The sequence below is a fragment of the Anthonomus grandis genome, chromosome 5 (genome assembly GCF_022605725.1).
Source record: "Anthonomus grandis grandis chromosome 5, icAntGran1.3, whole genome shotgun sequence".
NCBI classification, from domain to species: domain Eukaryota; kingdom Metazoa; phylum Arthropoda; class Insecta; order Coleoptera; family Curculionidae; genus Anthonomus; species Anthonomus grandis.
Genome location: NC_065550.1, coordinates 7,380,466 through 7,622,329, shown reverse-complemented (window position 1 = coordinate 7,622,329; position 241,864 = coordinate 7,380,466). Strand labels below are relative to the sequence as shown.

Here is a 241,864-nt window from a genome sequence, read left to right as displayed (position 1 = left end):
TGATTCCCAGGATCTTACTTCAGACTGTCTAGATTTTCTTGAAATGGCAAGAGTGGATTTTTACTAAATTTGGTTCGGTTAGACAGCTCACTGCAGGAAATCTCAACTTGATGGGTGGGTATAGAGCAAAAAGTTTTTAACAAAGTACTAGGGTTGCCAAAAATCTACTCATAAAATATGTAGTTTTTTTTAAGTGGACATTCTGTATATTATTTCACAAAAAGAAATTAGACATAAAAAGAGATTTACACTTTATCGATATAACATTTTTAAACTTTGTATTCGGCGTTAACAGGTAATTAATTTTCATTTAATTTTTTTTGCCCTTTAGAGTTTAGAAGGTTCGTTTAAAAAATTATAAGGATTCAATGTAGACTTTTTAACGTAGACAACGAAATTTTTCTCACGGTTGGTCTAAGTAAAACTGGCAGTGATCTTTTATCATTTAAGTATTACAGAGTGTGTGTTAAAAATTTTTGAATTTACCAAAATTAATTAAGCAGTATCGCAAAATTTTTAAACTAAACCTCCAGTATACTTTTATGTTACTAAATTTATCCGAAATACGTTAATTTCTTGTAAAATATGTCCTATACCTAAATTGTTTACTTTTTAAGATACTTTTCATACATGAAGAGGTGGTGAAATAACTATGTATATAAAAAGTATATATAATGTTTAAGAAAATAGCTTTACAGTTTGATTCACAAAGTTTATTTGAATTTATGTGTATTCAATTTACGCATCACGAAAAAAAAATTTTTATTGTTGGTTTGCTCCCATACATCTTTTTATTTTATTTTTTTTTTTAATATTTTTTGGATAGCTGGATAAGGTCTATACTTTCTGGTATCTGCAGTGGGTAATTTGCAATTGAATCGGAATATTTTATTTTGTTTTATATACTGTTTATTCACATACTTAATATTTTTTTGGTAATACTTTATGCTCGACAAACTTTATTTGTCCATTTTTTTTCCCGATATTTCCTTTCTGCTTCCTTGTATTTTCCTCATTCTTATCCAATTGCCCTGGTACCTACGCTAAAGTGAGAAGAATGTTAGAAAAAAGTACCTAGGAGAAAAAGGTAAACGAGCAGTAGCAAGAATTAACGCGCACGCGAGACTTGAGATACGGCTTTACGGCTTCTAATTTACTGTGCCAAGGGTTCGACCTATTTTACCCTTATTTGTGCTAAATTATGGGTAAGTCGAGCTTTGTTAATATCTAACTACTTCACATTTACCGCCCAATATAAATACTGAGGACTGAGTCAGGGTATAAAGAAAAATTGAACTAATAACTAGAATCAGCTTCCCTTATCAAATACAGTCCACTTAAAAACCATCTAATCAAGAATAAAACATTTTTGGTCCTTCGAGCCGGATTTTAGAAAATTTTGTCAGTTTTCTGCGTGCCTAACGAACAGCTCTCAGTATTTTTTTATTTCATTTGCAAAGTGCCCATGCCTTTACATACATATATCATTTTTATATACGTAAAAATGTTTAGTAAAATAATAGCCCTTTAGTATTAATACAGTGTTACAATTTATAAAAAACCAAAAATACGGTATACCGGAGATAAAGTTCAAGGTCAACGTGTTTTGCAGTACCTATTTTACAAATTTAGGCATATTTGGTATTTACCGGGGAAATCGATAAGTTGCTTCTATCTGCGATCGATTTTAATAAATTATTTACTTATAAAAAATTAATATACTTATGTTCCATACTATATGATTAATTTAAATTTAATATTTAGTAGAATTTAATAATTATTCAAGTTAATTCCATTTGTTCTTCGTCGGTGTTATTAGGGTGTTAATTTTTTTGTTTAAGATAATGCCTTCCGCGGAGGAAAAATTTTTGCGTTGTCAGGTGTTGCGGCAGACTGCAATTAACCAACTTAAACTTTTATTTGATACCTCTACTTGTGCTAAAACTAATGATAGTTGGCGTAATAAATTTAAAGTGACTTATAGAAATTTTTCAAAAATTTGTAAGAGTTTTGAAAAACAACATAATAATATTTTATCGTTAGTAGCTTCTGATAATGCTAAAATCGAAGAAGAAAATGCTATTTGGAAAGATTTTATTGATCTTTCCCAAGATATTGAAATTACATATTACAAAATGTTTGCGCAACCACTAGAAGAGTCTTCAGTAGAGCGTGGAGCTCCCCATAACAGCACCATATTTGGAAATAATGATCACATTAATATTTTACCTAAAATTCAACTAGTCACCTTTAAAGGTGACCTTAAACTTTTTACGACCTATCAACAAACCTTTAACTGCCTTATACATTCAAACAGGTCACTTAGTAACATAGAAAAATTTAATTATTTACTCTCTACTTTGCAAGGTCCTCCTTTAGAATTAATTGCAGATTTGCCCGTAACACATGAAAACTACCTAACAGCTTACAATACATTAATCGACAGATATAATAACATACGTTTAATAGCCACGTCTTATTGGAAAGAAATAGAAAATTGCTGTCCCTTGACATCTGAAAATCCAACCTCTTTACGAAATTTACTAGATACATTTAATAAAAATTTGTCAGCTTTAAAAAATCTAAAACTCGATACAGATAGTTGGGATTTTATTTTGTCTCATATATATTACGTTGCTGGAAAGAGTGGATTCGATTACGCGAAAGGCATTTGAACAGGCGCATGCGTCAAATAAAATTCCAACCTATGAAAGTGTTAAAACATTTGTTAGCAAACAGTGTTTAGCTTTGGAGTCAATTCCTCGAAAGGCTCGTCAAGAGTCGTCTAAAAATTACCCTGCTCATCATAGCCCTCGTAGTAATAATAATTTGAGTTCTGGTTTTAAAAGTCGATCTGCCCTGTTGATTCATTCTGATTCCACTGATATTGCAGGTTTTTGTTTTCTTTGTAAAGAAAAACATATTATTTTTAAATGCCCTTTGTTTTTACAAAAAAAAACACCCCATGAGCGTTATGACATTATTAAAAAGCAACGCGCTTGTATTAATTGTCTTGCAACTGCTCATACTTTTGCGCAATGCACTTCGCAAAAAAGATGTCGTATTTGTTCAAAGGAACATCATTCATTATTATGTTTTGCAAATAATAATAATCTTCAAAAATTACCTGAAATGCAAAATACACATTTTAGTGATGGCTTACCTGGCCCCTCTACTAGCACTCATTCTGGAAATATTGATTCAAATATTCAAAAGGTCTCAAAGGTCGGTATGCTATTAAATAATCATGAAATTTTATTGTCAACAGTTTTAGTAAAAGTTAAAGTTATTTCAGGAGATTGGCAAATAGCTCGCGGTATCCTCGATTCGGGTGCGCAAAGCTCTTTTATAACAAGATCGTTTGCCAATAAATTAGGACTCCGTAAATATCATACAAATATGAGCTTACATGGTCTTGATTCTATGTATGCCATTGCGCATGCGGGAATAGACTGTACGATTTCCTCACTTCATGATGTCGAATTTACTTTAGATACTACCTTCATTATTTTGGATAAAATTTGCGAAAATGTGCCAGCGGTTTCATACGATGAAAGCTGCTTTACTTTTATACCTAACTTATCCCTTGCAGATCCTCAATTTAATCAGTCTCACAAAGTTGATATGTTATTTGGGAATGATATATACCCTTATGTGATGAGAGAAGGTAGGATTTATTTCGGTCCTGAGCAGCCCGTGTGTCTTAACACATGTTTTGGTTGGACAATAATGGGCAGATTGGCTACGAAACCCCCGTATAATAAAATTGTCAATACCTTTTTTACATTAACCGAGAGTAACCATCTGGATTCTATTTTACAAAAATTCTGGGAAATTGAGGAGATGCCTTCTTCAAACCACATTTCTCCTGAAGAAAAGTACTGTCGCGATCATTATGCTTCTACAGTATTCCGCGAAGAAAATGGCCGTTTTGTTGTCTCAATGCCGTTTAAAGTACTTGAACCTGATTTTGGTGATTCTCGTAGTTTGGCACTACGACGTTTTCTATCACTTGAAAGACGTTTGTTGCTAAATAAATCTAATTATTTAACATATTCTGAGGTTATGCAGGATTACCTGGATCAAGGACACATGACTTCACTATGATTATTTTTACATTCCACATCATGCGATTTTCAAAAAGGATTCCAGTACTACACCTTTACGGGTAGTCTACGATGCAAGTAGTCATGCGGCTGGAAAACTATCACTTAATAATGCTGTTTTTACAGGTCCTAAGTTACAACAAGATTTGGGAGCCATACTTTTATCATTTCGCTTGCATAAGATTGTCTTTACCTGTGACATTAAACAAATGTATCGAATGATTAAAATACATCCCGATCAACGGCGCTATCAACGTATTTTATGGCGATTTTCTCCTTCAGATCCCATAAGGGAATATGAAATTAATGTTGTGCTTTTTGGAGTTGCTTGTTCTCCTTACTTGGCAATTCAAACTCTTCTACACTTGGCTGATGAATATTCAGATCTTCCCCTTGCTTCTGAAGCAATTAGGAAGTCTACTTTTGTTGACGACGTCACCTCAGGTAGTATGGATCTAAAAGGGGCAATTTTATTAAGAAATCAATTAATCGAGTTATTGGCTAGGGGTGGTTTTGAGGTCCGAAAATGGACAAGCAATGAACCTAAATTACTTGCCAATTTGCCAGAAAGTCATATACAGACAAATGCCTTGTCTTTTGACCAAGAATCAGAAAATGTTCAAAAAATTCTAGGTCTAAAATGGAGCCCAGTAAAGGACTATTTCTTTTTTTCTTTTGATAATTCTAAAATGGATTGTTATACAAAAAGAACCATTCTCTCCGATCTTGCCAGAATGTTCGATCCTCTTGGGTTTTTAACCCCGATCACTTTTTTTGCTAAACTTATTATCCAACATCTTTGGTCACTAGGATTACAGTGGGATGAAGCTTTACCCCTGAATGTCTGGGATAAGTGGACAAAATTTAAAGACGAGTTGTCGTTACTCCAAGATTTTCATATGCCAAGAGAAATCGATATTTCTTCTGTACAAGCCGGGCAGCTTGTAGGATTCTGTGATGCAAGTTTGCGTGGAATGTGTTGTGTAGTATACTTACGTATAATTAACTCTTCTTCATTTGTCAATATTTACTTAGTTACTGCTAAATCTAAATTAGCACCTCTTAAAAGACAAAGTACTCCCCGTTTAGAATTGTGCGCGGCCGTTCTACTTTCTAAATTGTTGAAATTTGTTTACGATAATTTACAAGATAAGGTACAAATCAATAATATTTTTACCTTTTCGGATAGTCAAGTGACATTGAGTTGGATAAAAGGCTCTTCACATCAGTGGAAAACATTTGTTGCGAATCGAGTCGCTTACATACAAGAGAAAATTAATCCTAAATTCTGGTTTTATGTGCCCTCTGGACAAAATCCTGCTGATTGTGGTTCAAGAGGTATGTATCCCTCGGAGTTTCTAGATTTTTCTCTCTGGCATCAAGGTCCTGACTTCTTATATCAACCAATAGAAAGTTGGAATTTTCTTACAACCGATTTACCCTTAAACCTGGAGAACATTAAAACAACAACAGAGAAACAAACTGTGACTTTGACAGTCTCTCCCTCAAAAAATTTTGTTGAATATTTATTTGAGAAATACAGTTCTTTTTCTACTATAAAAAGAATTGTGGCATACTTTTTACGTGCTATACAGGCAATGAAAGGAATAAATAATTATAAACATAAATATTTAACAAACGTTGAGTTACACAATGCAGTTTTATTTATTGCTAAATATTTTCAATCAATATACTTTAAGAAGGAAATTATTTTGCCTTAAAGTAAATCTTGCTTACCAAAGCCTTTTCAAAGGTTAAATCCTTTTCTGGATAAATCAGGTATTCTACGAGTAGGTGGACGTTTGGCTCACTCAGATTTATGCTTTGACCAAAAATTTCCTGTACTTTTACCTGGTGATTGCAAATTAACGAATTTACTGGTAACCTACATTCATTGTTCATACTTACATTGTAGCATTCAAACAACAATGTTTTTACTTTTACAAAATTTTTGGGTTTTATCCGCTAAGGGCGTAGTCAAAAAAATTTTGTATCGATGTCAAGTTTGTTGGAAAACTAGACCAGTTTCTTTTCAACCCTTCATGGGAGATTTGCCCAAATTTCGAATTTCGCAGGCAAAACCCTTTTTACATACTGGCGTTGATTTTTGCGGACCTTTTACAATCACATTGGGAAAAATACGAGGCGCAAAAACTATGAAAGCCTATGTTTAATTATTTATATTTCGCAACCAAAGCTCTCCATTTGGAGTTAGTGTCTGATATGAGTTCTGACTCATTTTTGGCAGCATTGCGGCGTTTTCTGGCTAGGCGAGGTCGCGTTACTTGCATTTACGCTGATTGTGGAACGAATTTTGTAGGTGCTAACAAGTATTTACGACAAATCTTTGCAGAATGCGTTGCTCAAGAGACTTTATCATTTCGTTTTAATCCACCTGCTAGTCCTCATATGGGAGGAATCTGGGAGTCAAACATTAAATGTGTAAAAACTCATCTTTTAAGGGTAGTAGGAATACAGATCCTTACCTACGAAGAACTGTCTACCGTCCTAACACAGGTCGAAGCTGTTCTTAACTCAAGGCCAATTAGTCCTATGAGTAGCGACCCTAGTGACCTTACCGCTCTTACTCCTGGCCATTTTTTGTGCTTAGAGCCTTTGACTGCCCTCCCAGATCCCGATTTATCAAATATTAATATCAATCGACTAGATAGATGGCAACTATTGGTACGTTTACATAATGATTTTTGGAAACGTTGGAAATCGGAGTATCTCCATACTCTCCAACAACGAGCTAAATGGCATACGAAAACGGATTCTGTTAAAGAAGGTACCTTGGTGCTAATTAAGGAGGAAAATGCGTTACCACTTAATTGGCAGCTCGGTCGTATAATGGAACTTATTCCCGGGCCCAATAAAATTGTTAGAGTGGCTATTGTTAAGACGGCTAAGGGTGTCTACAAACGACCCTTGGTTAAGTTGTGTCCTTTACCAATACCCATTTAAATTCAATGAAATGCTGGGGCATTTCATGGGGGTGGGAATGGTTTGCTCCCATACATCTTTTTATTTTATTTTTTTTTAAATATTTTTTGGATAGCTGGATAAGGTCTATACTTTCTGGTATCTGCAGTGGGTAATTTGCAATTGAATCGGAATATTTTATTTTGTTTTATATACTGTTTATTCACATACTTAATATTTTTTTGGTAATACTTTATGCTCGACAAACTTTATTTGTCCATTTTTTTTCCCGATATTTCCTTTCTGCTTCCTTGTATTTTCCTCATTCTTATCCAATTGCCCTGATACCTACGCTAAAGTGAGAAGAATGTTAGAAAAAAGTACCTAGGAGAAAAAGATAAACGAGCAGTAGCAAGAATTAACGCGCACGCGAGACTTGAGATACGGCTTTACGGCTTCTAATTTACTGTGCCAAGGGTTCGACCTATTTTACCCTTATTTGTGCTAAATTATGGGTAAGTCGAGCTTTGTTAATATCTAACTACTTCACATTTACCGCCCAATATAAATACTGAGGACTGAGTCAGGGTATAAAGAAAAATTGAACTAATAACTAGAATCAGCTTCCCTTATCAAATACAGTCCACTTAAAAACCATCTAATCAAGAATAAAACAATTGTGTTTTACCGACCTCTATCTAACAATGTCATAGAATTAATTGATAAATTTGAAGATCATTTAAGAGTTTTAGGTGCGTTATATTAAAATATAATCTCAGCTGGGGAGCTAACTATAGATCTTTGGAGAATACTACACCGGTAGCAAATTTCAAATATGTCTTGGATAACTTTAATCTTATTCAGTTAATGACTAAACCCACTAGGATTAATAATGTTTCTACAACGTTGATAGATTTAATAATTACAAGCGCCAACATAGAAGTTATCTCTGTAGAATTGTCAGAAAAACTAATAGACCATAACTTATTATTTATATTTTTAATCTTATCTAAAATACAGGCGAAACTAAAATGGACGTACACAGGATGCGCAAAAAATTCCCGGCCAACAAATATATAGAACACCTGATGTCAATAGTAAAATTACCATGCTAAATAAAAACAGGGCAAGTAAAAGACAAAATATATTTACCCTAGCTTACACATAACATTAAACTCAATAAAAATACGAGACAGAGTACGGCGAGCGTATAATCAGAACGAAACCAAACCTAAGCTTTAATACTACAGACAGCTGAAAAATTATACGAAGCAAGCTATATTAAGAGAAAAAGCTGCATATTTTAAATAACTTTCACTTACCAAAGGAAGAAACTTCTGGCAATCTGCTAAGTTAAAATTAACAACAAAAAATAATAACTACGGCCTTTCTTCCAATTTTAATAATCCTGAAGAAATCAACGAACATTTTCTATTAAATATGCTTAGTGAATCTACTACATCTACTGGGAAGGTCAATTTTTATTCTTCTAATTTACATCAGTATATACGCAGGGTCTTTAACTTTACACTTATAATTAAAGATTCTGCCAAAAAAATATATAGAACCAAATAAAAACTAATGCTGTTGGGGAAGATAATGTATTTGGAAAAGACATTACAGATACAGATATTGTACTTACTCTAATAGAGGGAGGATTCCTAGATATTTAGAAAAAAATATCATCAAACCTATTCTCAAAAATACCGCGACAGTTAATTTAAATGACCTCAGACCTATCAGCATACTACCACCATCAATGTCAAAAATAATAGAAAAATGTATATTTAAACAAATAAATAGCTTCTGTGAAGATTTTTAAAATATCACAGAACTATGTCATTTTTGGTAAAAGTTCTTAATGACATTTGATATAACGAGGAGGCAAAAACATGTTTAACAATGTTAGACTTTAGTAATGCCTTTGACAATATAGACCACCAAATAATGTTAGAAATCGGTTATTAAAAGCGCGGCAGAGTCCTTTTTGCATCGAGTGTTGTACAATTATTTAAATTTAACATTAAATTTTATTCCAGCGATGTACACATACAGTTAATGACAAATAAAGTATTTTAAATTTCAATTTAATTTCACACGTAAGTTTAATCGTTAATAAATCTACTATTATTTTACTAAACTGTTTAGCTCTAATATGGCATTGAAGAGTTCTAGCCTTCTGTTAGAGGTCAGATCCTTGAATCTTAATTGTACGCCAAGACTTTTTAGGGTCAAGTTTAAAGGCATGCTTAAGTAAAGAAAATTTCTTTTAGGTCTTACAGCAGGGTTGACATTATATTCAATTTGCTCCAGTTTTATTTTTTGTATCCCATGATAAAGCTTTATTTTGTAGCTGCATCATAAATTTAAGATTTTCTTTTAATCACGGAAGAGGTAGCTTATAAAATTTTCGCAGTCTTATATGGCATATTTATCTAATATAATAATAAGTTTATTTTTAGAATAGGTTACCATTTCATTAATATCCGTATAAGAAAAATATAATCAATATTCATTGTTCATACACATCATAAGTTCGTTCATGTAACTCGCATACTCAAAAATCACGTTAAATTCTAAAGTTTTCGGCTTCATTTTCGTGATATCTTCAGCACAAGGTACCAGTTTGTGATCGGATATCTGATCCATAAAGGACATCTGTTAAAATATTAGACTAATTGAAACTCCTTGTTAGCAATTAAACTAAAGTATATTAGGAACGTTTGATGGTGATTACAGAAAATAAATAAATGATCACATTGATCACATAACAAAAGTATTCTTCTAAAACTAAATACCAGTAATAAAAAGGGAACTACTACAGTACAGAAGCGTAAAAGCATGAAAACTTACAGTCCCGAATATTATCTTATAACACTATTAGCGCCATCTGTTACGCGTAGCTCAAAGCCTAATATATTCACATAATTTGAATATTTAATAATCAAATACAGAGATCATAAAAGTATAATATTATTCTAGATACTTAACACACCTCCTTACTTTTATGCTCTCTACCTATTCCTTACAAAAATATAACAGGTAATTCTAATATTAAAAACAGTCAAGTAACAAACTTACTTTAAGTTTAATAAATCTCTAAAGCAAATAAACTTTTCTTTACCCAGTGCCTTAGTAAGAATATCAGCTAAATTCTCGTCAGATTTAATTTTTATGATATCTATTACCTTAGCTAAATAATTCTCATGCACAAAATGATATTGAATTTCAATATGCTTAGCATTTTTAGTATAGTTACCGTACTTAGATATTGCTACAGCGCCAGAATTATCTTCATAAACTTGGATTGGATTATTTAAGTTAACTTTAAAAGTTTTTAAAATTTCTTTTACAACAAGAATTTCTGAAATCGCATCTGATAATGCAACATACTCAGCTGCAGTAGATGACTTAGTTACACTATTCTGTTTATGAGATTTCCAGTAAATAACATTCTCATAAAATCTAATAACAAAACCGGTGGTAGATTTTCTATCATTTGAATCACCTGCCCAGTCTGCGTCTACAAAGCAGTCAATAACTTTACAATTTTCATTTCTTTTCGTATAAATTAAGTTTAAGTCTCTTGTTTGATATAAGTATTTAAGTATTCTTAGAGCATATTTAAAATGAGTTTCTTCATAGCAATTCTGAAATCTGCTTAAATAGTTAACGCTAAATGATATATCAGGTCTGGTAGCTGTGCTAACATAGAGAAGAGCACCTATAATACTCCTATATTTTAGACTATCATTCAAACTATCAGTCTTTAATAATTTTAAATTGACTTCCATTGGTGTAGAGAAACTTTTATTACAGCTGATAATATTATATCGTTCCGCTAATGTTTCGATATAAGTTTTTTGACTCAATAACATATTCGACTTTTCATTGTATTTTATTTCAATACCAACATAATTGCTTATTTTACCTAGATCTTTCATATTAAAGCGTAGAGATAATTTTTGCTTTATATTAGAAATATAAGTTTGATTATTACTACAAATGAGAAGATCATCCACAAAAAGTAATATGTAAATGGTGCCATTTTGAATATCTTTATAATATAAACAATAATCACAATTATTTCTAGAAAAATTGAGATCACTCATGTACTGGTGGAAACATTCATACCATAAACGGGGACTTTCTTTTAAGCCATACAGAGCTTTATACAATTTAAAAACTTTATTAGACCCATCATTATAACCTTCAGGTTGTTCAACATAAATATTACTTGTTATTTTTCCATTTAGAAAAGCTGTCTCAACATCCATCTGCTCTATAAAGAAATTATTTTGAAGACAAAAGGATAACAAGATTTTAAGGGTTTGACCTTTAAAGACGGGCGAATAAGTGTCATCTATGTTATTTTTTTGTTGAAAACCTTTAGCCACTAAACGTGCTTTAAAAATTCCATCTGGCTTCTTTTTATACACCCATTTAACATCAATAACTGGCTGGTCTTTGGGTCTCTCAACCTTTTTCCATGTTTTATTTTTAGACAAATTTTTCAGCTCTAAGTCCATAGCTCCTTTCCAATTTTTCGCTTCAGAAGACAATAGAGTCTCTTCAAAAGTTAAAGGAGTCATTGCATTACAATAATTTACGCAAATTGTTTGATAGACATAGTTTTCATTCTTGTTTGGTTTTGGGATTCTTTTTGATTTTCTTAATAGTGTACCCTCAGATGAACCAACTTCTTGCCTGTCTTCTTGCACAGTTTGATTAAGATTATCCGGAACATCACTATAATCTGAGTCACTATTCTCATCTTCCTGTTCCTCTAGATTAAATTCTTGGGTTGTCTTAAGTTCTTCTTTTACCTTGGGATCAATAATCTCTTTAGGCTCTTCAAAACCAATACAAACAGTGTCATCCTCTACTATATCCACATGTCGCGCTACAATAATCTTATTACCTATTAGAACTCGGTAACCCACATCTGAATATCCAACAAGTATACCACATTCAGCCTTTTTATCCCATTTGGAAGTTCTTTTTACTTCAGGAATTCTAACAAATATTTTGCTTCCATAGATCCTTAAATATTTGGCATCAGGCTTCTTTCTAAAAAAGATTTCATAGGGAGTCAATCTCTCTATGGTGTTTGCTAGAATTCTATTCTTTAAGAAAGCAGCTGTTTTAACAGCCTCAGGCCAATAGCATCGATTAATTTTAGCTTCAGCCATAAGACATCTAGCCATGTCCATAATAGTTCTGTTCAATCTCTCTGCGGTACCATTAAGTTCATGTACATAAGGTGGACAAGGGTCAACAATAATACCTTTTTCACAAGCAAATGTACAAATTTTCGAATTTATATATTCTGTTCCGTTATCACACCTAATCCTTTTAACCTTTTTATTAGAAATGTTTTCAACCTGATTAATATATTCAGCTAGACACTCAAAAACTTGATCTTTACTTTTAATACAGAAAACTTTAATCAATTTACTATAATCATCAATAATGCTTAAAAAATACTTCTCCCCATTACTTCCAACAGTGTTATGAGGTCCATTTAAATCAGTATGAATTATTTCAAGAATATCATTGGCTTTAGTTCTGTTATTTTGAAAAGGTAAGTTATGCATCTTATTTTCAATACAGATTGCACATTTCATAAAGTTACATTCAAGATTTTCAGGTAAATTCTCTAACATATTATTTTTACAAACCTTACTTAAAGAATTAAAGTTTATATGCCCTAATATTCTGTGCCATTTTTCCTTAAGAGACATTTCATTTTTAGGTTCAATTTTACAAGTAATTACATTGGCATTGATTTCGTTTTTAACCAACAAGCATTTTATGTAATATAAATTATTATACTTCTTAGCAATTCCAACTATCTCATTATTTTTGTTATAAATTTTACTCACATCAGCTTCAGATATAATTTTATTATTTTTAGTAATTTTACTATAACTTAAGAGGTTATTATTCATTTCTTTTACAAAGAAAACATTTTTAATAGTAACAGTTGACACCCTATTACAAATAAAGAAATTACATATAACAGTACCTATCTTGGTTGCTTGTAGTATTCGACCATCTCCAAGTTTGACATTATTTGGTGTTTTTAAAGGTAAAAATGTACTAAAGTATTTGTCATTATTAATTATGTGGTCTGTGCATCCACTATCAAGCACCCAAGTAACCTCATTATTTTCAGAAATTTTACTACTTACAGTTTCACTGACATTTTGACCTACATTAACCATAAACACACTACTGTTGCTGTTTGAGTTTGGTTGAGCATGTCCTCCATGCCCCCTGCCTCTGCCTCGAAAGTTACTTCTCCTGCCTTGAAATTGACCACCCTGAGAGTGACCTCTGTTGCTAGGCCCATAGGTATTGCCACGATTCCGATGAACATATTCTCTAGATGAGTTGCCACTTGAACTTTGGACTCTGCAGTCTCTCTGTATATGTCCAGGTTTGCCACACAAATAACACACTCTTGACTGGTATTGCAGCTGCGGTCTGGAATGACTAGTTGCCATAAATACATTAGACCTACCCTGATTTGAACTGATGGCTGCTGACGGTCCATTTTCCAAAGCTTTTAGCTTAATTTTTTGCTTCAAAAATTCACAGGTTCTTTCAGCTTCTGGTAAAACATCAATTAGGTCTCCTATATAGCTGTATGTACTTGGCAGCGCCTTAAGCATATAGTTCAACTTCTCAACTTCCTTAATAGGAGCACCTGCAGCTCGTAGGTCATTTATACTTCTTTCAAAGGCATCGAAAAAGGCATTTACATCAGTAAAGTTCTCCAACTTAATTCCCTCAAGAGCACTTCGATAGACAATCTGTAAAGCAGTAGACTGTCTGTTATACATCTCATCAAACTTTAGCATAATTTTTCGTGCTGTGTCCAGGTGAGACACATATTCCAACTGCCTGTTAGAAATGCCACTATAAATGTAATTGACCGCCCTAATTTCCATTAGATTCCACTCCTCGTCGTTATCTGTAGCAGCCTTTTCACGAAGGACAACTTCCTTGCATTTTTTAAACTCCAGAAACTTACATAGCCGGGTCTTCCAATTTGCATAATCCACACCATCAAATATCGGTATAACAACATCATCACATTTCATAAGGGACATCTTAAAAGTAGGACTTGCTTCACACTTTATTTCTCCAGAAAAATACGTTCACTAAACGTTTACAAGCACAGACAACCACTTTACATTTTACGTATTACAAAATCACTAAACCACGCTCTGCTACCATGTTAAAATATTAGACTAATTGAAACTCCTTGTTAGCAATTAAACTAAAGTATATTAGGAACGTTTGATGGTGATTACAGAAAATAAATAAATGATCACATTGATCACATAACAAAAGTATTCTTCTAAAACTAAATACCAGTAATAAAAAGGGAACTACTACAGTACAGAAGCGTAAAAGCATGAAAACTTACAGTCCCGAATATTATCTTATAACACTATTAGCGCCATCTGTTACGCGTAGCTCAAAGCCTAATATATTCACATAATTTGAATATTTAATAATCAAATACAGAGATCATAAAAGTATAATATTATTCTAGATACTTAACAACATCACTTACCTACCATTAAGAAAGAAATAAAAAAAGAAAATGTGCTATATTACGTAAGACAACAAAATCTTGTGTACAAGCATGCTAAAAACTAAAAAAATCTAAATTCACTTTAAATTTTAAATTTCAAACAAACATAACATCTAAAACACTTTACCATAAAATTTACACACATTACCAAAATTAATCATAACAAAACAGATTGAGAAAAAAAAGCATCTTTTTGATAAATTTCATTAAAAAATAAGTAAAGCTGTCAATAAAACAGAATTTAGAGGAAGTAAATTAAATTATTTAATAGGAAACAAAACTAAAACACTAAAACTTAAGGAATACAAATTATTTTCAAAAAACATCAAAACCAACAACAGCTCTATTTAAGTTGGCAGCATAAAGGCTAATACTAATACTAATATAGAATATTAGTATTATCACCGTAACAGAATACCTGTACCTATTTTTCTACTATACAAGAAATCATATCATAGTTTCATTATTGACCCTATTAACTTACGAAATGGATGCAATTCGGAAGGTAAAATTTTAATAGTTAAGAAAGCATGTCTTTTATGTAATATCTGAACGACTTATTTAAGAGAATCCTATGATTTAGCGTTGAAACTTGTTGAAAAATCAATAAAAGTATAACAAATTTTAAAATATGTATACTTTTATCCAAGTTATAATTGACTTTTAAAAAAAGCAAAGAGCAGTTTCTGTGCTTGGATTTTTATTAAAGTCATGCCGATTCCTCGACGATATTTTGCTTTTGTTAAGAAAGTTTTAAAGTTCATTCTTAATAGCAAGTTCAATAATTTTTCAAATGTTTAAAAGGGACTAAGTAGCGTTAAAAGGCGGGTGATGTTGACCTCGTCCTATGGTATTTTTATTGACTTCTGGTGGAGATTTTAAAAAAGGTGAGCTTTACAAGGTCGCTCTGTGATTGTTCGTAGATTCAACCCCCCTTTTGGGCGTTCTGATTGGTCGGAAAATGGCGCATGCTTAAAGAGAGGTTTGTGGAAGTGTGGAAATTAGGAATTCTAAATGCGCTGTTGCAAAGTGGTGTGGTAAAAAATTTAGAGGATTTAGGGAAAATATAGATGATGAAAATGGGATTTTTCCGTACATTTTAAGGAAATAAATAAATTAATCTATTGAATAAATGAAGCAACCTTAGAACATTGAATGCTTAGAATAAGCTTAGCTGCAAACCATAGGCGAGGTTGTTTGAGTTCACCATCTCACAGACGATGATGTCAAATCGATTTTCCAATTTTTCATACAATATATATATGTTTTTTAATCCACTGACTATTTTTCTAATGTGTCGTATTTTGTAACAGCTAAAAAATTGACTCTTTAAAATTTTATTTTAGTTGCTAACGTATGTATACTTTAAGAAACTTTTCAGAATAAAAAATATTCCTGACAAAAAAGTTAATGAAAAAAAAAAGCAAATTGGCAATATAAAATACCTCATATGTCTACAATGCAAGTATCCAATGTTGCCACTTTGTTTTTTCTTCTAGACATTTTTTCATATCCGATTAATTTCCAGCGACCAAAATCGAGAAAGCTGCATATGTCAGTTTAAAGTTTGAAAGCAACCTATTTATAGCGCGCACTCGCTGTTATTTCATCCATATAATGTCTGTATCTCCGATAATTCCCAAGAAATTTAAATATTTTTTTGTCCACATATTAACAATGAATAACTAAATCGATACAAACAGTTTTTTTTTTGTGGAAATTAATTAAAAAGTCAAATGTTAAAGAAATCAAAAATGCTCTCTGTTTTTTGAACACATGTATCTTATTATTTTTCTTTTTCAGGTGGAAAGACAGAAATTGGTTGTCAAAACGTCATGCAATGAAATAAATGTTTGGATAAAAAATTTTAGAGCAATCCTTTTTTCCTGTTACTCTTTTTTTGCTTATTGCATTGGTGTAAAACGCTAAATGTATGTAAATGAAAATTAGAATTAGTATATAAATAAAAGATGATTTTGTTTGTACTGAGCTGTGTTGCCATCTGCAACCAGTGCTAACTAAAAGTGAATTGAGAATGAATACACATGTTTTTTAAATTTTTTTAAAGAAAGTTAAGGATTAATGTGTAAAATTCTTTTAGAACTCACTTGTCAATGGACATCAATACTTAACAGCTTTTACCTTGGCGTTGGAGCCATAACGAAGCTGCTACATTCCAGGTACAATATATTAAGAAACATGATACTAATTGATACATTTAAAATAATTTTGAAATTAATAAAACTTTCATAAACTCATACAGCAATATCAGTTAAAGTCATATATGTTAAAACTTAGCAACGTTAAAATGATTGCATATTATGATAATGACTATTTAAAACTTCAAAAGTGAACTTGCAGTAATGAAGGCAACTGTAAATTCGTATTGTATTGTAGAAAGGAGAAATATAGAGACTTGTAATATGGCAAGTGTTGGTTAATGAGAAATTCTAAAATAAGTTTCATACACTTAAATGAGACGATTTTTAATGAATGTTTTATTAATTAAAGTGAATAGATTTATTTGTCAAGATGTTCAGTGAAGTCCACTCAGATTTTTTATCAAACAGACGGAAATTAAAAATCAAAAATTATGAAATTTAACAATTAAAGAAAATTAAATTTAAAAACACAAACACTAGAAGAAACTTGACTTTCACAATGCAAGAAGTTAAGTTGTATCATCATAGAGTGGTAATGAGAGACATTTATGTAATAAGTATTAGATTTGTGCGCTTTATTTAAAAATCTAAGCGATTATAATTTTGTAAGGTGGCTATTAATTTCGTGCTGATAAGGATGGTTGGAATGGTATGACAGGGCATCATCTATTTGCGCGAAAAAAATCGTGTGAATGAAAATTGAACCTTTGCCTAAGAGCGGAATTTATAGGTTGTCTTTTATCGTTGTTTACCTTTGAAGAACACATTAATTCTTCTAGACATAATTTCAGCCTTCAGTCCAATGCAAAGATTTTACACCTTCCAAAGGATTTGGATAACTTTCTTCTATAATATACATGTAATAAATATGTAAACCAGTTTGAGATAATTGCAAACCTCTACAAACCTAAGTTTTTTGATAAAAAATTATTGAATTGTTAGATGTTAAAAATATAAACGGCTATAACTCATAACTATAATCATTTATATTTTTTAACATCTAACAAAAAACAACAATAACAAATTATCGAGTTGTTTTTTTTATTCAATTATTGAAAGAAAGAAAGAAAGAAAGAAAGAAAATGTGCTATATTACGTAAGAATAATCTTATGTATAAGCATCCTACAAGCTAAAAAAACAAAACACAAATACAATTTCAAAAATTGACAAAACAATGAACAAAATTAAACACAAGAAGACAAAACTTTTTGAACATACTTAAATTAAAGATAACTAAATAAAACAATCAATTACTAAATAAAGGTAAACTTGTTGACAAAACTAGAGAAGAAAAAAGGAAAAAATAGAAAACTTTCCAACATGTCCAAGGTTAAAACCTATCATTAAAAAAGTCATCCAGGTTATAATATGCCTTAGCCAATAAAAGCGACTTTAATTCTCTTTTAAATTTCTTAACATCCGATATATGTCTAACACATAGAGGAACATGATTGTAAATTTTTTTACTTATGTAAATTAATGAGTTTTTGGTAAGGGAAGACGTAGGTATAGGTAGGGGAACATCATTTACACGACGAGTCAAATGGCCAGTGTCAGAGGGTAGTTTGGGAATTTTGTGAATAAGAGCAGCTGTTTCTAAGATAAAGAGTGAAAAAAGAGTTAGGATTTTTTCAGAAATGAAGAGGGATTTGCAAGAATCTCTTAACTTAGCAGAACACAGGTATTTAACTGCTTTTTTTTGAATAACAAAGATAATGTTAAGTAGCCCCTTATTGGTTAAACCCCAAAAAGGCAAGCCATACCGAATATGAGATTCAATAAGTGAAAAGTACACTGAACGTGCAACCACCCCTCCCAGCTCTTGTTTTGCCATTCTTACTGCGAAACATCCAGAAGATAATTTCCCAGCTAAATGTAAAATATGATCTTCAAACCGAAGGCGACCATCAATGGTAATTCCTAGGAACTTGCAGCACTCTTTATTCTGCAAGAGGGAATTTTCGTCAAACATCAGACCCTGAACATCGCACTTAAACCCCATAATAGACGTCTTTCTTACATTAAACACGAGCCTGTTGGAAGCACACCACCCTGATAAAATCTGAAGGTCTTCAAGGATACAAGTCTTAATATAGTCAGAATTTTTATGGCTCCATAGTATGGTGGTATCATCAGCAAACTGAACCACCTTGCCCTGCAGTTTCAATGAACTCAAATCATCCACATACAGTAAAAATAACAGTGGTCCCAACACTGAACCCTGGGGAACGCCGCATTTTAGGGATCTAGAAGCAGACAAACGCCCAGACACTGAAACCTTCTGAGTACGATTTGATAGATAGGACTCAAGCCATCGCAATGCTACGCCTCTAAAACCATATTTATCGAGCTTAGATAACAGTATTCCATGATCCACACAGTCAAATGCTTTGGATAGATCACAAAACACTGCCGCCGATGACTCTCCAGAATTCAAGGACACATAGACGCTCTCCAAAAAGCTAAAAACAGCATCATGAGTCCCTTTACCGGCTTGAAATCCAAACTGATTTGCAGACAAAATGCCATTATGATGTAAAAAGGACAAAATTCTGCTTTTTGCAAGTTTTTCAACTATCTTAGAGAGGGTAGACAAAATAGAAATGGGACGGAAATTACAAGGCTGATCCAAATCTCCACCCTTATGAAGAGGGATAACCACTGCCTCTTTTAAACATGAAGGAAAAATGCCAATATGTAAAGAATTGTTTATGGCAGAAACTAAAGCATTTAAGGCTGAATCAGGCAAAAAAAATAACAACCTCGAAGATATCCCATCAGCTCCAGATGATTTATGGTTTTTTAGGCGTTTGATTTCATTTTTTACTTGGGTAAGTTCGACAGGATGAAAGAAAAATGAATGCTCAACCGACACTTGTTGAAGATAGTGTAAGGGATCAATGTTACTACGAATGCCCTTGAGCAAGATATTAGGTATATCACAATAATAGTCGTTTAAAATGTCAGGTCTTAACTCCGGTTCCGATACTTTTCTATGGCAATGTCTAAAATCATTAATAATCGACCAACACTCTCTTTGCCTATTTGATGACATATTTAAGCGATCCTTATAATAATTAGATTTTGCTGCTTTAATTGTCTTTCTGTACAGACTACGGTATTTCTGATGATATACAAGGATATTTTCATTTGTGGTATATTTGCACAATTTAGTCAAAAAACGGAGGTTTTTAGCAGAAATTCTAAGGCCTCTTGTAACCCATGGTTTTCGTTTTTTAGTTTTAAGCCTCATTTTAGGAAAGCACTGATTGATCTTATCACACAGAACTTGAAAAAATAAAGTAAGTGGGTCAGAAGCCGTTTCAAGTGCATTCCAATTTACCGAAGCTGTAGCAGCAGAAAAAGCATTGAAATTTCTTTTGCTGAAAATTCTTCCCATATAATGAGATGAAGATGATACAGTATTATATGGCATTTTAGCAAGAATAGCTTCATGGTCGGAAATACCAGATGGGAGTACTGTGCATAAAACGTCATCAAAATTTGTACAGAAATAGTCAATTGTAGTTGCAGATGAAGAAGTTATTCGTGTGGGAGAAAGAACGTGCATTTTCAAGTCATAAGAATTTAAAATACTTAAAAGAGAAGTACGTGGCAAGGTTTCATCAGTGTATATTAAAGTCACCAGCCAATATAACCTTAGAGTGTAGGGACAACTGGGATAAAATAGAATCAAGTTTGTCCAGAAACATAGCAATATCTCCTGTAGGTGGCCTATAAACACAAAGAATATATAAATTAAAACGCTTACAAAAAGAAAGAGAGAATTCAAAAACATTCTCTAACAGAAGATTATCATACTTATCAATATTACAAAAAATCGTTTCAATTGTTTGCCTAGCCAAGATCATGGTTCCTCCATGTATAGATTGTTGACGACAAAAATTTGATATAGGAAGATAATCAGATATTAAAAAACATTCACTAGGCCTCAACCAGTGCTCAGTCAGAAGTACAATATCAGGAAAATTACATGTGTCCAGCAAAAGATGAAGCTCATCCATCTTGTTTCTTAGGGATTGTATATTAAGAATAAAGATACTTAAGTTTTTCGAAGAGCTAATTTCAATTTTACTAGTAGAATATGAACATGAATGAGATTCAACTTTCGTGGACATGTCTATAAAAAAGAAGAATCCAATTCACGATCAGTAACTAGTTCAGACTCATTAATTTGATGATTCAAAGACAATTTATTCGATGAAATATTAATTTTAAAATATTTGAAAATATGTGCATGTAATAATGATGCCAAGTCTGAACCAAAGTTACTGGCGTGATTAGACTCCAAAATCCCACACAGATTAATATTATTCTCATGAAAAGTACGATAAAGGGCCTTATTACTATTATAGATAACATTATGGTTTAAATAAGTATAAGGGCTTATCATCACTAAAGTGTTTGTATCAACATGATTTTGAATGAAATTTTTTTAAAACATCAGATGAAGAACAAATTCCATTTAACATTACTATTAAAAAATCTTCTTTCGTAAAGTCCTTAACTAAATTTGATGCTGTCCTAATCACCTCACTGCTTGAACTGCCCGGCTTCAGGAAACACTGGACCTTGTAGTAAGCTTCAAACTTTAAACGTAAATGTTTTAGGAACACTCTGCTACAATTTCCACCAACAAAGAGAAGCCGAGGTCGACTATCGTCAGGTGTATTTGGCCTAGTTGGTAGCTGTGTTGGAGAATTAATAACAACAGATTTGGATATCTGTAACTGTTCCTTCTATGCACAAATGTCGGAATAACAGGTATCTTTTTCAACCTCCAACACCTTTACGGAGTCTAACATCTTCTTATTTAAATTAGTTAAGTCGTTTACGTCTTTTTGTAGCAAGTTTATTTCAGTCTTATAGGTTGAAGACTCATTTTCTAATGTTTTTATCGTTACTATTAAATTTTTATTTAGGATATTTAGCTCGCTTATTTGTGAATTGAACTTAAGACTTGCCCTTTCGCTCACTTCCAGTAATGCCAACAATTCACCTTCTTTAATTTTTAAGTTTTCCAATTCAACTTTAAGCTCTTCATTCCGTTTATGCAGATTTTCCAGGGATGAGGAAAACTTCTTTTCGGCCTCCGACACTTCATCTTTAGAAACCATGCTGTTTCTTCTCATTCTCTCTATATGTCTATCCTTCTCTTTCAATTCTGTCAACAAATCATAAATCTTTTGCTCATTAATTTTTCCTTCCTGATCTCTTTCATTAAAATCATCTTGACATCTTTGTGAGCATAAAATCCTATAGCCTCCCAGTTTTATGGCATCAGAATTTCTTTCCAGACAACTTGGGTGGAATATTGAAATACAAGAGATGCAGCAATAATTTGGAAAATCCCTCTTCTGACAACATTTGAAACTGCGGTTCATTTTAGATTATAAGGCAATGTTATTAAATTGAAATAAATATTAAAACAGGAACTGCAAGTAAACAGTAACTTGAACTTGAACCCAAAGCAGGAAACAAACGTACAACAAAACACACAATTGCACGTCCTACGGTTAATGTTCAATTATTTCAAGTTAAGGTCAATGGTAGCCAGATAATTTAAATTTAGTCAAAGCAGGAACTGATTATAAAACAAAATGAGTTTGCAACCATCCCAAATCCGTTTAGATATTTATTATATAATATAGAAAAAGTTTTATTCAAATCCTTCGTGGCGTTTTGGGAGCCGTTTTTATTTCTTTAACATTCAACTGTTTAATTAATTTTCACAAAAAAATCTTAGTTTGTATCGATGTAGTTATTCATTGTTAATATCTAAGCAAAAAATTATTAAAATTCCTTGGGAATTCCAGGAGATACGGGCATTGTATCGATTAAATAATAGCGGGCGCGGACTATACATAGGCACCGTCTATAGATTACAACGTTGTAATTTGATTGATTACAACATTGTAATTTATAGACGGTGACATAGGGTGCTGGCAAACGACATATGCTGTAGCACACACTAGCTCCTGCTCGCACATTAGGTACCTTTACACACCACTAGGAAGGTTGAATGTGGCGGGGCGGAATAGTCTGCCACTCAAGATGGCCGACTGATTCAGGACTACATTTTGACGTACAGTCAACAGAATTGAAAATGTCCCTCGCTCCGTGGCTCTTTACCCATTTACACGTAATTTAAGCACAATTTGGCTACACTGTATGAATGAAGAAAGTATAGCGGCATTTTTCGAAAATAAGTAACGGGGGCTGATGCGGGGGCAGCTTATGCGATCGATCCCATTATAACATTGTGTATAAGGTACCATTGTAAATTTTAAGATCTATTTTTAAGGAGGGTTTTTCCATATTAATTGGCGGCACGGGGATGCAGGTAAAATGTATAAGGTGGTAATTGTAAATAAATTTGATGGTAAGTAGTATTGTACTGTCTTTTGTGTTTATAAGTGCCTCGAGTCTATTTACCTGTTTAATTTTTTTTATTTTTTAAAGTTTTATGTAATATTTTTTTCTAATGCCAAGATTGCCTGGACAGAGGGAGAGTATCATGGAAATTCGTACTAGAATTATTGTTATGCATGAGATGGGTGCCACCTTACGAGAAATAGCAATGGCTACGGATCTTTCAGTAAGTTTTTTTTTTGTATGCATTTCGTTTAAATTTTTTGTTAGGTAAAATCTATTTAAACTAAACTATGAAATTTGTCAAAACTCTTCAAAAATTCTCTTTAACTTTCATTTAAAAAAAAAAGGTTTGTTTTTATACGGAACCAACTTTTTTTGATATCCCGAAATAAGCTAATAAATTTAATAGATCAAAAACGAAAATTATTATCTTATCGTCCTGGGAATCTATTCAAATAGGAGTGATTTCGAGGGTAATTTATAATTTTTTCATTAAATTTTTTATTTAGAAAAATAGCTGAAAATTACATATCTTAAGTTTAATTTATGGATAGATATGTAAAAAAGTTATAAAACTTACCTATATTTTTTAACAAATAAAAATATAGATGTTATTGGGTCTATCAAAATAAAAAATGTTTTTGTTTTATTTTTAAACTAAAATCATTTTACATATGATTGTTTGTTTTTTTTTGAGGTAGTATTTTTTAAATCCAAGCAACCCTTATACAGGGTGAGTTTTTTAAAGTGTTGCAACGCGATATCTTGAAAACATTCAAGTTTTTTCTAAATATTTAAAAAACGAAGGTATAGTTTTTTTTTAGATAATAAATAAATTTAATGCAGTACCATACCCTAAAAAAAGTATTAATGGGTTTAAAGGTTTCCCAAAAACGGTAGTCAAATGTAGTATAGATTGGCGATATTTTGAATTTTAAATTTATTATCTGACTCACTACTGCACCAGTTGAGGGTTAAGGGGAGTGACCCTATTAAAAAATGTTTATTAAAATAATATTTAGTCCAAAACGCACCGTGAGCCAATCCACTACCTATTTACCGCATTATTTGTATCCATCTAGTATATTTTTATATCTGTATTATTATTGTATTTATTATTATACCTGTGAATGGGTTTTTTTATGCCAAATTTAAGCTTTACCTCGTTAATTATATTTATTCGATTTAGTAATATGATACATATGTATATGCATTTTACGATATTAGACTGAGCATTGACATAAGGGAGCTTTGACATAGGTAATTTACGAAAAAGAAGAGAAGAATTCTATCGCCTGCTTTTATTATAATTTAAAATAATTTTGTCTCTTCGCGCCGGTTGTTATTTTTAAATATGAAGGTTTTATAAAAGTCATAGCAAACATTTTAATCTGAAATATTTTCACTTGTCTTATAACTAAACTTTGTCAATATTTTCGCTTTATTTGCTTTTCACCATATATTAAAAAAAGTTGTCATAGAAATATATTTTGACGTAACGCTCTGAATATTTAAAAAAAACACCAACAAATAATATAAAATTATATTATTGTTAAGAGACGCTGTTATTGCTTTTTTAGTACCTACTTTATTAACTTATTCTTAATAATAAAATATTTACTGCTATTTTTTATCTATACCTATACATATAGGCCGCCCCTTTGCTAAACTGTTGTCACTAACCTAATAGTATAATAGATATCTATTTAATTAATTAATACTAATTACTGCATTTGCTTTTAAACAGGTCAAACAAGTTAGACGCTGGATCCAACGTCAAGAAGCAGAAGGGCATGTAGAAACCAGACAACATCCTGGAAGGAAACCTGTATTGACCGAAAATATGAGAGAAGCTATTGTTACCCAAGTAAGAAATAACCTTTTCACAAATAGCCGGGTGGTCAAAGAAACCATGAACTTGGATGTTAGTATGCAAACAATTAGGAATACTCTTCGTTCAGCTGGAATAAATTGTAGACGACCAGCCAAAAAGGCCAAATTAACGGTCGACAACGCAGAGCGAAGGCTTAGGTTTGCTCAAGAAGATATTGACCGAGACTGGTCAAATGTGGTATTTACCGAAAAAACGTTTTCTTCGGACATAAGGTCCCATCAATTAGTGTGGAGACCTACAAGTACCAGATATGATTCCCATTATGTCCAAGAAACTGAAAAAAGCGGGAATATAACATTGTCATTATCGGGTTGGATGACCCAAAATGGACCCGGAATGCTGGTAACCACGCCACCCCAAATGAATTCCGCGGACTACGTGGACATTTTGGAAAATTCTTTTCTGCCTTCATACAGAATATTATATCCGGCTAGACCAATATCCTTTATGCACGATAATTGTCCAATTCATACCTCCCGTATGGCGAGAACATGGTTTGAGGAACATCCGGAATTTAATTTAATTCCATGGTTATCCAGAAGCCCCGACTTAAACCCCATCGAAAATTTGTGGGCTGAAATGGTGAATTCTTGGGATACTTTTAATCAAGGCCAAATTAGATTGAAGGAAACGTTACTAGCCCACGCTCAAAGAGTTTGGGAATCTTTCAGAGGGAGACCCGATTTTAGTAATTACGCGGGATTAATGCGGAAAAGGCTGCAACAATGCATTGACGCAAATGGTTTTTATACCAAATATTAATTAAGAAGCCATACCAATACCAAATGCACCCTGTGATATTAAATAATTATTATTTAAAAAAAAAGGTCTAAGTTTCGAAAAAAACACAATACGTAGGCTATTTAAAAGTTTAAATAAAAAAGTATTTTTATTGTAGATTTAAATTGTAATTATACTTACTAAAGCTTGTTAGGAGTAGTGTTGAATGTTATTAATTGTTATTAAGATATTATACTTAAAGAACTGTAATTTGTCAATAAATAGGAAATAAAATTTTCGCTTTGAAACTGACCTTTGATCCATTGCTTATACGTTTTATAAGGTTTAAAAAAAAGTAAATAAAAAAAGATACAGGACTACTACAATTAAAGTTTAGTAATTAAAGTTAACTTCGCTTCAATAAAAAAAATATAAAAAATAGTTTTTTATTCAAGAAGAAATCACGAGAGTGCCTTATTTATAAACGGAAATATTACTTTATTCATCACTTCAGTAAAAAAGTGTGCTTTACTCATGAGAACCACATAGATTTTTTTCTACCTCTTACCAAAATATAGACATAAACAATTTAAAATATGGATTTGCCGAACAACATTTTGGGTTAATCGAACAAGTGGGGACAATTTTGAACAGTTTTTGTAAAAACAATGTCCACTTAACTTGATAATGAGTAAAAAAAATTTCAATAAAGCAAACTAACTTTCTTAATATGCAACTTTTACTATACGAGTATAGGCAATTTTTGGTATATCAACCAACTTCTTTTGACGAGTTCTACACCCTGTATTTTTATATAGGTATACTTATAAATAAAATGTGAGGAAAAAGAAACAAAAATATTAATTTTTTTCCCATATTATGGTAGTACTTAGTACAAGTACTACACTACTATTTTTTATGAAACCTTTAATGAATTGAAATGAAGCAGAATTTTGAAGAGCGCATTTAGTCAACGTATAAAACACTATAGCGCATTGTCCTAAAAACTTTACATAAGGAAGAAAAACAAACTGATTGGTTTTTTTAATATCAGCTTGCACAGCCACAAAAATATTCGAAACGTCCCATTGCAAAAACTCCATCTACTGAAAAATGAGTTCCGTCACCCCTGCCTATTTATACACGATTAAACTCGATCGATACTCTACACCCTAGCGCCCGCCGTACGCTACCCCTTTCAGTCAAAAGCCATGTTGCCAAATTGCCAAAAGGCAACGAAGTCCGAGAGCAGATGCGAGGGACATTTTCAAATTTGCCGACTGTACATCAAATATGACAATAGTGACATTCGTCGTATTTGATGATTGTCTGTTTTATATGATTGTAGGTTCTCTTTGGGTGGAAAACACGCCAAGCCTCATGATTTTCTTCCAATTCAAAGTTTTTAAGTAATTTTATAGCTTTTTGTAGTTTTTTTTGAGTCATGGGTAGATAAATAATTATTTTACAAACGTGCTACCATGTAGACTAGGAGACAGGTAAATTTCAATTATAACATACCTAAGTGTTTTCTAATAATGTTAGAGGTGCCCTTGGATGTATTATCATTTTCCTGGGTATAATTATAGATTCAATACTATTTTGGACATATCTATGTCACTGTTCTCAATTAAATTTTTTTTTACAATTTAGTTTTAATTCTTGGACCTCCACTGGGAAAATGTCTAGTTTTTTCCTTGTCTTCATCTAGATTAAGATATTCATGCAAATATACTTTATGCACTAGTTTGTATATTAGGAATTGCCCAGACAGTCACAGAAAGCATAGATTTTTTCAAATTTCCATTGAATCCACCCTTGCAAAAATCTTGGAGGAAGATCTGTCATGTAAGTCTAACTAAAAATGTCACCAATTATCGAGTTTTCCGGTTCTGATTCTGTTCTGATTATGACTTAGATAGAATACTGGAGTAGAAATGATTTTTAGTTAATTCAGATGGAGTAGAAGCACAACACCTATTTGTTCAGTTTAAAGAGATTGATGACACCCAGATTGACATATCCTTCTCAAAAACTGATTTTCCTAATTAACTTAATCCACCTTAAGTTATACATATTTTTGGATAACCATGGCCATTTGGAACAAAAGTTTTGGTTGGCTTATTAACATTTTTTTAAAGACTTCTCTTTTTGTGACCAGCATGACTTTGTAAAACAAATTGTTCAAGGTCAAGGTAAAACTAGGTTAATAATTTATAAATATTTAAAGGATTAAAATGAAAAGCCAACTTCAAAACCACAACAACAATCTTTGTGTGTGTTGACCATTCTAAAAAACAGAAAAAGTTTCGACAATCTTAAATGTTTTCAAAAAAACAAAAATTTTGAATATCCTATAATAGATAGCGCTAGATATTAGATAGATAGAGCTAGATATTAGTAAATAATATCTTATTTTTAAAAAGTCAATTCAGCTTTTTGAAAATCGCTGAATTTAAATTATTTTAATTATTGCTTAAATATTTTTAAAATACCTAAGCTAAATTACCTGAAACATTTTGATAGTAAATGTTATGCTTTTTACAGTCCTATTTTATTTACTGACCCATAACTAAAATCATGTTATTTGCTTAAAGTAAAATTATAGACTAATATAAAACCCTTTAAAGTATTATTTAGAACCTTAATTGTGATCATAACTACTGTGATAATCAATACTTACTAATAATAAAGACTTACATATTTTGGATAATTAGAATGAAATACTTATTAGGATAATTAATTTTACCTAACCTAATTAGGATATAATATTGAATACAAAATATACTGCCTTTATCTGTTTTTTTATTTTTAATGTTCCATACTTACTGGAGACAACCCCACTGACTTGTGACATTTTTACCCAATTGTGACTAACCAAAAATCAAAAATTGTATTTTGTTTTTATTTGCTTCTACTAAAAAAAAAATTTAAAAAAAAACATGCATATTAACTTGTACTTATTATTTAGTTATGTATTTGTGTTATATTATCTAGTCATTACTAATTAATTTATTCACAATGAGAAGCCAGATTATACCATTTATTTCAAGAAATAGGTGCAGTTCTTGTTGTTATTAGAGTTTAGATTTTGTTTTCCGTATGTGGATATATATTATTTTGTTACAATTGTATAGATGGTTAAAATATATATATGTTTAATTTTTTATCTATGTATGTTTGTCACATGTTTCTAATAATGTTTTAAACTCTTATGGAAACAAGAAAAAGCAGGTAATTTTATCTGAAAATCCAGAAATTATTAGGATTTTCAGTTAAAATATGCTTTATACATGCCACAATCCAATTTTTTACAAAAAAGGTCTTATTAATACCATACTTACAGCTTACAGTATTTAATTTAGAATATATTGTAACTATTTTTATGTGTTTTAAAACCCTTTGTTAAATTTATTTTAATTCATCTTAAAATAAAATATTTAAAAGAGTTTAGTTTTTTTTTTTATTTCAACTTTGTTCCCATACCTATCGTGCCAATTTATAATTTTTTTTGGTAAGTATCTATATCTAAATATTTTAAATGTCCTAAATAAGCAATATCTTGAGAACTAAATTTGAATCAAATAATATTTGTGTTAATTCTTGAATAAAGTGATGAGGGATGTCTGAGATGCAATTTTTTTCCCAGCATTTAAAATTTACAATTTTATTAAAATTTAGGTATTTCTAAACTGACGTATTTTAATAATTTTAAAATAAAATTCTATTTAAATATATCTCTCATCACACGTCAGTTAAAGCATTACTATGTAATCATAGAGTAATTAAAAGTATATTTAATATTCATTTCTCTATGCTTGTAATTCTGTAAATTACTTCAAATTGAAATATCGCGCAATAGATCCCGCCACACGCCACCTAAGATGGTTGCCCCCGTCTTTGTCAACAACGTCAACGGAATTTCTGTCTGTTCATTAGGCAACACGCATTTCTCTATATTTGTGTTCTGTGCCTTTACGCTTAAACTCTTAAGTTTAAGGGGTTTAGAAGAATTAGAGTTTCAGAAGAATTTCTATCAGTTTGTATGCAACCACCACTTCTCCATATATTTGTGTTCTGTATAGTATACATAATCTTTGCTTTAGTAAAGATTGCGGGAGAAGAACGTGGAGGTTTTTTTGTGCATAATTTGAGTGTAGGTGTGTGATTGGCACGCGGTACAACAAATAAAATAATTAGATTGTAAGTAAACTTAGAACATATGAATGACTGGTATAAACATTGGCTGCTTTGGATTGAGGGCAACATTTTATTTTGTAGATAAACATGCTTAGCATTCCATGTTGCCAGTGATTACTCCATTTTAACAGAAGAAAATAGTGATACAAGTGATATAATAAATTATTATAATTAGCAGAAACTGAGTTGCATTCTTTATTATAAAGCAAAAGAAAGAGTGAAACTCGTTTAATAACCAAAACTATTTTGTACCATACTTACAGAAAACACTAATAATATTTTTAATTTGGATTCTTTAAATCACCGAATTTCCACACATAACGGCAACGCCGTAAATTTTGCCCAGAAATTTTCTCGCGATAAAGGTATTTGGCGACTGCGCTCGTTTACTTTTGGATGGTACATCTTTTTTACAGTATTAGCATTAAAAGGATGTTTTGAGTGGTTTCAGTGTGTTTTTAAAATTAATATTAAGACTAAAAACTCCCTTTTTGGGAGTTGGGGATTTGAACGAAATTCAAATCGTTCCTTTCACCTGCAAGTTGTGGAAGGTCAGGTCAAAAGACTATACAAATAAAAAACTAAAAAATAAAGCTTACGAGAAATTGGTAGAGGTCTGCAAAACCATTTATCCTGCGGCAAATAAAGACTTTGTTATAAAAAAGATTCAAAGCTTCAGAGGTTCTTTTCGTAAGGAAGTAAAAAAGGTGGCAGAATCAATGCGAAGTGGAGCTGATGATGGCAGATGATGTCTACGTACCCACTTTATGGTACTACGAACTATTGCTATTTACCAGTGACCAGAAAATACCAACCGTTAGTATAGGCAATATGGATACGGACGAATATATAAATTAAAAAGGAAAAGCTTAATATAAATTAAGCTTTTCCTTTTTTATCATGTCAAGTTGCTATGGAACTTTTCCTTTCAAATTAAAATATTGTTTGTACTTCTCGCGATTACTTTTAGCGATTATTGTTAAACTTGTTCGTAAACTGGTAAGTTCGGTACAGCTATTCCCCTATTGACCTATTTGTAATTCGTCAGTCGCCAAATTTTTATGATCAAACGATCTGGGAGTTGCATACGAAGTCGTGCGTCTTATCAGAAAATTGTGCAAAGCACAAATAGCCAAAACCACGTAGGTGATATTTTGTGGATCGGTAATGTGTATGGCTGTGTGTAAAACTCGAAAACGTGCAACTAGTAATCCAAAAGTATTCTTAACAATATTGCGTGCACAGGATAAACAGTAGTTAGAAACTCTATTTTCCAATGATAGATCTCTTTGAGGATACGGTTTCAAAAAATTTTCGTGCAATGAAAATACTTTATCGCCTAGAAAAACATAATTAAGATGTTTCTCTGTTTCACCATTATTCGGCAAACGTAACTGCAAAAAATATAGTTTTAATAAAAAAAAAAAAGTTAAAAAAAGCGCTAATAGAACGATGCTATAAAAGTTTTTGTAGTTGTAATATTAAGCCCCCGAATGAGGAGGCGGAACAATGCGTATATATGCTTCCCATCAAGGGCTCCCCTTGCTATGCCCCGATGCTACTTGGAACCAATCGTCCTTTGTGTTTGGAAACTGCAATAAAACAATACTCTATTAATTTTTTTTAGAATTCGCATGCTTCACAATCAAAACCACCCCTTCCTACATCAAAATCTACAAACGTGACCGCAAGGCAAAAAGTCAAGAGCAACTTTGATTAACAAAATGCTGAATTCATGGAATTTTTCAGAAACCAGTTGCAAATGGCAAACAATGTGAATATGATGCTGTTGGAATGTCATAAAGCTAAAAATTAAAACGGACCTAATTATTAAAAACACGGCCCAAGGATTATTAAAAAAGCTGACATGTACTACAAGCCTACAGCAATGGCAGTTTCCATCACCACCAGTGACAGAATAAGCAGTAACAGAACGAGACCTCTTATAGTGGATTTTTATAACATTTCTGCAAATAATATAAATGTGTAAAACCCCTACCTATCAGTAAATATTTTCTTTTTTAAAGTTGTTCTTTTCGCTTTTCTTTTTTTCTACAAAAACATTTATTTTTAAAGTATACCTACTTGCTGTTCGCTAAAAAATAATTATGTTTTTATTGTTAATAAACTTACCTTCAATTAAGTTTCTTTAAGAACCTGATATATGGCTTTGCATGTTTCGGGTATGATGTAGTATATCCGAAACATGCAAAGTCGATTTGATATTCCAGTCGAAAATTTAAGATCTTCATAGAAGCGACCTGTCGCTAAGTAGCGTAATGTGGCAGCTAGTCTTTCCTCTGCACTAATACTTTCACTCATTTTCGATTTTTGTTTGGAAATAATAGGTGAGATCAATTCTAATAATCTATTAAATGTATCAAAGTCCATACGAAGATAATTTTTAAAATCACTAGGATAATCTTAGTTCTTTTAATAGTGGCATGTGACCATATTTATTACGATCTTTGATCCATTTTTTCACCCATATATTTCCTTTTCTCTTATTATTTATAAAATTTATTTGTACAGTCATACAAAGAGCCACTTTTAATTTGTGCTGCTTTATTTTGGAATTTTTTTTTATATCAATCATTTCAGAATTTCTAAAACGCTTGGGGATCGGTCAAATCTGCGCGATAACCAACAGTTTTTACTTTACACTGACATGTTTTTCCTTTTACGTTTTATACGCGCGGTTAAGTCTGCGCGAATGGAACGTTGAATTTTTTATTTTATAGTAACACACTCTTGCATTATTGGCCGCATATTGGAACGCCGTTCAAACCCCACCCGAAACAGTGTAAGTATAAAGGAACTTATTACTTTTCGGCGTTTCCCAAATTTGTCGTCTTTTATATTATTATAACCGATAAGGATGACACCAACTCGCCTGTGAAAGGAACGATTTGAATTCTCTTTTTTCCCAATATATGTGACACACTTCAGACTTCTTTATCATTTTTCAGCAAAGAGGTTTTAGTTTTATTATTAATAAAAAAACGCACTTAAATCATTCAAAATATGCTTCTAATACTAATGCTATATGAAAGGTACATCATCCGAACTCATACAGACGTCCTCATACGTTCGTCCTCCGTTGAGTGCCAGATCACCCGCACCCAACGTCAAAGTGTTTTCTGAACCAGTTTCGCTGTACCAAGTGTACCAGTGCGACCGACCCTGCGTCCTTCTGCCCGAGGATCGAGTCAACCATTGCTCACCAACTTTGACGAAAACTCTTCCTTCCTGTTGGAGGATGACGAGAATTTCTCCGAATTCTGCAACACGGACGCGGATGAGCCGCAGCTGAAGCTGCCCCTGGCGCCCTGCGAGCCTAGCTCCTGCCCTAGGACTCAACCAGGCCCACAGGACAAAGACGACGGGTTCCAATTAGTCGTCAGCAGGAGGAAGAGGAGGAAGACCTCAGACCCGGAGACGGTCCCGAGGAAGACGCCAACCATCTCGCAACCCGACCAAGCTCCCTCCACCTACAGGGCCGGGTTCAGAAACACTCCACCTTAGCCCAGACCCAAACGCGTTCCACCAACTCGCAGGACCAAGATCCCTCCCAGTCGCCGCCGCGCCGCCCTGAAGTCAACGTGTTTACAACCTAAATTAAAAAAAAAATAATTTTTGGAAAAAAAAAAACATGAAAGTTATGCAGCAAAATAATATAGTTTACATGCAACAGACAGACCCCACTGAATACCCAGTTTTCGTCCGATTACCGAAGTTAAGCAGCGTCGGGCGTGGTTAGTACTTGGATGCGTGACCGCTTGAAGGAAATACTACGTACTACGTCGTTGTGTTATTTTCTTTTTTTAAACTTTTAACGGATATTTTAATACCGCTTTTTAAAGTTAAAAATAAATATAGAAAGTTTCCTTATAATTTCCCCACGATGCATAATGAAAATAAAACGATGATCCACATTGCATAAGGAAAATAAAAGCGTTATTGTAATAAAACATAAAATATCAACTCTGATAAAAATATAATAAAAAATCAGAAATAAAACTCTATAAACAAACTTAACAACATATAATTTTTTAAATAATAGACTTAAATAAACCGCCTTCTTTCGCTAAACAAAAACTTAACCTATCGTAAAAGCTATTTCGCACCTCCAAAAGAGTTTTAGGTAAAATGGAATTGGCACCTTCGACAATTTTATTTCGCAACTCCTCTAAATTTGTTGGCCTACTAAATTCATGCTTGTAAATGGTCTGCTTAAGGTAACCCCACAGATAAAAGTCATTTCCATAGAGCCTCCATCCCAATGCGCAGTCTTCACTGATTCGGTCCGTCCTTTTAATAAAGGCTTGCACGTTGCCCCATTCCAGATCTTTAAGATCTTCCCGTTGATGCATAGTTTTCCTTCTTGGGCGACTCCACCTATCACAGGTACCTAGTATGTGGTATAAAGTTTCTTCTCCTGTACCGCAATTCGGACAGAGCGGGCTTTCTCTTATACGAAGAAGGTATACGATTCCTGTTAAGACTGTTGTGCCCAGTCAGGATTCCCACCAAGTCTTTGATACTCTGTCGGGTCTTTGGTAGCAGTCGCCTTGATTTAGAGCCGTCATGGTCTGATATTACTTCCTTGGCCTGCCTACATCCTTTTTTCCTTCTCCAATTTTTCCTTGTTTTTCCCAGGCCCAATTATTAAGTGCCTGGGAGATTTATTTTTTTACTGAGACCGAGACAAGGTTCGGGGCCTACGAAGGGGTTAACGGAACCCTGGCTTGCCAGTTCGTCGGCCCGCTCATTGCTCTCGACACCTGGGTGTCCTGGGACCCACCTCAGTCTCACTTCCCTGTGTGCTGCAAGCCTTTTCAATGCGTCTCTGCATTCCTGGACTAGCGCTGAGCTGGCTCTGGATTTCTGGATCGCCTTGAAGGTAGCTTGTCTATCAGAATAGATGCAAATGCTCCGTTACCTTCCAATGCTTCTCGTTTGTTTACTACTTCAAGTATAGCAAACACTTCTGCTTGGAAAACTGTGTGTTTCCCTAGCGGCAAGGATTCCCCTGTATTTGTTTCTATCCTGTATACTTCGGCTCCAGCCGAATTGGTGCTTTTCATCCATGATCCATCTGTGTACCAGGCCTGGAAACCATTTGGCTCTTTGATTTGGTTCATCGACATTCTTCCCTTGTCGGGGATTTCGACTTGAAACCGCTTCTTTAACCTTAGTTTGCCACTCGCTGTAGTGCATCTGGATGTCAGAATTGGTATGTTCTTACACATCCTGAGAGCAATCGTTATATGGCCTTGTCCTAAGTGAACATTGCACCACTCGCTGTTATCCTTCATCCTTTTATGCGCCACCATGGCCTTTCTCTCAATCCAGACTGGGAGGTCCGGTAGCCCAAGAAGAATATTTAGTGGTGCCGCTAGTTGACAAAAAGTTACAGACGAAACAGAGAACTACAGAAAGTTTAAACTGAACAGGATTATCGCTCAGAGATCTACCATGAAGCGCAAGGAAATAATAACAGAAATAAACAGTAAAAAATACATAAAACAGTCGTTGCAATACATAAACAATGTTCCTTTATAGACTATTGTTTAGAAGTTTTTTTTTCAATTGGTCACCATAAATATAATTTTCGGATCCACCAATAGATTTCGATTCGACCCTATAAAGAACTTCCATCTTTTCCGTACTTGATTGTTGTAAAGTTGTCTTTAAAATACATTTAAATATAGAATAACATTAGTATGAGAAATATGCATGGGTGCCTGTACATTAACGCCCACACCTGCGCCCGTTATCGCAGTACTCCGAACGCTTCCGTTCTGTTAAATCGATGAGGGTTGTTATGGCTACGTTTTCCTTTAAAATAAATAAACAAGACAGAATTTCAAAGTCGATATAGAAAATTTGTCAATAAAGATGGAAGCAGATTTGCTGCTTAAAGAAGATGAATATTACAAAGAAAATGAGAAAATCGAATTGAAGACTAAGATTTTATTGCAAAAAGCTAATGATGTAATGGTATGTTTTCATTACCTAAATTAAATACAGTATTCGGTAGAATATTTATCGTTTTCAGAAAATTCAAGAGACCCTAATAAAAGATAGCTTAAAAACCAAATCGGACATAAGTGAAGTGCGTAAAAACAACTATATAAATACCAAAAAACCCACCAGTGATGAAAGTATTTTCTGTGGTGAATTATTTGGTGAGGACACCAATCCAAACAACAATCCTGATAACACTAGTGGAGTACTAAGAATATACAGGGCGAAACTAAAAAACCTGGTAGCTGAAAAAGAACGACTATACGTGGAATTAAGACAAAAGGTATTAATAGAATTGTAGTAACGGGTTATTAATAAGGTTTTATCACATTTCTTTTAGTCCGAAGAAATAAAAAAGCTTCAAAAGGAAAATCTAAGCTTTAAGGAAGAGAAAGAAAAATGGTTTTTATCTTACAATAATGGCAAGATTAATATTGGAAAACTTGAAAATCAGGTAATATTGGTAATTTTTTAAATGAATCAATGTGTAAATGATGATAGCTTTATAGTTAACAAATGTGAACTCAAAACTGCAATCTAAAGAAACAGAAAATGCATGCTTAAGAAAGGAGGTGGAGCAGTTAAAAAGGGATTTAAAAAGTAACAATTTAAATTTTAATAATTGCGAAGTAAGACTAACGAGAGCTACGGAGGAGAATGAGAAGTTGAAGCAAGCGTTAAAACATTGTAAAGACGAGGAAAAAGTAAGTTATTGTTCATTTTCCTTTCAGAACTCATCATTCACATTCTAATAACTAAAAACCGTGCACGATAAAAAAAAATTACATTGCAGTAAATACAAAAGATTTTTCTCATACTATTTTTTAAAGATATTGACTAATTTATGACGAAAAAAAAACAATTTAACGTATATTAAACCTTTCACACCGCGCAGATGCTTTGGAAAAGTTAATCATTACGAATGCCGTGGCGTCATCTCTATCCATTTCAATAATTATTTCCTGAGTAACTTTGAGTAAGACAGATGACGTGTCATATTTTCCAAACCCAGATTGCTTTTGCGCGATAATATTTTTGGAATTAAAAAAAGTGGTTTTGCAACTATATAAAATTTTAGAAAAAACTTTAGATATGACTGGATTAATCGAAATTGGTCTAAGGTCACGGTCGTGATTATTGATTATACCTAAAAGTGGTAAGAGAGAAGTTTTTCACATATCCAGGAATAAATACCCAATTTCTAGGCAACAGTTTATAGTATATGTAATATATAGAGATAGCTTTGAATTATGGGAATTGATTTATCGGAGTTGAAACATTTTCCATTCATATAAAAAGGATCATTTTACGCACTTGTTACATAAATAAGTATTATAACAACTTTAACATTATTCCAGCTTTTTTCTTTAATAATTAGTGCGATATGATCAGCAAAATTCATAAAGGTCGTGAAAGATTCATCAAATTTTAGCGCGATTTCTTCACGACTCTTTCCGGCCGTTCTAAAATTACTGAGAAATTGCTACAAAACAGAATGTCCAACAGAATTTTTCTGGATCAGAACAAAGAGTTAATAGCTGCTGCCAAAATTAAGTCACAATGTGAATTTGAAAGTACAATATCAACAAAGTATGTTGTAGTTTCAAATAAGGAGTCGCTACCGCGGTCTTCTGTAATGAAAGGCATTTGATTATGTAAATTATAAAGTTTTCCTGTAGAAGCTTTTCCACTATGGGTTAAGGGGAGTAGGTTGGAGACCTATTTGTTTGGTTGCAGGCAAAAGATTAATTATCAAAAACTAGGAAGCTGTTGGGTTGTAAATGAAGTTATATTATTTATATCTCAAGAACTGGACAGGTATGGACATAAAAGGTGAGTTTACACTATTTGCGGATCACACCAGTAATGCCAAAACGAATATGGCGCCTTTTAGAACTCACATGGAACTAAATGCTTCCTTTATCAGTATAGTTCTTTTATTACTATCGATGGCACACTTGCTTTTAAAAGACATATTATGATACTTAAAAAGACATGTTATACTCCTGGCAAGATCTCATTTGGTGACAAACTAGGATAAAGTCGTCTTCGCTCTTATCGTGCGGGTTCAAAGGTCACCACGTAATATGAATCAAATTGAAAAATCAGTGGCTGCCAAAATATTATTTCCTTGAGAGTTTGACAATATATTGAACGCCGTCATGTGACATATTAAAGCCGCGTATACACCTTAGATCATAATTATTATTAACTGACGTGATGCCTTTAACGCCGTAAAAATGTCTGCGGAATACTACGTATCCGAGATTCGACATGTAAAACATACGCTGGTTATTTCCTTTCATGACGTGAAAAAGCCCATAAGTATAAAGCGTGTTGGGTATACGCCTCATCGGTATATGCCTAGAATCCCCGATAGTCTGCTAAGTTGCTAGACATAATATTTACTTTTCTTTTTTAAAAAATTGTCCGAAATAGACGGAATTCTCAATAACAATTTTTCTTTACGCAATAATATCTAAATCTAAGCATTTTATACTTTTTTATGAGAGCAAAAATGCCTCCCTAGCCTTTCATTAAAATTGTACATATTTCATTTAAAAATGGTTGTTACCTTAATTTTTGAGAAATTAGTATACGATTTAGCATGACCCTATGTCTGTGCATAACATACTAATTTATCGATTTCAGGGCACAGCGTCTAATTTTTAACGATTATTTGATCTTGTCTTCTTTGTTTATGTGTAATTGTGTTTTTTGTAATAATTATTGGGAAACTATACATTTTGGTATAATGACAAACAATTTATTTGTATTGTGTGTAATGCAGTGCAGTCAGAGACCAGAAAACTAGTTTTTTTGTTTAAAGGCAAGTTCACAATCTAACTTTTAAAGTGACATTTTAATTTTATGATTTATTATTTGTCGTTCGACCCAATCTATACGTTAATGCACAGAAAAGAGTTCGGATTTTAGCATATATGGCAAGGGATTCTGATTTTCTTTTACTAACCATTCATAAATTTCGCTTTTTCTCCAACTTCCATTTGGTTGTTTATTCAAAATTCTTGAATGATACGACGCATTGTCTAATACTATTAAGGAAGGTTCTTGCAAGTTCTGTATTAACTGTTCCTTTAACCATTTTTCAAACATTTCGCAATTCATATTGTCATGATAATCCATACTTTTAGACTTAGAAGAAAAAATTAAACTTGCACCTGGAACGAATCCCGTTGAAGAAGAACCGGCATGTAAAATAATAAATTGTTTTCCCTGACCACATCCTTTTTTTCTTTTTACGCTTTTCACAGATTCATCTTGCCAACCACTCCCGTTTAAAAATATCCAAGTTTTATCTAAGAATACCACTTTCCTTAACTTTGATTTTTCATTTTGTGTATATTGTCTTAAAAATCCTATTCGTTGGCTCACAATATTTGGTAGTTCACACAAATATCTTCTATTGCAGTCTTTTTTATAGCGGAAACCTATGCTTTTAATTAATTTTGATAAAGCAGAAAGTCCAATTTCCAAAGTGCCGCGTTGCTTAAAACATCATCAGCTTGATGTTTTAAAACATCCCTCAGAAATGGCAGCGTTATATTTGTTTTTAGCCTATATAGTTCATAAATCCTTTCTCTAACTTCCATTTTTACACATTCACTTAAATCTTCAGTCTTCGGCTTCTTCCTTTTACACTTTTTTTACTTCTTGGGAATAAGATTGTTCTTGTTTTCATATACAACCTTTTGCACCATTCTTAAACTAATTCCAAGCGCTTTAGCTACTTCTTCTTGTACATTCTTAGGCAACCCTTTATTTTCTTTTTCGTTCTCGAAGTAATTAACAACATTAAGTACCATTTTTTTTTGCTTGAGGATTTAGAAATCCACAAAAAGGCTTTTTCTTTTCCATAATTTGAAATTTAAATTATCTTGTGACAAATAATGTCATCCGTCAATCGAAACGAGACAGGCATGTTTGCTATGAAAGTAATTGTTTTACAACCCCTGACATTTATCATTTTATCTTCTTTTGATACATTCACGCTGCATATATCTGTTTCGTTTATCTGACGCGTTGTAGTTAAAAAACGTTGTTGCGCAAATTGAAATGAATCGTAACTACAAAAGTTTGTCGTTGATAATCCGATACACCCGCACGATAAGAGCGATTTTGACTATACTTTATATTCCTAAATATGATGAAGAAGATCGCCTATCACAGTTGCAGATACTTGTCACAAGGTCAAGAAATATCACTATATATTTTCATTGACGTTAAAACGATAATTATACCTAATATTTTCCGATAGAAAATTTGCCAAATTTTGTTCTCAAAAAACATCCCACGGCAAGAACACGATACGTCAGGAGTTATTAAATTAGAAAATTATCCCGTACAGGGGAATAACGTGATAAGTCCGTGCGGCATCGAGCAAAAACGGGCTAAGTGGCGTTTACACTTGTCTATTTAGTAGCGTTGCGGTCGCCATTTTAATCGTTTTCGTGTCGATTTATCAGTGTTCTTTATGTTTTTTTTATTTAAAAGAATGCGATTGCAAACGTTTACAGTGCTCCCCAGTTTCCCCTGTGCAGGAAACTTTTTGGAGCACTGTAAACGTAAGCAATATATTATAAGGAGTTTCAATCTTTCCGAGTCCACTGATACAAAATTCCTATTTATGTGACCTTATTAGTATTCTTCCAGTCAAAAATAGACGACCTCGGCTAGATGAAGACAATGCTCCTTTAAGAGATGTTGTTGCTCTTTATAAGATTAGATATTTATATAAAAATAATCTTACTAAATTAGAGGTTTATCGAGATGAGTTTATACCATTACATGGCATTACAAAACGTAGAATTGAGTATTTATGCAATTCTTTAAAAAATACCGGCATGCCTCCAATCGAAAAAAGAAGCAAACACTACAAAAGACCATTAAAACTGTCTGATGATACCCGTAATAAAATTAAAGAGCATATATCATCATTTAAAGACAGAGGCAGTTATTATAGTATCAACGACTGTCAGAAGAAATACTTGCCTGAAGAGCTCAATATAAAAAAACGTGGGAAATGTTCAAAAAGATGTATCCCGGCAACAAAGTATCATACGAAACACAGATTTCAAAATACCTTTTGGTTACCCACGAACAGACACATGCAGCACATGTGACGAGTACCTAGTGAAATTAAATGTCTCGAGCATGAGAAAGAAAAAAGCAATGAAATACCTGTACACTCGTATGTAAATAAAAAACAAGAAATAAATCGAGCTAAGGAAGACATAATAGCTGAAATAAAAGAACTGACCACATTGCATGACCTGCATTTATCTAAAGCGAAATCATTTTATTTAATTAAAAAAGAATCAAAGCTTTCAAGTCGTAAATCAAGAGTCAATCTATATAGACTTCGGTAAATAGTTTCCAATCCCCAAGATTCCTACCAATGATGTATACTATAAACGGCAGTTGTCCATTTATATGTTCAACGTACATGTTCTCTCCCAAGAAGTGTTTTTTATGTATACCCAGAAACCGTTGCCAAAAAAAGTAGTGATGATGTTTTTTCTCTACTGAATCATTTTGTGTATAATCACCTTGATTCAAACATAAGAGAGTTGGATTTGTTTTGTGACTCTTGCGGTGGCCAAAACAAGAACTACACTTTTTTCGCTACTTGCATAATCTTCTTCACCAACAGAAAGATTTGATTCTGTTCGAGTTAGTTTCCCTATTAGAGACCATTCTTATAAGGAAAAACATAAGAATATGGGAATCATCAATCAGAAAGCCAGAGTTAAAACAATGAAGGAATTATGTGACCTCGTTCAATCTTCCTGAAGAAAACCTTCACCATTTGTAGTGGAACGTCTTACAGAAGACAATCAATACATTTTTCAAAAGTAGACCGAACACTTAAAAAAAAAGCTAGCTTTCCAATTCAGCCTACAAGGCAGTTTTAAGTTTTAAAAGAACACCTTAGGTTAATTAAGTATAGAAACACAGTGCAGTCGTGATGGATAGAAAACCTCTCCGAAATATCTTATGCAGATAAACTTATACTCATTATACTGTTACCTGGACTTTTTTCGTATTCGCTCCAGGTTCAATACCAATTTCGTCCGAAAAATTTGCCAATTTGCAGAGTCAATTTTGCAGAGTAAAAAAGTTCTGTGGAAAAGAAGCTCATTATTATTTTACCATACACTACTATTACACCTTACCTACACTAATAGACTTCTTAATTTTCCATTTTAGGTGATCAAATTCATCTCAAAATACCAAAGAATATTTTTCAGTTCAGTTTTGTTTCACTATATTATTTATATAGGCATACAGCTTGTTGTTAAGTGAAATAAACATACTTCCAAAAACAAAATTGTTATAAATTCAGGGAAAAAAACAGGCTGTTGATTTTTCTATCAATTCTATTTTTAAATGCTTTTAGTTTATGAAATAAAGATCTTAGATAGTTAGGAAAGATAGGTTAGGTAGATAGGAAACATATTGGTAAAGAGAGAATTTTGTGAATACAAATACTTTAGTTTATGTAGTGTTTTAAAATTTAAAATTGCTTTATCTCAAAATCATAAAATTTGACTTATCCCGTTTTTCTCCTGTACCCTTAAATATTAAAATTGCATTTTCTTTAGATTTCGTATAATAACAAAAAATGGTTTGTTCACATTTTTAAATAGATTCAGTTTATCTAACATTTTTGTATAAAAAAAATTCAGTTATTTCAAAAATAAGGATGGTGATGGTCGTTCAATTATTGTTGCAATAACCTGCTTTAACTTCGCAACGGTTTAACCGATTTTCACAAATTTGGTATTGTTGAAAGGAGCATTTCATGGGCAATAATAATTGACCAAAATATAGTGGACTTCTTCCTTAATATAGTTACTTTAGTTGAATTCCTCTCCGCCAGGGGGCTAGTTTTGACACTTTGAGCCAAAATCCTACAAAAATAAAATAAAAACAAATGGGAAATGCAGCATATGTTAGTACCAGTATCAATGGGGAGTTGCTTCCGCAGTCTTCTGTGATTTATCAAAAACATTTTATTGTGTGAATTACAAGGTTTTCCTGCGGAAGCTTTTCCATTGTTGGTTAAGGGCAGTAGGTTGGGGATCTATTTGACTGGTTGCAGGTAAAAGATTGCATTAATTATGTTAAATCTTAAAGACTAGAAAGTTCTTGAGGTATAAATTAAGTCGTATCATTTATATCCCAAGAGCTGTAAAAGTGAATTTATAGTGTAAATTCCCAAGGAGTTTTAATAATTTTTTGTCTAGATATTAACAACTAAATCGGTTTATAGTGGATACTAGCTGAATGCCCGCGTGAAAATAAAAGAATAGTCGAAGAAGGCCTCCAATAATAGTAAATGCCACCCACAATACACAAAAATAAAATGCGAAGCCCAGCCTCATTGATAGTACATGCAACCCACAATTGCCACGCCGTTTTTCTTGAGGTCAAGGGGCGCGATTAATATAATATAATTATTATAAAACCAAGACACAAATAATCTTAAAAATGATTCGTTAGATGCAGAGCGACCGGTAAGACTGAGTCGAGTCACCTCTCGGATATCAGTCTCGCATGGACCCGCCTTGTTGTTATGTCTACCAAAATGTAAATAATACAGAGGCACTTTTTCAATCGTATTTATTAATCAGTTTTATGCCGCTATGCGATATTTATCATATCGCTATCACCCTTTATCGGTGGAATTTCAAAAAGTTCGTTCGTATCCGGGGCCTACATTATAAAAAAACATTGTTGCAGTTAATTTTTTTTTTCTTAAGTTGAAGCCTGCGACTCGTTGGTGCGGGCAGTCTCCGTTCAAACTTCGAAGCCACTCCTTAGTTCTCGAGGTCACGGGTAACAATTTTTCCATCTTTTACCCCTTATCGGTGGAATTTCGAAAAATCCGTTATCCGGTGCCTACATTATAAAAGGAACCCGTTGGCAAAATTTCACGTTTCAAGCTATTGTAGTTTGGGCTCTGCGATGATGAGTCAGTCAGTCAGGACAATTCTATATATATATAGAATCCAGTAATTAACTCGTAATGATTGGTTTCTCCTAGAAACTTTATCACCTTATATAGATATTTATTCATAATTTTCTTTAGTTTAAACTAGCCTTTATATAAAAACAATTAACGATTAATTAATGTTTATTTCAATTCTTTGGGGCAGTTAAATAAATAATAGAGGTTTATTATGTTTGGCTGCTTAAAAAAATACATGTTTTGTTGCTTTCTTTTTTCTGTAAGTTATATATTAGGTATATTTTTGTTTTGATATTTAAGATTTAATTTTTTTTAAAAAGATAACAAATTTTTTGGAATTTAGTGATGAGGTTGAGGAGGGTATCAGGTTGGATGTAGTGTTGGCGGATGACATGGGGCGGGCTGGAAGTTTTTGGTGATAGTGGTGGGCTTAATATTATACATTTTAATATCAGAAGCTTACAAAAGAATTTTGATGAATTGATAATTTATTTGAATGAATTGGATATCACAAAAATTGATATTGTAGTGTTGTCAGAAACATTTACAATTAGCAATGTTGACACATTCCGGCTTGCTGGTTTTGATGTTTTTTATAATAACTCTTTCTTTAATAAAAATGACATATGTTGTAATGTATATAAAAAATAATTTACATGCAATATCTCAAATAATAGAACTAACTGAAACTAATCTCTTGCATTGTACTATGAAAATAAACGATATTTCTTTGGGTATTACCGGTGTATACAGATCACCTTCTACAAATTTAAACTTATTTTTAAACGATCTGGAAACACAAGGATTTATGGGAAAGCAAAATATGTGCAATATATTTATTGGGGATATTAACATTAATATTTTGGAGGAAACTGATATGAATGTAACTAAGTATTTAAGTGTTATGTCGCAAAATGGATATATGTCGTGCATAAATCAAGCAACAAGAGAAACCCACAATTCTAAAACAGCACTCGATCATATATTTTTAAAAATAGATCAGTTTGATTTAAGAAAAAACTTTATCTTACCATTAATTTTTAAAACTAATCTAACTGACCATTATCCTATTCGGCTATCTATTAAAAATGTAACAAAAAATATTGCCAAGTTTAATAGCATGCAACGGAAAGCAAATATAAATTACACAAATTTAGAAAATGATCTGGCTAAAGAAATATGGGAAGAAGTTTTACAAACAACAATATAGAAGAGTCATATATCTGTTTTAAAAATAAAATTTTATATTCTCTAAGGAAACACACGTATATTATAACACTAAATAGCAAAACAAGAAAACGTAAGCCTTGGGTAACCCAGGGTATTATTAATTCTATAAAACAGAGAGATAGCATGAAAAAATCTTTAAACATAAACCATAATTTTGCCGATGAAATAAAATATAAAAAATTTAGGAATAATTTAACTAAGGTAATGAAATTGGCAAAAAATAATTATTATAAGCTAAAAATAGATGAATCCAAAAATGACTACAAAAAAACATGGAAATTTATTAATGAGATTACCAACCATCAAAAAAAAGCGCCTCAAAATATTTTTAAAATAAAAGTAAATAATGACATAATAACAGATGAAGTAACAATTAGTAATACCTTTAATGAGTTTTTTACAAATGTAGGTTCAAAAATTCAAAAAAATATCAATAAGAATTCATCGAGTTTTAAAGAAAAAATTAAAATTAATCCTAACACCATGTTTCTTTTTCCAGTTAATACAAATGAACTTATAATGCACATTAAAACATTAAAAAACAACTCAGCACCAGGGGAAGATAAAATTTCAACAAATTTAATTAAAAAAATACATGTTCATATTTTAAAACCTTTAGTTTACTTAATAAATTTGTCATTTTCAACGTTTAACTTACCCTCTGATTGGAAAGTCTCCCTGGTATATCCTATATATAAATCAGATAATCGTGATGAAACTACTAATTATAGACCCATTTCTCTCATAAATAACTTTGCTAAGATATTTGAAAAATGTTTAAAGTCTAGAATAATGAATTTCCTGGAAAAGAATAATCTTTTATATCAAAAGCAATATGGTTTTCGAGATAAAAAAAAATACGGAGAAAGCCGTATTTGATTTAGTTAATAATATTAACATTAATCTACAAAACAGAAAAAAAAGTTTAGCAGTTTTTATGGATCTTTCGAAAGCCTTCCATACCGTTTCACATGAAATTGTCTTTAACCGTTTAGAAAAAATTGGTATTCGAAACGGGCCTCTTAACTTATTAATAAATTATTTATCAGATAGAAAACAATTTGTTAAGATTAATAACACAATGAGCTCTTCTAAATACATTAAAACCGGAGTTCCACAAGGGACAGTGCTGGGACCAGTACTCTTCCTTGTGTATATTAATAGTATGGAAAGCTTATTGGACGACTGCGAAGTTATTTCGTACGCAGATGATACTGCATTATTGTTTTCTGATAATTCTTGGAAGAGAGTCTTTAAAAAAGCCGAAATTGGCCTTAGTAAAATGTATGAGTGGCTCAACAATAGTCTTTTAAGTTTAAACTTTAATAAAACTTATTATATGAGTTTTTCCGCAACGTCAGTAGATCAACCACCGCCCACAGAGATTGTTATTCATAATAATGACTGCTTATCGCATAATGATGCATGTAATTGTATCAAAATAAAAAAAGTTGAAAAAATCAAATATCTGGGGGTTATACTGGATCAGTATCTTAAATGGGAGGAACATATTGCATTCGTTAATAAAAAAAATTGGAATATTTTCTATAAATTGTATCAGGTACGTGAAATCCTAAATGTAAAAATGTTAAAAACTTTATATAACGCACTAATAGAATCCAATTTAAGGTACTGTATTATTATATGGGGTTGCGCGTATAACAATACTATAAAGAAGTTGTTAATCACTCAGAATTCTGCACTAAAAATAATATTTAAAAGACCATATAGATTTTCAACTGGTGAACTATATAATAATCTAAATTTACTAAGTGTCAGAAATATTTATATCCATTCCACTTTAAACTATGTCCATACTACATTATCACCAATTAATAGTGATTCTATCAACTATCTCACAACAGCAACAAAAGAGATAAATATGTTTATTCCATTTAAACGTACAAATGTGACCTAAAGATTTGTAACCTATTATGGACCAGTTCTTTTTAACACACTGCCTGCTGAATTGAAAAAATATTATAATTATCCAAAAATTTTCAAAGCCAAAACCAAACAATTTTTATTGAAAAATCAAACATTTTTTGAAACGTTGTTCTGAGTGTGTGGATATTGGGTTATTTTAGTGCATATTAGTCGTAATTTTTACTACCTTTTTGTTCTCTCGCCTGTTTTCTGCCTGCATAGCGGCCGGGCTGTTGCCGTTCTTAACCTCTTAATATCTGTGCCATTTTGGAAGAGGAAATCTGCACACAAGGTACGTCATTAGATGGCCTTAGGCCGATTCCTCTTCTTGGATTTTTACATTAGGTATATAGGTATTTAACGTTATTTTTCTTCTCTCATGAAATAGGGTTATCTATTTTTATTTGTACCTATTTTTCCTATGTAACAATAACACTTTTGTATATAACTTTATGTAATATATTTGAATTTGAATAAACCGAGACAAACTAAGGAAATTAATTAAAAGGTTAACTCCCAAAGGATTTAAATTAAACTTTTTTTCTGTAATATATAATAAATATCTAAATGGATTTGAGATGGTTGCAAACCTCTACAAACGAAAGTTTTTTGATTACAAATTATTGACTTAGATATTATAAATGGCTATAACTGCCAAAGGATATGGATAAAACTTTTCCTTATAGCCGTTAAAGGTTACATAGCCCTTTATATTTCTTAACATCTAACAATTCAATAATTTTTTACCAAAAAACTTTTGCTTGGTGAGGTTTGCGACCATCTCAAATGCGCTTAGATATTTATTATAGAAAAAAGATTAATTCAAATCCTTTGGGAGCCTTTTTCATTTCTTTAATATTCGACTTTTTAAGTAATTTTCACAAAAAAACTTTAGTTTGTAGAGGTATACAAGCACTATAAATCGATTTAGTTATTGATTGTTAATATCTGGACAAAAAATATTAAAATTCTTTGGGAATTTGATCGACTAAATACCAGCGGGCGCGGACTATAACTAGGTCGCTGACAAACGACAGCCTGCGTTCTAGATTCGATCGGGCGCTAGCTTCAGTTATAAAAAAAATTTCTAGAAAAACAACACAAAGTGACAACATCGGATACGTGCATTGTAAACATAGAGGTAATCTACGTTGCCTCTCTACGTTCCATCTCATGGTCATTAGTCAGCAAATAAATGAAAGTTTTAAAGAGCGCACTTTTTACCTGTTACAAAATACAAGACATAAAAAAATATGTAGTGGATTAAGAAAATTATAAATTGAATGAAGAATTGGAAAGTCGATTTGACATCATTGTCTGAGGGATGATGAACTCAAATAACCTCGCCTATGGTTTGCAGCCATATTCTAGCCATTCAATGTTCTAAAGGTGACGCGGAAGTCCTTCCTGCACAGTTACAGGCCTCTCGATGACAAGCTGTTTGTTTCGCAAAGTCGATCATAGAGATATACAAAAGTTCTTCCGATCTTTCTCCATAAATGCATCTTGCTGCTTTGGCGTTTCCAGGAGCCATTCCGTAACAAAAATGCTTATCCACTTCACTTTATGCCACTTCACTTTTAGTAAATTGATTCATTCTGGTTGAATAGAAGTCCATATTTTGTAGGAGAATGTGAATATAAAGATTACAAATAGGGGAAGTCTTTATCTCCAAGAAAAATGCATATAGGTCACTTAGGTAAATGTATTATGCATTTCGGCTGTGTAAACAGCCATCATCAGACACTAAAATAAAATACAGGTAATTCAAGACAGTTTTAAAAAAGAGCTTATTCGCTATAACAATATAGACTTAGAACTTACCAGAACATTACAAAAAATATATACGTTCACCAAATAAAACAAAAATTACCCGTTATCGGGAATAAAAAACAACAATAAATAAAAGAATTAAAATTAAAAACATAGTACAATAAGGACATCTACGATTCAAAATATAAAATGTATACTTAGGTCGATACAGATTTCTACATATTAAAAGAAGGTACTATAAGGAACTATTGTATATTAGCGTTGCGTTAAAGAAAAGATTTTATATTTTTACTAATAGAAATGTTAAAGATGAAAGAGTTAAAAACAATAAAGGTAAAAGTTATTTTCTAGGGCTAATTCAAATAAAAAAAAGCGTAAACTGTCAAACTTAGTTTGCTCATTAATGCATGTGCAGTCTGGGGAGTTTATGGCCCTATTTATTTCAAATGCTTCCAACAAGTCCAATTGTAACCCTTTCTCACAAACATGCAGAACCTCAGTGTTAGGTCCCGGATCAAAATTATGCCCAGACTCTAATATGTGGTTCGCAAAAGGAGAATTGGTATTGTTAATAAAAGTATTTTTATTTCGCGTGATAAGTCTTAAATGTTCGTTGACTCTGACTTCAATTTTCCTTCCGCTTTGGCCGACATAACAGATGTCACATGATGGGTGGGGTGGGAAAAAGTTAACTTGTAAACTCCAGATCGGTGTGTTATCGGTATTTTATCTTTAGTGTTTACTAAATGTTTTGCCAAGTTGTTTTTGGTTTTAAAACAAATATTAGGTTTAGTGACAAATTCATTGGACTTAAAACACTGTGCGACACTAGAAGAGACGTTTCCAAAGTAAGTAATAGATCGATAACATCCGAGGGTATTGGGTTTACTGAGTAATGGTTTAAGTTTTTTTTTTTTTTTTTGAAAAAATGTTTGTTGTATAGCTTCTTAATAACATTTATATGATATCCATTGTTTCGAGCGATTTGTAAAATGATATTATATTCTTTTTTGAAATTAATATCGTTTAGTGGAATATTGAAGAATCTATGAAAAAAAAACAAAAGCGGCAAATTTTTGGCTAAAGGGATGATTAGAGGTAAAGGGTATTACTGTATCTGTGGCTGTACGTTTACGATATATTTGAAATTCAAAATGGTTATTGTGATTAGTGATTAAAAGGTCTAAAAATGGCAAAGTTGATTCTTTCTCTAACTCATAGCTGGTAAACTGTATGTTGGGATGAACAGAATTAATGAAATCAACAAAGTTTTCTAGGCCATCTTTGGTTCCATTAAAAATAGTAAAAATGTTATCTACGTAGCGAACCCATGTTCTTATATGTTTTTTAAATAAATGGTGTTCCGAAATTTGTTGTTCTAGTTTATACATAAACAGTTCGGCTAAAAAAGGTGACCAATTAGAGCCCATTGCTAATCCAGTTTTTTGTTCGAAAAAATTATTGTCAAATTGAAAAAACTTTTGAAGGAGCACACAATTGACTAGAGAACACAAATCCAAAATGAAATGACTGGGTAAATTAGTGTTAATATAAGGTAATTCTCTGAGTATTGAAATGCAATCACTCGGAGGTATGCCCGGAAACAAGTTAGTAACATCAAAGGAGATAAGCCAGGATTGGGGTGGTATCTGGATAGGAAATAAATGTTCAGTTAATTCAATAGAATTATTTATAGAAAAAGGATTGTTGAAGTTGAACGTAGAAGGTAAAATAGAAGATAACCAAGAAGAAAGTCTGGAAGCAGGAGAATTCATGTAGGCAACTACTGGACGAACAGGGTAGTTAGCTTTATGTATTTTCGGTAGGCAGTAAAGGAGAGGAGTGGAGGGATTCATGGGAATGAGTTTTCTTTCGGAGATGGAAAAATAATCAAGAGTCAAATGGCTTTGTTTAAGAGTAAACTTTAATAGGGCTATAAACTTATTCATAGCGTTGTTAGTTAGGTTGCAAAAATTATTGGAGTTTAGGAACTGAGTAACCTTAGATAAATAATCTGGTTTGTTCATTATAACAATACAGTTTCCCTTGTCGGCTTTTGTTAAAACTAAACTATCTTTCTCATCCATGTTATATTTCTTATTAAAAAGATGATTATAGCCCTATTAAAGTTTACTCTTAAACAAAGCCAGTTGACTCTTGATCATTTTTCCATCTCCGAAAGAAAACTCATTCCCATGAATCCCTCCACTCCTCTCCTTTACTAAAGATAAAACACTAAAGAAAAAAACCGATAACACACCGATCTGGAGTTTACAAGTTAACTTGTTCCCACCCATCATGTGACATCTGTTATGTCGGCCAAAGCGGAAGGAAAATTCAGAGTCAACGAACATTTAAGACTTATCACGCGAAATAAAAATACTTTTATTAACAATACTAATTCTCCTTTTGCGAACCACATATTAGAGTCTGGGCATAATTTTGATCCGGGACCTAACACTGAGGTTCTGCATGTTTGTGAGAAAGGGTTACAATTGGACTTGTTGGAAGCATTTGAAATAAATAGGGCCATAAACTCCCCAGACTGCACATGCATCAATGAACAAACTAAGTTTGACAGTTTACGCTTTTTTGATTCAATTAGCCCTAGACAATAACTTTTACCTTTATTGTTTTTAACTCTTTCATCTTTAACATTTGTATTAGTCAAAATTTAAAATCTTTTCTTTAACGCAACGCTAATATACAATAGTTCCTTATAGTACCTTCTTTTAATATGTAGAAATCTGTATCGTCCTAAGTATAAATTTTACATTTTGAATCGTAGATGTCCTTATTGTACTATGTTTTTAATTCTATTATTTATTTTTGTTTTTTATTCCCGATAACGGGTAATTTTTGTTTTATTTGGTGAACGTATATGTTTTTTGTAATGTTCCGGTAAGTTCTAAGTCTATATTGTTATAGCGAATGGGCTCTTTTTCAGAATTGTCTTAAATTATCTGTATTTTATTTTAGTATCTGATGATGGCTGTTTACACAGCCGAAATGCATAATACATTTACCTAAGTGACCTATATGCATTTTTCTTGGAGATAAAGACTTCCCTTATTTGTAATCTTTGATTCATTCTGGACAAAATATAACCCGAAAAATAACCACCAAAAACTAATAAATTTACAACGTTAATAATAATTACCAATATAAATAACTGTAAAAAAGAATAGGTTAATAAGAACTGTCGAGTAAATTTTTAGTATCAAGTTGTTTACTAAGTGTTGCAATTGTTTTCCAAAGCAATCCTTGATTATTAATTACTACGTATTTCTTAATTATTACTTAAGTAAAAACCGTTAGTTTAGGTGTTAAATGTAATGCAATTTGATTTAGTGTTTATTAAAATTTATTGCTGCTGTTACATGATTGTTAATAAAAAAAATATAAAAGATGAAAATTGCGAAAAGAAACTTTTCCCATATTTGTTGTGTGGTCTAGAGATATGCAGTTAAGTGCATTTTTTTTCTCGAAAACTAAACAAGATATAAAAAAATTCAAGAGACAAAAGATTTTTGAATGGTTCATTTAAAATGAATTTTTAAAAAATCCATAAAAGTCAGTGTGATGCATTTTTCTAGTCAAAAATAGATACTGCTAAGGACGCCAATGGACTTAAGAAATGTAATTAAACTAGAACTAAGTAATGAATTACACCGCCAAATTGCAACAAAATTGGAGATATAATATTTAAGATATTCAAAAACCAGTTGTTTTATTTAAGTTTAACACCCAGTAACTTGTAAACAAAGCTGGTGCGTTGTATTTTCGATATAATGCGGTTGTTTATTAAATATTTTCTATTTCCATTCAAGTATATATAACATTATAGATTTAAAACTATTTTAGGGAAATAAAAGGTTACAGGGAATAATTTCATGAATTAAAAAAAAACTTTTTCCAGAATATATTAATATTATCTGATATATTAATAGTACCAATTATGGGTTTGTAAACTTTCGTTTAGGGATAACACCAGTCTGGAAATTAAAACACATTCAGATCGCCAGATCTAACAGCACTAGACTTCTTCCTTTGGAGCTTTTTAAAATCTCGCGTTTACCGCAACAAAAAACAGCGTACAAGTCCTGAACGCTAACATTGAAGAAGAGATCGCCAATTTGGAGCCAGATCTTTTGCGAGCAAAGTTTCAAAATGCCGTAAAGCAAGCGCAATTATGCATCTTGAGCGATATCATTTTTCGAAATTCATGTTATCAATCTTACACTTTCAAATAAACGTCGTTATAAACGTGTTTTTCCGACAACAGAGCTCTTGTTTCAATTTATAACAAAATGACAGCTGGTTCGAATTATGACATTACTTTTGCACTACCTAGCATTTTGACAGCACCTGTTGGCGCTATTATACAAGGTTGGAAAATTTTTTAAATACCAAAAATGGTAGTACTAATTTCCACAAAATATTATAAGACATAATACATGGATTTCACAAAATTAGAAAAAAACACATGGTACAAAGCAAATTTTTAATAAAATTTTTTTGTTTATTAAAACCAAAAGTCCTGGGTAAACTTGACTATTTTTTAGCGATTCAATACACGCTTTACAGCTCTTGTATTAAAGTTCTTTTCCAACTCTTATAATAGCGCTACTCACTAGTCAGGTACTTAAAACACTACGTTTTCGAGTGATACGCATTCGACCGAAGAGGTATACAAAAGAAGACTGTTTGGAAGTTACTGTAACGCTGTCATTTTGTCCTGGAAATGTAAGTCTTTACATTCTCAAAAAACTTATATATCAAAATTAGGCCTTCTTCGCGGCTCAGTATCAGTAAGGGGGCGCACTTGTACATACATGTTACGCACACCTAATGACCTTAATCAAACAATTAAAAATGAATATATAAAAAAATACTGAAATATATCAAGTTCAAAATTTCAGTCAGTGAGTGGGAGTTATTAGAGTTATAGATTAATTATTTGGACATTTTAAGTAAGGCTTGTAGAAGATTAAGGTCATAAAATGTAATGAAAACAATTTTTCCGTGATTAGTTGATTAAAAATTAAAACTTTCAACGCATTCATGTCACCCTATTTTAAAACTTAAATGTATGAGTATAAAACAAAAAACTCTTATAACTTTTCTACCGATATACCAAATTTCATTTGTTAGTTGAATAGAAGTCCATATTTTGTAGGAGAATGCGTATATAAAGATTACAAATAGGGGAAGTCTTTATCTCTAAGAAAAATGCGTGTAGGTTACTTAGGTAAACGTATTATGCATTTTGGCTGTGTAAACAGCCATCATCAGATACAGAACATTACAAAAAACATATACGTTCACCAAATAAAACAAAAATTACCCGTTCCAATTTCATTTGTTTATCTTGAAAAGTAAAAAAGTTATTAAGTGTTCGCTTTTTTTCTGTGTCACCCGGTATATTCACTTATTAACTAGGCTTGGTTAAGGAACATGAGTTTAAGACAAGTAGGAGTCAGAACTATACAATTGTCCTAAATACTATTTATTAGAAATACAAAAAATATAGTAAAGATTTTAGCTAATCAAAATTATCAAAAAAAAAATTACATTTAAATCTATTTAAATATAATTTTGTATTTAAATAGATTTAAATATGGGGATTATATATAGATTTAAATTGGGGATTGCTCGGTTTTACAAGGGGAATGCTTAAAAATTATATTTGTTTATGCTATTTAAAGTTAAATAAAAAAACACAAAAGAGAGAAAAAAATTCAAGAATTACAGGTAACCAGATCCTGACTAGCCCTTATAAAAGCAAAATATCATTGGGGCACAATGAATCCCACCCAACACCCTATCAAAACCCGTCATACGATGGTATGCCAGACTTTTAAAAAACCAAAAAATCTAATAGTTTCGCCCCTTGTTACCTCCTTTAACAGCCCCTCAGCACATCCTTAGTTTGGAGCTGCTGGTGAATAGCTGGCCCGGAATCAAAATCGGTAATAAAAACTGGACACTAAAATGGTAGTCAAATACTGGAATCAAAAAAGACACGAGTCCTTTAAAACTTTAACTCCAACTGATTTGTTGGTATACAGGGGTTAATAAGAAGTAGAATTTTACTCTAAACTTTTAAACACCCTGTGGAAAAAATTTGCACCCTAATAATGATTCTTTTTGCTGGATTTTCAAGCTCCATCTTTTCTTAACAACTTGTTTTTTAATTCCGATATACTGTAATTTTAAAGAACAAGCACTGCCTTAAAAGAAACAATGCAATAATGTTTTACTACCAAGAATTTGTTTTTAAAAATATTGCAAAGCTGGCTGTTATGACAAAAGAAATATGTAGAAGTTTCCATAGCACTGTGGCATATCAAAAAGATTATTGTCAACAAATTACATACTTAATTTTGCTGTAAATTTTTTAGTTTTTTGAAGCGTTTTTCTAAGAGATTTTTGAAAGTGTGTTTCGGAGCTGTTACGTAAGCGATACGTTTTAAAACGATGAGCCCAGAAGATCTGGCACCAGCCGTTGAGACGATGGTATTCCGATTAGGTATGTTGTAGAAAGGCTTGGCCATCCACGGAGTACGGTATCCGATGCGACACAAAGATTTAGATAAACTTATTCAAGTAAATCTGGACAGGGAAGACGAAGAGCCACAGACGCAGTTGAAGGTCGATTTCTTCGTCTTTAAGTTCTTCGAGAGCGAACAGCCTCTGCTCCAGCTTTGGTAAGAAGACTGGCAGATGTTCACCATAACCTTGGTTTCACCTGATACCATACGAAGAAGGTTAGCAGATCTGAATTTAACATCTCGTGTACCTGCTACAGGTCTCTTATAAGATGCGGATCTTATCGAAGGCTGCGCCTGGAGTTTGCTCGAACTCCTGCCGACATGGACGAAAGGCGAAATGTTCTTTTTACGGACGAATCTCGTTTTACGAGGTACTCACCTGACAGGCGTCAAAGAGTATAAAAAAAGGAAGATACTCGGAGAAAGATACTCTCAATGTTGTATCACTCCTAGAGTACAATTTGGTGGCGGAGGGGTGATGGTGTGGGGTGGTATATCATTGGAATCCCGTACAGATCTTGTTACACTTCAAGGGGGTATTAACGCCGATAGATACATTACAGAGTGCTTAGAAGAACATGTGGTGCCTTGTAAGCCATTTATAGGAGAACATTTTATCTTGATACACGACCGCACATAGCACAAATAACAAGGCAAGATTTAATCGACGTTGTCGTTTATGTATTGGACTGGCCCCAAGAAGTCCAGACCTTAACCCCATTAAGCACTAAACTTGTGGAATATACTGAGAAGAAAAGGCAGAACTATGGCCAGTTTCAAACTTTGGCTGCATTAGAAAAAGCACTGACAAACAAGTGGCAACAAATACCCCAAGATGCGATTGCTTCTTTAATTGAATCTTATCCAAAAGAATGAGAGTTATAAATCTTAATACCGCCGTTATCCAAATTTTTTTGCTAATAAAGTACTATTCCATTGTTTTCTTTAAGCCAGTGCTTTTTTCTTTAAGAATACAGATATCGGAATGAATCAAAAACAAGTTGTTAAGAAAAGATGGGGCTTGAAAAATGCAGCAAAAAGAATCATTATTGTGATGAGGTTGTGAATTTTTACCACAGGATGTTTAAAAGTTTGGAATAAAATTCGGCTTTTTATTAATTTCTATATAATAACCAATCCGTTGGGACATTTTTGTAGCTTCGATATGAAAAAATGATGACAATAAAACGGCCTAAAATTCGGCACAAAATTATCAAAGTCGATGCAATACTGAAAAAGTTATTAACGATTGAATTTGAGCCAAATTTTCGTTGACCGGTTAATTTTGCGGGCCAGTCTATATTTAATTTAGTAAACAATCATAAGTCACAAAGCCATGAAAAAATATTTGAAACAATTCTTAGAAAAAAAACTCAATTTAAGCAATTCAGTGCTTCAAATATGAAATAAATTAATAATAATTCGTTAATTTACCTAGTTGTTGGGTGTGGACGAACACACGGCACGTGGTCTTTCCAAAAATGTCTTTAAGAAAAGTGGCAATTATTCCAAGAAAATCTCTGATGGTGGTGATTAGCCACTTACAAAAAACCAACATGCCTCTAACCACAATCATCCACCTTTGCAAACCTCTTGTGGTCAGATTCCCAACATGAATATCTACAAAAGATAATACACTCCCGAGGGCTACTTTGCCAACTTTTCCGGCCGAAGGTTTTATTGAAAAAGAACGATAACCAGATCATGAATTAAGAGGTAACCCTAGAACCAGTTAAACCGCTAATAGCACTGTTGCCAACCTCTAGGACATTCTTGAAGATTTTACTGAAACTTGCCGGCACCAATCAGGATTTATGTAACCGAATTAAGCAATCAAAATCGTCCAGCACCATTAATTAATTATGCATCCAAACTTAAACCTGCGTAGAAATTTCTCGGCAGAAAACGGTTTATTCTAAATGATAAATATTTTTCCAAATTACATATTTCATATTATACTTTAGGAAAACGCGACTTGATAACCCTGACTGCAACGCGCATATTGTCGCACTATTTGAGTCTGCGTTAGTCGAGACACCGGCCTGAAATTTGGTGCTGAGTAAATAATGGAAAATCAATAAATGTCAATACACGCAAACAATAAGTAACCTAATTACACCTGAATTTTCATTAAATTAAGGCCATATAACGCTAAATATGTAAGAAACAAGTGTGAAACACGTGGAGTGTGGTACCAATGTGCAATGGATTTAACAAATAAACCTTAAGTGTTTACTTTTATTGTTACTTCAGTAGTAATCAAGAAATTGAATACAGAAAAATATGATTTTACAACCTCTTTCTGATCAAAATCACCTGATTCAAAATTCTGATGTTGATAATGAAGGTAAATTAACCAGATTTTTAAAATATCTCATTGGTAATATGTAGGCACAGTTTAAGCTTCAAAACAGTTGCTATTTTTGGCTGTCTCAAATCACAAATATATCTCTTTTTAAGCCTGTAAAAAACTGCAAAATTTCAAGATAAACCTGCATGAAAAATTTGCAAGTATTACTTATTATCAAAATCTAAATTTAGGTCCAATTTATTTGAAATCCGTGTTACATTACTAAGCCTAAATTTCAATAGAATAATGTGACCGGTTTCATTTATAACCGTGATTATACATGATGAGAATGCAGTTTTATACAGTACATTCATTTCAAAACGAACCACCCTTAATAACTTCTTAAAAAAACACGTCAATATATACAGGTCTAGATATACTGGGGGACGTTTAATTTTATATTTGACAAAGGTCTGTCAATCACCTCCAGCTAACCTCACTTTCCTCCAAGAAATAGTCCATCTTTTCTCAAAGAGACCGGCTTACATTAAATAGTAATGAAACAAACTCCAAGTCACAGGTCTTAAATTTATTAAAGTCAGAGGATTAAACGTGTTTTGCTCATACTAGGCATCATCAGATCCACTGTAAAAAGAAACAGAAACACCTAATTTACACTAAAATTACAAGCTAGTTCCTACCTTGTGTATTCACTAATAAAAATGATACATGATACAAATCAAGGGCAGAAATTAAGTTCAAATTGGTAAAATCGGACGGATACTAGTTACTACATATTAAAATTATATAAACAAACAAATGAGGTTAGGTTTAAAAGCAAATATCAAAAAGTTATCGCAGTTATTTTATTTTAAGGAGTATTTGAAGGCAAGGTCAAAGTGTTAAAAATCAAGTGGGGTTCAAAATTAAAAATGTTGACGCAGTTGAGTACTGGACTTTGGGTATTTCTAATTTCTCAAGAAGCTTCAACTTTCTATCCTTAGGACACTCGTGCAATACTCTCGCATTCTCATGCTGTGTTTTATACCCTGGTGTGGATTTGACGACCAGATTGGCCCACATAAACTGCATCACAATCCCCGCAGCTCAACGAATAAACTTCCGATTTACTTAGGTGAACCCTACCGTCCTTAGTGTGAACTAAATGATTATGAAAAGTGTTGGAAGTTTTAAGCGAAATGGAAAAATTAGAGCTTTATTGAGTTAATTGGGAAACCATTAATATCAGGAATGTTTTATTGTGTCTAGTTCTTTCTGAAATGCTGTTTTTGAAAGAGGGATTTTGAAATGTCTATAACTGTAACTATTGAAATAAGCGAATTTATTTGAACAAGGAGAAATTGATGAGGATTGAGAATTATATTATCTGTGCAAGAAGCTTTTGTGTACATTTCAAAAGAAATTTTTCCATTTTCCCTAATTAATAATAAGTTCAAGAAAGGTAGTTTCTTCTTTTACGTAAGTCATAAAATTATTAAACCTATCATCCCCTCCATCCCACACGATACAAATGTCATCTACGTCTCTTTTATAAAAAAAATTATATTGTTGGTAATGTGGCTAGTCATAGTTTTACTTTCCAAGTTGTGCATGAAAACATCGCTAAGGAAAGGAGAGAGACTACACCCCATAGCCAATCCAGCGGTCTGTCTGAAAAAACTTCCGTTGAATTTGAAAAAGTTTTGTTCCAGTACTAAACTCAACAGGGTAGGGTTATCAGATTATCTATCACGATTTTAGATAAGTTCGTTTTATTCAAAAGGTCAGTGACAAGAAATATGCAATCTTTAGGTGGGATACTCGGACAAAGTTTTTTGACATCTAGGGAAATTAAGACTGCTTATTCTTTAAACTATCAGCGAGATGAACTGAATTTTTAGTTGAATAAATATTGCTGAACTCTATTGCTTAGTAGTCTCTCTTAAAACCCGGTTACGCCAAGCCGATAATGGATAACATAGCGAATAAACAAAAGAGACTACAGGACGGATAGGATAACCGGGTTTATGTATTTTAGGCAATCCATAGAGCAGTGGGGTTCTGGGGTTCATAGGGTATAGTCTATATTCGTTGATATGAAAAAACTCTAAGGTAATGATACTTTGGTCAAGGGCTCGTTTCAATTTAGTAAAGAAAGAATTAGTTGGATCTTTATTCACAGGTTGAAACTCATCGCAATTTAAAAACTCCAAGACCTTGTCTATGTAAGTTGCTCTTTTCATAAGAACCAGACAGGAGCCTTTGTCAGCCTTAGTAGCAACTAAGTGATTGGATTTTATTTCATTTTTTAACGAAATGAGATGGAACCTGTTGTGATTACTATGGTTTGTGTTAAAACTAGAAGTATTTAGAAAGGAAATCAACTTGGCTCTCAAGATATTCTTATTAGAGATATCAGTACTTTGTATGATGTTCTCGGCCTCCACTGCTAGAATTTCTTTACATTTTCTGTCAATTGTTTGTGAAAAATTGAACTTTAAATTACTTTTTAAAATGTTCTCCTCATCCGGAGTGAAATTGATACCTGACCGATTTAGGAAACGATTATTAAAGGAAAAGTGACACTTACTCATTGCGAGCTGATTTGACTGATTATTAAAGTTACGTGGTATTTGATGTTTTAGATTTGCAATTTTCTTATTTAGTTTTAAAAATCTTCCTTGACCAAAAGAATCGATCTCATATCTAAATCTAGAATCTAAACATACAAATTCTATATATGTAAGAAGTAAAGTTAATGTAAAAAATAGATATTTTAATTTAAAATTGACGGCATTCAATTTTGTGTAGTCGCATTTAATTTTTTCCTTGATCCAAAGTATCCTGGCACTCTCAGATGATCTGTTATGTGTTCTGCAGCGAATGTTAACAAACTTTGGTGTTAGTTTAAACAAGAGGCATTGTTGAAGGAACCAAATTTTTTAAAAACCCTAATTTTTCCATTTCGTTTAAAACTTCCAGCACTCTTTATAATCATTTAGTTAACACTAAGGACGGTAGGGATCACTTAAGTAAATCGGGAGTTTATTCGTTGAGCTGCGGGGATTGTGATGCAGTTTATGTGGGCCAATCTAGTCGTCAAATCCACACTAGGGTATTGGACACTTAAGCCTGTACAACAAACATAAGAACTCTGACTTCACGGAAACAAAATCGACTTTTGCTAATCATCTTCTCTATCTGTGGCACATTCTGCTACCTACTATACATGAGAATGTGAGAGTAATGCATGAGTGTCCTAAGGGTAGAAAGTTGGACCTTCTTGAGAAATTAGAAATAACAAAAGCCAAGAAAAGTCCAGTACTCAACTACGTCAACGACATTTTTAATTTTGAGCCCCGCTTGATTTTTAAGAATTTGACCTTACCTTCAGATACTCCTTAAATACAATAAAATAACTGCGATAACTTTTTGCTTTTAAACCCAACCTCATTTGTTTGTTTATATAATTTTAATATGTAGTAACTAGTCTCCGTCCGATTTTACCAATTTGAACTTAATTTCTACCCTTGATTTGTATCATGTAGTGTGGTTTTCTGCTTCTTATTTGTTCTTTTTATTAGTGAATACACAAGGTAGGAACTAGCTTGTAATTTTAGTGTAACTTAGGTGTAGCTGGTAAGTTTTTATAAAGCCTATTGTTTCTGTTTCTTTTTACAGTGGATCTGATGATGCCTAGTATGGGCGAAACATGTGTAATCCTCTGACTTTAATTCAATAAATTTGAGACCTGTGACTTGGAGTTTGTCTCATTACTATTTAACCTTACTTTGACATGTCAAATGGGAACCCCATCAAATGACACATCATAGTAAGCAGCATTAAAATGTCTATTTAACAGTGTCAAAAAAAATCAATCGGTTGACGCACTAGCGAATCGTGAGCTAAAATGTCTAGTAATAATGAATATTTTATCCACGTCATACATTGATATTTCAAAATATTGATAATTGTATAACATAGAAAATTGTTTGCCATTTAAAATAATTGATTTGATCATTATCATGTCAATCATTTGACCTACCAAAATTTAAGTTGATTGTCTGTTGAATGTCTTTTATTACCACACATTTTTGCTTACTTTTCGCTTATACGTCAACCGATTTTGTTTTTGGTTAGATAGGAGATTGTATGCCCTTTAAAATTATTATCACACTTAGGGTAGACATTTAAAATTCAAGTTAGGTAGATTGTGGCGGTTATGTTCCACAATAATTTTAGCGCTCTACTTCACGGAGCAGAGACCCTCCTAATTTCTTGAGGGATTTTATTGTATTTCCAATCACTGGTTTGCCCAAGGGTTCGCCTTACTTTGGGAAATAAATCAAGCACCTTTTGGTTTAACACAACTTTATTAAACCCGATTAATTCATAAAATGATCCAAAATATAGTCTACAAAACTATAGGTTGTACAAATCACTACTAAAAACATAACTTAACATCTAAAAGCTTAGTTGAAACAAACCGGGGAAGTACCGCCGCGAGCTATAAATAGCACATAAAAGATACCGATCGGCTATTGCGCGCCAAAATCGGGAGCAAAGTTCAAGACGGAGACCGACCGTGCGAAGGAACCTGCTTTTTACTTGGTCGAGCGATGACTTCATACTGCATACTCATTGATTGATTTGGGGTGGACGACGATGCGCGTTATTAATACGTCACAGTTACATTATTTAAGTCCAAAGTTAGATGGCGTCACTATAATTGTTTTTAAGCATTTTTCTATTATTATCCTTATAACTAAAGTTGTGCTGGTCACAACAGTAGATAAAATATCCATTATGCCCAGACATTTTTAGTCACTATTCGCTGGTACGTCAGATTTTTTTTTTGGCACCACTGAATACACACTTTAATGATGCTTACAATGATGTGTCACACGATGGAGGTTGCCATTTGACATATCAAAGTGCGGTTAGGTGGAGGTGATTGACAGAACTTTGTCCAATATAAAATTAAACGTCCCCCCAGTATATCTAGATTGACGTGTTTTTTTTTTAGTAGGTTATTAAGGATGGTTAATGTTGAAATAAAAGCACGGTATAATCAAGATCAGACATACAATAATAAATATACAAACACTCCGCCACTAAATATTCCAATACATATTAGTCGATATTTTTAGACGTATCCAAATAAAGTGTGTTTTTTTTAAAGGCGGAGAACTTTCATTTGGCAACACTGTTTTTTATGACAGCCGACCTGACAGTTCTGGGTTATTTTTAGATTAGTTTGGTTTGGCAATTCATCATGAACAGACTCACGCCGGAGCAACGTTTCCAAATTGTTCAAATTTATTTTGAAAGACATGGTTCTATTCGAGAAACACATCGGGCATTACGTGACTTTTTTGGTGCTCATAATCGTCCTTCAGAGAGATTAATTCGAGAAACTGTTGATCGTTTTCGCAATACTTTTACTCTAGTCGACAATACGCATCCCGTAAGACGCCGTACAGTGCGCACGCAACAAGCGATAGCTGCTGTGCAGCATAGTGTTGATAATGATCCAAATGTGTCAATTCGTCGTCGTTCTCAACAAGTGAACTTATGTCCATCCACTTTATGGAAAATTTTGCGCAAAGATCTCGGATTGCGAGCATATAAAATTCAACTTGTCCAGGAGTTGAAACCCCAGGATCATCTTTTGCGCCGTACATTAGCTGAATGGGCGGAAAGAAAGATTGCTGTTGATTCACGATTTCATATGAAAATTTTGTTCAGTGATGAAGCACACTTTTGGTTAAATGGCTATGTAAACAAGCAGAATTGCCGAATTTGGGGGGAATGAGAATCCACGAGCTATTAGCGAAAAACCGTTACATCCAGAAAAACTAACCGTTTGGTGCGCTTTATGGGCCGGTGGAATCAGTGGTCCTTATGTCTTCAGAAATGCTGATGGTCAGAACGTTAGAGTAAACGGTGAGCGATACAGAAACATGATAACCAACTTTTTTGTGCCTCAATTGGAAGCCGTTGCAGAAATCTGGTTTCAGCAGGACGGTGCCACGTGCCATACAGCGCGCCAAACAATTAATTTAGTGCAAGAGACATTCGAGCAACGAATAATTTCAAGGAATGGACCTGTAAACTGGCCAGCTCGTTCGTGCGACTTGACGCCATTAGATTATTTTCTTTGGGGCTATGTTAAGTCGCATGTCTACGCTGATAAACCCGAAACACTTGGAAGCCAACATACGACGCGTGATTACGCCACGTACGCGCCAGCCGTGTGGGTTACATGCCCGAAATCATTTTTAAATATTAATGCCAAAAAAAATTCTTTAAAAAAAAGCAAATTGGTTCATATCAATAAAATATTTTGTGTTTAATTTCAATTTAAAGTTCTTCGCCTCTAAAAAAACACCCTTTACAATGTGCTAGCTTCATCTGCCCAATCGCGAGTTTCTCCATAAGAACCACTGAAGGGCATCAATACGCCTCTTTCGCGTAGAGGTGCCAGTTTAACTAGGGCATAAAAATTTTAACAAGTAATATTTAGTAATAAAAAAATATACTTAATAATAAATACGAAAAGAAATGAAAAGGTATGATATAATCATCACAACGAAATTACGATATTTTATGATTATACATCATTGAAACCGTTAATATTAATTAACGCTACCGCCAATTCACCAGTTTAGTACGGGTTAACAAACAAACGACTTGTAAGATTTTGTACTAAATACTAAAATAAGACAGTCATAATTTCAGGATATTTTTTAGGACCTAAAAGAAGGCTATAGAAAGCAACTAACAGAACTAACTTCTACTGTGAAAAACCTCGAAAAACAAAAAGTGGAACTCTTAAACGGCTTTAAGAAGCAGATGCAATTAATTGACGTCTTAAAAAAGCAAAAAGTACGTAAAAACGTTGTAATTTAGTTCAATTTGCTAATAACAAAAACTATAATTTCAGATGCATTTAGAGGCCTATAAAATCGGTGAAATGACTGAAGGCGAATACCTGAAAATATTAGATTGGAAATTTGAATAAAATAACTTTATACATTTAGAATTGTTTATTATATATAAAAATAACAAATCGAACTCTTAAAAAAAACGTTTAATTAACGTAACAAACGACTAAATTCTAAAACCGCGCGTGAGTGCTCAGTAAGAGGAAATACCCTAAGTAACATGGGTATAATAAATACCCACTAAAAACAAAAAATATATTCTTAAAACATAAATGTCGAGAAAGAAAAGCAAAATTCTGGAAAATTAAAATATAAAAACGCCTTACAAATATAGGAACACTTTACAAATAATACAAAGTGTCGCTGAGGGCTGCACTGGCTGGCCTAAAAATAAAAAAGAAAATTTAAAAACTAAATTAAAGTTAAAATTGTTGTTCGCATCATTACAATAAAATTATTTATATATTTTGTTGGACATTACGTCACTATTTAAATAAATATTAATTTAAAATAAAGCTCGTGCACTCAATTATTAAAGAGAAGAAGAAAATAGACTTATTCACGTATTTAGAAGAAATATAAACCTAAACCTTTAATGATACCTTTTGTTATATTTAATTCAATCTTAAGTCCAATAATTCTTGAATACAATGATTTGCTGATACGTATAATAAATTTTTTTACATATCCAGGAGCTGAGGTTTTATCTATCTACCTGTGAGCTCGTTTCTTCTTTTTAATATTCTACTTTTATTTTTTTTTATTAAAATTGAACAGAAAGAAAATCAATTTATTGAATAAAAAATCCGATATTCAACCAAAGTTTCGGTAATTAAATCTACCGTTATCAAGTTCAATAAAATAAAAAACAACAACAAAATAAGTAACTATTTACAATAAAATTACACAAAAATAATTATTGTTCTCGAAAAACTTTGTTTATCAATTGAATAGATGAGACTTAGACTAGTAATATTACTAATTATATAGTAATCCTATAATCTTTCTTTGTAGTTTTCCTAATTATACATTTGAGGAGCAACTTTTCAAAACGCATTTTGTACAAATTGGACAAAATTGAGCTTGAAGCGGATTTGCAAATTAATTATTGTGTTCTACAATCCTGTAAAAATGAAACGTTTCAAACGGCATTATGTCACTGTGTAATCGACGTGCAAAGTATAGGGTTCACATCAAAATGCATTTTGTCCACAAATGTAGTCGAATCAAAACGCATTATGTTATTTCGCCACTAGAAGGCGCTGTCTCGAACAAAACAGCTAATATATAAAGCTAGTGTTGTGTTAGTTTTGTTTGTTATAACCTGCAATTCAGTAAATTTCTACAGTGGAACAGGTGTATATTGTCCAGTTACATTCTTTAATTAAAATATTTAGGAACTAGAAAGTGTAGGTACTAAAGTGTGTTATAATGGAAAACCTCGATAACAGTGTTATTGTGCGAAACTATAATGCAGGGTCAAGGACAAGGCAACGACAAAAGACAAAAAGGGAAATGTATTATGAGAAGAGGTAAGTATTGCTCGTTTGTTACAATAAAAAATATTCACACCTATACTTATTTTTTATAGATATCAAGATCCTGACCCTTTGTTGCTTAATTTTCAACCACCCTGCCTCCACAGAGAAGGAAAATTTAACTGTCTCAGTATTTCAAGAAGCATCCTAGCAAAAACAAAGAGAAAAGTTTTTTATAAACCAGACAGGAAGGAGCAAGATAAAAGACTGTCCTTTTTAATGGATGTTGCTCAACCAAAACGCAGCCGAGTTCGTGCTGAGGTGAGAAAAAACAAGCCACATCGCGTTGCAGTTAAATATTTCTTGATATCTACAGAAAAACAAAGACTACCTGTATGCTCCAAGTTTTTTGCTAAGTTGTTTGGGGTCAGCAAAGACTAAACACAATTGCTGACGGAATTTTATCTGGAATCGGGATCGTAGAGAAACGAGGAGGGGATCGTAAACTTCAGAAATTTTCTGCAAAAAGAAAGCAAGTGTACGAGTTTATTTCAAATTTGCGAGGTTGCGAAAGTCATTATGCACGAAATAAAAGCCGTCGACTTTACAGGGTTATAAAGTACTCATTGAGACCTTTAAAATGAGGTACCACACATTTAAAATTTTTTCTCAAGATGTCGCCCAGCCGCCATCTTGGAATTTACAACTACCTAGTTTACAGTGAAAAATAGTATCTATAGACCAATTTACTTATGCCAAGTTTCAAAAATTTTTTTTGACCCGTTCAAAAAATAAATGGGGGGGGGGGGACTTCAAAGAAAAGCACTGTATTTCCCAGTTCGCGGCCACTCCTATTTACCTGCCGACAGGGTATTTGGTCGAGTTGAGAAACATCTACAAAAAACTGAAGAGGTGTTGAGCCCCATAGCTTATATCAAAATTTACCAACAATACGGAATTGTCAGGGTTTTAGGCGAAGACTGGTTCCTTAAAAACTACAAAGATCTCAGAGAAACACTGAAAAAAATTGATGGAATTAGTGACGTGAAAAGAATATTTTTACAAAAAATTATAAAAAACAGCTACGTTGATATTAAGATAAAACTTGAGCCCATCTATATGTTTGACGAGGCTTCGAAGCACCCAATGGCAATAACAAAACGAGGCCAAACTTTGATAAGGGATATGCAGGATCGCTGTAACATACCATTGGTAAATAACATCAAAGAAGAAAAGAAGACTGATGTGCGAAAGCTGCTTTGTGCGAGATTTGGACAAGACTGGGAATTTAAAGTCCCGCTTTCTTCGCTCTTGTTTTCTGATCATGCCTTAAACACCACGACGGAACCAGAAGCTGAAATTCCAGATCCTGCAGATGATGTAGGTGAAGAAAATCCCATGTGTGCCTAACTCTTAATTCTTATCAATTTTTTTATTTATTTAAAATTACTACAGTATTACATTTTGAATAATTATCTAAATTTAAATATCTCAGTGGAATTTAATATTTTTATATAAATGGAAGTGACTATGTAAATTCTTGGATGATTATATCAATCTGGTGGACCTATGGATTGTTATTTGAGTTTTTCCCAAATTATTTTCAGCTTTTAGGATCTAGGTACAAGCATAAATATAGGTCATCATTTTCTTGATTAAGGGGGGCTTATATTGCCATCATAATATCTCAGGGTTTGGTGTAAAATATTGAAATCAAGTGGCGCTCTTATTAAAATTTCTCCCACTACCTTCTCCACTGTCTAAAAGCTGGCGGCCACCAAATCTCTGAATCTTTTAAAACAAAATTTGCTTGTCTGGACTTAGTAATTTTTTTTGTGGTTGGATAGTACGTATGACTCACACGGGTTGGAAATAAATTGGTTTGAACCGAGTTACGCGCTACAATGCAAACTTACAAAATAATACTAATGTTAATAACATACAAAGTTCACTTGAAAAAAAAATCAAATTTGTTCAAGAAGACCCTAACCAGGAAAATGTGCAAAAACTTGCGTGTCCTCTAATCTCTTGTGTATTTTGGCTAAGGTAGCTTAACTCGACAGCTCTGGAACCAGTCAGCTACAACCAGGGTAACGACCACATGGGCAAGTCGATTTCAGGCAAGTTCCAATCCAAAATCGCAGAGCCACAGTACAATGCTCAGTCCAGGCTGTGTTGAGGCTCACTTCAGCCAGTTGCCAACAATGTTGGGATGACCAGAAGAAACCAGAGAATAGGAAGAGACCAGAGAATAGAGGAGAGAATGAGAAAAAGGAGAGGCCTCTAAAATAGAGGACAAAAAAAATCAGTAAAATAAACACACAATCAATTCTATGGCAATTACCAACATGTTGCTACATACCTAAGGTGGTGAGCGAGGCCTAAAGTCTCGTTTTGTGGTTAGAAAATTTCAAAATCCCATAAACGGTGTGGGAGCAGTCGACCAAATCCAAAAATATCAGGTCAATCCGAAATCCTCTCGGCTACAACTTCCCACTAGACGTTCATCAAATTAAACCCCAAAACTTGGGAGGAATATTTTTCCATTCAACCGAATTACCGGCAAGATGAACTTAAATTTTCCTTAAAAACCACAAAATGTCGACTGTTCTTTCTGATAACGGGATGGCTACAGGCTGGACAAGGAACTGACAAGACAGTGACAATGACAGGTGACACTGGCAGTGAACTTGTCACTCTCTCTCTTCGACACGATCTGACCCTGCCTCTTGGTGCAAACTACGCGGAGCCTCACTCTATCAAAATAGAAATTCCGCAATACCACAGCAAAATGATACTGCTCGGATACTAAAACATGGAAAACTACGAAATTCCAATTTTCCTCTTACGTCGCTCTGCCTGATTTATGCCGCTCCGCCATCCGCCAAATGGAAACAAAACTTTAATGGGAAACAGCAACGCTGCCAAACTGTCAAATCTGCCGCTGTGTCAATAGTCATTACTGTCAATCGGCTAGTAGGGTTAGAAACCATATGTCAAGGCACGTTAATTTACTAAAACTTAACTTGAAGAATTGAAGGGAAATATAGCAAGCAAAACTGGGGAGGCCAATTTCAAATTCATTAGGATACCTTGCCCAACATGATTCCGCTATAGAAGAAAGTATTTGTAAGTTTTCCTACACTAACGGATCACCATCTAAAAGGTCTTATTTACTCCACTCATAGCGCAATCTGTGGCACAACAGCACCCTCTAGAAGTCCCTCCATACCCCAGACATATACCGGCCTCATAGAAACTCTTGACAAACAAACCAAAGGTCAGAAAGTTCCCAACACCAGGTACATGAATAGGGACTAAGGAAACATAATACGACTAACTCCACAGAGGTGTGCTGACAGGATAGGGTAGGGAAATACATTCAAACCCCAAAAGCCTTAAAAAAAATAAATTGCATGACTATTAAACCCCAAATTCCATTTATAAAACTGTAAATCACACAACCCTTTCAAGCCGATACCAAAACCCATAAACTTTTGCCCGAATTTATATGAAATCCCATGTTACATGCTTAGGGCAAAATCTGCATGTAACAGCATTTTTTGAAGAAATTAAACAAAAACAAAAAAAAAACATATTCCTGGTACTTAGTTGACATTTTATCCTTAAAGTCGAATAATTTCACTACCAACACCAGTTTTTTGTAAAACGAATAAATTGGATCAAACAGCATTATGTCCAATTTTGAACGATGGGTTTTTATTTTAATTTCTATCAAAACAACTCCATGTTGTAAAAATATATAGCAGGGTTTAAAAGAAAATCGTTTTTCGTCAATACCCAAAAAAGTATTTTTTGGACAAAATGCGATTTGAAAAGTTGCTCCTCATTTACGGCAAGTAACGGTCTTTGTTCTCTTTATATCTGATCTAAATCTAAAAGAATCCTTTTTTTGTGAGTGATGGTTTCAAGCCGAAAGTTCAATCATTTCTTCAAGTTTCCAAAAAATATACTAATGTAATTTTTCTTCTTGTTGAACACCTACTTTTTACATTGGTCAAACATCTCAATTATTTTTTAAAAGGCTTAAACAACATGAGTATAATTTAAATTCACTCATTCTGGTCTGCGTTAATATACTATTGAAGCTGGCCATAAGTCTTATTTTAAAAATGTAATTATTCTCCGTAGAAAAAATTATCTATACAGGGTGTTTCACTAAGCGTGGATGGTGGCGGCTATATCTAAACTGTCAATCTGATATCATTGGACTTTATGAAAGTGGTCAAAAGAAAATACTGGCAATTATTTGTAAGTTCGAAATTTAGCCACTAGGGAGCATAAATTAAAAGATCAATGAGTTAATTCTAATTTTATTCGGAAAATGTCAGCTTAAGATACCCTTTTTAACATAATTAGAAACCTTGGAATATTTTCCATAATTTTGGTCAAAGGCTCATTGGCGTTTAACCTTTATAAAGTAGGGTAAGATAGCGAAAGTATAATTGTTTAAATGGCTATAACTTTCGATTTTGTTCAATTTAAGCTTGTTTAAAACTTAAATGTAAGAACCTTTAAATATTATACCCAGTAGTAGTAATTGATAGGAGGCGTCATTTCAATTAAAAACTGTTACCGTCAAATGGGGTAAAGTGAACACTATGGGGTAAAGTTAACTCTAACAGTCCGAACTCGTCGATCGACCTTCAACGTCACGGTACGACAGTGCTGCCGCACCGCGACTTTGTACAAGTTTACACAAGTGCACGAGGCGAATATTTAGTCTAGTGGATGGCATGTTTGAGGCTGGTAACGTTCGCTATTGCAGTTTTGTTTCAGTTCGTGTTTGCCGTAAAATTGTTGTTGGTTGAAAAGATTGACGTGCAGTAAGGAAAGTATACACCACACGGGTTTTTCGGCTATTTGAGGTAATTATATACTGCATGTACATTACCGCTGAAAAGTATTTGCCCACATATGACTGTTTTAAAGTTATAACTGACAATAATAAACCCATCAGTTATTCTTATGAAACAATTTATTTATAACAAAATGAATATAAACAATACATTTTTTAATTAATTAAATTTAAGAAAATTAAATTTTGGATTCATCTACATGTCCGCCTCGATTTTTAATAACAGCTTCACAGAGTTTCGGTAGTTTTCTAATTAATTTGTCCAAAGTTTCCTGAGGTATCTTGTGCCACTCTTCTTGGATGATCCTCCAAAAGTCTTCTTTTGATGTGGGGCGTGGTTTTCGCACTTGTCTATCCAGTTCATCCCACAGTAATTCGATAGCATTGAGGTCCGGTGATTGTGGGGGCCATACCATAACTTTCAGAAGATATTGCCTTTGTAATTGACTAAATATTGCTTGCACAATTTCGACGTGTGTCATTGTCATGTTGAAAGACGAAGTTTTCCCCAATTATTCGAGTACCAGAAGGAAGTACAGTACATTGTCACTTAAAATTGTTTTGTAACCTTTTTTTCGAAGAATTCCCTCTATTCTAATTAGATCGCCACTGCATCTGATCGCCCCCGAAACAACCCCACACCATCACCGAACCACCACCGTGTTTAACTGAGGCCACCGTACAGTTCTCAGCGACCCTTTCATTGGCATAACGGCGAACAAAAACTCGCCTCTTCGTTCCAAAAACCTCGAATTTCGTCTCGTCACTCCAGAACTTTCTTCCAGTCATCAATGGTCCATTCTTTGTGCGATTGGGCCCACTCAAGTCTTTTGTTCTTATTAACATCCTTCAGTAGCGGTTTTGATACAGCTAAACGTCCTTTAAGACCAGCATTATAAAGTCGCCGTTTTACTGTCGAAACACTAGCCGCTTTTTTACGCTCCTTGTTGATTTTTGCTGTGATTTCAGGGGCGGTAAGGCGTCTATTGCGTTTGCTTGTAATTATAATATTTAAATCCTCCTTTGAACTTCCCGATCGAGGTTTGTTGCTAATAGTCCCTTCTCTGGTGAGTTTCCTAACATTATAATCGACAGTCCGCCTTGGAATTCCCAAATCCGTCGAAATTTGACGGTTAGTCTTTCCAGCCTTATGAAGTCCAATGATAATACCTTTTGTTTCTACCGATAACTCTTTTGTTTTAGCCCTTTTAAAGAATGTTGAAAAACCAGCAAAGAAACGGTGACAATCGTCAATAAGCAAGCAAAATTATTTACCTAAAAATTTAGCTAAATTATTGTACACAAAATCAATTCTTGAAGACTAAACACCTTTAAATGTTTCAAATTTCATCGGAAACGAGCTGTAAACAGATTAGTTTTTTAGAAGAAGTGCATATTTTCACATTGTTTGTTATTTGCAAGACTATTTTTAAATACTCAGTATTTTTCAACGAACCATAGTTGATAGGTATAAAGATAAGATTTTTGTATCTTATTTAAAATATTAAAAAGAATACATGGTGGGCAAATACTTTTGAGCGGTAGTGTAGATCACAATATTCAGTGCGAGTTTACAAACAAAAAATTACACTATTATTTTTTCGCGGAATTATAAAAAATATCAAGTTTGTGGAGTTTGTTGTTTTTACTGGGTTTGGATTGGTTCATGAACACTGGAATCATTTATGGCAAGAAACCCTAATCTAATAATAAAATTGGCTGAAAACACTAAAAGAGTTAGAGCATCCGTCGACTATGAGATGCTTAATAATTATTTTTATGAGCTTCAAAAAACTTTGGAAAATCTACCACCATGTAACGTCATAAATTATGATGAAAGCAATTTTGTCGATGACCCTGGCTCAGTAAGGGTTGTCGTAAAACTTCAGCTTCTGTCGTAAGATTTCAGGCGAATTTAAGGCGGGTGGCATAATTCCGTTTAACCCCAACGCTGTCCTTTGCAAAATTCCTAGAAATATCCCTATGGAAAAAGCCTGGTCCGATGCCCTTGTAAGTCACTTAGAGTCTTACAGAGCAGGACCCAAGGATGGTATCCAAAAACGCGGGAAAAAAATGGCGGTTCCTGCAGGTAAAAGCATCTTAGCCAGAGATATTATCAGATCCTTGGAAGACGAAACAGACGAAGACAACATCCTGGAAAAGCCTGAAAGCCCATTGAAAGCAAACTCAGACTATGACGGAGAAGAGGATAAAGAAAATAATGGTTATGTGAGTGAAATTGACCTACCGCGCTTTAGTCTTGCGGGAAAAAATTTAGAAATCGGTGATTACGTAATAGTGAATTTTTTTACAAATAAACGTGACAGAAAATTTGTTGGCAAAATAGAAAATTTGGTTGGAAAAAATGAGTTTGTCATAAATGCATTAAGAAAACAAAACGGCAAAAAAAACATATTTTTGTGTGTGTTTATGTTTACCCTGTTGTTGCTAACATAAAAACTGTCAATAGGGAATAAATTGTACAAAAGTTAACTTTAAGCAGCGTCAAACGTGAAAAACATTTATTTTTGAATGCGGATTTCTCTTCAGTAGAATAATTTTGTTGGGTTAATGTTTAATTTTGATTATTTATTTTTGTTTATTTTGAGTTAATTTTTTTAATTTAATTTATTTTATTTAAATCTTTTGTTTTTTACGTTTTAAAGTTTGAAAACATCTTGTCGGACTTGCATTGTCTTATTTATTTAATACTTAAACTGGTTAAAACAGTTTACACTTGATAACGGTTGGAGATACTTACCAACCGAAACGTCATGTTACATTAAATAAATAAGACAATGCAAGTCCGACAAGATGTTTTCACTGTACCATTGTCTACCACCTTCAAAAACGTTTTAAAGTTTATTAGCCATTAACTTTTCTATTAAGACTAAAAAGTTTGTTTTGTTTAAAACTAAAAAGTTTGTTTTATTTCTTTTTTACCAAATTTTTTTTGGAAAACTAATTTTTAAAACGATAATTAGTTATCCACTTTACCATTTTTAAAATGAATTTTACGTGAAAATTTACGTGTCTCATGCATGGGGGTAAAGTGGATCAACATTTGACCGTTAATAGTTTAAAAATTATAGACAAAAAGAAGCTAAAATTTGGAAATATTAAAGGGAAGGTACTAAAGATTCTAAATATCAGTGCTCCAAAGATTTGCGTACGTCTTCACCGAAATATTTTTAAAAAACCTCAATTTTTTATCCACCTTACCCCATTTAACGATACTTTGTTTTTTTTTTTACTTGTTTATAAAAAAAATCTTTTAGGGTGGGCATATTGTATTCACTTACATTATTTAATATTTTTTAAATGTTCTCTCATAGTGTATTTCTTTTCATGTAGACCATTTTATTGTTATAACTTTTTCTTCGTTTTATGCTTTATAATTAGGTCTAATACTACTAGCAAGAATTTTATTTTGCGGTTTTAGATTTATTTTCTCTCATTGCCATTGCGTTATTATACTTTGAAATATTGTTGATGTAAATAAACTAATTACTTACTTACTACTACTACTTACCTGTGTAGGGACTGAGCAGTTAAGAATGCTAACTTATGAGCATACTGACACGGTGCCGGTACCCTCACTGTACCAGACCAATTATAGTACATATGACACATCTTATAAGTAAATCTTTGAATCTTATTGGCGTCGATGCCCAGGGAATCATCGATAATGTTATAGCTAGTGGGCGCCACTGTTCCTTGTCTGACACATTGGGAGACCAGGTAAAAATCGTATCTAAAAAAAAAAAAATATAAACAGAGAAAAAATTACCTCTTTCTAATCATTACCTTTCGGGGAGGGTGATAACATCGTCAACAACTGTTCCTGGTGGAGGATTAAAGTCATTCTTGGGACCAGCTTGACTGCGGAAGATCTTAGTGTTAATTCGTTTGGAGACAATAATAAATGCCATTTTCAGTGGTTGATCGGTGTAGAGCTCAGCTAGTTTTTGTTTAATAAGGTCAACTTCATGTTCTTTAACGTACGGAATTTGTCCATCGCCAACACCATCTCTGTATATAATAATGCGATCTGAAAGAGAAATATCGCAATTAAAATAGTCAAATTGGCGATAACTAGTGATTAAGATAAAGATTGCTGGTCACCGCTCAGGATCAAAATGGGATGAATGGTTAGTAATAGGATACAACGTTATTAAGGCGATTGCGCAATTTACGACCCAATGAATTTTAAACTTATGTTTAGGAATCTTATCTATTCAAATTCATTTTTATTGGTGACAATAATAATAATAAACGATTTTATTTCAATAACAGACAAAAAAAAACAAAATTCGTTATACTTGCAGGAAAGTTCAAGGAGTAGTTCACCTGGGTTAGTGCTCTTTCACTAAATCCTTGTTTTTATTAAAAAAAAAGAATATTTTTTTTTAACTACAAATAACTTACAAACTACCTTACCTATATAATAATATAGTTTTATATAATATTGTTTAATAACAAAGATCCCATTTCATTCTTAAATCGAAAATAATTAAAGGCCTTAATATAATTTGGTAAAGGATTGTGCAGGTTACATATGAGTATACTAAATGCAAAACTCGGTATTTGACAAAAAACGCGAAAGTGATTTTATTTTACATTTTGACAGACTACACTGATATCTAAAAGATATACTACAATATTAGCTGCAAAAGTGCCTATTTACGTATAAAAAAGACGTTTACTTATAGAGGATAAATGCAAAACTGGGTATTTTCAATCAACCAATAAGAGCGCTAGAAACACTTGTAACGGCCGCATACCACGTGTTATAATTTCATTATTTTTATTTTGTTACTGTACTTGATAGTATAAACATCGTCTCGCAGTTTTAAGCCATTAAAATTTTAATTTGTTAATATTAGTTTCGAAAAAAGTGTCTACTACTATAGGAATGGATACAGTACAACCATGTGAAAAAGGAAAAGGGAGAAAACGTGAAATAAATAAGGAGAAATGGAAAAAAAGGAAGATGCAAATTGAAAGGTAAATGCAATGTTTATAATAATATTGTTTAAACCTGCATAACAATAAGTATCCAGGAAAAATTAAATGTTACAAATTGTTAGTTTGTTTTTTTTTTTTAATTTCAGACATAAGCCACATGATTTGCCTTAATACCCGAAATATGCTCACAATAAAAAAACAGCGTTTCTGTGTCGGAAACTAAGCATGAGAGACATTCAAAGCTTCCACATGGCGTTATATTCAAATGTTGACAAGGGTAAACAAGACATTTTTGTGCTACAATTTTGTGAGGGTTCAAAAGCCAGAAAAGCCATTAAGAAATCATCATGGACTTTCCATAAAATATTTTGTTCCAACAATAACTGATGAAAAATTTAGAGTTTGTAAAAAAGTTTTTCTCGGAATAACGCGTTTTAGTGGAGACAGGTTGGAAAGAAATGTAAGAAATTATTTGCTTTCTAATGAGTTGCCAAAAGAGCGACGTGGTGGTGATAGGGTTAAAAACAAAAATGACCATCTTAAGGATTTAATTAAGCAATTCATTGAAAATTTGGAATGCAAAATAAGTCATTATCCAAGAAATCGAACTACTCGTGTGTTTTTGCCCTGTGAAGTAAATTTTCGAAAATTATACAAAATGTTTTGTGAACAAAATCCTATTTTGGCCATAAAATTGTGTTTTTTTAGAATAATAGAATATGTGAATAAAAATTATAATCTAAGCTTTGGTACCCCCATGACTGATTTGTGTTCCACTTGTATTCAGTTTGAAGAGAAGTTGAAAGTGAACAATAATGACAAAGCTCAGATAATTTGCGAACAACGTGTCCATAAGCTGAAAAGCAAAGCATTTTATAAGTGTTAAGACAAAGAAGATGTACAGCTTTTTTCTTTTGATTGCCAAAAAAGTTTGGCTTTGCCTTAATTGCCAGATCAAAGTGCATACTTTTCTCAACAAATAAACTTTTATAATTTTACTGTGGTTTGTGGCAGCTCTTCAACAAAACTTTCTCAAAATACAGTGTTATCCTTTGTCTGGCTAGAAACTGAATATTGTAAAAATTCCAATGCTATTGCCTTAGCTATACATACTACGCTGAAAAATTTTGATTTTAGAGAAACTACAAACAAAATTTTACTTTTTGCCGATGGATGCGGGGGGCAAAATAAAAATAGGGATGCTAGCATACTGGCTCTGTTATGAGGCACCAAAAACCATTGAAACTATCGAGTTTACATTTCCAATAGTTGGCCATTCATTCATTCCCCCAGATAGGGTTTTTGGGTTGATCGAACACGAAATTAAAAAAAAAAGTGTGATAATCAATCGCCACGAATATGAGCAGATTATTCAAAATCATTCAAGGGTTCTTAGGCTAAGTCAAAACTGGACAATTCTTGATTGGAAAAACGCAGTGTACCAAGTAATAAAAAAGCCTGCCCAATGGCACTTTAAATTTAATGAAAGTAAACGCTTCGTATTTACACGAGAAGGTAATAGCACTCTATTAAGAGGAAAAGTGCTGTATAAATCTGATTTGGGTGTGTTTAAGTCAGTTGTAAAGAGAGGAAAAAACCCTTTCTCGTTTAAAGTCTGAACAAATTCCTACTGGAGTGCATTGCTTAAAAGGATATAAGTCCTCTATTTTTAATTTACTAAAGAATCATCAGAACGCAGTTCATAATTACCAAGAGAGAGGAGCTGAAGAAGACCAACAAAATGAAGAAAATGAAAATGATAATAATGTGGTCATTGAAGAATATGAAGGACTTAGGATCTAACCTGTTTAAGTACTTTTGGTACTTTTTTGCATTTTTCTAAAAAATAGGATTTAGAGAAATAAATTTTGTTCTTAAAAATTATTTAGAATTTGTGTTGTTTTCTTTAATAAACTTTTTCACAAAACATAGTTTTTGGTATTATTATTCTTTACTTTCAATGCAAAACTTGGTATTTGCAACAAATAAATGCAAAACTGTGTATTTTCAAACATTATTTCCTTTTTTCTTATTTATAAATAAGTAATGATTTAAAAAGTAAACACAAATCGAAAGAATTTAGATAGACTCATCTACCAAACATTTTCCCAACTACATAGCACTAAAAATACTTTTTTTACAGATTTTTGCGCTTTCTGAAAAATTGCTTCTATTGAAAATGTCGAATTTTGTTGAGTACTCAAATATTATATGGAAAACTTCTTTAAAAAAAAAAGCAGTTTTATGCATAGGAGGTTTTAAAATTATTTTTCTTCTTAGGTTAATTTTATGTTAGGTTAATTTTTATCTGTTCGAAATGATAACTTATCATATAGATATGATGGAGCTTTAGACAACAGTATTTTGTGATAAAAACAGAGAGCATACATTTTGATTCTGGAATCCATGGGTAGCCACTTCAATTCAGGTAATTGATGTGAAGCATATTCATATTTCCTGATTCCATAATCAAATCTGATACAAGAATTTTGTATCCTTTCAATTCCGTTTTAGTTTCTGCATCAGGGCCCGTAAACAGGTGCACAATAACTAAACTGAGACAGGATCGAAGTGCCACATAACTAATAAGCAATTCCGATGAGGATATAAAATTTTGATCGCTCCATAGGCTCTCTGTAAGATTAATGTGACATGTTCTCGAAATCGCATCTTCTGATCTAAAATTAAACCTAAATTCCTTGCATTGCTACTAATTTTGATTTGTTCGTCATTAACAGTTAGCTGAACATTCCCTTCCATTGCATCAGCTCGCAATTCTATTACCAAAGAGCATTGCTACCGAATTTTTTAAGTTTATTGTTAGAGAATGGTCAATAGAGAAATTTGCTTAATTATTGTGTTAAGATCCTTTTTAATTACTTTAACCGCATTTTTGAGGTTATCAACAGGAAAAGTAAAACTGGGAGGCATAAAAATCAGTAGCACAGTAATGCACAAGTTTCCAAAACTGGCTGGTATAAGCAGTAAATAATAGCCACCACAAGACCCATCCCTGTAGTACCCCTGATGAAACACTTCGAGGAAGAGATACGTTATTTCCAAGCTTGACACTTTGTGATCGTTCAGTTAAATAAGATCTAAAAAGTTTGAAAGATTCTGGAAACAGACCACATGGTTTCAGAGTTGCTATTAAAGTTAAATGATCAATACTGGATACCAAGAAATAGTCCATCTTTTCTCAAAGAGACCGGCTTACATTAAATAGTAATGAAAACAAACTCCAAGTCACAGGTCTCAAATTTATTGAATTAAAGTCAGAGGGTTACACGTGTTTCGCCCGTCATGTAGTGTCGTTCTCTGCTTTTTTGTTCTTTTTCTTAGTGAATTCACAGGTGGAGCTGATGATGCCTAGTATGGGCGAAACACGTGTAATCCTCTGACTTTAATTTAATAAATTTGAGACCTGTGACCAACAAACTCCAATTGTTTTCATTACTATTTAATTAATACTGACGTTTAATGATACCAATATAGTGCAATTTCCATAGTCAATAGCTCGAAAAATCTTATCAGTTTATAGTGCACGCGCCATATTACAGCCATATCTAGTTCGAAACTGTGACTAAGTAAGTGGCAAAATATGATTGTCATTTAAATGTATATTCAGCTGTTCCACCATGGGGGCCCATTACTGCTTCACTCAACCGCCTTCAATTTCTGCAGCGGTTTTTTGTTGTAAAGTTAATTTAATTCAAGAGAAAACAACAAGTTCAATTTTTATTTGCTGCGAGCGTGTCTTGCACCTTACAACTGGACGGATACGATACCGCGAGACGGCTCAAAGGCGACTCGCTGAGAGGTGACGAGCGACTGACACACAGACGCCGCGCGGATGGCGGCTATTTTATAGATCATCAAAAGGCTGGTAGCGGCATGGTACAAAAGCGACGTTGCCGCGGATTAACTTATTTTAAATTGTGTTGAATTTATAGTTTTTATCCGTTGTAGAATTACAACACATGCTTAACAGTAAATAAAATTCTGCTTGTTTTGTTTTCATTTAGGTGAAGACCATTTCCTGCAAACCTAACCTTGGCTAACTCGCCTGCAGTCCCTCAGAGGCAGCCACAGCTTCCGCTGCAGAGGCAGAGATGATTGGCAAAAAATTTTAATTTTACAGTAGCTTAATGTGTGGTAAATCATTAGCAACAATTAAGGGTTATAAGAGTCCAAGTACAGATTCCTATGGGACTCCTATATTAACTATGCCTTTTGCCGACGTAGCACCATTTATCGGATGAAAAAGGGTACATTCCGAATACCTGGTACTTTAAAAGCGATAAAGAAGTTTCATCGTCTAAAGCTATTATTGAGGCATTTTCAACACTTTTTCAAAGTGTTTATGCAGAACCTAGTAACTCCGTCGATATTGATACTGTTTCTCTGGAAAAATGTTTTACTTTGGATGTGTTGGTGGAGTCTGATATTTTTTTAGCTGCAAAAAAATTGAGAAACAAATTAACTGCAGGTATTAACTCCATTCCAAGCTTTGTTGTAAAGGATTGCATACATGTTTTTTCCGAGCCACTTCTTTTTATATTCAACAAATCTATTGAAACTGGTATTTTTCCAAGTTGTTGGAAAACCCCCAGTCATACTTGTCATACCTTTTTTTTAAAAAGGCAATCCAACGGAGCAGCGTACAACTTTTCTAAGCTTTTTCTACGGTTTTTGAATCGTGCATTTTCCATCAAATCTACTCACAAATTATCATCAGATCAGCATGGATTTAAGCAGAAATTCTTGTGATATAGCCTATATGGACTAGCTAGGTTGATGTAGCCTATATGGACTTTCAGAAAGCATTTCATCAATGAGACCATAAAACTTTTTTTTTAAATTAATGCCCTGGGATTTTCGGATAAGTTGTTGTATAATCTTATTTAAGTAGCCGCCATCAATTCGTCCAAATTGAAGGTTTCCGTTCTCATAGTTACGAGGTTTCCTCAGGTGTCCCACAGGGACTTATTAAATGCCCGAGACTCAAGTTTGCGGACGACCTTAAATTTTTTCTAAATATTATTACTATCCACGATTGTATTGATTTGCAAGATCAATCGATGGTAGCTTTGACTTCAAGACTTATCTAAATAATGCCGTTTCAGCTGCCTCTAAATCTTTGGGATTATTATTCGCAATAGCAAGAATTTCCAAAATCCGAAGACACTAAAAATTTTGTACTTTAGTTTGGTTAGAGATCCAAATTGGAGTATGATTGTCTCATCTGGCATCCAATTTACCGGGTCGATATTATAAAGCTGGAGTCTGTGAAAGTCAAATTTTTGAAATATTTAGCTTTCAAACAGGATGCTGTTTATCCTGCCAAAGGACTAGACAATTATTTTTTATTAGATAGTTTTGGAATGGTATCCTTGCAAACCAGGAGGCATAGACTAGGAATTGCTTGTTTATACAAACTCTTAAATAATACAATTGATTGTACCGAGTTACTAAATAAAATTAGAGACATAGTTCCCAGGTTAAACGCAAGATGATGGTCCTTAACTTTTCATTGTTAACGTCGTAGAACTAATATGCTAACTAGAACGCCAATAAATTATATCTGTTATTAGTTTAATACTTATTGTACACATTGTGATATTTTCTATGATTCTTTAAAAGCAATAATTAGCAATGTCAATTGATCTATTACTGTTTTCTATTGTTCGCCTATTTTAAAGTTTAGGTTAGGATTATGATGTATTAAGTAATTTTGTTAAACTATTTTTTGTTTCTTTTTCCTCTTTGGCTTTTTTTTGTTATTTTTTTTATAAACTTTATCAAGATTTATTTATTCTTGTATTTCCTGTAATTGGGTAACTTACCCGTTGGAAATATATGACTATTTATTTGTTTATGTTAGACCAATCTCTCACTGAGCAAAACAAATTCTCATAAGGACATTGAACCAGGATGAGCTAATGATAGAAATAAATTCTGAATCTGAGGATGAGGACACATCTTTTTTAGACTAGATCACCGCATCCATTTTTGGCTGTTAAAAAGAAAATTGTTTTTCTATTATTTTTTTTTTATTTTCTATACCGGGTGACACAGGAAAAAGGGAACACTTAATAACTTTTTTACTTTTCAAGATAAACAAATGAAATTTGTTATATCCATAGAATAGTCATAAGGAGCATCTTTTGATATATTCGGCTATTTTTTGTTACTTCCGGTTTAACAGGAAGTGACACAAACTTTTTTATTTTAAATGGGACAGTTGGCATATTATTATGTATTTTGATAGAAAATATTATTTTGAGAATAATGATACCGCATTTGCTACTTTTTTTATATACTGATAGAAATAATCAATTTTTTAAATTTTGAAATGAGGTGCCATAAATGCATTGGAAATTTTAATTTTTAATCAAGTAATCACGGAAAAAATAATATTCATTGTGTTTTATTACTTAAATCTATTTTCCAGAAATACAGTCGATAAACATTTCAAATATTAGTAAACAAAAAAATTCTTTCAAAAAATTGCAGCAAATTTATTTGAATGTCAAATAATAATTGCACTTGCCAACATGTCATGTATTATGTCAATTGAAAAATAAATGAAGAAAGGGTCAAAAAGTAGTCCAGAAATCAAAGCCTTCGATGCTATTTCTATTAATTGTTACAGGTTAAAATTGGCATTTTATACTCATTATTAAAAGCACCGATTACAGTTATATTTTCAAAATAGATATTTTACAAATATTAATGATTGGTACTAGTGCTGCCCTCTCTGTAATAGCCTCTCAAGTAACCCATAGTTCTGTTCTCTAGCCATTTCAAATTACAGTATTCTTTTTTTTTTAACGACACATTTAGTCTTGTACATTCCAGCTTCATATTGTACTGGTTGAAATTTTATTTATACTCTTATAAAACCCGGTTCTGGACTAAAGAAATATTTTAGAATTTAAATTATATCCAATATTGATTATTTCATACTTTATTTATTTCTTTTATAATGAATAATGATTAATTGGGCATGTACAATTGTGTATGTTGTACTGTCCATAGTACAATAACTAATTTTGGCTTGACCATACCAGATATGCTGGTTGATTTAGACGCCACTAAAAAGCACCCGATTCCCGGCGGTGATATGACGCGGTCGTTTGACGTGAATGACAAGAATAACGACACGATTGTTCCCGCGTTTGTTAGTTGTTTTTACTTTGCTTTTTTACTTTCGTAAAAAAGCTCCAACTAATTTGAACAATTATTGCGATTATACTGAACTTGTTTCTTTGTGAAATATTGACCATATTGTTGCTTATAGTGTTTTAAAATAATACCTGAAAAGCTGTATTAATTCCAATTCAGCGATTTTAGCTGTAAAGATGGACGGCCCTACTCAAAACTATCAGAATCAGGACCAAACTATCAACAAAAATTTGTGCCACTTATGCAGTAAAATGTTTTCTTCCATTTCAGCTAAGAACAAACATATTAAAGTTATTCATAAGCAGCAGCTCCCAGATAACCCAAAGTCACACATTTCTTGTCCCTTATGCAAAGAGACTAAGTATTCTTGTGAGACTTATCAAAACTTGAAGCTCGTTTACAGGTTACGTCATGATATCAAAATAGAGTCCTCAACTTTCCATTTTTCCAGCGAAGAAAGATTTGAGGAATGGTTAAGAGAGCATAAAATAAGCACAAACTATGCACTTGTTCCCACAAGGAAAAAGATTGAAAAAGTATATTGTTGCAATCGAAGTGATTTTAGAGGTAATTTGTAGCAATTTCAATTGTTCATTATGGTGTGTGAGCAACGGAAGGGAAGCGATTCTGTTTTAGGTGAACTCCTTGGGGAATGTTCTTTCAATAATATTGAAGCTAGCCATAGTCTAGAAATTGAAACATTTGTTAATGAGAAGACGACTGAAAATCAACAATGAAAAGTTATCTTTTTATAAAATTATATAAGATATATTAACATATACCTGTAAATGTCTAGGTGCATGAGACAACTGACATCAATGATGGAACAGATAAATAAGACAAATACAAGTAAACGGAAAATGGACAAACAAGTTTATTTTCCATCAAAAAAGAAGAAGGAGCAGTAAATAAAAATAATTAATTGTATATTTTTTCTATTTATCGGTATTTTTTTATATAATAGTAGGTATATTTTTATAGGTTTAACTATATATGTATGTATATGTGTATTATAATTTTTTATGTAAGTTTTAGGCAAACATTACCTATCTCATAAGTTTCTTGCAGTTTCTTCTTATGAGTATTAATCGAAACTGCGAATTGTAAATTAGTATTTTAGCATAAAATAATTAAGTTTCTTTTCAAATCAGTCATATACATGTCTTTGCAGCATTTATACAATAAAACATGTTAATATATAATACATTTATATAACAGTATAACTAATGAAATCCATTGTGTTTTCACTTACCAGAATTACCTCTCTACCTAGGTATAAAAGTTATTTAAAAAAATAGGTACTTATTTCAAAAAGATTAATAACATTTATATTTTTAAGATTAAAATTAAAGTACAATACTACAATATTTTATAAATTTTGTTTTACATTTATTTATTTTTTTTTAAATATACAATACCCTATTGTTTAAGTTGGGCTTTTTCTTTTGATATGTCCACATATAGAGAACTTAAAAAAATAATAGTTATTTGTATAACAAAAGGGAGCAAAGTGCATAATTTCCTTAAGCGGGTGAAGTTTGATCCAGCAAAAACATCCACAGTGAGGAAATGACACTGCGCCTACAGTACTTCATTTTCTACTTGAATTCTTATTAATAAGCACAATTTAATGTAAAAAATTAATTTCATAAAAAATAATAAGCAAGATATAGTCAAATAAAAAAATTCAATTATGCAGGGAAATAAAATTAAAAATTTTCTTATAAGGTAGTAGAAAATTAAATTTTTCAAATAACACTTTCTCAAAAATAAACTATAGTAATTTTAAATAATATTCAAAATCAAATAAATCCATGTCCGCCCAAAGAAATTTTAAAAAATATTTATTCAAAAAAAAAATTATTCAATTTCCATTCCATTGGATCGTTCAACCAAACTGCATTTTTTTGATACTTACATTAAGGTATTATGTATAAAATTAATAATTCAATTTTCTTGTTTGCATTCTTTATTTATATTTAATTTATTTAAAGAATCAATAATTATTATTATTCCAGAAACGCAATTTTTTATTTTAATTAAATTATTATTCCATTAATTATTATTTACATTAATTATTCTTATTGCCAGAAACCGTTGCTTCTAGCAGCAAACATTGCTCTTTTGTTGGTTGCCCGCTATTCACATAATATTTAAATATCCGAATGGGACAGTCGGAGATAGCCGAATGGTGACGGGAATCGGGTGCTTTTTAGTGGCGTCTGTTGATTTTACTCGGACTTACCTATCTAATTTTTGTCTCTTTTTATCTTATGTAAATATTAGTTTTCTTGGAAGATAGCAAGAAGTTACTGGTCTAGGGAAAATCGAAATTGAGTGTCATAGTGTAGTTCTTTTTGAAATTCGTGTGAATTTTACCCATATGGGGATATAATTGACTAAATGTGGTGATAGTAAATAAACTTTTTGGGCTTAATGCTATAATTTGTTTTTTTTTTTGTTGAATTTACTGGCCTTTATGGCGATTTAAAACCTAATAATTTTTCACGTGCCCTCGAACGTCGGCAAAATGGCGGTCCTGATTGGCATTGGCAGGGGATAATTTAATTAACAAGTAGGTATTCTTGAATTTATCGTTTATACTGATAGTATAGGGTTGTTTTTTTTCTTTTGGCTACTAGAGCTACATAACATGTATTTTGGACGGATTTTTTTTGTACGGACCTGTTTTCTTCATGCCACATGGTACTTTTATTTTGGGTTTATGTACTCTACTGGCTCTAATCTAGAGGAGATTTTAAACAGCTGTGAGCTAACGTCTAACCTGGACCACTACCAGAGCTTGGCGTATTGTGAGGTGGAAGAGGTGAAGCTTGAAAGCCTTTTTTCTTCGACTGGGAATTGGATGTCTGGGAGAGTCTCGAATCTGAAGTAGTCTGCTGTGTGTGGAGCTAAGTGACACGACATAAAATTTTTTTTTTTTATTGACTTATTTTATTTTTATTATCACAACTGTTATCTACTGAGTTGAGATGCATACATATATGACTTTACAATCTGAGCGGAGTGAAGCCGAATTGTGGTGGTTAGGGGATGTAATTATTTTTCTCATTCAAAGGCTGGATATATTTATATTATTTTGATAATCCAAGGCCCACCAGGTTCGACTGTACTTGTCTCAAAAGTTTATTTAAAATTCTATTGACATTATTTCATCGATGCTATTTTATTATTGAATATTACTGATAAAAGTACGTATATATGTGACAAGTGACTCCTATGAGGTAAGACGCAGCCGGCTTCGTAGTATTACGAGTATATACTTGGGTTATATTATTTATTTTCAGACTACTCCTAAGATGTCAAATTTTCTCAGATTAGCTAGTAAATATTAGAGTAAAATAATAAAAGGGTAATTTTGATTGGGGAAGCTTTAACAGTTAGGGTTTTCTTTTTTTTTTGCTTAGGTCAATGTCCGTGGCGGGATATACCGGGCCACGTAAATTGTTAGTTTAATTCGAATTGAAGCTTCATTCCCCAAAAGGTTCGGGTGTAACATAATTTATTTTATTTTGACAACCACACTTTTGATTGCGTTTTTTTTAGATATATTTCTTATAAGCATGGTCACGAATGACAGTGCACCATTTTGGAAAATTTAATTTTATGGCACGTTATCTGTTGACAACTTTGTTTCTCTTGTAATTAGAAACTTAAACGTTGTGGTTCCTTATTACCAACTTAAATAATTATTCCTCTTAAAGATAAATAAAATAACATAATATAATTCGCTGTGATAATCAAGACTTAAATAAATAATTATTTTCCGTTGCTATTTTGTTTTTCACTTGAGTTGAGTAGGTTAGAATATCATAGGTAATTTGGAAATAATAGTGTATATCGACTGGACCTTGATTTTGTATTCCAAGTTTCGTTTTGAACTTGCCTAAATAAATTTTGATAAATATTGGGCGTCCATTGGGATTATATAAAATCCAAAACTTGGTGGCGCCATACTGACTTTGACATTTATTTGGGTAACTCTTGGGTAGTTACTACCTAAGAAATTTTGGTTCATTTGGTTGAGAAAGAAGCTAGAACCCACATCGGCTTGAGCTAGCAGCATTGTGAAGGATTCCTTCTCTGGGCGTTTCAGGTAAGAGGGGTTAAGTTCCTCCGGGCATCAAACAACTTTTGGAGACCCTCTTAAGGCCATAAACCATTCACTATTTTTAGTACTTCTTTTCTTTTGATTAACTTGGATATTCATCGGTTCCCCCTTTCATTCCATTTAGAAAACAAAAAAGTTATAACATAATTAAATGCGTTTATTTATATGGGCTTATTTATCCACCGATTTCAAAAATAATCATACCAAATTCTTAATAATAAAAACTTTATTTCAAAAGTTTGTTCGGTTTAAAGTGTTGTTTGGTTGTTCCCAATAACGTGCTATTTAAAAAAATTAAGTAAATACCAAAATTACTGTTTTGGACATTTTAAATAGATGTGTAAAAGATTTGAGTCATAAAACGCAACGAAAACTATTTTTCAGTGATTACTCGATTAAAAATTAAAACATGACTTAAAAAACATAATATTATGTGAACTTTCAACGCATTGATGGCACCCTATTTTAAAATTTAAAAAATTGGTTTTCTCTATAAGTATAAAACAAAAAGTAGCAAATGCTGTATCATTGTTCTCAGAATAAAATTTTCTATCAAAATACATAATAATATACCAAGTGTCACATTTAAAATAAGAAAGTTAGTGTCACTTCCGGTTAAACAGGAAATGACGAAAAACAACTGAATATGTTAAAAGATGCTCTTATAGCAATTCTATTAACATACTAAATTTTATTTGTTTATCTTGAAGAGTAAAAAAGTTATTAAGTGTTTCATTTGTCCTGTGTCACCCGGTATATGAAAAATACTGTTGTTCCTTCTCATAATTTTTGTATAATTTCATGATTCTTAATACCCTAGTTCTTCTTTTAATGTTAAGCGCGTCTAACGGGTTCATTCTTAAAATAATCTACATATCGAAAATATTCTCAGATTTTTCATTCTCGAGAATTTTCCATCACTAACAATAATAAAGCGAAAAAGGATGTTGAAAAAACAAATCTTACCAGGTAAAGCCCCTTGGTTCTCGTTCTGGTATCTTTTGCAGGCCATGAACATGTAAGCAGCGATATTGGTGCTTAATTCCTGCTCATGTTCGTGTTCAACAGTCATAGAGTAATATCTTGAGCATGCGGCGTCCATTGAAGCAACCATTCCTGCAAAACTTTTACCCTTGTTCGCTGTGTCGCGACACACATCATATCTGTAAATTGATTTTTAAGAATAATGGATGTCCTGAAAAGATAAGCTTTATTGCAAACTTACCCGCAAACCATGATTCGTTTTGGCATGGTTGTAGCCCAGGGCGCGCCGCCCAATTTACAATTCATTTGAATTGCAACCTTCGTCGCGATAGACATCACTCCTGAAAAAGAGATGTTTTAATGAAAAAGTGTTGCTTATTTTTATTATATTGATAAAAATAAGCAGTGGGACTGGCGATATTATATGGCCTCCTAGATCTTCAGATTTATCTCCAAATGACAAACACGAATTTAGTGGGTCAACAAATTTAGAGTTGCGACAGAAAATTGTTGAATGTGCCAATTCCACCAGAAATCTTTTTGGAAGGACGAAATGGCTTTTATGATAGGTTAACCTATTGTTTAGCCAAAGAAGGAGGTGTGTTTGTTTTAATTTTTTAAAGAATTAATTTTTATATTAAGGAAAAAGTCCATTCTGAAGTGGAGTCAATATAATATTGAAAAGTTAGTAGGGGAAGTCCTGAAATCCTAGAGGATTAGCATTTTATTTGTGGAGAAAAAACTTCTACTAACTTTTCAATTTCAAGAATTAATTTTTGTCAAGTTCAAAAGAACTATTTAATAGAATAATGTCTTAAATTTCGTTACGCAATACATAGTATAATAAACATTTTGAGATTACGATTTCATGTTGGTTATACTGATGTATACATGGTGTCCCAGATAAAATAATATACAGGGTGGTGCGATTTCGACTGTTTTAACAGAAAACTCGTATTTACCGAACAGATAGAAAAAAATTGACTTATATGTCATGAGCTCAAATTTTGTAAAAAAAAAAAAATTAAAGTTATCAAAATTTTACTATGTCAAACTGTTTGGCCGCTAGGGGGCGTTTCTTGAATTTGGTCGATTTCGGTAATTAGCCATAACTTTTTTGCTATTAAAGATAATTGACTTCTGAAAACACTTTCTCAAAGTACTTTTTAATGATAAATATTTTTATGTTATATATTTTTATACAGGGTGTTTCATAAAGTTGATATTCCAAAAATTTTTTTTTCTTATGAAACACATTTTTTTTATAAATTCTTAAAGCCCTTGAAATCCTCTTTTCAAAAATATATAAAACCATATATCTCGTTTTAGCTGTTTCCGATATTACATTGTGATTTTTCCATTTTCCAAGTCTTCTAATTTTGCTAGAAACGTTATAGAATCTTTTAATTTCTATAGAAAAATTTACTTCACTTAGATTATAAACTTAATATTTTTCGACATATTATAAAAAAATAAAGCAATTAACAATAATTTCTAGGCATATTTATAGAGTTTAATAATAATTATAAACTAATATTACAAATTAGAACCATTTTTTTCAAAGTAGGTGTTCAAACTGAACACCTCCTTCTCGAATACATAATAAACACCTTTTTCTAACTGATTTATAAGCTCAAGAGGTCTAATAGCACCAAAAGCTTGCCTAGTCGCTACTTGCAACTTTTCTCGCGTTTCCATAGTTCTTTCTTTAAAAACTAAATCCTTCAATCTCCCCCATAAAAAAAAATCTAACGGCGTTAGGTCGCAAGACCTAGCAGGCCACAATATAGGTCCCCTAGTACCAATCCAATGATCCCAAAATTCCTGATTTAAAAAATCAGTCGTAATTCGTGCGTTGTGCGAAGGACAACCGTCTTGCTGATAATACGTGTTTCGAACTCTCAACATATGTTTGTAAAATATTTACATAATTTTGGGCAGTCAAAATTTCATTAAAAAAATGAGGACCCAAAAATCTACCTCAAAAAATTCCAACCCAAATATTGAAGCCCAGCCGTCCCTGTCTGTTCGCGCGTACTACAACATGTGGGTTTTCTGTAGTCCAATAATAGGAATTATACCTATTATATATTCCTAAGTGTCTATTCGGCTTTCATCTGTCCAAATAATGTTATTATGAAAGTTCTCGTCCAATCTGCACTTATTGACATACCAATCACAAAATGCAATAATTCGATGGCGACTCTGAAAGTCGCCATCCTGAAGGTGATGAACTTTCCTAACCCTGTAGGGTTTAAATTTGTGCTCTTTAAGCGTTTTTAAAACTCTGGTTTTCTCAACACCTATTTCCTCTGCTACTGCTCAATGAGACTTGTTAGGATGATCTAAAACCTCCCCTATTATATTAAGTTCCTGAATTTCAGCTTCATCATCAACAACATAAGTTTTGGGCCTTGGCTTTTTAAAACTTCTGTGCTTCACAAGATTTAATTTTAACACTGGAAATATTCTTTTATCTGGTTGACGACGTTCAGGAAAGGTATTTAAATATAATTCACTGGCTGCCTCGGAATTTTCATTAAACAGAAAATAGCACTTTAACCTGTCAACTTTTTCGTAATTTTCATACATTTTTTTTTAATTCTCTAAATATTTGAGCACTATACAGCTCTAAATACAGCAAATTCAAATATGTTACTGACAGGAGAAATAAACAATTTTCTATCTGGCTGTCACATATGACATGTGCTGTTTTTTACCAAAGCCTACTTCTATAAAAATTAAAAGACTTGGAAAATGGAAAAATGACAATGTAATATCGAAAACAGCTAAAATGAGATATATGGTGTTATATATTTTTGAAAAGAGGATTTCAAGGGCTTTAAGAATTTATAAAAAAATAATATGTGTTCCTTAAGAAAAAATTTTTTTTTTGGAATATCAACTTTATGAAACACACTGTATAACAATATATAACATAAAAATATTTATCATTAAAAAGTACTTTAAGAAAGTGTTTTTAGAAATCAATTATCTTAAATAGCAAAAAAGTTATGGCTAATTACCGAAATCGACCAAATTCAAGAAACGCCCCCTAGCGGCCAAACAGTTTGACATAGTAAAATTTTGATAACTTAATTTTTTTTTTTACAAAATTTGAGCTCATGACATATAAGTCAATTTTTTTCTATCTGTTCGGAAAATACGAGTTTTCAAAAACGAGTTTGTTAAAACAGTCGAAATCGCACCACCCTGTACATGAGGATTTCATAAAGGGTAAGAGATATAGTTTCGATTAAATGGGGAAAAAGTAGTGCTCTTCCAAGCCCAATCAGCGATTAAAAAACAAATAATTGATTAGCAGAATTTGTTTTCACAGCTAACTAAGTGAATAAATGTTTTTTTGAGTAAATTTAGGTTTTCCGCCATATCAAGATAGGGTTGTTATGCATGGTTGAAAAGGTCTTCTTTACTTTCTTGTTGACTATGGTTGCCAAAAATCTGAAATGCTTAGAAGAATATCCTTAACGTCAATCAACTGGTCATAGTAGATAACCCAAAACTACCAAATTTTATTAAAATCGGATTCAAGATGGCGATGATATTGCAGGTTTTCTAAAAACCTAATTTTTAGATTTAGCCCAATATTTTGAAAACCTCTGTAGATATCGTGAATTTTAATATCGCATCTGATTGGGCTTGGAACAGCACAACTTTTCTCCCATTTAACCGAAACATATCTCTTTCTCCGCTTACGAAGTCCCCATGTATATAATTTTATCTGGGACATCCTGTATAAAGCCTACATCAGAAAAATATTTTAGAAATACCTGAACCTTGAGTAATATTTTGCGAAATTATATTGCAAGTAATACAGCTACCCCCCTCAAAATCAGACGCTTACTAACTTCGTACTGAAAAACAACGACGTAGAAGAGCGCACCTAATGCTTGCGTCCGCGTTGCCATATTTCGTCTCTGTGATGTATGAGTCTCTCTAAGCGCAATGATCGATTCCCCAACCTGTATAGGTTTTAAACGTATTATCGCTCTCTTCATATTTCTTTTGCCTATATTCAGTTATACTCCCCTGTTAAATATGTACTTCTAGTCTACTATACGCAGTAATTTTATTTTAATCATTAATAAAGCAGAGCATAGTAAAGCAGAGAAATATTTTTTTACGTATAGAAGAAAAAAATTAAAATGTTTACTTTTAAATGCAGATTTGTCAGAATACACTACAATTAGCAGTAGAATCAGTGTTTTTAATGAAAATAATAATGTAATTAACTTGGTTATTATACCAAATTAAGGCGACTTATTTTTGCTTATTTGCCGCTTCTCCGACGTCTAATCCGCTCTCGTGATTGATCACTTTTTGCATCTTAGAAAAGTACTTAAAAAAAAAAACCTCACATCAGAATGAGTTGAAAATTGGTCAAAGTGTTTCTTATTCGATTCCGCTCAGATCCATTATTTTGTTTGGCGATCCGTTATAATTTACATTTTGTGATTTGCTATTATTGGCTTCCCTCGTCAGCTGTTCAGGCTGGCTTGAATCTTGGTCGGGCGTTCACGTCGTTGCCAGTTTTACTGATGGTATTTTATTTACAGTTTATTAAATTTTAAGATAACCAGATCGAATATCACAAAACAAAATAGTGGATCTGTGCCGAATATATGCGAGAATCTGTGTGCCGAATTTCAGGCAAATCTGATAAAAAATTCTTTTAAATTGTACTTTTTTCCGATTTCCTTGCTTTATTGATTTTTCGAATAAAACTGTATTTAAAACGTTCAAGCAGTTTTTAAAGGATGGCGCCACATGCAGATCCGAACAAAGTCAGGTTAGTTTGCTTTGTTTTGTTTATTTTGGATCTTATCCAATTGCAATTTCTAAACTTTGCTAAAATGTCAATGTTATTTTATTATAAAACCTATCCAATTGGGCAAAAATTGTGGGTTGCAACACTAATTGTGAATTTTCATGGAAAATATAGATTAACACTTGTTTATTTAGCAAATTTCGAAATTTGTTATTTGTGAGAAACTGGTGCAAGAATCAAAGTATCTGGAGAAAAATACAAAACAAATATGTGTGAACTTTAATGATGTTATTGATAGTGTCTTCTTCATGCTATACCAAGCAAAATTTTGACTTGAGCAAGTTCAGATAGGTTAATCTCTGAGAGTATTAAATGTAGTGTAGTATAAGTAAGTGTAAAACATGTGTATGAGTAAATTAATAATAAGCTGTATATTTCTTTAATATTAGTATTACTAATTAGTATTACAAGCCTAAGTTGCTTATTCTTCTCAGTAACTTGTTTATTTGTAATTAATTAGGAGGGTTATATAATGTGAAATAACTTTGAAAATTGGTAAATAGACATTATTTATTTAGTACCCTTGTTCTTTTAATCACTACTTAATTTACAATTACATGCCCATTTTTAAAAAGCAAGGGTTCATTACATACATGTATATGTTAGTATTAAACAAAAAAATGTAACTATCAAATTAGTTAGACACATAAATTAGAACTTTTAAATAGCTTAGTTCATATTTTTGATAATCAAATATAATTTTTTTTGAGATTCATATTCCTTTTCTCATTAAGATTAGAAACTAAGCTCGAGTAGCCAAAGAACAAAAACACTATATCAAAAGATAATAAATAGTTATCGGTAAAGCTAGTAATTGCCAAATATTTTTTAAAAATTTAGTGCCATTACAATTAAGGTACTTTTAATTACACTGTGGACATGTACCTCTATATATTGGCCAATTACTCTCTTTTATAATTAAAATTTTAAAATTAGTTTTACTTTGGTCTTGCCTTGTTTTAACCTTTTGGTTCTCAAAATATACTCTATTAGCATGAAATTAACATTCGAAGCATTATTTTTCAAGCGCATACAGGTACTGCATACCTAGGTACTAATATTTATATAGCTTTTCTATTTTGTTAAAATTCGATGTAAATTACTTTATATTTCTGTTTAAATATTAAATAAATAAATAAATATTAAATAAATAAATAAATGTTATTTGTCAAAATGTGGTTTTTTCATAATTTTATTAATAATAGTTTCCCTCAATTTTTCTTATATTACATTTGAAATACTTGTATAAAATATGTTTATGCGCACATTAGTTATTAGGACATTAAAAGATATGAAAGGAATAAAGGCAACACTTATTAATACCTACATTGCTTTAGCCAAACAAATGATATTAGGTATGGAGATTTCTTATCTAAATGCCCATTTTTAAACATACATATATTTAATTGTAACAGCTGTATTTTTGGAGTTTAATTATTTTTTTCAAATGATACCCTTATAGGAACAATTCCTTTTTTTTTTAATCATTTAAAAATATCTTAAATGGACAGAAGAACACAGAAAGAAAATAATTTAGTCAGTAACAAGGAAATTCCTCTATATTTTCTTATTATTTGTGATACTCTTATAGAGTACCTTTTATGCAATGATGACTTATTTATTTTTAATTTTAATGATTTCTAAAAAGCAGAATGAAGACTTAAAATTCATTGTCAGAAGCTGTTTTTTTAACTCTTTTTTTTGCAACTTTTTTCCTGTTTAAATATTTTAAATCTAATTAATCATATTTCAAAATAAACAAACAAAAATGTAATCATATTTAATTCAGTCAATCATAAACAAAATTAAAACTTTTAATAAAAAATTACCAATAAATAAATGCTTTATTAACTAGGAAGCCAACTTCTATTCTTTATTTGTTTGAAATCAATTTAAGCTTTACAAAAAAGTCTTATATAAAAAAAAAAGTAAAAAAAAAATAAATTATAAGAAAAACAATTTTAATTTTTTTGGGAGTAAAACGATGTTGGATTTAAAATAAACCCTGAAAAGATTGAGAATAGATAAAAATATTTCAGTTTTAAATTTCCACAAGTAATTTCTAATTTTTCGTTGTGATTTATGGTTTAATTCCGATTATGAATTTTTCAATGGTAAGGTTTTTATATAAAAAAAATCATATATACATATGATAAATAAATATATATATATATATGTCGGAGAGTCATTATTTTTTTTCAGAATTATTTTCTAAAATCTTAAAATCTTTAAAGGTAATTAAATTCTCTTTTAACTTTTTTTTTTTTTAATTGTATGCATTAATTAAGAAAAAAAGGAAAAAAAGAATAATTAAAAAACAATTTCTCTTTATTAAACGATTCATTGCTTCTTGAAAAGATATTAAAACTCGTTAATTTTTTTTATCAGAAGTCTTTTGTGCTTTATTTTAAAAATAAATTAAGACAATTTCCTTGGAAAAGGTAAATAGCCAATGGCCAAAGCTATATGACAAATTATAACATTGTTTAATTGCATGCAGACCATGTCATAGGTACATTTACAAAAAAAGCAATGGCTTGCAAAAAGACCGCATTGTTTTTTATATGATATGGTATATTTTTTGCAACACGATAAATTTACTAGTTTATTATTAGGTGCTTATTTGTAATATTCGAGAATTTTTTTTTGTATTACTGTTGAAGCGATCTCAAATTAAATTATGTAGGAAAGGTACCTACGAAGCTAAGCACGATTATCATGTAGGTTAAAAAAAGGGACCATGAAAAAGTGTGACTTTCTTTTAAAAGGCGTAGTATTTTAAAACCTTTTTTTTAAAACTGTAGAAAGTAAAAGTAAAGTATTTAAAAAAATTATGAATTTTTCCGTAAATATTCGAAAATTAAATTAAAATCTTTAAATTTTATTTTGATAAGCATCAAATGACGCAACTTTGATATGACCGTTGATTGAAGAGGCGAGATTCCCTTTTCAATCAACGATATGACCTAATTGAACCTCTAACTTTTGAGTCTTAAAATCACAGCACTATACGAATATTTTCTTCAACACTTTGTAGTAAAATTATCGCAGCGACTCCAATAAAATAACAGCCATTCAAATAAAACTATAACAAGGTTTTGTTATTTTATACTGATAAGTCGGAAAATAAATGAAACTTCGTAGGGTCAAATAATCCCCATGAATAGGTGTGTAATTTATTGTGTGTTTAATTATTTTGTTCTACGGCTTTAAATAATATCAGAAAAAAGCGAATGAAAAAAACATATAAAAAAGAGAAACGTTTTTGGCTCAATTGTGTTAAATAAAAATAGTAAAAAATATATTACTTTTATTAAATAAAATTGTTATTGCTATTGTACTGATTTCCTGATTTCTGTCACCAAAAATAAGCTTAACATAAGATGAGCAAAGACAAATAAATGTGCTCCTTTTATGAATGGAAAACACCAAAATATTCCTAATTTTAGAAAGTATTCGCAATTTAATCATATCTGTCCTGATTCCACCCTGTATAGAACATATAAACCTTTCACAATTTTTGGGTTCAACAAATCAATATTTAAATATTTTTCTTAGTGACTACTAATACAAAAACAAAAATATTTTAATTTTTCAAACAGCTTATCTATTTATACCCTTCAAAACAACACGGTTCTGTACAAACCAAAAATAAAGGCAAATAATGAAATAAATATAGTTCCCAGAATTTTATTTCCGTCTGGTCACCCGCCGCCGCCTCCCCTCTTCCCACAGCTTACAGTGGCGCTACAGCCAACGGTGGACTTTTACGAAACTAACGATTTATAAATAACATGTTACTTGCGTCATCTGTCGGAAAATTTTAAGTTGGAAGTCTAATATGGCGGCCAACTACGCCCCCTTAAAGAACTTAATTGATCAATTCTATAGGATCTCTTAGTAATAATAGTAAATTTACTGTCGCTTAAGAGTGCAGCAATTCATGTTGTAATGAGCACTTGATTACTACTTTTTCTTAGTGTTCAAATTATTCTCATAATTCATTGCTTCAAGAAGTAATTAGGCATAAGTCTTTTAATACCATGAAGATTACTAAATTAACATTTGATTTTTATTTATTTAGTGAGTTGAATATTTAACTGGTTAATACAGTCATTAACAAAGTCGCTTACAATAACTTAAAAGTGATCACTTAATTACTTTGAAATTTCATTGGTTTATGAAGCAATTAGAGATAGTTATTGGCTCCTAAAACTTGAAAACGAAATCTATTATTTGTATCACTTATAGGGCCCTTAATTAACCCCTACTTCTTAATTTTAATATTGGGTTGATTTAGATCAGTTTATGCAGTTAAAAAGCTTTGCAAAGCTATTAATGCTGTTATAATGAAAAGATTGTGTTTGTCACTTTAAATTCCAATAATTAAATGCAATGAAGAGCACTTAATTCCTAGTTTCATAATCGATTAAGTATTAGATTAGTAATTTTAATCTGGACTGGTAACCTGTAAAAAAAATAAAGGCAAATCTACTTAAGGTTTTTATAAATTATTGACCTATGGGGTTAGTTGAGCATAAATATATCCTTTTCTTTTAATAAAATAAATAAATCTTATGCTGCTTAATTGTAATGAATTTGGTGATTATAGGCAATGAAAAGCACTTAATCAGCTTAGAATTTTTAACATCTTAATGACTCCATTGGTATTAAATATTTATAAACTTTAGATAGTTTACTAAAAATCAGAATTCTGGTCGGCTTGTTTATTATTATGAATGCTTGCAAATTTTTGAAAAACGTATTAAAAAAATGTAAATTAAAGGAAATTCTAAAAACATTATTTAGTTACATCATACGTGTTAATTTTTAAGCTCGAAATGTTTATACTTGGATAAAATTAGATAACTTCAAAGAACTTTGTAAGATTATCAAAGCCAAATCACATCCTCCCTAAATTTAGTAATTTTAAGCTAATCTCTTAAATTCCCTCCAAACAGAAATAATTAGTTTACCCGGGCATTTATCCTGGTAAGTCCGATCAGTTTTCAGTTAAAAGGATCGCTTCCCCGAGTAATTTTTTCTTGTCATAGTTTTAGAAATTTCATACATGATAATATAAATAAAAAATATAATACTAACACCCCAACAGTTTATACTCCAAAGAAAGTACAAAATTATAATTATAATATTTTTACTTTTATAAGAATTGAACCCGAAAATAATATTTAAACCTTCGAATAAGATAGTAAGAACCGAACGAAATTGGCCTCAACGACTTACCCTTAAGCGTCTAAGTGGTACCACATTTATTCATTCTCCCGAAAAGCAACAACAAATAAGATGTGAAAAACTGCACAAACTACTAGTACGACCAAATGTTACGTGCCGATACGACAACCAAAACAATTGTGCCTCTCTTCCACTCACGTCGTGACCTTATCGATATTAAAATTTATTTTAATATCCCTATTTATTTCTAAACAAAAAAATATTTTCCTTTATTCGGTTTAAGTTTCTTATACAAGTATAAATACCCATTTGTAACAAAATCCTAAATATTTTTCTTGAAGCCAAAATAAACATGCAATCAAGTTTTAAAATCCGGACCTGCACAGCTAAACACTAAAAAATTTTACTTAAAAGTCTGTTAGTAATAGTGGATTCATTAAGTCGATTAATTATTTTAAAAAAGTTCAATTTTTATAATTTTTACTGTTGCACTAGGACTGTCGCTCACATCAAAGAAAATACATTAAAGTTGATGAGAACTATTTCTACTAATCAAATAAGTCAATAAAAAAATGCTTAATTATAAAAAGATTTAAAAAAATCTCATTTGCAAAGCTACAAAAAAATTATATTATAAAATGTAATATAAATTAATATAATTCACACAAAATCAAATTTAGAATTCACGTACTGGAGCTAATAATTACAAGTAAAAACAGATAGAAAAATATATAAACAAATTAAAATAATACCAGGTAGAGATAAAAAGATACAATATTTCTTAGAATGCTATAGTCCGTCTCTCAAAGCATCATTAAAGAATTCAGCAACGTCATAATAAGCTTTTCTCAAAAGCAATAATTTTACTACTCTTCTAAACCCCTTCGTACGTATTCGAAGACCTACCGCCTTCGCCAAGGGAAGATGATTGACTAGAACCTTTCCTAGCAAAGTGAACAAAAGACTTTTTCACCAAAGTGCTCCTAGGAATCAATTAATCCAATCCAATTAATCCAATATTATTCACTTGCCTTGTAACATATGGTCGGGTAGGGACAAGTAAATTGGAATGCTTCTTATAGACTAGGAACTAATACTTTCAAGCAAATACAAGCATAGTAGATTTAAGATATTTTGTGCGATAAAAATTGATTTACAAAACAGCCTAAAAGACATTTTAAACATAAACCTTAGAGTCCGTCTATGTAAGATAAATATTGAAGAAAAACTGGTGGTACTACAACAACTCCAAGAATGCTATTTCATTGAGAGAACATTTGAAGTTTAACATTTTTGGTATGTAAACAAGTTTCTGGTATGTTAAAGTATAATTTATTACTATTCTACCAAGTTCATGCCGAAAGTGAGTAAGTATTAATCATTTCTTCTAATAGCCTAAGACTACTTCCATGCCAAAAGGTCGAAGTGTCATCAGCAAAACGCCTAATATCTCCTCCGATCTGAATAGTGATCGTTAATGTAGAAAAAACATCATATCAACATAATGTATCAAAAACACTCCACCGCTGTTCTGCAATGACACGAAGATTTGTCCGTCATAGGATACTACCTACGATCTACCTAGGGTAATTAGAATTTCCGCTGGAAAAAAAAATAGAATTCCCCTGGTCAACCAGCCTTTTTTATGTTTGTTTACAACATTTTCACTCCGATTTTGAATTAAATTGCTTATCCTTTTCCAAGGATGTTAAAAAATGTAGTTCTTTCTCTTTTAATTGTAGATTGGAAATTTTTACAGTTTTTCTAATTAAGAAAATTCAGTAATTTTTATTTCATAGCTCTTTATAGCGTTTTCCTCCTCATTAAAACTTTTGATATGTAATATTTTATAACCTCCCAGCTTTATAGTGTTGGAAACTTGTTCCAATCAGCTAGGATAAAAGATTAACTTAGTAGAAGTTACGAGTCATTGTCACTTTTGTAAAAGACACGGTAACCTAAGTATACAAATAAATCAACGATAACGATAAAAATAATGCACCATGCCCGAATAGTCAGACACTGCAAAAACTCCTCTCAACCACTAGATGCTGATAAGGAAAGGTCACAACAATGGAAATCTTTTAACGCTGCTGTTATCTGTTATAGCTTGTAATTTTAAACAATCAAATTAACTTTTACTAATTCTTGTGATGGTTTGTTTGGGCTTACACGTAAAACACTGCACCACCAGGATCGATTATAGAAAAAGGCACAAAACACAACCAAATTATACTATTATATCCGTTAAAATCTTTGTACATTACATTTCTACACGTTGCACACGCGCGACATGTACTACTTTAATTTACTTACCTTTGCTCCTAAGGTTACGTGCCACCATGACTTGACACGGGTATGCTCGATCAACATAACACTTCTTTTTAACGGCATTATAACGATCTCCAGAATTGTTGGGTAATATAACCATGAACATTGTCGGCTGCATGGATCCGCCCAATCTTTCTATTTCAGCCAAATAGGTCTGCGGTCGATCATCGCTAATAGAAAATATTTTACTGTTAATGGTCATCGACATCCCTCTGCCGACTTTCTGTAGGATTCCGCTAAATTCATTAGCTTCCCCATAAGATCTTTGTGGTGTAATTATGGCCAATCTCTCGATATTTACTATGGAATACATAGGAGCTACTCTCAGATTTCTTGTCCAGTCGGCCTCATCTCCTCCGGTAATGGGTTGATTGTTGCGCAACAGTAAGGGTTCTTGGGGCATAACGCGAGCCTGGATTTCAACTAGGTTGTCGGCGAGACGCAAGTCCCAACGTCGCACTTCTTCTACCGCTTCTGGACAAGCTTGTAGGCGCTTAGCAAATTTGAGTAGTTTACGCATACGGTCTAAAAAGGGGAACAAAAACAAATGTAAGCTTACGTTTTAAAAAATACTGCAAATGCAAATAATCATTTGCCAAGGCGTTTCATATCAGAGATGAATAATATACAGGATAATATGCGAGGTAAGCGGCTGTTCCCGTAAACATGATTAGCTTTTTTTGACATTTTTCTTTAAATTATAAATATTGTCCTCAGAAAATTTTGGAATTTATTTTGAGTAAATTAATATCGCAGTCGAGCAACTTAAATAAGTATTTAAGTTGCTCGACAACACTTGTCTGATAGGCGATGATTTTAATAGTCACCCTAATATATGGGGATCTCTAAATAACAACTTACCTAGCGTAAGATTAGCAGAAGCAAAATTGAATATTTTGATAATTTTAATTTATGTTACAATATAAAACCAACTAGACTAGGATATGCTAATTCCATAGATTCCATTTTAGACATAACCCTTGTCTCTACTAATATATTTAGTAATGTGGAATGGGATGTCCTCGAAGACTCCTATAGCTCGGATCATTTCCCTATTCAACTTAAAATTAATGAGGATTCTGTTAAATCCCCTTCAAATACTAAAAAACTATAATAATAGGACAGGTTGGACTATTAAAAACCCAAATCGGGCATTATATTCTAATTTAAGTAGAAAAATTGAAATCTCTCGATATGTTGTAACCAACTAATACAATTATGGCGCAAATTATGAATATTATTTCTGAAGTGGCCGACCTAATTTTTGTCAGAAAATTTGCTCATCCAATAAAGAAAAAAAGACTCTCCCATGGTGGGATGATAGTTGTACAAAGATAGCATTGGAATGTTCTAAAATTAGTAGGCAATACTTTAAAAAAATTTTTCTCAGCTTATGAACATGTACAGCCTAAGGCTAAATTATTTCATAACAGTAAGGCCAAAATTAGTTGGGCCGAATACTGTTCCTCTTTTAATAGTCACAGTAATCCTTCCTTGATATCTATAGAAAAACTACCAGAAAACTATTTTCTATGTAAATTAATTAATTTTCTATGTAAATTAATTAGTGTGGAGGAACTGGATTCCAACATCAAAAAAACTGGATATACAGTCCCAGGTAGTCATGGCATTACATATTATATGCTCCTGAATTTACCTGTTGAAGCTAAGGCTATATTATGCCAGATTTTTAATAATATTTTCCGTAATGGAGAGTCATGTGATATTTTACAAGATGTCGTGGTGATTCAGATTCCTAAGGCTGTTAGATTAAAAGTTAGTGGTCAGGTGACCATACCAGGACCATTTTGTTTTTACTTTTTATTAATGACTTGCCTCTCCTGGTTAATGACAGCTGCATAACACTTTTTGCCGACGATACATCAGCAGTTGTCTCGGGTACTGACTATCAGTCTATCTACTCAAAAACCTCCAAGCGGCTGACATTGCGGGGTGGTGTCAGAAAAATGGTCTTTGTTTGAATAGTTTCAAAGCCAACTTCATTGTTTTCACTTCGATTCGAGCTATCCAGGACCGGAGCTTACTCCTTAGAGAGGATTACTTGATGACTAGTAGCGTCATCCAACAACACTTCGCCAAGTTCTTGGGAATTGTAATTGATAAGACATCTATCATGGGATTCTCAGGTGGAATCTGTGTGCAGTAGATTGTCCCGCAGCAATTATGCCATCTTTTAGCTTTGAGACTATGTGGATGCATATAAAATTAAAAGCTTTTATTATGTCTCAGTGCATTCCACTCTATCCTATGCCTCTGTGTTTGGGGTAATTCCTCCAGTATTGGGAGAGTGCTAATAAATCAAAAGCGCATGGTACGTCCGATGTTTAGACTTTAGAGAAACTTGCCATGGTACTTTTAAAAAAGAAAAAATCCTAACTATATTAACTGTATCTGTATCTTGGAGTGCGCAAGTCAAGAACATAAAAATCTTTCCAACGATGGAATGAAGATAATAATTTTTATAAAACTCGAAATGCAGATAAATTATACATCCGTTTTACCCGGTTGTCGCAGGTACAGGATGGTCCGGAAATTACATCTCTCAAAATTTTTAATCATCTCCCATGTAGAATAAAGAGAGCTAAGACTTTTCCAACTTTTAAAAAAGCTCTTAGGGCCATGTTAGCTGACTGATTTTTTACTCGTCGACAGAGCTCTTTAACTGTAGATTTATTGACTAAATTTAGTTAAATTTGTTTCCTTTCATATTTTTGTAATTTTATACTATTTTTATTAGCACTGTAGTTTTTTCAGTGACAATTACTATAAATTGTTATGATGTCGATGGAAATAAACGATTTGATTTGATAAGCCAGGGAAACCGGATGAGTTCGGCCCAATATAATTATTATCTTGCATTTTTAAGACTTTGGAAAGGATTCTTAAAAATCGCCTTGAATGATGGCTGGAGCATAATAATATAATCCCTAAAAGCTCATTCGGCTTCTGAAGAGGTGTTGGCGCGACTGTGTGTCCCACTTAATCACGGATATACAGGGTGTCCCGAAAAATGTGGGAAATCTCTCGAATTCAGATAGAAAATAAAAAAAATTCCTATAGACCCTCCCTACGAAGATACAGCCTCTTAAAGACGCCGCTCGAAATCGGTTTTTCTCGAATAACTTCTGAAGTACTTGGTATAATTTAATAAAAATTTTACGTGATCGACACTACTAAGGATCTATTAAAACGGAGTCCATTACATTTACCTTGTTTATTTTACCAAGGACGGCCTAGTTTGTACATTATAATGCTTAAATTTTTAACACCCTATATGATAAAAACTCTAAAAATAATAAATATGGATAGCTTGAACCTTAAACTAAAGAAAAGACGCTCTTGTCCATTATCGATAAAATGAACCGATTTGGAGAAAAAAAAACTAAAAAATTAATTAAAAAAATTAATTTAATTAATATTTTGTTTCTTAGCCTCGCGTTTCCATACGCTAGTATCTAGCGGCATCTTTTTTTTTTCAGATGGGGGTTCTCTCTAGAAGCTTTGAACATGGTTTACGAAGATGACGTAAACGTTAGAAATATTTAGGTTGAGCGCCCAGATATTGGAGACCCCACTGATGAAGATTCTGGCGAGGATTCATTGACAATCTATCAAGAAAACAGCTAGAAGCAAATGTTTCATCCCACAGATTACCTCTCAAATGAAGAAAATTGAATATGAGTCTCTGAATCGGATAACGGGTAATTTGGTCGATAATCCCGCTAGTTTCCCAGAAAAACCTACGAACCATTCAATACGTTGACACCTGTCAAGATTTTCGAATTATAGCCGATTTTCAGCGTGGAATGGTTCTTTGGTATTTACCAATGCGTGTCTGCAATTCTGGTTTTAACCACAAAATGTGACGTCACGGATCAGCTGTTTGGCGTTTGGCCAATTATTACCAGGTTTTGGACTTGGGTTAAACTTTCGGTATACAGTCCAGAAGAAGGCTATGCTTAGATTGTAAAAAATTGATTGAGAATTGCGATATGATGTGCGCCCTTTATAAATTAAGGAAAATAAATACCAATTAATTTTAAATTATCAAGGAGAGCAAGTAGGAATACGCTACAAAAAAAGTTACATTAAAGGAGAGAAATTTTAAATTTAATTCCGGCAATAGGTGTGTATGGCTTCACTCACGCAAATTTACATGTCTATTATACATAATTTATTTTAGATGCAATAAAAGCATCTTTATTCGAGAGAAAAGAGTGGCTAAGGTTCTGGAAAATCAAAAAATTAGACTTCATTTTTTAATCAAACAGAAAAGAAAAAAAATTAAAGAGTTTATTTAATTCCTAATAACCCATTGGAAACAATACGTCACAATTACCTGTCAAAGTTGTCAACCGAATGAATAACCGCGGTTCTTACCAATTCATTGCTGAAAATCGACTTATTTTTCGATGAGGATATAATTAGATGAGTTACGCACTACACAAGAAAATTCCCAACCCACAAATATCCGCATGAGAAATGAGCGGTTTTTTTTGTCATTTTGATTCTGTCAGGGTATAATTGGCTCCCGGGAAAAAAATTTACTGGGATACGAAAAGCGATATGGGTTATGAACGCTATGCAAAGAGATCGGTTCCTTACAATTTGGCGTTTTTTACATCTTGCAAATAATCAATTCATCAATGGAAGGGACAAATATTACAAGATACCCTTAGCCGACTATTTACAGAAAAAATATAAAGATTACTTTCCTGAACTAAATTACGACGAATCTATGGTGAAATACTTTGGGCGCCACTCGTGTAAAGAGTTCATAAAAGGAAAGCCGATTCGTTTCGGGTACAGGTTGGTGCCTCAACGCTAAAAGTGGGTATCTTGTAAGCTGCCAAAAATAATAATACATAAAGTACCTCAAGAACAGCTGTTATACCCATATCATCTACAAAAAGTGAATGAATTAACTCCTGAAGATTTTCCTCGTAGAATACAGTTCGCGAACTGGCTGTTAGATCAGCAGCAAACCAATCCAAACTTCATTAGCATTATTCTTTTTACCGATCAAGCAGGGTTTTCCAAAAATTGTATTGTGGATTTACATAACTCGCATGTATACGTTGATGAAAATCCTCATGCCGGTGTTGATTCTCATCATCACCATCAGTTCCAATCAATTAATATCTGGGCAGGAATCATTGGCAATTTTTTGATTGGGCCATTCTTATTATCGCCACGATTAAATGGAGAACTTTATTTGGAGTACCTTCACAATAATCTTATGGATTTAATAGAGCATTTGCGATCCGCCGAAACATGTATTTCATGCATGATGGCGCCCCATGTCATTTCAGTGTTGCTGTAAGGAACCACCTGAATAACGTTTTTCAAACCAAGGTAGAGGAGGATACCTTGCCTGACTTCCTCGGTATCCCGATTTAACGCCGTTGGATTTTTACCTATGGGGTCACCTGAAAACCTTGGTGAATTCAACTCCTATCGATACTCGGGAGGAACTTGTTTTGGCGAATACAGCAGTCCACAATTCGTCGTACCCGCTAGTGTATCAGACGTCACAGGCCCAATTTGAACCTACTTATGTAGTTTTTAATTAATTGTTTCGAAGTATTATTTGACTCTTTTATTTAATACATTCTTTTTTTTAGGTTGTTTTTTCGTTTTAAGAAAAACATAGGTTTACATTTTTTTACACAATTTCATTCAGGTGCTTTTCTAAGAACCACACTGCATTTTAAAAAATATGTACTTTTTTCAGATTAAACAACTTAAAATGTAACTTCTCTTTTTTCTTGATTAAATGTCGCATCGCTGAAAACAAGAACATATCATGGTTCTTTTTAATTAAAATAAAACAGTAATTTCTTAATTATTCTTTTTTCTCCAAAACAATTCATTTTATCCATAATGAACAAGAGCGCCTTTTCTTTAGTTCAAGCTATCGAATTCAGGCTATGCGAGTAAATATGTAACAAAAATTATCTACACCACCTGCTTTCTAAAGAAAAAAATCTATAAGAATAAAATTTTAGTTTTTCGATAAGTTGAAGGATAACGGAGATACAAGCGGAGTCCCAAAATGCAATATTTTCCAAAATGCCCTGTATCTTAAAAATTAAAAGGACTATGAAAAGGGACACCCTGTACATATCGCCGCATCGCATGTACTACTTTTGTGTTTATCGGAGTAATTATTGTTAATTGTAAATACGTGCTGGTTTAGTGATTAATGGTGTAAGAGGCATAGACAATACAAATGATCCGGACGCATCGCTTATTTGTTCTATTTATGATAAAGCTACAAGAAACGCAATACTTTTAAAGAGTACAGTAGAAGGTAGTTCTTCTGTCACCAAAACTTATAAATTATTTTTCTTCACATTATTATGTAATAATGTTTTAGGTGTTACAGATTTTCGGCTCTTCTGACGGCAAACCTACGATCGATTGTGAAGTTATTTTAAATGAAAGTGATTCTTTTGACTCTTCGTAAGGTAATTAGTAATAAGAAAATTGGAAAGATAAGAAACATAAGCAATACATTTTATTTTTTTCTTCTAGATAAGGGAAAAAAGTCCTCCATGTTTGGACAAACCAAAACATAAAGTCAAATAATGTCACTTGATGAGCGTACGATGATCATTTACCATAAATTCCACTTATGTAAACGGGAAACAGTCAACGGGAAAAAGTTTATGCATGCAAACATTTATGCGAGGAGCTTTGAAAAAACTTTTTTCAAGTGAGATAGTTGAGACAGAAAAACGTGGAAAAGCCCGCATAAGAAACTGAAAAAAAATATGAAGAATGTATTCTCATATTTATCTCGAATTTATACTCGTTCTCAGCCGTCCAATAATTAAAGATTATAATTTAGGGTTTCAGAAATCCAAAGACCATTATAAAAACTACTACAATGATTTATGTACTCAGAAGTTGAACCATGATTTTTATCAACCTTGAAAAGACAAATATATTAGACAATTTAATTTGCCAGAGCCAGATGAAGGCGAAGATTCGGGAAAAGTATGTGACTATTATACACGTATGTGACTTAAGTTTCTCTACTAAAGTGTTAATTTAATTTTAGATTTTCTGCAATACAATCTATATGAAAATAATGCCAATAAAAACAAACCATTGAATAAACAGCGGATTTTTCGTGGTCCAGTAAGTCATTAAAAGTGGAATATCTCAAAATACCTAATTTACACGTTCATGAGTATGATATTGTACCAACGGTATATGTACGTAAATAATATCTAATTAATACTATCATATGAGCTTTTATAAATTCACCTAAGCACGTAGAAGTTAATATTATAATCAATATAGAAAGTACCTGCAGTATCTGACAAAATTAGAGCAACTTTTTAAATCATTAAGTTTAAGTAGCATGTTATAATAATAATAATAATAATAATAATAATAATAATAATAATAATAATAATAATAATAATAATAAATAATAATAATAATAATAATAATAAATAATAATGTGTTTATTTATATGTTATAAAACAATCCGAGACATAAATATATATAACATTAATTTTGTCATTGATTTACAAAAGGGAGCCAAAAACAATTCAAGATCAAGTCTGAATTAAAAAAAAAAATTCAAAAACAAAATATTATATAATACCACTGTTGCCCGCAGAAAACTGAGCAAAATGTACAAAAAGAAATTCATATATATTATAAACTTTGATCAAAGCATCACATAAGACGTAACCAAACACCATGCTACTAAAGCAGTCATTTTTCAATAAAAGATTCAAAACTCATTTTTTCTACCAAAAATCATGAGTTTTGACTTAGATGGGTTAATATGAAGATTATGACGATTTGAATATGATAACAATGTATTTAGATCCTCGTTTATGACTTTCTCTGCATTAATATATTCAGATGGAAGAAAAGAAAAATAAAGCGGTATATCATCAGCATATTGGTGTACCTTGCAGAACTTTAGGCAATTAGTGAGCTTATTAGTATAAATATTAAAAAGTAAAGGGCCCAAAATTCTCTCTGCCATCTAATGTTTTAACAAACTGAAATCTATTTGAAAGATAATCCATTAAAAGTACAATTGCGTGCTCTGAAAATCCAACAAAATTTAAGATTGGAGAAAAGAGTTCATGGTTTATAGTGTCAAATGCCTTAGAGAAGTCTAATAGAATTAAAGCTGTGCATTTGCTGTCATCTGCAGCCCTAATTATATCATCAGTTATGTTTAATAATGCAGTTGCACAACCAAAACCAGAGCGAAAACCAGATTGGTACGGAAAGAGAATTTTATACAGATTTAAATGTTCCGATATTTGTGTAAACATGATTTTTTCAAGAACTTTGGACATGCTTGTAAGGATACTTATCGGCCGCAAATCATCAAGTCAGGCAGATGAATAACCCGGGAAATTTTCTAACATTCTGGAAAGACAGAATCTAATAAGCATTGGTCATGTATGGCAATATCACTGGACAACATAAGTGCAGCTTTTCAAGATTAATGAAGTCCGAGCCGGTAGCGATTGATTTTATTTCAAACAGATATTTTTTGACTTCCGACATAGTGACTGTCCTAAAGGTAAAGACTGATTCAAAGCAACATTTCCTATTATTTTTGTAGTAATTGATCCGGTGGTTTATTATTTGGTGAAAATTGTAAGAAGTGTCGATTATTAAGTGTGCCAGGAATAGAACTTTTTTTTACTGCGAAATATTTAATTTCCTCCACAATGCTCGAGAATCTCTTCCACAATTATGAATTGTAAATTCAAGACATGTCTGTTTCTCATTAGCTATTTGCTTTCTAATTTGTTTAAAGTATTCTCAGTGCCCTTTCGTACGTGTTTTCTTATATTTGCTTTGCCTTATTCTTAAGTTTGATCATTGCTTGTATATTATCTGTCAGCCAGAATGGTTTAGGTTTTTTGAAAGTTACCTTCTTAAGCGGTAGCACATCAAAAATATTAAGTATAGTTTTATTAAGATATTGAATTTTTAAATTTATATCATTCAAGTAAACAATATTATCAAATTGTGAAATTTCCAATAAGTATTTAAGTCTTTATTAATACGCTTAAGATTCCTGAAGTTTAGAGTTTTACTGTCAGATCTATTACTATCTAAAAAATGGAGTGCAATAAACCCAAAAATGATCTGAAATGGCGACATTAACGCTGCCAAAACTTCAGTGCCAACTCAGGTTGAAGACCTTCTGAAATCAATATTACATCTAATAAGGTAATAGATGCGGCAGCTACTCAAGTATGGTTATTAATTAGTTGGCTCAAATTAAAAGAAGACACACTATCATAAAACGCTGAGAAATGTGCACTATCCAAATCTAATATACAGTGAGAGCCAAAAGTCCGGAATAAATTCATTTAAAATTCAGGGGTATGTTCAAAAAAAAAAAAAACGCTCGGACACGTCGATTTTTATTTTAAACTGCGGGTTTTCTTACTATAATTTTATGTATACAGGGTGGTCCAAAAATAAGTTACGACCATCAACTTCAAAGTTGAAATGGAAATACCTATTTTATAAGCTTTTTTAAAACCATCTGTTGACACTAGCTAGTAAGTGTCAACAGGTACTGAGAAATTTACGGTTGAATTTCTAAAAAAACATTCAAAATATTAATTGTATTTAATCAAAAGTATTGTATAAACGTTGAACAAAAAGAAACTATTCTAATCTAGACCGAAATAAATGTTGAAATTGAGCCCCATTAACTTCTTGACAGTAAGCGAGTCTTAATTCGAATTCTCTCAGAACGTTGCGTATCATTTCTTGAGGTATTCGTTAAATCTCATTTCTTATATTATTTCTCAATTCTTCTAAATTGTTGGGTTTATTTACATACACTCTATGCTTTAAATAATCCCACAAAAAGAAGTCCAAAGGAGTCAAGTCGGAGGACCTAGCAGGCCACTCCAATTGACCCCTTCGCCCAATCCATCGACCCGGAAATACCTCACTTAAATATTGCCGCACGGCTCTGCTGAAGTGTGGCGGCGCGCCATCTTGCTGGAACCAAATTGAAGCTTCTGGAATATTGGGATTATTTGCATTTGGAAACATCAAACATAAAGCGGGAATCAGTTCATTCCTTAAGAATTCCAAATAACATTGACCTGTTTAGGTACCTTCGAAGAAAAATGGACCTATGACTCTGTCATTAATAATGCCGGCCCAAACATTCACAGATTGAGGATATTGGGTATGAGCTTCAATAACCCAATTTGGATTAGAGGAAGACCAGTAACGGCAGTTCTGTCTGTTCACTGTACCATTGATGCAGAAGGTCGACGCGTCAGAAAAAATTATTCTACGAGTAAAAAGACGGTCGTTATGGCAGACATTCATTATAATTTTGCAAAACTCTAATCGACGATCTGTATCATCTTCGTTAAGATCGTGGATTAATTTTAATTTATAGGGATGATATTTTGCCTTTTTCAAAATCCTTCTTAAAGATGTTTTTCCAACATCGTTATCTAGTGCTGCCTGTCTAGTCGGTGTATGAGGATTTTCTTCAATGGACAAAACAACATTTAACTTCTTTTCCTCGGAAATTGAGGCACGACCCGATCTGGGTCGATCTCTGACGTGACCTAATTCCCTAAATTTTCTTTCTAGTTTGCTAACGGTAGACTGAGATATTGTCTTATCAGGATACTTGGTATTAAACATTTCACAAACCTGGTGTTGGGTCCTAATGCGATCACCACATCCTATCATAATTAGTATTTCTATTCTCTCAGTTTCACTTAACTTATTCATCTTTTCAGGCAATATTAAATTTTACAATAAACAAGGGCTGTATAATAAGACTGCTTGATACCTGTCATTTCAAAAAATGATGACAACATCATTGCAACAATGGATGAAAAAATACAAAAAACAAGGTTACCTTAGTAAAGGTGTTACATAGTTGCATGAATTATTGTATGTTCAGAAATTCAACCGTAAATTTCTCAGTACCTGTTGACACTTACTAGCTAGTGTCAACAGATGGTTTTAAAAAAGCTTCGATTAAAAGTGCAAACCGCATTTGTCTATGTCTAACCGTTTGGATTTTATAACATGTCAAAAGTGCAAATATGCCGATCTTCAACTGTCAATAACTCAAAAACAAATGAAGATAGGTATAGGACATTGTACATGAAATATGTCTAGAATTTTCTGTTCTTTAAGAATACAGAATAAAAAGTAGGTATTTCCATTTCAAAAATTGAAGTTGATGGTCGTAACTTATTTTTGGACCACCCTGTATACATAAAATTATAGTAAGAAAACCCGCAGTTAAAAATAAAAATAGACGTGTCCGAGCGTTTTTTTTTTTGAACATATCCCTGAATTTTAAATGAAGTTATTCCGGACTTTTGGCTCTCACTGTATTTGTTATATATGGTCTATCATTTCTTATAAGATTATATCCGTCCGTATGGTTTATATGTTTTAAATTAATTGGTAAATAAAGTTTAATTGAAACACAAGTAAAATATTTACCAGCAATTTATGCAAATATCTTAAAAGTTGCTTTAATTTTGTCTGATACTGTATGTTTAAGAGATATCAGACTTATGTATTACATTTTCAAGCAATTTAAAATTTAAATCTCATTTTCTAGAGGCTTTCTTAACCCTAAAACATGTTAACGTTATATTATAACGATATCCATTTTTTAGAAAATTGCACACTTACCTCCAGCACTAACCCGTGTATGCTCTCCCATGGCTTTCATCAATTGGAAATTTTCTCTTTGCTTATCGGTCAAGCCAGTCATAACACACAATTCTGGTACCAAAACGACCAACTCCGGCATTCCAGCTCTGATTTCGCGAGGTTTACTTCTAGAAATCAACAGTGGCTGATCCATGTGATTAATTCTAACGTGGTATCTATCTTGGAAATAGTCTACGTATGAAATTTGTGAACCTGAAAAGAGTTGAAAAATTATTAATATCAAGCAAACTTTTATTAGTTCTTGGTACCAGTGATTCAGTAAAAAAGGGTAAATACTCATTTTTACACACATATTAATTATTTTTAAGCTTAAAGTGCTTAAAGTTGATTGTATGTAAAATTGTGTGTCAAATCTGTGTTTTAATCTAATCATATTAAACTTCTAGACTTGCAGGATAAATTTGGGTATACATATTTTCGTAGGAATGACATTTATCTGAATTTCAGAGGCTGCATATTGTTATATCATATACAGTGTGACCCATTTGTTTTCGGGTCACCCTGATAAAAAGTTTATTTTTGGTGCGATTTTGCTCGGTTTTTTTTTTAATGTTAGGTCCAGAAAAACTGCATCATTATAACAAAAAAAATTCTGCCATGCAAATTCCAAGGCCTACTAATATCAGTTTTTAAGGGCCAAATTTTAAGAAACCATGCTAGGCATTTTTTTAGCAAAAAATTGTCCACACCACTGGATTCGGCATCCCCCAAAACGGCCTTATACCAAATTTCACCAAAAAATATTAAATAATAACAATTTTATGATAAAAAAAAAAAGAAACGCGCTTTACTTCTAAATTGTCTTTAAAAATTATTAAAATATTGAATTGTCACATTTGACATCTAACTGTCAAAAGTGGTAATAGAACGTGTTTAGATAGTATTAGTAATCATGGAAAATTTAAATTTAAGAGAAAAAATTGAAATTGTGCGTCTTGTTGGTGGTAACACGCGTTCGATGAGAGAAGCTGCCAGAGAATTTAATATTAGGCATCCTGATAGACTAGTAAGTCTAAGTACTGTGCAACGTGTTAATAAAATTTTCAATGAAACAGGATCTGTTTCGAAAAATCTACTTAAAAATAGACATAATGGACGGCGTGGGCTCAGAAGAAATGAAAATTACATTTTGGAATATTTTAACGGCAATCTTCGAAGTAGTGTCAGAACGGCTAGTTTGGTCCTTAACATCCCCAGAGAAAGTATAAGAAGATGTTTGCAAAAAACTAACATAAAAGCATAACGTTTGGTGTGGAATACTAAGCGACAAAATTGTTGGCCCTTTTTTCTTTAATGGTAATTTGAATACAATTGAATTTTTGAATTTTCTTGAGAATGAATTTTCGAACGCATTAGAAGATTTACCCTTCAGATATCACCTTAATTTGAAGTTTCAATTAGATGGTGGTCCTGTCCATAATGCTCGTTTAGTAAGAGACTGGTTAAATCAACATTTTGAAAACTGTTGGATAGGACGAAACAGTCCTTTCGTTGAGTGACCACCGAGATCCCCTGACTTAACGCGACTCGATTTTTTTCTCTGGGGCTTACTTAAAGAAAAAGTGTACAAATCAAGACCTCAAAATTTAGAAGATTTACAAGTCAGAATAATCCAGGTTTGTTCAGAAATTACTCCAGAGCAAGTCCGTAAAGTTATTTAACATGTAGGCAAAAGGAATGTAAAATGCATAGAAAACAATGGTGGATTAGTAATTTCAAAAATTTAGTAGCGGTTAATTTTTAATTGTTTTGTTTGTTGTTTTTATTTTATTTGTATTTATTTTTGTTAGTTTATTATTTGTTTTTATTTGTATTTAATTTGACATTAGTAGGTCTTGGAATTTGCATGGCAGATTTTTTTTTTTTTTTTATAATGATGCAGTTTTTCTGGACTTAACATTCAAAAATAACCCGAGCAAAATCGCACCAATAATAAACTTAGATAGTTAAATTTACCAATGGGGTTCCATCGATCTCTAAGAAAATTGTATGAGGTCCAAAAAACGATTAAGTGATTCCTTGGTAATGTATTATTTTAACGCTGATGGTATGAGGTCTAAGCTGAAGCATTTGAAGCAATCAATATCAGCATGCAGTTATGTACTTTCGTTGGCTGAAACATAGTTGTTTCCGGACATTTTGTCATTTGAATTGGAGTTTACGGCATATGAAGTATTTAGATATGATAGAAATGCCCTAACAAGTGCTAAAAAGGATTACTCGCTGTGAGAAAGGAGTTAAAACCACGATTACTTAAACACTCTTGTTCATCGTTAGAGCAAGTTTTTCTTTCTGTACAACTTAATCTTAAGAATATTGTTTTTAGTGTGGTTTACCTGCCGCCAAAATCTGATATGGGTCAATACAATGCTTTCTGTGATACAGTACTGGAGATCTTTGAGGCCCATCCGAATTGCTTATCTACTATTGCAGGAGACTTTAACCTACCTGGCTGCTCTTGGTTTAATGAAAATCAAAATCTTAAAGTTACCTTTTCAGATGGGTGTTCGAATGTCGCACCAGCTTCACTGCTTGGACAGGTATTTAATTACTTAAATGGTAAAGAAATGTTTCAGCTACCAAATCCGGAAGGCACATTTCTTGACCTTTGTTTTTCTAATATTAATGGGTCTTCTGGATTGGCGGATGATTTTTTATTGCCGGTGACTGGCTCTCGACACACTCCGTATGAATGTGTCTTTTCAGTACCATATATTATGTCAAGGTCTCGGAAATATGCAGTAAAGTTTTGTGACTTCAAAAATGCTGATTTTGTATCGTTAAATAATTTCTTTTCATCGATCGACTGGTCCTTTATAAACAACACTTCTGATATAAATATTTCTCTAAATAAGTTTAATGACCTTTTGTATGAAGAAATCACCTCAAATATTTTGTGCCTATTAAGTCCTATAATACTGGTAGCTTTCCTGTATGGTTTTCAAGAGAGTTAAGAAGCTTAGTTTTACGTAAGAGGATTGCTCATAAGAAGTTTAAGTCTCAATTGCAAAGCTTCGGCAGTCATGCAGTGTTTTGAGCGGTCAGTGTTACCGCGATTATATTTTTCGTACCGAGAATAATCTATTGTTAAATCCTAGGTTATTCTGGAAACATATAAGTAATGTTAAAAAATCAAATATTATTCCTAAACATATGTTTTTTAATGATGAAACTAGTGATGAGGGTGGTGATAATGTTAATTTATTTGCCAAATATTTGTCAAACGTATATTCTGATGAAGCATTTCAACTACCTGAATATTACATGACAGGGCGTGTGGATCAATTCGATGTCAAATTTGTAGTTATCTTTAGTAGAGGTTTTTGACGAGATTCTTGGCTTACAGAGCAAGACTTCTGCGGGACGGGATGGCATACCCAGCTTGCTACTTCGTGAATGTGTTTGTACTCTGTCGAAGCCTTACCTCTGTATTTGCACTTTATTATCTGTCTTTAAAGTCAGGAGTATTTCCTTCTTTTTGGAAGAATTCGTATATTACGCCGATATTTAAGTCTGGTAATACTAGTGATGTCAGTAATTATCGGGGAGTTTGTGTACAGTCAACCTTGCCTTAACTTTTGGATGCACTTGTAACCAAGCAATTGTCATGGCAATATAAAAGCCTTATTATCAGTAAACATGGTTTTCAAAAAGGTCGTTCCACTGTTACTAACTTAATATGTTATGAAGATTATCTGTTTAATGCTTTTGGTAAGGGTTCACAAGTTGATGCTGTTTATACGGATTTTTCGAAGGCGTTCGACAGAGTTATTCATGCGCTTCTACTGGCAAAGCTCCAAGCTTTGGGTTTTGAATCAAATGTTATTTGTTGCCTAAGGGACTATCTACTGGGTAGATCGCAATGTATACGGCTTAATAACTGCTTATCTAGCAGCTTTTCTGTGCCATCTGGCGTTCCTCAGGGATCATATGTGGGTCCGTTGCTTTTTATAATCTTTGTTAATGATATAGGATTATTTGTAAGAAATTGTGAATTTTGATTATTCGCTGATTATTTAAAATTGTTTTTGTCTATTGATTCTAATGTTCAATGTCAATTGTTACAGGATGACTTGCCTAATCTCTATGAATGGTGCAACCTTAATGGTTTAGATTTAAATGTTCGGAAGTGTTATTCAATAACTTTTGGAAGAATACGCAATCTTACATTGTTTGATTATAGTATAGATTCCACTATTTTAAAAAGGGTCACGGAAGTTAGAGATCTCGGAGTAATTTTCGATTCTAAGTTGACATTTTCGTCTCATGCTGAAAAGTTAGTTCAGAAAGCGTATAAAAATCTAGGATTTATAACTAGATGCAGTCAAGACTTCTCATGCTCTGTCTATACAGTGCAACACGTCAAATTAGATATACAGGGGGACGCATTTAATTATGCATTTACTGAAGTTCTGTCAATCACCTCCTCACCTCTAGCTAACCTCACTTTATTATGTCAAATGCGAACCCCCATCGTGTGATACATGATAGTAAGCAGCGTAAAATTCTCTATTCAACGGTACCAAAAAAAATTAAATCGGTAAATGTGTAAGCAAATAGTTAGCGAAAATGTCTAGAAATAATGGATATTTTATTTACGCCAAACTTTGGTATGTCAAATGGCTACCCCATGGTGTGATACATTATTTTAAAGGGCATTCATTATGCTATCAATAGTTATTATTTTAAAAAAAAATAAAATTGATTGACCAAGAAGCAATTAAAGTGTAAATCGGTAGGGTAGAAAAACAAATTGAATTAGTTTAACAAATTTATTTTATTAAATGTTCAAAATGCGCGCCGTTATTAGTAAGACAATAAGCCACAAAAAGCCTATTTTCAAACTCCTTACGAACATTGGCAAGGGTCTGCCCGCTAATTTCTCTGCATTCTTGAAATATTCTATTTTTTAAATTCTCAATACTCTCAGGTGGGGTTTTATAAACTTTGCTTTTTAAGTAGCCCAAAAGAAAAAAGTCTAGTGGGGTTAGGTCCGGAGACCGCGCAGGCCATTCGATTGCACCACGTCTGCCAATCAACTTTTCTCGAAAATTTTCATCAAGCCACTCTCGAACTACCAAAGTGTAGTGCGCGGGAGCTCACTACACTTTGCTTACTCACTGGCTTTTTTTTTCTGGAGGTGAGGAGGTGATTGACAGTTTTTTTTTTAAAGTTATTAAGGGTGGATCGTTTTGAAATGAAAGCACTGTATAAGTTCTGTACTGTTCATTAGTCTGTTCTGGTTTGGAGTATGCTAGTCCCGTATGGTCTCCATTTTATAAATCGCATATTGAAAATATTGAGAAAGTTCAAAATAAATTCTTAAGAAATTGTTCTTTTAAACTTAAGGTTCCATTAGCTAATGGTCGTACTGATTACAAGTAAGTCATGTCAGTTCTCTCGTTGGACCCACTTGAGTTAAGGCGTAATAATTCAGACTTGTGTTTTATTTTTAAATTAATATCTGGCATGACTGATTGTGATTATCTTTTAAATAGGCTGAATTTTTGGGCAAAAATTGACTAGACTGAAAAAACTCTTCTATGTAGATTTTGATAGTAGTTCTTATGGACAGTATAATCCTATAACTAAAATGCAACATTCTTTCCAGTGGCGTATCCAGGGGGGGGGGGGGCAAAGGGGGCAATTGCACCCCCCCAGAAAAGCTAGGGAGAAAAGAAATATCTTTTATTTTCTCATTAAGAAAAAATATTAATTTATTAATAATATGATATAATAAAAGTATATTTAGTAGGATATCGATATCTCATTACATTCCTACTCATCACGTGTTTTTTGTTGTCATCTAAAGCGCGCGCTCGCCGCGTCGCGTCGTCGCACAGCATTATCGTGTAGTTTCGTTTTCGTTAGTTATTTTACATTGTCGACACACGCGGCTGCTTTATTTGTATCCATATTTTCTGTTTTGTGCCATGGCCACATAGTTGCTATTAATTCGATGAGTTACTTTTGCTTTATCTATATAAAATATGAAACGAGCGGGAGTGCAAAGCAATTTATTGAAATTTGTTAAGAAAATTAAACAAGCTGAAAATAATGATATTCCTACGTCCACCGCAGCTGATGCCTTACCAAATATTATAGAAAATGTTGAAGAACCCTTTACTTCTTCAACAGAGATAACGACTTTATCCTCAGAAACACCGCCAAATTTTCCTGTTAATGATGTTAGCAATATTTTAGCAAATAAGTTAACTGAGGAACAGTATATTAGTATAATGAGCGAAATTTGGACTCCGCCGATAAATTTCAATTTTCCAGCGAAGAAAGAAGGGAAATTTACCAGAAAATTTAATAGAACCTATTTAGAACAGTATAAGTGGCCAAAGTACTCTTTAAAAGAAGATGGAGTTTATTGCAAATATTGCGCCTTTTTTTGCAAAAGAGAAGTCGGTCACACTAGTAGTCAGCAAGTAGGTATGCTTTGTATGGAACCTTATCGCAAATGGAAGAAATGCGCTGAAAAGCTAAGACTTCATGAACAGACAGAATACCATAAGAGGTCAGTTTTAGATTATGTTAACAGGAAACAAGTAATAGAAAATAAGCAAATGTCAATAGAAACATTATTGTTTACTAGTCGCATAAAACAGGCACAAGAAAATAGATTAAAATTAACACCTATTATAAAAACTATCATATTTTGTGGGCGAAATGGTCTTCCATTAAGGGGGCATCGAGATTCTGGACCCTTATCCTTAAACTTGGAAACAATGTCTTGCACACCTGTTGAAGGTAAATTTCGATCTTTGTTAAAATTTCGAATTGATGCGGGTGATGAAATTTTGAAAAAACATATATTGAGTTCTGCTAATAACGCAACATATTTAAGTAGTATAATACAAAACGAAATAATAAATGCATGTAACACAAATATTTTACGAAAAATAATAGCAGAAGTAAAATCTGCAAAATATTATGCAATCTTGGCAGATGAGACAACTGATATTGCCAAAATAGAGCAGTTTGTTCTTTGCGTTCGATACGTATGCGATAATTTATCTATTAAAGAGTCCTTTTTTCAATTTATTCCAGTAACTTCAACCACTGGGCATAATTTAGCAAAAACAATTATCGAAAATTTGACAGACTGGGGTTTAGATTTAAATAATCTTAAAGGCCAGGGTTACGATGGGGCAGCGGCAATGAGTGGTCAGTTTTCTGGGGTACAGGCTATTATAAGAAGGGAATATCCTACAGCTTTATATGTTCATTGCGTCTCACACTCCCTTAACCTTGCTATATCCGATGCATGTTCTGTCTAGGCTGTACGAAATTGCATGGGTGTTATTGAAAATGCTTTCAATTTTTTTAATACTCCCAAACGTCAAAATATTTTAACTAAAAAAGTAAATGAAATGCCGGATAAACACCTTAAGTACATCAGAATTCCTCATTACTCTTTATGTAATTGAACATGTTTTACCACTCCGTTATCAAAGTTGCTGCAATCAGTTAATATTGATTTAGGCAAAGCAATATTACTGGCTGAAGATTGCTTAAAAGAGCTTAAAGATTTACGTCATAAAGCAGATAATAGTTTTGCAACTATTTTTGCAGAGGCAAAAAAAAATATAAACAAATTATTTGGTTTAGAAATAACAAAACCACGCATAACTACCAGACAAAAAAATAGGGCAAATTTTGAAACTAACACAACTGAAGAATATTTCAGAATATCAATATTTATTCCGTTTTTAGAATGCGTCTTATTACAATTAGAAGAGAGATTTGTTAAACATAAAGATATATTACAATCATTTAACTGTCTGATTCCATCAGTAAATAAGAAACTTGATAATTAACTTCAAAGTCTTAAGTATTTGGTAAATTTTTATAAAAATGATTTAGAAAATTGTTCATTTACTATGGTTTCTGCTGAACTCAAACTTTGGTATAGAAAATTTGAAGCCTGTGCACCAGAAAAATATTCGAGCTCCGCTCTCGATGCCCTAGTAATGTGTGATCAGGATATATTTTCCAATATATTTATGTTGTTAAAGATTTTTTGTACTTTACCTGTAAGCACAGCAATCCCTGAAAGAAAATTTTCTACACTTAAATTATTGAAGGCTTACTTACGAACTACAATAAGTGAAGATAGATTAAATGGTTTAACTCTTCTGTATGTATATCCAGAAATCTCAGTTAGTGCCGAGGAAGTACTTAACGAAATGCAGCTTAAATCGAGGAAACTTAATATTGTTATTTAGTTTTATTTGGCTTTTTTTGGTGTTTTATATAGATACCTTATTGAGTTTTGATCTTGTTTACTTTTTTTAGGAGTCAATTTGTTTTTGTTACTTTAGAATAATTTTTTGTTTGCCTTGTGCCTGTTTGACTATCCATATATTATATTAGTATCTTTTATTTTTCTTTATTTTTGTAGCTTTTAAATTAATAAAAGCATTTCAAAAACATGGTAATTATTTCTCCCTTCCTGATGAATAATACCATATCTCCGATAATAGGCCAAAAAAATTAACTAACATACACATACATACATATGTAAGTATATTGTATATTAAATGGTGATAAACCATGTTGTCCCCCCCAGGAATGAATCCTGGATACGCCACTGGTTCTTTTGATAGGTATAGTCTTGACTTGCACGTTTCTTTTAGCAGTTTTAGGAGTTCTCTTAAATTAAGTTGTATTAATTTTAGTATCTTTTGTGTTATTTTATTTTTGTGAAATTGGTGGATCCGTTAAATAAATAAATAAATAAATTGTGTACTTACCATCTCTTTTTGTGAATTTAGAGTTAGGATTCTGTGTAAAGTCCACGTCATCTACCCTGTATGTTTTATTATTGTACTCAGTGAGTATAATAGCACCAATAACTCTCTGTTGAAACTCTTGTTTCGGGTTTCGTGATTGGCCACACTCCAAAAGCAGATCGTAAACTTTGTCCAATCTTAAAACCTAAAATTTGCGATATAATATATTAATGGAAATTTAACTCTGATGAGGTTTACCTTAAAAGACAAATCGACGTTCAACATGATGCTATTTTCGTATTGCCTCATAGCTGTGAGGAAACCGGGCCAAATTTCCAAGTTGTGCTCATGTAAAGTTGCTTTAAGAGTAGGGTCAAAGTAGTTTCGTCCCAACAAGTGAAACTTCATAAAGGCCAAGCATTTTCTGATTATAATGTTGAACAGCTGGAGGTAGGTCCAATCACCCCATGCTATTTCTCCCACCATGCGTATATTTACCTGGACATTTTGTTCAGCTAAAATAAAATATGATGTAAGATAAGATATAATCCATGGATGCACTCAGCCTGGAGAACTACCCCACACAAGGAGTTGAGTTTAAAATTATGTACGTTGGAATAGTGGAAATCGTTAAAGATACAGAAGATTTCATGGTAGTAGGCTTTGATATTTACAGTTGTGGCCAAAAAAATAAGAGTGCATATCAAATTTCAAATCAAACTGAATTAGCTTCGCTATATGATGGCATTTGCAAATAAAATACTACGCATTTTCTTCCGGCATTTAATCTGTTTACTCTATAAAATTTATAAATAAACCAAGAATGCTTATTAACCAAGAATTATCTCTTAAAAGCAAGTTTTTTCATTATTGTTTAAAAATCTCATGGAAAAAAAAATAAAAGTATTTCTTTATTGTAACTATTTGGTCTCTGTTTATTCAGATTTGTTTGTGATATTTTCCATAAATACAAGTTTCAACAAGATTGTTGCATCGCGTTGGTAAATATGGGTCGCGCAAAGCATTGTAGCCCCGAAGAAAGAAGTCTAATTTTGCAATTGAGGAGTCAAAATAAATCCTATGCATTTATTGTCAATGTGCTTAAAAGATCACCTTGTGTAATCTCTCTGAGTTTTAAAAATACAAAATATAACGGAAAATGTTGAAAATCGAGGTCGTCCAAGAAAAAGCACCGAGTAGCTTGTAAAAAACCAACAAATAAGCAAGATTTATGGAAGGAAGTTCAGGAAGCTGGGTAATCCATCCCAGTTGAAACATGCCAAAAGTTGATCGATTCGATGCCACGAAGATGCGCAGCCGTCCTCAAGAATAATGGTTATTCTACAAAGTACTGACTCTCTTATCTAATGCTGTCGTTTGTCTTGCAGTACACTGTAATTATAATTTTTTATGGTAATTTTTTAAAAAAAACCCTTATTTTTTTGTCCACCATAAAACGTGTAAGAAATAAATTATTTACTTATAATTAGAAATTAAACTGGCAAAGAATAACGTGTTTTTATTTTTTTATCACTGATGGCATATGTACAAATGTGAAATCGTTATTGTTTTTTTCTCTATGTAGCACAATATATTATTAGGAATATTCAAATAAAACCAGGCACTCTTATTTCTTTGGCCACCACTGTACATTAATTACGCTCATCAACTCGGAAAAACGGAACATTTAATATTTTAGATACAGGGTGTTCATTATTAGTGAGACAAACTTGGGAGAGGTCGTAGAGGGTCTCAAAATAAGCAAGTTTGCGCCATAAATCCCTATCCGAAAATGTTCAGATGTTGATACAGGGTGATACAATTTTAAGGAAAAATCTTATTTTTAACCTTACCAATGGCAAAAACTCACTTTCTGGTACCGAATTCAGCAAGTATTTTTTTTTCCTTATAATAAATATCGTAAATATTATGAAACGGATGAAATAAAAAAATTTAATTTTATCGAGAATTAAATTTCGAACAATGGGTTTTACTTACTTATGCGAAAACGCTACGTCGGAAAAACCAAAGCCAGATTTCGGCGAAATTTACTCTAAATTAAATGAGGATTAGAAAAATATTTTTTATTTGAAGCAAAACAGTGACGCACCATTAAAGAGTTCACTAGGTTCAAGCCCGCATGGACGCCACTGGTAAAATATAAAACTATATATTAAAAATTAGTAGTAAATGCATAGAAACTACCTACTAATTTTCAGAAAAATATCTACAGGGATGTCAAATTTATCATGAAAAATAAGATTTTTTTAAATGTTATCACCCTGTATCTCAAAATCTAATAATTTTCAGATACGAGTTTATTGCGCAAACTTGCTATTTTTGAGGCCCTCTACAACCCCTCCAAGTTTGTCCCACGAATTATGAAACACCTTGTATAATTTCTTTTAAACGTTTTGTGATGTGTTGTTCTAATAACTTACAACATACAAATAGCACAACACGTTTTAAGTAATTTTTGAGAACAATCATTCATTACTTAAGCAAAAAAAACTGGGTTTAATCTTGCAAAATCTCTGAGATCGACATGCTACAGCTGTACGAATTAGAAATCGCCTTCAGCATACAAATGTAAGCAAACAGACCGTTAGACGAAGACTTGGTGAAGCCAATCTTGCTAGTCATAGACAGATCCAGAGCAACTTGAAACGTCATCGTGTTACGCGACTTCAGTTTACCAGGAATCCACTGAGGTAAAAATTATTGTGGGCGCCTTTTGTTTACTAGGGAGCCAAAATTTACCCTAAGGTCTTCGGATGGTCGTGAAAGGGTATAGCAAAGACCATAAGAACGTTTTGCAGAATGTATGTATCTAGGGTTACCAGACCGCCGGATAAATCCGGACAGGTTCGGGTTTTTGCTACGTCCGAATGAGTCCGGGCGGATTTTTCTTAAATGTCCGGGTTTTTCTTTAAGACAAGAAAGAACATAAAACATTCAAAATAGTCAATTATTTTGAAAACATTTAGATATTTCAAATCGCCGATAAATTTAGTAGTGTAAATTTACCTTTAGTGTTTAGCGGAATAAATAAAGTGGCGTCGCATCGGTATGTCAATCGCTCGTCTATAACGGCATGCGCGGCAAGAGGTTTTTTCTTTCGGGGAATCCCCAATGCATTTATTTACATTATTTTCACATTGTTTACGGTAACGTTAAGCAGTTCACGACTTTTTAGGTTTTATTAGTGAAGATTTTTAATTAAATCTTGTTAAAAGTCTAAAATTGGTTTTTGGTGATGCCAAAACGCAAATGTACCAGTGTACAACTAAGAGAGGTCGCCGGCCATATCTCAGTAACTAGTCATCCCACAGCAGAGGGAAAAAAATATTTCTTATAAAAGCGGCAAAGAGAAATCGTAAGAAATTATTTATAAGTTCGTACGATGACCGCTAGGGGGCGTAATACAACATTGAAATAGAAAAAATTGGTTTTATTGAAAATATTCAAAGTGAATCCTAGAGAAGAATGATGCCATTTTAAAGCATGATAAATTCTAAACATTTTTTATTTCAAACTTTTTTTAATCTGTCAAATAATAGGTGGGGGAAGGGTTGAGTATTTATATCTAAAATTGTTGATACTTTTGATTGGCCTAACCAATTTTAACGAGCTTACTTTTGTTTTCAAGAATAATTATCAGGCTTTTATGTGGTATAATTACTTAGCCGACTTAGTTGTTTTGTTGAGCACTAGAGGGCGGTTTGTTATTTTGGACTTTTTCAGCGATTTTATGGCAAATATTAAATACAACGATATATTTTTTTTTATTTAGGCTAAAAGAGCATGAAAAAACATAAAAACTGGCGCAGACCGCAACTCGATATCTTATTTTATTCCGAAATTATTAATTAAATTAATTACCAGAATTTTTGTAATAAATAAATTGTTTTATATTTTTAATGGTGTCTCAGATGCTCAAACTGTTTTCCTTCATTTTCAATACACAGTCGTAGTCGTTGCGTCGTTGAGTCTCGCAAATCCAACAGGGGTTTTGTTTTGCCCAATAATGCAGATTATGCCGGTTTACACCACCATCACTAAATGATACCTCGTCCGTCCTTAATATCTTCGAAATAAATCGGGTATCTTCTCTAACCATGTTCAACAGCCAATAACAGAAATTGCGTCTGTTATCAAAGTCTTTTTCGAGAAGCGCCTGGTGCAGAACGTGATATGAATGAAGTTTAAGTAAAAAACAATAAATATAAGATAATAGGATGCTTATTAGTGTTGTAACAAATAAAAATAGGTACCTGTGCTCTTTCAGAATATATTCTACTGTGTCGAGGGACACTCCCAATTCCCTAGAAATATTTCGGATGCTTATGAGAGGGTTTATTTCAATATATGCCAAAATATTTATAACGTTTGCCTCTATGCGCCCTCGCCTTCGTCTTCAATCAATATTGCCGCGAATAATTTCAGTATTTCTTAGCCTGGTAGCTAAAGCGATAAAGACTCTATGATTATAGTGTTTTCTGTTAGGATATCTTTGGGCATATATACGGGCTGCAATGCGTGCGTTTTGCATTAACTCAAAATACACTGCTAGCTACGTTTGGCATTTTTAAAAACTTAAATGATTTCAAAATCTGTCTTCGACGTTACATTTGACATCGATCATAAACGTTTTATCATGGCTCCGAAAATATTTATCAAATTCATTTGTTTCCAAAGCTTACTATTGACTATGTGACGCAATAATGCCAGCGCGGCGACAAATTCCATTGTTCAAAAATATTTTAATTTATAATTTCGGAATAAAATAAGATATCGAGTTGCGGTTTGCATCAGTTTTTATGTTTTTTATGCTCTTTTAGCCTAAATGAAAAAAATTACATCGTTGTATTTAATATTTGCCAGAAAATCGCTGAAAAAGTACAAATTAAAACAAACCGCCCTCTAGCGCTCAACAAAACAACTAAAACGGCTAAGTAATTATACCACATAAAAGCCTAATAATTATCCTTAAAAACAAAAGTAAGCTCCTTAAAATTCGTTAAGCCAATCCAAAGTTATCAAGAATTTTAGATATAAATATTCAACCCTTTCCCCACCTATTATTTGACAGATTAGAAAAAAAAGTTTGAATTTATAATACTTTTAAATAATACTGGCAGCATTCTTTTCTATTTACTTAAATATTCTCAATAAAACCAATTTTTTCTATTTCAATGTTGTATTACGCCCCCTAGCGGTCATCGTAAAAACTTGTAAATAATTTCCAGCAATTTCTCTTTGCCGCTTTTATCAGAATTTTTTTTTCCTACGCTGTGCGATGAGTAGTTACTCAGATATGGCCGGCGACCTCTCTTAGTTGTACACCCGGTACTTATTCAGATGAAATTTTTCGGTTATACCCTTCCTTTAAGAAAGGAAAAACCACCAGTGAGGTAATTTGCAATGTGTGCAATTCTTCAATATCAATTGCTCATTAAGGCAAGCTTGATATTGAGACCCAAATAAATAAAGAAAAGGACAAACAAATGTTAAGAGCTCAAGCGGGAACTTCTGGCATTCAAAATTTTGTGGTAACTTCTGGAGAAACCAAATCAATAAAAGCTGCTGAAGCAACATTAGCTTTCCATACAGTTTGCCATCACCAATCTTATAAGTCCATGGATTGTACAACCAAGGTACATTTTTAATTATTATTTTATGTGTGTAGTAATTGTATGTTTTTGTTGTTAGTTAAATAAAGCAATTTACCATGATTCGGCAATAGCCAAGAAGGTTACCTGTGGACGAACTAAGGTCGAGGCTATTATAAATAGTGTAATTGGACCATATACTCTTGAAATGACTCTCCACGAAATAAACAAAAACAAGATTTCATATATTGGTGTAGCTACAGATGCAAGCAATCATAACGCACTAAAAATGTTTCCAATGCTGATACAGTATTTTGTTTATAAAAATGGAGGAAATCAAACTAAACGTGCTCCAAACGAAACAGCAGAAACAATTTGTGATTTAATTTTAGATACGCTTAAAAAAAATAATTTAGAAAAAAAATGTGTTGCATTCTCAGGGGATAATTGCAATAAAAATTTTGGTGGCATAGGCAGAAAAGGTCAAAATAATGTTTTTAATAAATTAAAATCTAAAGTTAATCAAAATTTGGTTGGTGTAGGTTGTCCCTCTCATGTAATCAATAATGCAGTGCACCATAGTTGTGACAAATTAAAAGTTGATATAGAAACGATCATACTTAAAATGTTCAACTATTTTAGTATTTACACTGTACGAGTTGAATCACTAAAAGAATTTTGTGAATTTGTGGGCACAGAACATGAGACTCTTTTATATCACTCTAAAACTAGATGGCTATCTTTGTTTCCCGCTATTGAAAGGGTTTTAAAAATGTTTCACGCTCTCAAGGCATATTTCTTGTCTCAAGATAATGTTCCTCATATACTTAAATCATTTTTTGAAAACGATTTTTCAGAGGCCTATCTTTTTTTTGTCCATTCTTTGATGTCTGTTTTCCATACAAATATAGAAAAGATTGAACGTCAGAACAATTCTGTAGTGGAAATAATGGCAATTTTAGAAAATGTTATTTTTACTTTAGAAGAAAGAGCAGCTAACAAATTCATTCCTTTAAAAGTTTTCGAAAGAAATTTTTCGAAAAAAGCATTGAAAATGGTTTAGAACGCGAATGTAACGAAATAAAATTAAACCGGAAAAAAAAAAATGATATTTTTTTATTTTCCGATCCGCTATCACTTTATGATTGGTTCTGTATAAGGTGTTCCTATACCTATCTTTAGTGGTTTTCGAGAAATTAATTAGTTTTTTTATTTTTTGACGAAAACATAGATCCAAATAAATTTGTATTACTACGGCACTGGAACGCGCAGAACCTTGAAATTATAAACGTAATTTATGGAAGGATTGTACATTATTTTTCACTATGAAAATTTGTTCTACGTTATACAGGGTTGCTCAAAATTAGTGATTTTACCGCTAGATACAAAAATGGTAAAAAGTGCATTTTTTTAAATGGAACACCCTGTATATTATAACATATTCGAAGAGGAAATTAAAATCCCTGTCTAAAGAGGTATTATGTTCCCATATCGAAGTAGTTCGGTTTCGGAAATAAAAGCAATTTTCTGTAAAAATCGGAATATTTTGACATATTTGCTTTAGTTGGCCATGAAAGGTCATGAAAGGTCATCATGGAAAGAAATAGTTATTCAAATGAAGTTTTGATGAATCTATTTATTATTCATGGACAATGTGACAAAATTGTAGCAAGAACATGCAGAAAGTTCAAAGAAATGTACCCGATTTTACAAAAAATGGATAAAAGAAAAAGTGTGTGAATACAAAATAACTTTATACAATTTGGTTCACAACTTAAAAATGATACAAGATTATAAGTAATTTACAATAAATTTTCAAAATGATTGCCATTGACTTCTAAGCAATTCAAAATCCTGCGTTGTACAGCATGTGTTGTCGCTGCTTGTATTTCAGAAGGATCTAGTTGACCAATGCAATTGATAACTCGTTGACGTAGTTCCTGTTTACCGGTGTCTTGTATACCATTTGCTTCAAATTACCTCAAAAGTAAAAATCAAGTGGTGTAAGATCAGGTGATCTCGCAGGCCAGTCCCATGGTCCAAAACGCCTAAACCAGCGGTCATCGAATTTCTCAAATAACTCACGTGTCACCTCCTCAGTGCAATTAGCAGGTGCCCCATCCAATTGGAACCAGCAAGTGCGATAATCTTCAAGCCTTAAATTTTCCAGAAAATCTTCTACTACTGAGCGCAAAATCTGAATGTATTTATGGGAGTTTAATGACCCGTCGTAAATAAAAAAAGCTATTTGATTGTCTTTTAGTAAACAAAAAACATTAAAACTAAATTTTTCTTGAAACCCCATTTCCTTAACCGCGTGTGGTTTTATAAAAATACCTATTAAAAATATAAATTATACGATATTAAAAATACCTTCTCTAGAAAACTTTGCTTCGTCTGTCCATATTATTTTTTTTAGAAAGTTTGGATCCTCTTGAGTGCGTGTCAGAAGTATCTCACAATATTGAATGCGACGTTGGTAATCATCCGGTTTCAGCTGATGAACTTTTGAATATTTAAAGGGATGCATATTATTGTCGTTCAGAATTCTTTGCACAGAATAATAAGTTAGGCCTAAATCATCTGCTGCACTCCGGATGGAAGCTTGTGGATATGCGTAAAAGTAGGCTAAAACATTCACGATGTTGTCCTCATCAGACGTTACAGGCTTGGGCAAACTTGTATCATTTTTAAGTTGTGAACGAAATTGTACAGTTATTTTGTATTTGCACAAATTTTCTTTTATCCATTTTTTGTAAATTCGGGTACATTGCATTGAACCTTCTGCATGTTCTTGCTACAATTTTGTCTCATTGTCCATGAATAATAAATAGATTCATCAAAACTTCATTTGAATAACTATTTCTTTCCATGATGACCTTTCATGGCCAACTAAAGCAAATATGTCAAAATATTCCGATTTTTACAGAAAATTGCTTTTATTTCCGAAACCGAACTACTTCGATATAGGAACATAATACGTCTTTAGACAGGGATTTTAATTTCCTTTTCGAATATGTTATAATATACAGGGTGTTTCATTTAAAAAAATGCACTTTTTACCATTTTTGTATCTAGCGGTAAAATCACTAATTTTGAGCAACCCTGTATAACGTAGAACAAATTTTCATAGTGAAAAATAATGTACAATACTTCCATAAATTACGTTTATTATTGGTTCTGCGCATTCCAGTGCCGTAGTAATACAAATTTATTTGGACCTATGTTTTGGTAAAAAAATAAAGAAAATAATTAATTTCTCGAAAACCACTAAAGATAGGTATAGGAATACCTTATACAAAACCAATCATAAAGTGATAGCGGATCGTAAAATAAAAAAATATACAGGGTATTCCATTTAAAATAACAAAGTTGCTACTACTTTTTGGTATAAGCGGCAACGCTGCATCGCTAAAAATATTTTTAATCGTTAGATCATCAGCTAAAACCCATGTTGCCAAATTTTCAAAAAAAAATTATTTTCCGTTCTCCGTAAACGTCCAAGGTACCATAAACCACCAATCACCCTGTATATTGTAAGTTTATAAATATACTGTTAGTTAAATAAATATACCTGCTATAAAAATTTTAAAATTTTAAGTTACATAACTTAAATCCAAACGTCTTTATTTTAAATAAAAAATCCTGTGTATTTTTTATAACCCTGTCACTTCTTTAAACACAATCTTTCATTTTTTTCGGTATGAACTATTTTTTTGAAATAAATAATATAAGTCATGTTATACAGTATATGATGTATATTTAAGAAAAAAAGTCGATCATGATTTTTGAAACACAAGCAGTTCTATTTTAAATTAAAAAACATATTCTGGCAGACTATAAAAGGGAATTTGCAAATTAGTTCTACTTACTGACTTCATCCTTAACAGTGAACTCGCATGGGTCTGGGTGCAGTCTGTTGGGTGTGCAAAGGACAGTGCCGTCAAAAAGATATCCGGTAACACGGAATGGTCGAATGCCAATAGCAACCAACTTCTTACGCGTTCTTGTATCCTCGATGTTGGGATTGAAATCAACACGGTACTGATTCAGACCCCATTTAGTAGCAGAAATCAATGGGAAATAGTTTGCTTTCACAAGAATTGATGTACCATCAACACCTTTCTTGGTTTGAATGTGTTGAGGTTTAGTGTTAATGATTTGGTTTCTGTCCTGGCGACCGCGAACACCGTTTCCACCTCCTCCCCTTTTGTTCGCCAGGTTTCCTTGGTCTCCCCCTTGAACAACTAAAATATATCTTGAGACATTTGCGAATACATATTGTAATAGGAAATTTACCTTGTTGAACATCACCTGTAACTGCACGATCATCTCCGCCACCTTGTCTGGAGCCACGTCCAACAGTTTGCTAAAAAAAGATAAAATGTTAATGTTCCAGATAAAATAACATTAGGGTCTAATGGGGTTGTATACATAATTTGATAGCCCGACAGTTTATAGAAATATCAAACGATAAAATAATTAATAAAGAGTGCAGGTAAAAAAGCATTTAATAACTCCGCCATTTTCCAGCCAATTTGGACAAATGAACAAGATTTATTTAGGATTTCCAATACCATTTATTGGAATCAGAACGGGTCAGATCAAATGACAGTCTCGGTTCGACAAACTAGGCTTGCTAGAATACGCCTTCAGGTAGCCCCACAGAAAAAAGTCCGTTGTCAAATCCGAAGAACGAGGAGGCTATTCAAAGTCACGCTTTTTAGACATGACACTCTTCCAGAGTCAGATTGGTTCAGAGATTTAGCAAAATATGTTTATTTTACCCTAGTTGAGACACATCTGAGACATGGTGTCCACTTTTGGCTATTTGCAGGCCTTTGTCTCTTGCAGTCCATTTTTGTGTTGCAGAAGTGGGCTGTAAGATTTTTGTGTAGGGCAGGTTTTGGAGATTATTGTAGGACACTTTTCATTTGGGAGGGGATAATGACAGTGACTTGTATTTTTATTTTATTGACTTCAAAGTTAAGGGACTAGACTTTCACACAAATGCACATACAATATTTAATTTTAATAACTTGGATCTGTGCAAAAGTGCTCTTACAAAACACTCAATCATTTATAAGGGGATCAAAATATACAATCATTTGCCTTTAGAATAAGAATATTAAATCAACTATTTATTAATACATTACACAGTATGTGTTTGTACAAGTCAAGATGTAAGTCTAATGGCTAGAAATAAATATAAAATTATTTAAGGTAAAATGAAATTATATAATTATGTGTGTACAAATAGTGGAGAGAGACTGAAGGATTTTCATTTTACCTTAACCTACGACTCCACTGCAAGTATGGACTACTTCATCACTATAAAATTATTTATTTTTATTTGTAAAATAGTAGAAATTTAAATTATTATACATTAAAATCTAAACACAATTCCTATAAAAGATAACAAAAAGAACACCTCAAGAGAACAAACTTTCATACAGAACCAGCAAGTAAATGCAGGGAACAAAGTCATACCCCAAAATATAAAACATACATTTGCACACCCAGACTGCATCAACGATAATCCATCCTCAAACACATAAGAGTAATTTAACGCAACAAGAACATTATTCAGAATCATCAGTCAAAGAAAATTAAAATTTCTTTCAAGTATTCCTCACAAAAATAAAAGGCACCATTTACCGAATATAATTTAATATTCCCAAAAAATAACTTGCCTTCAAGATTTCTTATAGACTGGCATAACATTAAAGAACTGGACACAATTAGTAGTCAGAGCCTCGTCTGGTTCTAGAGAGTTCGTGATAATATTTCTACTATGTCTGGTGTTGTAATGGTCTATATCTGAATAAGTTCTAAACTGTGAGATGTTATTAACAATGTAAACTAAACATTGATTGGCGCAAGGAAATGTAAGTATATGGAAGTACTCGGAAGTAGTTTACAAGAATCCCTATATCCCAGCCCAATCATTGTCCTGATACACCTCCGTTGAAGCTTAAAGATTTCCTGTGATTGGCTAGAACGTCCTCAGTTCAAAATTGCATAGCACATATTTGCAGAAAAGTAACCATGGTAGGACTTTAAGGACCCTTAAGGACCTTATCATGAAACGTATTCTACTTAGTCTGCCTGATAGGTAATATACAATTTTTGCATGTCAATTTATCATCCAAAATAAGTCTTAGAAACTTTGTGTGTGAGACCACACATGGTATATTAAGTGAAATTCTTTTTAAGCTAAAGTGTAACTTGTTGGGCTTCAATGCATTTAGGGAAAGTCTATTGGCTACTATTTAAACTATTCATGACTATTTTTATTGCTATCACCTATCATGTCCAATACAGAATCAGTAGCAGAGTACCTAATAACATTACTAGTTTAATCTGCAAAAAGGATAGGTTTTAAATGTTGAACATTAGAAAGATCATTAATGTATACGAGGAATAGCAGAGGACCAAGGACAGACCCCTGAAGAACATCATGACCCCTACTCCTTTCAGTTGACACACTGTTCATTAATTACACACCTTCTCTGGGGGAACTGTCACCTTGTCGTCGGTGAGAGGGCTAAGTAACCTACAGCCAGCGAGCAATGCCGGCGGTAGTATAGCTACCGGTAGGGCCACCCATGCCGGTAAGGTCTCGAAGTGCTGAAGGTGAAGCTAAGAAAGTTCCCACGCAGCGTCTGATCCAGAGTGGACGGCTGCAAACAGCGTCTGTTCTTCATGTCAGGAGCGGCTGATATTCATATCTTCCAACCCGTTTAGCCAACATGGAAGATTATGGCTAAAAACCCCCGTAAACCACTCTTAATACAGAACAAATTTAAACTTCACCTAGCCACCTATAATATTCGAACAATGAGATCAACCGAACATCTGGAAGAATTAGAGGTGGAACTATCCCATATCAAATGGAACATCTTGGGCCTATGCGAAACCAGATTACCGGACGAAAAATGCATCACACTGAAATCAGGCCACCTTTTGTATCGGAACAACAGAGAGGAAAATACACACATTGGCGGAACAGCGATAATGATTCATAAGAGTATAAAGCAGCTAGTTACTAAGATGAAATCCATATCGAGTAGAGTCATTTACATAGTATTGAAGATATCAAAAAGATATAGCGTCCAAATAATTCAAGTATATGCCCCTACAAGCTCTGCACCCGATGATGAGACAGAGATTCTACGATGACATTTCACAAGCGCTGACAATAGAAACAGCACACTACAAATACATTATTGGCGATTTCAATGCTAAACTAGGAGTACCAGCGGGAAACGGAAATCAATATGTGGGTAAATTCGGACTGGGTTGTACCAACGAACGAGGAGAAAGACTGATCAATTATCTCCAAAAAGAAAGTATGTACTGTATGAACTCCTTCTTCAAAAAATCAGAAAAGAGACGTTGGACATGGAGAAGCCCGAACTCAAATACGAAAAACGAGATCGACTACGTACTAGCCAATAAAAAGCTTACAATAAAAGACGTTTCGGCCCTAAATCGCTTTGATACTGGTAGCGATCACAGGTTGGTAAGAGGTAAAATAGAAATAAACGTAAGGAGTGAACGAAATAAGCTAATCAAAATACAACCATTTCCCACATCAAAAACAATCCAGGAAAACCGCCAAAAATTCCAAGCTGAACTCAACAAGAAATTGTCTAATAACGAAGCACTAAACAGTTTGAATATAATAGAAAACAGAATAAGTACTGACATTAGAACGACAGTCAAAAAGATATGTGCCACTACCAAGAAAAATAATTTAAAAATAAAAAAGGAAACTAGGGAACTCATGGCAAAGCGAAGAAACTTTGAGAAAGGGACTCATGAATACAACAAAATTAACAGATTGATAAAAAAGAAAACAAGGGAAGATTTAAGGCAATACAACACAGAAATGATAAAAACGACCATCAAAAACAACAAAAACATGAAAGTACTTAAAACATGTAACAATGATGGACGCCTCCGAATACATGAACTAAGGGACACAAACGGAAACATCAAAGAGGACAGTAAAGATTTAATGGATATCGTGGAAAATTCCTACAGCACACTGTACACAGGAGACAACCCAGAACAAGCAATCGGAGTTGATGAAACGATTCTCAATGTAGGCTCCGAAGATCTTCCTGACATCACCAGAGAAGAAGTAGAACTAGCATTGTCTCAAATGAAAAACGGTGAAGCACCAGGGGAAGATGGAATTACAGCTGAAATGATAAAACCTGGGGAAAGAACTACTGTAGAAGCAATGACAATTCTTCTTAATTAATGTATGACAGAAGGCGTGATACCCCAAGCATGGCAAAAGGCCCAGGTGATTTTACAGTACAAAAAAGGAGATAGGTTGAGAATCGACAACTATAGACCTATTAGCTTACTCCCCCACCCGTACAAACTTCTGACAAAGATAGTAACAAATAGGCTTACAGGTAAACTAGATGCCTATCAGCCCCCGGAACAAGCTGACTTCCGAAAAGGTCATAGCACAATAGAACACATACAATCCGTTCGCACTATAATAGAAAAATGCAACGAGTACAATGAACCACTAGACCTCGGATTTGTTGACTATAACAAAGCTTTTGGCTCCGTAGAGTTGTGCGCTATTTTTAAGGCCATGAACAATACAAGAATCGACTCTCGATACAAGCAGCTTCTCAAAAACATATACGAAAATGCGACAATCATCGTTAAAATCTCGGAAGTGATAGAAACAAACAAAATTCAAATAAAAAGAGGAGTAAGACAAGGGGACACCATCTCCCCAAAGCTGTTTACACTGGCACTGGAAGACGTTTTTAAAACTCTGGACTGGAACGAGAGAGGCATCAAAATCGACGGCAAACATCTGAGCCATTTACGCTTTGCGGATGATATAGTACTCTTTAGCCAGAATATAATAGAATTACAGGAGATGTTGGCAGAACTTCAAAGAGAATCGAAAAGAATAGGTTTAACCATGAATTTAAATAAAACAAAAGTCATGTCACCTGACAATATTCAAGTACATATAGAAGATCGAATTATTGACAACGTCGAAGAATATGTGAATATTGGGGACATTGCATCAAATTGGGCAAAGAAAATCAAACTGCCAAAATAAACAGACGTGTTCGTTTGACATGGGCAGCCACGGGTAAACTATCACACGTGAGAAATGAAACTATTTCAATTAATTTGAAAAGAAAGGTCTTCAATGCCTGCTTACTGCCCGTGATGACTTACGGAATGGAAACCATGACACTCACTGTTAAATCAGCCAACAAGCTTAGGACCACCCAAAGAGCCATAGAGCGGATGATGCTAGGAATAAGCCTGAGAGACCATATCACAAACAAGAGTATTAGACAAAGAACTAAAGTTGAAGACGTCATAACACGCATAGCCCACCTGAAATGGAGCTGGGTAGGACACGTATGGTCAAGACACATCGTTCAATTGAGACCTCACATACATAAACGCAGCGTTGGCAGACCACAGTTACGCGGGCTCGATGATGTCAAAAATAAAGTGGGCAACAGATGGCACCAACTGACACAGAACAAAGAAACATGGATGAATATAGGGGAGACATATGTCCAGGAGTGGACTGTGAAGGGTTGCTGAAAGAAGAAGAAGAAGACTGTTCATTAAATCAAGATATTAACTACCCTGAAGATATGACTCAATTAGTCTCACACTATTAACATCCAGATGGTATAATTTTAATTTCCAGACACGGATTGCATAAGTGACACAATCAAATGCTTTAGTGAGTCATAAAAAGATGCATATGAATCCATACCCAATTCCCATCCTTTCGTGATATTTTGTGTGACTATCTATTGCCAATGTGGTAGATTTGTTATTTCTAAAACCTTTGAAAATTGAGAGTCTGTAAATAGATGCCGGTTAAAATGAAAATAGAGCATTGTCCATAGGAACAGGCATGTAAACAAGAAATGAAGTGGATGAAGTAGGCATACTGCTAAGAATAGTGTCTGCAATGGATGAAAAGAACGAATTAAAAGATTCTGCACAATGTGTTTTTACTATTACTTAAAACTTGTCTATTAGAGTTTTGCTTTATTATTTTCCACATTAAATTGTTAATTTTTATTGGAGTTGTTTATGTAAGTCATAGGCATTTTTCTTTGCTTGACAAATAGCTTGTCTGTAATTGTTTTTATAATTGTTTAATGGTTCCTTGGTGACTAAAATAGGATTATATTTATAGATATCAAACAGGGTGTGTAATCTTTCACTCAAATCTACTAGCTCATTATTAAACCATTCAATTTTTATGTCTCCATTGCCTGCATCACTCATTCGACTTTTATGAGAAAAACATTCAACATAATGGGTTTTAGAAAATTGGTCACTTACAGTATTATTTGAATTATTAGTAGTGATAAACAGTTTGTTTCGTAGATTGGTAAAAAAAAGGCATATAATATCTTGGATGAATTTTCAATGACTAGAAAATGTTTTGATGTATATGATGTATATGTGTTTGTTATCTCTTTTATTGACCCATTTAATTGGCGATAAATTTAATGTTAATATTTATTTGTCTTGGTAAATTGTCTTTTTTTTCTGTTTTCAAATTGAGTTGAAAAATTTGTTACTTGAAAAATAAAAAGCAAAAATGGAAACATAGACAACAGTGAGTTTACTTTAAATGATACTAGCTTTGCTAATAATTTAGGCATTATACTTGACAGTAACTTGAGATGTCATGATTACTTTTAAACAATATTTTAAACTGACTTATTTCTCTTCAAACTTCTTTTTAGTAGGTGACATTTCCTCAAAATTAAGAACCAATCTTCTAGACTCTCTTGTTCTTTCTAGTTTTAATTATTGTAATGTTGTTTACTTATTGGTCTGTATGGTATTATATAATTTTAATAATACTCCCTTTTATATACTTTGCCTGCTCATATTGTTTTCCTTAAAAAAGAAAAGTTTAAAGCTCAATAAGAAACATTTGCTTAGAGCACAGTAGATGTTGTATAACTATAAAGTTAAAGTGATGCTTTCATTTGACTAACATTATTTTTAGATCTTTTGTTTTTTTTTTACAGCTTCGTAAATAATTCGTAATTCAGTCTTTTTACAATAAAGCATTTTTGAAATTGAAACAGGATTAACTTAATTAAGAATAATGTAAATTTGATAACAAATAGAGTTTGAATAAGTAGTCTAATAATGTGCTGTTATGTAGTAGATAAACTACATCTACAAAGGAAAAATATAATATGAAAACATCTGCTATATATAAAATGTAATCTCAACAGATATCAAAGACACCATGATACAGATAATCGCAATACTCAATATAAAAATCAAGCCAGCTTCTAAATTAAATTAATAAGTAATTTAAAGAATATTCGCAGAAAAGTAATAAATTAAAAAAATTTAAAAAAGTTTAAAGAAAATAGGGTTTATGATAATATTTTTGAAATTCAATATGCAATGAAAGGGAGCAAAAATTTTACTATTTTTTATTGACTGTGTTTGATAATATAATTTTTTTTAATGTTTTTGTGATTTTTACAATATGGAAATTTTAAAAGTGTTGTATGTAAGCTTTTTGTTCAATTTATACAATATTTTTTAGACTTAATAAAATTAGTAAAGAACTTTCTTCTGATGTATTTATAAAAATATTTTCCAAAAACAAATAAAAGATATTATCATTACTACTATTAAATGTGAATGTTAAAGAAAATCTCACCGTAGGAACTTCAGGTGCTGGCGGTCTAGCTCCCCAGCTCACTGGTGGAGTCGGTTGTTTCTGTTGAGATGGTGGCTGTTGACGAGCTCTTCCACCTCCTGACCATGCGCTAGGTAGTCCCTGGAATTGTGGGGGACCTTGCTGAGAAGAAGGCCCTTGTTGGGGAGGAGGTCCTCCAGCCCTGTTACCCCATGCTCCACCCTGAGGTGGCCCTTGTTGAGACTGACCTCCTGGACGAGCAGCACCTTGTTGTTGACCCCCAGGCACAGGGGTTCCTCTGGCACGACCATGTGCCCTTCCTCTACTACTCATTGTTTCACTGAAATTGGAAAAAAATAATAGAAATTAACTAAGAAAGTATACAAGGGTTCTGCAATAGTGCGTCAGTGTTCCATAAAGCCTAAAAAAAAGAGTTAACATTTCTAACCGTTTGGGAGTGCCATTTTTTTTATTTAATTTTTGGGACCACCTTAGGCCACTTAGTATATCCGCTAAATATGCCTAGTTTCTCATGCGCACTGCAAGAAAAACTAAAAAAGCACATCATTTAATTTTATCTTGACATCGGAAATGTTAATTTAATGTCAATATTAGGTTAAGTTCGGATTCTAGAAGAATGAAGGATTACTTGACTTAAATGGTTTCTTTCTGACATCTACAGGGTGTTCGTAGTTATCAGTCAAATTTTACGAATTTCAAAGCCTCATTACTCGCTTTTTTCAAATGGAGCACCCTATATATTAAAATAAATATATTAACTTTAGCCGTTTTTAATATATTCACGATAATTATATGTAGATATAAAATTTTTAAATAAGAACCAGGTAGTCTGCATTCTAAACAACATAGGTATTTTAGTAATATTATTTTTTGTTGCCAAGCAAAATATTTAAACTTTTTTGCTAAATAAATTATTGACATTTTTGATGACAATACTACCATCTAGGTGTAATTATTTTCAACTAAGTATTCAGTTATTTGAATTTCCGTAACTTTGTTTCTAAAGGAAGATTTTTAAACTAAAATTGCATATGACATATCTTGTATAAAACACTCAACATTACAGCAATATGCTGATGATTCCCAACTATATCTTTCGTTTTCACGCCAAAATCTTCCTATAGCTCAATTTCAGTTTAATTAAGATTTAAAAAGTATTGATAACTTTTCACAAGATCACAACTTAAAATTAAATGCTTCCGAATTTTATACAATAATACTGGGTTGTAGCAAAAGTGCTTTTGAGGTTTCTCCCAATTTTCATGCACATATTCGAAATGTTCAGCTACCAGTAGTTAATGAGGTTAAAAATCTGGGCATGTATTTTGACAGTGGTATTACATTTGAAACTCATATTAAAAATAAACTTAAAATTGCATATACGGGGTGTCCCAAATGTATGGACACACCCAAAAATCTTGGGAAATATGGGCGCTAGAAAAAATCTTTAAATACAAAAGTTTTGGGGAATCAATCGGTGCATCTGATAGTGACCTTAAACTTGACCTTCAAGGTTATTTGAACGTCGAAGCGATTTTTTTAAACGGGAACCCCTATTTTTGACACCGGATTCTGAAAGAGCGGAACATTTTACGTTCGGGTATGTATTGAGGTATGAGGTTGAAGTAATCCCAAGAGGTCAAATAATAAGGATTTCCATTTGAAGAAATGAGGTCGACCTTCAAATGGGCTTGAAAATGAGATTCAACGTCAAATCCAAGTTCACCGTTGGGTTTCTCCTTAAGACTTACCTAGGGTATGACCTTTTTGTCTATTTAGGGTATGATCTATTTGTTTTCTTTTACCATTGAACTCGCGAGATTTTTAAGAAGTCATTATTTGACCTCCCGGGATTACTTTAACCTCATACCTCAATACATACCCGGACGTAAAATTTTCCGCTCTTTCAGAATCCGGCGTCAAAAATAAGGGTTCCAATTTTTAAAAATCGCTTTGACTTTCAAATAACCTTGAAGGTCAAGCTCAAGGTCAAGGTCAAGTTTGAGGTCACCAACAGATGCACCGATTGATTCCCCAAAACTTTTATATTTAAAGATTTTTTTCTAGCGCCCATATTTCCCAAGATTTCTGTGTGTTGTTTTGTATTCTGATTCTTGACTGAAACAACTGCTTACTCTATACAAAGATCCAAAACTGCTGTATGCGTTTTGCATTCAAAATACTATTTAGGAATCATATTACTCCCTATTTAAATAACAATTTTATTTTGAATATGAAAAATAGTAGAAAATTCCATTATACACACCTTTATTTATAACATTTTAAAAACTGGAGAGCCTCTATATTTAGTAAATAGTTTTAAAAATCATCTCTATATGTACATATAACACTAGATTTATAAACTTATTTAGAATCCCACAGCATAGAAACACAAATTTTCAAAAATTTTTTGTTTTTGTAGCCTCTCAGCTTTGGAATAAATTAAAACAAAGGTAAGAACACAAAGTCACGGTCTCATCAAATCCATATAATTTTTTCAAAGCTACATTTTCGCTCCTATCGGAGCATCATCAGGCCTAAAAAATAACGCTTATAAATTACTCATAAAAATATGATAAAACTCATTACCTAGACCTACACAGATCACATTACAACTAACAAAAAGCTAGGTTAAGTTAACAATTCCCACCATAGATAAAAATGTATGCTTAAAAAATAAAAAAGTAAAAATGTAAAATGTCACAAGTGGGGAACGATCCAGCAACCTTTAGATTCACAGGCGCGCGTCTAACCCATAGGCCACCAAGTAACATAATCGAACATGGGGAACAATCCGAACTATATTAATAAGTGTGAATATAAGTACCCAATCTTAACAATAAAAACTAAAAATATATAAAATCGAAAAGGAAAAGATTTTTAAATTCTTTGAGAGGTTGTTATAAATGAGGTGAGGTTCAAACGTGAAAATATCGTTCACACACTCAAAGACAGGGCTCTTCTTAGCTTTAGTTATTTCCATTTTTTCCAACAAGGCCAGTTTTTTGCCTTTTGAGCACTCATGCAAAATATCCGCTCCCTGAGTTAAAGAAAAACCATGTGAGGAGACCAATAAATGATTTGCAAACGCCGATTTAGTTTCAATCATGTCAGTATCCCTGTACCTGTTTACCAAACTTGTATGTTCCTTTATTCTGGTAGAAATTTTTCTTCCCGATTGCCCTATGTAAATGGCATTACAGTCATTACATCTTAATGAATATACCCCTGATTTTGAAAAGAAATCTGCCTTATCTGTTGTACAAACTAGCTTCCTTTTTAAACTGTTTGTAGTTTTAAAAGCAATTGTGAGATTTGTAGACTTGAAAAACTTTGCAAGCTGAAAAGAAATATTACCAAAAAATGACATTGATCTAAAAAGGTGACTATTTTCATTATTAAGATAGATTAAGTTGCAAGTGAGTTTGTATTTATTATAGAATTTAGAATAAAGGTGATTAATTATATCAAGTGGAAAACCATTATTAAAAGCAATATGTTTAATTATATTTAGTTCATCAAGGAAAGCTTCTCTAGAAAGGGGGATGTTGAAAAGGCAATAGAAATGGGAATTTTCTATTGCCTTAAAAAAAGGCAAATTTGTAGGAATAAGGGGAGTTTGAGGTTTGCGGTAAATCTCAAATTTAACTTTGTTGGTATTTTTTGAAACAAGCACATCAAGAAAAGGCAACCTTCCATCTCTTTCTTCTTCAATGGTAAACAAGATATTTGCGTGAAGAGAGTTTATAGAAATGAGGAAATCCGCCAATTCTAGATCATTTTCATTCCATACCACAAAAATATCATCTACATATCTCCTATATACAGTGAGAAAAGCACCAAACTGCCCATTGACAATCCTTTTCTTCAAATGGTGCATAAAAATCTCACTCAGAAGAGAGAGGCAAGACCCCATTGCCAGTCCAGTAACTTAAAAAAAATTCTGATCAAGTACTAGCTTGAGGAGTGTTAAAAGATCATCAACAATAAATCTGTCAAGCGGTGACTTAACAAAGCAAAAGGGACTTAACAAAGTCACTGGAACCCAAAAAATCTAAAACCTTCTCTATGTAATCATCCCTCTTAAGTATAATCAGGCAATTACCCTTGTCAGCTTTCGAAAGGATTAAATCGTGAAAATTAGATTTATTAGAATTTAAGTTAATATTAGAATTTAAAAAATTTATTATTTTACCACGCAAAATATTTTTATTATGAATATCAGTAGTCTGCAAAACATTCTCAGCCTCCACAGCTAAAGTCTCCCGCGTCTTCTTAGAAAAGTTATATTTTAAATTAAGATTCAAAAAACTTTCCTCATCCGGTGTAAAAGTTGTTAAATTCAAGTACCTTTTATGAAATTGAAAGTGACATTTTCCTAGCTGCCTATGGTATACATTATTATTATTTTGTCTTAAAGATTGAACTTGAGATGCCTTAAGGTGATTTAATTTGCGGTTTAAACGAAAAAAGGAGTTTTTAGAAAATATTTTAACCTCATCTCTAAGTGCTGAATGAGCTGAATCTAAAGTACAAAACTCCCAAGGGTTGAGAATTGTTAATAGAGAGTTGGGTTATAATTCTCCACTGATGACATTTTACATTTTTACTTTTTTATTTTTTAAGCATACATTTTTATCTATGGTGGGAATTGTTAACTTATCCCAGCTTTTCTTTTGTTGTTAGTTGTAATATGATCTGTGTAGGTCTAGGTAATGAGTTTTATCATAATTTATAGGCGTTCTTTTTTTGAAAAATATCTTAATGTATTTTTTAGGCCTGATGATGCTCCGATAGGAGCGAAACACGTGTAGCTTTGAAAAAATTATATGGATTTGATGAGACCGTGACTTTGCGTTGTTTGTTTTCGTTTGGCCTCTTAGAGAAAAATGGATGATACGTTTCTATTGGAATAAATTGCCTAAGCATGTTAAACAATTTTCGATAGGAGTATTTAAAAAATATATTCAAAATTATCTTCTTGAAAAACAGCAATGGAATGCTTAATTTACTTTGAAATAAATACAATTAATGTGCTAAAAACCATGAAAATGGCTGTATACATTTTTTTTATAGGGCTTTGGTATCCGCTCGCCTCCATCTATATGTTCTATCTATCATGTCATTTATATATAGCCCCATCAAGCTAGATAAATAAAAAAAAAATTCTTTTTGGGAACATCTATCGTCCACCTAAAGGTGAACTAAACCTTTTTTATTCCGCTCTGGATAACATTCTGGTTGATTTTTATGCTGCCTATGAGCACATAATACTGCTTGGCGACTTTAACATCAATATTCTCAATCCAAATGTAAATACTTTATTGTTTGAAATTACTAAACTACAAAAAAACTTACTAAGACAATTCATATCAGAGCTGAGAGGAGTGTCTGATACTTCCATGTCCCTGATTGATTTGATTTTTTTCTAATATTGACCTCATAGAGGCTTGTGGTGTTAGGGATGTTGAGGTGTCGGATCACTTGTTTGGTTTTTTGTGAAATTAATTTTAATATTTCTAAGCCACAAAGCTTCAGTTTTACATATAGAAACCTTCATAATATTGAACATTTACGTTTTCGGTCTGATCTGGAGTTAATATCATGGCATAGTATGTATTACATGCCTGAAATTGACTCTAAGGTTGATTTTTTCACACAGTCAATACTTAATATCCTAGACATACATGCGCCATTAAAGAGGATTAATAATAAAAGAAAACCCTATAGCCCCTGGATAACCCCCAACATCAGGTTTATGCAAAAGCTTTGTAATAGGGTCTAAATAGGTTTAGAGCTAGTAAGGATCGGGTGGATTGGAATACGTATAAACAGTATAGAAATATTACAACGTCTGCGATTCGTGCAGAGAAACAGCATATTTCACCATGCCATATAAACTTGGCATTTGTAGTAATAAAGAAATTTGGAGTGAGTTGAAAAAAATCAATATTTCTAAAAAAACTAATGTACAACTTCCTATTCATTACAAGATGTTGAAAAACTTCTTAAAAAGTTTAATTTAGTAGACCTAAATCCTCATAGAAAAAATTCTTCAAACTATAAAAATCAAGGCATTTGGATCCGATAATTTAAATATTACTATTATTACCCTTTGGTATCCTGTGATTATTAACCCTCTTACCCATATTATAACTTGTTGCCAGGAGAAAAGCTATTTTCTGGAAAAGTGGAAGGAGGCCAATATTATTCCCTTACCTAAAATTAAAAATCCCACGAAATTCAACAATCTTCGTTCTATTTCTATACTTTCTGTTCTTTCGAAAATTTTGGAAAAAATGATGAAGCGCCAAATTCTTGATTATTTAAATAGCAATAATCTCATCCCAGTATCAGTCTGGGTTTCATAAGGGCTATAGCTGTGTCACTGCGTTATCTCAAGTTACAGACGATATATTTCAGGCTTTGAATAAAAATCAGGCAACTGTTTTAATTCTCTTAGATTTTACCAAAGCATTTAAGATGGTGAATCATTTTCTCAGTCGGCCTTAACACTTATGTCATCTTTTCTTTCACACCGCAAACAAAGAGTTCCGCTAAATGGAAAAATATCGGTCTTTTGGGTCTATTGCTATATACAATATACATATCGCAATTAACAAGAAAATTAAATAGATATAAACATCACTGCTATGCAGATGATACTTAAATTTATCATTCATTTAAACCCAGTTATGCTCCTGAAGCTAACCTTAGCCATAATATTAATATAGATCTTAATATCTTTGCTAAAACTCAAAATCTACTTTGAAAAATTAATCCCACCAAATCTAAAGCTATTCTTTTTTGTAGTGAAGCTCACGGGAATGAAATTTAAAATAACTTTAAACTTGAAATGAATAACGATGTTATACAATTTCAAAATTCAGCCAATATTCTTGGGCGCCTAGGCAATAGATCATAAACTAAAATTTAGGGACTGAAACTTAAAATTGGATAATCTGCTCTAAAAACTATTTACTTGCAGAAGAATTACTTTAGTACTAATATTAAAAAAATGCTTTGTGAAGCATTAGTTTTGTCACCTTTCAATTTCTGCGACACTATCTATGGTCCTTGTCTTGACTGCTAGGTGCCTATACTCTATTTCAGAAGTGTATAGAGCAATAAACTGGGGAATTCCGTTCTGTTTGGCTACATTTCGTGGTAGTTCATAGGCGCGGGTACTTATAATATTTATGAATTTAATTTTCACGGATTAAATGCCTTTATTTTAAAAGAGATTAAATACTAAATAAATACTTTTAATCCTTTTGTATAGGTACCTATCTTTTAACGCTTTGTAACATGCAAAAATGGGATATAATAATATATACAGACTATAAATACTTTTAAATCATATTTTAAACGTTAGTAGTCACTGCTACGCTGTAGTGTAATCACAATATTATTATCCCAATATTTAAAAAATGGAGGTATTCAGTCCAACGAAAAGATGTACTAAAAATTCTCCACTATCGCTGAGTGAAAAAGTTATTATTTTAAATGTACATGATTGCATAAAACACGATTACCCTAGTTTTACTGTGCAAGAAATTGTTGAAAAATGTTCTCGAATGAGTGGAATTGGAAAGTCCACCATTTTCAAATTGTTGCGGGAAAGAAAAGTAGCAGGTCAAGTGGAATCTCCCAAGCAAAAGCCAGGACGACCTACAAAAGTCCTTGATGAAAATGCTAAATGTATAATTCGAAGAAAAGTTCACTCTTTTTATTTTAAAAAGGAAATACCCACCCTAGACAAAATTTTAATGGAGCTTGGCCGAGATGACAGTATTCCGTTGATAAGTAGAAAACTTTTATGGAAAACTTTAAAAAATATGGATTTTGCCTGGGAAAAGCATAACCGCAAAGCACTTTTACTGGAGAGCGACGAAATTGTTTGTTGGAGACGACAATACTTGAGAAGTATCAAGCAGTACCGCAGGGAGCAAAAGAAAGTTTTTTATCTTGATGAGACGTGGATTAACGAAGGTTATATAGTCCAAAAAATGTGGCAAGACAAAAATATAACCAGTGCTCGCCAAGCTTTCATAGAAGGCCTGTCTACGGGTATTAAAGTACCTTCGGGAAAAGGAAAAAGACTTATAACCACACATATTGGAAGCGAAGAGGGATTTTTAAAAGAAGGTCTGCTAACCTTTGAGTCGACTCGCACAGGAGATTACCATGAAGACATGAACTCAGACGTTTTCGAGGACTATTTTGGTGAAATGATAAAATTTCTTCCGGCTAATTCGGTGGTGGTTATGGATAACGCAAGCTATCATTCACGGCGAATAGAGAAGACGCCAACTTCAAGTTGGAGAAAGCAAGAAATTATCGATTGGCTGACTGCAAAAGGTATTGCGTTTGAAGCAAATTTGATAAAAAAAGAACTGCTGGCAATAGCAAACTTACACAAAACTCGTTTCATGAAATACGCCGTGTAAGATATAGCCGAAAAATATAATATAACTGTACTGCGCTTACCGCCATATCATTGCGAACTAAATCCTATAGAACTGATATGGGCGCAGGTAAAAGGATTTGTAGCAAGACAAAACACGACTTTTAAAATGAAAGATGTTAAGCTACTGTTTGATCAAGCCATTACGGAAGCGACACCAGAGAATTGGCGAAAAGCAGTCCAGCATGTAATTAAGCAAGAGGACAAAATGTGGGATCTTGACAACCTCATCGAGCAGACAGTCGATCCTTTAATTATAATGTCAAGAGGTGATGACAGTTCGTCAGATGACGAAGAAGACTACAATCTATTATAATTTAAAATTGTTATACACTGTTCAAAAAGTGCCAGATCCAAAAGTGACATTTTCAACTGTTTTACTCTACATATTATGTTCAATAAATTTGTGAAAAAAATATATTATTCCATTTAAACAAAAGTAACTTTCTAAAATAAAATAGCATTTAAGTACATTAATTAAAAGGTAAAAAACAAGTCCCAGTTGCACGCCTTTGGCGAACCGTTTTCAATGTTTATCAGTGGGTAACAATGGGCAAAACTCATAAATTGACCCAAAACCGGGTGGCACTACCTGCAATCAACGAAAAGAAAGAATTTTACATTGAAACTAATACCCAACTAAGGTAGTGGCATAAAATATTGGTGGATCACCAGGTACCACTTTTGCATACCTAATGAGGTTTTATTGCTCTACAGACTTCTGAAATAGAGTATAGGCTTAATGCTAGACATCCCCTAGCATTCTTTCTGCCAAGGCCTCATACTAACATCCTGTTGAAATCGCCACTATATACAATATGCGCTATATTTAATCGGATCTGTCACATGTGCGATATAAATTTCTCTCCGGTTCATGTGATTGTCGATATCTTGGTGGATCATTACTCTTGGGATTAAGACCCATGTGTTTAAGTTATAGTTAGTAGGTATATTGCAGTTAATTTAATTTAAATTTGTTGAATATGCGATTATCTTGTTAAACTTTTATAATTGGGTTTTTATATCATATTAATAGTTATTTGTTCTAATTCTTTGGATAACTTTTGAGAATGTGACTTTACTTTACTCTTTTTCTTTTCTTTTCATTCTTTTAGGTTTGTTTGTGTGTGTTTTTTTTTAACTATATTTTTCATTGTTTTGCAACTGTTTCCTGTTATTGGGCAAGTTGCCTGTTGGAAATAAAGGCTTATTATTATAACTCGGGACAATCTATAGTAGCATTTAAAACCTTAAACATTATGCATAAAACATAAGTTGAGTAGTAGTAATGTTCTTCGTGACTAAATAAATAATCGTGATAAAAATCTAAAAGCAGCCACCCTTAAAAATGTATTTTGAGTTTTTTCAATCTGCTCAATGTAGCAGTTTTATGATGGGGACCACACAATTGAGCCATACTCCAAGATGGGCCTAACAAGAGAGCAATAAAGTAATCTAAAAGTAAACAAAGACAAATCAGTTGTAGACCGCTGGATAAAACCCAGCATTGCCCTACCAGTCACCTGATTGATGTGACTTTTAAAAGACAACCTTGAGTCAATAAATATTCCTAAGTCAGAAACCTCTGTTTTGACACTGTTTGACTCTGTTTAGAGTTTCTTTCTTTGCATAGAAAAAGTAATCTTATGGCACTTATTGATATTAAGGGACATTCTATTCAAGTGGCACCAATCAAAGAACAAATTAAGCTCTTTTTGCAGGAGCACAGCATTGGAAAGGGATGTGATTTCAGAGGAACATGTACCTCCAAGATTAACAATCTGGGTTCTACCTCTGATGAATCCCAAAATCCACTGAAGAAGAGGCCCCAAAATACCTAAAGCCCTAAGCTTCTGCAAGAGTACCCCATGGTTAACCCTATCAAAAGCCTTGGAAAAATCTGTATATATTGAGCCAACCTGAAGTCCCTTCTCCAAGCAGCGGTAGAGGTAGTTGACATACAGCACCAAATTAGCATCAGTAAATCTGCCTTTTATAAATCCAAATTGCTCAGGATTAAACAAAGATTTAAAACTCCAGGCAATCCTATGACTGACCAGGCAGTCAAGCAGCTTTGGCAACTCAGATTGGTGACACACAGCCCAATAATTGGAAATTTCATTTCTACTACCAGCTTTAAAACTCAGGCGGCAACACAACAGGCGGTAATTTATGCGGCTCAGCTCAAAGTCGTTGGTAAATTCCCTTAATTTTTCGGTGAATCCCGTGTCCCGTGCGTTTAGTGCCGACGCCGTGCATTCAGTATTTACATTCTTAAAGCAGATCGTTTATTTCTTGGCGTAATTTAGTTATTCTTTAACAAAGACATATTATTAATTGGAGTTTGGTGAAGTGCAAAGTAGCGAAATGGATGGAAAAAGTATTTATTGAAAATATTTCATCAAGAATAAATTATCCCCAGCAGATAAGAAATCCACCGCAAAATGTAAATTGTGCGACATAACTATTTCATTGGGGGGAGTGGGAAAATCGGTGAATAACTCAAACATGAAATACCATTTAGAGAAAAAACACCCTCAAGAATATTATAAATTGAAAGGGACTGATTCAAGCTCAGGTTAGTACTAAATTTTTATTTTCCAGTTCAAGTTATAAAAATATTTACAAACACCTAATTATTCAGAATTATATTAGAATTGAAATGAGGGGCAAACCACCCACAAAATTTTTGCTAAAAATCTAGGGATTTATTAGGAATTTAAGGAATTTTAAGGGAATTTACATAAAAAAATTACCCCCAGGGGCAAACCACTTAAAGATTTTTTGCTAAAAATGTGAAGAATTTAGTATATTGTTGGGAATCTGGGGAAATTAAAGAAATTTGTGTAGGAGGGGGAAAATTTTTCTTTTTCATCACTTTAAATCGTTTTATTAACACCTACGATCTGATTTTATTTAAAAACAAATAATATTCCCGTTTATTTCAACATTTTGATTTTTTGATCACCCTGAGTCTATTGTTTTTTTTAGAAACGGCTGGACCTTCTAGAAATACTTCTACTTCTAACTCTAAGCTATTGCAAGTCTCACTGGCTGACTCTTTCAAGCAAATGCAAAAGTGGGACATCAATTCATCCAAAGCGTAGGAGTTTCACTACCTTATAGGTGAAATGATATGTTTAGATAATCAGCCATTCAGCATTGTATCAGATGGTGGCTTTACTCGGTTACTGAATACAGCAATTCCAAATTATCAAATTCCTTCTGACAGATACTTCAGAGAAAAAGTTGTACCAGATATTTACTCAAGATGTAAAGCACAAGTGACTCAAAAAATTTCAAATATGTTGGGAAAAGCATCTTTTACTACAGATATTTGGACGTGCAAATATACAAACAGTTTTTTTGTCTCTCACAATCAATTTTTTTGAATAACCATGTTTAAGTTTAAACCAGAGATCCCATTTTTCACTTGCCTGCAAGAAGTTTTCAGGATCTCATACAGGAGACGCCATAGCTGAAGCATTTCATTCTTTGTTACAAGAATGGAATATAAAAAGGGAACATATTCACTTAGTATTAGTAGACAATGCTGCCAATATAAGGAATGGTTTTGTTAAGGCAAAAGTAAATTATGAAGCATGCTTCATTCATTCTTTACAACTTGTAATACAGGATGCTACAGGAAGTCAATGTGCAGTCAGAAAATCAAGAAAAATCGTTTCGCATTTTAATCACTCTCAAACTGCTTGCGATAAACTAAGTAAACTTCAAGAACAACTAAACCTTCCCAAACACAAACTTTTCCAGCCATTTGAAGACATTACAAAAATTACCAGTTCCTCAGACTGCTGCGTATCTGAAGACATTCATTATTATCTTAACAAAGAAAATGCTAATTTTGCAGGAGTAGGTACAATGAAAGAAGAATTGAAAAGCAGCTTAAATAAACGATTTCAGAATATATTTCTAAAAAAATATTATACCATCGCGACTTTCTTGGATCCTCGCTTCGAAGACAATTTTTTTACAACAAAAGACAGTGATTTTATATGCGAATACATAACTACAAATCTAAAGTCGCTAATAAAAGAAACCAATACATCTGTAGAACATTCTAGTTCCCCTGTCATTTCAGATACAATAAATGAAACTTTACGAATTGATAGTGATGACGACAAACCACTTACTAAGTATGCTCGAACTTCTGAACCTGAGTCTAGATCTGGCCAAAATCTATTTTGGGAAGTCTACGAAGAATTTGCCGGAGAAGGGATGAGCTCCACAACAACAAAAACCATTCCAACAACATCTTGTGACACAAAATCATCTTCTAGAGCATCCATTTGTGAAGAAGTGATTGCTGAAATTGCAGAATATAAAAAACATCCTCTTCTTGAAAGAAAAGCGAATCCTATTTCTTGGTGGCAAGAAAAACGAGAAGTTCTACCATTATTATATAAACAAGCTCTTATATATTTATCTGCACCAGTTGGCAGTATTGCAAGTGAGCAAATGTTTTCAGAAGCTGGAACCGTAAATTCGGCGAAAAGGAATCGGCTGAATCCAGAAACAACCGAGACACTAATATTTTTACATGATAATTTGCCTAAACTCTTTAAACTACATTATTCATATTAAATGCCTCTATTTCATATTATATCTACCATAATTTCTTAAGATTAAGTTGTTTGAATTATACTTTAAATTTAAAAATAAAAAATAAAATGTTTTAAACTGCTATGGTTGTTTTTTTACACATCGGCCCATATAGCCGATATATCGGTATCGGTCAATCACTAGGTTAAAGGGATAGAAAGAAAGAAATAAATTAAATAGAATAGAAATATTTTAAATGTTTAAATATTCCTAATGAAGGACTTGTTATCAGTTTTGTAAACTGTTTTAAGTTCAGTAATAAAGTTTATTAAAAAAAAAAAAAAGATATACCTAGTTCATAGGCACACCCTTATTTTAAGTTGATTTATTTGTGCTTTAAGTGGAGTATAAACAAAAAAAATTAAAAGATTTATGTCTCTGAATGACTTAGTACTTTTTTAATTAGGATATTTTTTTAATATATATGTATTATATTTGTTGGATCTGTGTAAGCACCATCCATATTTACCACTAATAAAGAATTTGAATTACTTATTAATCTATCTGGCAGTGGGATCTTCCTAATCTAAGGATATGGTCCTAATCAAGAGCACTGCTGATATGTTTTCTTAAAACTGAGGGGGTTAATAAGAGACCTATTTTTCTATTATGCAATTTTTTCAATTTATATCATTCGAATTTGTTGAAATCATATAAATATTTATTTATTTATTTATTCATGCCAAAAAGTATAAAGCTTTTACACAAGTCAGTCAAAAATATACCTCCAAATAAAAGTATTAAACTGTAAAATTCGTTTTACCTAAGAACAAAAATAAAACACATATAAGCCTAAAAAGTAATGCTTAAAAACACTTAACACTAAAAGTCAAGAGACCCAGCCTATGCAATAGCACTGAAATTTGAGCTCAGGAATTACTCAAATGAATAAAAAGCATTGGTGACTAAAAAATGTTTTACCTTTGTCTTATAAGCATTAAGAGGCAAATCCTTAACGGAGATCGGCAGGACATTAAAGAACTTAATTCCATAATAAGACACGCCATTACGGGTATGCTCGAGTCTCCTAAATGGTGCCACCAAGGAGCCGCTATTTCTGGTGTCATGACTGTGAGTGCTAGCATGAGTCGCAAACCTGGGTAGGTTTTCCCTAATGAATACAAGGCACAGAAGTATGAAGGCGCTTGGTAAGGTGAGAACTCTCAGAAGCCTGAAGTGGACCCTACAACATTCCCTGTATCCAATCTGCGCAATCACTCGCAGACATCGACGTTGCAATGCAAAAATCCTGGGCATATGCGCTGAATGACCCCAGTTTAGTAAGTTATACGTCATTAGAGAGTGAAAATATCCAAAGTAAGCTGTCCTGAGAGTACCTGCGGAGACAGACCCAGACAAATTGCGAATCAGGAAAGTACACCTTGATAATTTGGTTGACAATTCATCTATGTGACCTTGCCATGTCAAACCACTATCCAATCTAACACCCAGAAAATCCACAGACACACCTAAAGATTGTTGCTGGGAATCAACGTCCCGAAGGGAAAAAATTATATTTTGAGTTTTGGACTCATTTAAGCACAATCTATTGGAAACGGCCCAGTCTCTAAACTGAGAACAAGATTCTTGAGCCTTGAGCAAAATGTTTGCACAACTCCTATTAGTACACAGGGATGTAGTATCATCAGCATACAAATAGAAAGTGCAATCAGGTGACAAGTGAGGCACTCCATGCTCAATCGACAAACTCTGAGACCTACATCTCCCAAAACAAACTGACTTCGGTCACTAAAGTAGGACTGTAGCAGTGACAGACTTCTCGAACAGAATTTGTAGTGGTTGAGCTTTTGAAGAAGAATATTATGCTCCACACAATCAAAAGCCCTAGATAAATCGTAAAATGAGGCTTGGGAGTACAGAGCACTTTCAAATCCGTCAAGCACCATGTCACACAGGTTCTGGACCGCACCAGTGGTGGAGTGTTTCTTTCTAAACCCATGTTGGTTCACATAAAATAAAGAGTTTTGTTCAAAATACTCCTCTATTTGAGTCTTGAGTAAAGACTCAAAGATCTTTCCAATGATAGGCACCAGAGAAATGGGATGGTAGTTTTCAACATCCACTTTTGAATCCTTTTTGTGAATAGGAATGACCTTAGCAATTTTAAGACAGGATGGAAATGTGCCCTCAAAGATAGCCAGGTTGATTAGTTTGGTCAGGGGAACAATAATTAAATTCTTAATAGTCTTTATGAGTCTGATATTCAAATCATGGAGTCTTGGAGGGCGGCAACGTTGCGCGCAGCTGTTGCATTGTTCTACTGTTGTTGTTTGAAATTTGAAAGTCTAACTTAAAATTAATTTATAATATTAGTGTCTACATGTCTCTGGTGTTTTAGTAGTGCATAACAAACAAGGGCAAATGCTATGATTGCCTTTTTTTTACGCACAAAACAAATGTAAACATTGTCAAAATAACGTGATTACTTGTGCAGTGTTGCCAGCTGGCCTGTTGCTTTTGTAATAGTAATCTGGCTTCATCATGGAATGTGATGTCTGCAAGGACAAAAATAATGTTTTTAAATGTGATGGATGTCGGAAGGGAGTGTGCAAGGCCTGTGCAGGATTAACGGCTTCTGAAGTTAAAGTCTTACAACTTAGTGCTCGAGTTATGATTTTTCATTGTAAGAAATGCATCTCTCTAGAGACATGTCGTCTTTTACAAAATACCATTGAGGATAAGACCACTATCATTTCCACCAAAGATGAGATAATTACCTTACTAAAAAGAAAAATTGAAGACTTAGAAAATACCCAGAAATCATCAAATTCTTTAACTACAACATACAGTAATGCCTTGTCAAATCCAGTGAAGCAGGTACAAAGTAAACATACTAACCATAATTTGCCGAGCTTGATAATTAAACCCAAACTCAACCAGAGTATTGAAAAAATGGAGGCTGATTTAAAGCAAAATATAAATCCATCCAACCTAAAAATTGCTATTCGGGGTACCCGTACTACCTCAAGTGGTCACTTAATTGTCAAGTGTCAAAATAAACAAGATCTGGATGCTCTGAAGAAGGAAGCTGATAAGAAACTTGCTGGATATGACATTGATATACCAAAATTAAGAAAACCCAAAATAAAAATACCTATGATGGTAAAATTGCCAAGGAGGACTTGGAAGGGTGTATAAGGGAACAAAACAAATTTATTGACCCAAATGATGAGCTCAATATAACATTTTTGAAGAAAGTAAAGGACCGTTACACTGTTTTTGCAGAATGTTCTCCTTCCCTATTTCATAGGTTTATGGCTGTTGGGAAGGTTTTTATAGGCTGGGAGAGATATGCTATATTCGAAGATATTTCTGTTACACGCTGTTTTAACTGTCAAGAACATTTCCATAGAGGTGACAATTGCCCGAACCAACCAGTTTGTGAATCATGTTCTGGTTCTCATAGCTCTCGAGACTGCAATAATGCTGCGCACAAGCAATGTAAAAACTGTATCAACACCAACAATAGACACAAACTAAATTATAAGACTGACCATAAAGCTAATGATTTGGACTGTCCTTCCTATCAATATTTATTATCTGTTTTGAGAGCTAAAATCGATTATGGATCTATCAATGGCTGACACACGAGAAGAGATTGAACTTCTACAGAACCTGGACAATTTAGGTAATAACATTAGGGAGGAAACTATTTTAAATTGTGATTTATTGGGGAATAATATTGAACTAGATAATAAGATTATAAATGTATTACATCTTAATATTCGTAGCTTAAAAAAAAATTTTGATCAGTTAGTTAGTTTTCTTGAAAGCTATAGGCTTAACTTTTGTGATATTATTGTGCTTACAGAATGTTGGCATATAGAGAATACTAATGGGTTTTGCTTGGATGGGTTTTGTATGTACTATAATAATGCAAGTTTTAATCAAAATGATGGCACAGTTGTTTATGTTAGGTCCAACCTAGTACACGATGTAACACATATTGAGCTTACCCTATCAAAAGTAACATTAACCAGTATCAAATTTAAAGTAAACAATTACTCAATAAGACTCTCTTGTATATACAGACCACCTTCTACTAATACACATAATTTTCTTTCGGATCTCGAAACTTTCTTTACAGATTCATTTACCAGTCAGATTGACATTATGTTAGGGGATATAAATTTGAACCTTCTTGATGAAAACAATAATGAAATTATTACATACCAGGCTATTCTGAACCACTTCGGTTTTATTTCTACCATAAACTCAGCCACTAGGGTTACAACTGACTCATCTAGTTGTCTGGATCATATATTCTTGAGAAGAAAAAATGGTTCTAAGATTAATTGTTCTTCCTTTCTCATTCAATCTGCCATAACTGACCATTTTCCCACCATGTTGCATATTACTGATACAGTTGGGTTGCAAAAAAACAAGGAGGAGGTAAATTCTTATACAGTTAGAATAAATTATACCATATTAACAAATTTTATACATAATCAAAATTTTGAAAGCATTTTTAACAATGATGATCCAGAACTAGCATTGGAAATTTTATACAGTACTATTACACAAGCATTAAATCATTCAAAAACCCAAAAATTATGTCAAAATAAGTATAAAAAAATAAAATCATGGATCACAATTGGTATAATTAATAGTATCAAAAAGAGGGACAAAATGAAAAAAACACTACTAATTCATAACAATTTAGAAAACAAAACTGCCTTTAATAGTTACCGTAATACCTTGTGCACGTTAATCAAAAAATGTAAACAGGATTATTACAAAGCCAAAGAGTCTAGTGGTACTGACCTAAAAAAAATATATAAGATAATAAATGAAGTAACAGATTCAAACAGTAACCAAGATTTTAAGTTTAACGTAACTAACAATAATTCTAGTTTTAATAATAAGTTGGATATGGCAAATTTTTGCAACAAATATTTTGTTGATGTCGGTTACAATATGTATAATAAAATTAAAAATCCTCCAGATTCCCTGCAAATAAAACCATCCACACAGGCTTCAATGTTTCTAAGACCTACTAATAAGAATGAAATTATCAAACAAATTGCTTCTTTAAAAAATTCCTCTGCACCCGGAATTGATGGTATTACAACCGATATTATAAAACATATTCATATCTATATTTCTTCCCCTCTCGCACACATTATAAATTTAATTTTTCAAACTGCAAAGGTCCCAAAAAAATTTAAACAAGCCATAGTAAAACCTATTCACAAGGCAGGTGATAAATCAAATATAAATAATTATAGACCTATAAGTATAATGAACATTTTTTCTAAAGTCTTTGAGAAATGCCTTAAGGACCGCCTGGTGGAATTTTTTAATCAAAACAATATAATTTCTAAGAACCAATTTGGTTTCCAGAGTGGCCTCAGCACAACCGATGCAGTTTGTGTGCTTTGTGAGCAAATAACAGACCATTTGGATGGTGGCAGAAAGTGTCTTACGGTCTTCCTAGACCTAGCCAAGGCATTCGACACGGTCCCTCATAACAAATTGCTCCAAGTCCTAGAATCCTAAGGGATAAGGGGAACCGTGTTAGACGTTTTTGATGATTATTTGATGAATCGAGAGCAATCCGTCCAAGTTGAAAATACTATAAGTGAACCCCTTCAAATTAAAATGGGCATCCCTCAGGGGACTGTTCTGGGTCCAATTTTATTTGTAGCATATGTAAATTCCTTAACCAATATGTCAATACAAAACGGTAGTACTATCTCTTATGCTGACGACACAGCAGTAACTTTCTATGGGGAAACATGGGATTTGGTGAAGGAACATGCTATAAACGGTATAAAGAAAATAAAACACTGGCTAGACTCATTTAAATTATCATTAAATATCACTAAAACTATTTATATAGTATTTTCCCTCACAGCTGCAAACCGTCCATCATTTAATAGTATTTACATAGATAGTCTTATGGATAAACTTCATGAAGTTCACTCTACAAAATATCTTGGAATCTATATTGACAAACACTTAAAGTGGGACCACCACATCCTTAGACTATCAAAAAATATTCAAAAACTAATATACAAGTTTTATGTGCTCAGGGAAATATTAAATAAACAACTTTTGATTTCGATTTATAAAGCAATTGTGAAATCACTACTAAGGTATGGTCTAATTCTTTGGGGTGGGATATACCAAAACACATTGACTTCTTTAAATGTAACCCAAAACTACATTTTAAAAGTTATTTTCAAAAAAAACAAAAGATTTTCTACTGCATTGCTTTATTCCAGAAATATTTTTGATGTACGCACATTATACTGTTGGTCACTCTGTATATATATTCACAAGTCGAATAAATTTAAGAACTTTGTTAATCATCAGTATCAGACTAGATTAAATGTAAATAGACACTTATCAATTCCAACTGTTGCCACTACTATGAAATTAAAATCAATTTTTTACCACGCACCCAAACTGTACAACTTATTACCACCATATATTAGACATACAAAAGCTGTCAAAAAATTTTGTAAAATATCTGGGGATTACATTTATGATCATTTACATGTATTTAAAAAACTACTTACTGTTAATTAATTTTCATATTTCATAGCTTTAGGCATTCATACATGATCGTGAAGGATTTTTGTTTTCTAATGTTTAATTATTTATTGGGTGTTAAATGGAAACTTTGCAATAGTTAGTGGATGGGACATATTTTGTTTAAATATTTATTTTTATAAAATTGTTTTTGATTTTTTTGCACATACAGGTATTTGGTTACCTAGGTGCACCTTAAAATGTACTGAGATAGATTATAATTATTGGATTTTATTACACATACTTTGTAAAAGCTTATATGTAATATATCCGATTGATTGATTGACCTGTGCTCTGACATCATTTTAGTGTTTTAGTTTTGTTTCCTATTAAATAATTTAATTTACTTCCTCTAAATTCTGTTTTATTAACAGCTTTACTTATTTTTTAATCAAATTTATCAAAAATATGCGTTTTTTTTTTCAATCTGTTTTGTTATAATTAATTTTGGTAATGTGTGTAAATTTTATGGTAAAATGTTTTAGATGTTATGTTTGTTTGAAATTTAAAGTGACTTTTCTAGTTTACCAGTTGTGGTGGTGTTTGTTTTGTGCATAGGTAAATCATGTTGACATGTGAGTAATATTTTATATTGTTGTTGTATAAGTCCATGGCTAGAGTTTTATGGTATACCAAAGTTTGTCGCTGTTTAGCAAGGTATTACCAGGTTGTGGTCGATTGTGTAGCAATCCACAGGGATGCCCTCTGAGCATGCAGTTCCTTCGAGTTGGTCTTTTGTGGTGAATATTAGATAGGTCAGTACAGTAAATCGTAAACATTTTTGTTTCATGGTACTCTCAATCTCTTGCTGTATACCTCGTGGAGCTTGCTAAATGAATTGCATTGTCAATACTCACGTAAGTTTAATTTTAAAATACTCAAATTTTACACAGAATTTAAAATCTCTCACCTTGTTTAGAGTCCAAAATAATGTCATATAAAAAAGTATTGAGTGAGTGAGTACCTAACAAACAAATTATTATCGGATAGAAAAACAAAAAACAAAATGGTCCCAAAAACTAGGGCAAAATAAAAAATAAGAAAAAAAATTTGAGAATTGGTATAAAAATAACACCTTTTGGCGCTAAAAACCGGTATTTTGTATAAAACCTATTTTCTGTTAACATTTAGGTACTGAAAAAAAAAACTGCATAAGTCGGCAAAACTTCTAAAACAAAGCCAAACAAGGTCATTAGGGAGCTGAAAAAGCGAAACCCAAAACTTGATATTTTTTATATTTTTTAACAGTTCAAACAAGATATAAATTAAGTAGAGATATTTTACTTACCACCTGAAGGCTTTTCAAAAGAAAATAAACTTCACAAGAATAAACGTGTTTTCACTTTTCTCCACCGCCAAGCTGTTGCTTCCGACACGGTTAACGACAAAGTGGGTTTGTTGTTTGTTGAGCAATGTGCATTACGTTTATTTGTAATGGCGGAACGGAAGTGTGCGTGCGCAAAGCTATGTTTTGCTATGAATTAAAGGTGTGTGTGTGTAGTTAGGCAAGAAGCGCCTGTCCGCAGGGACCTGATCCAATGTTGTCAGATATATCTTGACAACATGTTGGCGTGAAACTTTAATTTCTTTCTTTTGTGGACCTGATTTTGGTAGTGTAATATTTTATCAAATGAGGTGCTTTACTACATGACTGCGACATATGTATTACATATGTAAAAAAATTAAATTATATTAAAGTCGAAATTATACCCATTTGGGTAATAGGTCCGGAAGGTTTTACTCCAGTTTTCATTGACGAGACGTGGATTTTTAGCAAGGGATCATTTCGTAGTTGCTGGCAAGATGATACCAAACACACGGATTCAAGGAACAACAGTGAAGGTAAAAATTATCTGGTTATCTTTTTAGATTTTTTTTTAATAAAAATTATTGCCCTTGTAAGGGCCCTCTAACTTCATAATTTCATCTGTTTCATAGTTTCATATAATTTCTCTCTAAGACAATATGAGGGAATTTAACTCCATACACTACTCGTATGTGCATGAAACATTACTTATTAATTATATTAAATTTATGTTCTGGAAGAATGATTTCTAAAAGAATAGAATTGAATTATCTTTTATTTTTAAGGTCATCGTTATATCGTGGTTCACGCCGGAACCAAAGATGGCTTCATCAAGGGTGCAAATTTAATATTTAAGAGTGGATTAAAGACGGGAGATTATGATGACAATATGAACAGGAAAAACTTCGAAAACTGGTTTAAAACTCAGCTGGTTCCAAATCTTCCCCCAAAGTCATTTATAATCATGGACAATGCAAGTTACCATTCTGGTTTATTAGAAGAAAGCCCGAGAAAATCTGGAACAAAGCAGAGACTGACCGAATGGTTGAAGAAAAAGAATATTGGCTTTCCAGAAAAAGCCATGAAAGATAAAATATGGAGTATTGCATGCAGAAACTGCATGAATATGTTAAACCTTTAGGACACAAAATTTTGCGACTGCCACCATATCATTGCCAGTTTAATGCAATTGAAATGGTATGGTCGGAATGTAAACGAAAATATGATCAATATATTTCCAATTTTAAGGAGTCACCTTCAGAAGTTCTGACTACATGAGAAACGGTAATAAACGAAATTTCTATAGATCATTGGCAAAAATATGTTTTTCATAGAGAAAAGGTAATTGAAAAGGCTTGGGAGGCAATACAAGTGTGTGATGCCTATGAAATTCTGCCACTTGTGATTACGACTGACGAAGACGACGATGACGAAGACAATATCTCTGATTTTAGTTCTGACTCTGACAATACTGACGAGATTGATTAAGCTTTTTTTGTTCTAGCAAATTTAATTTTATGATCGTCGTTTCAATCATATCGTTGCAATTTCATTAACTTGGTAATGCAATATGGCGTGTTTTTTTTGAGTTTGTATGTTTTATTTTTTGGAATGGTATTTTCATTTTAATGTGTTAACATATTCCTTCAAGCAGCATTTTTTTTTCATAAACAAGTAAATTAAATTGTCAGTATTTAAATTTTTCCCAGTGAGTTAAAATAATTTTATACCATTATTCACAATTTTTGTAAGCTCGGTTTTGTTACGTCTACTGCTCGTGCCGAATTCTACTTTTCAAATATGTTGTAGATTTGGTTTTTGCGGTCTTTTGCTTGGAAAATATATGAGCAGCGTAATCCTGATCTGATTTTATCCCATTCTTCTTTATATTTGCGATCGTTGTTTTGCTCAATTTTGTTGCATCTGCGGCTCGCTCTATCACATTCTCAATTTGAAGTGCAATTCCGTTTCGAACTTGTTGTTTATGTCCCATTATTTATGATTAATTATAATAATATTTGTTAATTATTAAGTTTGTTAATAATACAATAAATACTACAAGATTTTTTAAAATTTTTTGGGAATGAAAGTATATACACGAATATAAAAATATAATTATATGCTGCTAAAATAAATCATTTGTTAATTTCTGAACGTATAAAAATACATAGCAGACTAAAGTAAAGTTTCTAACCTAATATTGATTGGCAAAAATATCTACGCCATACGTTTTTTCTCACCTGGATGACGTAACTACAAATGGGTATAATTTCGACTTTATAATAATTATTATACAGTGCATTTTTTTTATCTCGGGTCATAGGGTTTTACGTGTAATATATTCAACCCCATGTTAGAACCTGTTCTATTTAATCGATAGGATTGAAACTTGGAACAAGTGAAGTTTAAGTTAACAGACTTTAAAAAATCCCATTATTTTGCAAAAAAATTTGCGAGAAACTTATTTAAAATACGTTTTTCTGATAAAAAAGTTTGCTTTTTCTGCACCTCGTAACCTTCATTACATTTAAACTTCAAACCAGGTAGACAAATATCTGACAGTGACACAAAATAATTTTTAAATTGTTCCATTGAAATTGTTCAAAAACTCTTTAAAATGTCGATTTACACTACGGAGGAACGTATTAAGATGGTTTCAAATGACATTAGAGGAATGTCGGCGCAAGAAGTGGTAGTCGTCCCGTAGACGTCCCGTCTAGATCAACTGTACAACGGTTTCATGAAAAATTTATTACGATTGGATGCATCGCCAGTTCTCACTTAAAACGAAAAAGAACCGAAACTGTAGTAGACGAAGAATTTAAAATGGAGGTATGCTTGGCCGTTGAAGAAAATCCAACAAATAGTCTTACTCAGTTTGCTGAAGTTACCGGAAAAAAGTAGGAGTAGTTGCTATAAGGCAATCAGAAAAGAAAAATACAAATCTTTTAAAGTTAGAAATGTTCAAGAACTCTTGCCTAATGATTATTTTCTTAGAATGCAGTTTTGTGAACAGCGGATAGAACGAATTAACAACGACTCCACAATTACAAATAAAATACTATTTTCAGACGAAAGTACTTTCTGTACAAATGGTACAGTCAACAAACAAAATACTCGAATATGGGCGCGAGAAAATCCTCACGTCATCCAGGAAACGTATACCCAAACAAGACAGAAACTTAACGTGTGGGCAGGAATTCTTGGAGATCGAATAATTGGACCATTTTTCATAGAGGGTAGCCTGAATACTGCAAAATATTTAGAATTACTTCAGGTGCAGGTCATTCCCGTATTAGGAAACGCTGTTCAAAATGGCAGGATAATTTTTCAACTTGATGGAGCCTCCGCTCATAGTGCAGCGACTGTTACCGAGTTTTTGAATGCCACGGTCCCAAGACGCTGGATTGGACGTTTTGGGCCATCTAAATGGCCGGCGCGAAGCCTCGAGCCTTTAGATAACTTTTATTGGGGCTATCTATCATCGAAAGTGTTTGATATTGTTAGAGGCAGACCCAACAATATCGAAGAACTTCGTAATAGAATTATCAAGGCTTTGCGTACCATTACTCCCCGGCAGCTCCTAAATGTTAAAAGACATTTCTACAACTGTCTGGGCTTTTGTTTGGCTCAATTTGGAGGTCACTTTGAACAATTTATTTAAAAGGTTTTATTTGTTTATTGTTGAAAATATATTTTTGAGATTTTGAGGAAATTATTTTGTGTCACTGTCAGATATTTGCCTACCTACTTTGAAGTGTAAAGGTAATGAAGGTTACGAGGTGCAGAAAAAGCAAACTTTTTCATCAGAAAAACGTATTTTAAATAAGTTTCTCGCAAATTTTTTTGCAAAATAATGGGATTTTTTAGAGTCTGTTAACTTAAACTTCACTTGTTCCAAGTTTCAATCCTATCGATTAAATAGAACAGGTTCTGACATGGGGTTGAAAATATTACACGTAAAACCCTATGACGCGAGATAAAAAAAATGCACTGTATAATTCATTATTTTCTATTATTTAAAGTATTCAGTTTAACAAATAATTGAAATGATATTTTTAGTAGACTATATTATAACCAGATTCTTATCATTTTATAAAATAGGGGATAAAGGATGAGGGTCACAAATCCATAGTTTTGTTTAAAACGGATTTTAAAATTCAGAACCTTGTATTTCCTTAATGTTTAAATTTAGTGAACTCAACTCAACTCAACTCAAACTCAACTCAAAAAATGCTTTATTGTCAACATAAACACAGAAGTTGTAGATAAAGCCAATAGACTGTACATTAAAGGAATAAAAACGAGAAACTAATTTAAAATAAAATAAAATTATATAAAACTTTGAAAAATACTTAAATGATAATCATTAAAAAATTCACTTAAACTATAGTACGCTTTACTATGAAGAAATATTTTCGTCCTTATACGTAGGCTTTTTTCAGTCTTAAGTTGTCTTATTTCTAGTGGAAGTTTATTAAACAGCTTTTAACCTCCATATATGATGGAGCTACGGACAAGTTCAAAATGAGGAATGGGAAGCCTCAACAAATAATTGTGTCGCGTATTATAGTGGCTTCCTAAGTGGAGTTCCTGTTTATATTTTCTAAAAACAAAGCAAACTGTTTCCCAAATAAAAATACAACACAGGGTTAAAATATTATGACTTACAAAAAGCGGGCGACATGAGTCACGAGGCCCCACATAGATATCTAATGACCCTTTTCTGGAGTACAGACACTGAATTAAAAAGTGGATTTGAACATTAACCCCAAAAGCAAATTCCATATCGAAGGTGCGACTCGATAATCGCGAAGTATGCAGATCTGATGATGGAGAAATTAAGACTGGTGGCAATAACCCTTAGGGCGTAGCAGTTTGAAGAGACTTTTCTACATACATTTACAATATGGTCTTCAAATCTAAGGAACTTGCCTATTTAAAGACCCAAAAACTTACCGAACGGTGGCATGGTGATGGCTTCATTATTCAAACATATATCATTTGTATTACATTTAAAGTTAAGGATATTTGTTTTAGAAACATTAAATGTCAAAAAATTTCCACACCAGTCTTTTATTTTTAACAAATCTGCACGTATATTGGCCTCCATTTGAGAAACATCAGTCGTGCCAGATGATGGTGGTATCATCGGCAAACAATGTAAATTTACCAGTTACCTACAGTTGTGGCAGATCGTTCACATAAATGAGAAAAAGTAGAGGACCAAGTACTGATCCTTGTGGAACACCCACATTTATATTAAGTTCCTTAGAGATATCACCATTAAGTTTGACAGCCTGGACACGATTTGATAAGTAGGAACGAAACTACTCAAGGGCAGTTCCTCTGAAACCATAGAGCTCCAGTTTCATCAGCAGCACTCTGTGACTCACGCAGTCAAATGCCTTGGACAAGTCACAGAATACCGCTGCTGCAACTTCACCAACATTCAGTCGGTTGTACAGGTGCTCTAGAAAGCTAAAGATAGCATCATTTGTGCTCACAGACTCACAAAAGCCAAACTGCTGAAGACTCAATAGGCCAAACCTATTTAAAAATGAAACCATCCTCACCTTAACGAGCCGTTCCACTATCTTGGCTAAAGTAGGCAATAACGCTATAGGTCTAAAATTAGAAGGACAGTCGCGATCGCCACCCTTGTAAAGAAGAATAATCATTGCTCTTTTTAAGCACTCTGGGAAAACTCCAGACATAAATGAAAAGTCAATTGACTCGGCCAAGACTTGCAAAGCAACAAGAGGTAAGGCAGAAAATATTCTAAGAGAAAGCCCATCCCAACCTGATGAACTCTTATTCTTAATATCACTCTTTTCACTCTTTCAAAAGACTCTTTTGCTCTATTGGAGTAACTATTTATCCTCCTTTGACAGTAGGCCCACTTAGCCATTTTGATTGAGTTTCTGTAAATCTTGCGGTATCTATTATAGTAATTTAAAAATGTTGCATTGTTCTTAGCGTATTTCCTAATGTAAAAAAGGGAGCGCATATTTTTCCCAGGTACTCGTAAACCCTTAGTATACCAAGGTTTTCTATTTCGTTTTTTAATATTGACAACAGGAAAAGCAGTGTTAAAATTGTTTAATACTATTTGATGAAAGCTATGCAGTGGATTAACAGCAGCCAATACATTATTCCAACTTGACATATTGCAAAGCAAAGAGAATTTGCGGAAATTAGCTCTCGTATAAAGGCTACCGCGTCTAAACTTATTCTCATTAGCTGCACTATTAAGCTTTACTAATTCCACTATTGCCTCATGGTCAGACAAACCGGCATTAATTGTTGTACACTGATTTTCGTGTTGGTTAAAATTCGTACAGAAGTAATCTATTAGTGAGGAAGAAAATGCTGAGATCCGGGTTGGCTGATCCACGTGCATTTTAAAATTAAATGAGTTTAACAGATTAAAAAGCATTCGATTTGATCCATTTGATTTGTCTAGAAAATTTACATTAAGATCGCCAGTCAGAATCAACATCGCATTTACCGAAATTTCACTTAAGAGGATCTCCAACCTTTCTAAAAACAAATCTAAATTAGCAGATGGAGAACGATACAATCCTAAAATATACAAATTTAACTTACTGCTTAATACAATAGAAAACTCGCACACCTTTACAATCAATAGATGATCAAATCTGTCAATAGTAATAAACATAAACTTAGTTAAAAAAGCTTTCTCTAACATAATAAGAGTATACCACCATGTGTATATTGCTTGCATGAAAATTTGGAAATTAGTACATAACCAGGGATATTAATAGGCTCGTCAGACCTCAACCAGTGTTCAACCAGAATACCAGAATTAACACACTAGGAAAGTTAACCCATTCTGAAAATAGTTCTAATTCGCTAACTTTTGAACGCACAGATTGAATATTAAGAAATGCTAGGGCAACTTGATTATGGTGGGAGTTTCTATTAAAAAAGAAGAAGATCCAATAGGTGTCTATAGATTGGTCTAGTTGAGGCGTAACCGATTAACATTAGTGAAAATAACAATTTTTTAAAAAGTTGACTTAGGTATATTATTTCGGTAAAAACAAATGTTAATAACATTTTTTAATGTGAGCGTGTAGGAAAAAAATTAAATGAAGATATAAACCAAAAGCCAGGAAAAAAAATTAGAGTCCGTAAAAATCACCTTTATTTAGTTACATTTTAAATTTTTAAAATAAATTTTAGCTTCTACACTACAAAAACGTTTTAAGTCCTGTAAGTTCTGCTACTTTTTGATATTATTCGAAATCCTATTTTCATATTTGAGTTTTGGAAGTTCAAATTGTTCTGAAGATAGATCTGGTAATACACGAACTACATTGCCCATATTTTTTTATTTTTTTGTCATTCTTCCTTTCCTTTTTTAATAGTTGTTTGTTTTTTCTCTTTTGACACTACAACGCTTGATATGAAGCATCCATTATAAGAATCGCAGTGATCGGTGGTTCTTCTTTTTTATTAGTAATTTCCTGACTGCGCGACTTTCAAAGGGACATTTTATTTATTTATTTATTTATTTGGCCCACATTACAAACATCAGTGAACTAGTAATTACAAGTAATGGCATAAAAATATAAATAATTCAGTAACTAAACTAAAAGAAACATGGAAAAAGGAACATCTAAGGAAACAAGAAATAAAATAAACACAATTGACTTCACCTAAGGCCAAATAAACATTAGCAAGAGTAGTTTGCAATTGTGGCTGAGCTATATTAAAAATATCTATGTGATTCTTTTTAAGTATTTGGTTACATATCAATAGCATTCTACAGGGTGTTTCAGAACTTTGGGATCAAACTTCTAGGGGTTGTTCAGTGCAACAGTAGAATCCATTTGAGTATAGGAACCCATGTCCGGAAATGTGTCACTACGCCACTACGGCCCTAAGACGCGTTTAAATTTAGAAAAAAATATTAATTACCTAAATAGGATCTGATGCATTTATTTTTACCTTTTGTATATGATATCATCACAACAATAGTTCAAGATGTCTTCCTTCAAGCTCAATACACCGATTTAAACGCCGCACATGATTTCGGCGGACTACACTAAAAATTTGATCCTCGTTTTTAATGATTTCAAATGCTGCTATTATTCGTCCAATTAAGTCTAGGTCGGATTCTACTGGAGTTTCGTAGACTTAAGTCTTATGTCCCCACAAGAAAAAATCGAGGAAAGTTAAATCGGGTGACCTAGGAGGCCAAGAAACTGCCCATCCTCTGGCAATCCAACGGTGCCCAAATCGCTGAGCCAAATACTCGCGTACTTGTACAGCAAAGCTGAATCCACATTTGCTGTCTAACGTTTAGTGGAACATTTTCAAGGAGTTCTGGGAGAACTTACTCCAAGAAACGCAGATAAATAGGTCCTATTAACCGTTCCGGTAGAAGGTATGGCCCAATTAAATAATCATCAACAATGCCTGCCCATCCGTTGACAGACCAACGATTCTGATATTTTCTTGGAAAAATTGCATAAGGATTTTCTTCGTCCCAAACATGGCTATTCCTACAATTAAAAATACCGTCTTTTGTGAAAGAGGCGTCATCAAAATTTGGTTGTGCAATGATGTGATCCAGAAGCCATCGACAAAATTGAACTCTAGGATGATAATCGGCTGCAGTCATACCTTGAACTTTCTGGAAGTGGTAAGGATGGGGTTGTTGCTCGTGTAGTACCCGCCAGACAGAACCCGCCGATGAACCGCAATAAACTTTTTGTATCCAGGATGCTGTCGTTCGGGATAACGTTCATGATACAACCACGATGCTGCTTGTGCATTGCAGTTTGTTGCTCCATATTCCAAATGCATATCCGCCAATTCTTGATTGGTAAAGTTTTCCATTAGCAATAAATTTTAAAAATTGTAAGCTATAAAATTTTTAAACATGACATTGAGAATTGACATTGATAAGCGTTGATTTTAAACAATTGTTGTTATGGTATCATGTACAAAAGCTAAAAATAAATGCAGCAGATCCTATTTAGGTAATTAATGTTTTTTATAAATTTTAACGCGTCTTAGGGCCGTAGTGGCGTAGTGACGCATTTCCGGATACGTTGGACAGCATGCCTCTGTATAAAACCACACATGGATAAGCATTATTTTTTCTAACATAGAGGTATTTTAGGAATCTCTTTTGCTTTTTTTCTATGTAATCTATATGAATGTAGGCAGATGGCATCCAAATGTATGCAACATGTTTCAACTGTGGTCTAACCAGGTCATTATAAAGCCTAACAATAGTTTCTAGCTCAGACGTCCTGCTATTTTTAATCACAAACCCCAAAGACTTATTGACCATTTCTATATAATGTGTATTGAACTTCATATCACTCCGAAATCCCTAATCTTAGTCTTACACTCCAGGATGAGCCCATCAATTTTGTAATCATACTCAATAATATTTGTCTTCCGTGAAAAACTTATAATAGAACACTGAGTAACATTTAGTGACATTTTATTTTTGTGAAACCATAGAATGATATTGTCTATGTCGCTCTGAAGTATAATGCAATCTTAAGGGTTGGTTATTATTTTAAAAAGTTTAAGGTCATCTGCAAAAAGAATTCCCACTAATTTTGATAAGCAGTCGGGAAGTAAATTATGTAAAAAGAAGGGGCCCTAAGATGGTACCTTGCGGTACACCTGAGGTAGCCCTACATCTATTTGAAGTGCTTTTGCCAATCTTTACCATTAGGATCCAATTTCATTGCAAATAAGATTGCAAAAAACAAAAAACTGAGTATGATATACCCAGTGCAACCAGCCGGTCCAGGCAGCCCATGATCAACACGGTCGAACGCCTTCTCAAAATCTGTATAGATCACATCTAACTGAGCCTTGATTGATATTACTTGTGAGACATATTCAGACAGTATACAAAGGTTGGTTACAGTTGTTTTGTCAGTGACAAAGCCATATTGAAATTTAGAAATACTTGGTCTGAAATGATTCGTTAGGTTTTCACATAAAATTAGTTCGAAAATTTTTCCTATGACATTAATAAGGGTTATAGGTCTGTAATTTTTAATTTAATTTGTTTTGCCACTTTTATGATGTATAGGAGTGACCAAAGTTGTTTTCAGTGCTTGTGGGAATTGCTTGCTCGTTATGGACAGAATAAATATATGTGCCAATGGCTTTGCTAAAAAGTCAGCTAAACCTTTGTAGATATAAGCAGGTATACTGCCTGTGTCCGTAGACTTTTTGGGTTTAAATTTTTTTATACCACTCAAGACGTCAAGCTCAGCTATGCCAGGAAAATTAAATTCGGGTTGATCAGGGGCCGCCCTAAAACTACCTGGCTGGTCGGATACCTGAAATACAGTACCAAAGAACTGTGCCAAGCAATCGGCAATGTCTTGAGCAGTACTATAGGTAGTCGTTGAAGTTCATTTCTCCAGGGATTCCACCTGTTTTAGATTTGAAGCATATTAACTGCCAAAATGAACTTGGATCTTGCCTTATATTTGCTTCTATATTTTGTTTGTGAAGCCTGTACTCATTTGTAATTTGTAGTTTTATGTTTTTTTAATAACATGTATGAATTTATCTGGACAGAGTTTGTTTGATTTTTTTGTATTATTTTATGCAGTTGATTTTTTTGTTTAATGTTTTTTATTAGAGTTGAAGAGTACCAGGAAGGAAAGTTTGACTTTATGGTAGTACCTGTTTAGTACTATTGACTACATGTTTAGTTACAGCTTGGTCTAAAAGACTGTAAAATTGCTTATAAAATACATCAAGACAATTATCAACATTTTCGCACTCAAACAGGTCCGACCAATTAGAGTTTTTTACTAGATGGTACAGCAGATCAAAATTACCTGTCTGGTGGTGATATGAGTACTCTTTTTTTAATGGCTCTTTGGTCTCGCTCGAGTCTCTCAGAGCAATATGAAATTCAACAACGGAATGATACAAATCCTCAACCACTAAGGGATTAATGGCCCTACTGACACCTATCAACCCAAAATTTGCAATAATTAAGTCAAGACTTCTGTCTCTAGTATTTTTAATGTCATTGTAATGGACTAAGTTATTAAAGTTTAGGAACTCATGGAGTAAGATGCTTCTATCATTATCACAGTTTAAGTAAAATGGTAAATTACAATATCCTAAAATTAATAAATATTCATCATTTAAAATGCCTTCAAGTAAATTAAAGCAATTAAAATATATATCTAAATTACTATTAGGCAGAAAGTATACTACCGATATGTAAAATGAATACCTCTTATCTCAACTTGACAATCACACATTCAATATCACAGTGATTGGTATCTATTAATTTATGACATATATTTTTCTGTAATGCTAAGATGACGCCACCTCCTTGACTACTAGTAGCCATCTCTCATCTCTCCTAACAATATTGTATCTATCATCAAACAGTTCAGATGTATAAATACCTTCGCGTACCCACGTTTCTGTTAGTCCAATTATGTCATATTCCCCAGATAACAGATTTTCAAAAAATACTTGGGTTAAATTTTGGTATATAATAGTCTAAATACTAGTTTATAATAATATTTTGGTATATAATAGTCTTTTAGATGATCACTCTACCTTCTGAAAATAGTTTGGTCTTCACAACTAATTACTTTGAAAGGGCTTGGCTTAACGCGGATATTTCGAATATGATCATCCCAACTGGAGGAAAGCTGGACTTTTTTTGGAATTTATTAAGCTCATATTACAATCACATTCCATGTAACTGCGTTCTCTAATTGAAAAAACCATTATTACACACTAAATTCGGCCTACTTTGTGGACAATATACTGAAGCATGCAAAATAGAGTAGTTTTTGTTCTGTATACATCACGAATCACAAAAAATCACAAGTTCTTTAACTTCTGGATTTAATTTATTGAGAATGTAATAAAATAGAATAGAAGGTACTTACGTCTGATCCTTTCTTGGCCGCTGTTTCTGTGTACGTAGAAAACAGCGCTACTACACTACTGGCCAAAACGTGAATATTAAATAATTAAAACGAAAATTGCCGCTTGTAGTATACGTTATTAGTGCCAATATTTGGTAATGGCAAGTTTTTTTGAAAATCCATTGCAATGGCTTCAATATGACGGTGTTTTTGAGCTATTTTACGTTCGGATCGTTTTTTTTTTCGTATAAAGCCTCAGTCTTTTCGAGATGAAGTTGATTATTCATATCTAGTGCAGATAGATTTGAAGTCTGTGAAACATCTAATTTTTTGAAGCCTCTGAAGGATCTGGTTGCATCTGTCACTACGCGGGTATCCGAAACTAATGTTAAATTTATCTACAAAGATGGAACGGCATGACTCATATGAAATTGATTTCGTCGGATATAACTCCTTAAACATCTGGCACATTTTCTTAACGTTCAAATCTTCTGGCAGATAGGTTATTTTAGACTTATGAAGGCTATAGTGTGATTATCTACCTTTGAATTATCGAACATATACCGCATTAGTTGTTTCTTCGTATAGCTTATTTGACCGATTGGAATGTCGACCCCCAGAATCTTTACTAATAGGTCCATCATTAACAAACTTTTGCTGAATATTTTCTAGGCGCTTTGCTGATACTCCATGTAATAACAGCATTGTCTTGTAGCAAATAGGAATTTCTTGGGTACCATTATCTCGTATCACTCGAACCTTAAAACAAATTATCTACTGCTAAATAAGTAGCGACAAAATAAAATTATATGAGTTACCTTAGATTTGTAGGAGAAGGAATGGTATACTACATCCTCATCGTTAGCTTTTCTTATTTTAAAGTGCATGCATCAACTCCAAGTTAATTGAAACTTTCTCGTTTTAGGTAAGGATTACTTTCTTTCATAAATTTTAATGAAATTCTTAAAGAAGTACAAGAAAAATTACTTTCAAACAAATCAAACTTTAATTGTTTTGTTTCCCTACAATTGGCACAACTGAAATTTTTCAGAGTGGCCAACATCGAAAGGAAACTATCACGCAAAATGGCGGCCCTCTAGTAGTGGTCATTTACTTTTCATTGAATTGGCAGTCCAGGTATTTTGATTTATTATATTTATAAGTTCGTGCAGACAATTCACAATAATTCGGTTTTGAGAAACAGTGAACCAAATACCTTTAAATAAAGATGGTGATACATTATTCACGTAATAAATAATGAGGAAGATAAATCGCCTGTTCCAGACGATATACCCAAGCGTCGTTTATAAATCGCCAAAAACTAGGCAATCCGCTACACTCACACGTCAAATGCCAGCGTCGCCAACTTCATTACCGTTATTTAATATATTTTTTGTTGGCAACACTAAAAATGTTTAGTGTGACCAACATCGAAAGGACACAACCACTATAAAAATGGCGGCCACCAGACAGTGGTCATTTTTGTGTATTGTGGCCATATGCATTAGCAGTCCAGGTATATTTATTAAGTTGTGCCGTGGCTTCAAAAAGTTTAATTAGTCGTCTCGCAGAAGATATTGTTACTTTGACTTGCGGATATTTTTCACGAAAAAGATTCAAAACGTACTTTACGATATACTATTTCCACTACTATACGATTGCACAATGAAAATTTCTTCTCCAAAATTAACATTTTTCTGTAAATTCTGATATTATTAATAACGTTTTTTTGTACATAACTTCGACAGTGATAATGTTTTATAGTAGCTGCCACATTTAATTGAGAATGTTTACATTTTAAAAAGTTCGACAAAAAACTCGTTAATACAGATAAAAAGAATCCAATATAATAAACGATATACAGTGTGGTGACTTTAACTGGAATAAATTCAGTTAAAACTAATCAAATTTTATCTCGCAAAATTCCTGAGACCCGTCGATTTTTGTTTATTTTTTTTTTACATTTCAAGATAGTTTTTGTATTTTTTTACCTACAGGGAGGAAAAGGGAAGCCACTTTTTTTAAACTCTCATTGAAAAGAGCCCTTTTTTCTGATTAAATTACCCTATTTACTTTTGTGATTATCTAAAGAAGAAATACGAGAAAAAAAATAAAAACCATTAAATTATTAAAAGTCTCGAAATATTTTGTGTTGGTAAATTTTTGGCGTGTTTGTTTATTTTATTGGTATCGAGACATTTCCTGACATTGTTGTAGTGTCACTGTTAAAGTGAATTTCAACCAGTTGTTAAATAAGTCAACTTATATTAAAAAAATGCCTTATTTATCCGAATCCCACAAGATTGAAATCTTAATGATGATTGGTTATGGGGACAGAAGTCGTACTCAGCTAGAGGTTGTCCACTTATTCAGGCAGAAATATCCAGATTTGCCACCTATTAACGGTAGGTACGGTTAGTAAAATCGAAAGCAGATTTCGAGAAGTTGGGCACGTCAAGGATGTTTCAAGACAAAGGTCTTTTAAAATCGATAAAAACACCCAATTAAATGTATTGTTAGCGATGGAAGAAAATCCGGTAACTGCAGCCAGAAGAGTAGCTCGCGAAAACTCTATTCATCATAAATCTGTGCTAAAAATTTTAAAAAGTGCAAACAAACGACCTTATAAAATGCAACCCGTTCAAGAGTTATTGGAAGACGATCCAGATCGCAGAGTTCAGTTCTGTGAATTAATGATGAACGCCATTGACGAAAATCGCATACTGGTCGCTACTGGTCTGACGAGAACCCACACTGGGTAAGGAAAACTAATACACAATATCCCCAGAAAACTAATGTTTGCGCTGGCATAATTGGCAGGGAAGTTATAGGGCCCATATTCTTCAATGATACTTTAACTGGGGAAAGATATCTAGAATTTCTTGAACGTGAACTAGTTCCAGTCTTACGTGCCTTATATCCGAGTCAGTTCGATCCAGATTTGTATGATGAAAGAATCCGGATGCAACAAGATGGTGCTCCCCCACATTATGCCCGTAATATACGCCAGTATTTAGATGACAATTTTGCAAACAGATGGATTGGTAGAAGGGGTGTAATCAAGTGGCCGGCACGTTCTCCCGATCTCACACCACTTGATTTTTTTTCTGTGGGGACATTTGAAAAGTCAAATTTATATGAGAAAACCAGGAAACCTAGACGAACTCAAAGAACGTATTAGGCAAGAAATCCGACAAATATCTCCAGAAGTGTTAGAAAATGTCAGAAACGAATTTTATTATCGTCTTGGGCTTTGCCAACAAGTAAATGGTGCTCATTTTGAGCATCTTATACATTAAACGCAACTTTTAATAATTTAATAGTTTTTATTTTTTTTTTTCGTATTTCTCCTTTAGATAATCACAAAAGTAAATAGGGCAATTTAATCAAGAAAAAGGGCTCTTTTCAATGAGAGTTTAAAAAAAGTAGCTTTCCATTTGAAAAAAAAGTTGGGGTTAATTTGGACTCCCCCTGTAGGTGAAAAGATACAAAAACTATCTTGAAATGTGAAAAAAAAACAAAAATCGACGGGTCTCAGGAATTTTGCGAGTTAAATTTTGATTAGTTTTAACTGAATTTATTCAAGTTAAAGTCACCACAATGTATATTTAATAAAGCGCAATAATTTTTAAAATAATTTTCACTATTTTAACTATTAATATTTATTTGACTTTTGTTTAAACTTTTAAAAAGTGAGAATAAATAATTAAATAATAATGCGGTATCTATATTAAAATAAAGTAAAAAATTAGATATTGCTTGATCCTTATGTAGTGATGAGCGCGTATTTTTTTCCAAATACTCATAGTATACCTTAGTATACCAAAGTCTTTAATTTCGTTTTTTTATATTGACAATATGCAGAGGGTCAACACTAGCCAAAACATTATTCCATTTTGATTTATTGCAAAGCAAGGAGAATTTGTGACAATTGGCCTTAATATAAAGTCCATAGCGTCTAAACTTATGCTCATTAATTCCACTATTAACTTCACTAGTCCTACTATTGCCTCATGGACAGATACACTGCCATTGATAGTTTTACGCTGATTGTCGTTTGGGTTAAAATTTGAATCAATGTAATCTATTATTGAGGAAGAAAATGATGAAAACCTAGTTGGCTGATTTACGTGCATCTAAAAATTAAATGAGTAATAACTTTGGATTAGACGCGTTACATTCTTCGGAAAAAAATTACATTTAGATCGCCAATCAAAATTATTATGATATTGACCGAAATTCCTTTTAATAAGATTTCTAGATTTTCTGAAAATATTCTCCAGATGGGGATCTATATAACTCTAAAATATACAAATTTAACTTATTGCTAAATAAAATAAGATATATCTCAGTTTTGTCGTTAAATGTAATCGTGGTTTAGTCGAATGCGATGAGTGGTATTACGATACTGGTTTTATGACCTCCCGCGAACTAAATTAATTTATAAACCCACTGACTCATCCTAGTCAAACAAATTAGCATTGAATCATAATATTATTGTTAATTATCAGCCATCGGCGAATCGGGATCAATATAGAAAATACAGTCATTTTGCATGTTCTTCAGTAATTTATTGCAAAATTGATAAAAGGGAATGTAAGTGGGTGTTTTTTTCTAATATATTAAAATGAAACTGAAAAGATGATCGTTTTCAGTATTTTTTGGCCGAAATAGCCGGCTACATTGGCGCGATGCATGGGGCAAGCATAGGAGATATTTATTTTCTATTCAGTCTTCTCGCACGAAACATGCGGATGGAGAATATGTAACAGCAGGACTGCCAGGGAAACGAGGGAGGGAAAGAGACAGACGACGAGAGGCGTGCGAAAGTAGGAGAAACGAACTGGTTTCCGTTTCCGTAGATCGGCTCCAGCGCAATGCATGGGGCAAACTTAGGAGATATCTCTTCTCCCTCCAGTCTTCTTGATTTACACTACAGGGCTGGGATTCTAAAATCACGATTCGACACGATTACTCGATATGACTGATTCTAAATAAAATTTTTAGTCGTGAGTGTCTTGCGGATTACCTATTTTATAACGATTTGTCGACGACACGCTTGGGTATATCGAATACACCAGACGATATAGCTTCTTCCTTTTTTAATACGTGCCTTATGTGACAGCATCCTTTTTTAAACGTATTTGTTTCATTTATTGTTTACCAATAGTCATACCAGAGATTCCTGCCATATGTCACTGTCAGATGTCATTTAGAATCTTTGACGTACGTTCGTTACGTGACAACATTGCCATATCCTATTTCCTTGAATAGCGGATGACTGGTTTATTAAAGGTACACTTGGTCATCCATTATGAGCATCTACTGCTCTTGTTTCTTCCAATGATGCTCTGCAGGTGGAAATCAAATACTTGTAAAAGCTTTTAAAAGAAGTAAAAGAGAAAAATCTATTACTTAAATTCAGTATTTCTCTCTTGGAAAGAACTATAAAATTTATTGAGCAAGTTCTCTCTAGACAGCAGATAAAACTGCATAGAAAGCTAAGAAAAGCTCCATGAACGCCTGGAGGCTGGTGAAACTAAAAATAATTTATAGCAATAGAGTGTCCAAAATTGTAAATTTATCAAAGCCTTCTTTGAACTAACTTAGCCGTCTATCTAGCAGAAGCATATTCATCATATATCAAAATGTTCAAGGCCTTAACACTAAGAGCCATAGTTTTTATAAAATCTATCTCTGACTGTGAGTATCAGATCATCTGAAAGCTGGATTCAACCACGCGTCTAAGACCAAAAGCTTTTTACATAATGCTACCAGCTCTATCGTAAGGATAGGAATCTTTATACCATGAATGTCCGTCATGTCCTGATTAGTGTGCGAGAGAATAGGTCTACATTCTTCCAATACCAATATGGCTGACTTTGAGGATAGGATCCCAGAAGTAGGCATCGTCGGATGTAAAGTTAGTATAGCGTTATTCTTATTTTTACTGTATCTATATTCTATTCTCCAATTACTTATTATGAAGCATTACTTAATAATCTTGATAAGGTTTAGAATGATGGGATAGTAATTTTAGGAGACTTAAATATCCAGATTCACGGATCAGGTCAGGGAATTAGCCCTAAGCTTAGTAATCTTAATGTTTTTCTTGAAACATCTCACATCCCAATATCAGCAATGCTTCTTTCATTCTAGATCGACTAGTACCAGTTTAATGACATTTCTTTACTCTGGCTATTAGGCCAGCACCAGTAAACAATAATTGGATTTTATATATAGAGATTTTACTAAGACACATTATTTGACATATTTTTGATTATATATTATTTGACAGGGTAGACCATATCATTCTTGCTCAAAAATTACACAAACTGAGCTCTCACAATAATCTTGTCAAATTGTTCTCCTACTAATTCACCAATAGAAGCCATTTTGTTGCGTACAGTGGACTTAGGTCTGAGGAATATGTTGCCTCTAGTGGTGATCTTTCACCTCTTCTGCTCGATATTTTAATTAATGACATTCACAGAAATCTCAAGCAATTGTCTCCTGTTGGCTGATGACACGAAGATCTTTTGGGTCATTGGCACCCGGGATGATTGTATGATTGTTCTTGATTGGTGTACATTAAATAATTCAACTTAGAAAAATACAAAAAGCTTACTATATCCCTTTTAATGCAGGAGTGAAATAAAGGTAGTTATTGGTTTAGTTGAATTTTAAAACATATTGACGAGGTGGTAGGGTATCCCTTGAGATCACTAGGATATATCGTAAAATGAACTTCTGATTTGACAAACATATGAATTTAATTACATTACATCTGTTTAACTCCATTGTCAGTCAAGGTTGCTTTATACTGCTTCTTTGTGGTTCCCTTACTACAATGTGCACTAGAATTGACTCTGTACAATGCAAATTCCTAAAATACCTTGGATGGTGTCTACCTGAATTTCTCTTAAACCGCTTTTAGTTTTAGCTGAATATCACTGTATAATGAAACTCTTTGTGCTGGCTTAGCCTAGATTTACAAATATTGAAACAACATGGTTTACTCTCCAGAGCTTCTAGCAAGGAGACATTTTTTGGTCCTACGTATCAATACTCGCACACATCATTAGTTTTACCTGCCTGCAGTGACCACAAATCTTGCTAAGAATAAGCCTCTCTATCAGGATTTCTCTTCGCTTAATGATCTACACGGGGCAATTGACATTGACATTTTTAGCCTACCCTTAATTGCATTTAGAAAGCTGAGTGTAGGTAGTATTGGTACGATTAACATGCAATGATTTTTGTAATGCAACGTGGATCTGGTACTGTAGGTGATTTTTTGTTTTCCCATTACAAGGGACTGGCTGGGATTAGATTTAATAGTTTTGTTATAAAATAATAAGTATAGTCTGTAAAATAATAATTTTGCACACTGAATATAGCTATTCTCTAGTTTATTTACTTGTTTATGTAGTTTATAAATTCTATATATTAGTTTCGATATATTTTGTATTTCTTTTGTGAATTAACCTTAAACATTTTATAATTGGCTTCTTATTAATTGAATTTTGAATAAACTTAATTGAAAAAAGAATTTTTCATCATAATAAGTCAAATTGGTCACGGGCCATACAGGAATGTCCTCTCCTTCTGATGGGCAGTGACTGCATGGCTCCAGTGACTGTGGACTGCGAGGGATTCGTGACTCACATTGCAGGTAGAGAGGAGTGGCAGCATTCCAACAGACCTGCATTGCTAAATAGGGGGACCATCTAGTACACAGATGGCTCCAGAATGAATAACAGAGCTGGATCAGGGCTTTGGGGTGGGATCCCACCTACTAGTAGGGCATACTCGCTGGGGGAGCACGCCACTCTTTTTCAGGCCGAAGTATTCGCTGTATTAAAATGCGGACAGAAAATCCTAAGCTGCGGACACCGCAATACAGTCGTATCAATATGCTCGGACAGCAGAGCTGCCATTAAGGCTATCACGGCCGCAAAGGTAAGCTCCAAGCTTGTACTAGAGTGCATAAAAGTCCTGAAAAAACTGGTGCAGGTTGGCTGCAGGCTCCAGCTCGTCTGGATACCTGGCCACGCAGGCCATGCAGGTAATGAGGAAGCGGACTCTCTTGCCAGACTGGGATCCGCGAATGTGCCGATGGGGCCGGAACCCATAGTTGGTATCGCCAAATGCGTTGCGGTCGCGTCAATAAAGGGTCTACTGGACAAGTGGATCCACCGAAGATGGATGGAGTCCCCTGGTATGAGACAGGCCAAAGCGCACATAGGTGGGCCCTCTGCCTGTCTCACCAAAAATCTACTACGCCTAAAAAGACGCGAAATTCGGCTAGTGACAGGTCTTTTAACCGGTCACTGGTACTTAAGAAGCCATCTCCATACTATCGGTATTGCGGACAACCCGGAATGCCGATGGTGCTGTGAGGAGGATGAAACCGTTGACCATGTAGTCGGGGAGTGCCCAGCACTCACGCGCGTTAGGTTCAAATACTTGGGTAACACTTTCAGTGTACCGAGTGACTTTAAGTCCTTCAGACCAGAGAGCCTTATCGGTTTCTCTAAGGCCGTTGGGCTCTGGTAACCCCCGGCATGACAGGTCCATTAGGAGACCTATATGCATAATGCCCACTGTTTGACAATTCAATTCAAGTCAAATTAGGAGACAGTTTTACCACTAACCAAAACTCTTTATCTTTAATCTCGACACGTATTTCGCTAACGATGCATTTTCGGGAGAAGATTAAAACAAAGATAGAGTTTTGGTTAGTGGTAAAACTGTCTCATAATTTGAGCATCACACCCAAAGGTTCCAACCATAGGACTATCATAATAAGTGTATCACAATGTGCAAATTGCCTGCATGAGAATTTGGAAATCAACACATAACCACGGATATCAATAGGCACATCAAACCTTAGCCAGTGATCAGCAAGAATCAACACACTTGGAAAATTTACTGACTCTAAAACTAGTTCTAATTCACTTACTTTTGAACGGACAAACTGAATATTAAGAAATGCTAGGATAAAGGTGGGACCTTCTATTAAAAAAGAAGATCCAATAGCAAATCGAATGAACTAAATCAAATGAGCTGGGTAGAAACATATCATTATCGAAACTCATATTGGCAACCTTTGAAGATTCATCTATGCTGATTGTGAAAGAGAAATTTGTTAAGTCTAAAAGTACAATCACTTAATCTACAATTAAACTTACATATTTAACTTCTATATTATGTTTTATACATGGAATTAAGAGTTGAGTTGAGAGAACAATGTTTGAATTTAAAATTGACTTTTTAAATTTTGATTTAGATCTTTAAATGAGGGATAATTGTGTTTAATTAAATCATTCCAACTTCCGCTTACAATTAAACAATCATTAAAGGATAACTTATTTAATCATTTATTACTCGTATCTCCTGAATTTTCCAAGGGATTTTAATAATTTTGTGTCCATTGTGAGTCTCCCTAATATTTTATCGCATATCGTCAAACCAGTCAATTGTAAAATCGCATATACGATCATATAGGCGGGATATGCGACGTTTCTCGTCACTATTCTGATTGCGGGGTATATCGGGGCTATTGCAATAATTGTGAAAAGTTCCATTGAGATTCCAGCTTCCATTGTTCCTTCATGCGGGTATAGTAATTGAGGTTGTGTTCGAATTTTTATGTTTGTAGCAATAAGTTAAGTCAAAATGAATAGTTTGATTGGCGAATACTTAAAAAATAACATTAGTTCTCAAGAACTACACCGGAAAATAATTTAACTCAGACCACAAAAGGCAAATCTAGAGACTTTATTAAAAAGTTTAAAATAGAAACATATGAAAAAAATAACTCGATTTCTGGATTCAGCACAACTAACCGTTTATTTTGTTTTTGCTGTATGTTGTTTGGTCGCGGGTTGCAGAGCCTGCTTGGACAAAATATGTGATGAAATAGTCGACTTGAAACATTTAGCATAAAAAATAAGTTAAGAAGCAAATTTTAACCCAAAAGACTTGAACCCAAATTTGTTTAGTAATTTTACCATTGATATTTTTAGTCCTTTATTATCTGACCATCTTACCATCGACCTAATTTTAAATTTTAATAGTTTGCATGTAAAGCAATTACTCAAGAATTAGTTATTTTATCAACCGATTATGAATAAGTGCATTTTCTTGCTGAACATATTTTAGCAGAAGGGAAATTTGAGTGAGACTGATTTTGAATTGAGATTTTTACATGGAGTTAGGGTTCTGTTCAGTGCAACATTTCCAATGTGTAAGTCAGGGAAGAGACCCTCAAGTGGCATTGACCATAAACTGATTTGGTCATGACCAGAGAGTGCTGCGAACTGAACTCAGGGTTGTCAGAAATTAGGTTTGTGAGTCCGACTGTCCTCTACTGAGGTCTTTGAGATAGATTGACAGATTTATAGGTCTTCATTCCAAGCAGTCAAAAAAAGACCACTACATAAAAAATGCAGACAACACCCTTAAGATAACATGGGAGGTAATAAATAAATTTAAAAAGTCTGTGAAAGCACGAGAAAAAAATATTAATATCGATCCTGGCACTAAATGATTTTTTGTAGATTTTGCCGGAGAAATTATCGCGAGGCTTCCTCATGCTGATAGGTCTTTTGACTTTTGACTATCTAGTAGACAGGCACTAGTAAACTGGACTCTACACAATGCAGCCATATTCTAATTGTGACCTGACAAAGCAGCTTTAAAAACACGAATGAATGGAATTTTGCTGTTTATAAAAATTCTCAGAGATAAGGTGCGTCCTTCAATAATATTCAGCCGTGTTTTTTTCGATAGCTTTAGGTATAGAACATGAAACATACGTAGAATTCCACGATAAATTCAAAAATGAAATATAAAAAGCGCAACTTTGAAATAAAAATCGACGGATTTGAGCATTTTTGCAAAAAACTCGTCGCTTAATTTTAAATAAATTTAGACGTAACTTTTGGGACGCACTGTATATAGCAACTAAAACCTAGAAGTAATTTTACAGCTATGAAATAATAATATCAATGAAACTAATGAAATGTGCAATACTACTACAAAAACTAATGAAATGAATTTTCTCTGACATAAACCTATTAGAAACGAATCAGACAGGAAAAGTTCGGTCCTCGGTCCCAGGCGGACTTTCTATCTCCAGCCAAGGTAGTAGTTGGCTTAAATGGTAGTTAGAGGATGCTAAGAATCATCGGATTAAATCAGGCTACCAGGGAAGACAAAAAATGTTCATCGCCACATATAATACGAGAACGTTATCAAATGACCAAAATATTGTTAAGCTTAAAGAGCTAGAGCAAATCCATTGGAATATAGTTGGCTTGAGTGAAGTCCACAAAAAGGAGAAGAATTTATCTTAAAATTAGGAAACACATTTTAGAAAATGAAGACAGTTCAGATAGCGAAGTTGGCCTCATAATACACAAAAAAATTGGTAAAAAATATCGAACATCTAGGGAGTATAAGCCCTAGAGTCTGTTTTATGGTACTGAAACTGAATCAAAGATACAGCATCAAATTTATCCAGACGAAAAGCAATAAGTGGACCCCAGTCGAAAATAGTAATGAATACTAACTATAGGCCAATTAGCTTACTGTCACACCACTACGAATTATTTACCAACATTATTACTAAGCGCTTTAAATCTAAGCTTGGCTTCTATCAGCGTCACCAGAACAGGCAGGTTTTCGGGTAGAGTAAGGAACTGATGCCCATCTGCACGTTATTAAAACCATATTAGAAAAATCCGTTGAATATAATAAACTACTTGTGCTAGCATTATTAATCATTATTAATCCATAAGCATTATGACAAAACTTTTAACGTTGTCAGACACAACGAGATGTTTAATGCACTTGCTGACTGCCTACTTGACAGATGTTACTTTGCCATCCTACAACATATCAACAACCACGCAACAGCAGGTGTATGAGTATATGAAAAAACTAATAAATTTAAGATACAAGAGAGTAGAGTAGAGTTCGACATGAAAACCCAACGTCGCCTAAGCTATTTATCACGCTTCTAAAATAGGTGTTTAAAAATATTAGGCTGGAGAGTCTAGGTATAAATATCGATGAAAAAGATTTTATTCACCTCCAATTCGCCAATGACATTGTATTAATAATAGATTACCTAGATAAAACGAAAAAAAATCTATCAAAACTGATATCTGCCTCACACAAAGTGGGTCTTAAAATCAACGCAACCGAAACGAAATTCATGACAAACTTGGTCCCTAAAATGGGAATAGGAATCTTCCAAGTGACATCGTATAACTATTTAGGGCATGAGATCGGAGAATTGGAGTAACATAGGCGGCTTATGGTAAACTTAAACATATATTTAAGTCAGAGATTCCGTTGTGCCTTAAACACAAGGTTTTTGAGCAATGCATATTGTCTGTCATGACTTATAGTTCAGAGACTTCAACGTTAACGAAGATATCAGTAAATAAAGTGAGAGTTACGCAACGTGCCATGGAACTTTCTCTATTTGGAATTACAATAACGGATAGAGTTCTCAAGGAAAAAATATGACAAAGTACCGGGGTTTCAAATGTGGTCGAGCAAATGTCTTACCTAAAGTGGAGTTGGGCTGGACATTTAACTGCGTGAATCATAGTTCTCAGATCAGGGCATCGAATATTACTCGGTAAGCTATGGTTTCTGAGTTAATGCTCTGAAATGGTTCGAATCATTTTTACCTGACAGAAGAAAAATTGTCAAGTCAAAGGATGACTTATCTGCTGTAAGCCCGATAGTAGATCATGGATTTTTCAGGATTCCGTGCTTGACCTTATTTTATTCCTTCTCCATATTAATGAACGTGCATCTCTTGATATAACAAGTTGTTTTACAATTTTTGCAGATGACATCTCTCTTTTATGGAGTCATAAAGATCATAGATTTAAGTAGGGTTAGATAATAGTGTGATTTTAATCAGATAAATATGCAGAAAGCTGCTAAATCAGTGAGTGTTTTATTCTCTCATTGAAAGCCACTTGCGCTATTGAATTGCTTGCCGCGGCTGCTGCAGCCAATATCTTTTCAATTCTGTTTTTGTTTTACAAGAAAAGAGCAATTAGGTATGTTTTTCGTAAATCACCTAAAGAGACCTGTTGGCCTTTATTTAGAAATTGAAAGGTACTGACGGTGTGCTTTTTTTATATTGGTAACAACGTTCTTAATTTATAAGAAATACAAATCCACCATCTTACCAGCGATAAATCTAGAAAGCCCTATAATACCAGACAAAATCATATTTCAATGACCATTCCAAAGAGTTAATTGACTAGGTACTGTCTTATTTATTTAAGTATTGAGATTTTTAACCTCCCAATTAATATAAAGTCTGCACAAGCTTTGATTTGCTTCAAAAGATCTATTGCGTCACTTCTTAAAAGTGAACCATTTTATAGTCTTACTGAATATTTTGACTTATAATATTTTTTAGATTTTTTATCAAAAATATTGCATTTTACTAGCATTTATACCTTCTCCTTTTTGTATTTTATTCCTATTTGCTAATTACTATTAATTTTTAGATTTAGGTACTTAATCAATATTTAGTTATATTGATTATTTAGTTATATTATTAGTTATACTCTTTAAGTGCTGAATGTTTTATTTAGTAGGAATTTTATTGTTTTATCTAGTAGGAAGTTTTGTCCACGAATACTTTGTATTGTGAGATAATAAATCTTGTTTTGATTTGATTTGATTAATAAGTGTATTGTATTCTATGAAAATTATTGTTATGGTCATAGGAGTAAACGGTATAGCTTTGAGTGAACTATACCGGCAACACATCTGCCAAGTATCCAACGGTGCTTTAACGTGCCACCTGGCAGGTGTAGTGAAACAATCAATACATCCCTACTAGTAGAAAACATTACTATTAGTTTGACAGTAGTCGGATGTCAGTAGTCATATAAGTTATTAGGTTACGTCCGTTACTTTTTTTGTTCTTTGCACGTGTTTTATGTTAATACACTCCTTTTTCACTATTAACTTTTATTACTAACATACATTTCCACAACTACAGCATGGTGGTGCCAGACCCGCTTTGGCTTATCATTTAAAAATGAATTATTTATATTGAAAAAATTAATGTGTTGATAATATTTAAAACATGAATATGTAACGATTATTGAGATTCTCTGCAATAAAAAATATAACGATAGTAAATGTACTGTATATTTTTTATAAGTTTTAAACCAACCGTTTCGGAATAAAATAGTATTGTTCATATCGGATCGATGCCAGAGGATGCGCGAATTTTTTCCAGAGGATGCTCAGCATCCACCCTAGCAACCACCTGGTTACAGGCCTGGCTACCCTGACTGTACATCGACCTATAATATTAAGAAATCAATACGTAACCAGAACAAAAGGACATTTCAACCTTACAAATCTTTTGGTTTACATATACAGCTTAATGGCCACAGTTTTTCTATTTCAGATAACAGCCAAATTAGTTATACATTTAAAAACAGCAGTCACAGGAAATTAACTTTTTTGGAGGAGTTAGAAGTCCAAAGGAAAAATTAATTAAATTTAACTATTAACGTACATTTTAATAAATATTTAAACTTTATGTCAACGTTGATACGACCTGTTGGTATGATACAGGGTAGTATGAACATCCGTCGGAGAAGCTGTAATATTCTCTTGGTATAGGAAGATTGTGGTAAAGAGTTGAAGAGATTGGTGATGTGGAGAGAAAGGCATACTGGTCCAACAAGAGTAACATAAACCTATAGATGATAGGTTAATTCGCCTTCAGGCATTATGATCATCCTGAGTTTTCATGGTGTTAGTATCTCTGCTCAAAAATTAAAAAACAATATTTACAAGTTCCAGCACTATTCCATGCAAATCGCGAAAGGTGATTATTATGGGCGAAGAACATCAAAATTGGCGAAAGCGTGAATGGACATGCATTCTCTTTACCGACTTTACTTTAATTTACGTTGTGATTTAAGATGGCTGAGAATGTGGCAAACACTTAGCAATGCGTCAAAAGGCGGCGTGGCGCCATTTTGACAAATAAAATTAAATATAAAGAGGCTTCTACTCAATGCTATATGATCCTAGAATATAATTCATTACTTCTAACATAACAAATTACAAATAGCAACAGACCTACAAACAAAATACACTTAAATAGGTGAAAAACTGATTTATTGGGTTTAGAAATGTCAATGGTTAAAGTGCAAAACCTCGTAAGTCGAATTTTTACAAGTTATGCGTTTTCCAAGCGAAAAGTTTCCAAATATCAAATTCCTTTCAACTGCAAAAGCCTTATTTTCAGCTTTTAATACATTTATCTCAATCTATCAAAAGCTGCTAAAACTATTATAGCATATAAAATATGTAAAGCAGAAGCCCTCTTTAGTTGACTTAGGAGGTTTTTATATTTAAGTTTGATTTTTTGACATAAAAAGGTATTAAGATTAACATTAATTGACATTTAAAATTAAAAGGTTTTAATCAGTTTTGACATATTAAAGAAAGTGCGTGTCGGCAGATTTTGTGTTTTTAAGCTTTAAATTATATGCTAAATTATCAAGACTGTGTTGCCTCTTACATCGGTAAAACCACTAGAAAACTCGAGACAAGAATTAAAGACCCCATAAATCAGCTTTTGGTCTACATTTAAAAACATCTAATCACAATTTTTCCAATTCAGAGAACAGCAGAATTATACACCCATTTAACCAGTAGAACTTTAAAGAGCTGGATTATCTAGAAGAATTTGAAATTGAAAAACAAATAAAAATCAACCCAGACTGCTTAAACTTGATCACGTACAATCATAATAGTAATAACCCTATATACAAAAATTGCCTTAACTTTATTACTGACTTTCCTTCTCTACATTCTATCTTAACTTGGGCTCTCCACTATTTTACTTTAATTTTCTTATATTTAATTTTATTTTGTAACCCATTTTTAATTTAATTTTCGTTTTTTTATAATTTTAAGTTTTATTCTGGTCATGTAATTTTAACTAAGTTTATATCAACCTGACTGATATCCTCACCGTACCCTAAGCATTTAATTATAGTAATAATAACAATAACAATATAATTCAATTTTAAATTTCTATTTCCCTTCTTCATTTCAAATCATGGAATAGGCAGAACTATATTTGTTAATAAAATTAATTTCCACGCCGATCATCGGCCTGTTTGTTTATATTGAACACGGAATTTACATACACATTATTTTTCCTTTTTGCTTTAATACCGTTCATCAGGTAGAGGTTTACTTCGTTTTGTTTAGTATTAAAAAAACCATAGGCGATATGTGTTGTACCGTTTTTCTCGAATAGTGTCGTTGCTTTGGAAAGTAAGTTGACCTTAAGTAGCCGAAAGCGCTAGGCAGCAATTTTTAATTTATTATATACGAGTAGTGTGTTTTATTTATTACAAGTCTGGTACCCGCGACTTCGTCCGCGGAAAGTTGAGATGGACAGGTTTTTTTATTTATTGAAATAATAATCGGTATCAAAATTTATTTTTTGTTTATTCTTAAACATGAATTATTGGCTTTAACATAATAAAAAACGTAAATATTACACCAAATGCTAAAAACCTACATTTCAAAAGTAAAAGTTAATTTAGAACTTCCTTGTACACTACATTTATGGTGCTGCTTTCAGTGCTAAAATTATTAGGACTTGCGGAAAATTATTACTACTTGCGGAACTTACTCTCGAACAAGCCACATAAAATTCCCCATGTGAAAAACAGTCCTCCCTAAGATCTACTCCAACTGTCTTAAGTGTCTGTCCCTGAGCTTTGTTTATAGACATGGCAAATCAGACTTTAAGTGGAAACTGCAGCCTTTTAAAATCAAATGGATAATCTGATGGTATTAAAGGAATTCGTGGTATGAATACAGATTCCCCTTGAGCACAGCCAGTGATGATCGTGGCTTCTACAACGTTTCGGTGGAGAGCTTTTATTTGCAGTATGGTTCCATTGCAAAGCTTGGGAGATCTTAAATTTCTCAATAGCATAATGGGTGCACCAATCTTAAAAATTAGGTTATGAGGAGAAAGGCCAGGAAGATTAAGAGTGTTTAGAAATTCAACAGGATAGTTCACAGCGTATTAAGTTAAGGTAAAGTAGTTGATCAGTAAAAATAACACGACAAATAATAACTCTAACATAACCACAGAATATAACTTATCTTATTCAGTTGATTCAGGCAGCTGTTCGAAGCCAGGCCTCCAATAATAGTAAATGCAACCCACAATTGCCACGCCGTTTTTCTTGAGGTCAAGGAGCGCGATTAATATAATATAATAATTATAAAACCAAGACACAAATAATCTTAAAAATGATTCGTTAGATGGAGAGCGAGCGGTAAGACTAGAGTCGAGTCACCTCTCGGTATCAGTCTCGCATGGACCCGCCTTGTTGTTATGTCTACCAAAATATAAATAATACAGAGGCACTTTTTCAATCGTATTTATTAATCAGTTTTATGCCGCTATGCGATATTTATCATATCGCTAACACCCCTTATCGGTGGAATTTCAAAAAGTTCATTCGTATCCGGGGCCTACATTATAAAAAAACATTGTTGCAGTTAATTTTTTTTTTCTTAAGTTGATGCCTGCGACTCGTTGGTGCGGGCAGTCTCCGTTCAAACTCCGAAGCCTTATTTCTCGAGGTCACGGGTAACAATTTTCCCATTTTTTACCCCTTATCGGTGGAATTTCGAAAAATCCGTTCTTATCCGGTGCGTACATTATAAAAGGAACCCGTTGGCAAAATTTCACGTTTCTAGCTATTGTAAGTTGGGCTCTGCGATGATGAGTCAGTCAGCCAGGACAAACTCTTTTACAGTGTGGCAGACGGATCTGAAACACTTCGGCCTGAGGTAAGGGGAATGCAGTAGTGGAGACAACATGGCCGACTTCATTCATAAAATGGACAGTGGCGTGTGGTATTATGTGAAGCTATTTAAATTCGATTTAAGGAAAATAATTTTAAAATTTATCAAAATAAATGTTCCTAATTAATTATTCATTTGAATGTTTTATGGTTTTAGAAATAAGTTTTTTTTTTTTTTGGTATACCGGGTGTCCCATAATCAACGTCACAGGCATAACTTTTACATTTTTAAGTTTTTATTAATAACTTTTTTATTTTTAACTATAAAAATTTAAAAAAAAATTAATAGCTATAGGACCACTACCCAAAATTACTTAAAAAAACTAACCCCAACAAATACATCCCCCAAAAATGAATTTGTCGGGGGTAGTTTTTTTTAAGTAACTTTGAGTAACGAACACCTGTTTTATGGTTTTAGAAATAAGTTCTTTTTTTTTGGTATACCGGGTGTCCCATAATCAACGTCACAGGCATAACTTTTACATTTTTAAGTATTTATTAATAACTTTTTTATTTTTAACTATAAAAATTTTAAAAAAAATTAATAGCTATAGGACCACTACCCAAAATTACTTAAAAAAACTAACCCCAACAAATACATCCCCCAAAAATGAATTTGTCGGGGGTAGTTTTTTTTAAGTAACTTTGAGTGGAACACCCTGTATAGGGTCGCACGCAAATATCTCTGTTGCTAAGCCGAATTTTGAAAACAAAGTTTAAACAAAAGTTGCTAAGGTCACAGGGGGCCGCGTCACTGCAATAGTACGTGTATTTTGAAGGTCATTAAAAAAAACAAAACAAAAGTCAAACGTCGACTAAAATGAGCCACCTGGTATAGATTATAAAAAACGAACAGCATAAGCGTTTTGGCAATGATAAAAGTTCGGTTAAACTAGGAACGGGAATTTTTATGTTTTTTTATGCGAAATTTTCACTTTTTTTGGAATTTCCGAAAAAGTAAGGTAATTTGAGAAAAATATAAGGTAAATAACTTACCTAATTTTTCGTTTACTGTTATTTATATTAATGTTTCTTATTAAGTCTCACACACTTCACTTAAACATGTTTTTATTTTCACTGGTGAAATAAGCGAGCCTTCTTTACCTTCAGCCTCGTATTCACTATCGTCTTCACTACTACTGCCATTAGTGTCACTGTCCTCATTTCTTATTGTGATGACAAGGGGCTCGATTTCTTCCATGATTTGGTCAGTTTCCCAAAATTTTTCCTCCACAGTTCTGACGTGCTGGCAAAATTTCTGCCAATCATTTTCGGAAATCGAGGATATAGCATCCTCAGTAACCTCCTTTAAGGTTGTAATGTTAAAATTGCCAGTAGTATTCCGACTTCTTATTAAAAATTTGAGTCTTGCCCAAGCTAATTCAATTGGGTTTAACTCGCATAAATAAGGCGGTGTTCTTAATGGAGTATGCCCATGGGACCTTATAATACTATATAGTTTTTTTGGTCACCAGGTGGTTTGTGGCGTAAAACCAAATCGAAAAGATCAAATTTTCTGGCACTTGCATCGTGTAACATATAGTATATGTAATACATAATAATATACAGGATAAACCTTATTCCACCCCATTTTTTTCAGCCATTTTCTTAAAAAAAAATCGATATTAGACTGCAAGGGACAAATTTATTTGGTATTTTTAACCCCTTAACTTTAACCCCACGCAGGGGTTACTATTAACTCCAAAATCTTAAATGGTAAGGGTATCACTCGACACCCCTTCCTATTTAAGATTTTGGGGTTGATAGTCATCCCCGCATGGGGGTTAGAGTTAAGGGATTGAAAATACCAAATAAATTTGTTCGCCTGAAGTCAAAAAACGATCATCAAAAATTTTTTTTAAAAGAAAATATCTGAAGAAACTGGGGTGGAAAGTTTTCATTAGCTCACCATGTATGTGCATACATATTATGTAGGTACATTTATATATTTAAAATTTATCAGTTTAAAAGGCTTAATTAAGTTGTTATAGTTACCTTTCTTAGTTAACCAGGCGATTATATCTCTTTTTAAAGAGGATTTTGTTGGGGTTTTATCCTCCTGCACCGAATGATAAGGAGCATTGTCTAACACTATTACCGAATTGGCAGGTATATTTGGGAAAAGTTTTTCCTTGAGCCATCTAGTAAAATTTTCCCTATTCATTTGGCCATGGTAATCACCTTCCGGCTTTAAATTTTAAACAGGCATTGCCCACAAAACCCTTGTCGGAACCTGCATGAACAATTATTAGCCGACCTAAAATATCATTTAAAATATATATATTTCTCAAATTTAACGGGTCCTTGCCCATGAAAAAATATATGACTGTAACTTATACACACTGTTTTGTATTGTATGCTTACCCGTTGAACTAATATTTTTTAAAACACCAGTAACCGTATCGCTCTGCCAACATTTCTTGAACGTCAAATCGTTATCCACCCAAGTTTCGTCCAAGTAAATAATGTTTCGGCCTTCTTCACGATATTTTCTTATTTCGCGAAGATATTTGTATCTCCAGGAAAGAATATTGGGCCTCTCCATTAAGATTTTCCTCTTATTTTGACACTTACGCCAAAAAAAGCCATTTGACTTTAATAAAAGCCGAAGCGTTTCCCTGGAATAAGAAAAATTTGCCTCTTCTTTAAATTTTCTTAACAACTTTCTAGTTGTCGGAACCACTTTATATTCCAGGTAAAATCTGGTGATACAATGCCTAACTATTTGAAAATGAAAACTGTCATCTTTTTCGACGACAGTTTTCCGTGGCCGTTTTTTCCCTGGACTGGCTAACATTTCATCAGGGTTATTTTGTCGCCTTTCTTCATCTTCCTTGTGAATTTTTCTCACAGATGATACGGAGACTCCGGTATAAAGGGAAACGCGATCAAGCTTACGCTTAAGAGGCAATTTCATCGAATTAATTGCAGCTTCTTCATCGCAAATCCTAATAACAACATGTTGAATGCATAGTTGGTATACAAAAAGCAATAAAATATAATATAAACATATATATATACATATATATATATATATAATATAATATAATATAAATTGTGGGAATTTGTCAGCATCGGAAGTGAAGGTCCTAGAACTAAAAGGTGAGAGAATTTTAAGATTTGATTGCACTGAATGTCAAAGATTTAAACCTCACAAACTTCTTCAAGGAACAATAGAGGATAAAAATAAAATAATAGAAAGCAAAGAAGAAATAATTGCCCTACTACAACAAAAAATAGAAAGTCTTGAATCCAGTAAAAGTGAAGCTCATGTATTAAATTCCTTACAATACAGTGATATCCTTAAAAAGCCATTAAATCATCAAAAACAAACAAATATTCCTAGCCTTATTATTAGGCCAAAAAAACACCAGAACATTGAAAAAATAAAGGAAGACTTGAGAAAGAAGATAAATCCTGCCGAATTAAAGATTGTGTAAATAGTATTAAAAGTACAAAAAACGGCTATATTCTAGTTAAATGCCAGGGAAAAAATGATATAGATATACTTAAAAAGGAAGCAGAAGAAAAATTGAATGGCTACAACATAGAGGTGACAAAACTAAGAAATCCCCGCTTCAAGATAATTGACTATAAAATAAATGATAAAGACGATTTAAATAGTGAATTTTTAGAGGCCAGAATCCGGAAACAAAATCATTTTATTGAAGCAATGGACCACCTAGAAATAACTTTCTTTAAACTCAATAAAAAAAGAGATTCTTATACTATCTACGGAAATTGTTCAGCCAAATTATTTCATAAGTTAATTGCAGTAAAGAAACTATATATAGGATGGCAGCGTTACCCAGTATTTGAAGATATAAGTGTACCCAGATGTTTTAAATGCCAAGGATTTTTTCACAAAAATACGGAATGTCCGAATGAGGTCTTTTGTGAGTATTGTTCGGAGAAACACGCAGTTAAGGAGTGCCCAAAAAACCAAAAAAAATGCATCAATTGTATTCATGCAAACGCAAAGTTTAATTTGGAGCACAATATAAATCATGCGACAAAACGACAAAACTTGTCCGTCTTTTGAACGTCAAATCACGCTTTTGAAAAACAAAATTGACTATGATGGAAGTTATGGCAAATAATAGGCAAGAGGTAGAAGTGCTACAAGAACTGGACGTTTTAGATAATGCGGATCAACAAAGTACGGACTGTGATTATGTAAGCAAAAAAATTAACATAGGTTCCAAACTCTTAAATATCATTCATTTTAACATAAGAAGTTTAAAAAAAAACTTTGATCAAATGATATATATTGATCTGAATATAATTTAATATCCTGCGACATTATTGTTTTGGGTGAAACATGGCAATTGGTTGGTAATGAATTTAATATAGAGGGCTTTAAAATGTATTATAATGGGGGAGACTGTAACCAGAATGATGGGGTGGTTGTTTATATAAAAAATAATTTAAACATAAACAAAGTAGAAAATATAAAACTAATTAGGTCGGGAATTACTTTGATTAGGATAACTTTAGCTATAACTGATATACAATATGGCATAACGTGTATATATAGACCTCCCTCGACGGTAGTATCGTCTTTTCTCGATGACCTGGAAAATTATTTATTACGTGAATGTAATCAGCAAACAGAAATACTTCTGGGAGATATAAACATAAATACTCTATCTGAAAATTCAGCTGATACAAATAACTACCTATCTCTCTTGATGTCTTACGGATTCTACTCCCTTATAACTGGTCCTACACGGGTCACATTAACATCAAGAACCTGTATTGACCACATTTTCCTTAAAAAAAAATTTTTGGAAAACAAAAATAAACATCTTTCTTTTATTTTGGAAACTGACGTCACCGATCACTATCCTGTGTTGCTTAATTTTGCTAGAGACGAGGTTCGGGCAGGTAATGTTTCCAATAATATAAAAATTAAAACTATAAAAATATTAAACAATGAGAAGGCAAAAGATTTACTTATAAAACGAAATTGGGAAAACACTATCTTAAATATTAATGAGGTCGAAATTGCAACCAAAATTTTTTATAATGTTGTCGAACATATTATACAAAGCTGTGAAGAGACAAAAATATTAAAACAAAAAATAATTAAAAAAATAAAACCTTGGATAACTGCTGCTATTATATGTTCAATAAAAAATAGAAACAAAATGAAAAGAAAATTGAATAAAAATTAGAGTTTGGAAAAAGAACAACAATATAAAACATACAGAAACTCATTGGGTAAAATAATAAATAAATGTAAAAATGACTATTACAAAACAAAAATTGAGGAATCTAAGAATAATATGAGCAAAATGTATAAAGTTATAAATGAGGTTACAAATCAAATTACTACTAAAGGAAATGACATAATAAAAATAAAAAATAATAACAAAGAATTTTCAAATAACAAAGACATGGCAAACTTTTGTAATCAGTATTTTATAAACGTAGGAGTAAATATGCAAAACCAAATAAAAAAACCAAAAAAAAACAATTCAAAATTAATCATAACAGTGTATCTTCAATGTTTCTAAAACCAACTAATAGGAATGAAATAATTAAACATATTTTTTTGTTAAAAAACAATTCCGCGCCTGGGATAGATACTATTAGCTCAAAATTTATAAAAAAATTTCATATTTACCTTATTGAACCATTGGTTCACATTATCAACCTAATATTTAAAACAGGAACAGTACCTACTCAATTTAAAGTATCAATAATCACTCCAATATATAAATCAGGTGATAAATGTGAAATAGGTAACTATCGTCCTATAAGTGTGATCAATAATTTTTCCAAGCTTTTCGAGAAATGTTTGAAAGATAGACTTATTGACTATTTACAAAAAAATAACGTATTAACACAAAATCAGTTTGGTTTCATTGGGGGGCTCAGCGCATCCGATGCTGTCTGCGAATTAACAAAGCGAGTGAATCAGGCTTTTGATGGTGATAGAAAGTGTTTGGCAGTGTTTCTGGACTTAGCAAGGGCCTTTGACACTGTACCGCATGAGCTTTTGCTAGATACTTTAAGATCTTGTGGTATTAGAGGTCCAGTGTCAAGGGTCTTTGAAAGTTACTTGGGGGACAGAAAACAGTCTTTAAAAATAAATAATGAGATTAGTGAACCATCTTATATAAAAATTGGAATTCCACAAGGAACAGTTATTGGACTTCTATACTTTTTATAACTTATATTAACGCTCTTACCAATCTTAAAATTCATGACGGGTCACTGATATCATATGCAGATGACACGGTTGCGGTGTTTCACGGAATTTCTTGGGGAGACACAAAAAAAACTGCAGAACTTGGTCTAGCAACAGTCAAGAACTGGCTGGATTCTTTTAAATTAAGTCTCAATAGTCAAAAAACAAACTATATTGCATTTTCTATAACAGCTGCTAATCGCCCCAGCTTTCAACAAATTAAACTTGAATTAATTGATATCAAGGAAGTTTCATTTACTAAATATCTGGGTATCATTATGGATAAACATTTAAAAAGGGACCAACACATTCTAAAATTAACACAAAACATCCGTAAACTTATTTATCGATTTCATATTTTGAGAAATATCTTAAATGAAAAACTACTAATTTTAATTTATAAATCCTTGGTTGAGTCCTTGTTAAGGTATGGGGTGATTGTCTGGGGAGGTCTATACAAGAATTGTTTAAAACAACTTAATGTAGTACAAAACTTTATTTTAAAAGTTATATACAAAAAACAAAAAAGATTTCCTACACAACAATTATATTCTGAAGAAATTTTTAATATACGCTCAATTTACATATTGTCAACATGCATTTATACACATAAATCAGAAAAAATCAAGAATATGTTAGTCATTCCTACACAACCCGAAATAATATAAACAGACACCTAAAAATACCAAACATAAAAAAACTATAGGGCAACGATTTTTAGGATACTTGTCCCCGAAATTTTATAACATCTTACCAAACAGCTTAAAAAATATAAATAATATTAAAAACTTTAGTAAGGTCTGTAGAAAATTTAATTATTCAAATATAGATAAATTTAATTTTTTTAAATAGTTTTGGGAAGGGAAACTTTATTGGAGAATTTTTGTTTAGTTGTAGATTATGGTTAGTTATATTTTATATTATTACTAAAATTTTGTGATTTCTCAGCATACACAAACAGATGTTACAACATCTAGGTGTATGTTAAAAACAATGACTGTTAACTATTAATATTGAATATAATTAAGTTAAAAAAAAAATAAAAAATTTGTTATAATATAACCAAAATGATTAATAAATTTGAATTTGAATTTGAATTTGGTATATATTTGGTATTTTCCCTAATATTTGACAGATGGAAACGTCAATTGTCTTTTCTATTGATAAACACTAAGAATTTTCACTTATTTTGTTAATTTTTTTTGCCTTTTTTTTATTTAAATAGGTATATGCCTATATTATTTCTTTAAAATAAACAAATGTCTTTTTAAACCACCACTATCACATACCATGGAAAATCACAAAAACTTGTTGTGTTAATCCACTTTTGGTTTTAATACGGCAACATGGGTGCAATCAATAGGACCTATAACACCAGGGAAATTGGATCTCTCTATAAATGTTAATTTATTCTCCATCTCTTATATTTGAGAAATTGAATCGGCAGCAAGGTGATAAATTCAGTAATTTTATGGATCCAATGACTTGCAGTAGTTTCGCTAATTCCAAATTTAAAATCTTGTCGAATGCTTCTTTGGTAACAATATGTGGCATAAAATCTTGATATATGTACTAAAACTGCCCATTCAATGGTAACTCTATTTCCTCTGCCTCTATTATTAACAGAAGGTTGTGGAAAATAGGGTCGAATTAAATCTATTAGTTGTTGTGTTTAAGAAAGCTTCTTGATATACTAATGAAAACCTGGTATCATAGATAATATATATAATAACTAAAAATGCCTGGTATGACGACTATTGGTAAACAATAAATGAAACAAATACGTTTAAAAAAGGATGCTGTTACATTACGCACGTATTAAAAAAGGAAGAAGCTATATGGTATGGTGTATACGATATGCCCAAGCGTGTCGTCGACAAATCGTTAAAAACTAGGCAATCCGCAAGACACTCACGACTGAAGATTTTATTTAGAATCAGTCATATCGAGTAATCGTGTCGAATCGTGATTTTAGAATCTCAGCGCAGGTGACAAAGACGCTGTCCAATGAACTGTCGAAATAATTCATAACAAAAACACGTGCGGCGAGGGAAACCAATCACAAGCGTTCAGGTTCATAATGGCTGACCCCTATTATACAAGAAGTAGAGGACTAGAAGTAGGAATGTAAAGGTGGTACGTAATGTTGCCAGATTTACTAAACATGATCCATTTTTTGGACAAACATTTAATTGTACCATATTTAATGGTAAAACAATTGCGTATTAAAGCCAAAATGGAATAACTATTTAGATTATAATTCTTAACATTTTACCCTCTATATCTTGTGATTGTAAAAAATCTTATATTGCATATAATTAGAAAGTAAGTCCCGCACAATTACGTTTTGAGGTTAAACGTGGCAACGTCGAATATTTTGGCTCACATTCCTGCCGCTGTTTCAGATCGACTTGCCAGACTATATATATACAGTGTGGCCCAAATTGGGTGTACATGTATGGGTATCTTGGAAACTATAAGAGATAGAAAATTGGTTAAATGGGGAAAGTTGTAGGGCATTTAGTTACTAATTAAGTGCCGCTTTTAGAACGATTTTATCTTTTTCCGATTTTGAAATATTTGGAAAAAATCAAAAGGTTGCATTTTTGAAAAAAGGCTGTATTTTTTTTATTTCAACGTATTTTTAAAATCTGTAAAAACATTATTAGGACAACTTTTTAAGGACAACGCATACCTGAATTGGCAAGGATAATCATGTTCGATCTGTATTGTTAAAAACTAAAAATGGCGAACTTATTAGAAACATAACCAAATTATGTCCCTTGCCTCGTGAATAGTGTTCTGAGACTTGATAATGTATTTAGATTTAAGTGTATATTTATATGTATATTCGTAAAAAAAAAATTGTTTTGAAGGGAAACCCTTCAAGGAGGGGGAGTATGTTTAAAATCGATTTAAATAGAAAGAAATATCCCGTTCACGGGCTTTACACAATTTTCATTGTTAGAGCAGTTGCAATTATTACCCTAATTTAGTATTTTTACGCTTCATTTCTCAACTAATGTGACAACGCAGCATCCTGCGTTTGGGTTTAAAAATAGATTCCGCCCTGATTTCCACTTAAATTTTGATTTATTGTGAGACACGTACAAAAAATGACGCTTATCGTTACGCCCAAATTTTGCCTGTTTGAAACTGGCTGGGAAGCGCGGTTGCCGCGTTTAACCCAAAAGAGTTAGATTTTGGTATTTAAAGGTTTACAAGTACAAATTTCATAAAGAGTCCGTGACATACCGCCGGCCCTTGAAAACTAAAGTTTTTCAAGGATTAAATGTCTAATGGTAATAAGCACAACTTCTGCACAACACGTGTAATGTCACCACCAGCAGTTCGAACCGTTACAACCCGTAAAAGTCCGTCTTCTCCTGTATGAGTCTGCGTCACTCGTCCCAAGCGCCAATGTAGGGGAGGAAGGTTGTCATCCATAACCACAACCATGGAACCAATCTTCAGTGTGTTTTCGGGGTCTTCCTGCCATTTAGATCTTTGCTGGAGACCAAGTAAGTAGTCCTTGGACCATTTCTTCCAAAAAATTTGAAACATTTTCTGGAGTTCTTGAAACTGGTTCAGGCGATTGGACGGTAAGTCGGTAAGGTCGTTTTCGGGAATAGATAGTAGAGGACTACCAATCAGAAAATGACCGGGGGTAAGACAGGAATAGTCTAAGGGATCCTCGGACAAGGGAGTGATTGGTGAAGAATTCATTGTAGCCTCTACCTGAGCAAAAAGTGTGGTAAGTCCTTCAAAGGTCAAACTACTTTTTCCGATCACACGAATAACATGATATTTAGCACGCTTAACAGCGGACTCCCAGAGGCCACCATGGTGAGGAGCTCGTGCTGGAATGAAATTCCATTTAATTGAATTTTTTAACAAAAAGTCGGATATATCGGGAGATTGGACAAATCTAGGAATTGATTCAATTATTGATTTTAATGCGTTATTAGCGCCCGTGAAATTCGTTCCGTTGTCACTATGTATTGCCCGACATAAACCTCGGCGTGCCACAAATCTTTTCAGAGCATTAAGAAATGCATCAGTACTAAGATCTCCCACGGCCTCTAAGTGTACAGCCTTAGTTGTGAAGCAAATAAATATGCAGAGATAAGCTTTAATAATTGAACGATTGCGCAGCTTACCATCTTTAATGAAAAATGGGCCTGCAAAGTCTATACCACTTACATAAAATGGACGATACTGAGTAACGCGATCAAAAGGTAAGTTACCCATTTTCTGAATCATTCGTTTGGGGTTCACTCGGAAGCAAGTTATGCAATTTTTTAAAATACTACGAATTGTTCTACGGCCCTGAATAATCCAATATCTTTCCCTTAAAGAAGATAATATGGATAAACTTCCTGCATGTAAATTTTTGTGGTGTTCATTTTCAATAATGAGTTTGGTAAGGGGATGTTTAGGTGCTAGAATTATTTGATGTTTTGATTCATAAGAGAGATTTGCTTTGCATATACGCCCACCAACCCTTAATAATCCATCTGGTCCTATAATAGGACTAAGCGATAATATTTTAGATTTTTTATCGATATGGGTGGAATTCTTAAAACATTTTAATTCTCTTGGAAACATTTCCTCTTGCCCTAATTTTAAAAGTATAGTCATTGAATTCTTAACTTCATCAACCGTCAATGCCTCTATGTTTTTATGACTTTTATCTTTACAGTTTCGATAAAATCTATAACAGTATGCTATTACCCGCTGAAGACGATATAATTTTGAAATTCTATTAAAAATTTCAAATTTATCTTTCTCAATTACAATAAATGTTTTAGCAGATTTAATTTCTGGAATAATTTCAGGAATTTCACGATTATTTGGCCAACACGACGCATCAACATCTCTTAGCCATTCGGGGCCAAACCACCATAAATTACAATTCTTTAAATTAATAACTGTGGTACCGCGAGATATCAGATCCGCAGGATTTTCATTTGTCGGAACGTGTTTCCACTGCGATATTTTAGTTCGATTTTGAATATCAGAAACTCGGTTCGCGACGAAAATTTTAAGTCTACTGGGACATAACGATAACCAACCCAAAACAATCATACTATCAGTCCAAAAATACATGTTGTCGATCTTAATTCTTAATGATCTTTGAATCTTTTCGACAAATTTTGCTGCTAAAACAGCGCTGCAAAGCTCGAGTCTGGGGATTGAGATTGTTTTTAAGGGTGCTACGCGCGATTTACTACATAATAATTGGGTAGAACACTGATTATTTTTATCGATCGACCTTAAATAAATACATGTGCCGTACGCAGATTGTGAGGCGTCACAAAATGAATGCAATTCGATTAACCTCGCATTTGGAATTAAGGCATGTCGATTTATGTTTAGGTCATTTATTGAAGGAAGTTCTTTTACTAATGTTAACCACGTATTACTAATGTCTTTAGAAAGCGGTGAGTCCCAACCGTCCTTATTTTGCCAAATTTGTTGCATTAGGATTTTAGATCTAATAACAATTGGAGCGATTAAGCCCAATGGATCGAAAATACTTGAAATACTTGAAAGTATTGATCTTTTTGTTATTTTGATTTGACGCGTATCGATATTTTTTACACAATAACTCAAAGTATCCGAGTTTGACTGCCATACAAGGCCTAAAGTTCGCGTGATTTCACTTTCATGTACATAATATTTATCGTCATAATTGATGTCATTTTCAATGGGTTTCTGTCCCAAGACCATTGGATTATTTGAAACCCATTTACGTAGTTCGAAACCGTATTTTTCTAATATTTGACTAATTTCCGATTTTAATTTGATCGCCCCTGGTACATCGTTTTCTCCCGTTAATAGGTCGTCCACATAAAAATCACTAAGTACCACCTTGCACGATTCCGGAAAAATCTCTTGATTTTCGATCGCGGCTTGCTGAAGAGCCCGGGTAGCGAGAAAAGACGCGGACGCTGTGCCATAAGTCACAGTAGCTAGCTGGAAATGTGAAATTTCATCATTGGGGTTGTCGCGCCAAACTATTCGCTGCAAATCCAATTGCTCTTCCGATACCTTAACCTGGCGATACATCTTCGCGACGTCTGCGGTGATTACAATTGTGTGTTGCCTAAACCTGACTAAAATCGAAAATAATTCATCTTGAATTGTCGAGCCTATCATGAGAATGTTATTTAATGATATACCAGTTGTTGTTGGGCAGGAACCATCGAACACTACGCGCAACTTGGTCGTTGTACTCGATTCATTAACTACTCCATGATGAGGTAAATAAAACAAATTTTTTCCGTTGTTTTCAATATTTATTTTATTTTTGTCTATTCTTTTCATATGACCAAGTTGTTCGTACTCGTTCATGAATTCGCAATAACGCTGCTCAAACTCAGGATATTTTTTAAATTTTCTTTCAATAGAATACAATCGTTTCACTACCGAATGGAGAGAACTACCTAATTTTTCAGAATTTGGAAAAATTGGCAAAGTCACTATAAAATGGCCATCAGTGTCCCGTTTTAACGTTTTTGTGAATATCGGATCACACTCGCGTTCTGCGTCGGTTAAAAAGGTTTGAATGGGGTATTCCTCAACTTCCCAAAATTTCTGTGTTTGCTCTTGAAGAGAGGATTGCATTACCGTAGTAAGATTGGACACGATACTAGGATTTTTTTTATAAAGCGATATAGGTCCCGATAATATCCAACCGAAAGATGTTTGATATAAAATCGGTAATTGTGGACCAATTTCTTTTTTGACTGTACCTAACACCTGATAGAAAATACTTACACCTAGCAACAAATCTACTGTTTTAGAAACATTAAATGTTTGATCAGCGAGCACAACGTTGTCTGGCAAATTTACAATCGATTTGTTAAATGTCTGTGAAGGTAGTTTATCTGTTATTCGATCTAAAACCAAAAAATCTGCGTCCGTGATATAACTATTATCCAACGATTTAATTTTACTTAAAACATGATGTGAAATATTTTTTGAGGACTCCCCAATACCTGTTATAGGGATATTTGTTTTACAAAATGGAAGTTTTAAGCTTTCAGCTAGTTCCCGTGTTATAAAATTGGACTGCGAGCCACTATCAAGTAGAGCTCTGCAGTGCTGCCAATTTCCATCATTATCTTTAATTAAAATAAGTGCTGTTGATAATAAAACCTCTTCAACATTTTTTGCGCTGTGATTCACCGACAACGTAGACTTTCTGCTTATTTGCTCAGACTCCCCGGTAGGATTTGTATTTTCGATATTTTGAGGTATTGCGTCCTCATGCAATAACGTGTTGTGACGCTTGTTACATACCTTACAACCCTGGGAAATACAATCGCCGTAAGAATGATTTGAGCGCAAGCAGTTAAAACATAATTTTAATTTTTTAATTTCTTCGATTCGCGACGCAATTGATAAATTTGTGAATTTCTCACAGTGATAAATTTGTGAATTTCTCACAGTGATATATATAATGCTTCCCTTGGCAAAAAATGCATTCTATGTTATATTTTGCATTTTGTGCCGTTTTTTGTTGAACGGTATATACCTGGTGCTTTCGTTTATCGTTATTTAAATCCCGATCACGCAGGAAAGGTTTAATATTAATATCTTTTTTCTCCTTTTTGAATTGAATATCAGATGTTTCAAACAATTTACACCTATCAGAGAGGAAATTTAAAAGATCTTTGAGCTCTTGATTCGATATTTTATTATTAATAACAAATTCTGCCCACTCCGTTACTGTTTTAAAGTCTAACTTACTTGTTAGTAAATGAATTAAGAGTGTTGACCACGAATCAACTGGCTCACCTAACAATTTAAGCGCTCTAAATCGTTTTTGGAAATCATCTACTAGATTTCTAAGGCTATACTTATCTTTTGAGACCGTGGGCAGATCAAAAAGGGCCTTAACATGATTTTTTATAGTTAGTGTTTTGTTTTCATAACGCTCCGTTAGTAGGTTCCACGCAAGATCATAGTTTTGATCCGTTATTTCGATAGACTCCAAGATTTTAGCAGCATCACCCTTGATAGAACTGAGTAAATAGTAAAACTTCCTTACTTTATCAATTGATTCATCATTATGTACAAGGGTTTTATATAAATCTCTAAATTGGCTCCATTTTTCGTATTCGCCATAAAATTTGATAAGCTCGATTGACGGAAAACCCTTGGAATGAGACATTGACGCCGATGCACTTTGATGGGCGATCTGAGGTTGATTCGTCATGCTCTGCGTCTCACTGGCATTTACAGTATTTTTTTTCTCGTAATATTCACGAATTAATTTTATCGCTTTTCCCACGGACGCAAAATATAACTCCTCAAAATCATCACGCTCAGTCAATTGCATCTCATCAGGATCTCTTAGTTCTAAATTGCTTTGAATTTCATTAAATTCTCTCAAGAGTGAGCCCTCTACGCTCTTTAAACGAACTTCTAAGTTTTCGATTTTGTCGATACTAAACTTGTCCAAAAACACGATAAATCTTTTAAGAGAAACTTTAATTTGCTCTCTTTCTATACGTAATTTTTTAATAATTGCATTTCCATGCATTCCACATTATCCGATTTGCTCTCATCAGGAGCCCCATGTGTCTCGCTATTAGACATGTTTTTCTAATGCTAATCAATATAAATTAACAGTGAATTACGATTTTACGATAGCTTACCACACTATCAGCACAAGCAAAGCAACAATCAAAGAGCTAGGAAGCGGTAAAAAGGAAAAGACTTACAGTTTCGCTGATCGTAAGTTTGTTCAGGCCACGACTATACTAAATAGCGGCCGAACTGCTGCTGCATCCCAACATGGCTGCCTGTTTCCCTCTCGACTGTCGCTGCTGAACCGGCTTTGACGATTTAATTTTCGATTTTTTACCTCCAAAGAGTACGTTTCCATAGGTTATTATAACCATACAGCCGAAGGACCATTAGATGTGGATGCCCGTTTACCCTTTTGAATAAAACCAAGCTGATTTCCACTTAAATTTTGATTTATTGTGAGACACGTACAAAAAATGACGCTTATCGTTACGCCCAAATTTTGCCTGTTTGAAACTGGCTGGGAAGCGCGGTTGCCGCGTTTAACCCAAAAGAGTTAGATTTTGGTATTTAAAGGTTTACAAGTACAAATTTCATAAAGAGTCCGTGACAACTATAATATGTACATGCATTTTATTAATTATTTTCATAATTTATAATTTAAGACGGTAACAGTAACATGCATATACACAAATGCAATTAAAATTCAGAGACTTTAATTATCATGATACTATAATAATATTCCAAAAAATATATCCTTTGGTGTAATACTAGTAATGTTTTGCTGAAGATGCTAATATCATTAGCGGAACAGGTATCCAGAATAAATGAAATTGATTTGGTAAAGTGGTAAAACTGTTTTTCTACTAATTAGTAAAGAATAGATAAGTCTGTTCTATTCTATAATAATGAATAAACTGTTAAATTTGTATGAGAATGAAATACATATACACATGTTTCTTCATTATTTATGATACAGCATTTTTTTAATCAATAAAAATTTATTAAAAGAATAAAACAGAAAAATTACAGCTAAATTAAAAATAGCAGCAAATATTCAGCACACATAGTCCGAACAAATGAAATGTTATTCTTGTAATTATATTAAGTTATATTATTAAAATTAAATTCATTTGACTATTTATGTTAGTTTTATAATTTTTTTAAATGTTTTTTTTTTGCAAATCTCTTAATTTTTCCTTTTGAACCTCCATGAAATACCTATTTTAACTACAGCCTTAACAATTACCTTAATGAACATAATTCTGTTCCTAACACAAGTTAAAACACTAAAATCTGTATCCTACAAAAAACTACAACTACTAACTACTGTAACCAAGTTCATCTAAGTCCGATAAGTAATAAAATACGTAAAATTTAAGCACTCCTCCAAAATCTCAACTAATAATGTAAAACAAAAAAAAATTAATCAGCAACAACAACTATTCAGCCATATTGAAATTCACGTGTTCATGTGGAGCAAGGATTACACTGTTGCCGTACTTAATTATTATTTTAGAAATATTAAAGAATTGGATACAAGCTATCCCGTATTTTTGCATTCATTTAGACGAAGATGGAAGAATGTTTTCTCTTGATTGCTCTGATAATTAAATACATTTGGAATTACGAAAAATTAGTATTGTGGCGCCACCTTAGCTCACCTTTTATAAGGGAAGAGAGAGACAACGAAATACAATATATACAGATTAAAGAGAGCAACAACAATAGGATAAAAATTTCTATCTAGTTGCACGTCTCTTTGGTTGTCTCTGGAAGTAGTATAAGTTTTGCTCTCCTTATACGTACACGTCACGTTGTTTACAATTAGACAGTTAGTAGCTCGCAGTGTTTGTTACCCCATAATTTAGTAATTATGTTTCTCACGCATTAATAATGCAAAGTTGTTTAGTTTACAGTTTTACACAGTAAAAATTTCTCTCGCCATAAATTAAATTTTGTAGCTATATGCTTTTGTGTTAGATATAGTTGTTGTCTTAGTGGACAGTGTTTTTTGACGTCACTCATTTACATTCCCAGTGGTTCTTTTTCTCTGACTCTGACTCTTGAAAACTTAGATTGGTTAGCATATACTGATTGCGATAACCTATCTAACCTACAGTGAAATACAGTGTTGAATTGGGGTCAATAAAGTTATTGATCCATTGTAAGTGCATGCAGAACCTTAAAAGGGTTCTAACGACTGTTAAATTTTAAATAAATTGGTTTGTTTTGAATCATTGCGTTTTATTAATTAGCAAAGGCTAATTACGAATGAGCAAGGTTGAGCTAAGACCCAAACCACGCCAATAATATATTTAAATTTGAGCTTTTATTAGAAATATTATTATAAAAATATGATTTTTAATATATTAATTTAATTTGGTATTGTAATTTTCTTAATCGGTAAATAAAATACGTTTCCTTTTTTTTTTTGATACTAAAACCTATAATATCCCGGAAACTTCAAGTCTTTCTAGTTTATTTTTGGTTTTCCTGTTTATTGAAAAGTATTTTAAATAGTGGTTAAATTATAATATATTTACGTTAATTAATAATAGATCAATTAGATTACATAATTTGTGGTTTTTTCTTTACTTGTTTTAAATGATATATTAATTAATAATAACTTATTCGAGTTACATAATTTGCGGTTTTCAGCACTTTTGAACCTTTTAAATACGCATAGTCGTAGCATACTGAAGTCACTTCTTTTTTTTTTTTTTTGTTCTCTGTACCATATCAAAGCATTATAAATATGTTTAGTGATTATTCCAGTGAAGGTGAATCAAGTGTTGATTTAATTTACGAACGCGAATCTAGGCCAACGATTGGCTTTTCAAAAATATGCATTCAAGAATCTTTTATTCAAGATCAACATGGTGAAAAATTATGCCATTTTTGTTTTAATCTGGAAATTAGAGGAAATGAAGAATTATTAGAAGAATATACATGTTTCTCAGCTCATTATTTTATAGAAGAAATGGATTATGTGCATCATTTAAAAAGTATCTGCAAAGAATGTCATTGTCAATTATATTTAACGTTTTCCCGTAACACATGTATGGTGTGTTATGGTAATAATAATTAATAAATAAAATTTCGTACGTCTATGTGTGTTTTATCGGTTGCTAATGAGTATAAATTAGAAAGATCGACTTTCTTTATTCCAGTTCGAACTTAGTCCTCACTCACAACAATTTACCTCTGTATTTACAAACAAAAAAAAAAGTTTTTTTTTTTAAAAATGGAAAGAATTAACAGTTTTGCCCGTTGCGATTTCAAACCAAAGATTAACGCTACTGATATGATTTTGAATCAGAACCTCGTTCGGAGATTCACTTATAGTGGAACTGATCGATTCGGTTTTATTTTTACCAAGACGATTGAATGCAGTTATAACTAAATCAGTAATAGACGAGCTCATGAGCGATAAAGGTTGTTTCATACGGTTCATTGGACAAAAGCAAGTGGGGACTAATACAACACCAGCGAATCAATTTGAATTTTCCAAAGGAGAGTAAAGGCGTAGTAAACTGGTAAACATGGAAGAAGACTTGCTAAAGACAACACAGACACTATTTAAAATTTCAAAATCTCAACAAGAAATAGATACTTTTTTAAAACTTAATAATAGGAATGAAGTTATAATACTTCAAAAATTGCATAGTACAGACTTATCAGTTGGAGAAAAAAGTAAATTAGAAAACATTTTGGCATTACTAAAATCATTAAGCAAGCAAATTAAAAGGAAACAAACTTCAGGTCAAGGTATAGGACCTAGTACCAGTGCAAGTAACAGTACAAATACCACTTCAAACTCGTCATCAGTTGTCTGGAAAATGGTGAGTTTTTTAATTTATTTATTTATATTATTATTTTTTAAATATATCTTTTTTTTTCTTATTTAGATATCTTCTGCTTTTCGTTCTCGTATACAAACAGGAGCAATCATAAATTTGAATTGTATTGAGCTTGATCAGTTTTTGGAAGAGTCTAGACCTCTACTCAAAACAAAAATTATCCAGAATCTAAAGACACTGGGTCCTATCAAGTTGAATGTGAAGCTTTGCGCTACCTATGAACTTCCTTCAACCGGAGAAGAGGATTATAAGTATTTCGTTTCGTGCAACAAGGAAATACTTAAAGTCGACTCTATCGATGAGATCATCAAACAACTTTTTGAAACTATTTTATCGAAATCTGAAGAATTTCAACATCGAGGATCTGGTTGGAAATATGTTGGTACGTCATTCCTTTTAGTTGTATTAATAAGTTTTCTCCTCTTAATGGTGCCACATACATTGCTTTACCCTCTTGGCTCGAAAGCAAAGGTTTAATTAATATAAAAAATAATGATTAAAGATGTTTTGTTTGGAGTATTTTAGCTCATTTATATCCTGTGGATGTAGATAAGGAAAATGTGTTATCTTATCCTCAATCAGTTCATGATATTTTAAATTTACGCGATATAGAAATGCCAGTAAAAATCTCAGATATTTCAAAATTTGAAAATCAAAATCCTAATATTTCTATAAATGTTTTTGGTATAGATAGTTCTTCTAAGTCAATAATTGGAACTTTATATCATACAAAACAAGTTAAGCCACACCATATAAATTTACTTTATTTTAAAAGTAACTCAAACAGTAAAAATAGTCATTATTGCTTTATTTCTGATCTTTCAAAACTGATATGTAGTCAGGTAAATAAAACTAAAAGAAAAATCTTTGTATGTGATCTTTGTTTAAATCATTTTTACTCTGAAAATAAGTTTGAAATTCATAAAAAAAATTGTTCACTTTTTGATGCTGTTAAAATAACTGTTCCGGATCATAAAAACAATATTTTGAAATTTAATTCTTTTAAAGCTCTTTTAAATAAGCCTTTTGTAATTTATGCTGATTTTGAATGTTTTACTATTCCTATAGATTACACGTTACCAAATCCATTATTATCGTTTACCACAGCTTATCAAAAACATGAACCTTACAGTGTAGCATATTATATTGTTTGTTCATTTAATGAAAACTTTAATAAATTTAATTTATATAGAGGAGAAAATGTCTCTGAATGGTTTATCGAAATAAATTATTCAAAATGAATGTGCGAATATTCAAAGTATATTAAAAGAAACTTTCTCTTGCTATAAAAAGGTAAATTCTATAACGGAGGAGCAGGAAGCCGAATTTCAACGAACAAGTTCATGTTCAATATGTAACTATGTTTTTTCTCTAGATAATCGAAAAGTTCGTCATCATGACCACTATACAGGAGAATATATAGCTTGTATTTGTAATAATTGTAACCTTCAAATTCAAACTGATAGCTCTATTCCAGTTTTTTTCCATAACCTAAATTACGATATGAATATGTTTCTTACAGCTTTAGCTAAAAATTCAAAAAATATTTCTATTTTACCATTAACACACGAAAAATACATATCTTTTTCAGTTTATCTTAATCAAACTAGATTAACTTTTTTAGATTCTTTTCGATTTTTATCTGCCTCTCTAGATGAACTTGTTCAAAATTTAGCTTCCGAAACTCTAGAACCACTAAAAAAACATTTTAGAAATGAGCAAGAATATTTGCTGGCTATGAGAAAGGGTGTCTTTCCTTATGACTTTGTAAATGGGTGGGATAGTTTATCAACTACTTATTTGCCTTCAAAAGATCATTTTTTTAATAAATTAAAACAAGAATCTATAATGAATGAAGATTACACTCATGCTAAAAATGTTTGGAATACCTTTCAAGTACAAACTTTAGGTGAATTTAGCGATGTATACTTAAAAACTGATGTTTTGTTGTTATCTATAGTTTTTGAAAATTTTAGATCACTTGCTTTTCAATATTATGAGTTAGATCCTAGTTTTTTCGTAAGCCTACCATCTTTTTCATGGGCAGCCGCTTTAAAAATGACACAAATTCAATTAAAATTGCTTACAGACATTGATCAAATTTTATTTATTGAAAAAGGGATAAGGGGTGGTATTACACAGGTTATTCACAGATATGCCACTTGCAATAATCCGTATTATTCCCAAACTTATGATAACACTAAACCAGCTGAATATCTAATGTATTTTGATGTTAACAATTTATATGGTTGGGCTCAATCTCAAAATTTACCATTTGCGAATTTTAGATGGCTAGAAGAATTTGAAATCGAGATCTTGGAATATAATTTACGTTTTTCTAAAGACAAAGTATTGGAGATTTATGGTAGTTTCAAGGAAAAATCAATAATTTTAGAAGTAGATCTTCTATACCCAATATTTATCCATGATAAACATAAAGATATGTCGTTTTGTCCGGAACATAAAATATGTGCTAAGTCTTCCAATCAAAAAAAATTAGTATGTACTGTGCAAGATAAAATTAATTATGTAATTCATTTTGAAAATTTATGTCAGTGTCTAAAGTATGGTGTTCAATTAAAAAAAGTCCATAGAGTATTAGAATTTTCTCAAAAAGCTTGGCTTAAACCGTATATAGATTTTAATACAGACAAAAGAAAACATGCAAAAAGCGTATTTGAAAAAAAATTTTTTAAACTATTAATGAATGCTAATTTTGGAAAAACAATAGAAAGAGATAGAAAAAAAAGAGATATTAAATTAGTGAATAATTGGAATTCTGCCAGGAAATACATATCTAAACCTGAATTTAAAAGTATTCATATTTATAATGAAAACTTAATTAGTATCGAACTTAAAAAAACAAACATTTTATTTAATAAACCTATTTATGCAGGCTTTACTATTTTAGAAATTTCAAAAATAAAACTATATAATTTTTACTATGACTTTGTCCTCGAAAAGTATCTAAATATTTTCATGCTCAAATATGCTATATGGATACTGACTCATTTATATTTAAATTCACCGTTAATGAGATAAGTTTGAATAATCGAATTAGCATATATGATATGATACGGACATTTGCAAAAGAGGAATTTGACACGTCAGAATATTAAGATTAGAATAAGTAAATAAAAAAGCATTAGGTTTAATGAAAGATGAATTAAATGGAAATGTTTTAACACATTTTATTGGATTAAGAGCAAAGATATATGATTATAAAGTTTTCGGTTTTGATGCTCATTCTAAAATAAAAGGTGTAATTCGATCTGCTACTAAAAAATTAAATTTCAGTATTTTATAATTGCTTATTTAATAATCAAGAAAAAATTTGTACTTTTCAAATCATTCAAAGTAAAAATCATGAAACATTTTCGCCTATTGTTAATAAAAGTGGTTTGAATGCTTTCGATGATAAACGATACATTTGTCAGGATAAGATAACAACTTTACCTTCGGGGCATTACGCTATTAAAAAATAATAATTTAATATTTTTTATTTTTCTGTAATAATTATCTGTGTTGTTCTTTTTGTTTATTTTTTTCTTTATATATATATAGATTTATATAATTTATATTTACTTTACTATATTATAATTTTAGTTTTTAAATAATAATAATCATTAAACAAATGTTAGTTATTTAATTTATACAATGATATTTTTAAATAGATGGTAAGTATATGCCTATATAAATAGATGTTAAAGTATATGCGCTTCATCAGTTTTAAAATATATATGATGCAGTTAACATCATTATTCTTTTTACTGCTTCTAAGCAGCACTTTCCACTTAAATGCAACTAAAATAAATCATAGAGATTACCTAATAAAGTATGGATATTTAAATTCTAACAATAACAATGACTATTCTTTGTCTGATAAATCCGAATCATTAGTTGAATTTCAAGAGTTTTATAAATTAAACGTGGATGGTGTATTAAATAATGAAACCGAAGAATTCATGAATAGACCTAGATGTGGTTTACCTGATAATTATCATTCGTATTCAACATCTATTGAGAAATGGACCAAGAAAACGCTAACTTGATACTATAGTTATTCGACGGGAAAATATCCCGCGCAAGTTATGAACCAATTAATCGAGGTTGCCTTCGAAACTTGGGCTAATGTTACTGATTTAAGATTTATACGAAGTTTTAAAAATCCTGATATATCAATTTCATTTCAATCGAAAAATCATTCAAATAGCTTTAGATGTTTGAAAGGTGCATTATGTTCAAATGATTTTGATAGCAAAGGAGGAGTTTTGGCGCATGCACGTTATCCTAATAAAAATAATTCTTGCGTTGAAATTCACATTGATAATAGTGAAAGCTGGTATTTAGGTCTAGATCATAAACCTGATGCTGGTCAATACGATTTGCTTAGAACTTTAGCCCATGAAATCGGACACACTTTAGGATTGGGTCATTCAAATATAGTTACCGCTTTTATGTTCGCCTACTACACAGAGTATAACACATTAGATCAAGATGACGTACTGGCTAAGTATTATAGGAGCTAAAGTATTATCGGAGCTGTAAATACATATTCTGGAAAAACAATTAATTTTTTTGAAGAAAATTATTATATGTTTGTTAATGATAGTACTTTTAAGCCGATTAGCTATGGCTATACTTTTCGAGACTTCTTTGGTATACCTCCTTCAATACAAGGAGATTTTCGATATATTAATGGTATGCTCTATTTCTTTCAAAATGGCAGATATTTTGAATATAACGAATTTACAAATTCATTATATTCTTCGGATAAAATTAACCTGAAAAAATTTGACATAGACTGTCCTAATTTATCTTTATACGAACAACTAAAAATATTATTAGCCCAAATATTAGGAAAACAAAAAAAATAAACCTCAACAACATAAGTCTATGTAATTTTCACTTAATTTAAGAAAAAATATATTCTTATATTATATTTATCGACTTTTATTTATTATTTTTATAATCCAATCATAGAGGGCGCTAGCTCTTAAATCCTACCACCTCATTCCAACACCAATTACTGAGAAAATATATTCTTTAACAATATATTTTTTCCATAAAGTCACACTCATACGACAACGTTGCTTCTTTTCCCGCCAACACCGCATTCAACCTCATTTGCATATCAACCATCCACATTTCCACACATCCACATTCTTATCTTCCCGCCAAAATTCTGACCAATCAGGGCGCTACGCACCTCCCCGCACCCCATTCCCCCCACCAATCACAGCCCACCATTCGATATTGACTCCGCCCACTTACCCCCCATCACTGCCCTACTTTTCATAAGCTCCGCCCCCTTTTTTACTCCACCGGAAGTCCATAAGAATTACATGGGGACACGTCATAGCCACCCGCGTTTTTACACTACTCAAGGGGACTGCAACTATATATGTAGCACGAACTTAAAAATATACCTGGACTGCCAATTCAATGAAAAGTAAATGACCACTACTAGGGGGCCGCCATTTTGCGTGATTGTCTCCTTTCGATGTTGGTCACTCTGACAAATTTTAATTGTGCCAACTGTAGGGAAACCTTAGAACATTGAAAGGCTAGAATTAGTAAACAACAACTTTGTTTGAGTCCAACATGTGCACAGGGGCAAGAGGGGTGTATTGTTTACAAACATATTTGCCGATTCTCTGTTGTCAAGTCGACGCAAATTTCTAACGGAGGAAATTTTTAGCTATATTTTAACAACCATCATAACGTTAAATTAACTTATTTGTGTTGTATTTTATAGAAAAATTTAAAATAAAAAGTATAAATACTACAATTAACCTATTTTAAGAATAAATATAATATCCTTAAGCAAAAAATAAACAAAATTATTAACATTCTTATCTCTAAAACTACTTCTAAAAAATTTGAAGCGACAACACCGGAGCTTAAGCGCCTGAGCCATACGCGTGTCATCTGTCAAACGGCTTTTTGTTTACATTCGGGATTCGTGTATTTTCTTTCATTTTTGGTTTAAAAAGGAAAAAGGCCACATTTTACTGTTTTTTTAAATTGCTAGGATGGCAAAAACTTGTGTCGTTTGTGCCGCATCATGATAAAAAGGTGATTCAAGCCGATCTTTTCACAAGCAAGTACCGATACTTTCATAACATTACATCATGGGGTTACCATCATCATAAGCGTAGAATAGGGGATCTTATAGATATAAACCTAATAACTAATAATAAAAAACTTGAATGTGAAAGTGTGCGTAAAATACCAAAATATTTATATTTTTAAATCTAAATATTTTTTTGGACATATTCACCTATAATTAGGCTATTAAAAATATAAAACTAGATTTTTTTCCCTGGTTTTATTACAGGATTTTATGTTTTTTTTGTTGTTTTGGCAGAAAGAAGGCATAATACCTATCTAGCATAATGTACCTATCTATATATAGTTATGTTTTTGTAATATTTATGTATAGTTATGTTTTGTAGACATTAGGTAGATAGATGAAATTACTAAGAAGAGTAGAGTAGAAGTGATTTCTTATATAAAGAAGCTAATATTATCAGTAGCCAGACTTTATTAAAAAAAATCAGCTCTACCGCAAAGGTAATTTTTTTTAAATATATTTTTCTAGAAGAAAAAAATCGTCACAAAAAGTATTACTCATATAAGCTTTATTTATAACTAATACTAATTAAATTAGGTAAGTTTGTAAAACTGTTTTTTTACTAGGATTTCTGATGCACTGGTTAAAAACACAGCAGCGTATAATTCAGTTAATTTACCAAGTGATTTATCCTTCAAAGCTGCAGGGGCAGCTTTCCTGAAGAGTGCAAAAACTTCTATAGCTTCCAAAATGGTATATAGTACAAACAGTGAAGCTAATATAGACAAGTATGGATAATTAAAATAGATTAATATTTTTGATACACCAAATTTTGTATAATTACAGATCTGATCATTCATCATCAACAATAACTGCATCTGAGATTAATAGTTCTACAGTAACCGTGGGGTCTAGGTCGTCAACAATTACTATTTCTCATCCAAGCCGTTTTTGTTTAACTGCTACACATTCCCTGACTCTGCCAAGGAAAAGGTAAAAATACACTCAAAATAGATTACTAGTTTTATGCGATGTATTATTCTATTCTATATATCTTATTTAAAACTGATATAGTATTTTATTGTGTTATATTTGTTTAATTAAATGTATAATATTACAAAGATTCTTTATTATAACATACATTTTATTGATCAATTGGATTATCATATTAGATTTTTTTAATTTTGGTAATACTATATTTTTATGTATATTATTCTAGGGTAAAATCAAAATGATATCCTGAGGACCTAAGCACTGATGATTCCACCGTTTCAAAAGCTAAATCACTTGTCACCAAATTATAGAAAAAAAAAATAAAGAAAATTAAAATTGGAAGATTGCAACAAACAAATTTGCGCCAAAGAAATTGAATTAGATCTCAAGTCATTATTAAAATACTTTTCGATTTTCGAAAAAGCTCAAAATACTACATATCTTATTTAACTTGTAAAAGTACTTGTTTGTATATTACTACTAATAAACTATCTAATCTAATCTATTGTACATAGTCTTTATTCTTAGGTAAGCTTTGTTTTTTAGTATATATTAATATGATATAATAATTGGTATTAGGTATTATATAGGTCACTATTAAATGTCTCAAAACCAGTATACAGGCTAAATATTCATAATTAAAATCTTATAACCTACAAAAAACCTGCAACTCCTTTACAATTTGAACATCCTTGTAGTTTTAACATTTTCCGCTGAAGTAATACTGTCCGTTTGAAAAAGTCAGCACCATAGAAGTATATATTATGTGATATAAAGTAAGGGATGTAAAAATGAGTTTTGTCCAATATAACAATAACAATAAAATTTTGCATAATGTTACAAATTTGTGTCTTAAAACATGATTTATTAAGAAATCTATAATATTATATTAATAAAATATTTAATTTCCATAAAAATGCTTTGACAAAAATGCTGCCTTTTATTAGGACCTTCTTCTAATGAAATCCGTTAAAAAAAACACATAAATAGCTCATACATGGTAATATTACTTATACTCAAACTCTTTAATAATTAATAAAAATTTATCAGGTAAACATTTGTTGACGACGTCACTGGTAAAGAGTGCTTGTATCGGTGACATCAACAATGCGATCGAGCGGCGTTGCGATGACATTACCGTTTTCTCGTTTCTTCGTACTTTATTTTCATTTATTTAAGGTATATTGACTTCGACATAGAGTATCTTATCAAATTTATTTTAAAAAAAATGCTTGATATTTTATTAAAGGGGAGCAGTAGTATTGTTTTGTGCCTTCGGAAACAACTGAAATTTTTATGATATTATAAAGTGATTTTTGCCATTTCTCTATAAGTATTTGGCATCATTGCATCAGAGATGTTGCAAGCAAACAAACCTGCCCATAGTTCCACGGCATGCTACTTCTAGCCTTTCAATGTTCTAAGAGGGAAACAAAACAATTAAAGTTTTTGAGAGGTTATGTTTACAAAAATACAAAATAGAAAGTTACATAAAGGTAAGAATTTAACCCTACAACGGTATCGATATTTTGCATACGTTATTGGTATCGATACGTAAACTTTACGTATTATGTTTTTAGATCCACTTATCCCCATTTAAAAGTAAATTTACTTAATTGTAAATAAAACTATGTTATTTTTATTTAAACTGAAATATAATATTCAAATAAAGACAACTTAAATACATGTATTTTTATAATAATAAAAATAAACAACTTTATAAACTTAAAACTCAAAGTTTTTTTTTATAATCAGATGCACTTAGTGCACACTTTCTTTTGGTGTCGTCCGCATATGGCTTTCTTGCATTTTAAACAGTACGTTGTGGTCATACTCATTTTTGAAGACGGACACATATGGCAATACGTTCGGCGTCCTTTTTGGGTTACTTCAAGTCCCTCTTCTTGTTACGGTTCTGGATGTTCTTCTTCCAATACTGTTTCGATTATAGACCGTAGACCTCGATTAAAACGTGGGTTTTGCATCAAACGAGACTGTTGCCAGAGCCGTGTTAATCCCATATGCAAATCCTTCATGTACTGATTCCTTTGCACTGGTTTACCAATATGTACTATAACATTGTGGTTATAAATAACAAATGAATTTATTGTGTATGTGTGAATTATTTCTGGTTTACCTATTGTTGAATTGATAGCTCTTGTTTCGTGCATAGTTGATAGCAGTAAAACATGTTTATTGCTTTTAGACTTATACGAGACTATTGTTGCTTTTTCAGAATATCCAAACATTGACGTGAGTACTTTCTTGTCTTTGGTATTTTCTATAAGTTCTGCTGGAACTTTCCACTTATTTTTCCTCAAAGTGCCCACTACAGTCAGTTTGTATTGATCTTTTAGCAACTTTTCGGCAAGAGGCATACTGGTAAATCAGTTATTCATCGTCACATTTCTGTTTGATCCATGAATGGATTTTGTCAACGTTTTTACAAAATATTCCGCTAATGGAAGACCATTAGTTTGGGTAGACTTTCCGATATAGGGAGATGCGTCGATCAAATATTTTGTCGAAACGTCACATAACAAAACAAGCTTTATGCCATATTTGGCAGGTTTGTTAGGTATATACATTCTAAACGAACAGTTGCCACGAAATCCAACTAACTGTTCGTCAATAGTGACGTAAGACCCTGGTTTATATGAACTTCTACACGTAGTTATAAATTCGTTCCAAATATTTTCCACTGGTGCAAATTTGAAAGCAGTTCTTCTTTCTTCACGGGTTGTTTTGTCGTCAAAACGTAAGCAAGCTGTTAAAAATTCAAATCGTTTTTGGCTCATTGTAGCACGATATCTTAAACCACAAAAAGATGTGTCAAACATGGTAGTTGAACTAAGGTGATTATCTTTTAAATTTGCAGCAAGAATATATAAACCGATTAGTGCCTTTACTTTCTCCAAATTGGTTTCGGAAAAAGTTGCATCATTAGCACCGTATTTCTGCTTCGCTAAATTGATTTGCTGATTAGTAAATTCTACTATTTGATTAAGAATATCGTCGGAAATAAATGATTGAAAAGCTCGCAAAGGATCGAGAATACTCCGTAATTCAGGTGATGGGTCGGGTTTAACGTATACTATGTTTTTTGATGCTGTCTTACCGTTATCATTTTTTAGTGGTTTAGAATGCCACGTGTAGCCATTTTTTTCGATCAAAACATCTGTGTTAGCAATCACCACAAGGTTTTTTTTGATATCACTTCCATCTTCTTTCAAAACCTAAACAGACAGATAAAATGGGTTATAGTTAAATGATATAGTACCTAGTAACTTATTACCTGGAAAACATCATTGTTTTCTTTATTTTTAACGCTTCACTTTCTTTTGCTTTTTTTCGTGATTCCACCTGAAGTTGAAGGGCAATCTTTACATTCTGTACTATCACTCCAAACATTTGACAATGTTTGCACGTTTTAGACATTTTACCCGTTATTGGTATCGACACGTAAAAATGTCGGTTAATAATATTCGCGTAATAGTATCGACACGTAAATTTTACGTACGCTACCGTTCTAGGGTTAAGATCGTTGCGTTAGATCTGTGATTTTTCTGGTACTTCTTTAAGAATTTCGTTAAAATTTATAAAAGTAATCCTCACCTAAAATGAGACAAAGTTTCAATCAACTTGGAATAGATGCGTGCACTTTAAAATATTTGTTTTATTATTCTGATAATCTTGAATCTTAATATAATAATCCTAATGCCATGAAAATCATGGTATTCATTTAAATTTTTGCTTGTATTTACTTAACAAATTCAGTTAAAAAAAAACACTTATTTTCTTTCTATTTTTACTATTACGAGTTTTAATTTCCTTCCATGTACAGCGTTTCTACATTAAACAAGTACAACCATATATAAGAATCAAAATGTAGATGATTTTATGAGGGTTTGTAATTATAAAGGGTTTATTTAGAAAAAATATATTATTCTATTATAAACAACACAGACGGACAATTCACAATAATTCGGTTTTGAGAAACTGAACCAAATACCTTTAAATAAAGATGGTGATACATTATTCACGTATTAAATAAGGATAAAGATACATCGCCTGTTCCAGACGATATACCCAAGCGTCGTTTACAAATCGTCACAAACTAGGCAATCCGCTATACTCACACGTCAAATGTCAACTTCATTATCGTTATTTAATATATTTTTTGTTGGCAACACTAAAAATTTTCAGAGTGACCAACATCAAAAGGACACAACCACTATAAAAATGGCGGCCACCATGCAGTGGTCATTTTTGGGTATCGTGGCCATATACATTAGCAGTCCAGGTATATTTTTAAGTTCGTGACATGTAGTCTCCTAAATGAAAAAGATGACCCAGTTGCCTTTAACGTTCGTAGTTGATAAAACAAATTAGGAAATTACTATTCAACTTTTAGTTATAGGTATAAACTTTTTGATTTAGTTTTTCTTATAAATGAGATGTCAAGGTGAGTCAGATCGAGCGCTCACGCAGGCAAATGACATGGTCCTAAGCGAATAAAAGATGCCTTTCCTAGAAAATTTTTCGAAAAAAGAAAATAGAATCCTGTTCAATGTGGATCCAAATCTGTGGAATGTCCCAGAACAAAATGATATATGATAAGTGAAAATAAAAAAAATCGTAGTAGGTCACTCGCAAGACTTCATAGGAAATATTTTATGCCAGTGTGTACTATTTACAGTGAAGTATTACAGATATAGTTTATTTATTATATACTGAAACATACAGTGTGTCCCACTTAAGGGTTAGCCACCCCTCTAAAATTTTTGTTTCTTGACCAATTTTCAAAAACTTTTTTTTGTTAGATAGATGGTCAAAAATGGCACTTATGAGTCAAGTTCGACATTTAGAGAAAGCAGGTCATGGCCTACTGTATTCAAGTTTGAAGTGCGAAAAATCGAGAAGTAGTATTAGCGATACTTATTTTTGAAAAATGGTAATGGATTATTGTTCAGGACCTTTAAAACATAAGTGTACCAAATTTGGTTATGATAGTATACAGGGTGTTGAAATAAATTGGAGTCAAATTTTTAATAACATTCTTAATCAAATACGAATATTTCTTAAATTTTTGGCTAATTGGCATGCGTCTTGAGAACACAAAGGTTGGAAATATCCTTCAATAAACAACAATCGATCATATTATCATACTATTTTGGGCTTCACAATAATACATACAACTTCATTTATAATTTTTTTAGTTTTATTTCATTGTTAGGTTGCAATTCACACTTCACTAGTTAATTAATAATGTAATGTAGGCTAAGCAGCAAAAACTGAAAATAATTACCTTAAGGAACTACCTGACACCAAAGATAATAATACTACTAGTATTTTATCTTTGCTAACACTTAAATTTAAAAATTAATGCCACAAAACTAAATATTAGTTCCTTCAATATGTCCTCCATTAATTCTTATACATTTTTCTATGCGTCTTCTGTTGTTTACTACCATCCTTCTTAACTGTACCCTGCTTATTTCATTACACTCTTGTCTAATGCGCTCACAAAGATCATGTAGAGTTTGCGGTCTTGATTTGTACCCTTTGTTTTTAAGGGTTCCCCAAAGAAAAAAGGGAGAGAGGTCGGGGGAACGTGCTGGCCACTGAATTAATAGTCTGTTTCGTCCTCTCCATCGATTCGGATAATTCTGAATTAGCCAATTCCGCACTACCACTGGATTGTGGATAGGCGCACCGTCAAATTGTATGTGTAAGTTTCTTGTGTCGGCTAACGGCAAATCATCGATTACGTCACTAAAATCACCTTCCAGGAATCGAAGAAAATTAAGTCCATTTAGATTTTCATTAAAGAAAAACGGCCCGATTATACGTTCGTTCAAGATACCGCACCATACATTAATTTTCTGCGAATACTGCATTTTACGTTGTATCACCCAATGGGGATTCACGTTACTCCACATTCTAATATTTTGAGATGACAATGCCGTTTGTAGTAAATGTTGCCTCATCGGTGTATAAAATATTTTTCAAAAATGTAGGGTTAGCCAAATACTCGCCTTGTAACCACAAACAATATTCCATCCTGCGTTCTTCATCCCCGTGGTTCAAAGTGTGAAGGAATATAGGCTTGAAAGGCTTCTTGTTATTTTTCTTTAAACACCTTCATATGCAATTTTTGGAAATATTTAAGTTGGCACTAGCAACTCAATGCTAGATTGCGGATTAGCATTAAAATATTCAAGAATTATTTGGTTATTATTATTTGCTCGATTACGATGTAAATGAGGACGTACTCCGCCTACTGAACCAGACTGATCGAACCCATAGTTTATTCTGGCTATTGTTAAATGGTGGATATTTTTACCAGGATGTCTGCTGTTAAATTCCGCCGCAGCTTCACGAAATGTTCTAACTCCATCGCCAACTAGCCGCACTACTTCAACTCTTTCGTTTAAATTATAATCACCCATAATTGTTCGACAAGCAGTCAAAATGAACTAAATGCACGAAAACTTTGACAAACTGTCAGGAACATTTTCTTTCATAGCATACTTGAGTAAAATTCCCACAAAATAATTTTTAACCAGACACAATCATATCTTTGGAATGTAACAAACAAACTCATAAAAAAAACAAACAAATTAAGCCCAAAATAGTATGATAATATGATCGATTGTTGTTTATTGAAGGATGTTTCCAACCTTTGTGTTCTCAAGACGCATGCCAATTAGCCAAAAATTTAAAAAATATTCGTATTTGATTAACAATGTTATTGCGCCTTTTAAAAATTTGACTCCAATTTATTTCAACACCTTGTATACTATCATAACCAAATTTGGTACACTTATGTTTTAAGTGAAAACATCTTGTCGAACTTGCATTGTCTTATTTATTTAATGTAACACGACTTTTCGGTTGGTAAGTATCTCCAACCGTTATCAAGTGTAAACTGACAGCAAACTACTATTCTATAGGCTTATATACTAGATGTGTGCAGCGATGTGGAAGGGGGGGGGGGAAGGTCATCCGTGAAAAGAGTTGGGGGGGGGGAGGACGCGTGTCTCTCTAGATCCTACACTGTCCTGAGAGTAGAGGCTTCCAGATGTTGGGTATATCGACGCTTGGCTGGCTGAAGATCCTCTGATTCTGTGAAATGAAAGCTGCTTCTACGAACTTCCTCTACCGCCAGTGCTGTTCCTTGTGCAGAATCTTGGCTTCTGACCAATGGATATTGTGTCCATTATGCCACGCGTGCTCTGCTATTCCGGATTTGGAAACCTCTCCTCTTTGGGTCCTGCTGCGATGTTCCTTCGCTCTGATTTCTAGGGGGCGCTTCGTTTCACCTATGTATGAGTCACCGCACTCACATGGGATCCGGTAGACGCAATTTTTGGTATCCACCATGCCATCTGGTTTGGTCTTTGATACCATGCTTCTGATAGTGGTGCTAGATCTAAAGGCAGTTCTAATATTGTACTTGCTGGCAATGCGTCGGATTTGTTCCGATGTACCCCTAATGTAAGGTATGGGTAGAAGTCTGGTTGTCGTGGTGGCCTCGTCTCTGATTTGATTTGGACGCATCCTTTGGATGGTCCTACTTATTAGCTTCTTTGGATATCCATTCTGTTGTAGGTCTTTGTAGATGGTATCCACTTCAGTCTTGAGATCCTCGTCGTTTCTACAGATGGTTCGAGCTCTATTGTAAAGGGATCTTATGATGTCTACTTTGGTGGTTGTAGGATGGTTGGACTCATAGTGCAGATACTGGCCCGTGTGTGTTGGTTTTTTATAAACTGAAGTTTGTAGATTTCCGCCGACCTTTTTAACGAGGACATCTAGGAAAGGTAGAGCTGAGTCCTTTTCTGTCTCCATCGTGAACTTGATTGTTGGTCTGAAACTGTTGAGGTGAAGCAGAAACTCCTGAAGTGCTTTTTCCTCTTTGTCTCAGATGATGAAGGTGTCGTCCACATATCGAAGCCAGAGCTTGGGTTTGCAACGGGAGGCATCTATTGCATGTTCCTCGAACCATTCCATGAAGATGTTTGCTATTACTGGGGAAAGAGATGAACCCATCGGAAGTCCTTCGTCTTGGGCGTAGAATCTATCCTTGACCTGAAAGTAAGAATTACGAAGACAGATCTCCAAAAGTTCCATCACCCCGTCCAGAGGCAGTGTGGTCCGAGTTGAGAAAGCTGCATCCTTTCTTAGCTTGTCTCGGATGATGTTAAGAGACTCTCCTATGGGTACATTGGTGTAGAGACTTTCGACATCAAAACTCACCAATCTGTCATTGGTCTCGACTTCGATCCCTCCAAGAAGGTCTACAAAGTGGGCAGAGTTTCGCACGAAAGACGCTGCATTTCCCTGGATCGGTCTAATGATCTCCAAAAGGAATTTCGAGAGTTCTGACGTCGGCGAATTTCTAGAGCTCGTGATGGGCCGCAGAGGCATTTGCTCCTTATGAATCTTGGGTAGTCCGTATAGGTGTGGAGGTTTGCTATAATGTGGTGTCAGCCTAAAGCGTACCGCATCCGACAATGTTGAGGAGTACTTTTTAAGTGCTCTGTAAATTCGACCTTCTATGGTTGTCGTCGGATCCTTAGATAGTAGCCTGTATTCGCCTTTGTTCAAAACTTCCTCAACCTTGTTTTCGTAAGTTTCCAGGACCTGGAAACCTAGACCGATCCAGGGAAATGCAGCGTCTTTCGTGCGAAACTCTGCCCACTTTGTAGACCTTCTTGGAGGGATCGAAGTCGAGACCAATGACAGATTGGTGAGTTTTGATGTCGAAAGTCTCTACACCAATGTACCCATAGGAGAGTCTCTTAACATCATCCGAGACAAGCTAAGAAAGGATGCAGCTTTCTCAACTCGGACCACACTGCCTCTGGACGGGGTGATGGAACTTTTGGAGATCTGTCTTCGTAATTCTTACTTTTAGGTCAAGGATAGATTCTACGCCCAAGACGAAGGACTTCCGATGGGTTCATCTCTTTCCCCAGTAATAGCAAACATCTTCATGGAATGGTTCGAGGAACATGCAATAGATGCCTCCCGTTGCAAACCCAAGCTCTGGCTTCGATATGTGGACGACACCTTCATCATCTGGGACAAAGAGGAAAAAGCACTTCAGGAGTTTCTGCTTCACCTCAACAGTTTCAGACCAACAATCAAGTTCACGATGGAGACAGAAAAGGACTCAGCTCTACCTTTCCTAGATGTCCTCGTTAAAAAGGTCGGCGGAAATCTACGAACTTCAGTTTATAGAAAACCAACACACACGGGCCAGTATCTGCACTATGAGTCCAACCATCCTACAACCACCAAAGTAGACATCATAAGATCCCTCTACAATAGAGCTCGAACCATCTGTAGAAACGACGAGGATCTCAAGACTGAAGTGGATACCATCTACAAAGACCTACAACAGAATGGATATCCAAAGAAGCTAATAAGTAGGACCATCCAAAGGATGCGTCCAAATCAAATCAGAGACGAGGCCACCACGACAACCAGACTTCTACCCATACCTTACATTAGGGGTACATCGGAACAAATCCGACGCATTGCCAGCAAGTACAATATATTAGAACTGCCTTTAGATCTAGCACTACTATCAGAAGCATGGTATCAAAGACCAAACCAGATGGCATGGTGGATACCAAAAATTGCGTCTACCGGATCCCATGTGAGTGCGGTGACTCATACATAGGTGAAACGAAGCGCCCCCTAGAAATCAGAGCGAAGGAACATCGCAGCTGGACCCAAAGAGGAGAGCTTTCCAAATCCGGAATAGCAGAGCACGCGTGGCATAATGGACACAATATCCATTGGTCAGAAGCCAAGATTCTGCACAAGGAACAGCACTGGCGGAAGAGGAAGTTCGTAGAAGCAGCTTTCATTTCACAGAATCAGAGGATCTTCAGCCAGCCAAGCGTCGATATACCCAACATCTGGAAGCCTCTACTCTCAGGACAGTGTAGGATCTAGAGAGACACGCGTCCTCCCCCCCCCCCCCCCCCCCAACTCTTTTCACGGATGACCTTCCCCCCCCTTCCACATCGCTGCACACATCTAGTATATAAGCCTATAGAATAGTAGTTTGCTGTCAGTTTACACTTGATAACGGTTGGAGATACTTAGCAACCGAAACGTCGTGTTACATTAAATAAATAAGACAATGCAAGTTCGACAAGATGTTTTCACTGTACCATTGTCTACCACCTTCAAAAACAGATATGTTTTAAGTGGTCCGGAATAATAATCCAGTACCATTTTTCAAAAATAAGTATCGCTAATACTACTTCTCGATTTTTCGCACTTCAAACTTGAATACAGTAGGCCATGACCTGCTGTCTCTAAATGTCGAACTTGGCTCATAAGTGCCATTTTTGACCATCTATCTAACAAAAAAAAGTTTTTGAAAATTGGTCAAGAAACAAAAATTTTAGAGGGGCGGCTAACCCTTAAGTGGAACACACTGTATAGAAGTACTATGTAAAAGTATAATATCTTATATGAACAGGGTAGGAGCACAATTGTTAGCACTTGGGACTTCATTCCCCATTTAACTACATTTGTACTAAGATCTATGTTACCGTACGAAGCTATTATTTGCAGCCATAATGTATATCAGATCACAATTTGTTGGAAACTAGACCATGTTCAAAGAACGTCATGCCTCAACATAATGGGAGCCATGAGAACCACACCAACTAGAACTTTGGAGATAATGAAAAGAAAGTTTTGCAGGTTTATGACTTCAAATAAAACTAATTTTATTTCAGAAGAATTGTCGACATTTCTGCCTTTATTTAGACCTTCAGGGCTGGAAACAGCACGTTATACTTTAATAAGACATTTTAATTTATTAAAAAGCCTAACATTAAAAAAATTATTGGAACTAACAAAAAAACTGGCAGTTTTTTATTTACAAATACATGATAAGCTTCTTTACAATTATACTAACATAGATTTGCCCATAGAGGCTTAAAAAAATCTTATGTGCGGGTCCAAAGTTTTCCCATCCATTAAACTTTAATGAAATACCAATACCATTATTCATTAAAGATCTTGAGTTTGGTATCCAATATTCCAATATGTTATACTCTTTTTTCTTCAGACGAAGTATCTTTGTTTACTAATATACCAAAGAAACTAATAATTCAGATTATTAAATCTAGTTAGGCATTATATCTCTGCCTATACAACCATGCCATGTGAATTATTCGGTGAAATAGTCGAAACTTTATTTGAAACTAGCTATTTTCAATTTAATGGTAAGTTTTACCTTCAAGTTGAAGGCTTAGGGATGGGAAATCCAGGAGTGTGAATAATTCATTGTAATGGATGAACTTATTATAACCAAACTGTTAAAATCTCTGTCATTTAGATTGGAATTTATAAAGTTATACATGGATGACACGATTTTAGCCTGTCCCGAATGAAAATGTTTATGACCTTTTAACTTTCTTTAATAATTACCACCCACATCTTCAATTCACTCAGGAGTTAGAACATAACAATAAAATTTTTAGATATAATGCTAATTCATGATTCCTACCAAGTGGTATAACAAATCCATTGCTTCTGGGAGGGTGATAAACTATCTGTCTTCTCATGACACAGTCCACAAGCCTGCAATAGTTAAGGGCTTAATTTACAGATCATGTCATATTAGTAGTCCGAAATTTCACCAACACGATAAAATAATAATTAAGAATTTATTATTTATTTCATATAAATAAACAGGTCCCTTTTCCAGAGAACGTGAATCCGTAAAATATCTTAAGTTTCTGTACATCAAAGGACATTCTGAAAGTGTAAGAAATACTATCATGAAAAAAACACAAAATATTAAACTTGCATTTTATAATACAAAATAGTATATAATATAATTTTTCTTTTATAATATAAAAGCCTAATAGGCTCTATTTTTACTAAATTAAAAGACCCTATTCCAAAAGAACTATCTTCTTATTTAATTTACAAGGTTCTCTGTTGGAACTGTGATAGGAGTTATATTGGACAAATTAAACAATACATCAAAAGCAGTATGAGTCAATACAAGTGTGATTGTAATATCACTAATAAAGACAAAAAGGAGAATACGGCTTTGGCAGAAGATCAACGTTTTTCATTGGGTCATAATTTCGATTTTTCGGAAGTCAAGATCTTGGATACGGAAGTACATTTTTTATCTGAAATGTTATTTATTTATATTAACGCCACAGTAAATTGTAGAACAGGCACCCAAAATCTTAGTGTTCAATATAATCAGTCATTATACATCTATAAACATATCATTAAACCACCAATAAATGAAACGTAATTCTTATTAAACAATAAAACAAAAACTACTATCTAAAGAATATCGCTAATAGCATTCCGGCAATTATTCGTATCACTAAATAGTATAGCTTGATGGATTTCCGTAGCAGTCGCTGATAAGTTTTTGCTCAGGAGCTGTTTTGTTTTATCCCTTAAATTGTATTTTTCAAAAAAATTTTAAATTTTATAACATAGATGTACAGCGCAACACTTCATAATGTTTGCTTTTTTCATCACTGGAAATAGGCTGATGTTTTAAACAGAAATAGGTATGTATATACATCTTAATACTATCTTTTACTCTACATATTCAGGATTGAAATACTTGAACTTTCTTCTTCTTTTTTTTGTAATTTATAATCTTTAAATCTTTCGGTAATTCTTCTAAAATAAAATCAGTTTTATTTGAAGTTCTAAACCTGCGACACTTTCTCTCCATTTCACACTAATGATATTAAGCTTTATTTTTGAAGATAATGCTGTGTCTAACGCCCTGAACGTTTATGTCAAGTTATGGTCGGTATTGGTCTTGCTCATAATGACTCGCTTCGTTGAAATCAATATGAAACCAAGTATTGGTCTACAGAGAGTTCGCTTCTGGTGGGAAGCGAACAAACTCTCTTCCTAGAGGCTCGGGCTGTTGCGTGCACTCCAGAGACGTCCAATTAAACATAATGCGAACATTAGAGACTATGCCAAGTGTTCTTAAAACGTCAATATAAAGCATAAACCCGGTGGTAAAACCACTAATCAGCAGTAGCGTAACTGACTTAAGAGTATATAATTAAACATCCTGCAGAAAGCCTGACCTCAGCCCTTGCCTGAGGTCAGAACTACTGTCACTGCCTCCACCCTTGCGGAAGCTTTTATTAAAAAAGGCTTATCTGGTTCAAGGGACACAAGCACAGTACGGGTTATCGGGCCGCCCGCGCCGCGCCGTTTCCCTTGGATTAGTGTTGTAAAAATCCGGATTAATTCAATGTCCGGACAGCATTGATTCGGATGAATTGAAAATTCGGTTTTTTCATCCGGATTAATTCATCCGCTCGATGTCTCGCCCGTTCGGCAAATTATGCCATGTTTCGGGCTCGATGCTCGACCGTCCGATAAACGTTTTTTATAGCTATTTTTCGAATATAAGGTATGCATTATGCAACCCATTAGACATTTCGTTTTTACGCATTTTTACATGATGTTAAAACTAAAATAGCTAATTATGTATGTAATAAATCAAGTGTATTTTAAACGATGCAAAATATCCCTACAAAAATGCTTTGTTTACAAAAAAACTTCTGAAGGTCAGGCGACCCTTAAAAAGTTTGAGCGTTCTCATAATGTCTCTTATGTTTCTAAATGAGTACAATAAGGATAGATAAAGCAATAGGTTTAGACAAGGCGACGCGACTATATTGCCGATTGCCGGGTTATTTGTCCGGACGATTTAATTCGGATTCTCTTAGCCGGTGGAACGTGGAACTTCGTGTCACTTCGTGCAAGCTTTTATTTCATTGTCGGTCGAACGGGCGGCGTGTATCCGGACGATTTAGATATCCGGATTGATTCGGACTAATTTGATATTCGGATTGAACGGACGATTAATCCGGACTCTTCGCATCACTACCTTGGATATTATACAATATATCTATTTTTAATTTTACATATGTTTATGAGCACATCTATATTTTATAATAATTTAATGTTTATTTATTGATGATTTTATTAAAATGTTTGCTAAAATTCATTAAATCATATTTATTTTCTAAACTCTGTTTATTCTGTACTCTGTATTATTCAAAAAAGTGTTTTTACCTATGTTGCTTAAATTACTAGGGGAGTAGTTAAAATTTCTACTAAGAATGTCGTATTGGACCTATCTCCAAATATCGCAATTGTGCATGAAATAAAGGCCCTAACCTGAAAATCTGTCTAATCGCTAAAGACTTTTTTACCATCGAAAAAGGACAAACGTTAATTAAGATGGTCCCGGTTTTTTGAAGATGTCAGGTCTTCTTTCAGATAATCTATCAAACAGAGTGGTTTTTGGTATTAGGTACTTTTCTACTGGTCTTCGAGAGAATTTTGGTTTTGTTGTTATTATTTATTATCTTTTCTTTTTATATTTTACTAATTTTATTAAAATTCTAGACTTACTATTTCCAGTTCTGATGCAACCTACAACTTTTTTACAAAATTTGAGATAGTAATTTCGACTTATTTTATTTTATGGGGTAAAATATCTTAGTTGACAACTAATATTTGCATTAAAATATCGAAGTAGTTGAAAGTTAGAGAAAAACTCTATACCGGGACAAAATAGTATTTCTTTTTGAATGTGAAGTGAAAAACTTTTTTAAGAACTCGTCGAGAAAATGACGCAATTTAATGATAATAATAATGTTAGTCACCTATATAGCGGATAGCCGCCCGCAGCTATACTGAAATATCCATAAAACAAAAGATTAGTATATTTATTAAATATAAATCGCGTGATTAAATATAAATGTGGATATAACTCGAGTAAGTATTGTTGATAATCACCAATAAAAAAAAACTTGTAATATAGCATTCAACCATCAAAACTCAAAAGGCTACAAAACGATTCATATAATATAAATACATTACATAAGCCACCGTTTTTAAGTAATTATTACGCGTCCTCCACAAAGTTGAAAAAGTAAAACTGGTCAAACTGTTGTAAAATTGGACTCAATTTAAATGGATACGGCTAACGAGTTAGGGTATTTAGATTTACCAATACGAGTTTCAAAAATGTATACTTTATTGCTATTAGTACCGTGTAATATAAATTAGTACCGAGATTAACTATATAGGTATTTTTGTGTCAAAATATGACACTTTCATTTTAAGCCTTTCTGTACAATGTACAAGAAATCAAAGTAAGTAAGTAATTTTAAATAATATCTTACGCACTATAGTGTGTAAACATGATATTTATTATGGCGATTGAGCAATTTACAACCTACTAACGATTTCTAGATTTTTTGTTATGTTTAAGAAGTTCATATTAAATCTATGCAATATATGCAAAAATGCAATATAAATTTTAATTTTTCGCGTTAAAAAAAGGTTCATCCGAGATTTTGTTTGAATTTTAATGTAAATTCAAACAAAATCTCGGATGAACCATTTTTTAATGCGAAAAATTAAAATTTATATTGCATATCGACGATTCTATGTTCTATGTTCCTATTTACTATAGATAAAAATAATAAAAATATATGTTATATGAAAAAATAACCCGTATTGGTTCAGTATCAGTTCTCACAATACGCAGATAAGCCTGCGCCTTCTTTACTATAAATTCAGTTCTATGAATGTGCAGCGTTACATGCCCAAATTTTTTAATCTTCAGAGAAAACCGAGACCCGACAACCTTCGCCAAAGTTTACAAAATACAGGATACAGGATGTTTTGAAAGTTCAATCATTTATTTTAACTGCTTGTAGGACTCGTCAAAAGTTCAACCAAACATCACCTATATTGAATTGCATATTGCATAATACAAAATTAAAATTTGAAAAAATAGGGATGTTAATAAATAATTTTTTGATATTCTCGGGGAATGCCGTGTAAATTTTTTGTTTACTGCTTTTACTATTTATAAAAAATTCTCTTTTTGTATGGTTATTAATACGAACCTTTGGTTCGATCAGTTGTATCAGACTTTTAATAGTGCGTATTTTGTGTTGTATGCAGGTTGTATGCGGAAAGGTTTTCTTTAAGAAATACCTGAGGCCGGTATATTTGTAAATTTAATTATTAGACTTAGTGACATAGGATATTTGAAAAACAACGAAGAGGCCACGCTGAAAGGGCTGCTCAACCTAAAATGTTTTACAAATTGAGAAAGATTTTCGAAATGGTCGAAGATAACCCAACCATGAGTACTATAGCCAGAGTAGTTTAAGTTTCTCGTAGTAAAGTGTGGAAGACAATGCGACAAGTTATCCTTATTATTATCAACGGGTACAAGGGTTACAACCTAAAGATAATTCTGGAAGAGTGTTGTTTTGCATGAATATTTTACGAAATTAATTTTGGATACATACCAAGGCACACTTGCGCGAGATGGAGTGCAAAATTTCTGAAACAATTATATTTGGGCAGTAGAAAATACGCATGCTGTAAAAAGATGTAATTTTCAACATAGTTTTTCATGAAATGTTTCGGTTGGCGTGAACAAAGGCATGCTTATTGGAACCTACTTTTTTCCACCTCGATTGACTGGTGAAATTTATTTAGATTCTTCGACACTATCTGCTTTTGTTGATTAATTGTCTTAAATGCTAATTATTAGATCTTCCTCTAAATGTGAGATAAAATATGTGGTTCCTACATGATGGGGCTTCACCACATTTTAGACGAGAAGTTCATGCTCATCTAAATAATGAGTTTCTGAATAGATGGATAGGGCGCAATCAATCCATTTCTTGGCCTCCTCGCTCTCCAGATTTAACGCCGTGCAATTTTTTTCTGTGAGGCTATTTAAAAGAGTTGGGAGGGAGTATCATGATGGAGCAGTAACACACCGAAAGAACTTCAGCGCTTTGAAAATTCCTATGATTTAATTCATAAACAGCAGTCTTTTATTTTCGAAGCTTGTAAAAAGTCAAGGATTTGCCGAGCAAGATTTTATGTTAATCGAATAACTGGGGAAAATGGTGAACAATTTTCAAAAGCAAAATGCATCTTTCATATAGGTAGTTTTTGGTAAATTTACTTCTTTTGACCAGTTCTACAAGGTGTTAACCTTCGTCTTCCCGGGTGGGGTACAAATATACCCCATACATCTCTTTTCTTGCATATTTGCCCAAAAAAAGCTTATTTTTTGTGAAGAATTTTATTTTCTGTTAATAAAAGCTTTGTAAATATTTACTGCCTTCTAAACCACATTTTTTTCTCGGTTTGTCAAAAATAAAGTTGTTTGAAGAGCGTGGGGTACATTTATACCCCACGTGGGAATGCACGCCTACTGGCTGGGCGGTGCTTTGTACTTCGATCCGGCGCGCGCTGCTTCTAAAAATAGACCATTAGTTGATTAGAGTGATCGCTGCAGTATGCGCAGACTTATTTACTGTTTTATTTATTTCAAAGCCATTGAAGCGTTTTGTTTTAGCAGTTAGTTTTGCGAGTTTTGTGGTATTTCGCTTTTTTAAAATTTAATCAAAAATGTCGAAAGGCCTTAGTGATGCCGAATTAGAACGGCTATTATATGCAGACTCCGATGATGAAATAGGGGAATTTGACGTAATTTTGTCTGACGACGAGGAAAGTGATGGGGAACCGGAAATAAATGACGAGGAGTCGGATTTTATTGAATGCGATAGTGACAGTCAAGGCACATCTGTGGAGCAGGAACAGCAAGAGTCTATGGATGGTGGAAATCTATTTTATAAATCTAAAGATGGTACCCAGTGGTCAAAAGTTCACTATCTTCAGACACGCAGAGAAGCTAAAGATATAATAAAGAATAAACAAGGTCTTACTCCGTATAGTTCAAATTTGACCACTGAAATTGAAGCTTTTTTACTGTTCATGTCAGACAATATATTGTATATATTAGTAGTTCAAACGAATAGAAAAGCTAAAGAGGTAAGTTTCCTTTTTCATTGACCTTATTTAAAATTTTATTTGATATTATTTATTAGTATTATTAGTTTTCTTTATTTTACTGTTACTTATTAAGAATTATTTTGTTATAGGTAATAAGACAATGGAATGAAAAATATCCACATAAATTGCAACGAACTTGGCAGCTTACCGATTCTACGGAAATCAAGGTGTACCTAGGAATCCTGCTGATCCAAGGAGCGCTTCAAGCAACCAAGGAGCCCCAAAAAATGTTATGGTGTACAGATAAGAAATATGTCAAGCCTATTATTCCGGCAAGTATGTCACGTAATCGAATTCAGTTGCTTACAGCATTTATTTGATTTGATGACTATTCTACTAGACCTCAGCGTAAGATAAACGATAAATTGGCGCCAATTAGAGAAGTTTTTGATTGAATTGTATCATGGCCTATTCACCTGGGTCACATGTTACTATAGATGAGCAACTTGTTTCCTTCAGAGCGAGATGTCCTTTTCGAGTTTACATGAAAAGTAAGCCCGATAAATATGGCGTTAAAATTTGGGCAATGGCGGATAGTAAAAATTCGTACAGTATAAATTTACAGGTTTATCTTGGTAAAATAAATAATACACCAGAAAAAGACCAGACCAGGGTCCACTTTGTCTTTTCTAATTCGGTAGTTTAATTGGGTTTAATAGTATTTCCCTGTCGTTTATCAGATTTTCTCGAAATGTTATGTTAAATAAATAAATATATATTAAATAAAAAACAACACAATTTTAAAGTTGTTTACTATCAACTGTAGCAATTAAACTTTGATTGTGTGATTTTTTTCCAGTTACTTTTAGTGCATATTTCATCAAAAAAGGATGTACAAAAGGCTTTGACACTTTCAGGGGAATTTATGAGTTACACTTATGGCATTAGCGTATAAGAGTTACCACTTGAAATTGAGTGCTTTATAACCTCTGGGAACCTTTTAGAGATCGATGATGTCCTAATAAAATTGTGAACCAAATAAGAAGAAGATATATCTTGATATATTAAATATATCTTGATGACAGAAAAGGGTACTGTCAGGGTATTTCCCAATAATTGTCTTATTTAATTTAGGAACGTTTTTAATTAATTAGGAAAATCAAACTAATAACTACAGTGTTGCCAGATTCTGAACCAATTTTCTTAGGTTTCTTAAATATTATCTTAGTACATGAAGGTTCTAGCTCACAAAGGTTATTTTGCTTGACGTTTTATTTCGCTGTCAATTTTTTTATACAAGTAGGTACTTTATAATAACTTCTGTCACTATCATACATTATTTATATGGAGTAATTTTTTAGAAATAAGATTTTATTTAGGTGAGCCGTCAGCGAATGCGACAATTCTCATGAGTAGGTACACATAATACCTAAGAATGTCTTATGTGTTATTTATGTCTTATGTGTTATGAATTCTTATGTGTTATGTGAGTAGGTAGAGGTTGGGTTGGATTACAGACATAACAGAAATTCAAGGTTAATACCAGAATGTATCAATAACTTTATTTATAACTGCTGACTTTTATCTAATTTTGTCAGGTCACTGCCAAATATCTTTATAAATAAATTGACATATTTAAGTTTTCGCTTTGCAATGTTTTGAAACGACGCAAAAACCTTTTTCGATTTTTTTGTGTGACATACTTGTCTTGCAATGACAATATGCATAGGAAATATGTATATTACTTCCATGCATTTTGACTGTTTTTGGACCCAGTTTTACTGTTCCAAATCGAAGAAATTAAGCAATAGAGATTATTATAGTACTTTTAAGTGTGTATGATTACCTGAGCTGGCAAAACTGATAAATAATAATATAAACTATTAGAAGTTCTTAAGTTTTTAACGTGAAAAATTAAAATTGACAAATTAAAAAAACAAAAAAAAACTTAACTAGGTATTTTTTCAAATTTTATAAGTAGAATTTTGTTTTAATCAATTAAGTTTAATCAATTTTGCAGTAAAAGAAAATGTCTCAGAATGGGGAAAGCAACAAAGCGATACTAAGAAAGGTTTACTTATATTGGAGGGGCAAAAGTAAATATTTGTCATAAAACAAATAAATTTGTAATATTCTAAAACACTTGTAGGTGATACTTATTGCACAACATTACTTTCATGATATACATACATTACATTCATGCTACAAATTATCGTAGTGTTTTTACAGTTCTAATAGGTGTGAATTAAATAATAGATTGCACAAAAATAGTCAGCTAATTTATTTACACACTTACACTACTAAACACGATCAGTTACTACTAATGGAAATATTTATTTTCACCGTATTTATTAACAACTATTTAAGTCTGATTTAAATCTCGCGCCAATATTGCGAAATTCACTGCAGTGACCCATCGAAAACAGTCCAGCAAGGTTTAGAGTCCTATTTTAAAAAATCCTCTGACCGGTCGATTTTTGATTTTAGGGGGACAATTTTTTTTAATACTTTCAGCCCCTTGGCAGGGGTCGCAACCACTCTAAAAATATTAAATAGGAGTGGGGGTCAAGTGATGAAATTGCTAACCTGAGTTTTCGCAGTATGACAGATTGTCAAAGATTTTAAAACAATACCATTGTTTAATACTTTTGGCGCTAGTTTTTAGAGGTTCTTGATTTACGAAACAAAAACGCTCGCACCCGTCGATTTTTAATTTTAGAAAAACGATTTTTTGTTTAAATTTTTAACCCTACAACCCCTTAGCGGGGCGACATTCACTTTTATTTTTTAAATGGGACGGGGTGTGTTGTGATACATCTTTTGAAAGGGCATTCAATTTTCTTTGCAATATTGCGCTTTGTTTTTTAAATTTGAGCTACGCATCGCCAAGCAATGGAATTCTAAACATTTTACTGGATATTTTAGGTGTGTAAGTAAAAAATTGTTTTTAAACTAGCAAAAATTAGTCAACAATCCGACTTTATCTTCAGTAAACAAGTTGATTCTGTGCATAGTAATTTCTGTGCTTTTCCTTCGATTCGATAAAAATGGTTTATTCTATTGAGGAGAAAGTAGAAATTATTGAATTATACTTTATAAGCAATTAATGTGCAAGACTAACGGCAACTTTGTTGATAAAAAAAATCTAAAAAGGACTCCAAACCTTGTTGAACTGTTTTCGATGGGCCACCCTGTATAATTGGCTGACCAGTCAAAAGCAGAGACAAACAACGAGACGCGCAAGTCAACAATAAATTATTATCCATATATAGGGTGGTCCGCTTCAAACGTCATTAATTTTATTACGTTATTTAAAAAAAAAGTAGAGTTTTATAAGAAAATTATGTTTTATAGCAAATTTAGAGGGTGTCAAAGTTAGAAAATTGTGTTTTTTCTTAATAACTTTTAAACCAATTGATCATTTTTTTTCCAAATTTTACTTACAGGTTAACAGATTGTCCTTCTAAATAACGATGAAGCCAATTTAAAAAAAAATACCAGCGGCGTAACATACAGGGGGATTCAATCTTTTGTCACCAATCTGCGAAGCGACAAGATATTTTTTGTGACGAAAGTTAAATTTTTAGACTCTCTGTTTAATTTAGAAAAAACAGTTGCTCTTGCAGAATTTCCATTTTTGGCACCGTTTTTGAAATATTTTAGTTTAAAAGATCGAAAATAAACTAAAAAGCTGCACCGAAAAAAACAAAAGGGCTCGGAATTTTTAATAAAATTGAGCAGGCTTGGACTTGTTAATGAAATATATAAAGAAGACAAGTCATCAAGTGATCTAAAGTCATTATTTATTTTCACAGTTGTTGTTGATTTCATTTTGATTGTGCCAGTTTGGTTCCAAGTTTCTAATTTGTATTTACATGGAGATCTAAAAAAGAAAAATGGCATGGTTTGATAATGTATACAGATATGTATTTTATTCATGGATTTTGCAAGGCAAATGCAGCGGCTGCCATTCGACAATATCAGAAAAGATATTCAGGCCGAAGGCAACTAAGCGCTTTACGCGTTTTACTTGAAGGGGAACTTTTAACCATCATAATTGTCATGTTGGGGCCGAAGAAAATCCCAAAGAAACTCGTGTTAGGTCTTTTCAGCATGAGTTTATCGTTAACGTTTTTTTTGGTAGCATGTGGCTTTTAACCATGCAGCCAGTTACAATTTTTATATTTTATTTAATTTTTTCATTATTACGTATCGCATATGTCTAACTACTCTAATAATTGATTTAAAAATGTATGCAAATTATACTTTTTTTTTAATATAATCTTATTTTTAATATCTAGATATGCCTAATTTATAGGACGGTTCTTAGCTACAATCAATCAATCAAATATGCTTTATCGTCAACAAAATTTTTACATTTTTTGACAATAAAGCATATTTGATAAATAAAATGAATGAACGAAGATGAATGAATAAAAGAATGAATAAAGATGGAAGAGTTAATATTTTAAATCTTTTAAACATTTCTTGGCAGTTAGCTCAGTAGTTTGTAGTTTAAAAATGCGCTCAAGCTGAGTCGCACAGCATGTGCCACAGAATGAAAGGGCGTAACGAAGATGGGACTCAAAAAGAGCATAATACACTGTTCTTGATGACGAAAGATTTAATTCCCTGGAAACTGATCTTATGGCAAAACAAGCTGAACTTAATTTTTTAGATAAAACATCAATATGTAATTCCCACTTCAAAGAGCTGTCAACAATAAGTCCCAAAAATTTCACAGATTCAACAACGTCCAAGCTGGTGTTGCTAAGTACAAAGGGTTGAATAGTACCTTTATAAGATAAGACTTTAGTTTTTGAGATGTTTAAGCAGAGAAGATTCGAATCGCACCACGATTTAATGTTGATAAGGTCTTTAGCAATAGTTGCATGAAGTGCCGCAACATCCGGATTGCTCCATGTAAAGCTAGTATCATCGGCAAAGAGACGGCAAGATTTTGCCGCTAATGTTAAGATGGGCCATATCATTAATAAACAGCAGAAACAGAATTGGGCCCAGAACTGAACCTTGAGGTACCCCACATTCTATTGGTCTGTTAGAAGACATGGTCGTATCAACCTTTACAAGTTGACTTCTGTAGCTAAGATAGGACTTAAACCATTCGAGAGGCGTTCCTCTGAACCCATAGTGTTGTAATTTGTTGAACAAGATAGTATGGTTTACACAATCAAAAGCCTTGGAGAAATCACAGAAAATAGTTGCTGTTGAATGATGAATGTTTATACTGCAGTAAACACTGTTAAAAAGGGAGAACATAGCATCATTAGTGCATTTATTACTCAAGAAGCCAAATTGATGGAGAGTTAGTATTTTATATTTAAACAGGAATGATAATAGCCTTTTTTTAACCAATCTTTCTATGATCTTCGATAATGTTGGAAGGAGAGCGATTGGACGATAATTTGAAGCTAGCTCTTTATCTCCTTCTTTATGCAAGGGAATAATTATTGCACTCTTAAGGCAGTTAGGAAAGACCCCATTTTGAAATGATTTGTTAATTAGGTCTCTCAGATGGTTTAAGGTGTTATCAGGCAGATTTGAGAACATTTTAGAGTAAGACCATCTCTGTACCAGATGATAATTTGTTTCTTATTTCATTTATTTTACTTTGAAGCTCTGTTATTAAGACAGTGGTAAAAAAGAAACTCTGTAAGTTTTCATTAGAGAGATATGAAAATGAGATATGAAGATTCTCAGGTGAAAAGGGGATAGTGCTAGTTGAAGAAGGTTTATTTCTTAATTCGTTAACAATAGACCATGTTTCTTTAGCAACGTTACCAGAATTAGCCAGCCTGTTATTATAATAAATATCTTTTGCGGCTTTTATTGCTTTTTGATATAATTTCCTGTATAGCCTTACATAATTATGAAAAAATATGCTGTCCGAAAATTTTTGTAGGTATGATAAAGAGCGCATTTTTTTTGCAGACACACGTAAGCCTTTAATGGGCCAGGGTTTATGATGCTTACTTTTGATGGGTCTATAAGAAAAGGACTTATTCGCAATACTTGACAAGGACTTTACGAATCTAGAAAGCTCACCATCGATATCAGAGGTAAGACCCCAGTCAGCTGTTTGGCATAGATTCTTGAACTTTTTTTTTACCAAAAATACGGCCTAATTTACGAAAATTATTTTTGCTTAAAGTATCAATAGTAAATTTGGCCAAAATAGCTTCATAGTCAGAAAAACCTGAATTGAGAACATTATGCTATCCTAAGACATTTAAGACAGTGAGACACACTTCACGCCGCTGGGGTCTGTCAGGGCGACTTAATACAATACAAGGGATATTGACCACAGAAACATAAGGGAATTAGACTTGGAACTAGGATAACTATTTTAATTAAAAATCTAAACTAAATAATTAGTCTTACATTTCTAAGGAAGGTAATTAGATAATTAAATATTTTTGCATATTATAGTGCCAATAAATGCATAATGGCGTTAACGTTTGGCTAGGTATTATTAACGGTTTTGTTATTGGTCTATGCTCTCTCCCGCCATGGCTCAACGCTGAACTTTTTTGAATTTCTTGACCAACCACCTTTATGATTTGTTGGATGAAGTACCTCACTATCTATTTTTGTATCCAGAGTAGATTAGAGTTGGTTTCAAATGGACGGCACTCTAGCACATTTTGGAAGACAGGTGAGAGCATGGTTGAATGAAAGTTATATATTAGAAATGGATAGGACGTTTGACAGAGAATGGTCAGCTAGAAGTTGGTAGGGGGCCTGTGGCATGGCCTCCAAGGTCACCAGATCTTACCCCTTTGGATTTCCATTTGTCGGGTTATCTAAAAGAAATTGTTTACGAAACGGCAGTTCAAACACGAGAAGGGTTAGTAGAACGCATTAATAGAGCTTGTCATTAAGTGCGGAAAAATCGGGTTCAAGTTTTAGCAGCAATTAATTCTGTAGCCAGAAGAGCTCAAAAATGTCTGGAAGCACAACTTTTAAACTAAAATATCTCAAACACGGTGCTTTAGGTCAAAATTTTTATTTAGGAGGACAAATTGTTAAACTGTAAGCAAAATTTGAAAAAAAAATCAATTGGTTTAAAAGTTATTAAAAAAAAAAAAACACATATTTTTTCCAACTTTGACACCCTGTAGATTTGCTATAAAACATTTTTGAGCAAAATTTTCTTATAAAAGTTTTTTTAACATTTTCTATTAAGTATTAAAATTAATGACGTTTGAACCGGACGACCCTATATATATTATAGCTTCATTAAATGTGAACGCAGATGGCCGAACGCAAGTGCCCTCGAAATTTGAATTTAATTTTAAGGCTGTTTAGGACTAGCTGTTTCTTGGTGATTTAGGTATAAGTGTCCAGGTTTTTTGTAGCAGGACTCTAATAGGTTATAGAAAAACCGGTTTTAAGATAAGAAGTTTCTAGAAAAGAAAATAAGACCATTTTCTTGTATAATTTCTTAAGATAAAAACATTTTAATTAAATTCTAAATCATTGTCACCTCAAAAACTAATTGATTCTACCGGGTGTACAACTAAGAGAGGTCGCCGGCCATATCTCAGTAACTATATATCAACGTATAGTCAACTGAGAGTCATCTCACAGCGTAGGGAAAAATATTTCTTATAAAAGCGGCAAAGAGAAATCGCTGGAAATTATTTACCAGTTCGTACGGTGACCACTAGGAGGGTAAATAGAAAAAATTGGTTTTATCGAAAATATTCGAAGTGAATCCTAGAGAATAATGATGCCATTTTAAATTGTGATAAATGCCAAACATTTTTTATTTCAATTTTATTTTTCTAATCTGTCAAATTAGGTGTCAAAATAGGTGGGGGTCAAAATTGGTAGGGATAGATCGAAAGGGTTGAATATTTATATCTAAAATTGTAGATAACTTTTGATTGGCCTAACGAATTTTAACGACCTTGCTTTTGTTTTAAAGGGTAATTATTAGGCTATTAGGATCATTTAAGGGAAAGAATCATTGGAGATGGAGAGTATTTCAGATTGAAACCAAATATTTTTTAAAGCCTTAGATTTTCTTTAATAAAGAGGGCTTGTATGAGTATACAAATGAATGGAGATCACGTAGAATAAATAATTTAGGGTCATTATTCTATGATTTTTATCATTATAAGTAATTTAGTATTAATTTAAAAAAAATAATTTACGTTTATTTTGTTAACTGGTTAAAATGTATCTAGATTTTAAAATTAAGATACCTAATAAACGGATTCTCAGGCCGACATTTACTAAGAATACTTTTTTACAAGAAAAGATTGGCATTATTATACAAAGTTATTATTATTAAAGACATTATTATACAGGGGTACAAAAAAGTTTTGGTATTTTTAACACATGAAATATACCGCAGGTGTCGCTCTCTGCAAGGTATAGCGAATCCGTGAACAGATTTGAATTTCTCGTTCCAAAAAACCTCACACCAAATTTTAATTTAATATCTTATGAAACACTCGATTTACTTCGAAAAAACGATTTTATAATTCTCATTTTGACGCCCTGTATATTGACAACCGAGCGCCCAATTAAAAAATGGCATAACGACAGTCGAATTATTTTAGTCCACCCTATATATGGCCGACAGATTTGGCCTCCTTTTTCTGGACACCCTGTATAGTACCAATTTTTTCTATTTCAATGTTGTATTACGCTCCCTAGCGGTCATCGGACGAACTTGTAAATAATTGCCAGCGAGTTCTCTTTGCTCAGCTTTATTTTTTCCTACGCTGTGTGATGACTAGTTACTTAGATATAGCCGGCGACCTCTCTTAGTTGTACACCCGGTACATATATCTTCATATGGAGTTTTTGCCTTAAAATCATTTTTTTCTATAACCTTTTAAATGTAAATCAACTACATCCACAAAGTCCTGCTACAAACTAACGATTGTATAATGTGTCTACAAAC

The 241,864-nt window shown here is 32.9% G+C and overlaps 2 protein-coding genes across 3 annotated transcripts; one reads left to right on the top strand and one right to left on the bottom strand.

Annotated features, from left to right (window-relative positions):
- Positions 1-35,845: 35,845 nt before the first annotated feature.
- Positions 35,846-64,854, top strand: LOC126735883 (testis-expressed protein 9). The gene is made up of 6 exons (XM_050439980.1): positions 35,846-36,013; positions 36,072-36,323; positions 36,381-36,494; positions 36,550-36,744; positions 64,563-64,697; positions 64,756-64,854. Exons 1-6 carry the CDS (start codon positions 35,912-35,914, stop codon positions 64,831-64,833), a joined length of 876 nt encoding a protein of 291 aa, XP_050295937.1. The 5' UTR covers positions 35,846-35,911; the 3' UTR covers positions 64,834-64,854.
- A 33-nt stretch (positions 64,855-64,887) lies between these two features.
- LOC126735881 (piwi-like protein Siwi) lies at positions 64,888-159,691 on the bottom strand. Of its 2 annotated transcripts, none has more exons than XM_050439978.1 (13): positions 159,524-159,691; positions 138,591-138,909; positions 131,168-131,237; positions 130,741-131,115; positions 121,515-121,771; positions 121,278-121,461; positions 112,474-112,707; positions 100,744-101,283; positions 88,627-88,726; positions 88,368-88,564; positions 74,921-75,164; positions 74,646-74,867; positions 64,888-65,140 (listed from the first exon to the last, which is right to left on the bottom strand). In XM_050439978.1, exons 2-13 carry the CDS (start codon positions 138,900-138,902, stop codon positions 65,098-65,100), a joined length of 2,778 nt encoding a protein of 925 aa, XP_050295935.1. In that variant the 5' UTR covers positions 138,903-138,909; positions 159,524-159,691; the 3' UTR covers positions 64,888-65,097. The 2 variants fall into 2 exon arrangements, with proteins under 2 accessions (XP_050295935.1, XP_050295936.1); XM_050439979.1 differs by lacking the exon at positions 159,524-159,691 and adding an exon at positions 139,018-139,130.
- Positions 159,692-241,864: the final 82,173 nt, after the last annotated feature.

Excerpts from the sequence above, each read along its gene's own strand:
- LOC126735883 (XM_050439980.1), top strand. The coding sequence starts at position 35,912 with ATGGAAGCAGATTTGCTGCTTAAAGAAGATGAATATTACAAAGAAAAT. Across the intron at positions 36,014-36,071 it reads AAAAAGCTAATGATGTAATG|AAAATTCAAGAGACCCTAAT; the intron begins GTATGTTTTCAT and ends TATCGTTTTCAG. Across the intron at positions 64,698-64,755 it reads ACGTCTTAAAAAAGCAAAAA|ATGCATTTAGAGGCCTATAA; the intron begins GTACGTAAAAAC and ends CTATAATTTCAG.
- LOC126735881 (XM_050439978.1), bottom strand. The coding sequence starts at position 138,902 with ATGAGTAGTAGAGGAAGGGCACATGGTCGTGCCAGAGGAACCCCTGTG. Across the intron at positions 131,238-138,590 it reads CAGCACCTGAAGTTCCTACG|CAAACTGTTGGACGTGGCTC; the intron begins GTGAGATTTTCT and ends ATCTTTTTTTAG. Across the intron at positions 121,772-130,740 it reads CACTGTTAAGGATGAAGTCA|CTGAACAAAATGTCCAGGTA; the intron begins GTAAGTAGAACT and ends ATTTTATTTTAG.